Here is a 264,476-nt window from a genome sequence, read left to right as displayed (position 1 = left end):
ACACACACACACACACACACACACACACACACACACACACACACACCAAGGCTTACCTTTCTTTTATCTTCATCTGTTGATTCAAATTTGAAAGTAGCCCTATGCTGAAGGGGGAAAAAAGGGAAACAATGTCATTTTATATACATGGATTTTTAAAGTTTGGCTATGTTTAAAAATATCTAATATAATGTCCTCATAAAAATGTTGCCTTCCGGTATCTCAATATTCTTATTAAAGTAAGAGATAGGCATGTAAACAAATAATTATAAGGCAGTGTGAAAAGACTGCAGCAGAAATATAGATAAAAGAGTACAGTGAACCAAGCCACTAACTGCCCAGCACAATCTGGAATGGCTTTCACAGAATACAGAGCATTTTGCACTGGATCTTGAGGGATAAACAGGAGTATGCCAGAGGCAAACGGAATGCATTCCAGGAACAAAAACAAAGGCTCGAATGTATGAAAACTATATGATATATTTGTGAAATAAGCAACTTTGTGAGACCAGAACACAGGACATATGTTTGGGAGTGGGGCATGGAGGAAGATGAGAATGGAAATGTAGACTGGACAGTGATTTGGAAGGGCTTTCCAATGTTGCTGAGTTTATACTTTTTTTTCATATGCAATAAGAAATCATCAGAGAATTGTGGTTAGGGAAGCTTGATAATTTGATATTTCAGAAAAGTAATTCAATAAGAATAAGAGTTTAAATCATGGTGGCTCCACCACTTACTAGCTGTGACCTTGAGCAAATAAACTCTCTGGAACTGGGCTTCTCACCCAAAAACAGGGTATACCTAGTTCACAGAGTGATTGTGACAGTTAAAAAAGCTAAGGCATATATATAAAGCACAATCTCAGTGCTGGCAAGTAGTAATACTCAGTAAATATCAGGGTTATAATAATGATGATGCCAATGATTATGAGGAAAAAATAATTGGAAAGGCAGGGAGTGTCATGACTCTTCTGCGATGATCAGCAATACTATGTTTTCCACTCTGTAGCTGAAGTGGAAGAGAATAGAAGACAAAATAAGTTTGCTTGCCCATGATCACAGAAAGAATGGAAGTACGCCAAAAATAGAGCACAGAATTCCTCATTCTCCCCCGAAGTTTTATTCAAGAGAACCAAGTGCTCTTAAGAATTCTAAGCCTTCCTATTAAAAAAAAAATCTCCACTGAAGATTTTTCTTTTTCTTTTTTCTTTCTTTCGTTGGCCACTGTGACAAATACTTATTGGCAATCCACCAAGAATGAAGTACTAAAGATACTAAAGTACTAAAGATAGCATCATTACAGGTGGTTCTGCGTTGACATCGTTGTAGAAGCAGCAATTTTTGAAATTAAAGAAGACAGCGGGCCGGGCGCGGTGGCTCACGCCTGTAATCCCAGCACTTTGGGAGGCCGAGGTGGGCGGATCACGAGGTCAAGAGATCGAGACCATTCTTGCCATGATGAAACCCCATCTCTACTAAAAATACAAAAATTAGCCGGGTGTGGTGGCACGCGCCTGTAGTCCCAGCTACTCGGGAGGCTGAGACAGAAGAGTCGCTTGAACCCAGGAGGCGGAGGTTGCAGTGAGCCGAGATTGCGCCACTGTACTCCAGCCTGGCGGCAGAGCAAGACTCCGGCTCAAAAAAAAAAAAAAAAAAAAAAAAAAAAAAGACAGCGAAATGCTGGCAGAGAAGTTCTGAATGTGAGAAATGGTCAGATTGAAGACTCAGAGGTAGGAGACAGTGGCCATCTGAAGGAGGGAGGCTGCCTCTAATATGGATGCAAAACAATTTTTTTTAAAAAGATATAGATTTTAAAATTTATACCTGAATTGGCAAATAGGTGACAGGCAACCAGAGGAAGACTATGACGGAGGTGTGACCAGCATTCTGGAAGAACATTTTGGGCAGTAGCTCACAGGTCAGATTAAAGGAGACCAAGACTAAGAACATAACACCCTGTGAGGAATGGACATCAATAATCCAGGCATGATACTCCTGGTGGCAGTATAAACTGACATAAACCTTAAAAGAGAAAGTGATTTGGCAACAACATATACTAGAAGCCATAAAAATATTCATACCCTTTGACCCAGAACTCCTACTCCTACGAATTTATCCTAACGATCATCTGGAAGGAGAGAATAATTATGTGTGCCAGTATCACTGCAGTATTATCCAATATTGTGGAGGAAAAAAGTGAGAACTGGAAATAACCAACAGGGGACTGATGGAATGCTGTGCATGTGACAATATTCTATCATACATATCAGATTCGCGTGACAATATTATGTAGCAATTTTTAAAAAAGAAAACTCATTGTTGGTATATTATTTTCATAATAAAAAAGAAATTTTAAAAATGAATAATGAATAAAGAATAAGAAGGAAGGAAGAGAGGAAAGACTGTAAATCTGAGGGCTATACTTAGAAATGTATTGACCTGAGGTTTAGTGAAAATTAACGTTAGACTTAAAAGTGGCAGATATCAGGTTAAAGTTATAAACTAAAGCTCTGTAAAGGTTCAATACAAATGAAAATAACTGCACTAAGAAACCAAGAAAATCTATTTTTTTGCCATTATATGTGAAATACTAATTTCATAAATTATCTGGAATAAATGTACCTACTTGTTAATATAATGGTTCTTCTAAACTTTTTTTTTGGCATTTATGGTAAGGGGACAGAAAAATAATTTGTCTTTCGGACAGATACTCAATAAGTTTTTAAAATGTCTTTTAAACAGCTCCTATGTAGAACTAATCTTTTAAGATAGGAATTCAGAATAGTACCAAGGTCTAATTATTCTGTTGCTCTTAATTAGAAAATATAATGGTATGTGAGGCACTACAAATTGAATCTGGAATGTGCCAATCTATTCAGAAGCTCAAGCCACTAAGACTGGATCCAACAGATGTTGGCTTCTTTAAAGCTGGGTTCTTTTATCCAACTTAGATCATACTTAACTTATTCAGTAACCCTATCTATATTCTCCCCTTTCTAAGTCTGAAATCGGGAAAAATGGAACAAGCATTTCCAGCTGTACATATATTTCTGTTAAAACTGTTAGCCAACAGTCAGCTATCTCATCTTCTTTATATACATAATTTCCATAGAAACAGGAGGAAAAAATCAAATATAAAGTTAAACTGGTCGGGCACAGTGGCTCACACCTGTAATCCTAGCACTTTGGGAGGCAGAGGTGGACAGAGGGCTTGAGCACAGGAGTTTGAGACCAGCCTTAGTGACACGGTAAAATTCCACCTCAAAAAAAAAAAAAAAAAAAATAGTTAAACCATTGTTCAATTTACATACCAAGCAAGCTAAACAGCCCAGTGACACACCAGACTCATTATGAGGACTCCTCACTGCAGGTTTCACACCCTATGAATAAGCTCTAAAAAGCTCAGGATCAGGAGTCAGACAACCCTGAGTTTGAGTCCAGTCTTCCTGCTTACTAAAAGTATAAACCTGGTCAAGTTATTCAACTTCACTACCTATCAAATTTCCTTATCTTTATATAAGCATGGAACCTTGCACATAGTAGTGTTCAATGGCCACTACTGTTATTGCTGAATAACCAATGGTGTGGTATCTGGCCAAATATTGAACTATGAGAGAGATAGGAGTAATTTCATAGCTTTCTAAAGATACACTCAAACAGCACTACTACAAGGGAATAAACCCAGTTGGGGTGGTGTATGTGGTGGTTTCATGAACAGAGATGGCTTCTACAACTAAAAATCAGTAACAGATTATATAACATAAACTGGAAATAAGAACAAAGTATAACAAAGGAACTGCCCACTAAACATGCTTCTCTGCAAAAACCCACAGAGTAAACTCAAAGAGTCAAGAGCCCAACTTCCAAAGTAGAAAACAAAAAGTCCTCTTACATAGTCCTGGATACTTATTCTATTCAAATGTAGAAGCTATGTTTATAGGACTGTTCCAGTATTAGGTCTCTGTCAATCAGGTTCTTCTAGCACATAAATGAAGACCTCACTGCTAGCAGTCTTGTTTTCTTCTCCTATGAGGACTACTCCTAGAGACTTACCTACCTGTCACCTTAAATACCTTTCATTTAGCCAAAAGCTTGCCATACTTTGAAACCGGAATCCTGTTGAAACTTGCTATGGGGTAGTAATATGTCCAGGTGGCCTATATGGCCACCAAGCCACCTCTCTGGTTATCATCATACTTGATGAGTCACCTATTAAATGAGGGGGTTGGGTTCAATTATTTTTGAGGTTCCTCTAGCATAACTGTCCTGTGATATAAGAAATCACGATACTACTCTATACCTCAGGGCCCTTAGTCACTGTTTGTTATTGATAATCATGATAATGGTGGCAACTAATCTCTCTACTAAATCTGTTATTAGAAAAGGCCTGAGGGCTGGGCACTGTTCCTCACACCTATAATCTCAGCACTTTGGGAAGCTGAGGACTAGGAATTCAAGACCAGCCTCCAGCCTAGGCACATGGTGAGACCCCAATCTCTACCAAAAAACAAAAACAACAACAACAAAAAAAAAACAGGCCTGAGCGGGAGCAAGAGCTTAAACAGTCTAACAGTCTAGACTAGAATGATACATACTTCCCCAAGTTAACAGTTCATTCTATTATTCAAGCGGAGGTGATTAGGACCCAACAGTAGCCAAAGGATTCTGCATCTGTGGATTCAACCAAACATGGCTTGAAAACATCTGGGAAAAAAAAAAAATTGTGTCTGTGTTGAACAAGTGCAGGCTTTTTTTTCTTGGCATTATTCCCTAACTAATACAATACAACTATTTGTATTGCAATCACATTGTATTAGGTATTACAAGTAATCCAGAGATGATTTAAAGTATACAGGAGGGGCTGGGCACTGTGGCTCACACCTGTAATCCCAGCATTGGGAGGCCGAGGCAGGCAGATCACTTGAGGTCAGGAGTTCACGACAAGCCTGGTCTACATGGTGAAACCCTGTCTCCACTAAAAATACAAAAATTAGCCAGGCACGGCGGGGCGCACCTGTAATCCCAGCTACTCAGGAAGCTGAGGCAGGAGAATTGCTTGAACCAGGGAGACAGAGGTTGCAGTGAGCTGACATCGAGCCACTGCACTCGTAGCCTGGGCAACAGAGCAAGACTCTATCTCAAAAAAAAAAAAAAAAAGTAAATATGAGGATGTGCCCAGATTATATGCAAGTACTATTCTGTTTCCTATCAGGGACTAAAGCATTTGAAGATTTTGGTATCCACAGATTCTGGTATCCACAGGAGATCCTGCAAGCAATTCCCTTTGGATTCTGAGAAATAAGTGTAGTATACTGCTCCTGAAAAAGAAACTTTTTCTGTGTTCAGAAACACAGAAGAGACAGGGTAAAGGCAACATACCCCCTGCAAAAAGATCCCTGGATATTAAATCTGAAGACCAGGCCACCATTTCCTACCTCTGTGACCTTGAGCCTATATATAGAATACTTCCATCTCCCTCATAAGTTTTAATATGAGAGGATTATGCAAGAGGAATTAATAAAAGATGACATACAAAATGTGAAAGTGCTTGCAATAATACATAGTACATAGCAGGCACTCAATAAATGTTAACAGGTGAACTGAGAGGAGACAAAAACAATCGCTCTTCCCATTTAAAAAAAAAAAAAAAAAAAAAAGGCCTGGAGCAGTGGCTCATGCCTGTAATCCCAGCACTCTGGGAGGCCAAGGTTTGCGGGGGGAATCACAAGGTTAGGTGTTTCAGACCAACTGGTGAAACCCCTTGTCTACTAAAAAAATACAAAAATTAGCCAGGCATGGTGGCGTGCACCTGTAATTCCAGCTACTCAAGAGGCTGAGGCAGGAGAATTGCCTGAACCCAGAGGGTGGAGGTTGCAGCGAGTCGAGATAGTGCCACTGCACTCCAGCCTGAGTGACAGAGCAAGACTCCATCTCCAAAAAAAAGAAAAAACAAAAATAAAAACAAAGAATTTGCCTATGCTGAGTCCTACACTGCGTTATGCCCTTGACAAACAGACAAGTTTCATTCTTTCTGGGATAGATAGATCTTTCCTCTCCCCAAGATAAAAAAGGTCAGTGAATGAAGCAAGAAGGCTTGGAAATGAGAATCTATATAAAACAGTAGAAACAGATGTTTCCTGGAGTCAGACAGGTATCTCTCAAAGTGGTACAAGGTATTTTGCTATCCATTATAAAAAGAAAGGGAAGAATGGAGCATAGTCCCAGATTTTAATATTGTGCTATACCAACTCACGCCACATATTTAATTTTTGTTTTTGTTCAAAGCTAACAGTTACGGGGTGCCTCCTCAGCGTCAGGCACTGTTCTACGTGCTTTATACATGTAACTCATTTAATCCTAACAAGCCTATGATATAGTTACTATTATTATCTCCCTTTGGCAGATGAGGAAACTAAGCCACAGCAAAGTTAAGTAACTTGTGTTAGGGCCACACAAGCCATTAAGTTGAGGATCAGAGGCCAGGCTAGCTCCAGAACCTGTGCTCTGGCCACACGACCTCTTAGGTACCCTGGCCATTGTAACTGTAACTTACTGAGCGAGTACTTCCTAGGCGCATTGTGCCCAGTGCTAGCATTGTATTTCACTTAGTGTAATCTTCGAAATAATTTAAGAGAATGGTGATATTATTCCTATTTTATAGATAAGGCAACTGAGACACAGAGGCTTAATATAATTATCCATAGTCATGAAGCTAATAAATGGCAGAGTTGGGATTTGATGCCAAATCCCATTACCTTTCCACTATACCTGACTGCCTCCTTTCAAGGACTAGTTTTATCAGAGAAATAAGGTGGCATAAAGAACCTCCCCACTACTCTCCCAAACAATGAACCAGTCTCTCTCTCTCTCCATCATTCATTTCTCTCTATTGGACTCCTCAATGCCCCATAATCACCTCATAATCCAAATATTTCTCAAATCAGTGTTTCCAGATAAGGAAACGGAAGTATATGGTACCTAGCTATTTTTTTTTAGAGTTCCAAATTCCACATACCATAGAGCTGGGCAATTTAATTCCACCTCCCCATTCTTACTGCCTGAACCACTATAAACATACATCTACTTTCTATTCATCTGCTCCCAAAATCTCTCCCTTTGACAGGCAAAACCTCACTGCAATATGATGGTCAGTCATTTTCTTTGTACTATAAGCAGCCCTACTATACTGGCCCTACTACAGTCAGTATTAAATATGAAAGCTTTCTGGCCAGGCACAGTGGTTCACACCTATAATCCCAGCATTTTGGGAGGCCAAGGTCAGAGGATTGCTTGAGCCTAGCAGTTTGAGAGCAGCCTGGGCAACATAGTGAGACCCCATCTTTATAAAAAATAAATTTAACAGTTACCCAGGTTCTGTGGCACACACCTGTAGGCCCAACTACTTGGGAGGGGTGGGGGGAGGAGATGGAAGTTGCAGTGAATCATGATTGCACCAGTGCACTCCAGCCTGGGCGACAAATACAGACCCTGCCTCCAAAAAGATAAAATAAAAGAAAGAAAAAGAAGAGAGCACTTTCTTCTGAAAGAGCTAACTGCCCCAGTTCACATCTAGTCAGAGCACTCTCAGGCTTCCTCCCAAAATTACAAGTGTTTGGGAATCTTTTGAAACACTTCAGGATACCACCTTAAGCAACGCACACACCATGCAAAACACCTTAAAAACATTCCCAATACAAAAGGAGATCTGGAGAAGTTCAGGATTTAAGCTCTGACAGCACCTGGCCAGGAGTGGTAAGCAGATACCAATCTGGAGGGAGACCAACAAGAGATAAATTGGAGGAAGCAAATCTGATGTCTATTTAGTTTAGCCATAAAGGGAAGGGGAAATATTAAAGAAGGTGATTATATTCAGTTGAAGGTCTTTCTTCCTCCCCTACAGAAACAAATTCCTATTAATTGCTGGGTATCTGGCATATAATAAATGCTAAATAAACATTGGCTGATTGAATAAATTGCCAAGTTCTCTTGCATTTCTTGCTTCTGAAAATCAGTTTGGAGCTGCCTCGTATCTTTTCTGGAAAGCAGTAATAAATCGGGTTAAATCATTATAATTTCCACAATATGCATTAAATGAGTTATTCCTAAATTAGGCAGACATGTTCAACAGTAAAGCATATCGGAAAGTGAAAGAGCTAAGATATGAATATATAGAACCTGTGTATCCTCCCAAGGAAAGCAACACAGTACTGTAGAAAGAGCGCTGTACTTGGAGTTGGACAACCTAAATTCAAATCTCTGCTCCATCTCTCAGTAGCTGTGTGGACTTGGGACCACATTATTATCCTAAATTTTATCATTTGTGAATTGGGGAATACCATCACTCTCCTCACAGGCTTGTTGGTAAGATTAAATGGGAATTAAGCCGCCAGTATGCCATTTCTGCCCTGGGTAGAAAAGATTCAAAAAATAAGACACAAATTGTCAATAATACAAAGTGTATGGATGCAGTGGTGGGCACAAAGCAAACACTGAAGGGGAGATTATGTACGGAGGCAAAAGAAAGAAAAACATTACAGCTAGGTTGTGACTTGGTGTTGGGTGTGTTTCACAGAAGGGAGTCTTCTAAACCAAAGGATAAAGGTGTGGTAGGCTATCTTTTGAAGTGAGCATGTAAAATTCCTGGAAGGAAAAGTAATGAAGAGCTAACGGTTCTTGGAAAGAGATTCAGAGAACTGACGGATTTATAACAAGATACTCTTTTACAGCAGTTGTAAAGTGGAAGGAACTAAACTGGAATACGAGCTCCAAGCATGACCTTGGGCAAGTTATTTAACCAATCTAAAGTCTCAATTGCAAAATGTAGATAATACCTCACGGAATTGCTCTAAGATTAAATGAGATAATGGACAGCAAAGCTGTTAATGCGATACGAATAATAGGTATCATTAGGAGTTATATTCTCCACCCACTTACAACATAATACGTCCATGACCTTGGGCGTGATTTCAGCTCTTTGCACCTCGGTTTCCTCATCTATAAAATGGGGAGGATGAGACCATCTACCCCATAAACACTATGAGGATCAAAGGAGACCATAGATGAAACAACAATGCCTCGAAAACCGTACCGTGATAAAGGTATAGAAAAAACTGCCACCGTCGCTATACATTTTATGCATGTCAAGGGATGTGTTTATGCAGGGAAGCACGTATTTTTATGCTATACAGGTGAGGAAGCCTCGCATGCATTTATGCATCCAGGAGTGTGGCATGGGGCACAGATGCACATCTACGGATTCCGGGGGTGTGACTTGCACGCTTGAGAGGAGGGCCGGAGGTCAAGCTGCTGGGCCAGGAATCAGGAGTGGGCGCTAGAGTGGGTGTAGTGGGATGCAGGATACACGGATGGAAAAGGCTGGGGGCACAAACACGCATGCCCAAGCCGGAAACGTTTTCGTGGAAGAGCAATGCGCATCCCCGGAATGAGGGGGGTGGGGAAGGATGCGATGTGCAAGCACGGAGGGCGGCCCGGGGGTGCGATATCGCACGCCCGGGGCCAGGACTCTTTACCTTGTCGCTGTAATCCCTCAGGACCCGCTCGATAGCCCCCGCTTCGCCGGCCCGGACGATGTAGAGGGCGCGCTCCTCATCCATGGCCGCAGGTGCGGGGGAGCCGCGGCCGCTCTGCGCGCCCAAGCCGCTGCCTCCAGGTAAACGCCTCGCGCCCCCGCTCGCTCGCTCCTTCCCAGCTTCCTTCCTTCCCTCTTTTCCCTCCCTCCCTCCTGCCTCCAACCCGCCAGCCTCCGCCCGGGCCGGCCGTACGTCACGCCCCTCAACTTTCACCCCGCGACGTCACCGCTCCCCCAGCAACCGGCGCCTCACGGCCGCCCCCGACCAGGCCCAGGACTAGGTCGAGGCCTGGCGAGCGGACCGAGGCGGGGTCAGGCTCGAAGCTCTGCTTGCTCTCCTGCCTCTCCCTCCCTCGGAAAAGTGTCTACTCTTTTGAGGGGGCTTTCACAGACTGAGCCGTTCTTTTCTGACCCTCCTCTATGAATCATTCTCGGCGGACAAGAGCAACCCTTCTCTTCTCCGCCCATCTATGAACCAGCAGCTAGATGGACTACAATTCCCTGCATGCAATGGGGTTATCCCGCTCTTCCATCTGATTTACTGGAGTGCCAATGGCATGCTGGGATTAGTAGTCATCCAGACGGAAAGACTTCCCTCCAAGGGCATGCTGGGAACTGTGGTACGGCGAGGGCCGGAAATGGGAGTCTGGCGGCCGCCTGAGGCCAGCGGCGGGGAGACCGTTAGAGGGAGGGTCTAAGCCTGTGCCTTGGTTTTGTTCCTTACGCTGCTGAATGTCCTGCTCCAGCCTCGGCTCGTTGGGCTGGCTGGACTGGCTGATGGTCGCGGAAACTGCCACCCCTTGGTGGGAACTGTCAAGCACCGGTTTAATTCCCTTTTCTCACTCAGCGGTTTCGGTCTCGGAAATTCCTTCCACTCTTGTTTGCATTCTTATTATGTACTCGGCTACAGTAACGTGGGAAATAATCTAAGGCAGTTATCTGGATAAAAGAGGACTTGGCGTTTTTGTTTTTTTTTTTGCCTTAATACTAATCTTTAGCATACATTTCGTGCATCGGGCTCCAGACTTTCTTAGGTAATTTCCCTATATTGTCCAATTCTCAACACAAATTTTTGTGAAAACAAAAAGGAACCCGAATAGTTTATCTTAAGTCATACGGCCAGGGAATGGGAAAGTCGTGGTTTGAAACCAGGCGTCCCCCATCCTCCATTCCCCACCCCCACCCCGAAGCGGCTGCTCTAAGACAAGGAATTGTAATAATACTGATACAGTAGCGGTGGTGGTGATGATAAAGGTTCTCATTGTCCCAGTGGTAATTACGTGCCAGGCGCTCTGTTAATACTTCACCTATGTTAGCTCAATCAACTTCATACACATTCATTCAACAAATATTTCAGAGCCTGTGCTGTGCCCAGGCACTGTTCGATGCAGTGTGGATACAGTGGGCCCAAAATAAAGTCCCTGCCTTCGTGGAGTTTCCATTATAGTGAGCACCCACATGAATTATTCTCATTAAGATGAAGAAACTAAGTCTTGGAGAGGTTAATTGGTTAATTTATAGAAATTGCAGATTTGTGGAAACTGAATTTGAACTCAGAGCCCGTTCTCCTTCTGCTCTCTCAAGCTTGAGTTGATGGAGAGTGGATGAATTCTCCAAGTAACTCCAAGTTTTTCATTCCAAGCAGCCTTTATCAGTAATCATCCTTGATGCCTCTCTTACCAGTCTCTCCTTCCTGAGCTGTGCTGAAGAGAAACTAGAAGGGGCAAAAGTTTATTCATCTAATAATTGAATTTCTTCTATGTTGCTAGATATTCTGCTAGATACTGGGAATTTGGAGATAAGAATAAATGGGACTTGAGTTTATGGATCTTTTGGTCTTTCTGTGGATTATACTTTCCATGCAGCAAACATTTATTGAGCATATTCGTTGAGTCAGGCATTGGAACAGGTGCTCTGTAATTAAGTCAGAAAGATTTTAATCCATCTCTCCAAAAAGCACATTTTAATAAGGTCTTGGAATAGTTAGCTGAATTCCTAAGGTAATAGTAACATCTTCCAATTGTTTTTAACAGTTTACAGAACATTTTAATACTCGTTATCTCAATGGATTATTGGGAAAGGTATTTTTCCTACTTTATAGATAAGAAAATAGGCTCAGACAAGTTAAGTAACAAGAACTGGGACTCAAACTGAGAGCTGTTAACAAAGTATTTGGGTACCTACTCTGTGTCCAGTACAGTATTAAGTGCTTTGGGGGTAACCATATATTTATTTTTGGAGCAAGGGTCTCCCAGAGAGGATATTAAACAAGCACAAAGTATTTTATTTCCGTAGAGACGTTTCTCTTTAGAATCCTTTTAGGTCTCTGACATTTCAGGCACATGTCTTTGAAATGTCTGTTTGCCAGAAATAGGCTATGTTTTTAGGCTCCAATTCTGTACTTCTAAAAAGAGATTTAAAAAATGTAAAACCACATGAATTAGCGACTTGAGAAGTTGTACTTTAGTAATTTTAATTAAATGTTAGTATTCTGATTTTATAACTCAAAGGAATCTTTGACTCTAATTCAAGTCATCTTTTGACCACTGACGAGACTCTGGTTCCAGAAAAATTAAGTGGCTTGTCCAAGGTCAATAGCTACAAGCAGACTCTGGGAATGGAGTCTAGACCAACTGAGTCGTAGGTTACTACATCACTTTACCTCCTTGAACATTAGTTATGGGATACTTTCAGGGACTAGAGACTCTAGTGCTGTTTCAACTCCACTTCCTGGTGATGCTTGGGTTGCATGATAGCAAGGAATTAAGATTTAGAGCCTTGGTAATCAAAGCAACAAATATTTATTCACGAGTTGTTGCTCTTAGAAACAGTAATATAGTAATCCTATACATATTTATGTACAGAGCTTTTAAATTCTGAAAATATCTCCATGTAGATTATTTGATTTAATTCTTGTAATAGCTGACATCGTAAGATCAATAAGACAGGCACGGTCTTCTTTTTTACAGAGAAAAGGGAAGTTCAGGGTATTGATTAGCTGGCTTGTAAACAAAGAAGTTTGCTAATAAGTGGTATGGTTAAGGGCTAGAAGTGCCCTGGCCTCTGATAACATAAAATGTTATGGACTTTCAGGTTAGGGCCAATGAAAAAGCCTGCAAATAGATACTAGTCATTTATTTTGGACTTTGATATCCTGCTGTGGCATTTCCTCTTGCCATGACAATGGGCTAGTTGGTATGTGCCAAATTGAAGGTCTTTAATGAGTACCTGGTGCTAACAGCTTTAAAATTCAACTGTTCCGTATGTAATACTTTTAATACATTTTCTTTAGAAGAAAGCAGAAATTTAAAGCCTTAGCATCTTGGTCTATTGGCTATAGCTCCAGAATTGGAGCTCAGAGAATTCCACTAATTCAAGATATGACTTGTCACTCAGCAACCACCACCTCACTATGTGAAGCCACTCACTCAACCTTTTTTGAGGTTTAGAAAATTAGAACTGAAATAATATCTGGATTAATCCCACAGTGTCCTTAGCTGCTAAACTAAGGGATTGATCTAGATATTATTTCAGTTCTAAATTTTTCAGTTCTAAAATTTTGTGATTCTCAGAAAAACAAAACCACCTTTAAATATGCTCATTCTTTAGAAAAACCTATTAATAAGAGTGGGGGTGTGAAAATCAATATGTGCAAATCAGATATCAGTATATGTGCAAATCATTCCTTGGGCATACCTCCAAAGATTCTGATTCAGTTGATCTGTGGTGAAGTCTGGATACTGGTAGTTTTAAAAGCTTCTCAGTTGATTTGAATAAGCACCCAGTTTTGAGAACCACTGGATCAATATTTTGGTAGAGTATCTACAATTGAACTGGTTTTTTGATAGACCCCCAAACTCATGTGCATGTAACTCATTAGTCTTTGAGAAGTAACCTGGCATTGTGAAAGCTATTTCATTTTTTACCAAGAATACAGTCTCAACCAGGTGCCGTGGCTCACGCCTGTAATCCAAGCACTTCAGAAAGCCAAGGTGGGCAGATCACTTGAGGTCAGAAGTTCAAGACCAGCCTGGCCAAAATGTTGAATCCCCATTTCTACTAAAAATACAAAAATTAGCTGGGCGTGGTGGTGCATGCCTGTAATCCCAGCTACTTGGGAGGCTGAGGCCAGAGAATCGCTTGAACTCGGAAGGCACAAGTTGCAGTGAGCCAAGATTGTGCCATTGCACTCCAGTCTGGGCAATAGACTCTGTCTCAAAAAAAAAAAAAGAAAAGGAAAAAAAATGAATGCAGTCTACCTTTTATAGCAAAGTTAACATGGTTTGACCCTTTAACATATTTAGTGCTCACTGGAGCACAGCATTGTCTTAGATATCATAAAAAAAATTTTTAAAGTATAAATAATTAATTCTGTCGTTTGGGGTTATAGGAAACAACCAAACAATAAACTAATCTTTTTTACTGATAGGAAAGAACAAATTGAGCATAGTACTGCACACATCAAAGGAAAATAAACATTAATGGGAAGGAGAGTATTCAGAATACCCTTCTTGAAGGAGGTGATCTATAGAGGGATGGTGGAAAGAACATAGAGGGCTCCCAGACAGAGGGAAATGCTGTGAGAAAAGGTCAGGAGGCCAAAATTAACAAGAAGCTTGTTGAGAAATGATACCAACTTGGTTGAACTTGGAAGCCAGCAATGGAGATTTCTTAGAGGTCAGTTTGGTCAGTGGGAAAGGAAAAGTTAAATGTGAAAGATGTTTCATAATCAATGATGACTCTATAACCAGCCAGTCCAACTTCAACTTACAACATATCGCATTCCTGAAAATGTTACCTTACAATGCTGTGTGACATAAAATTAAATAGAACTGGGAGACAGGAGAGGGGAGGGTCTGTTGCTGATTGTCTTCAGATCTTTAAGCACATTATTTTATCTCTGGATCTCATAATATTAGAGTTAGACTAGATGACTTCAAGGTTTTTTTTTTTAACTCTTTAAATTTTACTTGATTCAGCCTTTCAGCACCCTTATGAGGTTCCTCAGTAATATTCGCTGTATTCTGATTGCTTAAATTGAGCCCATGCCGTTAGTCCTTGGCAAATATCCCTCTAGTTGTTTAATATTGATTGACTACCCACAGTGGGGCTCTTAGATTAAGCACACAAAATAGGCTCTGCCCTTTAGGAGTTTTTATTTATCCAAGAGCAGGAATGTGGGTCAGACCTATTTGCATCTCGCTGACTTGGAATCCCATCCAAACACCTCTTGGGAAAACCCAGCACTTTGGGTGGCAATGCTGTAATGTGGTGAAAGAACCCGGACTGAGAATTGGAAAACCTGGTTTTTAGTCCTGACTCACTGTGTGAGTCTCAGAAGCCGATCGTTTGTCAAATTCCTTGAAACCCTTCTGGCAACCATTTTTTTTTTTTTTTTTTTTTTTGATCTAACAGGAAAACCTGAAAGCCAAAAGACTTCTAGTTTGAATTTTAACTCTGGGTGTTCAGGGATAAATCACTTGCCCTCTTTGAGCACCGATTTTTCTCAACTGTAATGAGCGTAATTATACCTACTTTGCAGTAGGTTGGAAGGGTTAAAAGAGATGGCTGTCAAAGTGGCCAGCAAGGCAGACCTGGCATGGAGTAGCCACTAAAATGTTAGCTGAATTGGAATGAAAAATGCAACCTTCCTTAGAAAGATGTGAAGATTCAGAGCTAAACATATTGCTGTTCCTATGGATGCACAAATGCATGAGTTTTGTTGTTACTGCTGTTGTTTCTAACAACAGCAAAGTGATTCCAGTGTGTTGCTTTGGTCTTTAGACCTTGAAGTTAACATTTTAACACTGACATGCTGTAAGACAGTTTTGGGATAGTGACTGTTACGGGTGTGTGTGTGTAAATAGGAATCTAAAACACTCTTTCAACACCCCCTCCCCATATCAATGCCTTTGCAATTAAGTTTATTGAGATTCACATGTCAGAGGAAATATATTCTCACAACCTTTCTTCCCACCACCTCCTTTTGCAGTAAGGCATTAATTTACTTACCAACATTTGATTAAACTCTTAAGGTTCAACCCTAGGAGGAGGTAGCCGTGGACAAAGGATTATTGTCATTCATCATCAACACATTTTAGTCTTCCCCTCGAGTTGCCTATGAAGGATTAGCATTTCCCTGAAAGGAGGAGGACAGAATAAATTGCGTCTACCGCCAAAGAACTGCCAGCTCCTTTCAGCTGGGGGCACATACCGGGAGCTTTTCCCATATTAGTCAGCTTTATCTCAACTTTTGGGCAGTGCCTACATCTGAATTTCATGGGTTTCAGGGTCAGTCAAAACAGAATTGTAGGGCTGTTGAGGTCAGAGGCCACCTCTGTCAAAGAGTAGTGACCTTAACAGCAAGAGGTAGCCAGTCTCCTCCATGCTCCCTCCTCCCCCACCCCAATGACTTCATTCTAGTGAATGCTTGGCTCATTGCACGCCCCCCTGCAGAGCTTTTTTTTCCGACCTGGTAATAAAAATCCTCTGTGACCTGGTATTTTTTTTTTTCATTATTACTGATTTTCTTTTATTCCTGTTTCTCTGCAGAATAACCAAATCTCGGTCATAGATAATGCACTGGTTTGTATGTACATTGGGAAATGACAGAGGGAAAGGTAGTCTGCCATTTATTTACAGTAAGCAGAATGCCACCTCTGGTATAGGGGAAGATCTGGTGCTCAGCTTAGAAACTACCTGCCTTTCTTGAGCACAAAAATTTCCCAGAACTTCTGAAACTCTTTTCCACCCCAGTAGGTTCTATTACCACAGTCAATGTTGGTTTTTAAAACTGCAAAACTGCTTAGGAGAGGGGAATGGAAGTTGGGATGGAGGTGGGTGGGTGGGAAGAAAAGTAGGAAGCACAGACAGGCTCTGGAGTAGTATTTCTCTTCTTGTGTTTTAAAAATTAATATATATAGACAGAGTCTCACTATGTTGCCATGCTCTTAAATTCCTGGCCTCAAGTGATCCTTCCACCTTGGCCTCTCAGCGTGCTGTGATTATAGGTGTGAGCCACTGTGCCTGGAGTACTTTTCAGATCCCAGCTCTGCCACTTAAACTGTAACCTTCAACACGACATTAAGCCGCTCAGAGGCTCCATTTCTTCACCTGTAAACAGAAGCGATTATGCCACTGGTATTGCAGGGAACTGTGAGAAGAATACATGGTGAGTCTAATGTGCCTGGTACAGAGTAGGCTCTCATAAATGGAAGACTCCATGGATTAAGGCAGATCTATTTCAGAAATGTGTCCCTGCGTGTGAGGTGAGGAAAGAGTGTTGCCGACTTCGAATTTAAAGATCATCCTTCTGCCTTGACTACATTTTGTTTCTTAAGACATCTTGAAGTTTATTGTTTCTGCGAGGTGTGGCATGTGCCAAGGCATTCTGGATACCATCCCTCACAGGGGCACAGTTTGATAGTTCCTTGAGAATTCACTCTTTTAAACTTCATTCAGAGGCTTTTCTTTTATAGGAGGAGACTTTAAATACCAAGTATCAGCACTTCAGCTCTTTCTGAGACTGATTCTCTTACCCCTGCTGTCACGGTCAGACCTCATTATTTTTCATAATAGATCTTAAACAGCTGGTTTTAGCTCTTGAGGCATTTATGATGAGAAAGGGAGACATATAACTGGGGAGTCCTATTTCTCCCACCCACCATCTCTCTTCACCCACACTCCTTTCCTAGCAACAGCTCTTTCTTCATCTTTTGTGGCCCACGTCTTCCGTCCCACCTACACCAGCAGCAGCAAAATATGGGGGTGAGAAGGTGGTGGCGGGGTTGGGGGAGGCTGAGCAGCAGGAGGGGGATTGGGGGAAGAGTTTCAGGGAGGAGGCTGGTGAAGCACAAAAGGTTCTGACCTCCTTGGAAGAAGAGGAAGCCCCAAGGACTGAGTCCAAGCTGGCTTAGCTTGGGAGGCTGCCAAGAAACTGAAGCAGAGAAGTTCCAGGTTAGAAGGGCAGGCAGCAAAGTGGTAAGGAGGTGGGGGTGGCTGAAGGGCAAACAAAACAGTGCAGTTTAGGGCAAAGTTTGTCAGCTAAGGGAAAACTGTGCACGGTGTAGGTTATTGTGGAGTGCTGCTACTTACACAGAGCATGGTCTCTGGACAAACAACACTGTGAAAAAGAAACTTGGGTCACATGTTCAGGGAGTAGTAGTCCCTGAAGTTTAGAACTTGAGGGTGGAAGGGATTGTATTTCTCAACCTTGACTGCATATTGAATCACCTGGGGAGCTTAGGAAAATACTGATGCCTGGGTCACATTCCAATTCATTATTCATTGTGGGTGGGACCTATACATCAGGATTTTTATCTTTATTATTTATTGAGACAGGTCTCTGTCGCCCAACCTGAAGTGTGGTGGCCCAGTCATAGGTCACTGTAAGCCCAAATAGCTGATCTCAAGTGATCTTCCCACCTCAGCCTCCTGAATAGCTAGGTGAATATCATCACTACTGGCTAATTTTTAAATTTTTTGTAGGGATGGGGTCTCACTATATTGCCCAGGCTGGTCTGAAACTCCTGACCTCAAGTGATCCTCCTGCCTTGGCCTCCCAAAGGGCTGGGATTATAGGTATGAGCCTCTGCACTCAGCCTATACATCAGTATTTTTAAAACGTTGACTAGGGAACTCTAATGGCAGCAGTCAGAGAACCACTGACATCCAATCCTACTTAGCACAGGAATGGCCCCTCTACAACATCATTGGTGAAACTGGGATTTGACCTCAGTTCTCCCTCACTTGAAAGCCACCAAAGGAGTCAATTTTTTAAAAGCTTCTAGGATGATAATTTGCATACTTGAGGTTCTTGCCCAAGTCTGAATTCTATGCTCCTGCTCTCACTAGACTTCAGGGACCTTTCCCGTAGGCTACAGAAGACCTGTGGCAACTCTTCCCCACGTACCTTCCACTGTAATAAGGGGGGTATTTATACTATCCCTCTATCTAGGATTTATGGGATTTTTTCTTTTTTCTTTTTTTTTTTAAACAGGGTATCACTGTCACCCCAGCTGGAGCGCAGTGGTGCAATGTCAGCTCACTGCAATCTTTGCCTCCCAAGCTCAAGCAATTCTCCCACGTCAGCCTCCCAAGTAGCTGGGGCTACAGGCATGCGCCACCACACCTAGCTAATTTTTGTATCTTTGGTAGAGGCACCAAGTTGCCTAGGCTGGTCTCAAACTCCTGAGTGCAAACTCAAGTGATCTACCCACCTCAGCCTTCCAAAATGCTAGGATTACAGGTGTGAGCCACCATGCCTGGCCTTAATTTTTTTTTAATCTTGCAAGTCTGCCTTTAAATGGTGCAAAACGTTAGGACAAAATAGCCGTTTGTTTTTGCTATCTTTCCTTCTCTAGTTTCACTTCAGACATTTTGATTGACTTTTAAGCAAATATTAAGGCCAATTTTTAAGGGAGAAGAAAATTGCCAAACACTACTCTCCAGAGTTGTGCAAGGGAGGACAAGTTGGACTCATGAGCCTCACTCTGTGTTGTAGCACCAGCTGGTGGAGCCAGTGCCTTCTCTCCTGTGGCTCCCTCCCTAAATCACTGCCCAGCTGCCAGTCTACTCTGTTTTTTGTTTTCCCTAAGCGGTCCATCCTCCTCACCCAGATCTGCCAGCCCTGGTCCATCAGTGCAGACTATAAGTTGGAATGTCATAATCATGTAACACACCTGCTTGAGGTCCAGAGTGGGGAGATGAACCATTCAAGATCACCTTGCAGTTTTCATAATTTCCTCCCATTTAGGTTGGGCTTACTCAATGGCAAACATTTTGGATTGGTCTGTGCCTGGGTTCAGTTTCAGAGGGGCCACAAATTCTCTTTCTATCCAGAGCTGGGGTGTACTAGAGGCCTGACAAAGGACACAGCAGGATGGAATCCGAGGACACCACAGGCCTGCAATGTGGGTGAGCCATCCTGGCTGTCGTTCATGACTTCAGCCAGTTTCAAGCTGGCAGAGTTCTTTTCAGAAAAAGTTCAAAGAGGGGAGGGTCCCTTTATTGCCAAGACTCTTCTGTTCTTCCCCTGACAAGTGACTGGCCCCACTCCCGGCTGCCAACCTTGCCTGAATTTCTCATTCTGGTGACTGGCTGGGAGCTATCAGAGAGAAAGAAGGTGCATTTGAGTCATATGCTCACAGCAGCTGTTGCCTTTTCCTATTCAGATCTTTCCTGGTTGTGAAGTTGAAAGTTTTTAAACAATTGGGAACATAGGCAGTACTCGGCTCCCAAGAGGTAGGCACCTTGTGCTCTGGAGAGAAGGCCCAGTGGTCTCTTGCCCTCATCTGAAGCTCCCTTCTGTTCCAGGGTGCTGATGATGCCTAGGTCTTGGTTGGGCTGTGAAAGGGAGGCACACATTTTCTTCCTTGCAGAGTTCCTGGAGTGACCTATTCTCTGGGCCTCAGGCCCTTGTTGATTATGACTAGTTTTCCTAAAGATTTATGCAGTTAATGAACTTGTGGCTGTTACGTGTAAATGGATGTTCTGTGCTGTTGTTACCTGACTGACTAAAGAATTTGGTGATTACTTTTTTGTGCTTAGTAAGTCAAAAGTCAGACTTCCTACACCTTTTCATTTATTTAAGGGAGCTCTAGCTTTGAATTGTAAGACAGCGACTGGTCTGGTCACTCTGAGGTTTATTTTTTGCAGTGACTAAATCTGAAAATGCATTCTTCCTTTCCTTTACTTTCTTTATATGAAAGCCAACTAATGGATTTTGGACAAAAGATCAAACTAATTGACCATCAGAAAGTGAAATTCATCTGCTTTCTTTTTGTAGAACAACATAGATAAATATAAGGGGATACTCTGTATAATATATAATTTTAATCTTAAAAATCATGTTCAGGTATAAATATATTATGTAATAGAAAGTAGGAACTTGGCTTTAAATATAAATCTTTCAAAATGCAAATTGAGTTGTCAAGTTCTCATGCCTTTTAGTTAATATTCTCACTACCCCAATTTCTGGAAATCTGTGGTTCTGAACCTGCCAGAAATCCTAGACTTTTAATGTTTGATAAAAGCACCATCATTGTACTTCTATACCCCACTCCTCTCAGCCCCAGAATAAAAATACAGTGCTGGAGAAGAATCTGTTACTACTTATTAAGTATGCAGTAATGTTGCTGTTCTGTTCCGGAAGTTTATTAGCATTTAAAGCACTGCACTTGAAATATCTTTACACCCAGTGATCATTAAAGCATAGTAAACTAAGTACCAGGGGACCTCTTAATGATGTTGGTATTGAAGATAATATTCCCTATAAAAGCTGAAAGGGTCCTGCCTTTGGGTGACACTAACCATTGTATAGACTTAGGACTCATCTGCATGCGTAGAGAACAACTGGTCCCCTGCAAACCTCTGTCAGGCTGTAGGTACTATATTTACTTAATCATTATTCAAGGACAGGAGTGTGGCTTATACACATTTTAATTAAAATATGACAAGATGATGGGGAACCGGATAAACACAGCCAAGTAAGACTACTCAGTTTTTTTCTGCCTACTTACACCCTAAGAATTAAGAATGTTAGTTATATATAGCACACACACACACACAGACACACACACACAGACAGAGGTCATGTCAAATGAAAAGTAAAAAGAAAGCAGTTCATTTCAATACTTTTTATTTGAGTGTGAAACCATTCATATCTTGCACAACTGTACAGATAAAACTATTTCCATTTTAGCTGTAGACACAATTATCACACTGAGAGGTGTGATCAAAGATTTTATTTACAGAACAGTTGCTAAAACATCCGATGTCATATTTCCATTTATTTCTTACCCATAGGGTAATAGGTCCACCATAATTGCGTGGTGCATTTTATAATACAGAAAGAAAACCTATATTAATCTCTAAGAAACCTCACAAATTACTACAAATCTGACAGAAAAATGCCTACGAAAAAATTTTCCAAAAGTACAATACATTTTTATTTCCACACATACACAGTATAGTATAGGCTCAAAGGCACAGCTTTGAATTTTTTTCTATCAAAGTGTCGGAAATTATTATAGTTTTATGAAGGAACCATGAAAGTCATTTTCACACTTGGTGCTTGGTAAGTTAAAGTTTGGTCCATCCAGTTTCACAAAGTTAACACAGCAGAGCTGAGTGTGATACTCAATGCCATAAATCCACATTCTCATAGAACTTTAAAAAAAAAAAAAAAAAAAAAAAACCTTCTCCTGCCTTTTGCTGACACTAGCCATTGTGCAAACTTAGGATAAATCCTTGTATGTAGAAGAACCGGTCTCCTACAAACCTCAGTCAACTTAAGGCAATACAAAACAGACCTCTTCCTTCCCTCAAGACAGTGCTTACATTCCAAGACAATGCAGGTACTGTGACAGATGTGGGTCTGACAGAAAATCTAGAATTTCCAGATACCTTCCCATTTAGCCCTGGTGCTCCAGGAAGCAGTGATGATACCACTAAGAAGAAGTGATGTGCAGAACATGTCTGAGGGCTGTTCCTTGTACAGTACGATGACAGACAGATGGCAAGGTGAATGCTCTTGGTAAATTATGTGCCCATCCAAGAACACAAACCAGATTCTGTCTCCAGTATCCATCCTTCAAGACTAAAGAGATTTTGTCAACAGGAAAGTCAGTAGCTTACTAGAAGTGGTTGTCAACACAAAGCAAAGTCATGGAACAGAGGGAAAAGGCACAGAATGGCCTGCCCAAGATAGTGCTCTATAGAAACAGTCAAGTCTGGCTTGGCTACAGAAACCCAATCCCACTGACTTTTAGTAAGTTCTGTTTCTGAACTAAAGTTTATTCATCCCACATTGAATCCCATCCTCATGTTCATTAGGAAAATGGACACTTAGGAATAACCCACGAGTTACAACATACAGAGATAAAGTCTTCTGGGGGATGGGTGTTGGGTTTATTATTATTATTAATTATTATTATTCATATTAAATATGGATGCCTATGATAGCAGTCATTTAGCCCATCCTGTAGAGGCCTCTCCGTTGATGTAAGCAAAGCCAGGAAAGTGTTGCATGTGCTCATACTCAGAATTCCTGCGCGTTGTCAGGGGTGTATACATGTCACTAGAGTTTCCATACCTCGTGGAATGCACAGACGGGCTTGTGTAGCACGTGTTGGCTGAGGGCACCTCTGGCCAGCGGGGAGTGACTGGGGTAGGATGCAGTCTGGGAGTACTGCTCATCAAACAAGGTTCCATCCGGGAAGTGGGGCTATTAAAAGGGTACTTGTTGAGGGGAAAGAAATTCCACAAAGTTAAAGTTAGCTTGAAGTTGCATATACACGATATCAGCCATGTTTATAGTTTAAGTTAAATTTCTTAAGACGCTATTAATGAGAGTTGATGGAGAGGAATCACTGAACTTCCACAAAATTGAACCTTGGTCTTAGGGAAACGAACAGGAGAAATGCAATAGATTTCATAGCCTGAGTTGGGCTGGTGTTTTCTCAAGCGAATACTGGCTTTCTGTTCCTAATCTAGAATGTCTTGGGAAGTCAAACCCAAAATGAGAAATAGCCATACCAGGAATACAGGAAAGTGTGTGTGTTTGTCACACACAAACATACACTAGTAACTGCATGTCCAGATAAATAAATATGGATGTACAGATGGACGGTAGTGACTTTTATTGTTAATTATGGAGATGTGATAGGTCCTAGTTCATCAACCCAAGAGTGTAACACTGCCAAGTAAAATACAATGACATTATTAAAAATAGCATTTTATAGTTGAATTCAATTATGAACTTCAGCCTAAAAGCAGGCTTTTGAAGAGGAAGCAAGTCAACAATTTCAAAGGTTATTATTAGTGCTTATCATTTAGAGAACATCTTTCTTTTTGGTTCACATTCACTGAACTCCTGGAAGATACACAAATAGGAATTGGGCTTGGTGTGAATGTAGAGGAAGGAGTCAAGAGAAACCAATTGAGAGGAAAGGGGAGGGGAGCTTTTGTACAGGTCAGAGGAACAGGTGTTAGTAGCTACAAGAAGAGGGGAAGTAGTTCTAGAAAGGATTAGGAATAAGAGAAGTGTCTCTGAAGTGCTTCTTCTTTTACATTCTTTTCTGTTACCAAGACAGCTATGCAAATAAGCCCCTGTTAGTAGGATCAGAGGGGAGGAAGGGGAGGAGTTATGGGCTCCCTTTTAGAGCTCCCAGTCTGCAGGCCAGTCAGAACAAAGATTTCTTTGCCGTGCTGAGGGCCACCCCAACAAGGCCAGGAGCCAATCAACAAGGATGGCAAGAGCAGCACGGAGGAGAGAGAGTGTGTGAATGTATGAAGTCTTCTGCTCCCCATCTGTCTTCTCTGACAGTTGGAGAGTGGAGTCCCAGGGGATTAGGTGGGAGGCTGCCTCCTGTGAGGGAGACAGACAGGCTGAAGCCTAGACAGCAGGGAGAAGGGGTTATGACAACAATGGCTGCTCCCTGGAGTCTAGGTGGCTACAGGGAACTGCTCTGCCTCTGTGAGTGGGAGTCTAAGGGGAGCTGAGGAAGGCACTTAGGCCTGAAGCATGCAAAGAGGACCAGTGATTCAGAGGTCAAGAAAGAGGGATCCCAATTCGAGTAGGGAGGGATGGATTTTCCCCCCTACATAGGATGGCATGCCTTACATAGCAAAAGTACAGCCACTTCACAACCAAAAGAACAGTTAGAAAAGAGGGAGAAGGGCGTAGGTGGTGTCTGGGAACTCAAGGGAGAAGGCACTAAGGGCTGTTGCCAAGGAGACTACGGACAGCACGCCAAGGCTTTCCTAATTCCAAATCAGATCAGAAACAGTGGCGCACACCCCTGTGCTCTGCATCATGGGAACCTACAGGATGCTGTTTGTGTGGCAGCAGTGGTGGACCCTCAGGCCTCTTGTCCCGTGACATCCCAATTCTAGCACAGGAACTGCTCTAAATCCCAAAGAGACCATAGTAAGAATGGGCCCTGCCCCGAAAAACAAGATCCCAGGTGTATTAAACAGGTAACATTAGGAGCTATTACTATAAAAGGATCCTTACTTTTTCAAAAAGGTTGCTTCCCCCACCTGATCTTCTCTCAAGTGAACTGGTGTCACCTCACCTCCTGGTGCTCTCCCTGGCACAGAGGCCTCACTTCTGGTCCCAAGGCATGCCAAGCTGGTTCCCACCTCAGGGAACTCTGTCCTACCTGTTCCTTCTGCCTAGAACCCTTCTCTACCACCCTATCCCTGGCTCCTGCCATGCCTGCCCTTTTGTCATTCTTTAGATCTCAGCGTAAATGTCATCTCCTCGGAGAGACTTTTCTGGAATCCTATCTCAAGAAGCTAAACACCCCAGTCTGTGCCTCTTGAGCCAGGGCCTTACCATCCTGCCTGGCAGCTAGGTCTTTCTATTGGCTCATATTTATATGCTTCTGTTGGGGCTTTGCTGTGTTCAACATCATGTTCCCAACATCTGGCACGGTGCCCAGCACCTAGCAGGTGCTAAATAATAGTTGGCAAATGAATGTTGGGACGTTATCACTAGAACGAATCCTGTGAGCCAACCCCATGTTGTACAGATGAGAAAACCAGGCCCCATGATGTCAAGTGTCCTGCCCAAAGTCACACAGCAAGCTAGTGGAAGAGCTAGCATAAAAACCCAGTTGGGGAGCATGCTTTCCCTACATCGATATGACCTGCCACTGCCGAGTTACCCAGGAGGGGAGAGTGCTCCCTTTTTGGAGGCCAGCCCATTAGACTTTAATCCCCTTCCTTCATTAAGCTCTCTTCTCCCCGACAGAGCTCTGTGGCCTTAGAATTCTCATCTGGCCTCGGCTTGCTGGTTCTGACAGAGTCCTCCCCCTTGCCTTAGCTCGTGTAGGTAAAATGTCACAGAATGGACTTGGGATCTTTCCCACAGAACCCGAGAGAGTGTGGCTTTTGTGCCTAGTCAGGGACCCCCGATGCAGCTGTGCTCAGAAGTTATGTCATAGACTCAAAAGAGTAATTGCCTGGAAATTAGACTGGCTCAAAATATCTCTAATGTGACAATAAAATTCTGTTACCACAGAATCCAGCCTGGAAAATTCTGTCCTGTTAGGTCAGCTAATTGCAAATGAGTCAGTGACTCGTTTTCCCTGTAGTGAAGAGACCATTGAAAGACCAGAGAGCCAAAGTGCCCACTGCCTTGGCCTGGTCATTAACATGACCAATGAAGCTTCTATTTAGTCTGGTGGGAGTGGCAGAGGCTGGCCCATGGCACCCGCCTCACCTCTTACACTTTACATCCGGTTTCATGCAGGGTCCATAAGCATGCTGGGCACAAACCCCGGGGGTCCAGAGATCTCTGTCCAGAATAAGGCACTTTTTGTTGAGGGCTTATAACAGGAAGTTACCATTCTCTGGATCAGATCACATGCTGTTGCTACTGATTTTAAAAAGGACATAAGTCACCAGTTTACCACCCCTTGAGAGGAGTGTGTGAGGGGTGCCTGTGAGCACGTGTGTGTGCCTGCACACACAAACGTTCATCAGATGCCTATGGCATAAGCCCATCTCAGCTGTGATTGATTCTTGGTCTCTTTGGAACCATATTAGGAAGATCTATTTTGAGGAATGACTCTCTATACCAAGGGCTGACTTTCTTACACATGGAGAAGGAAGAAAGAGCCCTTTATTCCTTTCCCTTACCAAATGAGCTGCTACTTGAACAAGGGGTGAAAGGTGGCCCAGTCAGGAGCACAAACTGTTTTCCTATGAAAGACGGCTCTCACTGCACCAAAGTACTGCCAGAGGGCTCACCACCAGCCTCTTAGACTCTTCTCTTAGCCTCTTCTGGAGAAGGATGTAGCTCCCAAAAAATCTTTGTCAGACAGTCCACATCTGCTGAGCTTTTTTTTTTTTTTTTTTTTTGAGACAGGGTCTTGTCCTGTCACCCAGGCTGGAGTGTAGTGGGGTGATCTCAGCTCACTGCAACCTGTGCCTTCCAGGCTTAAGTGATCCTCCCACCTGAGCCTCACAAGTAGCTGGGACTACAGGTATGTGCCATCACTCCCAGCTAATTTTTAAATTTTTTATAAAGATGAGGTCTCACTACTTTGCTTAGGCTGATCTTGAACTTCTGGGCTCAAACGGTCCTACCACTGGAACTCCTAGGCTCCTAGCATCCCAAAATGCTGGGATTACAGGTGTGAGCCACCATCCCCCTGCTGCTAAGCTTTTAGAGTCAGGATTAAGTTATTACATGTGAAACACTTAGAACTTCCATGTAATAAGTTTTCTAAATGTGTTAGCTGTTATTAATGTTCTTTTGAGAATCGATCATAGGGTCATGGTCGATTAATGATAGGAAGAGCCTTAGTGACTGACCATCTGGTTCTACCTCTGGTTTTACAGGTGAGACAACTGAGATCAAAAAAGGCAAATGATCTACTGCAGTCATACAACAACTTAGTACCAGAGGAAGGATCCAGTCATTCATTCATTTCATTGACAAGTATTTACTGAGCATCCACTGAGGGCCAAGCTCTGTGCTAGGCCATGGAAATATAATGGGGAGAGAAAATGGACTTGGTCCTTGTTTCCACAGAGCTAGACAGTGAAGGAGACAGATCTTAATTATAAAATTACCCTAAATATAATAATATCATAACTGTAGTGTTACAAAGGATAATAAAATGTGTTAACTGTGAGCCAGGCCCTGTTCTAACCTTTATTAACTTACTTGACTATCACTACAACCCTATGAAATAGATACCATAATTATCCTCATTTTTCAGATGAGACAATTGAGGAACAGGGCTAATCAGAGGCAAAGCTGGGATTTGAACCCAGGGAGCCTGGCTCTACAGTCAGAGATCTTACAACACTATGGTTGATTGACTTTTTTTTTCTTTTGGCCCAAGATGCCATCCCAAAGTAGAGTGCCCTAAGCAAACTTTGTAGCACCCAGTGGTCCTGGGTGGTTTGGGCCAGACTGCTGGACATTCTGTGAGAGGCAGTGATTAGCTGATAAGGCTGGGCCTTTGCCTTTCAGATGAGAAATAAGGAACAGCTTTCCACTCTAAGTGTGATCAAATGCCTTTTGAACTGAAGGGCCACAGTTCCACTATGGCTGCTCAACAGGTAGAGATTCTATGAACATGTATTGAATGAGGCTCAGAAATATTTTGTAGCTATGTACTTGGTCTGGTTTATTTTCTCCTTTTGGTCGGGCCTGGGAATGGGGAATCTGGAAAGAGGCAGCTTACTTTGATGTGAAGAAGTGCAGCACAGTTGCGATGTTTTTCCAAAATAATTCAAACCCTACACTGTCAAACCTCATTCATCTGGACTTAGTAAGTCAGAAGTTACAAGAATCTAAGCAGGGCTGGGAGGTTTACCTTTGTATTACCCAGGAAGAAAGCATATATGGTGCAAATAAGTAGTGTAAACAAGGGCATGCATATATTCTATTTTGAAAACAAATGACTTAAAATTTTTATTTTGAGCATGTAAATGCTAGGATGCCTATAATTACTGCACTTCACAGATATGTCAGCCCTCTAAGGCACACCTAGTTGCATTTATTTGCAGTAATTTCCGTCACTTTTGTGCTGATGACCAATTGCATTTCTCCAACTATATTGTATACTTGCAGTTTTTCTTCTAATTCAGACTGACCTTTTCCCTGGTGAGTCAATTTAGTGAAGTGTGATATTCAGTTACTCAGAACTAGAACAGCTTGACCCCTGCTCTGGAAAGCTAAAACTAATTAGCCCTGCAGTGGATTTTCTCTATGCTCAACCTTAAACCAAAGAACCAATAAAGGAAAGAAATAAGGTTATCTTGGTGGGTGTGCTTCTCTTTGGCAACTTGAAACTTACTGAGAATAGCAGCAGTAACCTCTTGAATTTACCTTCTACTCTCCCAAACAGTAGTATTCAGTACAGCTGGTTTGGAGTTGGGATTCAGAACTGGAGGATTTACATCTGAGTCTGCTTTGTCCCTTACTAGATATATGGCCTAGGGCCCATTACCTTCTGAGGCAGTCATTCATCTTTAAAAACCGAGGGAAAAGTCTAGGTGCAGTGGTTCATGCCTATAACCCTAGCACTTTGGGAGGCTGAGGCAGGAGGATCGCTTGAGCCCAGGAGTTCTAGACCTGCCTGGCCTACATGGCAATACCTTGTCTCTAGAAAAACACAAAAATTAGCTGGCCTTGGTGGGATGTGCCTATAGTCCAAGCTACTTGGGAGGCTGAGATGGGAGGATCACTTGAACCCAGCAGGTGGAGGTTGCAATGAACCAAGATTGTGCTGCTGCACTCCAGCCTGGGTGACAGAGTGAGATCCTATCTCCAAAACTGCCTTCTTCCCAAGGTTGTTATGGCAATTAAGTGAGTCTGTATATTTAAATATGCTTAGAATGGTGCTCTGAGTAAATATCAGTGAAAAACAAAACAAAGGATACTGTGTCTTTAGACAGTACCTTCCCCCAGACAGGTATGTTTTGAACACTGACCTCGCTCATCAACCTGGGTAGAGACTGATATAATTAATTTCTTCCCACCGCATTTTACAGATGGAGACTAAGGCATAAACCATGAAGTGTAGAGTGTGTGTGTGTACAGAGGGGAGTGTCAGAGGCACTCGTCTAAGAGTCATAAGGCATGGTGGCGAAGAGCCTGGCCTACAACTCTTTGAACCCTCACACCTAGTCTGCAATTAGAAGGGCCCTTCCATGGGCTTTTGCTTAGTCCTTGGGCCATTCTATTATGACCAACTATTAAATGACAGTGTTCCCATTGGGGCTGTTGTGGCTTCCAGAGCAGATTTTGCAGACCTGTCTTTGATCACCAGGGACCCTACGGGCTTTGAGGAGATCTTGGCTTCTTTTTATGGGAATGGCTTTAAAAATATCACCCCACAAAACCAGCTCCTGACATTTCATGAGGGGGAATGAGGAAGTGAAGAAAGAGTGAAGACAATGCCCGGAGCTGTGGCTTGATGATGCTGTCTCCTACTGGAGCATGAGCTGTACCAAAGCAGGCGTGCTCTGTCTCCTTCTCACTGTACTCCTGGTGGCTAGCACAGTGCTTGCACATAGTAGTTACCCAGGAACCAGTTGAGAAACGAATGAATGAATGAGATGCTTAGAGTGTGTGGAGTGATCTAGGCTGTTGCAGCAGTTCTCAGTCAAGCAGTGAATCACAGTGAGGAGCACAGAGTGCTCCCAAGAGAGGGAGCTCCTAAGGAGCTGGCATCTCTGTGTGACGCAGTTGGAAACCTATAATGAATGCCCCAGATGGTGATTTAGTGGAATCAACTTCTTGGCTTGTCTGGGGATTAAACCAGGGCTCCCCTTGGTACTACAGATAGAAATCAAAACAAACACCTCTTTGCCCTGAGTGCCCATGTCTTGTGGATACATTCTCCTTGGTGCCCTCCCTCAGAGACAAGACTGTGCTGACAGCTGATGCAATTACAGTGTCCACCCTAGGATGTCAGTCCTGCCATCTCATTCCTAAACTTCTACAAGTGTTTTGGAGCAGAGCCCCCTGCCTCCACCAGTCCCTCTTGGTTCATTCTATGGGGGCCCTGAGAGCGCTCTTTCTTAATCATAGCTCTGATCTTGCCACTCCCTAGCCTCCTGTGCCTGCAGAATAGAGTGAGCATGCTCAGCACACCATACATGAATAGACTGAGCATGCTCGGCACATTCATGCTGATGCCACCTCCCGTGTACTCATCTGTTCATTGTATACTTAGTGAATGCCTACATCTGACAGGCAGCAGGGGGTGGTGCCTAAGAGCCTGGACAGGAGTCACACCACCTGAGCTCAAATCCTCAGGCAGGTTACTGTGAGTCTCACTTCCTCTTCTGCAGGGGTTATCTAGGAGGTGTGGAGAGTGCTCAGTGCAGAGCCTGGCACACAGCACGTGTTCAGGAAAAGGTAGCTGCTCTTTCTGATTGGTGTCATATTCTGTGACCTGAGGATACTAGACTTAATCTTTGCCTTCAGGGAGTTTAGGATCACCGTGCACGTCAGACAGGAAAGTTGGTGATGATAACAGGGTGTGAGAAATGCTACTGAGAGAGGAAACTCAGGGAGTGGCAAGAGGAAGCAAGAGGGTACTTTCAGCAATGCCACAAGGACAGCAAGATGTTTGTCATGAATGACCAGCAGAAGAGACTGGGGAAGAGACACCCAGCCATAGGGAACAATATCTGCAAAGACATGGAGGAACTCAGCACATGCAGGATAGCTGTACGAGGGCTGGCATGGCTGGAGGCAGGGAGGGAGTTGGTGGGTAGGCCAGAAAAGTAACAAGTCTTAAGAGACATACTAAGGAATTGAGCTTGACCTGGAAAGTGATGATGCGCCAAAGATGAGGAAAGTGTCATGGTTATTGGGCTTTTTTTCTTAAGGACTCCTCTAGCTGCAGTGTAGGGGGTGGACCAGAAATGGATCACATTTTAGAGGCATAGAGACCACCAGGAAGGCTTCTGTCTTCATCTAGGTTAGACATGATAAAGGCCTGAGCTGAGACACGGACAGAGGGCATACAGAGATACTTAGGACGCAGAATTGAATGGATCTTGGCAACCAGTCAGATCACAGCTAATGCACAGGGAAGTGTTAGACAAGGAGACTGTCCAGAGGTGGTTTCCCCAGTGCAGCCACAATGTCTATTCCCCAAAGGCCACAGAGGACTGATTTGGCTTATTAGGGAGTGAGGAGCCCAAGGAGATATGGGGTCTGCGAATGATTTGAAAAGGGATCTATTTCAGGAGGATTCTTCCGCTTAAGATTACATGTGCGGGCTGGACAAAAAGAGCAGACACGGGACATGACAAGACCAGTTAGAATGATGTTGAGAGACCAGTCCTGACAAGATTCCATGCCCTCATGTCTACACCAAGAGGGTGGTGATGGGAAAGGAGACCCAAGGCCCAGGGTGAGGGTAGCTGCCTGAAAAAGGGCAGCAGACATACAGCTGATTAGATCTTGGCATGAAGAGGATAAAGAGAGAATAGAATGAAAAAAAAAAAAAAAAAGTTTAGCCTGTTTAGCAACCAGGTGTGAGAGAGCAAATGGAGCATGAACGCTGGCTGAGCACCCACTGTGGGCCAGCCACCAGAGGCCAGAAATGATGCTGATGAAAAGACCGTCCTCTCCTTGGGGACACACATGCTGCACAAACAGTGTGCATAACAGTTTTTGAACTGTTAAAGTTAACCAGATTTGGCACCAAGTATACCAAGGCCTGGGCAAGAAAGCAGGACCACGGACTCACCTGCGCAGAGCTCCTGTGGTAAGGGGCGTAGTGGAGTGGCCCGGAGATGGCTGTGTCATGAGGGAGGGCTGGGTACTGGCTCTGCATGGGGTGAGGATGCTGGTTGCCATAGCTCCCATAGTTATAGCTTCCCGTGTATCTAAAATGCATCAAGCACATTGAATAGTGTGAGTAATAGCAAGGAGAACAGATCAGTTTGACACCTTTTATGAAACTCATCTATTTTTTTCCTTTTTCTTCTTTTTTCTCTTTTCTTTTCTTTCCCCCTTTACCACCCCCAACCCCATTTTTCTTTCTTTCTTTCTTTTTTTTAAGCTGCAGTCTCACTCTGTTGCCCAGGCTGGAGTGCAGTGGCATGATCTCCACTCACTGCAACCTCTGCCTCCTGAGTTCAAATGATTCTCCTGCCTCAGCCTCCTGAGAAGCTGGAATTACAAGCGTGTGCCACCACGCCTGGCTAATTTTTGTATTTTTAGTAGAGACAGGGTTTCACCGTGTTGGCCAGGCTGGTCTCAAACTCCTGACATCAGATGATCTACCCACGTTGGCCTCTCAAAGTGCTGGGATTACAGGCGTGAACCACAGCACCCAGCCTCTTCTTTTTGATTCTTACCATTTCCACTCTGTGGCCTTGTTATGATAAATTTAAAACCCCAGGTTGATTTTCCTTCTCCCTTAACACCTAGAACATACCTCCCTTACCCCCTAGCCAGCGTTCAGGGATGAAATCTAGCCCTGAGCCAAACATCATTAGTGATGGAAACCTCTACTCCTGTTGTGTTTAAAAGCTCTGTTGTTGTATCCCGAAATCAAATAGGGAAAACAAAAAAGAAATCACTGTGAGATTTATGTGTGTGGTGTTTTTTTTTCTTTTTGAGACGAAGTCTTGCTCTGTCACCAGTCTGGAGTCCAGTGGTGCAATCTTGGCTCACTGCAACCTCCACCTCCCAGGTTCAAGCACTTCACCAGCCTCCCAAGTAGCTGGGACTACAGATGTGCCCCACCATGCCCAGCTAATTTTTTGTATTTTACTAGAGATGGGGTTTCAACATGTTAGCCAGGATGGTCTCGATCTCTTCACCTCATAATCTGCCCGCCTCGGCCTCCCAAAGTGGTGGGATTACAGGCATGAGCCATTGTGCCCAGCCCATATTTTTATATTACTCAGGCCTCTCCTTCCCCATTATAGGGAAGGATGTAGCGGGCTTCTATAAGCTGTCTCCTGGGGGAAGACACCATAGTGTGGTCAAACAGGCATTAAAGACCCTGGTCCTAAGCCAGAATCCACTGCTTTCTAGCCATGTGACTCTCATGACCCTGTTTCTTACATCCATAAAAACACTGCGCATGGTCATTCTGAGGATTGTTTGTATGAACACTCTATAAAACAAAGTCCTAGTAGACATAGCTTATTATTATCACTGTCCTTCTTAGTAACATCTTTATAGCAAAGATGCTGACCTATGACTATGTATTTTTTTCTGCTATTGCTTCTGAATCAAAAATCTCTCAGAAAGTTTTTTCAGAATCTATTCTAAATGTGTGGAGATACTCTCAAAGGCCTCCTGAGAAAATAATGGCTGCCCGATTGAATGCTCAGGACACTTGAACCTATGGAAAAGCACACCAACATCCAGGCCTGTGCCTACCATCAGGGCACCGCCATGCTGTGTTATGCTGGGCCAACTGTGTGGAAAGGACCTGAGAGGTCCTCCCCTTCCTCTTCCCATATTCCCCCACAGGAACCTGGCCTGTGAGCAGCTGCAGGTGAGGCCCACTGCACCACATGGTAGGATCTTTTTGTTTTTTTTGAGATAGAGTTTCGCCCTATCCCCCAGGCTGAAGTGCAGTGGCACAGTCTCGGCTCACTGTCACCTCCACCTCCTGGATTCAAGAAATTCTCCTGCCTCAGCCTCCCGAGTAGCTGGGGCTACAGGCGCCTGCGCTACCATGCCCAGCTAATTTTTGTATTTTTAGTAGAGATGGGGTTTCACCATGTTGGCCAAGCTGGTCTCGAACTCCTGACCGCAAGTGATCCACCTGCCTCAACCTCCCAAAGTGCTGAGATTACAGGCATGAGCCACTGTACCCAGCCAGGATCTCTTTAATATCACAAGTGTTTTTCAGATCACTGCTTGTTAGACATTGTAAGGTTAGTGTCTTTTGATAAAGACAATGCATAATGGCAAAGAGCCAGTAGGGTTGAGGTCACACTTTTACATGGATTTGTAATTCATTCATCACAACAACATCATGCCACAGATTTGAAAAAAATATATATATGGGCAAAACAAATGATGTATTTATCCAGGGCATAAAGCACTGCTGAAACCTATGGGGAATTCCCTGAATGCTGTGAATAACTGCAGCCCTAAAGGGACCTCCAGCCCTCAGGTGGGGAAGCCCTTCTCTAAACAGAGTCATAGAAGACTTGGACCTAAGATGAAGCTTTGTAAGTCTGCGAAGTACATAAGGAGCCACACAGGGGAACTGCTGAAAGGGGTTTTCAGCTGAGGCATTAAAGGAGTAAAGAGGGAGGAACACAGGCTTTGGAGTCAGACACTTGTTCCATTTGGGCCCCGCCATGTGCCTGCTGTGTGACCTTGGGGAACTGAAGATAACCAAACAAGGTTCAATTCCCTCACCTGTAAAATGGGGTCATTAACACCTTCCTACCTACCTACCTACCTACCCTGGTTCTTGTGGGGATTACACAATATGGTGCTCAGGACATTGCGAGAACTCAGCACAGGGTAGCACCCTTCCTGTTCTTTGAGAAAATAACTGCTAAGGAAACCCTTTTTTATTTCAATTTTTTTTTTTTTTTTTTTTTTTTTTAGATGGAGTCTCGCTTTGTCACTGAGGTTGGAATGCAGTGGTGCGATCTTGGCTCACTGCAGCCTCTACGTCCCAGGTTTAAGCAATTCTCTCACCTCAGCCTTCCAAATAGCTGGGATTATAGCCACCACACCCAGCTAATTTTTGCATTTTTAGTAGAAACAGGGTTTCACCATGTTGCCCAGGCTGGCCTTGAACTCTTGACCTTAAGGTTTACCTCAGCCTTCCAAAGTGCTGGGATTACAGGTGTGAGCTGCTGTACTCAGACTCTTCAGATCAAATTTTAAAAGTCCAGCAGCATCCCTGGAAAGTTACCTACCCATGTTCCTCTCTGTGGGGATAAACTGGTATCCTGTGTGTGACAGAGGAAGAAGGCACATGAGTGTTCCTCATACAGGGCAGCTGTTGGGAGTTCTCAGCTGGGGACCCAGCAGCCGTCGTCACTGTGTATGTTAGAGACCACGTGTATGACTGCATTGCTCCTGCAGAGACAAATTAAGACATCTCAGTCATTAACAGTCCTCACATCCCTTGTTCTTCCTTAGACCACTTTGGTGGCTTCCTTTTGTTCTTAAGTTGAAGGCCAAAATCTTAACCAGACATGTATCTCTGGCTCTGCTGAGCTCACCAGAGGCATCCCCCATTCCCTGTCTTTTGTTTTATCTGGCCCAGCCACAGTCTCTTTCTTTCATTATCTCCAGAGTACCACAATTCCCAGCACCACAGGGCCTTTGCACATGCTATTTCTGCTCCCTGGAATCCTCACCATTCTCTTTTTTTACCCACTCTTTCTTCCTCTCACAGTCCAAAAAGCTGTCCTCTTCCTAATCCCAGACTAGGCCAGATCCCTCACTGTACTGTAGGCCTAAGTGGTGCATACCCCAATTTGTAATCCTATATCCATCAGTGAATGTGATTTGATTAATGGCCACCTCACCAGAAAGAAAGCACCAGGAGGGTAGGGGCCTGGCCTATTTTGGCCACCAATGGATTCCCAGTGCTTAGTACAGAGCCTGGCCGCCAAAAGACTCAACAAAAATTTTAGAGGAGAGAAAAGGAAAGGTTAAGACAGGAAGAAAGGAAGGCAAGAAAGAAAAGGAAAGCCTGGGGAAATGTAGCCCAGATAGGCACTGCAAATTAACTTTTCAGTACTCAACTCAACAGGTGTTAAGGATCCAACAAATTGCTTTAGGAAAACATAAGTAGATTATTGGGCTCTGCCTGCTCAGGTCTTTTTGAAGATTATTAGACAGTGACCTGGACAGTGACCTATTCCATGCATATTATGAATTCCCTTTGTTTAGTTTTTAATTTAATTGGATACCTGGAAAGTGCTAAAGACTGGGGGATAAAAACCTGACAAAATTAAATGCTTAGTATTTTATGAGATGGTTAGTTTTTTGTTGTTGTTTTGTTTTGAGACAAGGTCTTACTCTGTCACCCAGGCTGGAGTACAATGACATGATCATGGCTCTCATTGCAGCCTTAACCGCCTGGGCTCAAGGGATCCTTCCACCTCAGCCTCCCCAGTAGTTGGAACCACAAGTATGTACCACCACACCCAGCTAATTTTTTAATTTTTTATAGACACAGGGTCTCACTATGTTGCCCAGGCTGGTCTTGAACTCCGGGTCTCAAGTGATCCCCCCAGCTTGGTCTCCCAAAGTGCTAGGATTAAAAGCATGAGCCACTGCACCTGGGCTAGAATTTTTTTAATGATAATTTAAGAAATCATTAATAGCAATAATAAACTAATCAGACAACTTAATTTCTGATAAATTTTAAAATATGTTAATGGTGGAAATAATTAAGCTTATTTTAGAAGGCAGAGGGAATGGGATTCAACATCCCCCTTTAGGTATATGGAAAACTGAAATTTGTTAAGGGAGGACATTTTTTTTTAATGTGTAAAAAGCGGATATCTAAATTTTTAATTTTCTCAACCCCAGCCCAGCAAAAGCATTAAGTATGTCCAATAATAAGTGGGTCTTTGCATGAGAAAAGCCATGAAATCATATGACAGGATCATCAAATGCATGTATATACATAAATCAATTAGTGACTATAAGGGAGGACATTTTTAAGGTGAAGTAAAAGAGAATAATTGATCCTGTATTTTCTGCAGCAGACCATTTCTAAAAATTCCTCTGGAAAGATAAAGGAAAGGTTTCATTTTAAAAATTAGTCCATTCCATCCCAGGGACTTTGCAAATAGCATGAGAGGAGCTGCGCTGACATGGAGTAGTAGGAGGAAGCAGAGTTGGTGGATCAGCGCTGTGCCAGTTATGTGACAGAGACTCAGTAAGGAATACCCTTGAAGGAATGTGGAAGTGGTATCCTATTTTAAATACATTGGCTTATTATTAAAAGAACCTTTGGTGAGCCCTTTCATAAACTGAAGAATCTTTTGGAATACAAATGATGTCCGTTGTTGTAATGAGGTGACAAAGATTTATTTCAAGAGTATGAAAGGAGACACCATTATTGAGCATCTCTTACAGACCATGCACTGTGCTGAGTGCTTGCCACACACCCTTAAGAGAACATTATCCCCCATTTGTAGATGAGGAAACAGGGTTAAATCCAAAAGAATTTAAGAGAGCGTATAGCAATACAAAAGATTCAAGACAATAAAATGGAAGTAGGAATGAAAGAAGAAAGAAAAGCAGAATTGGAGGTGAAAAGTGCAATCCAGAATGAGGTGAAGCATGCCAAAGGCCCAAATTCTTCCTATATGTGAACTTTAAACCTAGATCTGAGTTTTCCAGGAGTCAGTGCTCTTGGAAACCTGACTAGTTAGGAACACTAAGACTGATGATTGCTCAGGAGTATACTGTCCTCCAAATTCAGAGCAAACAGCAGGTACTTTCAGATGCCTTCCTAAGGGGGCAACTATGAACTGTTCAACAATGTCCTCAACACTCTTACAATGGACTTCCTCTTGATTCTAAGGATGGTTCCTTTTGTCAACACTAACTGCAGGCTAATGGTATCACACAAAAGTCCAGTTGAAGGAAACTTAGAATGTTAAATAACTTGTCCAAGGTCCCAGACTGAGTAGGTGGTTCAGTCAGGCTCTGAACCCACATGCTTTCTACTCTCTACTATTATGTCTCTTTGCTCCGGGTTCTGCTTCTGCCATGTACTAGCTATAAGATCTTGGGCAAGCCTGTGAAACTTTATGAGCTTCTGTTTCATCATCTTTAAAATGGGAGTAATAATATCTATCTTGCAGGACTGTTGTGAGGATTAACTGAGATAATATACGTCAGAGAGCTTGGCTTCTAATGGTATTCAAGCACACTTCATTATAAATTCATATTCTTACATGAGACTTTCTTAAAATAGATATTTCTGTATCTCTCATTTTAGATCCCAAGGAAGAGATGCAAGTTTCTTGGGTGAAATTCTATTACCAGGGATGAAACATTTGAATAGCAATAGTAATTTAACCAATTACGGCAAATTTCTAAGCATGTTTTTCTACAAAATTACTAGTGTCCTTATTTACCAGCATGGCTAAAAGTACCCCTTCCTGCTTTGCACATCTACTCCATATTCGTCCCCCAAAAGATAATGAGTTTGGCAGGCGACATGTTAGGCTTGATTTATAAGTACAAGAAAATTGGAAGGGAAGATCCCCAAAATGATCACGACTCAGATGACTGGATTATGCATAATTGTCCTCCTCTAAGTTTTGAACTTCATGTGAAACTATATAGCTGTTATGGTTTTTTAAAATGCCATCTTTATTAAAACGGGTTATCACTGAGTGGTGGGATTGAGGAGAGTTTTAAAATTTTTTCCCTTATTTTACTTATCTATATTTTTCTGTAATGAATGTGTATTGCCTCTGTAAAAAGAAAAACATTAATACGTTAAACAAAGTTTACAATTGGAACTGGAATTGAAGAGGGTGAGAAGTTTGGGAAAACAATGAACTAGCCACAACAAGCAAGTAATTAACCCTTGAAGCCTCTGGGACCTCAGGAGAGCACAGTGAGATCAGTGGATATTTAAATGGGGCTGCCAAGGAAGCCAAATAATTTTTTTTTCAAGCAGTGGGAAGAAGTCATGATAATAGCCATCACCTGAGAGACTGCAACAGAGGTTACTTTTGTGTGAGCCCCTGGAGCACAGCAACTGTTCCTTATTCATCTCTGTATCCCCAACAGAGGGTATGCCAAATAGTAGGTGTTCAGTAAATTTTTGTTCCATTGAATTTGTTGTTGAAGGAGTAAATGCTGTTAGGAATAGACGTTATCAAACAAAAAGCTAGTGGAACTCTTGGAAAAATGGGCTCCTGTGGTCTGGGGAACAAAACCCCTAAATGGCCATGTGCCAGCAATCTAACACATCCACTCAGGCAGGCTTAAGCAGATTAACACCTACTGGCTTGGGGAGAAACCCTTTTTGCCTAGGGAGCAGAAAAGAACACCCCGTAAATTCCCTTTCCTATGAGTGAGACCTCCAGTGAGAATTGCTGCTGCTGCTTCTTTTTTTTGAGGAAACTAATAAAAGAAAATCTGTGCAGCTTACATTTTGTTCTTAGTTTTAAAGACAACTCTAATGCTTTTTGTTGGTGAAACAATAGCAAATCTTCCCTATTTGTTCAGTTCCCATATTTTTCTCCTATTCTTCCCTCCCCTCCTCACATTTCTATTTATTTAAAGGTCTGAGAATAGTGGTAGAAGTCCCTGATATTTGAGAATTCAATAAAGATCCCAAGAGGAGCAGTTGTTGGTCACCTTACAGTATTGAAATTGCTACAGCAGAACATTTTCTTCCCCTCTCATCCCCAACAAAACACTCTTCTTCCCCAAGGTTGTTTTGTTTTGGAAGGGGTTTTAAGCACAGGACAGGAAGGGCGCTTTGAATATAACAAACAGTCAGTAATGATTTGTCAAATAAATGAATGAATGATCATCCAACATTAACCAGATCTCATACTAATTTCCTTGTATACATTGACCCATTCAGTCTTCACAGCAACCTTCTGAGGTAGGTAGTATTAGCTCCTTTTTCAGGTGAGAAAATTGAGGCCCAAGAGGTTAAATGACTTGCTCAGGTAAGTGGCAGAGTTGGAATTTGAATGCAGATCTGCCCAACCCTAAACCCTTGCCATAGCAATGTTTCTTACACTTGAATTTGTGTTTGAATCACTGGAGAGCTTGTTAAAAATGCAGATTCTGATTCAGTAGGTTGGGAGTAAGGCCTTTATATCCAACTTCCAAATGATGACAACGTGGTTGGTCTGTGAACCATGCTTTGAGTAACAAGGCTCTATAACATACTGCCTCCTGTCACACATCCTGCATGTTAAGGGTCATTAAAAATCAGATGTTGAGGGCTGGGTGCAGTGGCTCACACCTGTAATCCCAGCACTTTGGGAGGCCAAGGCGGGTGGATCACGAGGTCGAGAGATCGAGACCATCCTAGCCAACATGGTAAAACCCCTTCTCTACTAAAAATACAAAAATTAGCTGGGCATGGTGGCGTGTGCCTGCAGTCACAGCTACTCAAAGGCTGAGGCAGGAGAATCTCTTGAACTGGGGAGGCAGAGGCTGCAGTGAGCCATGATTGCCCCAGTGCACTGCAGCCTGGCAACAGAGCAAGACTCTTCTCAAAAAAAATTAAAAAATTAAAAAATCAGAAGTTAGCCAGGTGCAGTGCCTGACGCCTGTAATCCCAGCATTTTGGTAGGCTGAAGTGGGCTGATTGGTTAAGCCCAGGAGTTTGAGACAAGCCTGGGCAACATAATAAAATCCTATTTCTACAGAAAATACAAAAGCCGGTTGTGGTGGCGTGTGCTTGTAGTCCCAGCTACTCGGGAGGCTGAGACGGGAGGACCACTTGCTCACGCCACTGCACTCCAGCCTGGGCAATAGAGTGAGACCCTGTTTCAAAACAACAACAACAACAACAACAAAAAAAAAAAAAAAAAAAAAAACCAGAAGTTGTGAGATTTTGCTACAGATTTGTGAAAATTCAGAGTGCTTCCCAAACTACCTGGCTGTACCCTTTTTTCCATATCTTGGACTGAATCCTTTAACCCAGGGGTCTCCAACCCCTGGGCCAGTACTGGTCTGTGGCCCTGTTAGGAACTGGGCCACACAAGAGGTGAGCAGTGAGCAAACGAGCATTACCACCTCAGCTCTGCCTCCTATCAGATCAGCAGCAGTATTAGATTCTCATAGGAACATGAACCCTATGAACTGCACGTTGCAAGGGATCTAGTGTGCATGGTCCTTTTGAGAGCCTAATGCCTGATGATCTGAGGTGGAACAGTTTCATCCTGAAACCATCCCCCTCCACCTCTTCTACAATCTGTAGAAAAATTGTCTTCCACAAAACCAGTCCCTGGTGCCAATAAGGTTGGGGACCACTGCTTTAATCTTTTCCTTAGGAGGATTCTGTGAACCACCACAGATGTTGCCCTACACCTTTTGTTTGTAAGCTTCTTTAAGTGTGTCAAGATTCTAGATCTGCTCTGCCCTCTCCCACAGCCATTTGTGGCCATTGAAATTTAAATTAGTTAAAACTAAATACAATTAAATATTCAGTTTCTTAGTTCCACTAGCCACATTTGAAGTGCTCAATAGCCACAGGTGGCTAATGGCTACTGTTTTGGATAGCCAACATAGGAATCATTTCCATCATCACAGAAAGTTCTAGTTGGACAATGTTGCTTGACAGTATTTGCTACTAAATAAGCATCTCCTGTAACCTTCATGACTGAGACAGGGAAAGAAGACTATATATTGACATTTACCTATATCTCTAGGTATCTCATTAGCTATCATCTTTTTTTTTGTTTGTTTGTCTGTTTGTTTGAGACAGAGTCTCACTCTGTCCCACAGGCTGGAGTGCCAGTGGCGCGATCCTGGCTCGCTGCAACCTCCGTCATTGGCTGTCATCTATCCTTAAGACAGCTGTGTTTAAGGAGCCAACCTACTGAAGTTGGAAACTTCATCTGTTTGAGTTACACTTTACTAATATTTCCATGGTCAAAATCTGATTGATAGAACTGACTAGGGCCAGCAAATGAATCAGTTCCTTCTTATGTTGCTGCATAATCTAGCCTCTGCTGATCTCTGCAACTTCCTCTCTTGCCACTCTCTTCCTTTTTTATTATATATACGTCTCAGTCCCCACTATGCCAAGCTCTTTGCTGCCTCAGGCCTGTGCACATGCTTTTCCCCATTGCGTAGAAAGTTCTTTTTCCCTCCCCAGCCTCTATGTGGGTAGCTCCCTGTAAAACAGTGTGCTATGAAAAAGTATAAAGTGGGGACCCATCTTAGTTTATGGTCAGAGATTCTCTTTATACTTTTCTTAGCACACTGTTGTTTTCACACATAGCACTTTGACCATTTGAAATTATACCATTACCTGGCAGTTTACTTCTGTGTTGACTCTTACCCACTAGAATGTAAGTACCATGCAGGCAGTGACTATGCCTCTTGTTTTCACGTCTATACTCCCAGGACTTGGTAAAAATTTGACACGAAATATATATTTGTTGAATGAATGAACAAATGAATGAACGAGGGAGTCCAAAGTCCCAGCAGCAAGCTAAGATTTGATTTTGTGATCCAAAAAAAAGAGTAAACAATCTATTTCCAATCCCAGCTTATTTTTCGTGATTCCATTCCTTTAAAGAAAAGGAAGCAGCAGAGACAGGAGGAGGAGGAGGAATTCACTAGCAGTGACACCTCTGAGGCTCTGTAAATGAGTCATTGCAAACTCTGTGGCCGGGCTGAAGTGTCCATCCTATCCCACTCAGTTTAGCTGCCCTCAGAATAACTGGGCTTTTGTTATTTGGAAAGACTAAGGGTTGGTTATCTTTGTTACATCCTCAACTGATGTAGAGAAAATGCAGCTGGGCAGGCCAGATGTTCTACAGTTAGGGCCATTTATGAGGAATTTGCCTTTATTTCATTAGGTATCCTAGTATCTCAATGATTTAATTTGCTGGTTTTGTGTTGCAGGGAACCATGGTGGGAAGTTGAAAACATGAGTTTAATAGTTAACTTTTATTGTCATTGCCAAAGGAGGGAATACTTAAAATGACATCATAAACAAGGTTTTAGAACCCTTCGGTGGCCCGATGGGACAGAGTAGGAGCTTAACATTTTGCATTAGATGACATTGAAGAATTGCAGCCCAATGTCATGTCAAATAGACTGATCAGTTTGGTACTGCCTGCCCTGCTCCCGAGGAGGAAAAGAGCCAGTTTTCCTCAAAGAAAGTTAAGATTTCTAAACTTTGCCAGGTCATAAGGGAGGGTAGCAAACCTACAAATTTTGGGGAGAAAATGGACAGACAGGCTAGATTTTACCTTTCAGAAATCTGTTGGAATGGAATCCTTTAACCAGCCTCTTATCATGGCATTGCCATAAACCCAACCAAAATTGGCCATATTTCATTTTAAATTTTAGGTACCTGAAATTTCTTTCCTTGTCCTTTCCCCCTTTAAAAAAATCAGTTAATAAGTACAGTCTTCATAAAACATTTAGAAATATGGACATGGACTAGACGTAGATATGGATAAGCTGAGTGGCTGTTTTCCTAGTGAGTCATAACTCATTATCTGTACTACCTTGTATTCCATAGTCCTGTATCAGAGGATGCCAAAAGGTTAATATGCAATGAATTAATTTTAGCTTTGTGCTCACCAGGCACACATAATACTGTTCCTTTTTCATAGATTAAAAATGGGAAAGTGTCCATCCAAAGCGGGACATTTATTTGTTAAGGAGTCCCAGGTACCTGATTAGCCTTGATTCTCAACAAGTCAAACCTGGTAATATTTACATTCTCTGATCATTGATATGCTGGAAACTCAACAAAATAACTGGGTCACATAAAATTTCAGCTATTAATAAGATTTTAAGAAACTTTTAAAGCTAACAGTTGTTTTGCTAATTTTCCTCACCTTTTCGTTATTTCTTGCTTCCTGGTTTTGGTCCTTTTTATGAAGCTCATTTTCCTGTTTCTATTATAAACTACTGCAAAACTTTTTGGAAAGTAGATGGGCTATACGTCAAGCAATAATTTTAAGATAGAAATAAAAATTAACTGGGTATGAAAACCACGGACTGAGTTGACTTTGAAAAAAAGAAACATGGCAAATGCATTTTGTAAGATTTACATAATTGTTTTACAATTTATACTATTGTTCAATGAAAATTTACACAAAGTCCAAATTTAAGAAGCCTACTATAATAGATTTCCTAATATTTAGGTTTCTATCATGGGTAAATAATTTGTACTTTATAATATGCCTATATAATCATACACATTGTTAGAAATTAGGTTTTCTTTCCTCCAAGACCATGACCCACATTGCATGCCAAGATCCAGTCTAATTTAGCAATGGAGTATTTCAAAAGTGGTACTTGAGAAAAATATCATACATAGTTTTATATAGGATGACATTTTTAATGCCCCCTGGAGATATCTGAGAACAAAGCTGGAATGTGCCAAAATCTTCAAAGCTTAAAATCATCTGAAGAGAACCTGTTTCACATTTGTATTTCTAAGAAGCTACTTTTATGGCTCTTGAACACATTGCACAGAAATCTCTGAAGACATTTATGATATTCCTGTGGCCTTGTCTATCACACCTGCCATACCCTAAGGCCTCCACATTGCTTCGAAGAAAGCCAGGCACGCTCACTTGCTGGATGAGAACTATGAGACAATCCTAGACCTCTTTCCTTCATGCTCTTCCCTCCCATCCCTTATTCCCTTAGAGTCTGTCTCTTTATTTGAAATGTTGCCGCACTTTGAGAAATGCTTCACCCAAATGGTTTCTGCTTCATAATTCAGAACTATTTTACTTGCATAATTTCCCTGTTTATTTCAGAAGTAGGGATGTTCTCACTAGCAAACTCGTGTGTGTCTCCCTAGTGGTGACAGGGATATTTGGTCAGAATTATTCAGGTTAACAGCTCTTTCTTTAGGGAGACAAGAGACTCGGGATGGTTGCCTAATAATCTCAGTCTTTGTAGAACTCCTGAGAGCTGCATGAAGAGCTACGAACAGTACTTAAATTATCTTCCCTTTTAATGTTCAGTGAACAGCCATTCTTTTCACTACAGTTTCTTTTTCTGAGCCTTCTAAGCAGGAACTACAACAACCCACTGTGGAAAGAAAATGGAAGGGAAGTAGGAACCTGATCACATTCTTCCTCCTCAAAGCAGAAAACAAAATAAAGTTTGAGGTGCATCTATATAAACAAATATGGCAATCTCAAATCTAAATTTCTACAGAAGAAGACTCTAGCTGTGTACCCAAAGTGAAATCAAAGCTTGATCTAATGCCATTTATCAACAGCCCAACTTTTCAATACTTTAAAGAATCCAATTTCCTCAGCCATCTCTGACAGAGGCCCACTGAGTTTACTGGCAAGTATACAAGGCAACAAGTCCTTCCAGTTTCTTATGCGTCCACTCAATCCCTCTCTAAGTAGGTGTAGTTCTGTTGAGAGAAGAGGGGACTAATCTAAAGTCTCCTAGGATATACACTTTTAAGTTTCCTGAAAATAGCATGTTGTCTCTTGCCTCTACTTGGAGTACCTTTTTTCCCCTCTCCTTCATGCTCCCATAATATTCTGACCCTTCTTCCAACCTAGCACTCCTCACACTATATTGTTACTGTCAGTTTGCTCATCAAGAACCCTAACCTCTAAACATAAACTCCCAGGAGGGAGGGACCACACTTCTATTGTTTGCCATTGTATCACCACCTATCCAAAAGTGTTTAGCACATAGAAGCCACCCAAGAATTATTTTTTGGATAAATGGATAGATATGTGAGTAAATTAGTGAATAATAAAAGACATCCCAAATGGAGCAATCTGACCCTAAAAATAATAATACTTTGGTACTGAATCTATTCTGGAAACAGTCTTAAATAGAATTAGGATATAATTAAGTCCATGCTGTGAGGGTCTAGAGGAAGATTCTAACTTGGAGGGTGAGGAAACATCAGAGGAGGTGAGTAGGATTTCATCAGGCAGCAGGTGGAAGGAGGCTAGCCAGGAAGAAGGAACAGCCTGAGAAGCGATTTGGAGAAAGAGAGCTCTTTAAGGCTTTTAGAGTGAGGCGGTAGGTTCCTTGCCCCAGCACTCTGAGGAGGCACAAGCTTCATGAAATTGAGCCTTGGTGGGTAGTGATAGAGTGGACAGAGTAGAGTCTGGAGGCAGGGTACCAGCTTAAGAATCACTGTGGATGTCCATGAGAGGTGGGGGAGGCGTGAATCAGAGAGGCATCAGTGGGATGGGAAGGAACAGATCAGTCTCGATTTGTATTAGAACAACTGGACTTGGGAAGAATGATAGAGAATGCCAGCTGTCACCCCCAAAGCTGTTCCCCCTTCCCTGCCTGGGTACATGCTATTCTACATTTTCCAGCCTCTCTTGCAGTTCCATGAGGCCATGTGACTAAGTCCTCACTGATGGAATAGAAGTGGAAGTTACGTGTGCCACCTTCAGGCCAGGGCTTTTAAGAGAGTCATTTTTCATCCTCCATGCCCTTTTTCCATTTCTGCCAGCTGGTTGCAGACTTGACAAAGCCCTGAGGCAGTGGTCCTTAACCTGGTGAGCATCAGAATCACCTGGAAGTTTGTTGAACAAGATTCCTGGGCCCTGCTCCTAGAGTTTCTGATTCACTGGGTCTGCAGTGGGACCAGATATGAGCATTTCTAGTAAGTTCCCAGGAGATACTGATACTGCTGGTCTGTGGATCACAGTTTGGGAAACACTGCCCTGGGGTATGGTGGAGCCTGATATTGAAAGAACATGTGTTTCCAAATGGCTGCATTACAGAGAGCATCCTCTATGACGGAATGCCCTACCAGTACTGTCTTCCAGCATGAAATAGATTTCTATTGTGTTAACTCCACCCGTGTTTGGATCTATTTGTCACACCAACTTAGCCTATCCTAATGCAGGAGTTGAGAGAGAGGAAAGATTTGAAGCTGACTCCCATATTTGCTGCCTGAGTAACGGGAGGGTAGTAGAGCTGGTTTGGATGGAAGGATAGTGAACTAATTATCACAGCCTGACCAAGCCCTTCACTCCACAAAGCCTGGAGTCTTTGTGAGGTCTTCTCTGATACTGCCAGCCACATGGAACCTCTCCTTCCTTGGGAACCTCATAGCATTAGTTTATATCTCACTTACTGCATATACCACATTCTTCCTTCCATAACAGTTGTCTCTGTACTTTTTTCTTTTCTTTTTTCTTTTCTTTTCTTTGAGACGGAGTCTCACTCTGTCACCCAGGCTGGAGTGCAATGGCACCATCTGGGCTCACTGCAACCTCTGCCTCTCAGGTTCAAGCGATTCTCCTGCTTCAGCGGCGCAAGTAGCTGAGACCACAGGCATGTACCACCATGCCGGCTAATTTTTTTGTATTTTTAGTAGAGACGGTTTCACCGTGTTAGCCAGAATGGTCTTGATCTCCTGACCTTGTGATCTACCCACCTCGAACTTCCAAAGTGCTAGGATTACACCTCAGTACTTTTCTTATCCCTGTGTTCCCTCTTGGTATCAAGGCCTTGGCATAGTAATCTGTTTATTTCCCATAGCACCCGGCACAGGACTTGGCACATAAAATGTCCTCATAGGGAAAAAAAAATATGTATGTACATATATACATAAATAAACATATATACGATTCTGGATCCAAAGTTTTCACTGCAGTTTTTTTCTTTACACTTCAAAATATGGTTTCAGATATTGAATCTAATGTTGCAGATGAGAAGTCTGTTATCAGTCTGATTCTCTCTTCTTTGGAGCTTATCTGCATTTTCTTTGGGGAATCTAATAAGATTTCTTTTATCTTTGATTTTCTTCAGTGGGCTTAGAGGTTTTTTTTTTTTTCCATTTATTCAGCAAATGTTTAATGAGAGCTTTCAGTCTAAGAAGGCTTGTCTTTCTTGCATTTTGTAAAACCATCAGCTATTACTTCTCCACTTTCTTTCTCTGGAAAATTTATTAAATGAATATTGGAATTTCTGAGTTTGTCATTCCTTTTTCTTAACATCACTTTTATATGTAATATTTCTTTTTGTCACATTATCAGAGAACTCCTCAGTTCAGTCTTTTGGCTTACTGATCTCTTTCCATTGGATCTAATTTTCTAATATTCAATTTACCTATTTAAATTATTATTTCAATAATTATATATTTCCTTTTGAAGATATTGACTCTCATGAGTATGATTTCTTTTTCTTCTCTTTCTTTTCTCTTTTTTTTTTTTTTTTTTTTAACCAGGCTATCACCTAGGCTAGAGTACAGTGGCCTGATCATAGCTCACTGTGCCTTAAACTCTTGGGCTTAAATGGTCCTCCCATCTCAGCCTCCTCTCCTAAGTAAGTATCTGGGACCACAGGTGCATACCACCACGCCCAGCTAACTTTTTAAAAAAGTTTATGTAGAGACAGGGTCTCACTATATTGGCCAGGATGGTCTCAAACGCTTGGCTTCAAACTATCCTTCCACCTTGGCCTCCCAAAGTATTGGGATTACAGGTGTGAGCCACTGTGCCTGGCTGATTTCTTCTTTTTAGTTCTCATCTTAATAATACTTTTCAGGTTATCCTATTAACTTTATTCCTTTGGCTATAGACTCTCTCTGTTCTTGAGTTTATTGTCCTCCTTCATGGTATTGGGCTTCCACAGATCCTTGAGTGACTTTTAATTGTGCTAATAAATACATAACATAAAATTTACCATATTAACCATTTTTTTTTTTTGAGTTGGACTCTTGCTCTGTTGCCTAGGCTGGAGTGCAGTGGAGCAATCTTGGCCCACTGCAACCTCCACCTCCTAGGTTCAAGCGAGTCTCTTGCCTCAGCCTCTCAAGTAGCTAGGATCACAGGCATGTGCTACCACACCTGGCTAATTTTTGTATTTTTAGTAGAAATGAAGTTCTACCATGTTGGCCAGGCTGGTCTCACCTGACCTCAAGTGATTAGCCCACCTTGGCCTCCCAAAGTGCTGGGATTACAGGCATGAGCCACTGTGCCCAATATTAACCATTTTTAAGTGTACGGTTCAATGGCATTAAGTACATTCACCATATTGTGCAGCCATCACCACCATCCATCATCCCATCATCCCAGACTGAAACTCTGTACCTATTAAACACTAACTCCTCATTTCTCCTCCCTCCAGCCCCTGACATCCACCATTCCATTTGCCGTCTTTGTGACTTTGACTATTCTAGGTACCTTAAATAAATGGAATCATGTATTTGCTCTTCTGTGTCTGACTTATTTCATTAAGCATACTGTCTTCAAGGTTCATTCAAGTTGCAGCATGTGTCAGAATTTCATTCCTTTTCAAGGTTCAATAATATTCCATTTGTGGACATATCACATTTTCTTTTTTCCATTCATCCATCGGTAGACGCTTGGGTTGTTTCTGCCTTTTAGTGATTGTGAGAAATGCTGTTAGGAACACTGATGTACAAACGTCTGTTTGGATCTCTGCCTTCTTTTGGGTATGTATCCAAGCTTGGGTGATTCTTGGTTGTAAATTAATCTTATGAGACTCTTGTGCACATCTTGGACCATGTGGGCCTCCAATCAGTGCAGCCTCATGGTAGCATCAGCCTCATGCTATGTGCCCGGCAGCTCTAGCTTAGCTCAAGACCCACTTATGTCACAGTCCCTGCCTCCTTATGGTTGCCATAGCTTAGTGTATGGCTCCCTGTCCCTCCCTTTCCAGAGAAAAAGAAAGCAGCTCTGTTTTTGATTCAGATAATTCTCTTTCTTGTTTTCAAGAATGTTTGTGTATTTATGTTATATAGCATTATAATCATTTCAGTGGCTTAGTTTTGGAATTTTATCATTTGCTTAATTTACCAACTTGAAAACAGCATATTCTGTAGAATGTGTACCAATGAATAAATGAATACCTGCACATCATTCACATATCCAGGAAGATACCCGGGTTTTGGCATTATCTTTTGGAGATTTTGGGGAAAAAATGCTTTTCCAGAAAACCTTTTTTTCTTTTTGTGAGACACAGCGTCTCACTGTGTCACCAAGGCTAGAATGCAGTGGTGCAATCATAGCTCACAGCAACCTCGACCTCCTGGGCTCAAGCGATCCTCCCACCTAAGCCTCCCAAGTAACTGGATCTACAGGTATAAGCCAAGATGCTTGGCTAATTGTGTGTGTGTGTGTGTGTGTGTGTAAATGAAGTCTCACTATGCTGTCCAGGCTGGCAGAAAGCCCTTTCTTCAAACATTAACTCCCCAAAGTTATTGAAGAACTTTTCATTACCTGTAGTGCTGAGGCCCGTGTACTCAGGGGATGGATTGCTAATAGGGGAAGAGGGAGGTGGCACTTCCACAGATGTGGCAGATTTTGCTGGAGAAAACGATGGCACTGGTGAAGGGGTGGGTGCAGCAGCCTCTGTCAAGATGATCTCTTCTCGGACTTCTGCTGTGGATAGAGATAGGGTAAGTTTTTAGAACCAAGTGTAAAGGCAAGTTGTCTTTAAGGGACTTTAAAAAGTAAAATATTCTTCTAATCTGTGTTATGTCATTCTCTTGCTTAAAACTCTTCAGTGATTTCCCATCACCATCATGGCACTCAAGGCAATTTGCATATACACACATGCCTTATTTTATTTATTCATTTATTTATTTAGAGATGGAGTCTTGCTCTGTCGCCCAGGCTAGAGTGCAGTGGCACAATCTCAGCTTACTGCAACCTCCACTTCCTGGGTTCAAGCGATTCTCATGCCTCAGCCTCCTGAGCAGCAGGGACTTCAGGTGTATACCACCATGCCCAGCTAATTTTTTATATTTTCAGTGGGGACAGGGTTTTGCCGTGTTGACCAGGCTGGTCTCAAACTCTGGCCTCAAGTGATCCACCTGCCTTGGCCTCCCAAAGTGCTGGGATTGCAGGTATGAGCCACCATATCCAGCCCACATCCTTTCAAGAGGAAAAATACACAATTGGTTTGATACCACTTGACCTGTTCACCATAATTAAATTGTTTGAGATACAGAGTTAAACATAAAGCACAGAAGTAAGGATACAAATAAAATTACCAAGATTACAAGTGGTGCAATTCCCAGGAAAATGCTGGCTTACCAGTGCTTCCTTCACCCTTCATGGCTCGCATGAGCTCATTGGCCCGCTCCTGACAGTGCAGAGATTCTAACAGATAGAGCACGTAGTCATCAAACATTAAGTGAATTAGATGAAAAGACCCTGGTGAAAAAAAGGATCAAACAGAAAGTAAGTCATGCTATGTCATGTATGTTGCCTCTGTCTAGTCAACTGCACAAGTTACACAGTGTTCTAAATGGTCTGCTCAAGAGTCTCATTTTCCACCCAGTTATGATCTCCTCATGGTCAGAGGTTGCATTTCTTGGCTGCATCCTCAGCTTAGCCTAGTGCTTGGCATAAGATAGGTGTCATTAACACTTTGTGGCAAGTGAATCTTTTCTTTATTGAAGTTATATTAGTATGACACCACCAAAAATGGCACCCACTGAGCCATCTCTGAGCTCTCACGTACCCACTGGCTTCCTCCTCATGTGAGGACCTCTCTGTTAAGCATTTATTAACATTGTGTTTTTCATTTTTATCTCTTCCACCAGCATGTTATTCCCCCAATTGGACTTTAAGTATGTCCATGGCAGAGACTTTGCCTTCTAGCTCATTGCTGTCTACCAATGTACCTGACATAATTCTAGACACAAAATTTAAAATTTAAATCTGCAACAAGTTATTTATTTATTTTCCTAAATGTTTGCAAGACATCATTTAGCACATGGTTCTTATAAAAGGTAATACATTGAAAAGAGTTGGTCAAAAAGTGCCAGTCTTCAGGAAAATAAAAAGGAGATACAGAAAGACTGATAAGAGAGACAGAGAGACATCAAAGACATGAGGAGAGAGGCAGTTATAGCAAACATCCCACTTTATTTCTTTCCTTAGCATTTCTCGCCATCTAAGTTAAATATGATATCCTTTATTTAACTTAATTGTTATTGCATGCCTCCTCCACTAGATTGTAAGTCTTGCAGGGATTTTTCTGTCTTGACCAATGCCCTATACCCAGTGACTGCAACAGTGCCAGGCACGCAACAGAGACTCAATGGATGTGTGTTAGATGAATGAATCAAATAAGCATGCATTGACTACTTCCTTATGCACCGTGCTAAGTAAGCTCTTTTAGCTTCTCAACAACACTGCAAAGCAGGTATTATTTTCAGTTAGTACATGAGGAAATAAAGGCTCAGAGGGTTTGAATAATTTGCTTAAAGTCACAGAGCTAGGGAGCAGCAGAGCCTGTTATGAAAAAAGGCATTAGGTAGAGACAAAAGGAAATTTTATTTTGATATTGTTATATGGTAACATAGTTGATTGCATTTGGTAGAATCAAAGTATTTCTTTTTTCTTATGAAGAATATCCATCAAAGAAAAATACAGAGAATTCTAAAATGAACACCAATGTAGTCACCACCAATTTTTGTTAGAATTATTTCTAGGTACCTTTTAGTTTCTATTGCTATTATGAATTATGTGTGTGTGTGTGTGTGTGTGTGTGTGTGTGTGTGTGTGCGCGCGCGCACGCATCCTTTAAATTATATTTTCTGCTGGGCACGGTGATTCATGCCTATAATCCCAGAACTTTGGGAGGCTGAGGCGAGTGGATCACGACATCAAGAGATCAAGACCATCCTGGCTAACATGGTGAAACCCCGTCTCTACTAAAAATAAAATAATTAGGCCGGGCGCGGTGGCTCACGCCTGTAATCCCAGTACTTTGGGAGGCCGAGGCGGGTGGATCACGAGGTCAAGAGATCGAGACCATCCTGGTCAACATGGTGAAACCCCGTCTCTACTAAAAATACAAAAAATCAGCTGGGCATGGTGGCACATGCCTGTAATCCCAGCTACTCAGGAGGCTGAGGCAGGAGAATTGCCTGAACCCAGGACGCGGAGGTTGCGGTGAGCCGAGATCGCGCCATTGCACTCCAGCCTGGGTAACAAGAGTGAAACTCCGTCTCAAAAAAAAAAAAAATTAAAATAAAATAAAATAAAATAATTAGCCTGTAGTCTCAGCTACTTGGGAGGCTGAGGCAGGAGAATTGCTTGAACCCAGGAATAGGAGGTCGCAGTGAGCCAAGATCACGCACTGCACTCCAGCCTGGTGATAGAGCAAGACTCTGTCTCAAAAAAAAAAAAAAAAAATCTATTTTCAAGTTAGTGAAATTAAGAATGCTGTTGAATTTATAAAAACTGAATTAAGTAACTTGACTGAATTCTTATTTGTTCCATTAGTTCGTGGATTCTCTTTTGCCAGCAATCATGATGTCTATAAATAAAGACAATTTTGTATTTTCCTTTCCAATTCTACTATTTCATTTTCTTTTAATGCATTGGCTAGAACCTCTAGTCCATATTTATTAGACATCATATTAGAAGGCATTTCTGTCTTTTCATGAAAGAAATGGGAAATTTTCTAAAATTTTGCCATTCAGTGTGATGTTTGCCGCAGACTTCTAGATGCCCTTTAAGATATTAAGTAAATTTGCTTCTACTCCTAGTTTTCTAAAAGGTTTTTTTAAAACCTTACTTCAGAGCTGAAATGTATCAAGTTCTTTTTTCCTCTGTATCTATAATGATGATTATTATTCTTTTTATTAATATAGTATGTTAATTAGTAATTTTTCTGACTAGGATTTTTGGCATAGTCTGATTTAAAAAATTTTGCCACTAAATTTGATGGGCTGGTGTTTTATTTAGAATCTTTTGTAACCTATGAGGAAATGTGTTTAGGCCTGGTGTGGTGACTCACGCCTGTAATCCCAGCACTTTAGGAGGCTGAGACGGGTGGGTCACTTGAGTTCAGGAGTTCCTGACCAGCCTGGCCAACATGGTAAAACCCCATCTCTACTAAAAATACAAAAATTAGCTGGGCGTGTTGGTGCACGCTTGTAAGCCCAGCTACTTGGGAGGCTGAGGCATGATAATCCCTTCAGCCCCGGAGGCAGAGGTTGCAGTGAGCTGACGTCGCACCACTGTGCTCCAACCCGGATAACAGAGTGAGACTCTGTCTCAAAAAAAAAAAAAAAAAAAAGTGGTTGAGTCATAATTTTCTTTTCCTCTGCTTTTCTTGCCAGGTTTTGAAACTGAAATTATGTTAGCTTTGTAAAATTATTTGTATACATTTCCTTATTTTGGGGGATGGAGACAGGTCAAACCATTTTATTGAAGGGAATGAGGTGGGCAGAGCAGCACTGAGGACAATGAGATCTGACATCCTAGGCTGGGTCAGGATTTCCTAAGCTTTGCAGTCACTGAAAACAGATTTTCTTCTTTTATTCTCTGAAATACTGATTTTCATGTTTATTTTCATTAACTAAAGATTTTATGTTTTTTATAAGTTTAGTTAAACTTGCCTATAAAAACGTTTGTGCCTGATGTTTTTTGAAGGAAGAGACTTTCTCATTTATTGTGATTATCATTTGGTCTTTATTTCTACCATCCTATTTTGTTGTGTTTTCATTTACCATCCATTTTCTATGCTTCCTTTATCTTCTCAATTCTTTTCCATTTAATATTTTATCTCTTAAGTTTTTCATATTCTTCCATTTTCCTCCATAAATCATGATTGTATTATTTTACTAATGATACTTTAATTTATTAACATATATGCTAAACATTTATTAAATCCAAACTATAAACTTTTCCAGCAAAGTCTAAAGGCACTTATTATTCCTAAAAAAGACCTTAGCATGCTTTAACTATTCCTTAAAGAGTCTCTTATTACCCTGTTATATATTTTTACCCAGAACTTATTTTTAACCTTTTAAAACACATATACAAATTAGTGTTTAGTTTTTAAATTACATTCAATAGTTAATTAAATATGTATACGTATTTTTAAATTTCTCTCATCTTAAAATAGGGCCCCTAAATTCTTTGACATGCCCTCCATTAACAATTGGGGTCTGTGCACCTCCTTGAGTCATGGTAGGCTTGGGACTGCCTTTGACCAATAGAGTATGAGGGAAGTTACACTGTATCTAAGACTGGATCATAGAAGTAAAGTGACTTCACATTTGGGGCACTTACATGTGGAACCCCAAGCTGCCACATGATCCTTACCTGCAAAATCCATAAACATAATAAAATGGTTGTCTTAAAGCCATTATGCCTGAGAAATTTATTACACAGCAATGATAACTGGAACATTGTTGTTTCTTGTATTCCAGACCTTAGCTATGGCTTTACTTTTCTTTCTTGCCAAAACGCATCCTTTTTTGTTGCTGTTGTTGAGAGAGAATCTTGCTCTGTTGCCCAGGCTGGAGTGCAGTGACACGATCTTGGCTCACAGCAACCTCTGCCGCCAAGGTTCAAGCAATTCTCCTGCCTCAGCCTCCTGAGTAGCTGGGATTATAGGCACCCACCACCACACCTGGCTAATTTTTGTATTTTTCGTAGAGATGGGGTTTTGCCACATTGACCAGGCTGCTCTTGAACTTCTGACCTCAGGTAATCCACCCACCTAGGCCTTCCAAAGTGCTAGAATTACAGGTGTGAGTCCCTGTGCCAGGCCAAAATGCATCATTTAATAGTTTTTTGTTGTTATTGTTTAAAGTGAAGATCTGGTTGTACCAAATTCTGTCTTTGTATAACCAATTGTCTTTATTTTGCCTTCACTCTTGAATAACAGTTGACAGTTCTTTGTTTTCAACATTTAAAATATATTACTCCATTGTCTTCTGGCGTCTCTTACTATTCATGACAGTCTAATAATCTATTTTTTCTCATAGCTTTGAATTTTTAAATCTTAATTTATGAATTTAAAAAATATTAATATCATCAATGTGAATTAAATAAAATTTTCTAGCTCTTTTATGGCATGCATCTCAGCCCAGAGCATTTTCCTTAATTGTGATAATAGAAAAGGAATGGGCTTTGAAGTCAGGTAGATTTGATTTTGAAACAGAATTCTGATATTTGCTGCATTGATCTTGTGCAAGGGAATTCTCCAAGCTCCCTTTTCACCTCTTTAGAAAACTATCTATTATTACCTACATTGCGGAGTTAATGCAAGAATTCAATGATAATATATACTTCCAAAATATTTGTTATAATAGTCATCATTATCTTGTCTTTGCTTCATTCTTATCTCTAATCTTAGGCAAATCCTTCACATTCTACCTCAGCTTTCTCGTCTGTCATATTGAGGGCAGTAATTCAGACCTGGCAGGGCTGCGTGAGAAGCAACTGAGAAAATGTAATGTCTAAAGCATATTCTGCCCTCAATAAATGTTGCTGTGTTGTTATTATTCATTTTCTTTTATCTAAAGAAAGGTAAATGAGGTGGCAGCAGTAGCATGGCAGAAAACTCGATTGCAGGTTGAATTCAATCTGCCACTGTTCTGAGTCTATACACAAGTCCTCCCCTCTCTGGGTTTTTACTTCCACTCCTGACTACAGCGAAAGCAATTCCTGTCTCCTAGTGCTTGGTGGGGGCCTGAATGACATTGCGAACATTAAGATCCTGCAATTTAGCAGATTCTGCCTGATAAAAGAGCCAGGCCAGGCCATCTAAGCATAGAGAAGCCATTAGGAAGGCTTGGTCATGGCCACTTGTTCTGGGAGCCGCTCCCTGACAGACACTCATGTGGCTTTCCTGGCCCTGTCCAAGTGAGCTTTGATGCTAGGTCAGACAACAGGCATGTAAAAAAATGAAAGTGTGGAAATATTGTGCAATCGTGCCTCTCAGCTGTCACACCCAGGCTGCTTTTTAAACTGACATGCTGGATTACTTCCGGGAACTATTATTACCTTCCAGAGGTTCATAACAGTGAAACAAGCAGGCATTTGGTGAAAACCCAGAATGAAAGGGTAAAGGTGCTAGCACCAACTTGTGATCCAGGTACCCTAGGAACTGAAATCACATCAGTCGATGGTGTTTTTTAAAAACAGAAATTTTGGTTCATTTAGCTCCATTAGGACTAAAAGTTTACGTGATAGCCTACCTTTGCTAACTAATTTTGCTAGAAACACTGCTTGCAGCAGAGAAAGAAAGTCTGCCTACTTTAGTTCACAGCATAGGTTCTTTCAGTGAAAAAGAATTAAGAAGAAGAGAATGAAAAGGAATTAAGGAGAAGAAAGGAGTCAACTACCTTTAAAAGAGGCTGTTCTGGGAAGAGGTGACAGAGTCCCCTACGGGATCATTGTGATATTCCACACGATCATTGTAATGATCAGCCTGCTACGCTGACACACAAACCCTGTACCCATTCACAGTGACAAGGACCGTGTGGGAGTTGTAAGATATATAGAGCTGGCCCCTGTGGCTGGGGGAAGGGGCCAGGGAACAGAGGGCTCTTTTTCCTAATTAGCTGTTTTCATACAGGGAACACATGACCCAAACACAACCACCAACTGCGTCTTTGACATATACAGGCAGAAAGGGGGAGCTGGGCTTTTGTCTGCCGCAAGTTCTTTCAACTTGCCTGTCACCCCAAGCTGCAAAACTCAACAATGAGTCAGATGAGCTGGGCCATTCCAGATAGTTTGCTAAATGGACTTGGAGACAGGTATTATTTCAACCCACTCAGGGTTGAAAAATACTGTAAAACATTAATATCTCATTTTCCCCTTTTCTAAGTGATTTGTGATCATCTTCTTTTGCCACTTGCCTGAGTTTCCAGTATATCTATCCCAAAATAGTGTGTGGTTCAAAAAGAAACACATTTCAAGGAACATATTTCTTAGTAAAGAATTCAACCCATTCATAAAGCCTAATCATTCTCCTGCTCAAACTTTTTTTTACACTGACTGTTAACTTGGTAAGCACAGATGAATTTCAAAGAATATTGCAAAGGGAATTACTTCCCCTGCCTAATGAAAGCACCTGCTAGCACATGTGGTCAGTTTAAAAATCAGCAAATTGAAGAATAGAGGATAAAGCATGGAGAGGATGCCCACTGTGTGGATGTGGATATGTGTGTTTGTGTGTGATATTATTGATTTTCTGACTTGGAAGTAATGAAAAAAATCTCAAATATTTTCCAACAGTTCACTTAAGGGAAAACAGTTCTGCATGAATGATTTTTCCAGAGCTAGAGGTAACATGTGCTAACACTAACTGTGCTAAACTGGAAGTCATCAAAATGCCATGCCTGATGGCACTGCCCAGGTAGCAGTCACCAGAGAATTTCCATATACAGCTCAAAGATAATTTCCATCTATAGCCAAGGATTCAGAGAACCTTCCAATGCTGAGATTAAAGAAATTCACAACAAAACACTTCTCCAAGTGGGTAAACACAGTCTTTCCTGGACAGGGCTGTTTAGAAAAAATAGTGCCTTCTTTGTTTTCCCACATATTTACTTCGTTGTATAGCACAACTGGAAAATGGTGACAAGACCATAAAAAGCTAGATGGAAAAGTGTCAAATTAAACCCACAGCAAAACCCAGAGCTGATTGGCTTAATTGGAGATAATGAGAAACAAAACCACAACCCTTACTTGCAAAGTAAAATAGAGAACTGAAGCAATTACCCAGAAAATTTACCAATGGCCCTTTGCCGAAATGCCCAGAAAACTGAAACCAAAATGTTTTGGGATTTCAAATGTCTAGATAATGCCTAAAAGTCCCGTCTCACTTGCCAGTGATGATCTGGACTCAGAACATATTCCTTTCTTTCTGGTGAAAAGTAGAAAACTGTCCGAAAATGTAGTGTAACATTCACCACAATTCAGTGATCAGGTTGCTGCCCACAGAGACTACTATCAATCCCTCTGGGCAGAGATTTCAAGCCCTGTTATACTAGAAAGCAGTAGATGAAGACGAGGTGGGGACGTCTCCTGGAGGTGATGAAGACTTACAGGGTCAGTGAAACAAAGGGGAAAGTGAATGCAAATGCCCTCTTTTAGGAATTAGACTAGAGTACATTTTTAAAGAAAACTTAAGGTCATCTACCCAGAGCTAGAGTATGATCAATCAAGCCATTTGCAAGTGTTCAAACTCAGAGGCTTCTTCACGTGCCCAGTCTGGAAGTCCACAAATACGGGATTCTACAAATTCGTGCTGTGGAAGCAGCAATCACTGGGGGACACCTAGGAAAGGGGAGCACAGCCACTGCAATTTTTTCTTCTTTAAGCTCAGATAGTACTATCTGTGGGCAAAACCACTCATGGTTCTGATTGATATTTTACTTTTGGCATATATGCCATCTCTCTCCCTGAAAGTCCTAACAATGTCGTGTCTCCCCAGAACAGATGTGTTTCAGGGTAGTGACCTTACAGAGACAGCAAGTTAGACTGTGGTAGATTTGATGACCAGAGCCCAGAGAAAAAAGTATTTGGAGATGGGGAGGGCTGGTGGGGGCCTTACCGAAGCTGGGGGCACTATGCAAGGTCATGTCCCGGATCACCCTCGTGCCAAAACAGGACCACATCAAGAGGAACTGCTGGGCCACTTTCTTCAAGGACCCTTGTCTCTTGGCAGCCACCTACAAGAAAGTGAATGGCTTTAATAGTGGTTGACTTGACCTTTCATTTGTTACTGTCTCTTTGAAAAATGAGGCTGGTTGCAGTGGCTCATGCCTGTAATCCCAGCACTTTGGGAAGCCAAGGTGGGTGGATGATCATTTGAACCTAGGAGTTTGAAGCAAGCCTGGGCAACATGGCAAAACCCCATCCCTACAAAAAAAAACCAGAAAAACAAAAATTAGCTGGGGATGGTGAAACACCCCTGCATTCCCAGCTACTCAGAAGGTGGAGGTGGGAGGATCACATGAGCCTGGGGAGGTCAAGGCTGCAGTGAGCTGTGATCTCACCACCGCACTCCAGCCTGGGCAACAGAGTGAAGCCCTGTCTCAAAAATAAATAAATAAATAAAAAGAGAAAAATGACAGGAAGGCTTATGAGTCTTCAAAGTCAATGCTATGGAGCAATGGTTTTTGTTTTGTTTGTAGCAGCAAAAATACTTTAAAAAATGAAATCTTATGCCAAGACTCAGTGTATACAGCAGATAAAAGAGATGCTGACCTGATTGAATCAGAGATAAAAGACTCAAGAGTCCTGCCTCCTGCTACCTCTACCTCCTGGGGCCTCTCCTCAAAACCCTGTTCAGATAGCTCACCACAGGGCTTTGTCTTAGCCAAGTTCACAGGGGGCAGTGCTGGACTGCAGGACCCAAGCCTGCCCCCTCAGCGTCGGTTTACCAACCTTCACAACACAGCGGTCAACCATGGTATCCAGCCACTCAATGTAGGACTCAATGGGAGACTGCTCTTCCAAGAGGTGGTCAAACTCCTGATACACTGTCAAATAAAGGAGAGCCCCACACACATCACTCATTTGTATTTAACAAGAGCTATGTCTTAAAAGAAAGAGGAACAAAATTTTGAATAAAGTAAAACTTTAAATAAACACAACTCCCAGGTCTTAGCAGAGCATTCAAGACTTTATAAAACATGCCCCAACTTACCTTTCCAAGATCATCTTCCATGCCTGTGAACATGTTAAACTGTGGCTACCTCATATTACTTGCCATTCCCCCAACAAGCCCTGCTTTTTTCATAACCTTAGTCCTTTTTTTTCAGGCTGTTCCCACTACTTGGTTCCTCATGGCCCAGCTGAAACCCCTGGTATGAAATCCCTTTAACCTTCATGCCCCTTGCCAGCAGAACTGATCACCCCTCCTCTACACTCACATAGCACTTTATTATTGGTTTTCTACCTTGATTATATGACTAACGGCACTGTGGTATAGTTCAGTGTGCATGTGTGTCTCCCTGCTAGTTCTTTGTCTGATATCTTTATTAGCTGGTGCATTATCTGTGACCTAGTTGTTACCCAACAAATTCTTGCTTGACTTAATGGGCGAGGCGTTGCTACTCTCTTGCTCTCTGCCCAGGGTAGGGCACATTTGATAATTCAAATGTTTCTGGACCACAACTATATCAGGCAAGTCACTTGAGAAGCCTCTCTGTGTGATGTGTAGTTGGTGTTTAATAGATATTTGCTGAGTAAGTGAAACAATCTCTCAGCCCCTCAGTTTCCTCATTAGAGAGATAATCTTACCACTTTACAACCTGTCTTCACCTTAAGTCAGATAACTTAATCTGGAAGTGTTTTTTAATCAATAAAGTACTCTAGAAAATGGAAACATGGCTCTGGTGATGCCTAGTTTGAAACATCTCTTTTTGTCACGTTTTTGTGTTTCTGTATGCAGAGATGAATAAATCAAACCACAATTCAAGATCATACGTTTCTTTCATTTTCATTTGAGCAGTTTGTGTTCTCTCATTTTAAAGGACTGGCCCTTTTGCTCTATTTTACTTAGTTGGTGCTTGCTACAAGAAGTAAGATTCTGAGACCAGAAGGTTATAACACTAGAAGGAGAATGGGCTTTAAAAGTCAATTTTGTTGATCTGTCTCATTTTATAGATGAAGAGCTGTCTTAATGAGATTAAACAACCCACTAAAAGTCAGAGGGTAAATTAGTGACAGAGCTCAGGCTGAAACCCAGGTCTCTGGATTTCTCTTTGGTGTTTTCAGTCTCCATAATGCTATCTGTATATCAGAGCTATAGTGCTTTAATTCACGATGATAGTATTGATGGTAGTGTGATAAAAAATGCTAAGAGCTAACATTATTGAGTGCTTGCCATGTACCAGGCACCCTTCTAAATGCCTCCCATGGATGCCTTAAGACAACCCCTGAAATGTGAATATCATAAGGGCAGGACTGTGTCATGTTCACTGTTTGACTTCAGTGGCTAGAGCAGCGCCTGGTACAGAGTAGATGCTCAAATGTTTGTTGATTGAATGGATGAAAAACCCAATGAGGTAGGTACTATTATTATCCCCCATTCTACAAGGGAAGAAACAGAGGCAAACAAAGATGAGTAACTTTCCAAAGGTTGTTCTTTCACAACTAGTGAATACCAGAGGCAAGACTCAAACACAACCTGACTCAAATGCTGGCCTCCTAACCACTTCACTATGCTAGCACTGGACTGTGTACCAAGCATGTGGCACACATTGTCTCGTTTAATCCCTTCACATGAGTCCCGTTTTACAGAAATGGAAACCAACGTCACAGTGCGCTGGAGCCAAGGTTTGAATCAAGGTCTTTTGGGCATCCCAGCCCCATGCTATGTAAGACTGTGGTTTGTTGAGCATCCCAGCCTCATGCTGTGTCAGAGCTGTGTAAGAGCAAGGTTTGAACTAAGGTCTGTTGGGTATCCCAGCCCCAGGGATCCCAGCCAACAGACCTTGGACATGCGGCTGGGATGCCCAACAGACCTTAGGCAGTTACAATTATAACTCATTCTAATCAGCTTGCATGATTAGTGTACTAATGTGCACTTTTAAAATCTAATGTAAGCTGAGCATTGCCAGCCGAGATCTACATCACAGAGGTAATGGTAACCTCCTAAGCAAGAGTTTGCAGATTTTTTAGCTGGCTATGAGGAAAGAAGAGCATTGTACACAGTTGTCCCAACCCTGCTCAAGCTGACCTTTGGTCCAACTCCCTGTATGTTCAGGGACTTCCCAGCTGTCTGGTTGGGAGGTACAGGGTTGACACCCATGTGCTGGACCACCTTGAGGCTTGGTACCCTACCTCAACTGCCCCTGCACAGCTCTGCCTTACATGGCATTGTTCTCTTTGATAAGATGCAACACATCTGTAAGCACATGTTCAAGGTCTGATTTGCCATTAACTGTAAGCTCCGTGTCGGGAAGGGATGTGTCCATCTTACTCACTGCTCTTTGCCCAGCATCTAATACAGTACCTGACTTAGGACAGGCATTCAGTAAGGACTAGCTGGGTTGAACTCAACAGTGGCACTTCATTCCCCAGAAGAAGAATACAATCACAGCTTTAAAGGGCACCATTCTGCTCTGGACCTAAGGGAACTTGAAGAGAAAACCATAGAAGGTTCTTTCTTGAGAGAGGCAGCAGTGACCTCCCTGGTGCTCCAGCAAAGGCTCAGGGCCTGGTCCCTTAAGCGAGCAATGCTGATTGTATTTTTCCCTATGAGTCTGGTTCACCTTTTCCTCCTCATGAAAGGTGCTGAATGGGGAAGAGAATTGAGTCAAACACTGCTAGGAGAGTTCGCAGAGCTAAGAACTAGGTTCACTCTGGGTTTCCACTCATCTTTCTGGTGTTCCATGGACCTTGCTGGACATCTGCTTGGTGCCTGGCCCACTGAGAGTTCCCAGGGACACAATGATCAATGGTACCCCCAGTGCTATTAGGGTGTGCAGGGCCATGCTTTCTGTTTACCTTCCAGTAGGGTAAAGGGAAAAGCAGAACAGGAAGCATGATTGTAAGCACTTGGAAAGATCCTGGAACCACCCACATTTCCTTTTTTTTTTGTCACCTCTGCACATTTACAATATGAGCAGCACTAAGGCCTGGTGGTGAAGCCGAGACTAGACTTGGGTTCAGCTCTATTGCTTAGTGGCTGCGTGACCTTGAGTTAGGTTCACCAACTTTCTGAGGCCGAGTTTTCTCATCTGTAAAGTGGAGGTGATAAGAGTGTCTTCCTCGTGGGGTTGATGTGGAGATTAAATGGAACCATGTATGTGTTGGATTTGACACAGGAGCTGGCTTAGAATAGGCAGTCAATAAGTGGAATTATTATTTTAGTGATGATCTCTAAAATTCTTAACACGGGAAAGGTGGGCTGGGGGCAGCTGTGAAGGAAGAAGTAACAGCCTGAGCTGAGCTTGCAGCTAAGCCAGGAAAGAAGCCCTGGGGAAAGTCCACATATTTGAACATTTCAGCTGTTCCATTTGGTTTTGAAAAGGGCTTAATGAGAAAGAGATCTCTAATAGGACCCTCTTAGAGAACTTTATTTGTTTAAAGGCACGTCAAGCTTAGACTGGGTAGCTGAAGAAAGAGTTTCCTCAAGACAGCAGTGCAGAAGGCATATACTAAAAAATCTGAAGGGCTTTCAGAAAGACCCTTCTTCTTGGTGGGAGAGCCTCTCTGCCACTCCCCAAGCAATGTCACTGTTGGGATCCTGGGCCTCACCCCATTGAGAACACGGGGGTGGCATGCTCTCAACACCTTTCTGAGACCTGATGGAAGGAGTGCCCACTCACCTCTCCTGACCTCATGTTCTCTAATTAAGGAGGTAGCCTGTAGATGCCAATGGATGGATCCAGGGTCCCTGGACTGGGGGATACCCTGGGCAGTCAGCTGGGATGGGCATCTAAGGAATAGCAGGGATGTGCTAACAATGATAGTGTTCTCTGGCCCTCTCATACTGCTTTAGTACTGACAGCAAATATCCCATCCACATTGGGATAATATCTGGAGCAGTATACCTGCAGCCTGCATGTTGGAAGTCTTTGTTCACTGGGACATGAACGTATATTCACAGAAGTAAAACACCATCCACCTGCTTCTCAAACATTTAACATGATTGAAAGGTTCACCTGCCAATAGGTGGGCTGACTCATGTGACCCTCAAATGAAAAATAGGCAGCATATCTAGCTGACTCCAGGCTGACATACACTGAGAGAGGCAATAAGCTTTTGTTCTCATATTTAATGCACCTTCATGGAACTGTGGCTGGTGTTCAGGTCACATGTGGGGCCCTTTGCATGACATTGTGTGCTGCCCAATTGCACCAGAATACTCTTTACCTAGCAGTGTTGACACATGTCCTCTTAAGTCAATTAGCTCTTCCTTCTGGACTGACTCATTTAAAAGGAACGATAAGGAGGAGGAGATGCTGGGAAGGACAGAGTGGGGATTCCATTTCAGTATTTACTAAGATACTTTTTCTTTCTTTCTTTTAAAAACAAACAGAAGGACAGCAATCCCTGGTGGGACATCTTACATTGGATGATGAGTTTCCGGTGTTCATCGCGAGAGTCTTCCATGGTGTAAAGGGTTTGCTTGGTGATGCTGTTCAGGTCCACGTTCCTCCAGTCTTCCAGCATTTGGAATGTGATGTCTGCGCTGTGGATCACTGTTCGAGATGCCTAGAATCCAATCCAATCAACTCATTACCTCATGGGTTGTTAGGTTAAAACGTCTTCACTGTTTTTTCCTTTATGCCTTGTTAATGGATCTGCTTATGGTATTTTGCAAACTAACTTGAAATTATGGGAAATTCAATTATAAGAAAGCACCAGAAGACTCCATAACTCAGAAGATACAGATGCTGTTTTCTCCTATGGCTCTTTCCACACATCTCTTCTTCTCTGCAAGAAACTACCAGGGTGGGCTGGGCCAGACCAGACCCTGCTGTTTCCAGTCCCTTTGGTCTTGACCCCATGGAACAATAGGATGAAGCCTGAGATCTGTCAGCTTTCCGATGTAAGCCTGTGGGATGGGAGCACTGTGTTGAATAATCCCTGTGTCTCTAGTGCCTGAGAAGCTACAGGCCGAGATTTAGAAGTGTTCTTGCTACCCCTGGGCCTGACTTAATCCCAGAAATTTCAAAGTGTGTATTTTTCATATAAATACATTCTGAAGCAGTTTGTGCTCTAGTTTTCTGGTTTTGCTTTTTTTTAAAAAAATGTAACTATAATGATTAAAACATGACTAATTGAGTTGGGGGAAAGGGAAACTATACCATACATCTCAGCAGTTTATTAGTGGGTAGGTGGATGAGTGGGTGGATGGATGGATGGATGTGTATGGTGTGTGAATGTGTGAATAATCATATATATATTTTTTTTTTCTTTAAATCTGTGGCTTTTTCACAGAACCCTCATTAGTGAACTTAAATTTACAAGTTGGAACAATACCATCAAGTTGAAACAATACTGATAAAAGGTAAGAAAAATATATATCCAGGCATCATTTCCTTTACTTGAGTGTTTTCAAAATGTCTTTTAACAAAATAAAAAAATGATTTAAAATACACAAAGATATTGTCAAGTCTCCTAATGCTTGTATATGTCTAGGCAAAGGTAAATACTGACAACCCCGTGTTGTACCCAGACCATCTAAGCATAAGTAAAATCTTAGTTAAATAATTGTAGAACTCTTTAAAGGTCACAAAGGTGTAGAATATATGAGTTATATGAATCTCTAATGATAATGAAAAGAACTGAATGTAAAGGTCAGGTGTCCTGGATTCCAATATACCTAGTTCAAATCCTGCCCTTGTTGCTGACCAGCAAGTAGATTAGCCTCAGCTTCCTTATCTATAAAATGTGATATAATAAGTACCTATCTTTTTTTTTTCCTGAACGTGTTCCTTCAGAGATGCATTGTGAGCTATTTTATTACAATGAAATGAACTGTTTACCAAAGAGTGAATTCTGTAAGCAAAACGTGGTGGTTTTTTTTTTGGAGATGGAGTTTCACTCTTTTCACCCAAGCTGGAATGCAGTGGTGCAATCTTGGCTCAGTGCAACCTCCACCTCCCAGGTTCAAGTGATTCTCCTGCCTTAGCCTCCCAAGTAGCTGGGACTATAGGCACATGCTGCCACACCCAGCTAATTTTTTGTATTTTTAGTAGAGACAGGGTTTCGACATATTGACCAGGCTGGTCTTGAACTCCTTACCTCAAGTGATCTGCCCACCTAGGCCTCCCAAGGTGCTGAGAATGCTGGCGTGAGCCACCATGCCCCACCTAGAACATGCTTTTTAATGGTGTCTCTTACCATCGTGTTTAGGGCCTTAGTGCCTACCTCTTAAAGGAGGGCTGCTGTTGAGGATTCCTTGAGATAGTGTTTGAAAAACAGAGTGCATAGTGCAGGGAGCTCAATAAAAGTGGCTACTGTTATTCAGATCGTTTCTGTCAATGATTGTGTTGATTCCTCAAGGCCTTTGCACATGGTATTATTGCTGGCTGGAACGTTCTTCTCCCTCCTTGCGCAAGCAGCCCCTCTAGGTTGTATGCTCCAGTTTAAATGTCATGGAAAGGCCATCTCTGACCACTTTACCTACATAGGACCTGAATGCCTTGTAGTTTTCTATTTCCATTCTGTTTCTTTTGTAACATTTAACACTTTTAATTTATTTCCTACTGAGGGCAAGTACCACTAAGCACAGCATTGAGCACACAGTCGGCACCCAAAAGATTTTGTGAAGTGAGTGGCTGAGATGGGAATGCCAAGTGCTTACTTGCCCAGTGTACCTGAAAGAGCCTGGACGTGAGAATCTTGAGTCTAAGTGTTTGGGGTGAGTCTTCAGTTGGATGTTGTTTAGTCTGACTTACTGTATGTGTGTGTTTAGGAAAGCTCACTGGGATACTAGCTGGTGTTTCATTTCCAGACCTAACCCCAGTCCTCTGATCTGGGAGTGTGTCTGAAAGCTGTCCAGTAAGGATGGAAAGGTGGCATTTACCAATTACATACTGTTTTTGTGTGGAAGGTGGAGAGGGAATGTGAGTGAGTGCCCCCATGCTTATGCAGCACGTGGTTATAGGCATGGGTGTGTATGCTTTTATCTACATGTGTATTAAAGGGACAAAGTCCTCTCTAAATTGTCTGATCCCCAGAGGGAGGCACCAAAGCTATGTCTAGTTCCCTAATATGACCCAAGAGCCACTCTCCCAAGCCAGAAAAAAAGAACCAGATGGGCAGGCTGGCATGCATCCTCAGAAATAAGGCAACATTTCTTTGTTAGGCCAATATTCATTTTCTTCCCTGAATCCCATTAATCTGTCAGGCTCTGCCCCATCACCAAAACAATGCCCAGGTGTAGCCCCTGTAGCAGCCTGCACGAATCTGGAAGAGTTTCCCCTGGTCTTCTCCAAGTCATCCCCTGTGCTGTCCATGCCAGGGGCAGGACAGGAACAGTGAGGTATATGTGGGCATTGTGTTATACTTTCTGGTTCCTGGCCTGGGACCCTCTTTCAGGCCATTCTAACTAGAAACCCCTCCCTCCCACCTTGACATCGAGCCTACCCAGAACCAACAGCACCTTAAAGGAGAGGCTGCAAACACAAACACAGGAAGGGGGCAGGCAGGTGACATTCAGGAAAGAGGTGGGCCTGGTGTGAGAGAGGTGGTGGGATGAGGACAGTGGCCCTGCGGAGAAGCTTGGCCCAACAGCTGACAGCTGCCCCAGGGAATGCAGCTGTGGGAGCAAGTTGTCAGCTCTTGAAGTTTTCCTACAGACAATATGGGTGTTTATCTGTCATCTCCCAGTTTCAACTGTTCGTGACCATGTGAAAACATTGTTTTGAACATATTCAAATCAAACAACAATAACCCCACACATCTGAGGGCCAGATTTAGCCTGTGGCCGCTGGTTTGCCCCCTCTGCTTTAAGGTCATTAATATTTTAATGTAATGTTAATCGGTTGCCTCAACAGACTCAAGAGTCCCTTCACTGAAGTGCAAAATTAATAGAAATGTAAAGGTATATGCCATCAAGCTATAACTACAGAGTTGATAGGGGCATGGATTGGGGTCTTCCACTTTTACTTAATACACTTATACTTTTAAATTTTTTAAATAGCAAGCATATGTCACTTTTGTGCTAAAAATAATGCAGATCTGGAAAAACTAAACAAAATTGGGCAAATACTGAATATATTATGTGGCTTTGAACTCATTTGGATGATACAACAATACAAATCATTCTCTTAATCTGTTTGAATCCTTTGACTCAACCACTACAGACATTTTGGGCTGGATAATTAAGAGAAACACAGAACTGTGGACCTAGAACATATCTGAAAGATTAAGGGGCAATTGATATCAGAAATTATTTTGTATATTTTTTGAAACTATTTAGTTACTGGCTAATGTTTTCATTCCTTATCTGTAGAAATTAAAAATAATAGTGAGAGTGCCCTGTTAACCTGAAAGAACCTGCAGAAGTTGTTTTTGTGGATTTGCCCCCTCATTTGCAATGATAGCAGTGGTTAAAACACGTAATGGAGGACAGCTACCTGGCAGAGATGATTTAGTGATGTTTGCCGTCTCAGAATTTGGGAGAACCTTCTCGACACTGCAAGGAGAAAAGAATTAGTTTGAAATATTTGCATGCTTTATGATTCTAACTTGGATTTTCCAGGGGCAGTCTCCTTATTTTGCCTCCATTTGTCTCACGGCTCAATCCTATTTCGTGTACCCACTGGCGAAACCCTGCACTTGATTCTTTGTTCTCCCATTTGGGCTTCAACAACTATTTCCTAATGGTGACATTTGGGGTACATATTTCAAAGTCATGTACAGATACACTCGCAGGTGTGAGAAAGGGTGGCGTCAATCAACCGTGAGTAAAAGCAATTATTTACTTGTCTTTCATTTCGCTAATTGCAAGCTCAATCACTTCTCCCCATAAATAATTGCAGGAATCAAGTGGAAGCTTTGAAGAAGCCCCTTTAAAAAGTAGTATGTCTAATAGTAAACCTTGCTTGAGCCTCCACGGTATGTGGGGCTAGGAGGTACTTCTGGGATGGAACCCTGGCTTTGCATTCATAATCTGTCCTTTTTATCAAATGATCTCCATGACCTATTTGCATGTTTTGATGATTACTGCAGCTAGGAAAAGGTCTTGTTTCCTACACTGACATAATAGGCTGATAATCTGAAGTAGGGTGATCTTACATCTGTGGATTTCAATGCAGATGAGACATGTGCCTGCCCTAGCTCTTCATTCTTACAGAGTCGTTGGAGTGGGGCTTGTTTCCACCCCTTGCACATTCTCGAAATACACTCCCAGGCTGGGCTTCCTGGGAAGAACAGCTGCTGCCAGACACACACAGGTGGAAGGTCCAACAAACCTCCTCGCCACCAACTTTGAACAGGTTTATTTTGTTGTCATAAATAAAATGGGTGTGGGAGCATTCTTCTTGGTAATTTCCGAACTGGTCAAGTAATAGTCAAAAATTTCCCTAGGATTATTCTAATTTGTACTCAGAGCTGGCTTGATTTGAAAAATAAGGTGTGGGGTGGAGGAATGGGAGTGGGAGGGGGCAGGTGGACTTCTAATTTTCCAGGCTGATCAATCGTTAATCCTTCTCCTTAATTACTTTTTCTTTAACTTTGTGATGTGGAATTTAGTGCTCATGAAAAGAAAAGAGCTGAGAGCCATGAAATAAAGCGGGCTTTATCAATAGGTGATGGCCACTGCAGGCAGCCTCAAAGCGCGTCTGAAAGGACTCCCTTGGCCTGTGGAGAGAGGGTAATTTGATCGCCTTCATTTTGCTCCCTGGCACTTATTTCAGGCAATAATAGCAAGCTGTTGTATTCAAATGGGGCTTTAAGAAATGTAGAATTTAAAACTTTGTTTTGCTGATAATAATTTCATCTTTGTTTAACAGCAACAAATGAACTGTACATACATGAGTCTCCCTGCAAGCACAGGCACATTGAGACAGAAAAATAGAAAACGAATGCTGGGGAATGGGTGCCAACACTCAGCAAAGAAAGGGTTCGCGGTCTCAATCCCTTTATGAGAAATATTAATTTGGCTTTCTAATTAGGCAGAGAATGCGTGAAGCTCTTAAGCTGTTCTCTCTCTCCTGCTACCACCATTTTATGAGCAGGAACTTTGAGGAAATCTCAGACCTGAGTTTGATTCCTGGACCCTACTTACAGCTGTATGGCTGCATGGCTTTGGGCGAACTTGCTTGGCCTCTCAGAGCCCCATCTGTAGAATAGGGATACTACTTCCTACATCGCAGAGGTGGCATGAGGATTAAATGAGATAAGGAGGATGGTGATGGTGAGCAGAACCTTTAGTGTCAGACAGACTTGGGAAAAAATCCTGTCTGCTACTTAGTACCTCTCTAAGCTTGATTCCTCTTCTGTAAAGAAGAAGTGCACCACCTATAATAAACATTTTATGAGGATTAAATATATTTATATATGTAATTAGCATACTACCTGGTGCTTGATAGCCAATCAGGAAATGGTAGCTGCTGCTACTATTGTTATTAACAACCTATGTAAAATGTTTGGCACTAAAATGTAATTTTTTTTTTGAGATGGAGTCTTGCTCTGTCACCCAGGCTGGAGTGTAGTGGCGTGATCTCAGCTCACTGCAACCTCCACCTCCTGGGTTCAAGCAATTCTCCTGCCCCAGCCTCCAGAGTAGCTTGGACTATAGGTGCACACCACCATGCCCGACAAATTTTTGTATTTTTAGTAGAGACTGGGTTTCGACATATTGGCCAGGCTGGTCTTGAACTCCCAACCTCGTGATCCGCCTGCCTCAGCCTCCCAAAGTGCTGGGATTACAGGTGTGAGCCACCACGCCCAGCCTAAAATGTAATTCTCTCTTCCATTCCACTTCCAATTCAGTACTTACATTCAAATTTGATGTTTCGCAAGTTTTCTGGGAGGTCGTGGAGAGCCACTTTTAGCCACTCATCCAGTTGCTTGGCAAACTTTCGAATCACCTGAGTTAAGCTGGAAAGAGAAACGATGAGTTTTAAGTGCTGCACATGTTGCTCAGTTCCTCCCAACAGGCCCCTAGAAGGTTTTATTTCCCCTGATCATGTTTTGGCTACTACCAATAGGTGCCATTTGCAATAGCAACCTCAGAGACAGTGCCAACAGCCCAAGTCCTGCAGAGAACTGGTGAGTCTGAGAAGGGCATGAATAGAATGTACTCTGCAGGTCACTGATGCCCACTGCAAGGCTTGGTGGCATCCAGAACTATTTATGCAAGCAAAACATTATCCTTCATCCTTTTGAAGAGCTTGTGTGAGGGGTGAAAAAGTGGGCCGTGGGTCTAAGAAAGCCGTTTTGTCCAATCCTCCCAGGCAGGCAGGAACCTCATTTGCAACATAACTGCCATGCCTGCCCACCCAGCTTACCAAACTGCTTGCCATTTGGTGGGAACTGGGAAGCAAAGGCATATTTTTAAATTAGTAAACAACCCTGACATGGGCTTTGAAACCATATTAGCTCCCAAGACTCAAAGACCATATTAGAACAGGAGGCAGGAAGGAACTGGAGAGGCGAAGCATTGAACAGGGCAGTAGGTTGCAATAAGATGGGAATTCGGACTTGAGAGGACACTGGGCACCATTTTCCGGCTCTTGTTATCAAAGCCATCTGCTCACAGGCCTAGGTTCACTCTCCTTCACAAAGCCCTCCTTGGTTGTGCCAGACACAGGGACATCTCCCCTGTTGACCATCCACATCATCCTTGCCTTCCACCAACACCACCTCGCCTGCCCTGGTTTGGTCTTTCGCCTACTGTCAGACACAAGATCACCAACTTCCACCCTGGTGGGCAACCCCTTTTCTCTCTGGTCATATACTCTTTCCTTTCTCACGACTATCTCCAGCCTTCTTCAAGATGCTTACACCTCTAATCTCCCAACTCTTCCCACCCCACAAGCGGGTGGTATCACCTCCTACTTCTCAGGGGGGAAAAAAACACAAAGGAAGGATATCAACACTCAGCTACCTCCCTGGATCATCTCTTCCTCCTTTCTAATAGAATCCAGGAGTGATCCTTCCTCTTGCCATCCCCTGCTGCTTTCTCAGGAACTCTACATTACGGACGGTCCCTTCTGTATATTCAGCTTTTTCTTCTCTACTGGATCACTTCTCATCAATTTTTAAGGAGACAGTCTTGCTCTGTTGTTCAGGCTGGAGTGCAGTGGCACAATCCCAGCTCACTACAACCTCTACTTCCCAGGTTCAAGTGATTCTTGTGCCTCAGCCTCCCAAGTAGTTGGGATTATAGGCACGCACCACCACACTCAGCTAATTTTTTGTCTTTTTAGTAGAGACAGGGTTTCATCATGTTGGCCAGGTTGGTCTCGAACTCCTGACCTCAAGTGATCCACCCGCCTCTACCTCCCAAAGGGTTGGGATTACAGGCTTGAGCTACCATGCCCAGCCCTGCTCATCATTTTAATGCATGTAAGAAAGTCTCTCCTTAAAGCAACAACAACAAACCCTCTTATTTCCTCTACTCTATCTCCTCGAGCCACTGCCCTTTCTCCCATGTCACAGCCTTCTTCAAAGTGCTACCCAATTCTTTATCTCCATTCCTTCACCTCCCATTCCCTCCACACCTCACTCCTGATCTCAGCCTAAACAGCTGTCACCTAAGCAGCCCCCATGCATAATTCAAAACCCAGTGGACACATCATGGTCCACATCTGCCTGACATCTTGTCAGCATTCGATTCTGTCACCTGCACCCTCCTTTTGGAAACACTCACTTCCCTTGACTTCTGTGATCCCTCCTTCTGGGTGCTCCTCCCCAGTTGCAAAATTCCTGCCTTCTGCCTAGTCATCATGCCTTCCAATTCTTCATGTCTAGTCCTAGGCTCTCTTCTCACAAAGCTTTCTTCCTTCCCTGCGTAATTTCTCCAGGCCCACAGATTCACTGAATCTGTGAATTCACTGTCTGTGCAGATTCACCGTCTGCATTCCCTTTTGCACCTCCAGCTCAGAGATCTCCAAGCTGAACTCGTGATTTTCCCCTCGGACCTGCTTCTTTTCTTGTGTCCTCTATTTCAGTATGAGCTCTACTTTTCATCATTTTATTTTTATTAATAACTTTTTTATTTTCAAAAATTTCAAACATACCCCAAGATAGATAGCATAATAAACTTCCAAGAACCCATGACCCATCTTCAACAATTGGCATCATTTTTGCCAATTTAATATCTTGTATTTCACTTTTTCTTTTCCTTTTCTGGAGTGTTTTGAACAAATCCAAGATGTCATTTCACCCTTAAAAACTCAGTGTGCATTTCTAACTGGCAAGGTTTAAATATGTATGTGTATGTGTATACACACACATGCACACAATGTGCATGCAACATTGAAATCCTCCATGCCGTTAGTTTATCTAACAGAATGAACAGTAATTCCTTAATATCATCTACAGCCAGGCCGGGCGCGGTGGCTCAAGCCTGTAATCCCAGCACTTTGGGAGGCCGAGGCGGGTGGATCACGAGGTCAAGAGATCGAGACCATCCTGGTCAACATGGTGAAACCCCGTCTCTACTAAAAGTACAAAAAATTAGCTGGGCATGGTGGCACGTGCCTGTAATCCCAGCTACTCAGGAGGCTGAGGCAGGAGAATTGCCTGAACCCAGGAGGCGGAGGTTGCGGTGAGCCGAGATCGCGCCATTGCACTCCAGCCTGGGTAACAAGAGTGAAACTCCGTCTCAAAAAAAAAAAAAAAAAAAAAAAATCATCTACAGCCCAGTCTGTATTCAGATTTCTCTGTTTCTCCCAAAGACACTGTTTATTTTGTTTGAATCAGAATCCAAACAAGGTCCACACATTGCATGAAAGATATAACATTGCTCTGTTCTATTTCTTAAATCGTTTTTTTCCTATTTTGTGCCATTTATTTATTGGTGACATCATGGTACTTGTTCCCTGGAATGTCCTACACTCTGGTTTGGTTGAGCCCTGTCTTGTAGTGTCATGTAATCTACCCATCTATCCCATCTGCTTCTAAAGACTTGATTAAATTCAGTTACAATTTCTTTAGGCAAGTATCCAGTTTCGCATACGCTATTTTGAGCGCAGTCTGTCTTTCCATTACCACGTATTACAGATTTTGCTTCCAAATTACTTCCCAAGAACAGCCACTTTTCTTCCCTTTCCCCCTAGTTCAGGCTGTCATCATCTCTCATCTGGACTTAAAATAGCTTCCTGAGTCCATCCTGCCCTGCTCACCTTCCCACCTCCATTTCATCTTCCATATTGTGAGAGGGACATTTCCAAAACACCTGTAATTCTTATTGAAACTCCTCAATGTTTTCACATTATTCTTAGGATAAAAACCCCAATTCTTGCTGCAGCCCCCAAGGCCCCACCTTGCACCCTCTCCCTTTCTCTGCATTTTGGACCTCTGGCCTTCAACTGGTTCTCTCCCCTCTGGGCCTTCACCCCTGGCATTATTTCAGCCAACAGCATCTCTTCCCTCTTCACCTGCTCAGCTCCTCCTTGTTCAGCTAATCTCAGACTAGATGTTACTTCTATAGGCAAACCTTCCCTGATCAGGGAAGGTTCCCTGCAAACCAGGTCAGCACCCCTGACAATTCCTCTTGAAAGGCCATGTAGTTGTGACAGTTTGTTGTTATGTACCAGCTTGTGTGATTATCTGGTCAATGTACATCTTTCTCACTGTACCCTCCATGCAGTGGGCAGGGACTATGTCTGTTTGGCTTATCACTGTATCCTCAGCACCTAGCATGGTGCCAGACACATAGTAGGCACATAAGAAATGCTTGTTAAGTAAACTGTAAAAATGAATGGTTCTCCATCCCAAGATGGACAACAGTCCTCAGATATATTTCCCACAAGAGCCTTGTCTAAACTGTCTCCCTCCCCACCCTCCTTATCTCTGGCTGCAGCTCCTCCCACTGTCTTCCCAGCTTACTCCATTCACATAGCACTGGCCTCCGTCCTGTTTCTCCAACATTCCAGGCCCTTGCTTACCTCACCAGGACCTTTGCACTTGCAGTCTCTTCTGTCTGGAAGCTCTTGCTCCAGATAGCAGTTCCATTCCTGATCACCTGGTCTAAGAGATGTCTCCCTAAGCCCCAACTGGCTCCATCTCCTGTAGCATCTATGCCTTCTTGACATACTGTCCTTTGTGGGTGTCCACCTACAGCTTTGCCTCCTTCCTTTGCTTTTCTTTCACCTCCTATCTCCTTCCCTAGGCTGGGATGCCAGGGTCTGTCCTCTACTTCTAGGGACACCCTTTTCCTCCCTCCTGTGCAGGTGCTGCCAAGTCTACAGCTTCAGCTTCATCCTTCTCCTACATCTTAACTCCACACTCACAGCTCCCTGAATGACCATCAGCAGTGATGCTGCTGCAACTGCAACAATGGTGAGAACAGTAGTTACCCTTTAATGTGCCAAGCACTAAACACTTTGCATGTACTTTCTTAATTAATCCTCACCTCAGCTCTAGAAGTATGTACTGTTGTTAGTCCCAACAGAGAAGTGAGAAATCGAGGCTCACAAAAGTTACTCTACTTGTCCAAGGTAACGCAGCAAGTGGCAGAGCCAGGATTCAAGCCCAGATATGTTGACTCATAACCATGGTCCTACTCTACTTTGATAAAAATACTCACATTGCGCACTTTTACGTCCCTTGTTGCTCCCCATCTCCAGTGCCCTCTGCCTTTCTGACTGGTGTTGCTATTCCGTCAGCATTTCAGGCTTGGTCCTCAGTCTTTTCTTTGCCTCTTTGACTTCTCCTCCCTGCTCATACCACACACACATACACACACACACATGCACGCACGCACGTGCACATACACAGTCCCATGCACATGGATACACACACACTTTCTTACCCAATTGTTATTAACAACCACTGTGCCGAGATTACTTGGAAGAAGTGAAAAACCCCAGATTGAGAGTGATTTCCCTTTCCTATAAATGGGAATGTATGATCCATGGTTATCTCTATAATAATGTCTTTTTTATTCCCCTGAATTTCAGTGTGCTCTTCTGAGTTGTAAAGGAAGGGATGGGTCTGAGCTAGTGGGTGGGGAGCTGTGCCTCAGCCTGGGCCTGTCCAGGGTCATAAGTGAGAACTTCTAGTGCCAATTCTCATTTCCATGAAGCCAAGCACAGGGCTTGGTACAGAAAAGGCACTCAAACAAGTTTGAAGAATGAATGAATATATAAAACTGTGAAAAGGCAGCTCTCAATTGGAGCCTGATCTTTTGAATAACTTTGTCTTCCTGATTTAATGACAAAGGCACTTGATTGGTAAGTCAAAGATTGCAGTGATAATTATTTAACCATGTAATTTTTAAAAAGTCTCCTTTGACAGAATGTAAGCTCAGTGAGGCCAAGAAGCATGCTTATCTTATGCAATGCTGTATTCCGGGACCTAGCACAATCCCTACCACATTGTAGTAATCAATAAACAATTGTTTAATGAATGACTGAATATTTGTGGTTTTCTTGAATGAATATTTGAATCCTGACTATTTCATTTATTTGCAGGTGAAGGTAGACAAGTCATATTGCCGTCTTTGTTTTTCATTTTGAGACAGGGTCTTGCTCTGTCACCCATGCTGGAGAGTCCAGTGGCACCATCTCAGCTCAGTGCAACCTCTGGCTCCTGGATTCGAGCCATTCTTGAGCCTCAACCACCCAAGTAGCTGGGATTATAGGCACCCACCACCATGCGCAGCTAATTTTTGTATCTTTAGTAGAGATGGGGTTTCTACTTTGTATTTTTAGTAGAGACGGGGTTTTGCCACATTGGCCAGGCTGTTCTCAAACTCCTGGCCTTGAGTGATCCACCCACCTCAGCCTCCTGAAGTGCTAGGATTACAGGCATGCGCCACCATGCTCACCCCTCATTTCAGCTTTTAAGCTTTAACCTCCACATCTGTAAAAAAATAAGCCAATTATAGATAGGAAGGCAGGCGTTAGCATTTGATTTGTACCCCACAAACTGCTTTATACTAAACAGCAAATGCCATGTGTGTATAAAGCATTATTAAAAGTATGTGAATCTTTCTTATAAAGATGTGTTTTACTAAGTCTTCAGAAGATACCTTTGTGGTACAAAATATAAGTGGATAATTGGCCACAGTTCACTTGATCAGTGCTGAGAAAGATTTTAATAACAAAAAGCCTTTAAATGGGTCCTATATATATATATATAATATAGTCATATAAACATTATTATAAAAATTGAAATTCAGTCTTAAGGTAGAATGTTTGAATAATGCAGAAAAGGATGAGACTAAAATTTGGCCATAATCCCATCTGGAGGTAACCTCTGTTAGCCTATTTGGATGTGTTTCTGTTCCACGTACAAAGTGGAAAGTTGGAAAGAGCATCATTCCCACAATAACAAGAAAAAGCTAAATAATTGACAAAAGTATAACTTTAAACCATCAGAGAGCTGAGGTCACAATCACATAGCCTGGAGTTTATGGAAAGAAAGACAGCTCCAGTGAGAGAAGGACTTGGGGACTGGCTCACTTGCAGTAGAGGGAAGAAAACAGGGTGTTACATACAAGTGGGTAAAATAAATTTTGCTAACACTTTTAACAAATTTCTAATGGGCCAATATGAACTACCATGAGAGTATAGAGCTCTGGGAATGACAGATACAAAGGAAGTTCACATCTGTTTGCAAGTCCTTCTCCACAGGCCTCAACAGGTGTTCATGAGGAAGACTGGAGCAGGACAGGAGGGCAGAAGAAGTCTTTCTCAGAGGTACTGTTTGGAGGAAGGGAACAGCTACTGCTGTGGAAAAAGCATGAAGTTCCACCAAGACCTTTCCCCCTCATGGAACAAAAGCCTCAATTATCTAGGGGAAGAGCAGGAAACACTGTTGACCCCAGGGAATAGGGAAGACCCATTGTAGGTGGAGGAAAGATGAAAAGAGAAAGCTCTCTAACCCTGGTAGAAACCACCAAGGGCTCAGACCACTAGAGATTTGTCTCTGCAATGAGACAAGATGACTGAGAATGCTCAATTCTGAGATCCAAAGCACAGGGCTTGCTTAAGACTGAAACAGGGCTGAACAAAAGAGAACCCCTGTCCCTATTTCCAGCTCTAATCAGGCTAACAAGCACTAAGTCTTAAGCAACTGTGTGCATAGGGAATGCCTAAAGGTAAAGGAGAAGGCACATTAAGGGAAATAACCCAACAAACTTCCAATCTAAGGACAAAGTACCCCAGAAGAATTTAAATCTGTGCTACACTAAAAGTAACCATAGGAACAACAAAACCAAAATGCAATGAACTCCCAAACAAACTGCCTCAATTCATATTCAGGGCCTAGGGGAAGAGGCATGCCCATTTCCAGACATAAGTACTATTTATCCCAATCTCTACTCTTCTACACACTGCTTGGCAGCCAATAAAAATTATGAGATAAACAGAAAATCAAGAAAAAGACCTACTGTCAAGAAATAAAACAATCAACATAACCAGACTATCAGACAGGTGATTTAAAATTTAAAATTACTATGATTAATATGTTAAAGGCTCTAATGGAAAAGGTAAACAAGCATAAACAGAGGAAGAATTTCAGAAGAACATATAAATAGTTATAATTATTACATTATTTATTAATGTAATATTATTACATTAATAATAATTAACAATTAATGTAATAATTATTAGAGACAGGGTCCTGCTCCATCATCCAGCCTGTATCATAATTCATTGTAAGCTCAAATTTCTGGGCTCAAGTAATCTTCCTGCCTTAGCATCCTGAGTGGCTAGACTATAGGGGCAAGCTGCTATACCCAGCTAATTTTTTTGGTAGAGACAGGGTCTTGCTATGTTGTCTAGGCTGGCCTCAAGTGATCCTTCTGCCTTAATTTCCTGAAGCACTGAGATTACAGGTGTAAGCCAGTGTACCCAGCCAGAACACAGAAATTATTTTTAAAAGAATGCAGTGTTAGAAATGGACATAAAAATAAAATATGGTGATGGAGATAAAGAATGCTTTCAATAGTCTCATTAGTAGCATTGACATAGCAAAGGAAAGAATCAGTGAACCTGAAGATAGGCCAATAAAAATTACTCCATCTAAAACACACAGAGAAAAATGAGTAGAGAAAAAGCAAAATCAAGCATCTTAGAGTTGTGGGACAGTATCAAATGCTCTAATATACTTGTAATTGAAATACCAGGAGGAGAAAAAAGAGAAAAAGCAGAGAAGAAGATAATGGATGGGTATTTTCCAAAAATAATGAAATACATCACAGAGCCAGGACTCAGAAAACCCCAAGCAGGACTGGAAGCAACACAAAGCATTGAGACACGTCATGGTTGAACAGCTGAAATCCAAAGATAGAGACTGAAAACCAAAGAATCTTGAAGGCATCCAAGGAAAAAAGGCACACTGCCTACAGAGGAGCCAAGATGTACAAAGGACAAATATGCAAGCCAAAAGCAATGGAGTGAAATGTTTAAAATGTTAAACATGAAAAACTTGTTAATTCAGAATACCAGTGAAAAGTATCTTTCAAAATGAAAGAGAAATAAAGACTTCTTCAGACAAAGAAAAACAAATAATCTGTTATCACTAGACCTACAATACGAGAAACATTAAAGAAAATTTTGCAGGCAGAGGACTATGATTATATATCCAACTCATACATTACACAGATGAGTTGGATATAAGAAAGAAATCAAGATTAGGAATCACGAGATTGAAGTAGATATAAAATATTTTTTCATATGTTTAAATCATTCTCAAATAATTATTGAAAGCAAAAATAGTTATAATATTTTAGGAGTTTAGAGCATATACAATAACAAAATGTGTGACAACAATAGCACAAAACATGGGAGGACAAGGGAGTATGCTGCTGTTATACATGTGAAGCAGTATAAAAATTGAAGATATATTATAATTAAAGATATACAAACTTAAAATAACTACTAAACATTTTTTAAAAGAGGCATTTTTTACAAAGACAATTATGGCCAGGCACAGTGTCTCACACCTATAATCCAAACACTTTGGGAGACTGAGGCAGGAGGATTGCTTGAGCCCAGGAGTTCAAGCCAGCCTAGGCAACATGGCAAGACCCCATCTCTATGAAAAAGTACAAAAAGAAATATTAGCCAGGCTTGGTAGCACATGCCTGTAATTCCAGCTACTCAGGAGGCCAAGGTGGGAGGATTGCTTGAGCCCAGGATGTTCAGTCTGCAGTGAGCTGTGTTTGTGCCACTGTACTTCAGCTGAAGCCTGAGTGACAGAGTGAGACTGTCTCAGAGAGAAAAAAAAAGCCAAAAATGGAGATAAATGGGATGACAAAAATAACACAAAATCAGCCACCAAAAGAGGAATAAAGGAGCAAAAACTGATAAAACTAATAGAAAACTAGGAAGAGAAAAGGTCATAATTGAACCATATATTTAATTATACAAAATATAAAGATCTATACATACCAACTAAAAAGGAAAACTGTTGGACATTTAAAAAAAAAAAAGACCGCCCCCTATGTTTCTATGTTGACTACAAGAAATCTACTTCAAATATAAAGACAAATTAACAGGGAGGTAAAAAATGTCATGCAAGCACTAATTTAAAAAAAAAAAACTTGGAGTAGCTATATTACAAACAGACAAATTAAACTTCTGAACAAGAAATATTATGAAGTATAAAAAAGGACATTATGAAAAGAAGACATAACAGTTCCAACTTGCATGCATTTAACAACAGAACTTCAAAATATATGAAGCAAAAATGGTTAGAAATAGACATATTCACAATTACAGCTGGAGGTATCTGTACTTCTCTATTGCTAGTCAACAGAATGAATGGACAGAAAATCAGTAAAGGCAAAGACAATTTAAACAATACTATCAATTAACTTGACCTAATTGACATTTATAGAATAATTAATTAACCTAATGATACCAGAATATATAGCTTTTTCAGGTACATATAGAACATTCACCAACATAGGCCACATTCTGGAGCATGAAACAAGTATCAACTTAAAAGAATTGATGTAATACAATGTATATAATATGACCAGAAGGGAATTAAACTAGAAATTATTAATAGATATCTTGAAAATCCCCAAATATTTAGAAATTAAATTGTTTACTTCTAAATAGCCCATAAATTAAAGAAGAAGTCACAGGAGAAAGCAGAAAATATTTTGAATTGAATTAAAATGAGAACACACCATATCAAAATTTGTGGGTACAACTAAATAGTGATTAGAAGAAAATTTATAGCATTAAATGCTTTTCTTAAGAAAGAAGGAAGATTTATAATCAATGACCTAAGCTTTCACTTAAAGAAACTAAAAAAAGGAAAGCAAAATAAACCCAAAGCAAGCACAAAATGGGAATAATAAAGATAAAAACAGAAGTCAATAAAATTGAAAACAGGAAACAATAAGAAACCAGAGAAACCAAAAGCTATTTTTTGAGATCAATAACATTGATGAAAAAGTCACACTGACCAAGAAGAAGAAAATATAAATTACCTGCATCAGGAATGAGAAAGGACACATCACTACAGATCCTACAGATATTAAAAGGATAATAAGAAAATATTATGAATTTTAAAAATGTAGATAAAAGTCTACACTAATGCTTTGAACAAAATATTAACAATTCAGATCTAGCAATATATTTTAAAAAAATTTATGACCACTGGCCTAGGCTACATAGTGAGACCCTATTTCTACAAAAAATTTTTAAAAAATTAGCTGGAACAAAGCTACCAGAGGAAAGAACAGGCAGCAACCCTTGCTGTTCTGCAGTCCCCACAGGTGATTACCAGGCAGGCAGGGTCTGGAGTGGACCTCCAGCAGTACCTGCAGCAGAGGGGCCTGTGTGTTAGAAGGAAAACTAAAAAAAAACAGAAAGAAATAGCTTCAACATCAACAGAAAGAACACCCACTCAGAGACCCCATCCAAAAGTCACCAACTTCAAAGACCGAAGGTAGGCTAATCCACGAAGATGGGAAGAAACAGGGGCAAAAAGGATGAAATCACCAAAAACCAGAATGCTTCTCCTCCTCCACAACTGCTCACCATCAAAGGAACAAAATTGGATGGAGAATGAGTTTGACGAATTGACAGAAGCAGGCTTCAGAAGGTGGGTAATAACAAACTTCTCTGAGCTAAAGGAACATGTTCTAACCGAATGCAAAGAAACTAAGAACCTTGAAAAAGGTTAGATGAAATGCTAACTAGAATAACCAGCTTAGAGAAGAACATAAACAACTTGATGGAGCTGAAAAACACAGCATGAGAACTTCGTGAAGTATATACAAGTTTTAATAGCTGAATCGATCAAGCAGAAGAAAGGATATCAGAAATTGGGGATCAACTCAATGAAATAAAATGAGAAGGCAAGATTAGAGAAAAAAGAGTAAAAAGAAATGAACAAAGCCTCCAAGAAATATGGGACTATGTGAAAAGACCTAATCTATGTTTGACAGGTGTACCTGAATGTGACAGAGAGAATGAATCCAAGCTGGAAAACACTCTTCAGGATATTACCCAGGAGAACTTTCCCAATCTAGCAAGGTAGGCCAACATTCAAATCCAGGAAATACAGAGAACACCACAAAGATATTCCTCAAGAAGAGCAACCCCAAGGCACATAATCGTCAGATTCACCAGGGTTGAAATGAAGGAAAAAATGCTAAAGACAGCCAGACAGAAAGGTCGGGTTACCCACAAAGGGAAGCCCATCAGACTCACAGCGAATCTCTCAGCAGAAACCCTACAAGCCAGAAGAGAGTGGGGGCCAATATTCAACATCCTTAAAGAAAAGAATTTTCAACCCAGAATTTCATATCCAGCCAAACTAAGCTTCATGCATGAAGGAGAAATAAATTCCTTTATGGACAAGCAATTGCTGAGATATTTAATCACCACCAGGCCTGCCTTACAAGAGCTCCTGAAGGAAGCACTAAACATGGAAAGGAACAACCAGTGCCAGCCACTGCAAAAATGTACCAAATGGTAAAGACCATTGACACAATGAAGTAACTGTGTCAACTAACAGACAAAACAACCAGCTAGTATCAAAATGGCAGGATCAAATACACACATAACAATATTAACCTTAAATGTAAATGGGCTAACTGTCCCAATTAAAAAGACACAGATTGGCAAATTGGATAGAAAGTCAAGACCCATCGGTGTGCTATATTCAGGAGACTCATCTCACATGCAAAGACACGCATAGGCTCAAAATAAAGGGATGGAAGAAGATTTACCAAGCAAATGGAGAAAAAAAAGAAGCAGGGGTTGCAATCCTAGGCTCTGACAAAATGGACTTTAAACCAGCAAAGATCAAAAGAGACAAAAAAGGCTATTACATAATGGTAAAAGGATCAATGCAACAAGAAGAGTTAACTATCCTAAATATATATGCACCCAATATGGGAGCACTGAGATACATAAAGCAAGTTCTTAAGGACCTACAAAGAGACTTAGACTCTCACAGAATAATAGTGGGAGACTTTAACACTCCACTGTCAATATTAGATCAACGAGACAGAAAATTCAGGAAGATATCCAGGACTTGAACTCAGATTTGGACCAAGTGGACCTAATAGACATCTACAGAATTCTCCACCCGAAATCCACAGAATATACATTCTTCTCAGCACCGCATCGCACTTACTCTAAAATTGACCACATAATTGGAAGTAAATCACTCCTCAGCAAATGCAAAAGAATGGAAATCATAACAACCAGTCTCTCAGACCACAGTGCAATCAAATTAGAACTCAGGATTAAGAAACTCACTCAAAACTGCACAACTACATGGAAACTGAACAACCTGCTCCTGAATGACTACTGGATAAATAATGAAACGAAGGCAGAAATAAAGATATTCTACAAAACCAATGAGAACGAAGACACAACATACCAGACTCTCTGGGACACATTTAAAGCAGTGTCTAGAGGGAAATTTATAACACTAAATCTCCACATGAGAAGTGAGGAAAGATCTAAAATCAACACCCTATCATCACAATTAAATATGACTAGAGGAGCAAGATCAAATTCAAAAGCTATCAGAAGACAAGAAATAACTAAGATCAGAGCAGAACTGAAGGAGATAGAGACACAAAAAGCCCTTCAAAAAATCAATGAATCCAGGAGCTGGATTTTTGAAAAGATCAATAAAATAGATAGACCATTAGCCAGGCTAATAGAAAAGAGGGAAGAATAGAATACATGCAATAAAAAATGATAAAGGGGATATCACCACTGATTCCACAGAAATACTAACTACCATCAGAGATTACTACAAACACCTCTATGCACATAAACCAGTAAATCTAGAAGAAATGGATAAATTCCTGGATACTTACACCCTCCCAAGACTAAACCAGGAAGAACTTGAATCCCTAAATAGACCACCGACAAGGGCTGAAGTTGAGGCAGCAATTAATAGCCTACCAACCAAAAGAAGCCCAACTCCAGATGGATTCACAGCTGAACTCTACCAGATGTACAAAGAGGAGGTGGTACCATTCCTTCCGAAACTATTCCAAACAATACAAAAAGAGTGAATTCTCCCTAATTCATTTTACAAGACCAACATCATCCTGATACAAAAACCTGGCAGAGATACAACTAAAAAAGAAAATTTTAGGCCAATATTCATGATGAACATCCATGCAAAAATCTTCAGTAAAATACTGGCAAACTGAATGCAACAGCACCTCGAAAAGCTTATCCATCACAATCAAGCAGGCTTCATCCCAGGGATGCAAGCCTGGTTCAACATATGCAAATCTATAAATGTAATTCACCACATAAACAGAACCAAAGACAAAAACCACATGAGTATCTCAACAGATGCAGAGAAGGCCTTCGACAAAATTCAACAGTCCTTTATGCTAAACACTCTCAATGAACTAGGTATCGATGGAATGTACCTCAAAATAATAATAGCTATTTATGACAAACTCACAGCCAATATCATACTGATTGGGCAAAAACTGGAAGCATTCCCCTTTGAAAACTGCAAGTAGACAAGGATGCCCTCTCTCACCATTCCTATTCAACATAGTATTGGAAGTTTTAGCCAAAGCAATCAGGCAAGAAAAAGAAATAGGGGGTATTAAATTAGAACAAGAGAAAGTCAAATTGTCTCTATTTGCAGATGACATGACTGTATATTTAGAAGATCTCATTGTCTCAGCCCAAAATCTCCTTAAGACGATAAGCAACTTCAGCAAAGTCTCAGGATACAAAGTCAATGTGCAAAAATCACAAGCATTCCTACACAGCAATAACAGACAAACAGAGAGCCGAATCAAGAGCAAACTCCCATTCACAATTGCCACAAAGAGAATAAAATACCTAGGAATACAACTAACAAAGGATGTGAAGGACCTCTTCAAGTAGAACTACAAACCACTGCTCAAGGAAATAAGAGACGACACAAACAGATGGAAAAACATTCCATGCTCATGGTTAGGAAGAATCAATATTGTGAAAATGGCCATACTGCCCAAAGTAATTTATAGATTCAGTGCTATCCCCATCAAGCTACCATTGACCTTCTTCACAGAACTGGAAAAACCACCTTAAACTTCGTATGGAACCAAAAACAGTCAGCATAGCCAAGACAATCCTAAGCCAAAAGAACAAAGATGGAGGCATCCTGCTATCTTACTTCAAATTATACTACAAGGCTACAATAATCAAAAAAGCATGGTACTGGTACCAAAACAGAGATATAGACCAATGGAACAGAACAGAGGCCCCGGAAGTAACACCACACATACACAACCATCTGATCTTTGACAAACCTGACAAAAACAAGCAATAGGGAAAGGATTCCCTGTTTAATAAATGGTGTTGGGAAAACTGGCTAGCCATATGCAGAAAACTGAAACTGGGCCCCTTCCTTACACCTTATACAAAAATTAATTTCAGATGGCTTAAAGATTTAAATATAAGACCTAACGCCATAAAAACCCTAGAAGAAAACCTAGGCGATACCATTCAGGACATAGGCATGGGCAAGGACTTCATAACTAAAACACCAAAAGCAATGGCAACAAAAGCCAAAATAGAGAAATGGGATCTAATTGAACTTAAGAGCTTTGCACAGCAAAAGAAACAATCACTAGACTGAACCGGCAACCAACAGAATGGGAAAAAATTTTTGCAAACTGCCCACCTGACAAGGGGCTAATATCCAGAATCTACAAAGAACTAAAACAAATTTACAAGAAAAAAACAACCCCATCAAAAAGTGGGTGAAGGATAGGAACAGACACTTTTCAAAAGAAGATATTTATGTGATCAACAAACATATGAAAAAATGCTCATCATCACTGGCCATTAGAGAAACGCAAATAAAAACCACATTGAGATACCATCTCATGCCACTTAGAATGGCGATCATTAAAAAATCTGGAGACAACAGATGCTGGAGAGGATGTGGAGAAATAGGAACACTTTTACACTGTTGGTGGGAGTGTAAATTAGTCCAACCATTGTGGAAGGCAGTGTGGCAATTCCTCAAGGATCTAGAAATAGCAATACCATTTGACCCAGCAATCCCATTACTGCATATATACCCAAAGGATTATAAATCATTCTATTATAAAGACACATACACGTGTATGTTCACTGCGGCACTGTTTACAATAGCAAAGACCTGGAACCAATCCAAATGCCCATCAATGAGAGACTGGATAAGGAAAATGTGGCACATATATACCATGAAATGCTATGCAGTCATAAAAAAGGAGGAGTTCATGTCCTTTGCAGGGACATGGATTAATCTGTAAACCATCATTCTCAGCAAACTGACACAAGAACAGAAAACCAAACACCCCATGTTCTCACGCATAGGTGGGTGTTGAGCAATGAGAACACATGGACACAGGGAGGGCAACATCACACATTGGGGTCTGTTAGTGGGTGGGGTTCTAGGGGAGGGATAGCAGGGGTGGGGAGATTGGGGAGGGATAACATTGGGAGAAATACCTAATGTAATGACAGGGGGATGGTGAGGGGGGGATGGAAGCAGCAAATCACCATGGCATGTGTATACCTATGGAACAATCCTGCAAGATCTGCACATGTACCCCAGAACTTAAAGTATAATAATACATACATACACATAAATACACAGACACAGACACACAGACACACAGACACACAGACACACACACACACACACACACACACACACACACAAATTAGCCAGACTCTGTGGTGCATGCCTATAGTTCTAGCTACTATGCAGGCTGGGGCAGGAGGATCACTTAAACCCAGGAGTTTGAGGCTGCAGTGAGCTATGATCAATGATCGCACCACTGCACTCCAGCCTGGGTAACAGAGCAAGACCTCATCTTAAAAAAATAATAATTGGCCAGGTATAGTGGCTCACGCCTGTAATCCCAGCACTTTGGGAGGCTGAGGCGAGTGAATCACCTGAGGTCAGGAGTTTGAGACCAGCCTGGCCGACATGGTGAAACGCTGTTTCTACTAAAAATATAAAAATTAGCCGGCCATGTGGTGCACACCTGTAATCTCAGCTACTCAGGAGGCTGAGGCAGGAGAATCGCTTGAACCAGGGAGGCAGAGGTTGCAGTGAGCTGAGATTGAGTCATTGCACTCCAGCCTGGGCAACACGAGCAAAACTCCATCTCGAATAATAATAATCTTTCTTTCTCTCTCTCTCTCTCTCTCTCTCAACCTGATATAAAAACCTACAGCTAGCTTCGTATTTTATAGTGAATACCAAATGCTTTCCCCTTAAGGTCAGGGGAAATGCAAAGATGTCCACCCTTGCCTAGGCTAGGACATCATCCTAAAGATTCTAGCCAGTGCAATAAGATGGGGGTGGGGAAAAGGTATACATATTTAAAATCACACACACATAGAGCAGGAAGCACTGTGAAGTTGGAGGCAGAGATTATAGAGTGATGCGTCTGCCAGCCAAGAAACCAAGGGTTGCTGACAACACCAGAAAGCAGAAGACAGCCACGGCATATATTCTTCCTCAGAGCCTCAGTAAGGAACCGACCCTGCCAATGCTCGATTCTGGACTTCTGGCCTCCAGAAGTGTGGGAAAATAACTTTTCTGTTGTCGTTTTAAGTCACCCAGCCAGTTTGTGGTAATTTGTTGCAGTAGTCACAGGAAACTAATACACTCCACCACGTTTTCAAAAAAAAGAAAAGGTAAATAAAATGTCATTCATCACAGTGTTGTTTGTAATAGGACAAGACTGGAAATTTCAAGATAACTGATTAAATGCAAGACGGTGGAACTCTATACAGTTGTAAACAAGAAAAAAGCTCCTTATCGTTGGATATGGAATGTGCTCTGTAACAGTTCCAACAGGAAGGAGTGTCCAACAGGAAATACACCCAAATGGATGGGTGTATTTACAAGGGACATGTCACAAAAGTGTGGACGGGGTAGAGGGACTATAAGGGAGACTGCTGCAACCTAAGGCTGGGAGCACAGGCTCTCACCCACTCTGTGCCCAAGGACAACCTAGAAAGTTGCCTGGAAGGGGACACAGCCCAGTGAGGGAACCCGGCCAGCCCAACACAATCTCACAGCGAGGAGGCCAGAGAATCCATCTCCTGACTTCAGTCTCCTCCTTCCATCCCTCCCTGAGAGGCACCTTGTATGGTGGCCCAGGGGTAGCATATGCCCCATCCCTGGCCCCAGCAGAAGGCAGCATGAAGTGTGGTGGAGGGTGCGTCTGGAGGGACATGGAAACCATCCAGCATAAACTTCAAGGTTAAGTTGTTTGGTTTTAGAGCAAGGCACAGAACAGTATATAGCCTATGTCACCATTTCAGTAAGAAAAAGAGTATAGTATATGTATTAATTACATGCGCATATCAGATCTGGACAAATGCCAGAAAAATCATTACATTTGATGCTCTGGGAAGGGACTGGGGTGTCTGGGTAACAGGAGTCTGGTGGGGATATTGCATACTGTACATCTTATACCTTTGAATTTTAAACCACACAAATGGTTCAAAATATTAACAGTTTATTTATAAACTGTTAATTTTAAAAGTTCAATATTAATGGTCTTTACCAGGGAGGCCTCTGGACAGTGCATGATTATAATCCATAAAAGAGAAGCAGAACAATCCCTTCTATGGACCAGCCATGAAGGAAGAGAAGAATAAGCATGCCCACCTGTCAGGTAATGCCTGCAGCACGGTGGGCATCAGCACCCCGGAGATAGCTTTGTAGAGGATGGAGTCACACACGCCGACAATGTTCACCACTGTGGAGGAGCCCAGCACAGGCAGCATGTGAGGCGGCATTCCTTGCCAAAAGTGCAGAAGAAAACTTTGAACCTGTATTGACCCACAGAAAGAAGAACCATGAGGTTACCCAGGGCCCTCCCAACAGAAGCTTGGGACTCCACCGAGGCCAACCCAATCTGCAATGCTGTCATCAACTTCCTCTGCAGCAGCAGAAGCTACCCTCAGCCTGCCGTGTTGGAGGAGGCCCTGGGAGTTTCTCCTGCTCCAAGTCTTCCCTCTGCCTAGGCATGCAACATGCTCACTGCTGGGGCACTACCTAGCCTGGCAGGCTGGGGTCTCCACTGCCCCAAAAGATGAAGCACTTTCACTCATCAGCCCCTTCAGTGCTTACTGGGGTCTGGGAAGTGTTTAAGGAAGGGAAGGTGGGACATTGTTTTTTAAAAGGTCGGAGCACTAGTACTCACTATTCTTTGAGCCCACTGAACTTCAGGGGCCCCTGGGTATTCTGGGAAGGAAGGGAAAGACATGGGAGTCACAGGTAAAAGGAGTGTGGTTGAAGAGAGGAGAGTAGGTGCCACACACACAAAATTCTCCTGATTCAAATTGGGTCAAAGATTGGGTCAAGCACAAGAGGCTTTTCATATCAGAAGTCTTCCATTTCCCAAAGATCCCTTGTCAGTGGGTGCCATGTGGGATGCTAGATGGTGATACCTGGGAGGTAAGCTATGTGGGCACATGAAGTTTATGTGATTTTTTTTTTTTTTTTTTGAGACAAAGTTTCGCTCTTGTTGCCCAGGCTGGAGCGCAATGGCGTCCTCTCAGCTCACAGCAACCTTCACCTCCTGGGTTCAAGGAATTCTCCTCCTGCTTCAGCCTCCTAAGTAGCTGAGATGATAGGTGCCAGCCACCACGCCTGGCTAATTTTTGTATATTTAGTAGAGATGGAGTTTCACCATGTTGATCAGGCTGGTCTTGAACTCCTGACCTCAGGTGATCCACCCACCTTGGCCTCCCAAAGTGCTGGGATTACAGGCGTGAGCCACTGCGTCCAGCCGAGACTGATTAAAAATCCCCAAACCACTAGCAAAGAACCAGAATATAGCAGGCACTCAAAAATGTGATTATTATAATTAATATGATGATAGCATGACCTTGAGCCACATTGCTACTGAATGAAGGGCAGAGTGAATGTCTAAAGCAGAGAATCCCTTGTCACCTCCTCTACATCTCTGTCTTTTAACCGTGGGTTAGAGGTTGGGGAGAGTAGAATAGGGGGTGGAGGGGTGGGAAAGGTAAGGGAAGTGAAGAGAAATACTAGAAGATAGTAACTGGTGTATATAAAAGCATTCGAGAATATCTAGACTTCAGCTAACAGCTAACATCCGCAGCACATCTTCAGTTGGGGAGCAGCCCATCTTGAAGCTGGGGAACACAAACTCTGAATTTTTATACATTCCATTGGGTTTGACTTGGTTTCTGAATCATGTTTCCTTCTCTCTCCAACAGATGGCCACTCTCGAGCTCCATATGTAGCATTATCCACATCCCTGGTTCTCCAAATCAATCCTGATTCGGTGTGGCAGACAGCTGAGTCCCTCTGGTCTAACACTTTGGAGCAAGTATTACTGCCATTGGCTTTCTTTTTTGGGAGGACAGAGTCTTGCTCTGCCACCCAGGCTGGAGTGCAATGGTGTGGTCTCTGCTCACTGCAACCTTTACCTCCTAGGTTCAAGTGATTCTCCTGTCTCAGCTTCCTGAGCAGCTGGGATTATAGGTGTACACCACCATGCCTGGCTAATTTTGTATTTTCTTAAGCAGAGACAGGGTTTTGCCATGTTGGCCAGGCTGGTCTCGAATGCCTGACCTCAGGTGATCTACCCGCTTCATCCTCCCAAAGTGCTGGGATTACAGGTGTGAGCCACTGCACCCAGCCGCCATTAGCTTTCTTTATTACTTACTATATGCCAGGTACTTCACTTAGGTTCTTTCATATAGTAGTCATAATACTATAGCTGAGAATCATTAATCTTATTAGCAGAGAGATGAGTTGTCCAAAGCCAGTCAATCAGGGAATGGATGAGATAGAGCCTATTTCTGCCTCAGTCCTTCCACAGTCTCTCTTAAGGCTAGTTTGTTCTTCACATGGTAACTGGATTTCTACCCCATTCTTGAGGCCTGGGTCTCTCCCTAGGCTGTTGCCTACTTCCCAGCTTTCTGCCCCTGCCCTGGTAACCTGTAGCATCCTTAAGACCTCTCCAAGGAGTAGGGCCTAATTTTCCTCTGACCAGGCTGCCTCTGGCTAGTGAAGCCATGCCCTGACTCTAGCCTGGTGACTCCATCTCAGCCTCCTGTGAATAGGCAGCCCTGATGCCTGCAGCCTGCCTGGACTTCCCAGTGGAAAGCACTGGCTGGAAGGCTTGGAGGATAAGGAACGGGGAGAAAGGCACGCCCCTCTGACTTCCTAGGAGGAAAGTGGTGGTTGCTGAAAACATGATTATAGTAGTGAATGAAGTCGGGTCTGTAAATCGAAAAGACTTCAGTTGGAGTCCTGTTTATTCCATCACAGTGGAAATACTGCAAAGTTTTCGTCCAGATTGAAAATTAAAACAAAATCTGGGTGAGTGAAGACTGACTTGCAGCATTCTAATCCTGGCTCTACTGCCAATGAGGAGTATAATATCTCTAAGCTCCGGTTTCCTTTCTGTGGAATGGGGATACAAGCAGTATTTACTGCATAGGTTTTAGTAAAGATTTCTAAAAAATGCTTATAGTGCTTGGCACATCATAGATGCTTAATAAAAGTTAGCCGTTATTACTATTATTCATGAAGGCACTACCACTACTGGGCTCAAGAGATCAGTGTCCTGCTCTAAGCATTTGAGACTTTATTGCCTACGTTTCTGAGTATCACCCAGCCAGGATCCCTACTGTGGCTCTGCTCACCTATCAAGACTTTTGTTCTGTCATTGAAACACCTGGTGGCTGACTATTAGTGTGGCCTGAGCCTGGAGATGGCCACAGCTTTTGGACAAGGTACTTCCCCTCCAGAGGACCCTCCACTGTCCCCTGATCCCAGCTCACTCCCTGAGCCTCAGCCTCAGGTCAGGTCCTGGGCCTTCTTGTCTGCTCTTCTAACTCTGAGTAAGAAGCTCTGCCCAGTTGATTCTTGAGTTGATAGATTCTGAATTCATTTGCCTTACTTAGCTCTTCTTGCAGGCAGCCTTACCCCCTTTTTGATATGAGCAATTGCTAGCAGAATGTCTGGAAATGATCAGCTGTTGTGTGAATTCAAACAAATCTGTGCAAAATCAGTGTCCTTAGCAGGCATCTGTCTGTTTGACGCCTGTTCAAGCTGCACAGGGAAGGCTGATCAGTCCTCAGTTTCCTGAGTGGCTTCTGTAAAAGGTGTATTCTCCAGTTTTGACCTCCCTTCCTACACTCTGCATTTTAGGCCATTTTTTTGTCCAATAATACTTTCTCCTCCAGCTGAGAAGGAAAAGGAAGGAGGGAGAATAGCCTTAGCTCAAGCACTAAGGCTTGGATATTAGGTGTGAAATGGACAGACAGTGTTTCCCTGCAGAAGGTGGAGCTGACAGGATCTCCTAGTGGACTGGATTTGAAAGGTGAGGGAAACGGGATAATCAAAGTTTGTGGCTTAGGCAATTGGGTGGAGAGTAGTGGCAATCTAAGGCTTGGGGAAAACAGATTTGGGGCAGAAAATTAAGAGCTCTGGTTTGGCTTTGTTAAGTTAGATTTTGAGTCAATTGAATCTGGAGCTCAGTACTAAATATATAACTATGAGGGTTACCAGCTTTTGTAAAATGAAGATGATGTCTTCCTACTATTAGGGTGAAATAAGATAACTTATGTAAAATGCTTGGCATCATGTTGGCATTTAACAAATGGAAACATTATTAGGTAGAAGGGAAAGTTCTGATAAGTTCTCCTTACACCTTGCAGCATAAACAGCAAAAGAATCAGAGGCATACAATTCCAAATTACCTAAAGTAAGTTTCCTGAGGTGTCTGTTTCAGCCTCCTGAACCCTCTGCCTTTTGTCTCTCGGCTCAGTGAAGTATTAGGAGATGATTTCCTTAAGAATGCCAACCAAATTTTCTATTTCTTTTTCCATGTTAATATTTAGTTCATTCTGAATGTCAGCATCTTATGGAAACACATCTGATGGCTTGCAATTGGGGTCCCTAAGTGCTACAGGATTGGAAGGATCTCAATAAAATAATTACAAAAATGCCTACCATCTATCATGTTCTAGAACAAAATCAGACACATTACATATACAAGTTCATGTTTACTAGAAGGTAGGTATAATTATTATTTTCATCTTGTAGCAAAAGAAATCCAGGCTCAGAGAGGTTAAATGCCTTGCTCAAGGTCAAAGGATAGTCAGTAGGGGATTTGGGACTCAATCACAAGACTATTGAACTTTACAGCTTATTGTGCAATGTAGTCTGGAGAAGATGTTCCTGAGTCCCCAAATGCAGATTTGCATTCTTTAATTGCTTGACAGTGTTATATGCCAATGGCATTTCTACACCTGTTGGTCTATTCATCCACTCATTCACCCAACAAATATTTACTGAGAGCCTAAAAGTATGGCTGGATAGGATACAGTAGTGAACAAGATAGATGAGGTTCCTGCCCTCAATGATGGTGGTAGAGACAATGAACAAGTGAACAAATCCAATAATTTAGGGCGTGATACTAGCATAAGTTGTAACCTCAACTGATATTTAAGACCTGGAAGACTTGAAACAAACTGTAAAGTCAAGGTGTACCAGATGCATCCACCATCCATTCACCAATGACTTTTCTCAGCTGTAGGAGAAAGCCATGCTCATCAGAGGTAAAACATCTCCCTTCATTATTCTGTGGCTGAGAAGAATGAGTCACATCTTGATTAGCCATCTTAAAAGCAGCCACCAAATATTCCTGCCAGTGGGGTAGAAAGAACGTTGGACTAAGGGTGTCAGGTAACAAAGGATCTTGTCATACTTTTGGCCTTAACTAACTGTGTGACCTTGGCCAAGTTTCCCCACACTCTGGTTGATACATCTGAAAAGAACAAGCTTTTGTATGACCGTTTACAGTTCACAAAGAGCTTTTATCAGGCACGGTCTTATCTCTTCCTTCTAGTAACACTGTGAATTAAATAGATGGGGATGACTTTTTAAATCTTCATTTCTAGCATGAGGAACTGAGGCTTGAAAGGCAGAGACAGCTCTTGAGTCCAAGCCTGGGACTCGAAGCCTGGCACTCTTCCCATAGCAGCATCTGCCCCTCAGTGTTTCTGGGGCAGAAATTCACCATATATTCTCCATCCTGGTTGCTAGTTGCATGCCTTCCCCTCCCATCCCATAAGCTGTGTCTTACTTGTCTCTCCAATAGTGGATGGGACCCAGTAAGTGCTGGAATTAAGCAAATGAAATGAAATAAAATGAGAGTGGGTTTTGAGGTGAATAAGTTACTTATGAATATAAGGGAGGACTGCCACTCGTTTGTTGTTGGCTACTGTGGCAGTGAGGAAGAGCTGTCCATTAGAGATCTGAGTAGTATAAGCTGCTGCCCAGTGAGGGACCACACTCCCCAGCCCCCTTTGCATTAAGGTGGGGCCATGGGACCAGCTCCCATCAATGGAATATGGGCAGAAGTGCTATTTTATTTCTGAGCTGACAAGGATAAGTAAGGAGCATGCCTTCCTAGTAGTTCTTTTTCCTACCCATCAGCTGAACAGGGTGGAAGGAGCCTGGGTCCCTGATCCACCCTCAGCAACCAGCCTTCTAACTGAGAACAACTGCACTGGATTCTGACATGAGTGGGAAATAAACTTCCAGTGTGCTAAGATTTGGAGAGTTATTCATTACAGCAGCTAGTGTTGTCTTAGCCAGTCATGAATCATTATTTGTCCTGATCTCAGTGATCTCTGGAATGTAAGACAGAGCCAGGTAACAGCTGGAAAGAAAGCAGGGAGTTTTTTTTCTTAAAAGGAAAAAATCTACTGAAATGGTTGCTCAAGTAATTTGAGAGATTTTAAAGGACATTTTAGAAGTCTAGTGGATAAAACTCAAGAGAAGGAAGAACAGTACTTCTTTACCAACATACTGCCATCTCGTCTGGAGCTGTGTCTATGAGCAAAGTGATAGTGAAAGTGCTCAACAAACTCGCTGCTAAAGGACACAGCTGTGGGAACGCAGAAAAGGACAGGAGAGGATTTTGTACCTGACATCATCTTTATACCCCTCCACCTAGAACAGCACCTCCTCCCCACAACACATACACCAAAGGAATCGCTGGGATCTCTTCCACCCATAACCACTGGGTTTTTAATAGCCCTTTTAGGGGCCACATTATCTTCCCTCAGAAAAACAATAAAGTTACATAACTTTATTATTGGTTATTGTTCCTTCATCCTTTCTCATTTCCTCCTCTCCATTCTTTAACTACAATATTTTAAAATAAAATGGACTTCTTACATTGTTTGTATTTAAAGATGGCCCTATTGGTGGGATGTGATGGAAATCTATGGATCAGACCTTGGGAATGGAGGGTCATCAGCTCCAGATGTACCAAAGTGGACATGCCTCAGGAATAGATTAAATATACAAAATAGAATAAAGCTTTATATATATATTTTTTCCAAAATGTAGTTAGCTTCTCTGAATCTATAATCCTGGGTATAATGATATGCTGGCAAAATGGTCTTCCTAGTGTGCTGATAGGGCAGGAGGCAGTTCACCAGTCAAAGGAGGAGGCTGTGCCCACTGCCATACATAGGTAAGAGCTGTAAAATGGGGATAATAATCATACCTGCTTCATGGGATCCCTGAGAGAATGAAGTGAGCTAATGGGTATCCAGGAAGGACTTCCAGATGCCAGGCCTGGCACCTAGCAGGAGCTCATGAAATAGGAGCTAGTGTTAGAATATTTTAATACCGAGCATTCACAGCTCAACACTTGTTGACCTACCTCATCAAAGTTGGCTCTTATTACAGTGTCCAGTATTCTCTGACAGTGTGTTCTGTACATCATAATAAAGGTAGAAACCTGTGAGGGTGGGTGGAGGATCAACAACAAAGACATACATTAATACACATTGCTGCTGCCCTTGGACTTCCAGAGTTTAGGTCATTTCTTCCCTGCAGTGGGGATGGAATTCACCTAACACCTACTCAACCTACTAAACCCAGGTGAGACTGATTTTTATTAGGCGGTGTTCTCTGACCCTCGGCTCCCTCCTCTGTGCTCACAGAGCACAGGAGTGTTTCTCCCCAAGATACAGAACCCACTGGTTTCTCCCTCTGCCCCCATTTTCCACCCCCTGAGATTGTGAGCTCTAGGAAAATAAAAATGGTATCTTACTCATGCTCATGTATCCAGCACCTAGCACAGGGCCTGGCACACAGGGCTAAGCAGGGCTTATGGAACTAAATTCTCTTCATTGGCTAAGACCACTAAAAAGTTAAAATCCAATATACATTTATAAGAAGAAGTGATTCTGCCTAAGTCATCATAAGACATTTGGAAATTCTCTGCAATGTGCTTAGCCAAAAAAAAAAAAAAAACATCTTCCCCCCTCCATTTATCCAGTAATTTTTATGTTTTTTTTTTTTTAATTATCTGAAAATTTTAAATCCATGGTACAGGAAGTTCGTTTATGTGTTTATTGACCAAAAAAAAAGCAAATTTAAGAAAAAAATAAAGATTTATCTAGTTCTTAGATTTAACATATCTTTTACAGATACAAGTTCATTTCCTTCATTTCGGAACATAGACATGCATTTTATGTAAATTTAAGTTGACTTATACAAGCATCTGTCTCCCTGCTCAACTCTAAGCTTCCTAAAAGCAGGACTCATCTCATTCTGTACTGTATCCCAGATCTTATGTTACATGGAGACTTTGTAGAAGCTCATACATGTTAGAGCAGCACTGGGTTGCATCAGTGGGTACATTAAATATGTGATACTCAGCCGGGCGCAGTGACTCACGCCTATAATCCCAGCACTTTTGGAGGCCGAGGTGGACAGATCACAAAGTCAAGAGATCGAGACCATCCTGGTCAACATGGTGAAACCCCGTCTCTACTAAAAATACAAATTAGCTGGGCGTGGTGTCACGCACTTGTAGTCTCAGCTATGCAGGAGACTGAAGCAGGAGAATTGCTTGAATCTGGAAGGTGGAGATTGCAATGAGCCGAGATCGTGCCACGGCACTCCAGCCTGGTGACAGTGTGAGACTCCGTAGGAAACTTCCCCAAATTTGTTTTTCCAGTAACTTGCTCCAAATATTATATGATCAAAACTATCAGATTCATTAGACCTATAAAATCTTCTTTGTCTATTAGACTATGATTTCACCAACTCCCCTGCAGCACAAGGGAAAATGAACTTTATTCTGTGGGAAAGCAATTCAGAGAGGAGGGGTTCTTTCCTCATGAAATGAGACAGCATAATATCATAGGACAAGTATGTCGGTGGACAGACAGAAGATAGATGATAGGTAGATAGACAGACAGGGATACATGATAGAGTAAATTTTATTTTAAGATAGTTTTGGATTTACAGAAAAGTTGTAAAGATAGTACTTAGGAGTTCCCATATGCCTCACCCCTATTGTGAACATCTTGCATTACTAGGGTATATTTGTCACAACTAATGAACTAATAGCGATAAATTATTATTAACTATAATCCATGCTTTATTTGGATTTCTTTTTCTTTCTTTCTTTTTTTTTTTTTTTTTTTTTTTGAGGTGGAGTTTTGCTTTTGTTGCCCAGGCTGGAGTACAATGGCATGATCTCGGCTCACTGCAACCTCTGCCTGCCAGGTTCAAGCAATTCTCCTGCTTCAGCCTCTGGCTGGAATTACAGAAATTATTACTGACTCCATGCCCAGCTAATTTTTTTGTATTTTAGTACAGACAGGGTTTCACCATGTTGGGCAGGCTGGTCTCAAACTCCTGACCTCAAGTGATCCACCTGCCTTGCCCTCCCAAAGTGCTGAGATTACAGGCATGAGCCACCATGCCTTGCCTGGACTCCTATCTTTATAATTTTAAACTCACTGTTTTGCAATAGAAGTGTGTATGTGCGTGCGTGTGTGTGTGTGTGTGTGTGTGCGCGCGTGCGTGTGTGTGTGAGAGAGAGACAGAGAGAGAGAGAGAGAGAGAAAGAGAAAGACAGAGAGAGGGAAAGCACCCACCCCAAATAGTCACTTCAGGTGTGGTTACCTTCTCCTCAGGCAGGCTGGCTGGCAGATTTAGATCTTTGACATTGGGAAATTCTGGCAGCAGTGTTCCAAGTTTGGACCGGGGTGAATATGCCACTGTCTGTTTGCTCACTTCTTTCTTGCCCGTTTCACTCACCCAGGCGGCTCCTTTCTTGGAATACATCACATCATAATATTGGGAGCTTTCTTTCACTGCAATGCCATAGTAATGGTACCTGGGCCATAAGGAGAGAGAGAGAAAGAGAGAGACCCTCATGTACTATCATTAAGTGAGGTTTCCTGAGTTGGGCATGTTGCCCAAGGCCAAGGAAAGCTGGGGCCATCCTACCTGGGGATAGAAGAGTTAACTCTCCTGAAGGCTAATATCTCTGAAATATAGAATTAAACCAAAGTTCCACATTGCCAGCTGTCAATCAGGCAGGCAAAAATAACCAAAATTGCCTCCTACAGAAAATGTTAAGTCAAATACTTTGCAAAGCAGAGAAGAGATGAAAAATTTTCCATTAGTACTTGATCTCTGATGTCTAGCCAAATGGGATCCCAGCACCTGAATGTCCCTTCTCTGTGAGGACCCAAGCAGGATATGTTTGTGACTAACTGCACCTCCAACAAAAATTCATTTGGCCCATATTTTGCTTAATCAATACATGGGAGTCTCAAAGAACTGTAGTTTTAAAAAGGTAAATTCAGTGCTTTAGTTGACACTGACGTAAAATGAAGACCAGAACTTTTTATTAACCCAAAGTGGGCTTAATATTAGCAATGTTTTTAATTAAGACTAACAAGGGGTTGGAGGTTGCATTTTGTTTAGACTTTAGCTATAATATATTGAGCACTTTCTATATGCCAGGTACTTTGCAAAGACTTACATGCATTAATTTGAAAAATAACCAAAAATAGAAATTACTACAGTCTTTCTACACATGAGAAACTGGAGGCAAGAAAGCTCAAATAATTTAAGGTCATATAGCTGTTTTAGGGGAAGAACAGGTTCTTGAACACAGGTCTTTTTGTCTACGAAGCCACAATGTTATCCCCCTGAAAACACTGCAAGGTGGTCTTATCAATTTTGATTTTAACAGAATCATTTATAAAGTTTAATAAGAATACAGATTCCTGGGGCCTCTCTTAGGACCTACTGATTCAGAACATCTAGGAATGGGGCCCAAGAATCAGCAATGAATCAAGCACCGCAGGGGTAATTTTAAAGCACATCAGTTTGAGATCTCTGGTACTCAGTGTTTGACACAGATTATCTTATTTAATCTCACAAAATCCCCATAAGCCTGGAATTAATTATTATCCCCACTTTATAGATAAGGAAAGTAAGACTCAGGGAATTTAAGTCACATCCCCAAAATCACCCAGTGAGTAAGTAGCAGAGGCAGGATTTAAACCTCCCAAGTGCTTTGAGCCACTAAGCCAGTGATTCTCAAACTTTACTACTACTAAGAATCACCTACCAAACATATTAAAATATCCCTGGTAATCTAGTGGCTATGAATAAAAGAAGAAAGAAAAAAAAAACATTAAAATAGAGACTCCTGGGCCCTGCCCACCCTTACAGATTCCTATTTAGTAGGTCTAGAGTAGATTTTCACAGTCCTATGGGCAATACAAATGTTCAGTCACCCATGGACCTCACTTTCAGAAACACCGCACAACATATTAACTACTTTTCTTTACCCATGGAGATATGATGAAAGTCACAAAATATTACAGATAATAAAGCATTTGAGTTATGGGAAGGGCTTTCTCAAGGAGGGAAGAGATAAGCACATCAAAACCTTCCCTCTCCCCAACCCCCTTTACTCCTGATACCATTCCGTGATACTGCTGCTTAGTGGGCATCGCGCATCTATCTGAATGCCTTCTGGGATGAAGAATTCAGACCCTCCGAAGGCAGCCCAGTTCATTTTGCCAGTATGGTTATCAGAAAATTCTTCTTTGTGCGGAGCTAAGTCTGCCTTCTGTACCTTCCGTGTCTTCTACTACTTCCCAACTGTCGTAACTGCCTTTCCACCTGGAAGTCACTTCGTGGGTGGGGGAGGAGGGCGGTTCCGGTGGCTTCAGGTGGGATGACAGTTATGACACACCTCCCTAACCTTAAAAAGTTCACCTTTATAACTTCTTAAGAGCTGGATCATCTAATATGTTCAGACCAGACCACTTTTTGACTATTCAGACCTCACGTAGCTAAAATCAACAACCACAGTTAAGCTACTGCTCTGATCTCAAGTTCTTCTAGTTCAGTTCTGTAGGGCACGGCAACAGGCTCCCACACTCCTCACCAGCCACTCACCAGATTTCCCTTTTTTTCCTTTATTTCTTCTAAAAAAAAAAATGGGACACGTGTAGAATGTGCTCTGTCACCCTGGCTGGAGTGCAGTGGTGCAATTTCTGGTCACAGAAACCTCTGACTTTCAGCTTCAAGCAATTCTCCTTTCTCAGCTCCCTGAGTAGCTGGGACCACAGAGGCATGCCACCATGTCCAGCTAGTTTTTGTATTTTTTGTAGAGACAGGGTTTCACCATGTTGGCCAGGCTGAACTTGAACTCCTGACATCAAGTGATCCACAGCCTCAGTCTCCCAAAGTGGTAGGATTACAGGCGTGAGCCACCATGCCCTGCCCACCCCTCAGGTTTCTTCTGTCATGGTCAATTTGCCAAAGGAGTTTCTCTATAATGCCATGATGCAGGTTGGAAGCAGGAGCGTCTTACTGCCTTTCAACTGGTCAAAGGTGTGACCAACTTTGGAGTATCCTTATGTAAGAGGATACAATAAAATTGATTATACAGAATTTTTAAAGAAGATATTGCCCAATTTGCCAACCTTGAGGTTAAAGAAAATGAAAAACAAAACAAAAACAGACTCTCCCATGTGGACAGAAGGAAATTTTCTTCGTTTGTGCACGATGGGAAATGTTTCTGCTCTCTCTTTACTATGTGTCTTTACTATGTCTACTCTTCTTAGAAATGAGAAACAAGGTGTTGGAGTCACTGATTCTTCAAAGACCATAAGCTAGAGGAAAAAATTCATTTGCATTTATTCCATATCCTTCTATCCATCCGCTATTCTGTTTGACCAACATTTTGAATCACCTACTATGTGTTCACCAGCAAACAAGGAAGAACCTGGATTTTGTACTCAAACTAAGGCTGAAACCTCACTTTTAAACAAACATCAGAATTTTTAAATTATAACTGAGCTTTTTTTTTCTGAATTGTCATCTTGGAAAATTATTAGGAATTTATTCTAAGAGGTCCTTTGTTCAACAATCTTCTGAAAGTCCCTTTAGAGATCAGCTCAAGAGCTTCTAAGCCACACCAAAAAAAAATAGTCTCATTATTTTCAGAACTTTACCAAAAAAGGGTTTTTCCCAGTTTGATCATCTATTTTCTTTCCCTACCGTGGCTCCACAGTCAAACCCACCCTTGGAGGATGGGAACGTGCTGCCCAGGGATGAGAGGAGCTGGTGAGGGACAGGGGTTTGGCCCAGGGTGAGAGTATTGGATATGCTTTTGACATATCCTTTGAGACAAGAAAACTCTTTTAAGTCCTATATGGTTGTTTTTCTAAAAAGTGACAGTGTTTTATAGGTCACTATGTGCTGACCTGCTCAATGTGGTCAAAATGTTTAGAAATGCTGCATAATCAGGCACCCTCTAGTGGAGTCACCTTGTACATTAGCATAATAAGGCTTCTAAGAAGTCTTCCAGTAAAGGAAACCGTTTAAACTTAGTGTTTACCAAATTTATAGGGCCCACTGCTTTTCATGGAACACCTATTATCGTCCAACAATTTTTGAAACATCCTTAGAGGACAGTCCTATAAATCCAGATTTTAATGAAGGCCGAGCAATATAGGAAGAGATTCCCTTCCTACTGACTCATGCCTAGCAGACAAGTGTCTGCACATCCTTCTGCACTCCTCTGGGCTTTTCTTAAATGTAACCTCCTCTGAAGGACCTTCCCTGGCCATTCCTTTTTGTTGTTCTCTGCTACAACTCTCTTTGTCCCAATCTGATTCTTAGTTTTGTCTGTGTTTCCCACCGGAATGTATGCTCCATGAGGGCAGCAACTGATTTGCTCCTGTGTTCCCAGTACCTAGCACCACATATGTGACACACAGAAAAGATAAAGCATGAGTTGGTTGGTTGGTTGGTTGATGCAACTGACGAATGGGAAGCAGCGAGCCCTTGTGGACCGTGGTGCAGCTGGACTTTTCTGCCCCATCTCCCGTGCAGGGAATAGTACAGTTTTGCTTCTCTGGTCTACTGGATACTATGAAAGCAGAGTTTGCTCAGCAAAACAGTCCAAATAACCTGGTCATCATCCCAGAAGCCACAAGGCAATCCTTTCAATGAGGCCCAAGACTATTTTACAAAATATAGCTAAAAGCAGGGTGGTACAAAATCAGATTCCTTAAAGCAACAGAGCCAATTCGTCTGGGGCTTTTGGACAACCTATCTTTCAGGAGTCCTGAGAGAGGGCTCTGGCCATCATAAAGCTCCTCCATAGTCCCTCTAGGCACAGACTTCTGCCAGGCCTGCAGACAGGCCCAGGATAAAGGGCCAAGGGTCTGGCCTGTCTCAAGGCCCATAGATGCGTGCTCTGCAGGTGGAATGGCCATCCGGTGCTTACTTTGACTGTCCTCGGGTCCCGAGTCTTCTGGTGGTTAACTGAGGAAACTGCTGCCTTATGATCTGTAAGTCAACAGAAGAATCAGTTACCAATTGGGAAGAGTTGGGAGCATAGTGACTGAGTTTTACAAACAGCCATCTACAGAAGGGAGGAAAACGTAGGTCCTTGGTTGCAATGATTTATTAAGAGTCTGTGAGGACCCTGGAGAAGACGACTGGTGTCGGAGTGGGGCATGCTTGGATAGTTGTGGGGCTCTAGATACTAAGGGGGTCTTACTTGGCCACTCTGTGCCTCACCCCCTCCTACTTACGATGGAAGGAGAGTTCTGGTTGGTCTAGGATGTGCCATTCCCCTATTTAAAACCCTCCAATGGCTTCCATGGCACCTGGAACTAAAACCCACACTTAGCCTCTGTAACTCAACCTGCTTACCTTCTGGTCTTCCTCTTTTACAGTTCTCACCTTTACTCACCAGATCCCAGCCACACTGGCTTTTTATTGTTTTCTCTATTACAAATACACCAGCATTGCTCCTCACTGGGGGCCTCTGTACTTCAGCCGGGAGTGGAATTTCACTCAGCTCTTCACAAGACTGCCTCCTCTTTTTTTTTTTTGTTTTTTGTTTTTAATGGTACTTTAGGTTCTGTACTTTATGTGCAGATCATGCAGACTTGTTGCATAGGTACATACAAGGCAAGGTGGTTTGCTGCCTTTATCCCCCTCATCACCTATATCTGGTATTTCTCCCCTCATTATTCCTCCCCACCTTCCCGACCGCCTCTGTCCCTCCCCTAGCCCCCCACCTACTGACTGCACTGTGTGATGCTCCCCTCCCTGTGTCCATGTGTTCTAATTGTTCAAGACTGCCTCCTCTTAAACCATTCAGGTGTCTAGACAATGTCCTTCTGCCCAGAGGCGTTCTCGAACCAGCCAGTGTAGAGTAGCACAAGGGTCATATGGCCCTGCTTTGTATTCTTATCACTTAGCACTATCTGAAGTTATCTTGTTCACTTACTCTTTGGGTGCTAACTTTATGTCCTCTATTCCTACTTGTACACATGCTCCATGAGAGCAGGGAACTCATACAGGGTTTGGCACATGCAAAGACCTCAATCCATATTTGCTGAATGAAGGAATGAAAGCTTGAGAGTATCTTCTATCTGCCTGCAGAGAAGAGGACTATAATTGCTGTTGCTCAGGAAAACCACACCAATTCACAAGAAATCCGGGAAAAGAGAGCATCTCTCAAGGTGAAGACATAACCATGGGGCCCCTTTCCTTGGGATTTATAAAGATGACGTTTGTGGAAAGGTATGACAGTGCAGGGGTTACTTGCAAGAACTCTGGAACTCGACTACCTGAATTAAATCCAAGCTCAGTCATTGGTTAAGCTGGGTGCCCTTGGGCAAGTTATTTAATAGCCATGTGACTCAGTTTCCCCATTTGTAAAATGGGAATGATAATAACCTCTAGAGAATTATTATGAAATTTTAAAAAGTGAATGTATGTAAATAATTTGCAGCAGTGCCTGGCACTTAGTAAGTACTTACTAAATGTTACCCATTATTACCACTGATTTTCCAGATGACCCTTTGGGATTTTTCAAGTGTAACCAAAGTCTTCCAGAATCCCTTCCCTCCTGGTAAGCATTGAGCAGGCATGCATGGTCAGAGGGAGTGAGCCTTCATGAAAAGAGATGTTGTTGCTGATTTCTTATTGGTAGAGCATCAGACTTGAGAGCTTTCTCTAGGGATGGGGATGAACATCTCTATTGATCTATTCACCCCTCTTTTATCCACACCAATACTCTCATTGATTGCTTTACTCATTCACTCAGCAAATATGGACTGTGACCCTGTTAGCTGTTTGAACTTGGACACCCTATTTAACTTCTCTGTGCCTGAATTTCCTCCTGTGACATTTGAGGACTAAGGGAGTTGTGTAGTCTTCCCCTAATTGGAGGGCTAGGTGTTGGTGATCTCAACTAAAATGGCATCAGTGGGATAGAAACAAGTGCACAAATTAGTGAGAAATTGAGAACCTTGAACAGATAGCATGAAGACTGAGCATTTCTCTACACTGGGGAGCTGACTATCTCCAGTGTAGAGAATGGATGGGCCAGCATTTCAGCATCTGAAAATGGTTGAAAAAAAGATGCACTTCACAAGAATGTTTAGAGAATCTAATGCAATAGCATCACGAAACCACCTTTGGAAGTAAAAGGGGCTTTTAAAATATCATCTCATGGTGATCATGCTGAAAAAAATGATGCAATAATTCTCTGAATTCTTTAAGGGTACCCTTTGTAGGCAATAAATCCCATCTCTTTAACCCTGACTCCTGTAAACTGAGGATCCAAGCTTCTTAACTTTGTTTATGTCCCTCTCAAACTTTTGTGGCCTGATTGAAAGGCAGTCATTCAAGATGGGGTCAGTAACAGTGCTCTTTAAACACTTTGTCTAGCAATGCAGCCCAAGACTGCAACCAGGTTTAGTGGCCTCATCACCTTGGGTTTATATTAACCTGTGGCCAAGCCCGACAGACTTTCTTCATATGAATGGCTTCAGAGCCAGGATTTGAAGCAGCTGTTCACAAAGCAACACTACTGAACAGATATAGACATGCTGATAGAGATAGAAAGAAAACAAGGAAAATTGAGCCAGGGGATTTTTAACATTGGTTTCAAGTGAGTTCTGAGTTTCCTAACCACCCAAGCAAAGAAGATAATACAATAGAGTTAGAAGAATCCCACTATCAATATAAGTGCATATTAGTTGCTTAGAAAAAGCAGAAATATTCATGTTTAGTCTGTAAAATTTCTCCTATACAAATGAACATAATTACTGAAGCAAGGTATCATGTTTTTGCTTTTTTGTTTTTCTGAGACAGAGTCTCACTCTGTTGCCCCGGCTGGAGTACAGTGGCATGTCTTGGCTCACTGCAACCTCCGACCTCCTGAGTTCAGGCGATCCTCCTGCCTCAGCCTGTCGAGTAGCTGGGACTACAGATGCACACCAACATGCCTGGCTAATTTTTGTATTTTTAGTAGAGACAAGTTTTTGCCATGTTGGCCAGGCTGGTCTTGAACTCCTGACCTCAAGTGATCCACCCACCTCAACCTCTTGAAGTGCTGGTATAAGCCATTGCATTTGGCTAGTAAGGCATCATATTTAACCCTCTGTTATTCACAGATACTTCGAAAAGGATAATATTCAGTGCTGTCAAAGCTGTAGTAAAACTGGAATACTCAGATGGCTGATGGTATCATTTATTAGTACAACCCTTCCCCAAAGCATTTTCAAAACATATAAGAAGCCATAAAATACTTATATTTTTGACCTCTTCATTCCAAGGCAATAATCTAAAATAAGAAAAAGCTAAATGTGCGGCTACTAATGACAGTGAAAATTTTGAAACAACAAATGTCCAATGATAAGAAATTGTCTAAAAATATGGTAGTGTATATACACCCCATAGAAATTATGAAATAATTACCATTAAAATTGATGGTAACAAAAACTATGTCATAACACAAAAAATGCTTATAATGTTAAATGAAATAGCAGAACTCAATCTATGTTTATGTTAGAGTTATATAACAGGGAATTGTTTATAGAAATAGAGGAATGAACGGTAATGTGGAAAAATGAAGATGGATATTTGTTAGGGTATTGGGATTGTGAGTACAACAGAAAGGGTTTGTATATTCATGTACTAAATCAACTATTTTTTTTGCAAACAGAAAAGGATTTTATTAGGAATAACGGTGAAAGTTCAAGATAATCTTGGAAGAAGCGCCTAAAATCTACTTCTACCAGAATGTTATAGTGTTGTTTTTCTTTCTTTTCTTTTTGTTTTTTAAATAAATCATTTCCTATTTTCTATAACCAATATGTCGATAATTAAAGAAAGCAGCATTGTTTTGTTTGGTTGCTAAGCCTTACGATAACTTGATTTAAGAGACGGGGCTAAGTTCTGAAACCTTTCCAAGTGTTTATCCAAATGGTATCCTAGGTAACATCTATAAAATGACACAGGCCAAGCCCTTGATCCCTGGCCCTAGGTTAAGGTACCAGGGGTTGCCAACTGTGTTCTAGAGATGTAACAGATGGCCCCTGGGAAATGAATGGCCTTCTGGAGTTACTTGTTCTACCTCTGCGAGACAGTAACATGTACAATCAGTGTGTTTGTAATTCTATGCACTGCGATGTTGAGGCATTATCAAGCCATAGCATGGGGCCTGGGAATTCACAGATCAATTTAATCTATGACACTCTTCATTGCTGATGGTTTTTACTTATTCTTTTTGAATAATGTATAGATCAATACATGCAGTTTTAGCATCTGTGTGACCAGCTCAACCTCCGCTGTGTTACCTAAGACAGAACCGGAGAGTCCTCCCTGACTCCTCTTTTCCTAACACTGCATAATCATTGGTCCTGTTGATTCTGGCTTCAGAACATCTCCTAAACCTAGCCCCTTCTCTCTAGCTGCCCTTATCCCCACTACTGCCCTAGCCCACTATCATCTCTCACTGCTTGGACCACAGAAACATTCTTCTAACTGGTTTTCCTGCCACCGATCTTGTTGCCTCACGAGTGGGATTTGTTTTTTTGAGACAGGGTCTCACTCTGTTGACCAGGCTGGAGTAGTGGTGCCATCCTAGCCCACTGCAGCCTTGAATTCCTAGACCTGAGAGATCCTCCTGCCTCAGCCTCCAGAGAAGCTAGGACTATAGGTACATGCCACCACGCCAGGCCTCAGCAGCAGGATCTTTCTAAAATGCCAGTATAATAATTTCATCTCCTCCTTGAAAATATTGAGTGCCTTCTTGCTGCCCACTCTGAATAAAAAGCCAGCTTCCTCAGGTTGGGTCATGAGGTCCTCTGTGATCAACTCCTGCCCAGCTACCCAGCCTAAAATCCAGCTATTCCTCAGAGCTCCAGGCTCATTTTGGCCCCACATCCACAGTCCTGTTCCCTATGCCTGGAAGGCCAAGGCCCCACTGTTTCTACCCACCCCCAAGGAACTCCTAGCTTTCTCTGAGCCTCTCCCACTTGCCCTGTAGCCCTTCCCATGCAGCTTTAGCTGCCTCCTTTCTCTGTTTTCCTAGTGAATTGGGAAACAGTGGGAAACAGTGGTTAGGCACAAAGGCTTTGGAGTTGGGTTCTCCCGGGTTCCAGTCCTGGCTCAGGCACTGTGCTAACCACTTTACATGTATTATTTCAGTTGATCATCATAACAATCCAGTGCCAGGTTCCACTATTTCCCTCTTTATAGATGAGTAAACTGAGGCTTAGAGAGGCTAAGCAACCTGCACAAAGCCACACAGCTCAGATGCAGATCTGCGATTTGAATGCATCCAGTCTGACTTAACACTCTACCACCACAATGCTATGGCTTCTGGATGAATGAAAGTGTCCCCAAGCCTCTCATTCCTTCCTTTAACAGCAACCTTTATTTCTTTTATGTCATATTCCTGCATTTACACGTTACGTGTGTTTGAGGAATGAAATGATTTCTCGTTCTTATTAACTCTTCGGTGAAGATTTCTATTCTCCTCACTCTGGCCCTCTTGGAAATGTTCTGGTGGCCACTGTTATAAAAGGATCTGAGGGTTCTGCACCTAATAGGCTACGGAAGGTGGGAAGCAGCTGAGGGGATGGTAACATTAGCAGGCAGCCCCGTGTCTCCTCTTGAATGAAATTTACCCGCATCTGCTCAAGTGGCAATCTGGCAGTGAAACACTACTGCTTAATAAAATGCTAAGCAAAAATCATTCTGTTTGTACAATGTAGGTCCCCAAGTAGGTTTACTGAAGGAATGATCCAGATCATTACCTGTCTGCCTAGAGGCCTCCAGAAATTCTCTATGTCCACCTGACTTAGCAGAGGTTCCTTTGATTGAAACTCAGACACCACTCTTTGCTTCCATCTTTTCTCTCTAAATTTCCTTACATGAACTCGAGGTTCTGTCCAAGTCAGACTACTTGGTGTTGCACTATTTCCTGAATGCTTCCAGGCCCATACCTCTGCACCTTCTACCCTCAGCTCTCTCTCCCTCCTCACCACCTGTGCCCTCAGAGCCCATCCAGCCACCCAGTCTGCACTCCGCTGCTCTGTGAGCCTTTCCCCATTACCTGACCACACCAGAACTCACCCTTCCCCAAACCAGAAGCTAGAGTATGTGCCACTTCCAATCTGTGACCAAGTTCTACCCCCGTCTTCATATCCTGATTCTACCCATATCCTCCCATCTCCACCTATCCCAGGACCATGGTCTTGCACCTGGATTGCTTCAATGGTCTCATTGGCCCTGCTTCCTGTCATGCCCCATCACGACCACTTCTCCATGAAGCCTCTAAACAAAACCCACACCCCCCAGGTCCTGCCTGATTGGCCCTGCCTTTGTTCCAGCTTAGCTATCCCACTCCTCTCCCAATTCCTATGTTCTGGCCATACGGAATGGAACTTCTTCCAAGTTTCATGAACACATTGTATTCTGTCTTACTCTGGCCCTTCCCACAGGATGTTCTCATTGTCCAGAGCCCTCTCTTCACACTCTTTTTCTGCCTAATGTCTACTCATCCTCACATCTCAGCTTGTACCTTATTTCCTCCCAGAAACTTTCCCTGGGCCACTTGTTGGGTGACATAGTTAGGCGATCCATAGAATCTTTTTTTTTTTTTAATTAAAGTTGACATATAAAATTGTATATATTTATGGTATACAATATGATTTTTTTAAAGACAGAGTCTTGCTCTGTCACCCAGCTGGCATGCAGTAGTGCGATCTTGGCTCACTGCAACCTCTGCCCGTGGTTTCAAGCAATTCCCCTGTCTCAGCCTCCTGAGTAGCTGGGACTACAGGTGCCCACCACCATGCCTGGCTAATTTTTTGTATTTTAGTAGAGACAGGGTTTCACCATGTTGACCAGGATGGTCTCAATCTCCTGACCTTGTAAACTGGCCACCTTGGCCTCCCAAAGTGCTGGGATTACAGGTGTGAGCCACCGTGCTGGCAATATGATGTTTTGAAATATGTATACATTGTGGAATGGCTAAATTGAGTTAATTAACATATGTATTACCTCCCAACTTGTTATTTTTTTTATAGTGAGAACACTTAAAATGTACCCTATTAGCAATTTCCTTTTCTTCTTGTTTTTTTTTTCTTTTTGAGATGGAGTCTCACTCTGTCTCCCAGGATGGAGTGCAGTAGCATGACCTCAGCTCACTGCAACCTCCGTCTCCTGGGTTCAAGTGATTCTTGTGCCTCAGCCTCCCTAGTAGCTGAGATTACAGGCATGTACCACCAGGCCCAGCTAATTTTTGGATTTTTAGTAGAGATCGGGTTTTGCCAGTTGGCCAGAGCAAGTTCAAGCTCCTGGCCTCAAGTGATCCACCCACCTCTGCCTTCCAAAGTGCTGGGATTACAGGCCTGAGCTATTGTGCCTGGCCAGCAATTTTCAAGAATACATTGTCATTAACTATAGTTACCAAGCTCTTGAACTTATTCTTCCTAATTGAAAGTTTGCATTCTTTGACCAAATTTCTCCAACTCCCCACCCCATAGAATTTTTATAAATAATCAATGTTGTACTTAGCTTTATAAAGTCCTTACCTAGGCTTATAAGACTCCACACAAACTGTATCTCCAGCCTCATTTTCCCCATGTTCAACAAGCTGCAGTCTCAGTAACCATAATAGGTTGGTTAATGGTCCAAAGCTTGGATTCATTCACCAACAAATATCCACTAGCTCCTGCTATAGGCTGGACATTTTGCTAGGCACTGAGGAACACGCTGAGCAAAACAGAAACTGCCTCTGTTCAAGAAGCTTACATTCTAGTGTGAGAAGACGAAAAATAAGTGAAAAAGTCAATGTACCTTCGATCAGGTAAGTGCTCCAGAGAGTAAAGAACATGGAGGTGGGAGCGGGTGCCGTGGCTCACGCTGTAATCCCAGCACTTTAGGAGACCTAGGTGGGCAGATCACCTGAGGTCAGGAGTTTGAGACCAGCCTGGGCAACATGGCGAAACCCCCAACTCTACTAAAAATACAAAAATTAGCTGGGCATGGCAGCGCATGCCTGTAATCCCAGCTACTCAGGAGGCTGAGGCAGGAGAATTGCTTGAAACCAGGAGGCAGAGGTTGCAGTGAGCTGAGATCATGCCACTGTACTCCAGCCTGGGTTACAGAGCAAGACTGTGTCTTGGAAAAAAAAAAATGGAGGTGTTTGTTAGTGTTATTTTGTTTAGGGCAATTAGGACTCAATGATCACGTGGCATCTGGGTGGTGACCTAAAGGAAGTGAGAGAATAAACTTTGTGGATATCTAGGGGAAGGAAATTGCAAGAAGGAATAGTCCATGGGAAAGCCCTGGTGTGGGAGCTTGTCTTACGTGCTTCAGAAAGAATGAGGAGGCCCATGTGGCTGGAGCAGAGCGAGTAACCGAGAGAGAGCGGTAGGAGGAGAGGTCGGGAGGCTGGAGGGGTTCACAGGGCCTTGCAGGCCTTTGTAAGTGTGTCCGCTTTTACCCTTAGTGAGATGGGAAGATTTCCAAGGGCTTTAAGGAGGGGAGTGGGGAACAAGATCTGACTTACCATGCAAAAGGGTCACCCTGGCTTCTGTGTGGAGAATTGACTTAGGGACAAGCATGGAAGCAGGGAAACCAGTTGGAAGGCTACTGCAGTAGTCCAGGTGGGAGAGAAGGTGGCTCAGTGCATTAATTCATTGACTCAATGAATGAAAGAAAGAACGAACGAATCATCCCTCTTTGATAGGCCATTGAAGTTGTCTCCAGCATTGTGTTAATGCAAATAATGCTATAAGCAATATCTTCGGGTGTCACAATTTTTGTTTTTTATTTTTGATACTTTGTTTTGGAATTTCTTCCTCATTCCTTTCTCAAAGGTAGAGCTGCTTTATCCAAGGGGAGACACATTTCAATGTTTTTAAAACACACGTTTATAAAGTATAGGAGAGCATTAACACTTTATAAAAATGTGCTAAATTGAAAAGCCAAAAAAGACCTTTTGCTCTTTCTTCCATATGAGCAACAGGTTCTTCATCTATGAAGTGGAGATCATAACACTTGTTCAGCTTATCACACAGGTTCGTAGCAGGATCAGAGAGACTAGAGACTCGGTACCCAGGCTTGCCTCCTGGTACTTCACCAGCCAGAAGTGGAACAAGAGTGGAAGGCAAAGAGCTCAACCTCAACAGGCTTTCACAGCCCGCTGGCTGGAGGGGAGCGAGGAGTGACCAGCTGCCAGGGAGGGGCCGGAGCAGGGGGTCCCTACCCATTAACACTTCCCTCTGCCTCTCTAGTGACTCTTCCTCTTGTTACCATTATTTTCTAGCCCTTTCTCTTCACTGACGGAGTTAGCCCTCCAGACTTTCATCCTTTTGTGGATTTGCAGATGCTCCTCATTCAATCTAGTGTTTGGGGTTTTGTGGTATATTACGCTTTCCCAAGGAACGTGTTAGCGTGGTTGGAATATTTGATTCTGTTTGTGAAAATTATTTTACCTCAAAGTATCTGATGGCCAAACCCTCTCCTCCTCCTCCAAAGAGAGAAAAAGGCAATCTCAAGTAAAGAAATCGGAGGAAAGGGGGTTTGTTGTGAGTAGGGGATGGGGGATGGGTAGAAGTGCTGTTGTATCACATCACATTCTGCCCAAATGCAGGTCAAGACTTTTCCCACTCTGAGCAAAGAAAGGGCTGTTGCAGATAGCACCTCCTCCTTGCAGCTGCAACAAAAACCTGTGGGAAGGGGGTTTGGCTTTTTTTTTTTTAAGTGTTTCTTATGGGCTGCAAATTACAAATTATTCTCCTCTCCTTTCACTAAATAATCAACTGGTCCCTGAATCTGAAAGCCCAGCGCAATTTAGTTTGAGTCTCAAAATGCAGGGTTGGTTCAGCCCCGCTCAGGCTGCTCAGCTTTTAATTTCTGGAGCAAGACTCAGCAAACAGTAAAACACTTTTGTGGAGCTGTGAAAGTTGAGCTTCACTGTTTGATAAATGAGCAGACAGGCAGGCAGCCCCTCTTTCTTTTTTTGTATGGATTCAATGAAGCCTGCCTAAAGAACGCCACATGCTGTTCTAGCTACTGATCTAACATTCCGCAACATCCCAGCCTTCCAAATTCCCTTTAATTACTCATGAATCCCACCCTTCTCTCTTTCAGCCTGGGCAGACAGAGCTGGGGGCTCCACAGGGATGGGGGTGGGAAGCAGAGAAGCTCTGGAGAACTACTGTCTCTGGAGCTGTTGGAATTCCTTTTTAGGTGGTGGTGGCCATGTCACTCATCTCCCCTGTCCATTCTCCGCCCCATACACCACACTCCAGTTGAAGGTAAACCAGCATGCAGGATACCCTTACATCATTTTGTGGGTACAATTTTTTTCAAGAAACATGAGTTTGAAGCAAGCATTTCTGAGATGACATAGTCAAACAATTGCCCTCCTAATTTAAGATGAGGAAGGGAAAGAGTGAAAAGGGGAACTGTCAGCCACTGAGCATCACTAAGCACCATGACTTAAATGAGGTGGTTTTATACTCGGTAATACATTTTGTCTTAGAAAACACCACTGGAGGCCAGGCGCAGTGGCTCAAGCCTGTAATCCCAGCACTTTGGGAGGCTGAGGCAGGTGGATTGTCTGAGCTCAGGAGTTTGAAACCAGCCTGGGCAACACAGTGAAATCCCTCTCTACTAAAATACAAAAAATTAGTCCAGTGTGGCAGCGTGTACCTGTAGTCTCAGCTACGCGGGAGACTGGGGCAGGAGAATAGCTTGAACCTGGGAGGTGGAGGTTGTAGTGAGCCAAGATCATGCCACTGCACTCCATCCAGCCTGGGCAACAGAGTGAGACTCCATTTGAGAGGGAAGAGGGGAGAGGGGAGAGGGAGAAAAGAAAAGAAAACAAGCAAACAACACTGGGGGAGAGTTTGATGATGTCACTTTACAAATGAGGAATGAGGAACTGGGATCTAAGGTGATTCAAGGCTGCCTCCATTCACAGTCTCTGGGCAGTAGAAGAGACAGGAATCTAATTCTCCTGCCTGTCATCTTCCTTACTGTGGCTGACACATGCCCACACACTCCAGAGCCAGCAAGGTGTCCCCTCATTGTGCATGATACCCCCTGCCCCATGGCCTCTGTTGGTGTTGCCTCAAGAGATACCCCCAGAGCCACCCAGGAAGGCCATTTAGTCTCATCACTCTACAGAATACAGCCTTCAGTTTTGACCTCAAATCATATGATCTTGATCAGCTTGATCTCCAAACTTAGTCATCAGGCTTTTGTTTCCAAAAATTCCACCCACCCTCAGCAGGTAAAGATTTGCCATCAACGAGAAGTGATCTAAAAGAAATTCTAATGCAATGGAATCAGTAGATATCCTTCCACACATTGAAGGCGATAAACTTGTATGTTGAATAGAGTCAAGTATGCTGATCATAGTTTAAAAATGAGAGTTGTGTGTCTTATTTCAGGGGAATAATTTTAGGTGAGGGAAAATAAGGGCTTTTCAAGTAGCAAGAAATTAGAAATTTAATACAGTGACAAGTTCCTGTTTTATAACTATGTTTTGTGGAAATCTTGTGGTGTGTTTTTAAAAACACACATAAGAAAAAATTCTTTGAGCAAGAGAGAGAAATGATTAGGGAAATAAGTTGGTTAAAGGGAGCTAACTGCCATCAATTTAACTCTGAAAACAGGATATTAACTTTATTTTGACAATAAACCTAGTCTATTTTTCAGAAAAGAAAAAATAATTAAAGCAGGTAGTATGAATGGGAACTATAAAACATCCTACCTTAATGCTTCGATCTTAAAATCAGTGTTTGCTGGGGTCATTTTACTATACTGATATAATTCTTACCTATTGACAATTTTTATGGCATTTCCTGGGGGCCAGGAAGTGGGGAATGAAAGGGTTAGAGAATGTTACAGATTCCACAGGAAATTCCCTAAGAGAAATTGCAAATTTTCTACAAGAAATTCATACTGAGTGCAATGAGACAGAAGTAGAATTTCGAATCATGCATATGGGTTCCTTGAAAAGCCCCAGGGCTGGAAAGGTAACAGTGAATCTGTTGCCCCTTGAGGGGTACCACGGATGGCAATAACAAGAATTCCAAAAATCCATATGTGAACCCCTCATTGTCCTCAGGGTGACTGGATAACGTGTCACATGTGCATGAGAGAAGGCAGTCATCACACAGGCAGTCATCACACATTGATTTAGCTAGAATGAGGGGAGTTACATAAGATACAGGTGAAGTCAAAAATGGAATAACTCTGAAGATGATAATAAGAGAGGGCGAGGGTGGTGATGGCAGCATGTGTGTGATGTAGGACATTTTTAGAACAATTGTTCTCAAAATTGTTCAGAAGAGCACCTAGAAGGGCTGGAACATTGTTATGTTAGTGATGATATATTAAAAACATGATGTGTTCAAGTCATGAAATATTGCTGTAATAAACTGAAGTCATAACTAACAAGCATTAAGTGTTTATATTTATCAGGCTGTGTGTTAAGTAGCCCTTTTGTAGTCATTATCTCAACAGTTCTCCGGGTGATTGATTGCTATCAATGTTTCATTTTACAGATGAGGAAACTGAGGCCCAGGGCTGTTAGGAAATTATCTGAGCTCACACAGCTGCTAGGTGGTACAACTAGGATTCAAATTCAAATCCAAACAGTTGGCTGGGTGTGGTGGCTCATGCCTGTAATCCCGGCACTTTGGGATTGAGACCATTCTGGCCAAAATGGTGAAACCTCGTCTCTTCTGAAAATACAAAAATAAGCTGGGTGTGGTGGCACACACCTGTAGTCTCAGCTACTCAGGAGGCTAAGGCGGAAGAGTCACTTGAACCCGGGAGGCAGAGGTTACAGTGAGCTGAGATTGCGCCACTGCACTCCAGCCTGGCAACAGAGCAAGACTCCATCTCAGAAAAAAAAAAAAAAACAACGAAACCAAACCAAAAAAAAAAATCAAACAGTTTGACTTCAGAATTTTACATGGCACTACACTAAAAACAAACAAACAAGCAAAACCACCTAAAGAAACCTGGTGTGAAACCAGACATTCTGACATGGACACACCACAGCAGATTCATAAAAATTAAGAAAAATATATGCAAGAATTAGAAGTAGAAGGAAAGTCTATCTAGGTACGTATTATTTTTCTTTGATAACTGGAAAAAGGTCATCTTTGAAGGATCCTAAAGATGCCTCAAGAGTGTCCTCATTTTCTGCTTTGTCAGTTAAGCGGTGTGCCAGTGACCCCAGGTCAGGGTGGGAGGAGGGTGGGCAGACTGGTAGAACTAGAAGGGCCACCCTGTAAATGAGGGGGTGTCTGTCCTCCTCTCCAATGGAGGCAAGTGCAACTGATGAAGCACAGGTCCCCAGAATACACTTCGTTTTTCTCCCCATTGCTCAAGGACGGTCAGCAAGAAAAAAGGAGACAAATCTTCAAGGGTGAACCACCGACAACCCAAACCGCCAATTGTCCATGTCCTCATTGGAAAACTGCAGGATATAAATAAATTCAATTCACACGAGCACATCTGTCACCCCAGCTTCCCTTTCTCCAGTCTCCCAACCTCTTACTGGTGTCTCCTCCCCACTCTCAGCCCCACCACTGGCTCTAGTTTGAGGGAGAGGGAGACCCGCCACTAAATGTAGGAACTAGGGAAAACCACTCAGTCCCTCCGGGTCTTCATTTCCTCATCTGGAAAGTGAAGGGATTGCATCAACTCATCTCTAAGTCTTCTTAACAGATTAAACTCACACCTACTGAAGTGTTAGTGAGTGATAAGTATTAATGAGTGAACTTACCCTGTTTTAGTTGCATTTTTACAGACTTAAATGAGTGTAATTGTGGAATTTAAGACATCATTAAGCCTGTATTTCAGAAGGTATATTTTCAAGGCCAAATGGCCTCTCCACATATTCAAATTACACTGTATCATAACTGTCTAGTGCCTATCCATAAGCCTGCCTTTTCCTGAAAAGTTCAGCAAATTGTGGGCCATGAATCATGTCACCCTCCACAGTCTTAAGTGATCACATTTTACCACCTGTGTTACTTCCCATGAGCTCATAAATTGAGAGAATAACATATACTCTTCCAGGTTCCTGAGTTCCATTTCATAGCTGTAGCATATACAAGGATGCATAGATATGTGAAATGTCCTTATGTGGATAAAATGGCTAGCTGCCTACTCCTTCCCCACTATACCCTAATTATTTCCTTTTTTTTCCCTTTGTCCTTAGTCCAAGGTAAATAAATCCTAATTATTTATTTAAATTAAAAAAAAAATTTAAGAGATGGGCTCTCACTGTGTTGCCCAGGCTGGATTTGAACTCGGGGGTGCAAGCAACCCTTCCACCTCAGCCTCCTGCCTGAGTAGCTGGGATGATAAGCCTGCACCAATTGCACCTGGCTCAAACCCTATTTTTTATTCCAGGATAGAGTGGACCACATATTCTTGCCTCCCTGATAGCCAAAGACAGACAATGAGATGTAGGGGAAATCACTGGGCTGGGCTCTGGGAGAGTCTAAAGAGGGCTGACTGAATTGGGAGTTTTGACCTTTCTCCTCTTACCCATTTTTTTTCTACTTCTTTCCTGGAAGATAGTCTTTGGAGTCTAGCAATCATTTTAGACCATGATGTGATATAGAAACTGGAAGCCATCTGCTAGAAATGACAGAGCACAAAGACAGAAAGAACCTAGGTCTCTGATGCTCTTATGGAGCTGTCCCACTACAGCTGGGTTACCTTCCCCTAGACTTAGTATATGTAAGAAAAGTAGGACCACTAATTTATTTAAGCCACTATTGAGGAATGGAGAGGGACATCTTTCACCACAGTCCCAATTTCTTTAATAACTCATAGACCTTCTGGTTTCTACCCAGGATCTACTTTACAGAGAACGCTCCAGTGTTTAGCTCCTTGGCATTGACCAGAGATCCAATATTGACAACATAAGCCCTGGAGTCAACTACCTCATCCTTAATTGGGAATAAAAACAGCATTTTGACTTCCAGTTTCTGGTTCTGCATATAAGAAGCTTTAAAGCCACCACTCCATACTAACGAGTAAAAAGCAAAGAATCTGAAAAATCAATAATTTTTCTTGGGTCCCTAAGAGAGGGGAGGACACAGAGCAAACTGCTGCCCCAAGACTGGAGAGACAGGCAAATACAGGGAGTAGTGGCTGCCTGGAGCAGAGACTCAGGAGTGGCAACTGCCTCAGGAGTCAATGCTGGGGTAGGAACACCTGAATTGTCATTGACAAGTTGTGAAGGCTTAATGCAGACAAGGCTAAAAGTTAAAAAAATTACCCCAGGGGGGCCCAATCATAGAGGAACCCACACAATATTGACAGATATACCTTTAGGAGCTTTAACAGGTTTCCACAGTAAATATCAGAGAAAAGTCCCTCACGCTTCCGGCAGCGGGAAGAGAAAAAGGCACCATTTTGAAATACACCAAAGCACTCTGTTCTTCTTAACAAGGGCTGCTTTCAGGAGAAGCTAGTTACCCAGAGCCTAACCTGCTGGGGTATTATCAGAGCCTAACTGACTTGGGAGAAGGGAAATACCCAACCCCAGTCAGCTCTAGCTTTCCATGCAGAGAAGGGAAATACCCAACGCCAGTCCCCTCTAACCTTCCATGTGAAAGAAGGGAAATATCCAATTCTAGCCAACTTTAGCCATCCTGTGACATCTAAGAGGAGAGGAAAAAAAGGAGAAACACTTGTAAAGTTCACAGTCCAGAGGCATAGGATCACTAAAGGATTGAGACCTAATCACAGGACAATAGATTTCTTCACCTGCCCCCACAACACACCTTACCACCACATGACTCAAGGAGATTTACAGCAGTTCTGTTTTCACCTGATACATCATGTTCAGCCACCAAGAAACAATCACAAGGCATGCTAAAACACAATTTAAAGAAACAGCAAGCATCAGAACCAGACGTGGCAAGGATGTTGGAATTATCAGACCAGGAATTTAAAACAACTTTGATCAATTTGCTAAGGGCTCTAATTGATAAAGTAGACAGCATGCAAGAACAGATGGGCCGTATGAGCAGAGATAGAAATCCTAAGAAAGAACCAAAAAGAAATGTCAGAGATCAAAAACGGTAACAGAAATGAAGAGTGACTTTGATGGATTTGTAGGTGACTAGACACAGCTGAAGCTTGCATATATCTCAACAGAAACTCCAAAAACTAAAAAGCTAAGAGAACAAAGACTGAAAAACAGAACAGAATATCCAAGGACTATGGGGCAACTACAAAAGATGTAAATACACATAGTAAGAATATCAGAAGGAGAAAAAAGAGAGAAAAGAAGCAAAGAAATATATGAAACAAAAATTATTGAGAATTTCCCCAAATTAATGTCAGACACCAAATCACAGATTCAGAAAGCTAACAGAACACCAAGCAGGATAAATGTCAAATAAGAAACAACAAAAAACCAAACCGTAGGAAAGTGACATCAAGGCATATCATTTTCAAACTATAGAAAATCAAAGATTAAAAAAAAAATCCCAAAAAAAAGCCAGAGAGAAAAACAACCCACATTACCTATACAGGACAAAGATAAGACCATATTCTGATTTCTGCTTGGAAATCATGTAAACAAGAAGAGAGTGAAATGAAATATTTAAAGTACTGAGAGAAAAAACCTACCAACCCAGGTTTCTGTACACTGAGAAATTATCCTTCAAAACTGAAGTGTAGTAAAGACTTTCTCAGACAAACGAAAATTAAGGGAATTTGTTTTCAGTAAACCTGACTTGCAAGAAATGTTAAAAGAAATTCTTTAGGGAGAAGGAAATTGATATAGGTTAGAAACTCAGATCTACAGAAAGAAAGGAAGAGGACTGAAGAAGGAATAAGCAAAGTAAAATAAAAACATATTTTTCTTCTTTTTTAATTGATCTAACAGATGACACTTTATTCAAAATAATAATGGCAGCAAAATATTTGATGCGTATATTAATTAAAACATATACTGAAGTATGTGTGTATGTGAATATATATTTGTTTTTAATTGATCTAACAAACCCAACAGTTTATTTCAAAATAATAATAGCAACAAAATATTTGATTATGTATATGATCAGATACATAATTACATACATTTACACATGCTCATGTAGGCTTATGTAAAGTGAATGAATGACAGCAAAAATACAGGAGAAAGGGAAGGGAAGAATTAGGGTAATTTTGTTATTTTTTTTTTTACAGAGGGCAGCAAAGTTATGATTTTCTCATTATAAGGTGCTCACCCTTCTTGTGAAATGGTCTAGCATTATTTGAAAATGGTCTTGAATTAGTTGTAAATATATATTGCAAATTCTAGGACAGCCATTTAAAAGGTATTTTTATGTTAAAGTATAACTGATATGCTAATAAAGGAGAAAAAATGGAATGATATGAAATGCTCAAATAAAACTGCAAAGGGCAGCAGAAGAGTGGAAGACAAAAACAGTAACAACAAGGGAAACAAATAGAAAACAGTAACAAATATGGTCAATGTTAATCTAATTTTATCAATAATCACTTTGAAGATCATGGTCTAAATGCATCAATTAAAAAACAAAGATTGCCTGAGCAAATCAAAAAACAAGACCCAACCATATGTTGTCTATAAGAAACCCACTTTAGACATAAAGACCCATATAGACTAAAAGTAAACTGATGGAGAAAAATATGCTATGAAAACACTAATCAAAAGAAACAGGAATAATTATATTAATTGCATATGGAGCATACTTCAAAGTAAAGAAATTTATCAAGGATAAAGAAGGGGATTATATAATTATAAAGGTATCCAATCTTCAAGAAGACACAGTGGTTCTTAATATACATGTGCCTAACAACAGAGCATCAAACTACATGAGGCAAAAACTAATAGAACTGCAAGGAAAAATTGATGAATCTACTATCATAGCTGGAAACTTCAATACCCCTCTATCAGAAATGGAAATCAGTAAGGCAGAAGATCAGTAAGGACATGAATCAATTCAGTATAATGACATTAATAGACTACTTCATCCAAAAACAGCAGAATATATATTCTCAAACTTAACATGGTACATTCATAAAGGTAGATCACATTCTGGGTCATAAAACACAAAAATTATATAATGTCTGCTCTCAGGCCACAATAGAATTAAGCTAGAATTCAATAACAGAAAGATAACTAGAAAATCCTCAAATATGTAGAAATAAAACAACAATTCTACATAACTCATGGAGCAAAGAAGAAATCTCAGAGAAATAAAAATATTTGAACCAAATGAAAATGAAAGCACATCATTAAAATTTGTGAGATGCAGTGAAAGCATTGAATAGAGGAAAATTTATCACACTGAATACATATATTGGAAAAGAAAAAAGATATAAAATCAATAATCTAAGTTTCCACCTTAGGAAACTAGAAAAAGAAGAGTGACTTTCATCTGAAGTAAGAAGAAGAAACCATAAGAATTAGAGCAGAAATCAATGAAATTGAAAACAGGAAATCAATAAAGAAAATCAATGAAACCAAAAGCTGATTCTTCGAAAAGAGTAATAAAATTGTTAAGCCTCTAGCAAGAATATCAAAGAAAAAAAGAGAGCAGACCCAAATTAGTAATATTAGAAATGAAAGAGGAGACAGCACTACAGATCTTATGGACATTGTAAGGATAATAAAGGAATACTATAAATAATTCTAGGCCCACAAATTTGATAATCCAGATGAAATAAACTAGTTTCTTGAAAGATTTGATTTGCCAAAACTTACGTGAGAAGAAACAGACAGAATAGGTCTATAGCTATTAAATATATTGAATCAATAATTAATAACCCCCAAAACAGAAAGCACTAGGTTCAGATGGGTGCACTGGTGAATCCTACCAAACATTTACAGAAGAAATTTTGTCAATTCTTTAAAATCTCTTTCAGAGGACAGAAGCAGAGGGACTATACTTCCTAACTCTTCTATGAGGTCAGCTGTTACCTAGTACCAAAACCAGAAAAAAGACATTAAAAATAAGTTACAGACCAATCTCCCATAAACACAGATGCCAAAATCCTTAACAGAATATTTGCAAATTGAATCAAATGATGTACAAAAGTAATTATACACCATAATCAAGTGGGATTTATCCCAGATATGCAAGGCTGGTTTGGCATTCAAAAATCACTTAATGTCATCTATGACATCAACAGGCTAAAAAAAAAATATGATCATATTAATAGATGCCCAAAAAGCATTTGGCAAATTGCACCACCCACTCATAATTTGGAAACAAACAAACAAACAAAAATAAACCCTCTCTGCAAACTAGGAATAGAGGGTAACTTCTTCAATTTGATAAAGAATATCTACAAAAACCTACAGCTAACATTATACTTAATAGTAAGAAACTCAAAGTTTTCCCACTAAGATCAGGATCAAGACAAGGATGTCCCCTTTCACCACTCCTTTTCAATATCATACTGCATTAGCCAATGCAATAAGACAAGAAAAGGAAATAAAATGTATGCACATTGAGAAGTCAGAAATAAAACTCTTTGTTCACAAATGACATAATTGTCCCAGTAGAAAATCCAAAAGATTCTACAAAAATAAAAATAAAAAAATCCTCCTGGAACTAATAAGCAAGATTGTAAGACCCAAGGTTAATATATGGAAATCAATTACTTTCCTATATACCAGTAATACGCACGTGGTATTTGATGTTGAAAACACAATACTATTTATGTTAGCATCCCCCCAAAATGACATACTTATGTAGAAATCTAACAAACTATGTATAGGACCTATACAAGGAAAACCACAAAATTCTGATGAATGAAATCAAAGAAGAAGTAAATAAAAATAGAGGTTCCATGTTCATGGATAGGAAGATGCAATATTACCAATATATCAATTCTTCCCATCTTGATCAATAGATTCAATACAATCCCAATCAGAATCACAGCAAGTTATTTTGTGTCTCTCAATAAATTGATTCTAATGTTTCCATGGAAAGGCCAAAGACCCAGAATAGGGGGACCAATACTGAAGAAGAACAAAAATTGAGTACTGATTCTACCCATCTTCAAGACATGCAACAAAGCTACAGTAATCAAGACAGTATGGTATTGGCAAAAGAATAGACAAATACAACAAAACAGAATAGAGAGCCCAGAAATAGACTCACATAAATAGAGTCAACTGATCTTTGACAAAGAGCAAAGGCAATAAATGAAGCAAAGATAATCTTTTAAACAAAATGGTGCTGGAACAACTGAACATACACATCCAAAAAAAAAACCCCAAGAATCTAGTTACAGAGCTTATACCCATTCCAAAAATTAATTCAAAATGGATCACAGATGTAAATAAAACACAAAAACTATAAAACACCTAGAAGACAACATAGAATAAAACTTAGATGACCTTGGGTATGATGATGACTTTTTAGATACAACATCAAAGGCACAATTCATGAAAAAGATAATACATAAGCTGGACTTCATTAAAATTAAAAATTTATGTTCTGTGAAAGACAATGTCAAGAGAATGAGAAGATAAACCACAGGCTGGGAGAAAATATTTGCAAAAGACACATCTAATAAAGGACTATTGCCCAAAAGATACAAAGAACTCTTTAAAAACTCAACAATAAGAAAACAAACCACCTAATTAAAAGATGGACCAAAGACCTCAACAAATACCTCACCAAAGAGATATACAGATGGTAAATAAGCATAGGAAAAGATGCTCCATATCATATGACTTCAGGGAAATGCAAATTAAAACAATGATGACATACCACCACATACCTATTAGAATGGCCAAAACCTGGAACACTGACAACACCAAATGCTGGTGAGGATGTAGAATAACAGGAACTCTCATTTATTGCTGTGGGAATGCAAAATGGTACAGCCACTTTGGAAGACAGTCTGGCAGTTTCTTACAAAACTAAGCAAACTCTTACCATACAATCTAGCAATTACACTCCTTGGTATTTACCCAAAGGAGTTGAAAACTTATATCCACACAAAAACCTGCACATGCATATTTATAGCAGCTGTATTCATAATTGCCAAAATGGGAAGCAACCAAAATATCCTTCAGTAAGTAAGTGGATAAATAAGCCATGGTACATCCAGACAACGAAATATTATTCAGCACTAAAAAGAAATGTGTTATCAAGCCATAAAAGACATGGAGGAAACCTAAATGCATATTATGAATGGAAAGAGGCAAATCTGAAAAGGGCACATAGTGTATGATTCCAACTAAATGAAATTCTGGAGAAGGCAAAACTGGAGACAGTAAAAAGATCAGTAGTTACCAGGGGTTAGGGGACAGGGAGAGAGGACTAGACAGAGAAAAGGAGATTTTTAGGGAAGTGAAAATATGCTGCATGATGCCATAACAATGAGTACATGTCATCATACATTTGTCCATACTCCTAGAATGGAAGTGAATTCACCAATGTGAGTGAAGTCACCAAGAGTGAATTCTAATGTAAACTATGGACTTTGGGTGATGATGTGTCAATGTAGGTTCATCAGTTGTAACAAATGTACTACTCTGGTGAAGGATGTTGATAATGGGGGAGGCTATGCAAGTGTGGGAACAGGGGTATATGGGAAACCTCTGTACTTATTCTTTACTGTTAACCTAAAATTTCTCTTTTAAAAAGTTTTAAACAAACAAATAAAAAACCCAAATCACAGCATTTCATTCACAGGGTATGCAAGGATTAAATGAGATAATCTATGAAAAGTGTTTTCCCAGGAGCTGGCACAGAGTCAGTGTTACCTATTTTATGATTTGTAGTTGAAAAGTGTTTTGGGCCAATGTGGTAAGGATCCTCATATGCTTGTAGACTAACTTCCCCATTTGATAGATGGAGGAGGTAAGGTTCAGAGAGGGAAAAGGATCTGCCCATCATCACATAGCAAGTAAGGGTGATAGATCCTCAAGTTCAGGGCTCAAAACCTGACATTATTGGAAATTCCTTAGTTACAGCACATGGTGGACCCTCAATAAATGTTAGTTGAAGAAGACATTCTTTCATTTTGTGGCCTCTACTACAGCTGTCCTCAACCTTTTTCGCACCAGGGACTGGTTTCATGGAAGACAACTTTCCCATGGACAGGTTGGGGGAATGGTTTCAGGATGAAACTGTTCCACCTCAGATCATCAGGCATTAGGTTTTCATAAGGAGCGTGCAACCTAGATCCCTCATAAGCACAGTTCACCATAGGGTTCTCACTTCTACGAGAATCTAATGCAACTGCTGATCTGACAGGAGGCAGAACTCAGGAGGTAATGCTCACTCACTCACCCACCCACCCACCTCCTGCTGTGTGGCCCAGTTCCTAACATACCATGGACCGCTACCAGTCCAAAGACCAGGGGTTGAGGACCTCTGCTCTACTGAAATGCATCTTACAAATGCTTGGAAAGCAACCTATTTGTAGGTTAGAGATGTTCTCTTTGCTAAAAAATCTGAGGTTCAGTTGTTCTTTCTGAAAGGGCTTAGCTTGTTGGCCAAATGCAGTAGTGCTCTATCTTTGTGTGGGTAGAGTTTTCATTTTAGAGTTTCTGAAAGACCAACAGTCAAGCAGGAGACGGAGGCTTCTGATGAAATTAAAACACCCACTTCAGTTTCCATGGATCTACCAGGGTTGTGGCTGAGGGATGGGGATGCTCAGTGCCTGAAGCTTTTCAATGACCAGCCTGGTTCTCAGGCTGCCCCTCACCCCCACAAGGAGGAAGCATCCCTCCAATCCTGTGTCCCTCCAATCTTGCATTCATACTCAGGAGGTGCATTTGCCATCTCGTTTTGCAGTCACTCATGTGCATATGTCTCTTCTGCAGGGTCATCCCCTTGAAGGCAGACTTCACTCTGTATCCCATCTCCCAACACAGGGCTTGGCCCACATAGACATGAGATAAATGAATATCAGATAAATGGATGAACCCAGGTGCTGAGAGAGGTAGTGCCCAGTACCCCAGAGTTCATAGTACCCAGAACACCTCAGCTGCAAAGATTTGGGAAAGCATTTCTCAACTGCAGTGATCAGCACACTTGACCCCTGAGATACAGAGAGGTGAGACTTCTCTCCCAAATTCCATCACCTAGGAGGTCACCAGATGACTACTGATGACTACACCATCAAAAGGACAAGAGTGTGCACAAAACCTGCCTCCACACATGCCTAGCCTAGCCCTGCAATAACTCATCCTGTGTAAATGAGGTGGCTAAGGGCATGGGCTCTGGGGCCATATTTCCCCAGTTCACATCCTGAGTCCACCAGTTATTGGCTGTGTGAACTTGGCAAATCACCAAACTTCTCTGGGACTCAGTTTACCATCCATGTAATGCAGACAATAGTAACAGTATCTACCTCATAGAGTTATTTAGAGAACTAGACATGGTCGATACATGTTAAGTGCTTAGAACAGTACCACGTATTCAGAAAGCCCTACATAAATGTTTGCTATTTAATTGTATGAAAACTGAATGCTGCATTCTAAGTTAGACAGAGCTAGATACTTCTACCATCTATTAAAAAATTGCCTATTGATAAGCTTGGACAATGTCATATGTATGCCAATTCTGATCCATATTACCATATGTTTGTTTCAATTTATAGTTCTGCTGTTCTCTAAAAATTTACTTCACTATTTCCCTGGAGAGCTAGAGTTATATTCCAGAAGATTTTTTTTTCTCAGTCTAACACATCTAAAGGGACCAGGAGCAGGAGGGAAAGGTCAGGGAAGAGGAGAAGATCAGATCACACTCTTCCCTTCCCCACTGTGGGTCCCCAAGCCACAGACAGGCAGATCCAGGCTGGGCTAGGGAGGAGTTTTGAAGTGGATGTGAGACTGCAGTTTTAAATTCAAGAACTGGACTGGACTGGACTTTTAACATCTAAAAGAGAGTTTTAATTATTGAGAAAATGTTTGTTCTTATAATCAATAACCCAAAAGCTATTAAATCTGCCATGCAACCATCAGGGTCAGGGAAGGAAGTGGGCCATAGACAAACTTAGAACAAACTAAAGCTATTTTTCGTTTATGTTTCATTGAGTTCAGCCTGTTCTATCTGTCAATTCTGCTTTTCTGGGGCTCCTCTTGGTATCTCTAAGAGTCAGGGTGTAGGCTGGGTGCGGTGGCTCATGCCTATAATCCCAGCACTTTGGGAGGCCGAGGCGGATTACAAGGTCAGGAGATCGAGACCATCCCGGTCAACATGGTGAAACCTCATTTCTACTAAAAAAACATAAATACAAAAACATGGTGGCACGCGCCGGTAGTCCCAGCTACTCAGGAGGCTGAGGCAGGGGAATCGCTTGAACCCAAAAGGCAGAGGTTGCAGTGAGTCAAGATTGCATCACTGCACTCCAGCCTGGTGACAGAGCAAGACTCTGTCTCAAAAAAAAAAAAAAAAAAAAAAAAAGAATCAGGGTGTAAAACTTGCTGTGCAGTGAGTTAGGCAGATGCCTCCAACAAAGTAAGAGAGCTACATAGTGACTGCTCGGTTACTGGAGGGGTCAAAGCAGCCTGTAAGTGGAGGTTGTAGGAGGTTGGCTGGAGAACACATCTCTCAGCTAATACAAACAGAGACCCACAGAGACTCCCCCAAAACCTATGACAGGATCCCTGACCCCAGCATTTTGGTGGCAGTCATAGCAGAAGGCACTGATAGCTAGGAGAAGCCCCCAGTGAGCACCAGTTGGTCAAATGACTCTTGTTGCCTTTCCTCCTTTACTGTCTCCCACCCCCAACCCTGGAGGAGCCAGAAAGGGAAGGAGAAAAAGCTGACCCTACTCCTCTTTCCCAGAGCAAATTCTGAGCCACAGGGAGGAAGAAGCTCTGGCTTAGATGTGAGAATGAAGTTTTAAATTGGACTGAATTCCACTTTTTAATAGCTGAGAATGAGATGTAATTATTAAACCAAGACCAATGTGATGGGTGAACATGACCAGATGCTGTGGGATTTCCCTCTGAAGACATCATCATCAGAACAGGAAGAGTTGGACAGAAATCTTTGTAGGCGATTCTTCAAAGTAAGTAAAGATACAGCTAGCTTCCATTTGTACCTCAATGAGTTCATTCCTGCTCAGTAAATGGGCTAATGGAAAATGGATACAACACCAGTTTCATAGGGCTATTATCATGAGGGCTAAATGAGTTCACATATGTAAAAATGATTCACATGGTCCCTGACAAATAATGTAAATATAAATTATACAACACTTAACAAATATCTGAGGGCTTATTCCATGCCAGGCATTGTTCTGCCTGTAGGGGATGCGTAGTGAACAAAGAAGTCCTCATAGAGCTTTCATTCTAGAGGGGACAGATAAAACAAAATCATTATGTATATATAATGCTTCTCTATACTCACATGGTAGGTGTTTATATATATATATATATATTTACATATACATATATATGTATATAAATATATGTATATTTGGCAAGCCTAGAATAGCAGTAGTGAAAAATAGCTATATATATATATATATATATATATATATAGAGAGAGAGAGAGAGAGAGAGAGAACTATAATGTATAAATGTATCTATTTCAAGTCATGATAAATGCTATAAAGAAGATAAAGCATGGTAAAGAAATATGGGAGGTGGGGACCGGGCTTAGTGGCTCATGCCTGTAATCCAAGCACTTTGGAGGCCAAGGCAGGCGGATCGCCTGAGGCTGGGAGTTCAAGAAATATGGGAGGTGAGATGGAATGGGACCATCATTTAGATAATGATGATTTATTTATTTGTTGGGTAGATACTTTACAGTTTCAAAAAACATCCTCATAAGCACTGTCTCATTTTATCCCTAGTTTTGTGAGGGATTATTCCTGTCTAAAGATAAGGAAATGTGAGCTCAGAAAAGTTCAGTGACTCCAAGTCAGGTGACCTTTCATTACCCTTAACAACGAAAGCAGGCACAAGACCATTTCAACTGGAAGCTTTCACATTCTCTACACTCCCTAAATTAATTCCGGGACCCAAAGTCAATACAGCATTACTGGAAGCCAGTGCTTATGGGGCTTGGCCACAGACTTGGAAAGAGGATTTACATTTCAGATCTTACTTGCAGCGAAGCAATGGCTGCCATCCGCTTTATGAAGAACAGTATCCCAACCAGGTCACCCTGGGGCACAGCTTCAGCGTTGATGTCTGCTTTGCCTCAGCCTACTTGCAAGCTAGGTAGAGATTACTACTGATATATTTGTTCTCTAAGAGTAAGCTGAAATATTAAACCTTGCCTGTTCTAAGTTAAAAGTTCACCAATGAATCATAAGTTTGGATGAATCTGCTCAAAGGAAGACTGTCCATGATTTCACCTCAAAGTTTCACAGAACAACTAGTCTTTTTCTCTCAAGGAGAGGGCAGCTGCAGCTTGCTGGAGTCCTCAGGAAAGGCAAATGTGTCTGGGATTTCAATCCAGCAAGCTCAGTGTAGAAACCCTTAGCAGGCAGCTCCTGTCCTCTGTGGCTGGAAGGACAGCCCCAATTCCCAGTCCATTTGAAATTGATGGCAAGGCAGCTGCACAGAGCATTTGCATTTGTGCTTTTAATGCCATTAGAGTATTTCCTTGTTTTCAGGCTGAAGATAAGACGGAGTTTGGATGTTTTTTAAAATGACTATTTTGGAAGCAGCTGGCACTGTAATTCTTAGGGAGGAAATGTATTGTTTGGAAAAATATTTTGAAAAGCCATTTAGGGTGAGTGAGATAACCTCTACGGGCATAGTTGTCAGCAGAAACCAAAGATCGAAGAAGAGATGACATTTAGCGAGGGAGGGGTGTCTCAAGGAGGAGGAAGAGAGAATGAGAAGGGAGATGGAAGTAGAGAAAAGGGAGATAGCAGGGCGGAGAAGGGCTGGGACTGGTTATAGTAGCAGCAGGGGCAGGGCCAGTAAGCCCCCACTGTGGTGAAGAGGCTGAAGAGCATTTTGAAGTGGGGGATGTGATGTCTGTTCAGTGAGACCCTGTTTGGGATGTAAACCTCTCCTACAAATCTCACTCTACTAGGATCACAGAGGCTTCCTGCAGGCTGTCTTGTGAAAAGCAAAGCGGGTGCTCAGTTTCCTCCTTGACTCACTGTGGTATAGCACAGGACTGTCTGATAGAACTTTCTGTGATACTGGGAACATTCCATTCTGCACTGCCCAATATTGTAGCTTCTAGTCATATGTGGCTCTTGAGTATTTGAAATGTGGTTAATGCAACTGCTAATGAACTGAAGTTTTTATTTTGTTTAACTTTAAGTTAAACAGCCACATATGGCTCATGACTAGAAGGAAGAGTCCCTAGTCAAAGTGACCCTGAGAATGCAAATGCCTTGAGGGCTGCTAAAGTCTTGGAGCAGGCTTGAGACTTAAAATGAGAATGAGACTGGGGTGCTGAGGTGAAGGCATGAGTGTAAACCGATTTTACCTAGATCAGGAGGTCAAGAAAACCACAAGCTAATAGGGTTACAAAAGTATTTGAGAAAGAGAGAATAGAGGTCTCTTATGCAGGCAAACTGAAGTTTCTAAAAGTGGTGAGGGTTTTTGTTTGTTTTGCAGAATATACGCTAACAAATGTCTATTTGTATCTATGCACAGACATCTCATGCAGAATTCATAACAGCAACAGTTATAATAGCACATGGTAGGTGCTTAATATATGTCTGAGTTACTGGATGACTGAGTAAACAGTACCTTCCATCATCCACTGACATCATCTCAGTTGAATCTGGCAACATCTCCCTGAGGAAGCTGGGGCAGCTGAGGCTCAGAGAGGTTAGATAGGTAAGTCCAGGAAAGTCAGGATTCCTGGTCTTTTGGTTCACCCAACCTGTCCCCCAACCTGTATGTAAGAGGCTTCATCTGGGCTCTCCACTGTGGCCTCTGCGAGTGGGTTTGTAGATGACACCACAAACACCTGGCCAAGCTCATAGCATACACATCCACAGTGTGTGCCCTCCCTTTTCCCACCTGCTGGGGGGGCACCTCCATAGCAGACTCATACAGAGATCCTTTCTGGGTCCCCATTGCCACTACTTAACACAGGGCCTCCGACATAGCCAGTCTCTATCAATACTGAGGGACTGAAGAAATGAATGAATGAAATAGCCAAAGGTTGTTTCTCCACTGACTTTTTAAAAACATCCCTTTCACTTTGGAGAAATCGTGTTAACACAGCACAAAAACGCTTTACCCTCCCAAAGTCACCACAGAGCATCCTCCCATTTCTAGAATGCAGCCATTTCTCAGCCACTCAATTTTTGGGCTCTCCAGGGTGGTTGGCTCAGGCCTAACACTGCTCTTTGTTTTTTCCTACAGATGATTTATCTGTTGGGGATCTGAAAAAGGGAATTCCTGAAACTCATACACTGACCTCTTTCTGCCATTTCAGCCCTTGGTATTCCTGCACTCAGAACACTGGTAAAGAATCGTGGCAGAGAACAAGCCTATTTTTGTAAGCAGATGCAGGAAAAATTACACATAGAAAAAGGAAGTTAACAAAGGGAGGAAGAGTTTAGATGTACTGACTCAAATTGGGTATTTTTTGGTGTAAAATATAGATTTTTAGCCATCAAATAAATAAATGATCAGTCTTAAAGAATGCCCCAACAGCTTTCCTTGGCCTATTAAATGGGAATGATCAGTGCTAACAATTTTTTGTAGACATAGCTCTGAATGTAGATTACATTTTTATTATAAGGTGTAAAGAGAATAGTCAGGACTACAGTGACAATGCAAATAGTATCACTCCCTGTAGAGGACCCCACCCCTCCCATCTAAGGACACAGGGCCATTTCCAGTTCCTCCAAGCATCCACATGACTAAGCCAAGCAGGTTGCCTGTTCCAGGCCGATTGACATCCATGTAACACATTTGTGAGTTCAATATTTGCCTCTCAGGGAAAAGACGTTACTTTGTGAAAATTAAGTACTGAGGAAATTCAGGTGAGACGGTCCCTTCTTACTTTATAATGTTTTTGAACTGTTTGAAATTTTGATAGCAAAGTATCACAGTGAAGTTGAAGTTGTCAAAGTACCAAAGTAAGATCTTTGATTACTTAAAAAAAAATAACTAAAATGCTTTAAAACTGTGCATAAATTACTTAAAGTTGGGGTCGTGGGGAGGATAAGCCTGGTGAGGCTGGACTCACCTTTCCAAAGCTGGCAGCATTGACAGGTTGGGTATCATTCTTCTCGCAGAAATCCAGGTAATGCATATAGAGGGCACTGCGAGGGATGCAGACTCCCTCTGCAATCTCATAGTTCTCCTCCAGCCTAGGAAAATAAATGCCCAATGAGCAAAAAATGTGTTACCTGCCCCAAGCAAGAACGATCTGTTTTTTCTAGTCTTCTAGAGCTGAGCAGACCTTAGAAATAATGCTCCTTCTACAGGTGGAGAAACTGGGGCCCAGGAAGACAAAGCAAGCCGCCCAAGGTCATGCCTGGCGCTAGTGAGTTGGCACTGTCAGAATCCTGGCCCCTTTGGGTATGACTCTAGGCTACTTTTTCAGCCCAAATTCCCAGACTCTCTATTCTCTACTGTCATTGGCCTGGCCCTGTTCTGGGTAGATCAGATACTTGCAAACTCCAAAAACTACTTAGGGTCTTGTGGGGGCCCCAATCAGCCAGGATTGGAACCACAGACCCACTTGAGGAGCCATTTGTAATAGCTAAAAGCCAAAGGAGGATGTCAACATCTTGGAGCTCCTTGGCTGACAGACTCAATGGAAGGGGATCGTCTGGGAAAACTAATGCCCAAGGAGAGACTTATGCAGCCGTACAGCCACTAATCTGCTGACTGAAGGGAGGTCTCATGACCAGAGGAGGAAGTTGGCCCATGATTACTTAAGGATCCTCTTCTACTCTGCTGTGCTAGGAGAAATGATTCTATACCCATTCCTTACCTTCTTGGCGAGTCTAGGTTAGGGATTCTGTAGGAGAGATTTTTTTACAACTGAATTTACAGACCCAGCCTTGTCACTTTCTGGCTTGGTGACCTTGGGCAAGTTACTTAAGCTCAGGCCTCAGTTTCCCTTTGGAGGGATTGATTTGTGAGTGCCTCCTAAAGTGGCTATAATGATCAGATGAGGTAACGTGTGACAAGCATCTGCACGGTGCCCGGCACGTGCATGGTAAGCACTGAGTAGATGTCAGACTTCCTCATCATTCATTCTTCCTCTCCGGAAAACATTTTTGGGCACTATATGTCCTGACTCTCTGCTAGATATTGGAGATATAAACAAAAATTAGAGACAGGGTTTTAAAATTTTTATTATTCTTTAACCCAAACGCCAGAATGTAGGCATCCAAATGAATCATGCCTCCATTGTCCTAGGCACTCTGGAAGGTTAAACACCTTTCCCAAGAAAACTGCTGTGGCACGATTTGGAAACTTCTCTTTTGGGTCATGCCTTCGAAGCCTGGGGCACCTACTGCTCAATCAACTCACCAAGAGAAAACTTTTCTCCTTTGATCATTAACTAGATTTTAGGAAACAACCCAAAGTCATTTGGAAGCAAGTTTGGGGGATAAAGTGACTGGAAAGCCATCCCCCAATCCCAATATTTTTGGTCAAAAATAAGGTGTAATTCTAAAGCGAGGAAATAAATGTCCTCGAGTGGCTTCAAAACTCCCTCTGAGAGCATTTGCCAAAGAAGTGGCCCAGGGCTGTCGTAAGTGAAGTGGAATGAGGACACGGCCCCCCAAGGTGCCCACTTGAAAGGGCAGTGCTCACTCAACTCATTCCAACGTATGATTGCAAGAACATCAGTTCAGTCATTTCGTATTCCAGCCTCATAGAGGGGGATACAACCCTAGGGACACAGACCTGTCAGCGCCAAGATGAAAGCTGGTGCTGAATGGTTCCCGATCATCTCATCCATCCCCCCTCTTCTGGGAAGGGAAACACTGAGTAACTAGGGATGGTTTTTAGAAATGTTCCCAGAAATATAGTTGAGGTAATCCTTTCTAGGTGATCAAATTTCTTGAGGCTGGGATGGTGTCTGAGTTACTTCTGAATCCTTGAGGTCCAGCATATTTCTTGGCAGACAGTAGGTGCTCAATAAGTGTCTTATGGACAGATTACTTCAGTCATTTATTCATTCAACAAACATTTATTGATCGTTTCACCTGCCAGGCACTGGGGATATCACAGTGAGCAAGCTGGTCCTTGTTTGCATACAGTGAACAGATTAATGGTAGTCAGATGGAAAAAGACACAGATAACATTTAACTCAACAAATATTTACTAAATGCCAGGCGATGTTCTAGATATTAAGGAAACAGTGGCGAACAAAATAATGGTCCTATCCTAAATGGGCTTACATTCTGATGTATGTCTTTGACATCATAAATTGGAATTCCAAGTGTGTTTTCCTAGGAAAAGGGTTTCACATAAATAATAGGTTTCTTAGGACTGTCCTAAGCTTCAGGTCCCGTATGAATGAAAATCAGCGTGGGAGGTTAGCCTGGACCCCTAACTGCCATTCACGGCATTGTTTCTCTATAAAAGTGAGTTCAGAGGTCCAAGTAACCAGCTCGTGTACAAACTTGTAGGGGCCCTCTGAATCAGATAGCTTTCTCAAACTGGGGTCTCACAGACATGCTTTGTTTTGGCCTGAACAGTGTTGGCCCAATTTTTAAAATTCAGGACATTGCACATAAGAATCTGGATTTTTGGCTTCTTTTGAAAAAGCTGAGATCTGGCAACACTGGGCCCATATTCCCGCACGACAACAATTGGCCAGAGCTACATGTGCCCTGGAGTTGGCCAGAGTCCTCACTCCTCCCTATTTTTTTTTTTGTGCCCTGTCTGTTTTCTGTTCCTTGTCTGGCTCCTGTAGGCATTTGTGTTGGCATAAGACATGATCTATGTCCTAGTTAACTTTGCAGTCTATTTGGAGAGAAGTATGCACAACACAAAAAATAATATTTAGTTACTATAAACTCCTGACCATAGGTACAGTTGAAGGTAGGAAAGCAGAGAGACTGACGTGCAGATGAGAGTAGATAATTAAAGTCTCATGGAAGAATTGGGTTTCGAATTGTGTAACAACAAAAAACAACAACAGCTAGCATCTCTTGAGCTCTTCCTAGGTGCTGGGCACTGGGTATCCATGGTCTCATTTGATCTCATAAAAACTGTACGGTATGAGGTAGGTATTTACATGTATGTTTCAGGATAGGAATTTGAGACTCAGGGAGTGTAACTCATTTGCCCAGTCATGCAGCTAGTAAGTAGGAGGGTTTGTCTCACTCCAAACCTCTCTGGTATTCTGCCATGGTAGTTGGGGGAGGGAGGGACATTTCAGGCAAGTAGAACAGCAAGGACGGGAGATGGACATGCTATGTGCTTTGAACGATGGGAGACGCTGATCCCATTGGAGAGAGAGCGAAGGGATCTCTAAAGGGAAGAACCATGGCGGGTGGAGGGGGTCTTTAAATGCCATACAAATGGATATGATTTGGTTAAGAATTTAGCACCCCCTTGGAGTTGAAGAGTTACTATAAAAATGTTATTTTCAGAAGAAGGCATTAGAATTGTACTCAGGAGGACTGAAAGAAACAAAGACTCAGAGGAGATAGGAAGACCTGAGTGCTTCTAGGATGCTATAGGAATAATAATAATAATATCATCAATAACAACAATAACTGACATTAATTTAAATATGCTCTATTTGCCAGGAATGGCTTGGGTATAATAAAAGAATGTCAAACAACAAAAACAAGAATGAAACACCTGTCTCACAGGTATTATCTTAGACTTTTTTTTTTTTTTTTTCTTTTGAGAGAGTCTTGCTCTGTCACCCAGGCTTGATTGCAGTAGTGCCATCTGGGCTCACTGCAACCTCCGCCTCCCAGGTTCAAGCAATTCTCCTGCCTCAACCTCCTGAGTAGCTGGGATTACAGGTGCCCACCACCACACCCCGCTAATTTATGTATTTTTAGTTAAGACAGGGTTTCTCCATGCTGGCCAGGCTGGTCTCAAACTCCTGACCTCAGGTGATCCACCCACCTCGGCCTCCCAAAGTGCTTGGATTACAGGCATGAGCCACCACGCCTGGCTATCTTGGACTTTTGAGAGTTCCATTAAGCAATTTTTAAAAGAGATTTGACTTCAACACTTGTAGTGGAACATTTTCCAGTCTCATGCATACCTATGAACAATTTGGGCAGCTGCAATTTTGTGTATGACAAGCTGTGGGGAAGATAAAAGTATTCCTTTTTGCTTATTTTCATTAATGACTTCCTAGAATTTATTTTGGCCAAAAAAATCTTAAACATCCTAAACAAAGGTGCATTTCAAACCATTCAGAATTCATCTTGCATATTATTATTTAAATTAATACAGATCCTTTAATACCAATTAGATGTTTTTAAGCATGGGAGTGGCATGATCAATGCAATCTTTGGAAAGTTTGCTCTGCACCTCTATAGGAGGTGGCCAAGGAGGACGATCAAAGCCTGGCACATAGTGGCTGATTAATTAGGACTTGTTGAATGAATGAATGAACACAGGAGACCAATTAGGAACTACTATAATAGTTCCAGCAGGAAATGCTGGGGCATGAACTGAAGCAGTGGTTGTGGGGGCAGAGATAACACTTAGGGTGTGGGCCTCATGCTGCCAGATGTGAGGGGAGCAGGAGCAACCAAGCAAACTCTCAGGTTCCTAACTGGGCAGAATGAATGAATGGGGGTTCCATTCCCCATGGTCAGAAATGCAGAAGGAGAGGAGAGGTAAAGGTGAAAATCATGCTTTCAAATGCAGCCTTAAACAGCATGGGTTTCCAAGTAAAGTCCTGGCACCTTCACTGATTAGTTACTTTATTTAAGCTCCCGGCCTCAGTTTCTATTTGCTGATCTTGTGGCTGAGTACTCACTAAATCTGGCCAAGAGGTCAAGATTAAAATACAAGATTGTGGTTAAGATACATCCCATCAAATGAACCCATAGTAGCAACAAACTATTCAAATCAGATGGGTGTAAGTCATGGTTCAAACAGGCTGAGCTAATTAAACAGTTACCTGTCAAAGGCCAGAGCCTCCTAAATAACTACATTTCAGCCCACGTTTTTGTTCCTCTTTCCGGAGCTTCTGAGCCTCAAAGTAACTAGGTGGCTTATAACTACAAAGCATTTTAATAAGCTCTATGAACAAATGGATGTAATTGGCACGGAAGGGCTCCTTTGATGCTTGATGAGTTTCTACAGGAATAGCATCATGACACCTTTGCCCAAACCTCACAAAATCCAGAGGTTCTGCCTGTGTACTAAAGTTGCTAATTGGAATGTCCACTTCCCTGACCAAGGCATGGCAGAAAGAAAGGCAGTTAATTATTTCTCTTCATATCTGATGAAATTTTCTCGTTTCCTCCTCTCTTTAAGAGGACATCATTAGTCTGACATGGTGAACAACGCTCCATTATACCTGGGTTTTTTTAATGATCACAAAAAAATTCCCCACTTCTTCCATTTTCTTATCTTCTATTTAACAACTTGATTATATTTGAATTGAGCGTATCCTATTATGGAGAGAAAATGAGCTCAGTCTGCTAGCTAAGATGAGTCATTATCTGAGTTATATATTTTTAAGAAGACCTCCTCACAAGGTTTCAGCATGTGGCCTCCTAGGACACATGGAGGAAGCTTTGTATCAGCACTTCACAATGAAAAGCAAATGCTTCAGCACCTGACATAATTTCCCACTGTCCTCATTTTAAACCTGTGATTTCTTACATGTATACACAGAGATCTTTTAAATCGATTGTTTTATAAGCATGGGAGCAGCATGATCAATGTATTCTTACGAAAGGTTGCTCTCCATCAGTTCAAGTGCCCACTTCTCAAGTTCTTGCACACATGTCAGGAACAAAAACTTTTTATTCTCTTTTACCAAAAGAAAAGACAACAGGATTTTTTTTTTACAGAAATCCCAGACCTTACAACAGGATATTTTAAAAATATGAATTATTATAACTTATCACCAAAGTTGTCACAGAGATCTGAGACTGTAAACTATGTGAGAAAAAAACAAAACAAAAAAACTCTTGTCAAGCCATTGGGACAAGACAGTAATCTATACCCATCAATGGCTCCCCGTTCCCTCTCCACGAAAGTCCACATTCCTGACCGTGGCATCCTAGGCCCCTGGCTCCTTCTCCGACCTGCTTGCCCACAGGTATACCTCTTTCCAGCAAACTAGACCATTTCCCACTCCTGAGACACCATGTCACCTTGCACCCCACACATGATCCATCACCTTCCTACCGCAAGGGATGACCTCTTCCACCATGCTCCACACATCAAGGCTCAACTCACATCTCCTTTCCATAGAACTACGTTCAATGCACAACCCACCCCATCTGCTAACCACTTCTTAATCCTTTCCTCCTTTGCCAAATTCATTTATTCCTTCAATAACATGTAGAGTGCAGAGTGCTGCAATGGTCTAAATGCCAGGTACCGTTATGTTTGTAGAAAAGCCACATCATCTGCTCATAAAGCTCTCACTACTTCCCAGGGATGGCCATAGTTCCTTATAGCTGATGGCTCAAATAGCTTTCATCAGATGACAGCACTGGTTTTAGAGTTTGAGATCACTGAGTTTGAAACCTGCCTCCACCACTTACAAGCTGTATAGCCTGGGGCATGTTACTTGAACTCTCTCCCTTCATTCATCTGTAAAATGAGAGAAACTGTACCCATCTACCAAGCTTGCTGTGAGGACAAGAATCCACACATAGCCTGAGGCCCTTTACTGTAGGGAACACTCAGTTAAAAGTAATGATCAGCATTATTCTATAATATTGTAGAATATTCAGGTAATGTTTTATATCTTAAACTGAAAGTCCTTTGAGGGCAGGGAACAAAGCAAATTCCTATGGATGTTAACATAGTTCCTAGCACTGTGCCCTGAACACAGTCAGTGAACACGGCAGGAAGAAGGAGGGGAGAGGAGAAAGGGGCAACAAGAAGGAAGGCAGGCTTTTGCACAGGTCGAAGGACTCCGGTGTTTTATTAATCTTAATATCTGAGTGGTTAAAGGAAAAGCATGGTTAATATTAACACATTTGATTTATATTTTCAAGTGCCTACTCTGCACCAGGGATGTTCGGATTTGCTATCACTACCCCACAAGATGAGTAACACTATCCCTATCACATAGAGGAAGAAATAGAGGGTCAAGGAAGTAAAGTGGCTTGTCTGCAGTGACTCGGCTAGACAAAGCTAGGCTTTAAAAGTATGGGCCAGGCACGGTGGCTTACGCCTGTAATCCCAGCACTTTGGGAGGCCAAGGTGGGTGGATTATGAGGTCAAGAGATCGAGACCATCCTGGTCAACATGGTGAAACCCCGTCTTTCCTATAAATACAAAAATTAGCTGGGCAGGGTGGTGCGCACCTGTAGTCCCAGCTACTCGGGAGGCTGAGGCAGGAGAATCACTTGAACCCAGGAGGAAGAGGTTTCAGTGAGCCAAGATCATGCCACTGCACTCCAGCCTGGTGACAAAGTGAGACTCTGTCTCAAAAAAACAAAACAAAAATAGATGAACTCGGGTATGATGCTTCTAAAGTTCTCACTGTGTGCTAGAGACTGACATTCATTTGGTCAGTCAGTCAGCATATATTTATTGAGCACCTACTATGTGCCAGGCACCATAGAATACAGCCATGAACAAGAAGACACTCCTGTTGCCCCAGCCTTCAAGAAACTAACAGTTTACCAGAAGGACGATGGGAGTTAGGGAAATAACACCACCAGACAGCAAATGAATAGAAAACAGTGGACTTTGGCTCATATGGACTTTGGTTAGGCCTGAGGCTAAGTCTAGAAAAATCCAAAGCAAAATAAAACAAACAAACAAAAAGCCAATCTATTTCGTTAAACAACAGTTAAGCCACGCTTTGCTGCTGAGTAGATAAGCCAATAAGAAACAAGCGTTTGTGTGGGCCCTGACATTTCTCATGGGACCTCAGCTGGCCCAGCTCCCCCCTTGTTGAGGATTTCCTTGGGTAGTCAGGTATGTCCCCTTCTTTGTGTAGAAAGAGACAATGACACTCCATTGTGTTGAGTCACCTAACTTGGTTTCCTCCTCTTTAAATACAGGTAACTGTCCTGCCTTGTCTACGGGATTTTCATGAGGATTAGGCATGCTCAGCAGTGACATCACCTCACAAGCCTGGCATCCCACGGGTGATTGCTGAACCTATAGGTCTGGCTGATGTGGGGCAAGGGACTGAATCAGAGACTTACTTTTGCCATTGTAATGTCTAAACTGGATCTAGGTGGTCTAAAGTAGCCATCAAATTCCTACCCTGGGTTTGACATACAACCTACTGAATTAGTGTTCCAGTAAGGCCTGAGCTTAGGCAGCTTCTAGAATCTCTCAGCCCAGTTTTTGGTTATTCAAGTCCCCTCTTTTTTCTTTATATAAAACTAGGCAGTGTATAGAGCACAGTGTTGAAATTTCCATGCTGTTGCCAATGCTTCTCTTGAGGCCTAGGCTACAGGTTTGCAGCCCAGAGCCCGGTGGTCCTGGACAGTAGCTGAGGTGATTCTGGCACCATCCCCTACCAGAAGCTACCTCCTCAGTGGTCCCTTTCCACCTATACCAGTCTCTACTCATCTCTGCTGCACTTTGCCATTACAAATAGGACCCTGCAGAACATCTTCTTATGTGCTCCCTTACACACCTGCGTGGGAGTGTTTCTCCCTGCCAGCATCAAGAAGCAGAGCTGCTGGGTGCACATACTTCAGATGCTAATGGGATTACAAAATTGCCCATCAAATGGCTTTACTATTTGACACATTTACCCACAGCACAAAATACGTTTTTAAAAAAGTTGTGGTTCCACAACCCAGCATCTCATTCCCTGAGACATTTCTGCCCTTGGCACTGAGTTAGTTGTCTGGCTTAACTGACCTTCCTCCATCTGTAGCTGAGGTCATCTGGAAGGACACAGTCACATCTAGTGGCCTTATCTAGCAACACTGGTTGCATTCAGAGGTAAAAATGTTCAGCCTCCCTTTTCAGAACCATGCTACCTAACTCATGTCATGAAAGCAATGTTCTATCACTGTTGAGTAAGAATCAAAGTCACAAATGGGTGCAAAACGTCAGTTATCAGTGACATCCAATGAGTTTGGTCTAGCAGCTGTGATCTGGTCTAAAACATCAATGTATTTCTTCTTTGGAACAGTGTCAAACCCAATTTCTTACCTATGACCTTCCAGAACATTCTAAAGAGAAATTAATTTCTTTTGTTTCATATTAATTTGGAATATTGATAGCTTGTCAACCACTCAAGTCCTCCATTTAATTTTTTTCAAAAGAAAGGAAAATCTCCCCACAACTCCCCCTGAAAGTGACAATTTGATCTTCAGTCCTCCTCCTTTTTGGAAGAGCCTCATTTCTTCAGTAAATTGCTGGAAGGGAAAACGTCCCTACCCAGAAGGCGCACAAGGAGCTCTGGGTAAGGGTGGCAAGGGTGGCGGGCAAGGGCGGGGCACAGAGGGGGCATGTGTTGGCAGCAAGTAGGCTGGGACTGCGGAACAGGCTGCTTTCCATTTCGAAATTCTCTGCATGAATAGAGGTTATTGTGTGGCCGGGATTCCAGCAGCGCTCACCATCCCCAGTGAGTTGGGATTTACTAATCCTCGTGACCGAGGATGCTGGAAAGTGTTTGGCAGAAGGCATTTGACAATATTTGCCTGTTTTCTGCTGGGAGTTGCCTCCAGATCACGTGGCCCCAATTATTTTAGGCTGCTTGGCTGCTGTGTTATTTGTTCTTAGAGCGGTGTTATTTGTTCTAGGGTGATGGGGAGGGGCTTGTGGCAAGGAAGGGGAAGAAGGAGAAGCAAATAGCTCCTAACCCAATTCCAATAACAAGCCAAATGTCCCAGGAGAGCTCAGCACTGTCGGGCAGGTGGCAGGCGCCTTGGTGGTGAGGCCAGTGTCCTTTCCTGGGCCTCCCTCCTCTCTGTCCTCAGGGGCTGCCTGCTGCCGCTGGAGAGGGCACAGCATGAAGGACATAAATGCCTCAGAGAATGAGATGCTTGTCCTAGCTTTAGGTTCCTGTTTTGTAAGTATTTTGCACTGTGGATGAAGATATAAAATGGTAAATGGTCAATTTTGCAATCCATCAACACTTTAAGTGTTAATGGAGCAATTCTGCTTCTTGATACAGACACGAAGAAATACTCCCATGGTGTTCAAGGGGCCATACAGGAAGATGTTTTGTGAGGCCCTATTTGTAATGGCAAAGATGAGATTTGAACACAACCTAAATGTTCCTCAAAAGGGAAATGACATTGGGCACGGTGGCTCACACCTGTAATCCCAGCACTTTGGGAGGCTGAGGCCAGTGGATCACTTGAGGTGAGGAGTTCAAGACTAGCCTGGTCAACATGGTGAAATCTCATCTCGACCAAAATACAAAAATTAGCTGGATGTGGTGGTGTGCGCCTATAATCCCAGCTATGCAGGAGGCTGAGGCAGAAGAATTGCTTGAACCTGGGAGGCAAAGGTTGCAGTGAGCCAAGATCACCCCACTGAACTCTAGCCTGGGTGACAGAGCAAGACTTTGTCTCAAAAAAAAAAAAGGAAGTGGTAGCATTAATTCTGCTGTTGTCTTATGCTGAATGCTGCGCTGCAGTTAAAATCGGGTTGTTCTTTATGAACTATGGGTGTAGCTTCAGGACCTTCTACGGAGGAAGAAAGCAAGCAGTGGATTAATCGAGCATAACAGGTTGTGGATCAGTTTTTTAGTGTGATACATCTGCATGCTTTTTATAAAGGAGACAATGCTAAATAAAAAGCCATCATTCAGAAACCTCTACAGATACATATGCGTGTAAATGCACAGGGAAGGGTCTATAATACATATCTACACATATGTATACACACAACTACACACATGCACACACATGTCTCACTGGTAACAAGATTGCTTTTGAGGAGAAGGCAAAGAACTACAATGAGAAATGGACTGGAGCCTTACCTATAATGTTTTTAATTTTTAACAAGGAAATATATTTCTTCTGTAAATAAAAGCAAAAATATATTTATTAAATTTGCTTATATCCTGGGGTTTTGTTTGTTTCTTTTTGTGATGGAGTCTCACTCTGTCACCAGGCTGGAGTGCAGAGTCACGATCTCGGCTCACTGCAACCTCCACCTCCCGAGTTCAAGCGATTCTCCTGCCTCAGCCTCTCGAGTAGCTGAGGCTGCAAGCGTGTGACACCGTGCCTAGCTAATTTGTATTTTTAGTAGAGAAGGGGTTTCACCACGTTGGCCAGGATGGTCTCAATCTCTTGACCTCATGATCTGCCTGCCTTGGCCTCCCAAATTGCTGGGATTACAGGCATGAGCCACAGCGCCTGGCCTATCCTAAGTTTTTTTTTTTTTTTGACGAAAAAAAAACTAACAAAAGAGGAAGAAAATTAAACAAAGGAAAAAAGAAATTGAAAAAGTATGTAAGCACCAGCTTTAACTCTCAACCCTTGGCAGGCAGAGCAAAAAGGGAACACATTGTAATTTATGTTGCTTTTCCTTCTAAAATGTACGGTGCACCAGTCTCTTTTGAGAGATTAAGTTTTTCTACTGAAACCATTTTTTTTTTTTAAATGATACATGAGCAGCTTTACGTTAGAGATCACATGTTCTCCACCACTGTTTTAGGCATGCCTGTTCCTATCTAAGTTTAATATCCTCCTTTCTCGTCTCTACTGCTTATGTGCCCTCTCCCCTGCCCACCTCTCCCCCTCCAACCACATGGGCCACCTACTTGTTGGTCCTTCAGCAAGCTCAGCCTGCTGCCATCCCAGGAAGTAGTGGTGGACACTGTGTGTACCCAGACTGCCCTGGGGCACTAAGACATTGTTCCCCCTGCTGGGAGGCTGAGTCCTTCCAAGGAGTGATCCTCAGCCTAACATGAAGGGAACTGCCTCTCCAAGCTACACCCGCCCTGGGGGCAGCCTCCGTCCAGTGATGGACAATGGGGTGGGGAATAAATGTTTGGATCTGTTGCTTTGATTTGGGTCATCTTTAACTGGCCAACCCCACCTCAGAACTCCCTGCAGGATTGACTGAAGCCTCTGTGATAACCTCTTCACTGCCCATCACCCCTCTTTCTGTTCCTCACACCCCCATGAGTGTGGGGGCTGGGCACATGCCCTAATAAACCACCTGTATGCACAACTCTGCTCTATATGGAGAGCCCACCTACAACAGTGGGGCCTTTGTAGAAGCTGTTCTTTCCACCTGGAACATTCCCCTGTCCCTGGTTTTCACACTGTCATGGTGTCATATATCTATCCACTGAAATGTCACCTTCTCAGAGAAACTTGCCATTACTGCTCAACCTGAAATAGCCTCTCTGATACCATCTATTAGCCAAGTCAAAGTCTCTGCACAGCACTTATCACTATCTAATACATTCCTGGTTTATCTATCATTAGTTGCTTTTTTAAATGGAGACAGGGTCTTGCTCTGTCACCCAGACTGGACTAGTGGCATAATCATAGGCCGTTATGGTCTTGAACTCCCAGGCTCAAGTGATATTCCTGACTCAGCCTCCAGAATAAGTAGAATCACAGGTTTATGTTACCGTGCCCAGATAGGTTTTTTGTTTTTTAGCAGAGACAGGGTCTCACTATGTTGCCCAGGCTAGTCTTGAGCTCCTGCTTCAGGCAATCCTCCACCTCAGCCTCTCAAAGTGCTGGAATTACAGGCATAAGCCACTGCACTTTGAGTGTCATTCATTTAAAAAAAATTTATTTCCCATTTTCCCCCCATCATCAGTTCCTCTTCTTGGTCTACCTTATCCACCATTGCATTTCCAGGGCCTAGAACAAGGACCTAGCAAATGGCAGTGGCTCAGTAAACATTTCTTGAATGAGTTAATGAATGAAATTCTATCTTAAACATATAAAGAAAATTAGAGGAAATGTTGATGTTCTTTGAACAACTTGATGCCTTTTGAGAAGAATAAGACTAAAATGTATAAGTTCTCAAATTTGGTTTGGCTTTGAAAATAGATGTATCATTAAAAAAATTCACTGCCCAAACTTGTGACTTGGAGGGGGAAATTTCTCCTGGAATGATCTATGTGACCCTTTATTTAGAAGAACGGATATTTTGTACAGAATTAGGTACCATAGAAGGAGAGCTGCCTGTGCCTATGCCAGGAAGGTTGTCTTTGTGGGACTCAGAAGGAGTGTGCTGAGGGAATAACTGAGCCCCCTACCCTATCCCAGGTGCTGTTCAAGCACCTTCTATAGAACAACTCATTTTATCTTCATAATTACCTTATGAGCTAGGTACTATTGCCATCCCCATTTTATAGACGAGTAGGCTGAGGCATAGAGAGGTTAAGGACCTTGCCCAAGATTTCACAGCTTGTAAGTGGCAGAGCGGGGAGTTAAGCTGTGGCAGTTTGATTTCAGAGACTGCACCATTTACAGCCTCACTGTTGTCAGGCAGATGTCCTGGGATCACAGAAAACTAGACATGAACAAGGTGATTTTCTTCTAGTGTTTTTCAAATTTTGTACTCTGAAACATATGATATACATGTTCAGGTTATTAAAGCAAGAATGTCTGTTGGCCGGGTGCAGTGGCTCAGGCCTATAATCCCACCACGTTGAGAGGACAGGGCAGGAGGATCACCTGAGGTTGGGAGTTCACCAGCCTAGCCAACATAGTGAAACCCCATCTCTATGAAAAGTACAAAAATGAGCAGGGCATGGTGGTGGGCACCTGTAATCCCAGCTGTCAGGAGGCTGAGGCAGAAGAATTCATTGAACTCAGAAGGTGGAGGTTGCAGTGAACCAAGATTGTACCACTGCACTCCAGCCTGGGCAACAAAGTGAGATCACTCACACACACACACACACACACACACACACACACACACACACACTAAATAAATAAATAAAAAAGAATGTGAATTCCATGTATTTCTAGAAACTTCCATTCCCAAAGTCCTTTACATCAATGCCTGATTTGATGTCTTGGCACTATGGGAACTTGCGTGGCCATAATACTTAGGGAAGGGTGAAGGGGGAGATTTGATCTGAGAAGCAAAGTAGAATTTTTAATAAAGCAAAAAGCAGCAAATGCAATGAGAAAAAGTCTATAGGAACAAATGATGGAAAGAAGCGAAAGGCTGGAAATAGAGCCCTTGAAAACAACTTTTGCTATCCTTGAAGCAAAACAAGCTAACTGCTGAGGCTCTTGTTAGAGAAGATTGAGTTACGTCCCTGGATGCTTTCTCCCAGTGTTGTTTTCCTCTCACCTCTGGGTGGATTAGACTAGAGAATCTAATATGATTTCCTCATTATAGCCCATCTGCTTCCTATGCTGATCTGGCCTCTCTTCTCTATCCTTCCTGATGTTTCTTTTCCTTTCTTCCCAAGAATGAGCTTTGAAGTTAAAGATACCCAGCCAGGTTCCTGCCTCTGCCACTGAATGGTTGTGTACCTGTTCAGGCAAATGATTTGACTGCTTCAGCTTTATTTTCCTCATCCGTAAAACGGGCACCACAATAGCAACTCCACAGAATTGTGAGAATGAAATGAGGCATATATATAAAGAGGCTAGCAGGGAGGGGTGCACATAGTGGATTTTAGTTCCTTTCTTTTCCCCATTTCTCTTTCCTTCCCCTTCATTCCTTAATTCCTTCATATTTGCTGGGCTGCACTGCAAGGGGAATAATCGCCTTCAATGGCCAAGATTCTCTATGGGGTGAATCTCAGGCATAGAGAACGCTAGTGTTCAAAGCTACAACATAATTTCCAAATAAAGCTCTTTAGAGGAGAATTTATCTGTAAATATCAAACACAAGTGCAATCACTTAAACATCATTAAATATTTCATCAAGCCTGGGAATTCCATATATTAAAGAGAAAGCCATACTAGTAGATTGCTCTCACTGGTGTTATTAGTGTTAAAATAATTATATATAGTCGCAATTAATTATGAATTCACTAAGGGTTCATTGGTAAGAGTGAACAGACTTCTGTTTCTGTTATAAATTGTAATAATGCATTCTATTAAAATCAATTAATAACACCCATGGGGAGTCCAGTCCTTGCTAGTGTTTGGATAACAGAAAAAACATCTACCCTAAAACAAAATATGAAAATTCCAATCTCCAGGCTAGATTGAAGACTAGTTGAGCACTTTACATATACCTGCAAATTAAATAGATTTTGTGTTGGTTATTGGATGTCAGGTTATCATGACAATGTTAAAATATCCAAGTGATATCCCATCCTATGGTTAGGAAGATATGAGCATCCTCTGAAGAGAGAACTTGCGAAAAATCCAATAGAGCAGGGTTTAGCACAAATTTTCTGTAAACTTACCATTGCAGAGTAGCAGGAGTGGAGTGGGGCTTGGATGCTCTATTATTTTCTTTTTCCTCATCTGTTAAAGGAAAGAAAAAGAAGCTAACTTCAGTAGGAAACAGAAAGAAAAAGTAAAAGTCCTCTTGACTCTCCCAAGTTTCAAAAGACTATGTTTCTCTCAAATGTTGATGCTTTGAAACAATATGTTGTCTTTTCCAACATGTTAGATTCATCATACTTTAATACAAAAAATAAGGAAACTGACTTTTATTTTAAAACTCTTATGTCAATTTTATTTTTATTTGACACAATGTGTTAGAGTTTGAAGACATTTCCCTTTATCACTGAACAATGTGATCACACTCATCCATTTACTATTTTCCTAACTGAAGCAGGACAGATTACAATTTCAACCCTAGAAACCTAGGGGCCTTACTCACTGCTATGGACTGAATATTTGTGTCCGCCCCCAAAATTTATTTGTTGAAACATAATCCCCAGAAGACATTTGAAGGTGGGGCCTTTAGGAAGTGATCAGTCATGAGTCTTGTGAATGGAATTAGTGTCTTTATGAAAGAGATCCCAGATATCTCCCCCCTACCCCTTCGTCCCCCCGAGAAGACAGAGAGAAGATAGCAAGAAGACAGCCATCTACAAACCATAAGTGGGCCCTCACCATGCCCAAATCTGCTATTGCCTTGCTCTCAGACTTCCCAGCCTCTAGAACTGGGAGAATAAATCTCTGTTAATTGATAAATCTTTGAGAATAAACAACAGAGAAATAAATCTCTCTTGTTCATAACCCACCAAGTTTATGGCATTTTGTTATGAAAGCCTGAACAAACTGAACTATTCACCATTTGTTCTTTGTAACCCCAATGAAGCAGATCCTTAATGTAGGATAGGGAAAGTATAAGTGTTCAGAAGAATCTGGTTAGCAATCCAATAGAGCAGGGTTTAGCACACATTTTCTGTAAAGGACCTGATAGTAAATATTTTAGGGTTTGTTGATCAATAGTAAAAATAAAGAATATTATGTAGAATTTATATGACATGGGAGAAAACAAGTTTCCATGAAATATTAATTGATAAAATTCAATGTAAGACCAGGCACAGTGGCTTACACCTGTAATCCCAGTACTTTGGGAGGCCAAGGCAAGTGGATCACTTGAGGTCAGGAGTTCAAGACCAGCCTGGCCAACATGGTGAAATCCCATCTCTACTAAAAATACAAAAATTAGCCAGGAGTGGTGATGTGCACCTGTAATCCCAGTACTCAGGAGGCTGGAACAGGAAAATTGCTTGAACTTGGGAGGTGGAGGTTGCAGTGAGCCGAGATCACGCCACTGCACTCCAGTCTGGGCAGCAGAGCAAGACTCTGTCTCAAAAACGAAAAGAAACATCCAATGTAATAGTAATAACTAAATATAATTTTTATAATATATGTCTACTAACAAGAAGAACTACATTAATTTTGGGGGTGTGGGTAACATTCTCCTAATTGGGATTAAAGTTAGTGTTGCCTATTATTAAATAGATTGCAAAAGTTGATCTGTAAAGACCATTTTTAACTTGCAGCCCTACAAGCATCAGGCCAGATTTGGCTCAACATGACCCTAAATTGCTGACCCCTGCAGTACCACAATATGAACAACAGATTAATTTTTAGCATATCTAAAAAGAATTAGTCACAATTTCATCATGGATTTACTGAGAAATACATATAATCAGTCTCTTATCTAATTCCTGATGAAGATTATTGATAGGAACAGTCAACATAAAATTCCTTGACCCACAAAATTTGGCCCAAAGTAATTAGGACAAATAACAATTTCAAGAAGAAAACTAATATGGTCAAAGTCTACAAACATTATCAATAAAATTTAATATAGACATTAAAAAGATGAATGAAATCAATTTGTGGCATAAAATTTATATGGAAAAGAATTAGTATCCATGAAAATAGCTTAAGTAAAACAAAAATGAAAATGTCATATGATATATAGAAAAATTTTTCTGAAATTAAATTAGCTCATCAAAGGTGAACCCAGAAAATATCTTCTCAATGAAAATTTATCAATATTGGTGTAATTCTGAATTAAATGCCTGCTTATAAGCACTGTGGCAATATGGTTGTTGCTTAATCAAAACCTACATGCACTCACCTTCTTCCTTATTTATAGAACCCCAGTTTAGAGGGGATTGTGTGTTCAAGGAGAGTTACCCCCTTTCAAATCCTAGAAAGGTAAATGTGGATTCATTTACAACAATCATGGTAATTAATTTTATGTCATCTCGCCACTGATTGGATTAGGTGGAGCATGTAACATGATGTGGGCCAATCACATTTCAGGAAATGTTCTCTCAGGCTGCTTCCATTTTATTATTTTTTCCTAATAAAATGGAAGGAGTGAGAGATTCTGGCCTGTTCTACTTTTGAGTGTGGCTATGAGATGACACAATAACTAGATGAAAGCAGCAAGCTTGGGATGGGGTAAAACGCAAAATCAAAACCTAGGAAGGCAAAGAAAAAAGGGAAAGCCTGAGGCTCTGATTGTCATGTGGTGCCTCTGATGAACCCACCAAAACAGTGGCTGCCTCCTGTTCTGTGAGATAGCACAGTTTCTTCGGTTGATGAAACCTCCTTTCTTTGGGATTCTCTTCCCTGCCACCAAAACCATTCTAACTGATGATTAGAACACAAACCACACTAATGCTAAATGTTCCCAGGAACAGAATGTAAAATACACCATAGACTCAACACTTGTTCATGATGCTTTGTCAACCTGGAGTTCTTCTGAATAGATGTTTCTCATCCTTTCCAGCCTGGACTAAAGGCCACAAACTTTTTGAAGCCTTCCTTGATACTTTCTTAGTCAGAAATCAATCATTGATCCTAACTCTGTGCTTCTATAACACATTACTCACCTCTCAACTGCCCAGTGTAGCCACCTGGATCATTTCTTCTTCTTTTTTTTTTTTTTTTTTTTTTTCTGAGACAGAGTTTTGCTTTTGTCGCCCAGGCTGGAGTGCAATCGTGTGATTTCAGCTCACTACAACCTCCATCTCCCAAGTTCAGATGATTCTCCTGGCTCAGCCTCCCGAGTAGCTGGGATTACAGGTGTCCACAACCATGCCCAGCTAATTTTTGTATTTTTTAGTGGAGACAGGGTTTCACCATGTTGGTCAGGCTGGTACTGAACTCCTGACCTCAGGTGACTGGATCATTATTTCTGTACACATCTGTCCCTCTGCTCAAGCATAAACTCAGTAAGAAAGCAGGGGTGGTACCTCAGTCATTTCCATTACCTCCTGCAGGACCTAGCACAGTACCTTCCACTTAGTACTTATATAGTTAAGTGTGCCTTCTCCAGTCTTAACAGCACAGTAAAGAGCATGAACATGTGTGTCTCACAAGAACATGAGCAAATGAACCCCTAAACATAAAGAACAACCTCTGTTGTTCACAGAGACACAAAAAGGAAACAAATAATGAGGCAGTACTTATATCTCTGAGAGAAAAGCAAATTTAAATAATGACAATTTTTGGTGCTGGTGTATTCATGGTAAAATTGACACTCTCACAGTTCTTTATACCTGAAGGTAGTGTCAATGTTTTTAGTATGCAATTTGTCAGTAATATTGAGAACCATCTAAAATGTTCAGCTGCTTGGCCTCACAACCCAAAATTATCATACTAAGCAATTATCATACTAAGCAAATAACTGAAAATAAAGAGAAGGCTATATAAAAAACATGGGGCTGGGCACGGTGGCTCAAGCCTGTAATCCCAGCAGTTTGGGAGGCAGAGGTGGGCAGATCACTTCAGGCCAGGAGTGTGAGACCAGCCTGGCTAACATGGTGAAACCCTGTTTCTACTAAAAATACAAAAATTAGCCAGGCATCATGGCACATTCCTATAATCCCAGCTACTCAGGTGGCTAAGGCACAAGAGTCTCTTGAGCTCAGGAGGCGGAGGTTGTAGAGAGATCACACCACTATACTCCAGCCTGGGTGACAGGAGTGAAACCCTGTCTTAAAATCAAACAACAATGACAACAACAAATTGTCAATTGTATTTATTTAAAGCAAGAAAAACCACATAAACAACCTAAATATACCTTTACGTAGCTTGGACTGGCACATGGTTAATATTTTTGTTCCCCCTAAAACTGGCTGAGTTTTAAATTTTATTTCTTTAAATTTCAGCATTTTGGTCTGAATAATAATAATCCTAACACTTACTGGCCAGAACTGAGCAATCCACTCAACTTACTTGAGCTTCACTTTTCCTCATTTGTAAAAAGGTCATCTTCTATGGCAATTATAAAAATCCTATTAATTTGTTCAACAAATGTTTATTGAATACCTATTTGTACCAACTAGGCACTGGGGAGAAAGAAATTAAACTCTTGCCTTTGAGTTTGGTTGGAGAAAGAGAAAAGCAGAGGAGAGAGAGGACAAGTTCTGCAAGAAGCGGTAAGTGCTGTGATACAGGCAGGCACAGAGGAGTCCCCCAACCCAGACTGCATGAAAAAGCAGGACTTATCAGAGAAGGCTCCCCGGAAGAAGTGATAGGTGAGCTGTGTCCTGGAGCGAGCCAGACGTGGAAGTCAAGAGTAGGGTGGAGAAGGTGAGAGCAGATAAAGAGAAGGGCACCTGACAGATTATGTCACTTTCCCAGAAGCAAGGTGGCTGCAGCATGAGTCTTTGCTGGATGTGGCAGAGTAGATCCAGGTGAGCATGGAACGAGATGTCTAACAATCTAATTATCCCATTTAAGTCTTAAGACAGTTGTCTCTAAAAGGAGGATAATAATAATCCCTACCTCAAAAGATTGTTGGGAGGATTAAGTGAAATGAGCTTAACAGAGGGTAAGAGTTCAAAAGCACCCTCTGCAGCCACTGTGGGGAAAGATTGCCCTTGGCTGTGGCTGGCTGGCCAGAAGCATTTGGAGCAATTCTGTCTGCCGGGATCTGTTGCTGGGGAAGATTTACAGGGGCATTGCCAAGGACCTCACAAGGCAAACACGCACCAGGACGTCACAGCTCCATAGAGGAGACGTCACTTGAGCTGAGCCTTGAAGGGATGGTTGAGGTTTTTTAAAAATAACATTGTTTTATATTCACAAAATTAATGCATGTTCATTTTTTTTAAATTAAGGAAGTGTGGAGAAAATATCTCAGTATCCAAGCCCGTCTCAACAGAGGTAATGACTCTTAACTTTTTATCCTATCTGCCTCATCTTTTTTTAGGGTTCTTTTTTTTTTCTTTTCTTTTCTTTTTTCTGGGGAGACGGAGTCTCGCTCTGTCACCATGCTGGAGTGCAGTGGCGCGATCTCGGCTCACTGCAACCTCTGCCTCCTGCATTTATGAGATTCTTTTGCCTCAGCCTCCCAAGTAGCTGGGACTACATGTGTCCACCACCATGCCTGGCTAATTTTTGTATTTTTAGTAGTGACAGTGTTTCATCATGTTGGCCAGGATGGTCTCGATCTCTTGACCTTGTGATCCACCTACCTTGGCCTCCCAAAGTGCTGGGATTACAGGCGTGAACCACCCCACCTGGCCTTTTTCAGGGTTCTTTCACATGCAAGCATACACATATCTACACTTAAAATATGTGAGGGTCATGCAGTCCATCCTAAATTGTAACCTGCCCTGTTCATCTTGAAGAAGACACATCACACTGCAGGAGGAGGCCACCAAGGGAGAGGGTACTCCAAGAAGCAGAAGCAGCAGGAGGAAAGGCATTGAACTGGGACCTGGGGCCCAGGGAAGATGCACGGATTCCATTGGTGGAGCCAGGGAAGTTCCCTGTTCTGGGATTCCCTCACAGTGTCTCCTGCTCAAACAGTACTGCCTTTATTATATCAGATTGTTTTCCCAACTAAACTTTGTTATGGCCCCATTTCTGAGTATCAGTGAATGAAAAGAACTTGGCTTTGAGGACAGGCAGAAATGAGTTTAAATTTCAGCATTGCCTCCAACTGTGTGGACTCTGAGCAGCAACTTGACTCATCCAAGACTGAAGGCCCTTATCTAAAAAAATGTGAATCATAACCTATGACACAAGGATGTTTTGAGGATTAAATATAATACATTAAGGACTAGATACATTTTTTAAAACTATCATACTAATAATAACATTCATTGATCAAGTCCTTACACACAGTCTTGCTTGCCACCCAGGCTGGAGTGCAGTGGCGTGATCTCAGCTCACCATAATCTTTACCTCCCGGGTTCAAGCGATTCTCCTGCCTCAGCCTCCCGAGTAGCTGGGATTACAGGCACGTGCCATCATGCCCGGCTAATTTTTTGTATGTTTAGTAGAGATGGGGCTTCACCATGTTAGCCAGGAAGGTCTCCATCTCCTGACCTCGTGATCCACCCACCTCAGCCTCCCAAAGTGCCGGGATTACAGGTGTGAGCCACCACGCCTGGCCAAGGACTTACTTTTTAAGTTTCTTTTTTGTTAATTTTATTTTACTTTGAGATGGGGTCTTGCCATGTTGCACATCACTTTTCATATGCTATCTCATTTTATTCCTCCAAATATTACTATGAAGAAGTTCTATATCCCTATTTTATAAATAAGGAAAGGGAGTTTTGGTAAGGCTGAATAGTTGCATGAGGCCATGCAGGTGCTAAATGGAGACAGGACCTCACCACATGCTCAGCAATACAGTGGCTATTGATAGTATTTAGAAGAGAACTGGTCTACTCCAAAGCCAGTGTGGACCCTCCAGCTTAGTCATCAAACAGATACTGTCCACCTCTGCTGGCTCCTTTCCTTAGATCACTGGTGACTTTGTGCCCAGGGTCTGAAGGCCCAGCCCTTTTCTTCTAAAGTGAGGGGTGTGTCACACCCAGGCCTGACCTTCCTATTCGATGGCTCTCTATCTTAGTTCTCCTGAAGTGATGGCTATTTATTTACTCATTCATCAGATCTTTATTGAGTGACTACATGCCAGCCCCATGACAGGTGCTAAAGAGTAAGAAAAAACAGACATAGTCACTGCTCTCCTGAGGTCATAAATTATCAGCCAATGAAATGTAAGTCCCAGCCAGGTATGGTGGCATACATCTGTAGTACCAGCTACTCGGGAGGCTGAGCTGGGAGGACCACTTGAGTCCAGAAGTTCGAGACCAGGCTGGGCAACATGGGTTGCCCCATCTCAAAAGTAAAGTAAAATTAAACTAAAGAAAAAAAACTTTAAAAGTAAGTCATTGGCCAGGCATGGTGGCTCATACCTGTAATCCCAGCACTTTGGGAGGCTGAGGCAGGCAGATCATGAGGTCAGGAGATGGAGACCATCCTGGCTAACATGGTGAAACCATGTCTCTGCTAAACTTAGAAAAATTAGACAGCCATGGCGGCACATGCCTGTAGTCCCAGCTACTCAGGAGGCTGAGGCAGGAGAATTGCTTGAACCTGGGCGGTAGAGGTTACAGTGAGCGGAGATCACGCCACTGCACTCCAGCCTGATTACAGAATGAGACTCTGTCTCCAAAAAAAAAAAAAAAGTCCTGGGCAAGAGCTGTGACGTGCTGGTCCAGGATGCTGTGGCAGCACCAAAAGTGGGGTGTGAGCCTGGTTTGGGGATCTGAGGAGGAGCAGGAACCTTACCTAGGCGAAGAGAGCAGAAAGGAGGAGGGCACATTTTAGGTAAATGGAAACAGCCACAGTTGATAGAGACTTTAGGAACTGGTTCTGCCAAAGGTCTTTTCATTTTCACCAGGAGAAACGCCTTGAACCAAACAAGATTCAACTTGTAAAGTATCATTTCAGGCCAGCAAGATTCCTGGAGCCATTTGCAGGCACACCTCCAGTGCCCCCTGGCTTGTCCTGCCACAGCTGGAAAAGGGCGGTCTGCTTAAAGAAAACTCCTGCCAAGATGCTGTCCTGGCTCCTGGTCTTCTTGCCACTCTGTTCTGCTCCCACTTTGCAGTTATGATTCCTAACACGGTGCAGGGGTCTCAGCCCAGTTCCCAGTAGTGAGTGTCTCTGCGCTCCTGTCTGCATCCACCTCCTGATATAAACTCTGGGGCCAAATGTCCAGGCTCAAATCCCAGCTCCACTACTTATTAGCCATGTGACCTTGAACAACATTTTGGTTCCTCAGTTTCATTACCTATAAAATAGTGATAATAACAGTACCAAGCACATACAGCTATCATGAGTATTAATTAAACCACTTCTGGCTCAAAGACTTGCTATCTAAGTGTTCCCTCTTCCCATAATGGTTATCCCCTCTCCAGAGGGACCCTGCCCCTGGATCCCTACCCTGTCCGCAGGGCTGGGTGTGGCAAGCCCTGCAGCTGGGACAGAGTTATTCATGCTGTGTGCTCCCTTAACACCCTGACTGCACCCCAGCAAAGTCCCCATTGCAGAGTGTGGTCACTGCCCATGGATTGTTTTAATCCACTCAGGCTGCAGTAACAAAATACCATTGAATGGGTGGTTTTTAAACACAGAAATTGATTTCTCAGAGTTTTAGAGGCTTGGAGGTCCACGATGAGGGCAACAGTGGTTTGGTGTCTGGGGAGGCTCTGCTTCCTGCTTCAAAGACAGCTGTCTTCTTGCACTGTGTTCACACATGGCAGAAGGGGTGAGGGAGCTCTCTGGGGTCTCTTGGATAAGGAGACACTAATCCCATTCACGAGGGCTGAACCCTCATGACGTAACATTTCCCCAAAGCCTCATCTCCAAATACCATCACATTGGGGGTTAATGTTTCAACATATTAATTTGGCGGGACATGGACATTCAGTCTGCAGCACTGGCTACTGTGTCTGCCTTGTTAGTTTGTAAGCACTGCAGGGCGCAGACCTTGCTCACTGTTGTGTCTCCAGCACCCACATGTGGCAGGGGCTCAGGAAGTATTTGCGGAATGAATGAATGTATGAAATGACACCACAATTAAAACTGCAGGCTTCCCATCTGATTTCAGTAAGCATACAGAATAGCAGTACTACCGGGGAATATTTATTGAAGAGTTATCATGTGTCAGGCAGTGTGCAAAGCTCTTCATGGTATTGCATTTAATTTTCACAGCTGCCCTAGAAAGTGAACAGTTTCACGCATGTGAAGCATCAAATACAGTGCCTGCGTGTACTTAGCACTTAATCAATGTTAGGCCTAATTATTAGCATTATCCCCATTTACAGAGGAAGAAACTAAGGCTCAGAGAAGTGAAGCAATTTGTCTGAGGTCACACAGTGAGTGGCAGAGTGAAGACAAGGACCCAGGCTAGTTGATGTCAAAGCCTCCCCATATCCCAGCATTTATGAGATTTATTCTCTTTTCCACCTTGTAGTGCTGTACTGAAGATTTTAGAGAAGTTATCTGCTTCTTCATTTCTTTTCTTCCTCCATATCAAATGAATTCACATTTGGAAATCTATTCGAGACTATTTCCTGCCTGGAGCCAATGTGGCAAAATTTAATATTGAGGAAGCACATTTCTAAATTAATTACTTCTTTTCAAATCCCAGGAAAGGTTCAAGTTTATGTGAGCTTCAAGTTTCACTTCAAAGTTCTAATTCTATTTCCTTTCATTATACTGACCTGGCTGCACCTGGCAAGACCTCACCTGTTGGGAACATGAGGTTGCCAAACGTTTCATTTCCCCTCATTCACCTCCTTTCCAGCCCCTCAAAGGGCACCAGCTGATGAGCAGGGTGCCTGGCACCCAGGCCTTTGGCAGTGGGCATCAGCCTCTGGCAGCAAATCTTTCTCCCCGTGGGAACGGGGCTAAATCCCAAACAAAACTGTGATGTTGGCAGCATTTGCTCTGAGGGGCCCACACCTGCTTCCTCTCGCCTCCTCTGGGTGAATTCCTTCATAATCTTGGAGTGGGAAAGGGGCTAACTTTGATACAAAATCCAAAAGCCATAAAAGAAAAGATTGATACATTTTACTAAATAAATAAAAAATCCAAAACTTCTCTGTGAGGGGGAAAAGAACTGCAACATGAGTACAAAGATAATGACTCACTCGGGAAAACTGCAATCATTCCACAGACAATGGTCTCATCTGCTCACCATAGAAAGCAGTTCCCATAAAACCAGCAGGAAAAAGACCAAGAACCAAGAGAAAAAATAGGCAATGCACATGACACGCAGTTAATGGAAAAAATACAAATGCTCTTAAAAGGTGAAAAGATGATCATTTTAAATCAATGAACATAGAAATTACACCAAGATGGCATTTCTTACTTATCAGGCTGGCAAAAATCCAAATCACAGCCACACAACACTGCTGTGAACCTATGGGAAACAGGTACCCTCAGACCTTGCAGGGGGAGAGTGAACGGTGCCTCCTGAACAGACACAGTGGCTCACACCTATAATCCCAGCACTTTGGGAGCCTGAGGCAGGCGGATCATAGTGAGACCCCATCTCTACAAAAAATTTTTAAAATTAGCTGGAAAGACTGGGCATGGTCACTCATGCCTGTAATTTCAGCACTTTGGGAGGCCAAGGTGGGCAAAGTGCTTGAACTCAAGAGTTCGACCAGCCTTGGCAACGTGGTAAAACCCCACCTCTACAAAAAAAATTAGCAAGGCATGCTGGTGCCCACCTGTACTCTCAGCTACTCAGGAGGCTGAGGGGGGAGCTATCACCTGAGCCCAGGAGGTTGAAGCTGCAGTGAGCCCTGATTGCACCACTGCGCTCCAGCCTGGGTGACAAAGCAAGACCCTATCTCAAAAACAAAAACAAAACAAAAAAAAAAAACATAAAAGAACTCAGGGTCTCCCTATATGGAAGGTCATTTGGCAGAATCTACTGAAATCTCACATTCCCTTAATCCAGCAGCCCCAGGTCTGTGAACTGATCCTACAGGTATACCTGGACACATCAAAACGATGCATACACAAGGTTATTTGTTGCAGCTTGTCTGTAACAGCAAAAGTTTGGAAACAGCCCAGGTGTTCATCTGGGTAACTAAATTAGGATGCATCCTCACAATAGGATACTATACAAGTATTTTTTTTTAAAGATGAAAAGCAAAAAAGAACGAGGATGCTTTCTATGTTCTTACTGATATAGAACACTCTGGTTTTTATTATTAAGTGAAAAAAGCACGTCACAGCACAGTGCATACAGTATGCTACTTTTTTGTGTTAAAAAAGTGACAAACGGCCAGGCATGGTAGCTCATGCCTGCAATCCCACCATTTTGGTGGGTGGATCACTTGAGATAAGGAGCTCGAGACCTGCCTGACCAACATGGCAAGACCTTCCCTCTACAAAACACAAACATTAGCTGGGTACGGTGGTGCATTGCCTGTAATCCTAGCTACTCAGGAGGATGAGACAGGAGAATCGCTTGAACCTGGGAGGTGGAGGCTGCAGTGAGGCAAGATGGTGCCACTGCACTCCAGCCTGCGTGACAGAGAGAGACGCTATAAAAAAAAAAAAAAAAAAAAAAGAAGAAGAACATATATTTGAATTTTTTATTTGCAGAAGCAAATATTCGTAGAATACATTAAAAAAAAAAGTATTTATTACTAGGAAGCCATAGAGGGTTGCAAAGGGAAGATGGAGGTGAGACCAAGACTGCTCAATGAGTGCCTTTTAAAGCATTTTGATTGTTGGACTACATGCCTGTATTATTGATTCAAAACTAGTCTAATTTCTAAGCATAAACAAATTAAAAAGACCCTATAGGGGAGGGGGATCCGAAGGAAGAATCTACTCAAATGGGTAAGTGGTCCTGGAGTGCCCAAAACTTAAAGCAAATTATAAACACCCATAATCTAGCGAGGCTTTATGGTCTATTTTGTTTTCCTAATATCCATATGCTTACTGAGCACTTATGTACTAGGCCCTACTATGTTAAATGCTGGTGAGATGTTTTGGCCCCATGGAGAGCTAAATGGAGGGTGGAGGGGCCCTGGCCTGGTAGTGTCCTAGAAGCCCAGAGGAAACAGTGCGTCCTTCTTCCCCAGAGGAGTGGGGAAGGTCCTCTGGAGAAGAGAGGACAGATAGACTGACATTGTGGGCAGAAGGGGCAGCCGTTGATGACACTGTGGGCACATATGTGAGGATGTGGAAGAGCCAAGGAGGTCATCTTAAATCATAGCCTAAATACTGGGGCCGTGCCAGCCAGCTAGCTAGTCTCGAAGCCAGCACTAAAACTGCAGCAGACACCCCCTGGAGGCAACCCAATTCTTTGCAGGCATCACAGAAGGTCTCTGCCGTTGAACCCTGTCCTGGATCTCAGTCTTGCCCTAGCACTAGGAGCTGCCTGAATGCCTTTCTGCTATTGGCAGGGCATTTGGCTCACACCTCAATGGAAACACAAAACAGCTCCTGACCACCCTGAACTTCCTTCTTCTCCTGGAGACATTCCATCTCACCACAGTCTTCTCCTCCCCACAATAGATAAGGCTGAGCAGTTCCTTGCATCCTTTTTAGTAAAGAATTCCAAATGAGGTTTAACGACATTTCCTCTTCTCTGGAAATTTTTTATAAAGTTATAAGACACCAAACTGGATAATCAAGTAAGACATGCTGCGTGGAGTGAGAGAGAGATATATCTTTCACTTACATAGTCTTGAAATGTGATTTTTTTTTTTTTTTTTTGAGACAGAGTTTCGCTCTTTTTGCCCAGTCTGGAGCGCAATGACGTGGTCTGGGCTCACTGCAACTTCTCCACCTCTCAGGTTTGAGCAATCCTTCTGCCTCAGCCTCTCAAGTAGCTAAAATTATAAGGCGCCTGCCACCACATGTGGCCCAAACTCATTCCTAGACCTGTTTCTCATGATTCTTCAACCTCTCTGCTCAAGTCAACCTGGAAAACTCTCCAAGCTCAAGACCAGTCTTGTAGTGTTCTGCCTCCCACCTCTTTATCATCACTGCAGGAGCCACATGGATCCTTTGAGGCCCAAGACAAATGCCACCTCCTCCAAGATGCCTTCCCAGTCACCTTCCAATCTGTGACCTCCCTCAAACTTTAGCATGCATAATTAGTAAATCATCTGAAAGTACTGTTAAAACGTAGAGCATCTTTCAGTGAGTCTGGGATGGGCCTGAAATACTGCATTTCTCACAAGCTTCCATGGAGGTCTATGCTATACTCCAGGACCACACTTGGTGTGGCAAGGTCTTAAGATCACCTCATATCATTTGAATGAAACTGGTCACATATGTTCCTGCATTATTAATATTCAAGCATGTGCCTTAACTTCTCTTCTAAATTGAAAATTCATTGAGAGCAGGGATCCATGGAAGAGACAGCTTATGTAGTGGAAAAAGAGCCAGCAATAAAATCAGATCACTCTAAATTTAAGTCTTAACTCTACCACTTACTTGCTATGACATTGAATAAGTCACACAACCTCTGAAGCTGTTTCTTCATCTGTAAAATGGGGATAAAAATACTTTCCCTCCAGAGAATTAAAAGAAATCATGATTGTGATTATGTCTAGCATACTGCCTGATGTGGAATATATGTTAATATTGGCTCCCTGCTCTTTCTTGCCTTATATGATTTTGGGATTTCCATAGAGTCTAGCATGTAGTAGGTGCCAAGGGAATCTTCTGGGCCCAATTTTTGCAGAAATTTATGTTCTACCCATACAACTCTGTCTAATCCACACTGCTGAGCTTTCCTCTCTGGATGTGATGCTTCAACAGTCACGGACTTTTTAATATCTTACAGTCACAATCCTCCTGTTTGTTGGTGAGTATGCCATCAGAAGCATAAATATCTACTGACATCTGCCAGGGGAAAAATGCGATTTATCTAGATTGGAAGTGAGAATTCATGAGACCTGCATTACGGTAAATAACCCATCCACTCTTGCTCGGTCCCTTCACCCATCAGGCATTTAGGACTTGACTCCACTGGTGCAGGGTTTTCTTTCCAACTGCATTCCATTAAAAAATATCAGTCCACCAAAAAAGAAAAAATATATCAGTCCCATATCACACTTCTTCATACTCACTGTATCTCTAGCTAATCAACTAAATCAATCTTTTTTGGGTTCCTAAAGGGACATAACAGAGCATTAGACAGATATCAGAACACCTCAGTAACAGTCCTGATTCTGCCACTAACTAGGAGTATTATCTCGGGCAAATCCTGTCCCTTCTCTGAGTCTCAGTATCCTTATCTGTAAAACAGGAGATTGGGCCAAGATGATCCATAAAATCTCATACTCTTTTATTCTAGGCTAACAAACTGAGTGAATTGTCTCCCATTCCAAGCAACACATTTTTATTTTGACCAGGTCCCTGATGCTAATACTGAAAGATCCAGTAAAAGAAGTCCTCTCAGTAAGTAGAATCTTGACCTCTCCCAAATCACCCAGAGAAGGCACTTTTTACTTGGCCTGGTCCAGAGATACACTCTATGGCAGGCCACCCATAGCCAGTCCTTCATTTTTTCCTGCTTGCTAATCAAACCCGTTTTATCCAAGGCAATATTATGATAGCCCAAGAAGTAAAGCATTATTTTTCCAAGCCAAGGGTTGGTTTTCTGCAAAGAGCCAGATAGTAAATATTTTAGGCTCTGTGGGCCATATATGGTCTATTCCTTTTCTTCTTCTCCTCCTCCCCAACTCTTTAAAAATGAAAAAAATTATTAGATCATGGGATGTATAAAAAGAGCCCACAGGCTAGATTTGACCTGTGGTCAGTCCAACTATCATAATCGTATTCTTGGGACAAATCCTCTTTCATCCTCCCTTTTAGCTATAAATGATAGCATTCTGGACAAAAACAAAGGAAAATAAGTCTACCGGGGGCTTCTGGCAAAGATTCTGTTGTTTTCTGATAAAAAAGAGACAGACAAGAAGAAAACTAACTGGTGTCTCCCCTTGTTCCATTTTCCTGTCTGAAATGTGGCCCTGATGCCTGGACCTGCAGCAGCTCCCTTGTGATTATGAGGTACTAACATGGGAACAAAAACCAACAATGTAGGGGACTCAGCAGGGAGACATACAGAGCCTGGGTCCTGGAGGATGTAGAGCTGTTGAATAAACCCTGGAACCTCCTCCTTTCCATCTTTGGTTAAATAAAATAATAAATATCTACATCATTTAAACCATCAGGTTTCTGTCTCTTAAAATCCAAAGCATTCTTCTGAATTTTTTTTCTTTGAGATGGGGCCTCACTCTCTCACCCAGGCTGGTATGCAATGGCATGAGCTTGGCTCACTGCAACCTCCACCCCCCAAGATCAAGCGATCCTCCCACCACAGCCTCTCAAGTAGCTGGGATCACAGGTCAAAGCATTCTTAACATGCTAAATCAGAGGGGTTTCTTCCTTGCAAGTAATTTTTAAAACTTCAACCATGACCTGTGCCAAGCACTGAGGTTACAACATTGAACCATATAACATTCCTGCCTTTTTTGGGCTTTCTAGCCTCGTAAAGGAAATGACAAGGCACAATCAAATATTGACACACCAGATCAGTCACTAAGAGGGGATGATGAGCTCTACTCTTAGTGTTCTACTGGCAAATTATGAAATCACCAATGTCAAGTCTTTGAAACGTGAGGGTTCATTACTTTCTGAGAGGCAGACAAGTGCAAAAAACATTATAAAAGACTAATGCTGAAAGGCAGACATATAGACCTGAGTTCAAATCCCAAGTCTACCGCTTATCAGTTATGTGACTTTGGGCAAGATTCTTGACATCTGCCAGGGAAAAGAAATGCAATTTGGAGTGGACTAAGGACTTGAGGGGAATTTGGACGCAAGTATGTTTGAGCTTCAATTTCTATGTATGTAAGTTAAAGCTCATAATCATAAGCCACCTCTTTGGACTATTGTGAGAAAGAAATGAGATCATGGAATTAAAGCACTTCTCATTGCTCAATAAATGATAGCTATATATACATATTAACTAAAAATAAAGTAGCTTTCACTAGATTAACTCACCCACCAAATTGTAAAAGATAGATAAAATACACAAGTAGTTATTTGCAAACACTGGAGAGCAATAAATGCAGATAGGACTAGAGGAACTACAAGCCTTAAAAGAAAGGAAGCACCAGAAGTAAGCTCTACAGTCACCTTGATGTTTTCCCTAAAGATGTTTCCAAATTGCTACACTGGGAAATAGAAACCAAGCAAAGAGTATAACCTATTGAGCTAAGAAGAGTTTGGGGATGACAGAGTATTTAATGTCTGAGGAGCAAACACAAAAAGAAGAAAGCTTTAAAGAAAGAGACGAATGTACCTGTATTCAAATTACCCCACAAGTCCTTGGCCCACTCCTAAGCTACACATGCAGAGAGTGAGAAACCAAGAAACTAAGGGGAAAACAGCAGTTTAGGGACTAAGGAGCCAATCATTAATTGATTAGGGTTGGAGTCCAAGCTGGGTCAATGTAAAGGGAAGTTGGTAATCACCCAGAGCTTTCAGCTGTGAACCTAGAAAGGCCATGCTTTAGGAATAAAAACCACACCCCAGTAGTACAGACAAAAGTGAAACAGACTAGATTTAACCAAGAGTTGACAAGATTAAGAACTGCTAGCTCTCTCTCTGCCTGCTAGAACAAAACTCAACACTTGTTGGAGAAAGTTAACATCCTTCACCCAAAGGCTCTTCTACTTTGCATCCATAATGTCCAGCATTGGATAAAAAACTATGGGATATTATTGAAAATCCTCAAAAGAACCAAAAACGCCTGAAATCCAAGAAAGAAGCCAGATAATAGAAACAGATCCAGAGATAATTCAGATACTAGATCTATCAGGCAGGAACTTTAAAATAACTAGGGTTAATATGTTTGAGGAGACAGAGAAAAAGATGGTCAAATTAGAGGAAATGATGGACAAAGCACATGAAAAAATGGAGAATATCAACCAAGATTTAGAAACTATGAGAAAAAAATCAACTGGACCACCTACCACAAAAGAATACAATTATCTGAAATTAAGATCACTTGGATGGGCTTAATAGCAGACTAGTCATGATAGAAAATGGGGATTTAGAACTGAAAGGCAGGCCAATTAAAAAAATGCAAAACTGAGGTACAAAGGGATAAAGATGGACAAACCAGAGCAAAACACTAAAAAATGAGGTACAATCAAAAGGTCTAATATTCATGTTACCACAGCTCCAGAAGGAGATGAGAAGAGTAAGGAAGACAAAATATTTGAGGAGACAGTGGCCAAGAATCTACAAATTTGATGAAAGACAACACACTTAGTGATCCCCAAGAAGAATAAAAACAAGAAAGCCATATCTATATGTACATCATAGTCAAACTACTGAAAATCAAAGACAAGAAAAAAAAATTTTAACCAGCCAGAGACAAAAAGATACATTACATTCAAAGAAATAAAAATACATCTGATGACTAACTTTTCAACAGACATTTTTGGGCCCCAGAAGACAGTGGAATGATAACTTCAAAGTGTTGAAGGAAAATTAAAATTTTAAAAATAATCTCACCAACCTAGAATTTTATCACCAGCAAAAATATCCTTCAAAAATACATGTGAAATAAAGATATGTTTCATGCGATAATAAATCTGCAAGGAATTTCTCTGAGTTAAAGAAAAAATGATTCCAGATGGAAGCATGAAACTGCTGACAGGAAGAAAGAACCATGGAAAGGGTAAATGTGTGAATAAATAAAAATAAATATTGACTGCTTAAAACAATAATAATTATGCCTTATGAGGTGTATAACATATGTACAAGACGTATACATTAAAACCAGAGCTTAGAAGGTGAGAAAGAGGAAAATGAGGTTAAACTGTGATGGTACTCTTCCACTATACTTGAAGTAGAGGAAGGAGTAATGTGGGGTAGATGTATTAGTAATAAGGGAAGAATGCATATTGTGATCCCTAATAGTACCACCCTAAAAGAATGTATTATCGAAAAGCTAGCAGAAGAAAACATCAAATATTTTTAAAAGCTCTATTAATCCCACCCCAAAAAGCTAAAATGTAAGAATAAAGAAATAAAGACAGATGGGACAAATAAAAAATAAATAGTAAGTTTGTTGACTTAATAATGTCAGTAACAATATTAAATTTAAATGGTCTAAATTCAAAGATTACCAGACTGGGGTGTTTTTTGTTTTTTTTTTTTTTTAAAAAGCTATGTTTAAAAACCTTACTAAAATAAATATAGTTAAGATTGAAAATAAAAATATATACAGTAGCAACCCATGTATAAAGAAAACTGGCATAGCTGTATTAATATCAGACAAACAGGCTTTAAGGCAAAAAGTATTACTAGAGATAGGGTAGAAATATTTAATTATAATAATAATAAGTCATTTCAATAAGAGGACATAGAAATCCTAAATTTCTAAGAAACTAATACTTCAAAATATATAAAGTAAAAATTAACAAAACTAAAAAGATAGCTATAACCATAATCAGAGCTAGAGATATTAACATACCTGTTGCAGTAACTGAGAGAACAAATAATAACAACAATAAAACAGTAAGGATATGGAATATTTAAATAACATAATTAACCAACTTCACATAACTGATATCTATAAAACACTCCGGTATACATTCAAAATATACATTCGAAATGCAAAATACTCAGTGGAACTAAAAGAGATATCAACAACAGAAAGACAATTAGGAAATCTATAAATGTTTGGACATTAAGCAACAGATTTTTAAATAAATCATAAGTAAAGGAAGAAATCACAATAAAAAGTTGAAAATATGTATAAATGAATAATAATGAAAGTATGATATCAGGAAAATTTTGGGATTAATTAAGCAATGTTTAGAGGAAAATTTATGACTTTAAATGCATATCTTAGAAAAGGTTGAAAATCAATAATCTAAGCATCTATCTCAAAAGCTGGAAAAAGACAGCATATGAAATTCAAATAAAGTAGAAGGAAGGGAGAAAGATAAGAGCAGAAATGAAAGCAATGTTTAAAAGATATAAATTGAGAAAACAAAGCCAAAAGTTGGAGAACATCATAAGAAAGAAATATCATAGGCCACAAATCTCATGAACATAGACGCCAAAATCCTTAAGAGAATCCAGGCCGAAATATATAAAAATCACACACAGAAGTATATAAAAAAGATAATACTTCTGACCAAGTGTGATTTATTCCAGGAATGTAAGATTGGCTTAACATTCAAAACTGAACCAATGTAATTTACAATATTAATAGAATAAAAGAGAAAAACATACAGTCATCAAAACAGATGTAGAAAAAGTGTTTGATAAAATTCAATACCCATTTAAGAAAAATTTCTCAGAAAACCAAGGTTAGAAAGAAATTTTCTCAATCTGATAATGAGTAGCTACAAAAATCCACAGCAAATATCATACCTAATGGTGAAACATTAAATGCTTTCACCACTTAGGTTGGGGAAAAGGCAATGATGTCCACTATCACCACGTCGCCTCAAAATTGCACTAGAGGTCCCTGCCAGTGCATAAGGTACACAAAAGATATGAAAATACAAAAATTATAAAGGAACATGCAAAACTGTCATTATTCTCAAGTGACATAATGATGTTCATAGAATGTTCAAAAAATGCAAAGTTCTACTTAATAAGCAAATTTAGCAAAGTGGCTAAATACAAAGCTATTATCTAAATAATCAATTGCATTTTCATATGCTAGCAACTAACAATTAGAAAAAAAGTTATTACTAATTACATTAGCATTGGAAAACATCAATTATCTAGGAATAAGTCTAAAGAAAGATGTGTAAAACCTCTACAGTGAAATCTACAAGACACTGCTGGGAATAATTAAAGATGATCTAAATACATGGAGGCCTAATACAACATATAGTAATTGAAAATTTGATGTTGTTAAGGTATTCTTCCCAAATTTATTATAGATTCAATGCAATCCCCATCAAAAATCCTAGCAGGTATTTTGCATATGTGCAAAATGACAACTAATTCTAAAGTCAGCATGGAATTGTTAAGAATGCAGATTAACCAAAACAATACTGCAGAAGAAGTAAAGAAGAACAAGAGGTCTTATGCCAACAGATATCAAGATTTATTGTACAGGTGTAGTAATGAAGACTGTAGTATTAGCGCCAAAATAGACAATAAAACAGTAAAACCAATAGTTCAGAATAAAGATCCAGACACAGATACAAATATATATAATCTGCCAATTTATGACAAAGGCACCACTGGAACTCAGTGGGCAAAGGGTGACCTTTTCAAGAAATGGTGCTCTATCAGTTGAAAATTAATAAGAAAAAAAAAGAGAATTTTGATGACTCCTTCACACCATACACAAAAATTCCAGATGAACTATTGATATAAAAACGAAAGGTAAAATAGTAAAGCTTCTAGATGATAACATTAAAAAGATCTTCATGAACTTGAGGTAGGCAAAAATTTCTTAATAGGATACCAAAGCACTAACTATAAAAGAAAAACATTAATAAATTGAATTTTATTAGAATTAAAAACTTGTCTTCATAAAAAGTTACCATTATGAGAATAAAAAGGCAATCCACAAACCAAGAGAAGATATTTGTAATACTTTTACTTGACAAATATTACTATCTCCTATTTAGGATATAAAAACAACTCTTACACATCCTTAAGGGGAAAACCAATAACATAATTTTTAAAAAACACACTGGCAAAAGACAAGAGATATTCAAAAAAGATATACAAATGTCTAACAAGCACATAAGATGCTACAATCATTGTTTATCAGAAAAAATACAACCAAAATTACATCCACTATACACCCATAAAAATAGCTAAAATTAGAAGGAATGGCTATCTCAAATGTTGGCAAGGAAGTGAAACACTGAAAGTTTTATAAATTGATAGTGGGAGTCTAAATTGGTACAACCACTTCAGAAAACTGTGTCAGCAGTATCTCCTAAGGCTAAATATACGTAGACATTATGATCTAGCAATTCTACTCCTGGGAACATACCAACAAAACAAGTGCTCATGTTCACCAAAAGACATACAAGAATGTTCAGAACCCCAACCCTCAAACTCCTTCAAAATAATGAAAGAGGAGGGAACACATTCAAATTTATTCTGTGAGGCCAGCATTACCATGGTATGAAAGCTGAAGATACTACAAGAAAAGAATACTACAGACTAATATCCCTTATAAATACTGATGCAAAAATCCTCAGCAAAATACTAACAGAATTCAGCAGCATAGTAAAAGGAGTACATATCATGACCAAATGGGACATATTTCTTGAATGAAAGGATGGTCTGGCATACAAAAATCAATTAATATAATGTATCACCTTAACAAAATGAAGGAAAACTACATATCCATCTCAACTGATGCAGAAAAAAAATATGACAAAATTCAACCATTTTATTGAGTACTTTTACTATTTTATGTTAAAAGCACTCAATAAACTGAGAATAGAAGACTACTACCTCAACATAATAAAGTTCATCATATATAAAAAACTAACAGCTAATGATGGTAAAAGATTGAAAGCTTTTTCTCTAGGATCAGAAACAAGACAAGGTTGCCTGCATTCACCACTTCTATTCAAAATAGTCCTGGAAGTCCTAGCCATAGCAATTTGGTAAGAAAAAGAAATAAAAGCATTCCAAATTAATAAGAAGGAAGTTATCTCCTTTCACAGATGAAATTGCCTTTTTGGGGTTTTTTGAGATGTAGTCTCACTCTGTCACCCAGCCTAGAGTGCAGTGGCACAATCTTGGCTCATTGCAACCTCCACCTCCCAGGTTCAGGCTCTTCTCATGCCTCAGTCTCTCAAGTAACTGGGATTATGGTGCCTGCCACCACCACCTCCCCCCACCGCAAATTTTTGTCTTTTTAGGAGAGATGGGGTTTTGCCATGTTGGCCAGGCTGGTTTCGAACTCCTGAACTCAAGTGATACACTCATCTTGACCTCCTAAAGTGCTGGGATTACAGGTGTAAGCAACCGTACCCAGCTTAAGTGATCCTATATATAGAAAACCCCAAAGACTTCACACATACCCCAATTCAAAAGTACTGTTAGAACTAATAAATGAATTCAGGAAAGTTGCAGGACACAAAATAAGCATACAATAATTTCTATACACCAAGAATAAGCAATCTGAAAAGAAAATTAAGAAAATTACATGTACAATAGCACCAAGAAGAATAGAATACTTAGGAATAAACTTAACCAAGGAAGCAAAACACTTGTACACTGAAAACTATAAAGTGTTGCTGAAATAAACTAAAGACACCAAATAAATGGAAAGACATTCTGTGTTCATGGACCAGAAGACTTAATATTAAGAAACAAAGCGATCTACAGATTCAATGCAACACCTATCAAAACCCCAGTGGCATTTTTTTTTTTTTTGCAGAAATAGAAAAAATCCATTCGAAAATTCATATGGAATCTCAAGGGACTTTGAATAGCCAAAACAATCTTGAAAAAGAACATAAGAGGTCACACAGTTTTTTATTTCTAAACTTACTATAAAGCTACAGTCTGTTTCTGGCATAAAGACAGACATATAAATCAATGGAATAATATGGAAAACCCAGAAATAAACCTCCACATACATGATCAAATTTTTTTTTTTTTTTTTTGAGAATGGTGCCACGACCATTTAATGGGGGAAAGAACAGTCTTTTCAACAAATGATGCTGGGAAACTTGGATGCCAATATGCAAAAAAAAAAAAAAAAACTAAGACTTGGCCAAGCATGGTGGCTCACACCTGTAATCCCAGCACTTTGGGAGGCCAAGGCGGGCAGATCAGGAGTTCGAGACCAGCCTGACCAACATGGTGAAACCCCATCTCTACTAAAAACATACAAAAATTAGCTAGGTGCAGTGGCACACGCCTGTAATCCCTGCTAGGAGTCTGAGGCAGGAGAGCTGTAGAATCTGGGAGGCAGAGGTTGCAGTAAACCAAGACAGCACCACTGCACTCCAACTTGGGCAACAGAGTGAGACTCCATCTCAAAAAACAAAAAAAAAGAATAAAGCTGGACTCTTACGTAAAACCATATACAAATATTAGCTCAAAACAGATCAAAAATCTACATGCAAGGTCTGAAACTGTAAAACTTTCAGAGAAAAAATAAAAGGCAAAAGCTTCACAACACTGGATCTGACAATGATTTCTTCGATAGGACACTAAAGGCATATATAACAAAAGAAAATATAGGTAAACTGGATGCATCAAAATAAAAATTTCTGTGTATTAAAGAACATAATCAACAGACTGAAAACGCAACTCATGGAATAGGAGGAAATATTTGTAAGTCATAAAACTGATGAGAGGTTAATATCCAGAATGTATAAAGACTCCTACAACTTAACAACAGAAAACAATCTGATTTAAAACTGAGCAAAGGACTTAGAGTCTTTCTCCAAAGAAGATATGCAAATGGTGAATAGGTGCATGAAAAGATGTTCAACGTCACCAGTTTAATAATTGCAGATGAAAATCACAATGAGATACCATTTTATATTAATTAGGATGGCTATTACTAAAAAAAAAAAAATAGCAAATGATGACTAGCAAGTGACAATATTGGAACTCTTGTGCCTTGCTAGTGGGAATGTAAAATGATGCAACCACTATGAAAACCAGTTTTGTGGTTTCTCAAAAAATTAAACACAGAGTTGCTATATGATCCAGCAATTTCATTTCTGGGCATATACCCCCAAAAGAATTAGATGCAGAGGCTTGAAAAGATATTTGTATGCCTGTGTTCACAACAGCATTATTTACAATGACCAAAAAACAGAAACAACTCAATTGTCCATCAGTGACTAAATGGATAAAGAAAAATGTGACATATCCATACAGCAGAATATTATTCAGCCTTCAAAAGGAAGAAAATTCTGACACATGCTACAAAATGGATTAACCTTGATGGCATTATGCTAAGTGAAATACGCCAGTCATAAAAAGACAAATACTGTGACTCCACTTATATAAGTTACTCAGAGCACAGAGGCAGAAAGTAGAATAGCAGTTGTCAGACTGAGGGAAAAGGAGAATGAGGAGTTACTGTTTAATGGGTACAGAGTTTCATTTTGGGAAGATGAGAAAAGCTCTGGAAATGAATGGTGTAGATGGTTACACAAGGTGTACTTAATGTCAATGAATTGTACATTTCAAATGATTAAATGCTAAATTTTAGGTTATATATATTTCACCAAAATTAAATAGAACTTAAAAAAGAATGTTCAGACATGATTTATTCTTTTTTTTTTTTATTTTTTGAGATGGAGTTTTGCTCTTGTTGCCCAGGCTGGAGTGGAATGGCATGATCTCAGCTCACTTCAACCTCCGCCTCCCAGGCTCAAGTGATTCGCCTGTTTCAGCCTCCCAAGTAGCCGGGATTACAGGTACTCACCACCACACCCAGCTAATTTTATATTTTTAGTAGAGACAGAATTTCTCCATGTTCATCAGGCTGGTTTTGAACTCCTGACCTCAGGTGATCTGTCCGCCTCAGCCTCCCAAAGTGCTGGGATTACAGGTGTGAGCCACTGCACCTGGCCTGCTTTATTCTTAATAATCAAAAACTTGAAACAAGTAAATATTCATCAACACTTAAATGGATCTGTAAATTGTGGTACACTCAAACAGTGAAATACTGTACAGCAATAAAAAAGAAAGAACTACTGCTACAGACAACATGGATGAATCTCACAAACAATATATTGACTGAGAAAAGTTACACACAAAACAATACAGAGTGCATTATCCCATTTATATGAAATTTCAAAAACAGGCAGAAACAGTCTATAGTGATGTCAGGACAGTAGAAATTGGCAGGGAGGAGACATGACAAAGCCTCCTGGGGGACAAGAAAGGTTCTATATCTTTTCCTGAATGAAAATAGACACCAGTGGTTACAAAAAACTCAAACTACTCACATAAGATTTGTGTACTTTATGTTCAGTGTAGCTCAGTTTTGTAAAATGAAGTGACATGGTGATGGCAGAATGACAATGTCAGATAAGACTCTGAAGTGGGGCTCTTGAGTAGATCTAGCAAACGTCCTAGGGGATTGGGGATGGCCGGGGCTCATGCGTTCAGAAAACTGGACTAAGGAGATGCACTTTACCAACCAAGGAAGAAAGACACTCTGGCTCGGCAAAAAATTAGATGTATAATAGGCTTTCCCCTCTTTTTGGTGTTTAAGGGAAAAAATACAAGTCCCAAGTAGACTACTGCTCTTAATACTGCACCCAGAAGCCCCAGTCTGACATAACACAGGGAAAGGTATAAACACAGGAGTGTACATCTTTCAGTTAACGCTAGTTCTCTACTTCAAGGACTGGAAGATATTTCTGCTTTCTGATATCAAGGACATATATGACTAAAACAACAATGCTGTGACACAACTACTTTGAACCTATATTTACAGTGGCCACTGGGAATGGCCTTTCCCAGCCAGGGTCCATATTTGCCTGACTGGAGCATTGCTCTAACAAGGTCTGTAGGAATGCAGGCTATCAAGTGCCCTGCAGAAGATGACACTGTAAATAGCGAGTTTTTGGTGTGGCCTCAGTTTCCAGGCCTACCTGAATGGATTCCACTCCCTGTTGTGGAATATTACAGAGAGGGCCTGGGATATTTCATAAATGGCTGGAGAGTGTCTTGTTCCAGGTGATGTGGCCCAGCCTAGCAATCTAGAGGCACTATCCTCCTATCAGGACATTGGCCATGTCTGGGATATCACGGAATAATGAATTTCAAGCACTTACTTTCATCATTAGAAACATTCCCCAGAGATGTGTGGCTGGAATAACGTTTGTTTTCACTTTCGTTGAGACATCTTTCAATCCAGCTCTCTAAAAAAAAAAAGAAAGAAAGAAAGAAAAGAAAAAGAAAAAGAAAATCACAGAATTGCAGTGGGTGTTTGTGAAGAGACAGAACATCATTAAATGCATTAGATTTAAATGCTCATCAACTTTCATGTGGCATCTGCCCAGATTGGAATGGAATTTTACATAGAGTTCCATGTGTACTATTGCTGATCATGATGAGACTGCTGAGTAGCTTGGATGCAAAATGACTCTTTGAAACCTCACTTGTGGTCAGATTCTACGAATTCTGGAGTAGTTATAGCACAATACTACCAACTGAGGATTATCTTTCTGAGCAAAGAAGGTATGTTCCTGACTAGTAGTTTGTAAAACAAAACTTGGCCAACTGAATCAGTGGTGGTGGTTTGTAAACCTGTGAATTAGCAGCAGAACTTTTCTTCAAGTGAAATAAAAAGAAAAGCAGGTAAAACCTTAGGGACTCTGGTTGAAAGAGGGCAGGGAACCTTGCAGCTTGCCTCGCTTTGCCCAGGGACCCCTCACAAGGCTCTCTGAAGCACAGACTGGAAGCCATAGCAGGAGGAGAAATCAAAAGGACTATGGTGGCTATGTAGCCTCACCATTTTTTCTTTTTTTTTTTTTTCTGATGGAGTTTTGCTTTTGTAGCCCAGGTTGGAGTGCAATGGTGCGATCTCAGTTCACTGCAATCTTTGCCTCCTGGGCTCAAGTGATTCTCCTGCCTCAGCCTCCCAGGTAGCTGAGATTACAGGCACCCGCCACCATGCCTGGCTAATGTTTGTATTTTTAGTAGAGATGGGGTTTCACCATGTTGGCCAGGCTGGTCTCTAACTCCTGACCTCAGGCAATTTGCCTGCCTTGGCCTCCCAAAATGCTGGGATTACAGGCATGAGCCACTGTGCCTAGCCGCTATGTAGCCCTTTTAAAATCCAAGACTATGTGTTTTTTAAATCCAATTTCAAAGGCTACAAATGCATTTTTGACAATGTTCTGTGATACTTATTCTATTTTCTAGACCACCCTCCAATCATTCATTCATTCACTCATTCCGTCAACATCAGCTAAGTACAGTCAGCTGTACTGTAACACTTGTCTTGAGAAAACCAATGTGTCCCACTGCAAATGATATATTGGGGGAACAATTTGAGCATAGTGCAAATGTTGTGTCTCTGTATGCTCCATTTATTCCATAAAAAACATTAGGTGAATGCAAAAAACTCCACGCCCCCACCTTGTTGTACCGAGCACCATAGAAATATGCAGAAAACACATATTCACACCTCAGACATCTACCAGCTACTTCATTTCCCATTGTGTTATGAGTCACACCTGCTCACTTCATAATAACTCACAGGCTATAACCTTCTGATACCCACCTCTAAAAGTACTCTTCAGGTCTTTTCCAAGGTAAGGTGCCATATTTATTGTATTTGTGTATTTCTAAACCATTTAACATGTGCAAAACTGTGCTATCATTTTTATTAGGTTTCTATCTTTTATTATGTGTCACTGACAAAGTTTTTCAGTATTGTGCTCCGAGTTTATTTTTCCAGTAAACTCAGTGGTCTTTATTGGCCGATTCTGTATAATATGTTGATCTTTAGGAAGGCATGTGGGGTGTTATACCAGAAGTGACTAACCTATGGCTGCAGGCTTTTGAGCAATGTGGTTTCCCATTGCCTTCTTTATGATCTAAGAGCTGGTATTTATTGAACACCTGTTTGGACGTGCCAGGCCCTCTCCATAAGTTATTTCATTGAGTTCTCACAACAACTCTCTGAAGCAAGGATTTTAATCTCTTATTTTTCCTAGAAAGCAATTGGGATTTAGAAGGATTAAGTAATGTGACTCCTCATAATTCAAAGAGCCATGCGAAAGATCATTAGTCAACACCTTAGGCTACACACTGTAAAAAGAAGCCACGTGGACAAGTAAGCTATGCGGAGAGAGGAAATCAATGCCAACAGCTGAGAGAAATGTCAGATTTTTGTTTTGTTTTGTATTTTATGCCCCAACAAAATGCTCTTTTAAAAGCTGCTTCCAAAATTGTGAATAAGTAGGGGGAAAATATCCGAGGGGAGGAACAAGGGCCAGCTTGTTGGGAGGATATGGAAATCTGGTATTTCTGAGGAAATATTGAGGAGCAGAGAAATTCAAAACATTAAAACACTATCCCTTCCAGATATCAAATGCACAATGTGGAGACAGACAGCTTGTAATATTTTCAAAGCTGGGATGCACAAGGTAGGTGTCTGTCATTACATTGTATCCAAAAGCACATCCACTTATAAATCTCCAGAATCCTTTTCAAGATTCTCCAGAATGTCTCCACTCAGATCTTCTCATGCTTTCAAGTCCTGGCACATTTTCCCTGGCAACAGCCATGGCTACATTTAGATGGCATCTGCTGAAATTTGCAGCCCCTACCTCGACCAAACCATACCACCAAAAGCAATGTCTATAGTTCTGGGTCAACCCCTGGTCTTCTTAGATAGGTATACACACCCAGTCACTTTCACACACACTCACACCTATACCCCAATCCCCCTTTCATCAGAAACAGGAACTAAGGGAAACACTCTCCCTCTCACCTATTTGCCTATGCTGGAGTCAGGCCTGTTAACATCAGAGTCCCTAGAAGGGCCTGTTCTTGCAGGTGAGAACACCCCGTGATTGGTGGCATGTTCTCTGAAGAAGTGGCAACATTCTCGAGACGAGCTGGTTCTAATAACCAGGTAAGCCAAGAGAGCACAGCGCCCACCCACAAGAGCTTGAGTGAAGAAAGAACTTTTCTGATGGCAGCACCTGTCCTCCATATTGTGCAATCCCATACTGGAGAGAGATGAAAGTGAGGCTACCAGAAGTGGGAGAGGGTGGGAGGTGCTATAAAAACAAAAGAGACGGCATCTCGACCATTGCACACATTCAGAGCTCTCCAACTTTGCTCCCTGAGGCAACCCAGAATAAGTGGGGTCTCACTGGCACATGGCAGATATGGGAAGACAACCATCATTTCCCCATATTGCTGGTTGAAGTACTCCCATCAAAGAACCCCATTTGTTTCAGCTCTTTCTTAGAAGAAACTGTTCCCATTTCTTTGGCATCTACTTCACCTGCTTCTGGGTGTCTTCTAGTTAATTGATGTCCATGTGAACACGTGGCACTTAGGTCAGACTCAGGGTTCAGACCTTGGTCTGAGCAGCCAAAGAACCATCACTTATGTTGTTTTGGACAGTTGGAGTTCTCACACATTCAAGAGTCCTGCATTCCAGTCTCTGTGGATGCAACACTCTGAAATATCTAAACCAGATATGGGCCTTGGATCTGCAGGTACACTTTGACCTTTGTTTTCTTCCCTAGTGGAGCCCTTAGGAGTGGCATCTCCAATTCATGTCTCATAAGCCAGGTAGCTTCCTATGACTGGAAGGCCTCTATTTAGGTCAACTGAAGTCAACGTTATATACTTTAAAATTAGATTTAACAATGGATTTCAGTCTTGCAGAGGTCAAGAATTATTTGACCAGAATGACATGTACACTGAACTTTGAATAAAACACTGGGTTCTTCCACCTTACTGATTTGTAGATGATGTGATTTCATAATAATAAAGTTCACTATATTTAGCTATTACCGTGGGCCCAGTATCATACAACTGCATTACATATATCATCATACAATCCTAGAGGTGGGGACTATTAATGGGCCCATTTTAGAGATAAGAAAACTAAGGCTCAGAGAGATTTGGTGACTCATCCAAAGTCATCTGGCTAGTAAGAGGAAGGACCAGCATTCAAACTCGGGTCATAATCACAATGCTGTCTCCAAATGTGAACTGAGCTTTCTCCATCTCCTATGCCCCATTTAGACCCCAGAACAAAGTGCCAATACTGCTGCATTTTTCTCAGTCTGGTTTGTATTCGAACTTTTGCTAAAACTCTACTTATATAATGTTTGCTAAATTCATTTATGTATTCTTTGTCAGCCTTTGTCATACACAGCAGCCTCTTTGGTTTAGAATTTAAACCTCTTAAGAATGGAGCCCATTTTATTCTCTTTCTTTTGACTCTCCGTAGCTGTTATAAAATTTTTCCTGTAGTCTGGCCTTAATAACTTACATTAGTGACACACACGTCAAAGAATGCGTAGCATATAAATAGATATATTCACATATCTATAGAATTTCCTAATCATTTTCTCTTTTTTTTAACCACATAAGGTGTGGAAAAGTACAACACATCAAAGGTGATTTTCCAAATAAGGCCAAATTCAACATACAGTTATTTTGTGCTTTCTAGATGCAAGAAGCTGTGCTAAAGAGAAGCTGTAGTGGCTGGGCCCAGCGGCTCACGTCTGTAATGCCAGCACTTTGGGAGGCTGAGGCGGGCGGATCACCTGAGGTCAGGTGTTCAAGGCCAGCCTGCCCAACATGGCGAAACCCCATCTCTACTAAAAATACAAAAATTAGCCAGGTGTGGGTGGCATGAGCCTGTAATCCCAACTACTCAGGAGCCTGAGGCAGGAGAATCGCTTGAACCTGGGAGGTGGAGGTTGCAGTGAGCCGAGATCACACCACTGCACTCCAGCTGAGGTGACAGAGTAAAACTGCATCTCAAAAAAAAAAAAAAAAAAAAAAAAAGAGAGAGAGAGAGAAAAGCTGTAATGATATAAACGTGAATAAGACTGGCTTCTGCCCTCTAATTACCCAGTAGATAGTAAGGCACATGGCCAGGTGTGGTGGCTCATGCCTATAAACCCAGCACTTTGGGAGGCCAAGGAGCACGGATCATGAGGTCAGGAGATCGAGACCATCTTTTGGCTAACATGGTGAAACCCCATCTCTACTAAAAATACAAAAAAATTAGCTGAGCATAGTGGCATGTGCCTGTAGTACCGGCTACTCAGGAGGTTGAGGCAGGAGAATCGCTTGAACCCAGGAGGCGGAGGTTACAGTGAGCCAAGATCACGCCACTGCACTCCAGCCTGGATGACAGAGCGAGACTCCATCTCAAAAGAAAAAGAAAAGAAAAGAAAGAGTGCGGGACCCTGTCGTTTTTGTCCATCATCTTGCACCTAGTGACCAGCCCTGTGCCTAGCTCCATAAATGTTGCACAATAAATAGATGTTGTTGAATGCATTACTTTTTTCTAAAAATGATATTAAGTTCCCATTGTGTGCCAGGTACTACAGAAGGCAATTTCACATATGTTGTCTAAATTGGACCCAGAACAATATTACATGTTATGTTTTCATATCTCTATTTATAGATATGGAAGGTAGGCTTGAAGCAAAAGTTCCAAAGGAAGACAGACTGTGATCAATGCTGCAATACTGGAACTGAGTTCTGGGGACTGCATGGCACACAGGAGAAAGAGAGTTCTGTCCACCCCAGGATAACTTCCTGTTCCCAGTCGCCTCATTCTTCATCTATAAAAATCATCTGACCTGTTAGTAAGGATCACGCTTCTGCTAAATGCCCAGCAGGATTTACCTACAGCTGTGAGCAGAGGCTCCCGGGCTGTGAAGCATCCCTTCCCCTGATTCATCTGGGATTATGGGCAGGAAGGAGGAGATAATGCCTATGGATTTTCACTTTGAAGGAGTTCAGCCCACATTCCTTAGAGGAAGATCTTTCTGCCTCTTCACTTTGGACTGAAGATTTGGAAACCCCAATGTGAAGTTATTTTCTTGGGTACATATAATGGGGTTGAGCAGAGCCATATATGGTTATCAGGTTTTCTCTTTACAGCAGCAAAGAATAACTTAGAAGTAGCCGCATCGGGGACATGGCACGTCCAAGGCAGTGTAAGGTTCAGACTGGTGCTTCACAAACACATATTGATCTGGCGGGGAGGGTCTATTAAGATGGTGGATGATAGACGAGGAGATAGATTCTCTACCAGAAAGGCCTCTGGGAAGAAACAGCTTGTGAGCAGACAGAGTTTAGTGAGGGAGCAAGGTTTTCTAAGATTGAGAGAGAGGGGACCACAAGCGTGACCGTCCCCCCAAACCAGGTAAGATCATGCTTGGCTTGTTTGAGGAATAGCAAGAAGGATGCAGCATGACCAAGGGGCAGGTAGTACAAGATAAAAGAGAAGACAGAGGCGGGCTTGGGAGAATATAGGGTTTGGAGCTCAAATCCAACTGGATTTCAAATCCCAGCCTGGCCACTTACCAGTTATGTAACATTGGGATAGTTCCTAAACCTTCCTAAATCCCTATCTACCTGATTTCTTCAAAGGTTAACTGGAATTATAAAGGTAAAGCACTTAGCGTGTTTGGCTTTAAGGGCCATAGAAAAATGAGGAAGGCATGGTTTCTATCCACCAGGAACTCACAGCTGAGCGACAGGGACAGGTGCCTGATGGTGATGTCTGGCATTTATTGCATGACCTCCAGTGCTGGTCGCTCTGCTCCACATGCCTCATCTCTGTTGCTCACAGCAACTGAAGCAGAGACTTGACTAACTCTCATATACAAGGATGCAACTGAGACCCAGAGAAGCTAGTTGGTGGCTGAGGTAGGTCAGGTCTGTTTGACTCCAAGGCTGGGCTGTGCTCCCTGCACACACTGCCTCTGCAAACAAGCAAGTATCAGGAGTATGTTGGTATTATAATAAGGTGCTGTGGGCACAGAGAGGAGAGGAAAGCCTGGCTGCTTCACAGAGGGGGTGGCATTTCAGCTGGTCCTTAAAGGATTTAGCACCTGCCAGAGCAAGGAGGGAAGCAGGGCATTTCAGGCAGGAGGGCTGCCTTCAGGACAAAGTCACAAAGCTGTGAAAGGTCTGGCGGTTCTGGGAAAGGTGAAGGGTTCACCGACCTGTGACTCCCAGTGGTGGGAGACAGGTGGAAGAATCCGTTAGGAGCAGATTGCAAAGGCCTTGCCCACAGGGCCCACCGGGCCGTGAAGCCTGCAGGCAGCTGGGAGCCAGCCGTGGTGTTCAAGCAGTGGGGATGTGAACACGTTGAGTTTTGTTCCTGAGGCACTGGATGAGAACAGGGAGGTTCTGACTTATGCAATACCTGCGGAAAACACCGCCTGACTTCTAAGTGTCACCGGGATTAACAGAGGGTGTTATTCACACTGTATCAACAGTCTCTCAGGGCACTGTGCTGGGGCCTATTTTAGGAACTTGCAGCTCCAGAAATGCTACATAAAAGAGTCGACATGCCACACTCACAGCTACTAAGGGCGGGCCTGGCCCCAGTTCCCCCTGAGGGTTCCAGGCGCGCCCCAGTTTCCTCTCCCTGGGCCCTGGTCATTACCAGTGGAATGGCGCCGTCGAGGCCTGCTTCTGTCGCCTCCCGCACCAGGGTGTACTGTCGTCTTGATCATTCTCTTTCAGCCCCTTTCTCTCTCTCTCTCCTGGCTCCCTGCAGCTCGCAGTGGCGACACACAGGAGTTCGGAGAAGCCCAGGAAGCCAGCAGCTGTGGCCTCTCCAGGGGGTGTCTCAGGTCAGTGGGTTGCCATGGCAACGCCACAGGCCCTGCCCCAGGGGCTGCTGGGTTCCAGGAAGGGGACCTGCCCTGCCTCTGCTTTCATTCCGTCCCTCATTTACCAAACATTGATTTAGCACCTACTGTTTGCCAGGCTCTAGTGATGAACATGGCAGAGAAGGTCCCTACTCTCAGAAAACTTATATTTTGTGGTAGAGACAGAGACAAATTAGCAAGAAGACAGCAGACAGTGAGCGTTATGAAGAAATAAAGCCATAGAATGGGGGATCAAGAGAGGTGGGGGTGGCCGGGTGTGGTGGCCCACACCTGTAATCTCAGCACTTTGGGAGGCCGAGGTGGGTGGATCATGAGGTCAAGAGATCGAGACCATCCTGGTCAACATGGTGAAACCCTGTCTCTACTAAAAATACAAAAATTGTTTGGGTTTGGTGGCATATCCCTGTAATCCCAGCTACTCAGGAGGCTGAGGCGGGAGAATCGCTTGAACCCGGAAGGCAGAGGTTGAAGTAAGCCAAGATCGTGCCACTGCACTCCAGCCTGGTGACAAAGCCAGACTCTGTCTCAAAAAAAAAAAAAAAAAAAAAAAATGGAGAGAGAGAGGTGGGGGTGCTGTTCTGGGCAGTGGGGATACTGCAGGCCTCTCTAAGAAGGTGACGTTGGGGTGCAACGGCCTGGGTGGGTTTTGGTGGGTAAGGAGGAGCCAGGAGACCAGCATGGCGAAGCAGGAGGCAGGGAGAGCAGCAGGAAGTGAGGGAGAAAGTTAGGAAGAACCCAAAGTATATAGGGACTTGCAGACCCTCCTAAGAACTTCACATTTATTCCAAGTGTGCTAAGAAGCTATTGGAACACTTTTAACAGGTGACGCGGACTGCACTGGCTCAGAAAGGTCAGCCCACATTCATTCATCCCTGTCTTCATTTGGCAACTATTTATGGGGTACCATGGGGCAGGGGCCGGCTACACAGGAGGGACACAGCCTCGATAGACAGTTCCAACTTTTTAGAAAGTTAGAATTTAGTGTGGGCAACAATCACACAAACAGAGACACAATTACCAAGAGTGCTGCGTGAGAGAAAAAAGGGGGGTCGGGTCTAATCTCGGGGGAGTTAGGAAGCTTCTTGGAGGAAGCAGCCTTAAACTGGCAGCTAAAGAACGTGAGGGCATGAACCAGGTAGAGAGGGAGGAAGCGTGTTCCTGGCAGAAGGAACAGCATGTGCAAAGTTCCTGAAGCAGGCAGAAGAAGGATGCATTCAAGAAACTGACAAGCAGCCTGAGCATGACTACACACATTGATTCAGGTATCAACACGTGTTTCCTGAGACTATCCTGCCTGATGAACACTTTAAGAAGTGCTACAGGGGATGCACATACATAATCCTTACATCTGTACTCAGTGCTGGGTTAGGGAGTCTGGATTGTATTCAGTAGGTAGTTGGGAACCTCAAAAAGTTTTTGAGTAGAGTGGGTCACAAGCAAAGCAGTTCTGTGGGCAGCTCTGTCTGGTGCTGCCAAACACATTTTAGAGGGGAGAGAATTGAAGAGGAAGCCACGGAGTAAGGGTTACCAAATCACTTATCATCCAAACCTGACTACTTTTGAGATTAAAAAGCTACGTTATTAATAATTGTGCCAGGATCACATACAAAAACCAGGATTGAGCCAGGCAAACCAAGACTTACCGGCTCCCCTCTATAGGAGGCTGCTAGAGGCTAATTATGTCTTAGAGACCTGAACTGGATGGATGCAGTAATTTTTTTTTCTTTTTTCTTTTTTGAGTCAGAGCCTCCTTCTGTCACCCAGGCTGGAGTGCAGTGGCATGATCTTGGCTCACTGCAGCCTCCGCCTCCCAGGTTCAAGTTATTTTCCTGCCTCAGCCTCCCGAGTAGCTGGGACTACAGGCACTCGCCACCACACCCGGCTAATTTTTTTTTTGTATATTTAGTAGAGATGTGGTTTCACCATGTTGGTCAGGCTGGTCTCTAACTCCTAATCTTGTGATCTGCCTGCCTCAGCCTCCCAAAGTGCTGGGATTACAGACATGACCCACCATGCCCGGCCAGTTTTTTTTTTTTTTTAAAAAAAAAAAAAAAAAAAAGAAACTGGCCGGGCATGGTGGCTCAATTGTAGTGAAGAAGATATAGGAACTCTTTCCAGTTAAATGTGTTCACTCCCCAGCCAATCCATGTGATCAGGGCTCCATGTTACTTCCTCATCAGCTGGTGTCTCAATCACAGCAGGACACAGGTGAATCTAATATCATTCTCCTGGAATATGGCCTCTCAACACAAGCACCATCACCTTCATCATCATCATCATCACAGCGATTACTTGCCTGAGATCACACAGTTGTTAAGCTGCTGAGCAGGGATTTGAATCCGACTTGAACCTAACCACTTACCTATGTTATGATACTTGTAATTATATACACATTGAAGTCTCATTGTGAGTACTAAGTTGTGTCTAACATAATACCACACGTATAATAGGTGCTCAATAATGTGATTGCCCTTTCTCACTTTAGGAAATCTCAATATGTAAAACTCTAAAACAGGCAAGAAAATTAACTAAGGGATCAGTATTTGCAATATACAAGAAAAAAAAAAAAAGAATTAACGAGGAAACTCCCAAAGACGCACCAATGCTGTTTGTTCAGAGATCATGAACTCACCAAGAGTCTTCAGACACTAGAGAAAATTCAAACTAAGGTGTTCAGTGCCATCTCCTGTCGAAGATAAATTCAATGTAAAAGCAGATCTCGGCTTTGAAAATATCCCTGGGAACACCAGAATTAATGTACATTATTGCATAACTGGGTGGTAAAAATTTCATTTTCCCTCAACTTCTGGGGAAGGGTGTACCTACTACTACTTAATGTTAGCAGTCTTTTTTCTTTGTTTCTATTTCTGCTATAACAGTATTATGAAAACATAAAATTAGGAAAAGAAGCACTGAAGCCAAGGCTACTCGCTCTACACTGCATCTGATATTATTTCATTATTGACATCATTGCCTTTTCTAGTTTTGGGTTTTTATTTTTACCTTTCCTGCTCTGTTTGGGGATGTGGATTTCCCCAAAACCTCAGGAACCAGGCATCCTAGCTACAGAAACAGAATATATTTTAACCTAGCCTGAACTTTTGAGGTAAGCCACCAAAACATCCTTCCTAGGCAATGCTTTTCTCTTTCCTTTAAGTCTATCGTAAAAATTACATGTTGAAATGTTGGAAAGAGAAACATTTTCCCACAACCCCACCACTCTAACCTGGGAACTACCTTTCTTTTCTTTCTTTGTGTATATTGTTGCAATATCTATAAGTGCACATAAGAGACTGTAACCCCAGCAAACACAGCATTTCTATTCATTTTTCTCTTAATGTTCTATTATATGCAGATTTTTCATGTCAGTTCAGTCTTCATAATCATCATTGTTTGAAAGATGCCCAATGTTCCATTGAGCAAACGTTTCTGTTTTCCATAATGTTTCAATAAACAATTTGGTGTATGTCATTTTTTCTTTGTTTTGAATCATTTCCTGAGAGTCACTTAGAAGAAGAGAAAGTTAGCAAGCAGGCGGGAATAGTGATTAACTGCCAGTGAATGGTCTGAATTCCAGGCTTAATACTTACTCGTTCAATGAATTGAGGCAAATTAACTTCTCCAAACCTCAGTGTTCCCTTATACATAATACAGATAATAATAATCTGCCTGCCCCATCTTCATGGTGTGAGATTTAAGTGAACAGGTGCACAGAAAGCACTTAGAATACTACCTGGACCAGAGCAAGTTCTAGCCACACAGAACAACCGTAATCCCAGTTCCCAAGAGTTTGTTTTTGACAGAGGCACCTTTTTTCCTCTTTTCCTTTTTATTTTTTGCCCCCACCCCAACCCTTTTTTAGAGATGGGATCTTGCTTGTTGCCCAGGCTGGAATGCAGTGGCACCATCATAGCTTCACTGCAGCTTCAAATTCCAGGATTCAAGTGTTCCTCCCACCTCAGTCTTCCAAAGTACTGGGATTGTAGGCTTCAGCCACTATACCTGGCCTTGTTGCTGTTCTTTTCAATGGCAGTATAATAGTTAAGACCACGGACTGTGGAGCCAAACTGCTAGATTCAAGTCTGACTTCTTTGCTCTGTGAACTTAGGCAAGTAACTTAACCTCCTCGAGCTTCGGGTTCTTCATCTGCAAAGTGGAGTAGGACCAATCACAGCTCACGGGGTTTATGTAAGAACTGAGTGAATAAGGTACATCAAGTGCCTACATGATAAGCACTGTATGTCTTCGCTAATGTATCATGCCCACCCCTAAGGCATCCCACTTAGTCTCTACCTGAAATCACCTTTCGTGTTTGATTGTTGGATCTCCTGATACAATTAAAAGAACATGGCCTTAGAAACCAGAAAGACACTAATTCTAATATTCCCCTTACAATTGACTAAGTAAGCTCTGCAACCCTAGGCAAAATACTTAGCCTCATAGGCCTCAATTTCCTTCCTATTAAAAAAAACTACCCCATGAAGTTATTATGAGGATTATTTAGGAGAAATAATATAAGCTCCTTAAGAGCTGATTGTACTTATTCCCCCACTATTCTCTGTATTTAGGGCAGTGCTTGGCTCAGAATAGCCGATCAATAGAAGTGGAGGAAAGGACAGAAAGGAGGGAGGGAAAGAAACGAATGAAGGAAGCGCTAACACCATGCCTGGCACATAATAAGGGGATCCAAAGAGTGTTAGTTAGTCTATAATTTATCAGGTACAAACAAGTTTATGATTTATCAGGTACAGGGAGCCTTGAGCCAGGCTTCCTAGAAAGCAAGGAAAGAGATGCAGCATCCTTTGTAATATTAAAAATGGACTGATTTACACATTAAGTAAACATTTATTAAGCGCTATGTGAAGCCACTCTAGCAGATGCTATGGCCTGTGCTAAACACAGATAACAATGACACAAGTGAAACTCTCAGAAAACAAAGGAAGAAGCCTCAATAAACATAGAAAATCAGAATGAAAAATACACTTCCTTATGAATATAAGTTTTTTAACTGGGATGCAGGTGACCTGGTTTAAACAAAGCAGGATCAGCTTTGGAACCACAAACCTCAGTTTGGATATTCATTTGCCATACAGGCCAATGCATGTGACTGAAACTTACTGGTTTTACCAGGTGTGCAATGGGAATGAATGCTCATTCCAATTCACAGGTTTACGAGATATTGTCTCAAAAGACCGAACACAGCAGAAGAACAAATTATATAAAATTTTGTTTTCTTTTCCTGTGTATTAGTACGTTTTAATGCTGCTGATAAAGACATACTCGAGACTGGGCAATTTACAAAAGAAAGAGGTTTGACTGGACTCACAGTTCCACGTGGCTGGGGAGGCCTCACAATCATGGCAGAAGACAAGGAGGAGCAAATCACATCTTATGTGGATGGCAGCAGGCAAAGAGAGAGCTTGTACAGAGAAACTACCATTTTTAAAACCATCAGATTTCATGAGACCCATTCACTATCACAAGCACAGCACAGGAAAGACTTGCCCCCATGATTCAGTCATCTCCCATCAGGACCCTCCCACAACATGTGAGAATTATAGGAGCTACAAGATGAGATTTCGATGGGGACACAGAGCCAAACCATGTCATCCTGTGTGGTCTTTGTGTGTGAGGATTGGGGGAAAAGGTTTTGGAAGCCACTAGAGGACCACAAGTTTCTCTTTGTAAGTGGTGCTCAAAGCAGCTTCTGTTTACTGAGCTTTTACAATGTGCCAAGACCTGTGCTGGTTCTTTTACATATTACTTTATTTAATCCTCACAATACTCCGTGAGGTGGGTATTCGAATAGCCACATTTTACTGAAAAGCAAACTGAGGCTCAGAGAAGTTACCTAAGTTGCCGAGTTCATATATCCGGCCCATGGCAAAACCAATTCTCATGAAGCCTGCTGGATTCCAGAGCCTGCACTGTTAATGATTCTATCCAATGATTATAGATGGCAACATGCTATACAAATGGAAGGTGTCATTATTTTAACAGCAAGGTTTTCATGTTGAACCTATTCTAAGTGAAATCATGTCTGTAAGTAAATAGATAGGAAGCCCTATATGATGTGCGTAAGATGTCAATTTTGCCAAAGTCACTGGCAGGTGGAAAGATACCAACTTAGTGGTGGTGCCAGGTTGAACTTAGAAGCTCTGAGAATGATTTGAGATGAAAGGCACATGCTGCACAGAGGCACCCACTCAGGTAGGAGTCCCCGTGGGCGTCCTCAGCAGCCTGCTGCTAGAGTCACATTTCAATGCCAGTGGCAGCCGGTCGCCCACTGACACCCATGACAGTGCACTCCAAAGAATGGCAGAGTGAGCTGCTGTCTCCCACTAGGATGAGGGAGTGACCTGACCTCCTGAACTTTATGTAGTAGGGAAGGTGAGCTAGAGTGTAGGTCTTCCTTCTAGCTCTAATTTGAGGAGGCAAGGAGGCAGCCTGGCTTTGGAATCTCGGTAATCCATGTTTAAATCCTGGTTTGACCCTAGGGGTTTGGCCTGGACACGCTGTTAACCAGGCTCTCTGAATCTCAGTTTCCTCATCTGTAAACTGGGGATAATAATACCACAGATTCAATATGCAAGCTAAATGAAGTAACATGCCTAAGTATTCAGCACAGTGCCTGGAAAAAATTACAAGTTTTATTAATCTGCCTCTCAATTTTGAAAATGAACTCACTTGTATTAAAAAAAAAAAAACAACTAAAAATTTTGAAAAAAAAAAAAACTCACTAAGTCAACCTGCTGTCAATTACAGAAATGATTCTGATGTAGTCTCTTCCTTGCCTCCCATCCTCCCTTGGGGTCCCCTCCCTCTCTTTTCTCCCTTCCTTCTCAAAATGCTGTTTATTATCAGGGATCCATGTTCAACATACAGCTTTGGTGTTTTCATTTCTTTTTTTAAAAATCACTCTCAATACCAAGAAAAGCTTTGAACAGAACACGGGATCCATGGGGCATCCTTGTGTAGGTCCTCCATGGCTTGGATCCCTGTGGAACGCTCAGCTCTGCAGGCTTTCCCAGCGGAGCTCAAGGCTCAGCAGGCCTCTATGCAAGGCTTCCCAGTACAGCGAGGCAAAGTCTGGGTGGACGGCACTTTCACTCCCAGTGCCTCCTCAGCTGTGCCCTCTGACGTAGCCGAGGCGAGAATGCCCTGCAGCCTGGGCACCCTGAGGAAACCCCAACGTAGCAGAGAAATAATTTATTCTTGTCATCACACCAAAGTTTTCAAACTTTAAAAGGCAGCCTTGATTAGAAGAAAAGCTGTGTTTTTTCTAAAAGCCTGGCATTTCTGAAAAGGTCCCCTACCCAAACCACAGCAACCTCAAAAACTCTGCCTACTGAGTTGAAAATAAAAGTTCACAGAGACCAAAGCCCCTCTCACAACAACTGCTCGACACTTTAGAAATCTTCTCTCCAATGCTTACAAGTTTTAATGTTTTAACGGAGGGCCTCAAGCCCTCTGGAATCTTTCTTCCTTGTAAACTCCCAGAGCTTTCTGAACAAGACTTATTTATTTTCTATGATGTCCAATAATGCTTGGTGGCAAAATTATTTTGCTTTTGAAAAAGTAGTTACTGAGTAAAAGAAACAAAAGTAAAAGAAGTTTTAGCCCAGTTAGTAGTCATTTAAAAATGAAACAAAATTCGTTGATTTTCTTTTTGGTGAAGCAAATAACTTTATACAGGCACCCTAATTCTCCACTCACCCTAGACTTATTATCAGCAGTGAAGTGAATACCATGGAGAAAACTTGGCAAAATGTTAAGAATAATCGATCAGTTCCACCATAAACACGTTTGAGTTTATACCATGGATCCAATTCTGGAACTTTATAAATTCCTAATAACTTCAATAGAAACTTGACTTACTCATGAGCATTTAGATTCAGTACACAAATTATAAATATTTTCTATGTATGGACATCCCAAATTTAGACTAATCACATTCAGAAAAAGATAATGTAGAACTCAAAAAAGTCACTCATGCTCCCTTTTAAAAATTATAAATTCTGTAATTGCAACATTCAAAGAAACACTTCCTCCTTCAAAAGTCTAATGTAACTTGCGATGATTTCATGGCAGTACCAAGATTCAAAACAAAGACACGGACATCATTTTATTCACAAAATGCATTTGTGTCTCAAAAATTAGATGCTGGCTTGGAGGTATAATTGTAAATCACTAATCTCTCATTAGATTATCCAAATGACCATTCAAAATCTAGTTCAAAGACTATTTTGCTTGCATTGACTGATACTGCTTTTTCTCCACCATGATGGATTCAGGACTTCAGTGCTTATGAAGTGGCAATTTTCCATTCCGATTATAAATATCTGCACATTCAGCAGTCTCACTTTAGGTATGTCTAAACACTGGTCTTTAGCACAATTATTGGGTAGTTGGAAAACACACGGGACATAAAGTGCTAAATAACCTTCACTGGGTTGCAGACTTTTCAAAGGCTTTCTCATTGTTTTTTAAAATTAAAACAACTACAAAAATACAAATACAACATATCCAGGTTCGCCTGTCTACGAATAATTATTGATTGCTCAGAGGTGGAATTATGCTTTTATGTTCTATGGAAGAATAGCCAATCACAAAAGTGGAAATGATAGACATCTTTTGAAGAGTTCCTGCCTTGAGGGTGGGATACGAAACACATAAACCCCATAATCTACAGGCACAGGTCAATCCAGCCCTAGTTGCCAAAATTTAGACCCAATTCCACTGAAAGCAAAATGGCTGCATTTCATTCTTTTCTACTTTTTATGATATCTTTCCCTCTTGTAAATATTTCAAGAACTCAAAAACTACAATGGAAGTAAACATCAAATTATAAAGACAAAACCAAAACAAATGAACATCTTATCCTCACAGTAATATATATATATATATATATATATATATATATATATATATACATGCAAGAAATGCAAAAGAACCAAACTCTCTCTGCATCCTGCTAAAATGAGTTCCAGAGAATGGCTCACTTGAAACAGTTTTTCACTTCCTGAAAACCAAGTGTAAAATGTTTCAATCCTTAAAACAGTGATGCCTACAAACATAAGAGGGCTGGGGGGTCAAAGGCGCTGGGGTGAAGGGGAAGGCAAGAGGAAAAGAGGAATGAAAAATGTGGGCCATCACATTCCAGAACTAGAAGGGCAACAGGAGTTGTAGAGGGGTCTCCATCAAGGATGTGCAACATATGTTGTCTCTGAGTATGGCACAGATCTCTCTTCCAGGATTTACACTCAAGCCCACAGGTGTTACCTCTACAAAGGCACATTTCCCACTTCCTTTAACAGACTGGAAAACACAAGGATGAAATAATGTCAAACAGGGGCACATAAAATGCCTTCTTCATAGGAAAGGTGGAGAAATGAAAATAAAATTAGTCTTTTGGTCTAAATCCTTCAGAAAAAAATGACTTATCTCAACATTAAAACTGGGGTTGTATCTATACAGTACAAGAACATCTAGGTATTCTAAAAACAGTCTACAATTTTTTCAGTTCTTATCCCCTTTCCCAACTAAATACCTAGAATAAAGTATAGGAAGGCTAGATAATTAATCATAGTAATATCTGCCATTTATGGAGCAACTTTTAGGAGTCAGGCATTAAATCAAATACTTAACATGTACAATCTCACTGAATTTTCATAGCCACCCTAGAAGGTGGTAAGGAGACATTTTCACAAAGAAGAAAACTGAGGTTTAGAGAAGTAAGGTAATTTGCCCTGGGTCACACAGCCAGAATGTAACCAATCTAGAATTTGAACCTTGTCTTATAGCAAAGCTCATGTTCTTTTCACTAAGTCACACTACGTATGCCTGAAGCCACATTTTAACACGTATCTGCGAATAACTTCTAGATGCAATATATTGTTTGTAACGTTACCTAAAGGCTCCATATATTGTCATATTACTTAATTGCTTTTGTCTCATTCTATTATTCTTCCTGTTGCATGATTGAAGACTTGATATTCTCAGAGACTAAGCATATATTAACCAAAGTTTGAGTGAATCCCAAAGAAAATGAAAGTACATTTCACATGTGTAGTAAAGGTATGAATGTTTTACTTATGTCCCTTTTTCTGTCAACAACAATTTTAAATGTTGTCTTTACAGTTTAAAAGATATTTTAACGCTTTCATACAGGGAGCAAATAGCACGTCCTTTACTTTGGCTAAAATACTGTGTGTGTTATTGGACATTCCTCTTATTGCTACTCTCTCCCTCATTAAAAAAAAAAAAGAAGAAGAAGAAGAAGAGATAGTCAATACAGCTTCATGACTAAGAGTGTGGATCTTAGGATCTTAGAGCCAGACAGGCTGGGTTGCACGCCCTCCACTCAAATCCTGGTTCTGCCACTTATCCATCTCTTGGATAGGCTTTCTTTTTTGTTGTTCTTTTCCTTCCTTCCTTTCTTTTTTATTTTTTTTCTTTGAGACAGAGTCTCACTCTTGCCCAGGCTGAAGTGCAATGACATGCTCAGGGCTCACCAAAGCCTTGAACTCCTGGGCTCAAGTGATCCTCCCATCTCAGCCTCCTGAGTAGCTGGGACTATAGGCATGCACCACCGTGCCTGTCTAATTTTTAAAATTCCTTATAGAGATAGGGTCTCGCTATGTTGCCCAGGCTGGTTTCCAACTCTTGGCCTCAAGTGATCCTCCTGCCTCACCTCCCAAAGTGCTGGGGTGACAGGCATAAGCCACAGCACCTAGCCACTGGATATATTTTCTCTGTCACAGTGTTTTTAAAAACACTTGTGTTTTAAAATACAAATAAAAAGCTAGATTTCTTACTTGTTTTCTGCTCAGAAAAGTTAGGCATGTACAATACGAGTGATCTTGTTTCCCAAGCAATTGAGGTACAGCTTGCCAGCCCAGCTTCCTAGGGCTCAGAAATTTTTGAACATGTCAGCTTCTAGTTTCAATTTTGCCTTTAACCTGTTGGTTTCTGCATTTAAACTGTAAATAATAACAGTTTCTTCTTTGTAGGATTATTGTGAGGATTACACATATAATGTACTTAAGATGCTTAGCAAAGTGAAGACACAGTAAGTATTGAACATATGTTAACTATTAACACCTTCATATTTCAAATTCACTACAGCTCTATCAGCTGGTTATATCAGTCCCATAAGAAAATTGAGGCTCAGCAACATTAAGCTTCCAGACCAAATGCTAGCAGCTTTATGTGGCAGGGCCACCCTATGAAAGGCAACAACCTTCCCATTACCATGCTGTCTTTATTACTCCAGATAGGTTTTTTTTTTCCTTCATATTGCTAATCACTCACTGAAATTATCTATTTCTGCATTTACTTATTTGTGGGTCTAGACTTATGCTCTAGAGAAGCAAAGATGACATTTTTGTTAAGCCCACTATCTAGCAAAATGCTAGGCACATAGGAGACACATAATCTTCCTGGATTATGAATGAATGAACACCTGAAAGAAGAAAGCCAAGATATGTCTGGGCCCCAAATCTCCACTCAACGGCTATGGTACACTACCTCTCATTGCTGCCACCATTTAAAATTGTTCTCAAAGGCAAGAGTCACAGGATTCCTTCAGAGGGGTTTTCTCTGGAGGCCAGAGAAGACAACATTCTGTGATTCTCCACTCCCATCCACCTGTTTCCCTTCTCACCAAGTGGGATTCAAATCCACCTAAAGCCAGTGTCATAACTAAACCCTGATCTAGCATGACAGCAGTGTCCAGGTGACGTGGCCTGGGTGGGAAGAGAGCAGGAGTATTCCCTAATCTGCTCTTCAATCTATTTCTGCCATATACCAATTGTGACCTCAGGCAATGTCCAGAGCCTGTTTTATCCTAAAAACGGACGATGCAGCATTGTGGTAAGGCTTCAATGGCTAATGTGTGAAGGAGTGCCTGTTACAGAGCTGATACATGGTAGGTACTCAGCAAGAGAGAGCATCCTTTCCTCCAGGCTCCAAAAGGACTCAACTTTTATGTTCCTTGTAGTGCTCACCACTCTCACTGTGTCCACACCTTCTCATTTATGTATTTACTTATTTTTTGAGACAAAGTCTCGCTCTTGCCCTCCAGGCTAGAGTACAATGGTGCGATCTCAGCTCCCTGCAACCTCTGCCTCCTGGGTTCAAGTGATTCTCCTGCCTCAGCCTCCTGAGTAGCTGAGATTACGGGCACCTGCCATCAAGCCTGGCTAATTTTTGTATTTTTAGTAGAGACAGGGTTTCACCATGTTGGCTGGTATCAAACTCCTGACCTCAGGTGATCCGCCTGCCTCAGTCTCCCAAAGTGCTGGGATTACAGGTGTGAGCCACCACCCCTGACCCACACCTTCTCTTATTAAATGCATTCTGAAGTCCTTGCCGGTAGGGACTGTGACCTTGCTCATCATCAGGGTCTGTCACCCAGCAGGTAGCCAGGAAGTGAGACTGAATAAAACCCAAAGTAGTCCCTTTATTTTCTTCTTTTTTAAGATGTTACTTTTACCTGACACCTCAAAATAAACTCTTCAAGTTCATTCTCTCTCCCCTAAACCTTAATAAAATTGCAAATATCCAAAATACAGTAGATGGGGTAAAAACTGCATTGGGGATTTCTCCACCACCGTCTCCATCCTGCAGAGCCATAGGGCCTGAAGAGTTTCCCAAGTGACCTGCCGAACATGTAGGGTGGGCTCTCAGGAAGCTGCAGAGTTGAGACCTGAGTGTCTGGCATCCCAACTTGTGATGTCACCATTTTATACCTTCTCAGCCTCTTTGGAAAAGACACTGAGGCAAACAGACCAACTTGGCTTAGAAATCAGTCTTAAAATGTTGGAAATGAAAGAAAAACCCTATGTTGCACAATAATGCCACTTTCAGGGAGTGCCTGGGAGGCTCAATGTCAGTAAAACTACTTTATAAACAAAGTACCCAGAATATCTCACATAGATGTCAGAAGACACACACGGACACAGACATATAATTGAGAGGCAGAATTTTATTAGGTTGATGCAAAAGTATTTGCAGTTTTTGCCATTACTTTTAATGGCAAAAACTGCAATAACTTTTGCACGAACCCAATAGACCATATCAACTTTTACATCTAATCCATTCTTTTACAAATGAGGCAATGGAGCCTCAGGGAAAGGATAGGGGCTCCTTTGCCCAGATTGTCATCAGGAGGGGTGCCTAGGCATGAGAAGAGACTCCCTCTTCTCAAAAGTTTGATCAGTGGAGGCTGGAGTCTTTGATGGCAGCATTTTAGCACGTTGGCCAATGTGTATTTCTCTCCAACATATGTGAGGGTCTGTGACGCTACCTTCATCATTTAGAAGCATTTCAGTGTTCCCTAAATTGGCATTGGAAACAGCCCCATAAAGTCTAGTGTCTTTTAGTAAATCCTTTGGGAACAGAGGGAGTTGGCCAAAGAATTAAGGTGGCATTGAGAAAGGACATTCTGGGTCTTTTAAAAAGAGTTGTTCATGGTTCTTGACTCTTAAAATCCTAAATGACTTGCAAAAAATATTTTAGTATATTATTAGTTCCAGGAGAAATTAACTGTGCACTGGGTCATAGCTCAGATAGTGGTAACCAACTCATATATTGCTTCCTGTATTCTACAGTAAAGCCAAAGGAATAGAGGGAAATGTCTAACTTGTCAGAAAATCCCAGCCTGTGGGCTGTCTAACCCTTCATTCTAAAGGCAACTAAAAATAATCTTGGAAAGGCTACAGATTAACCTAAAGTCACATTACAAGTGGCTGAATTGGAATCACTACTTAGCGCCTTTCTCACTGTAAAAAGGGGAGGGAAATCAGAGTCTCCTCTTTACCCGTCCCCACTCCCAAGATTTCTGGCCAGACACTCCCTTCTCTTCTCCCTCTGTTCCCGCCTTATTCTAGCCCATCACCCTTTCAGATCGGGTTTGAGATGGGGGGTGAGAAACTCACCCTGGGCGACCCGCGGGTCGTGGGGAAGAAAAGCCAGAATCTTTCACGTTGGTGGGCCTGTGGCTCTTGGGGAGGCAGACGCACTGCCCAGCTGGCGCCTAACCTCGGGACGGATAAGGGGGAGAGGCTGGAAGGGAACCCAGAGAGGAGGGGAGGGAGTAAGGGCTCCAAGGCAGGCTGAGAAAAGGTGTAGCACTGGAGAGAAATTAGAGACCTCGGCGCCTCTGGGAAGCAGGATGGTCCAGCACTCACACAGCGGCGGGGAGTCCCTTACAAACTCCTCTCTCCTCCTCGCACTGGGCCCTTTGTTGTCGGCCTCTGCCTCTGGCTCCCGCTCCTGCCCTCCAGTCCTCCCGCCCCCCTTAAGTCACCCCAACTGCACTCATAATATTTTGCTTTGCGCCAGGTCTGTTTTTCACCACCAATTTCCAGCAGTCTCCATGGTGACCCGCTGGGGAGAGGGGCAGGCTCGGCTTTGGAAATCCCAGGCCCGAGGCGCCAGGCGGCCCCTGCAAACTTTTCCGAGTCTCTGGGACCTGCAGGCTGGGCAGGAAAGCGCGCTGTCCCACGCTGCCGCACGGAGTCGCGTGCTGAATCCGGGACGCCGTGGGCCTGCGCGCGGCGTCCGCTCCATCAAGAGCTGCAGCCGCGGAAACTCAGAACAGTGGTACCATGGGCTCTCACTTGACCCCGCTGCCAAACCTAGACGCCAGCGCTTAGCAGGTGGCAGAGATGGGGGCGCACATGCCCAGTTAGTCCGCCCGCGCGCTCGCGCGCGCACGTGCACACACACGCACACAGACACACACACCCGGGGAGGGCGAGACTGTCTGGTTTGGGCGCGAGAGGAAGATTCAGACCTCCGGCTCCTTGCTCTTCCAAGCCCGAAGACAGTGGCTCCTTCCCGTAGGGCTGTGCCTGGGAGAGCACGGAGGAGGCTCGGGACCTGTTCCCTCCAGGACGCACTTTGCCTTGTAGGCACCGCTCCAAGGCCGCTGGGTGTCTCTACCTGGGGCCCACATAGGCATATAATTAATTTGGTGGTAGAATTTTAGACAGAATTTGTGCTGAGCTGGGGGCCTGTAGACTAGTGTGCCCTCCCGCCGATCCGGCCAGGGGAACTCAAATCTGGCTTCAGGAGTACTTTGGACGCCCTAGTTCTGGGTTCTGGAAATCGGAACGGACAGTGGATAAAGGCAGAAGTTCCCAATTCAAGCTTGGCAGTGCCCTTCTCTAACACGCCATCCCGTTTAAAAAGAAGTGATCCTTTTGTTGCGTAGGCGACCGAACCGGCCCGGCCCACTTTGCACATGTTCTCGGTGGCCTAAAATTCTACCCACTTTCCCCCTCGTTCTCGAATTTCTCTGGATAACTTGAGTAACTGAGCAACGATCGCCCGGGCAGCGTTGCCCCGATTGGACCCAGCGGCCACAAACACCTAGCTGCCGGTGGCCCGCGTGGGGAGGGCAGGTCACGCGGGGCTCAGCACCCACTTTTGCGCGGCGTGGGGCTGTGGTATGGGCCGAGCGTCTGCGCTTACTGCAAACCGCTCACCGGCTGGATGGTGCGTCAACTGCCCGTCTAGCGCCTGTTGCCTTTACCTTCTGCGGGAGCACTGAGCGCGCGGCAGGCTGGGGTTCTGCCTCCGAGAAGGGCTTTGCTTTGTCGGGCTCCGCCTAGAGAGAGCCGAGGGCCCAGGAGGAGCCCGCCGGCTGTCCAGCTTTCCCCGACAGGGCCATTGTCTTAGCCCCACACTTGTTGAGTATTTTGGGAAAACTCGAGGAATACATTACTGGCTCGGTGTGCGGAACAAAGGGGCACGTTTCCGCAGGTCACGCTGAAGTGGCCCCAAAGCAGGCCACTAGAGTCCCGGCCCCTGCAAAACTTTTCTCCCGGGCCTGAGGCACTTCGCGGGGATTTTCCTTTTAAGAGTAAGGGAAGGTGGCCCGGCTCACCGGCCTCTCTTATCCTGGACGTTTCCTGCTTTGCCCCAGTAATTGCTGTGAGTCGGTTGTTCCAGTACTTTTGGAATAATATAATAACAGCAATATTCCTGGTTCTGATCGAGCGCGATCTTATACAAAAGGATCAGAATCGAACTGCTCGGTGGAGCGCACGTCTCTGCAAGCCGAGGAGAAAGGACCTTTACATAACAAGGGAAACTCAGAAGAAAAGCTAATTGGATTAAATTCTCTGGAAGGGAGGTGAGGGAAGTCTTCTGGACTGGACTGCGGGCGCCAAGTCGCACTTCCCTTGTCGTCGGTTTTGCAAGTCCGAGTGAAATGTCACCCGATGTGCCTCTAGTCATTTCTTCACTCTGTCGTGTGCCAAACTTTTGGTTTTGCGTTCAGGGTGGCGATCTAGGGATGTCTCGTATATAAAAAAGGGGGAGAGGTGGATGGGGAAAGGATTTCGGTTTCAGAACCTCTTTTGGAGTGTTTGCAGTTGAGGTGAAGAGGACCCGGTGCCCCCACGACCACCAGTTGCATTGAGAACAGAAAACACCACAAATCCACAGCTCCACAGTCCTTCCCAGAAGTACCGAGGGGCTCTGGTCATGTGGAGGAGGCAGCTAAAAACCCCAGCTGGGCCACTGCAAGTTTGGGATGTGGGGAGACCCTAAGTCCCTGCGTGGACCGCTCGAAAATACCTGGCCAACAACTCTGCAGACATGGGTTTAATATTGTTAAGGATATTCATTTTTAATGTTAGGGTTCTCAGGAGGTGCTGAGGGCACAGCGCTTTAGATGAAAAAAAGGGTGGAAAAGGCTCTTTTCCCTCCCGGGGCTCCCACTTTGACAACAGCGGAGAACTCAGCGGGGCCGCCGTGTCTGGCAGGGGCACGCGGGGCAGGCCAGGCTTCTGTTTGCCTTCGTTTGTCATCGGCTATAGGAAGGAGAACTTTGGGGCTTAGCCCTTCCCCATTCTCTGGGGGTTCACACTCACCCAGAGGAGCGCAATCAGGAAGGGCCTCGATTCTAAGAATCAGAGATCGACAACTACCCTAAAACACCGAATATCCCCCCTGACAAGAGCAACCGGGTGTCCTGGCCACCAGGGCCGCAGCGGAAGCCTGGAGAGGCCTTAAATATTTCTACAGGGACCAAGGAAATACCTTCGCGGTTAATGCCCGGATGACCCCAGTCCCCACACCACTTCCATATCCAGCCTGCCTCGGGGTGGAGTTGGGGAGACATTAGTGCAGCATTTGTTTATTTTCTCAACGAAAGGACGTGTATGCTTAGGGCACGGCCGGGGCTGGAAGGCACTTGTTGCTCCGCGCTGCAATGCCCAGCAGCATATGCTCGCAGGCATTCTCCCTCGCCATGGCCCAGGGTGCCTCCACTGCCCTATTTCTGCCTTCCCCGACATCATCACCCCAAGAAACCCTGAGGCTGCAGCGCGGCCAAAATGAGAATAGTCTGGTTGCAAGAATGAGCCTGGGGGTGGGGGTGAACCATAAGAGAACTTCCACCTGCAAGGGACGTAGAGAGCGTAATAGATCTAGAAGTGTGACGGCTCTTCAAAAGTGCTAGAAGTGGGAGGTGGCGAAAACTACTGAAGGAAGAACCGAGATGCCGGGCATTTTCAATGTAAAATATTCCTTGGCCTCCTTTTCTTGTTGTCACGGACCGCCGCGACCTGAAAACCTGACTCCCAGCGGCTCTTGAACTGCAGAGCAGTTTGCAGAGCCCAACGCTGAATTTAGCGGGCCACTCTGCGTTTTGCCCTTCCTCCAGCAAGGTCACAGTCCCCAAGTGGAGCCAGGCGTTGGGTGCCCCTTCCTGGCAGAAAAGCTAGAAGCCCGCCCTGATAGCCCAGGACTCCCACCTCCCGTTTCTGCGGATTCCCTAGGACCACCGGGTTCGCCGCCGCCACTCCCTCCAGCTGCGTGTCTTCACCAGCCGGAGCCTCGGTCCCCACCTCCCAGGCGCAGTGAGAAGCCGTCACCCTCCCCTGCCTCGGGGCGTTCCGCTCAGCTTCCCTGCCCTCGCCGCCAGACCCCGAGCGCACCGCTATTCCCAGGCCCCCAAACCCAAGGAGGAACCCGGCGCGGGAGGGAGCAGTTGGCTGGCAAAGTTTCTGTAAGTGGCACCTCGAGCTCGCTGCGAGCCAGCGCATCTTTACGTAACTTTGTGTCCAGGGCAAGCAAAAGCGCGCTCCTGCGCGCGCGCGCACGCACACACACTCACACACGTACACAATCACACGCTTATACACACAGTTCCACGCATCCACTTACACACATCGCCTCGAATTGAAAACTTCTGCAAGCTCTCCGTTATTCCTTGGGGTTCCACTGTCAAGTTGACCCGTCTGAACTTTTCCCAACTTCTTTCTAAAGTTCCCCCTCTCCCTTCTCCTTCCCTCCCAGTGTATTCCCCCCACCCCCCACCAGTAGGACTAACCTGTGGAATCCATGTCGGGTTCCTCCAGTAACCCACAATGCATGCTCTTCCCATGGACAGGACAGGCGCCCCCCAAAAGTCCTGATGTTTGGGGATCCCCTGTGCTAGAGATGCCCAGGGAGGAAGGGAGTGAGGGAAGGAGAAGGGGAGAGAGAGAAAGGCAGAGAGTGAGAGGGCACAAGGATAAAGGAGGAAAGGAAAAGAAAAGAAAAAGAAGAGGAAAGAAAAGAGAAAGAAGAAATGAGGAGAGAGGGAGAGAAGGGAGCAAGCCCAGAGAAGGGGGAGAGAGAAAAAGCGAGCGAGCGAGGGGACACTCAGTAATCCAGCCGGGCAAAGCCAAACCCGTCAAAATGTTTGCGGATGTTTCATGGGAAAAAGCATCATTTTATAGGAGCCCCGATGGGAGCAATGTCATTGATAGGCCAGCCGGCCTGATGAATGGCCGCTCGTCAGATGGGGCCGTGGCGAGGCGCACTGTGAAGCCCATTGTGGGCCTGTTTTGAATAAGAAAAGCCGCCTCCGAAAAGGGGGGCTCAGAGCGACGCAATCCCAGCCCTCCGACTTCCCCCTTCTATTATAGCATTAGCAACGTTTTTCTTATTTAAAGTTCCAGAGGCCTTCTTCAGCCTTCGCCCGGCACTCATTATAGGCGAAATCAAAATTGGCTTAGATGTGGCCCCCTCCCCCCTCCCGGCCCTTCCCCGCCTTCGGGCCCCCGCGCAGGCAGGCGAGGAGGGGGATGGTGGGGGGAGCCGCGGGGAATTCCTGGAGCCTGGAGAGTCGCCTGCGCTACCACGAGTGGGGCCCCACTCCCTTCCTTCTCTTGCGTCCCTACTCACCCCTTGTTTTGGCCATGGGTTAGATTTTGAGTAGAGGCCGTGGGAATGCGGGAGGGGGTATGTCTTGACCCCTTCCACGCGGATCCGCAGACACGCGTGGGGGAGTGAGGCGCGCTTGAGGGGGAAAGGGTGGGAAAGGGGAGCCGAAGCCCTAAAACTCCATTCCTCAATCTGAGCATGAGAAGGCCGCTAGGCCGGGAGGAGGTGAGGGGCTGGTTCGCCTCCTCCAGAACTTTCTGTCTTCCTCTGGGCCTGGGTCCTTCATCCTGTTTGTCTCCTTCCCTCTCTCAGTCCCTCTCCGCCAGTCTCCCGGCGTCTGTCTCTAGCTCTCTGGCCCTCTCGTCCTCTGTGTCTCTGTCCCTCTATTTCTTCTTCCTCGGCTGCTTGTGTCTCTGTCCAACCCTGCCTCCACTTCTCTTTGTCTCCCCCTAGGACTCTGCCCCTCTCTGTCTCTATCCCCCTCGGTCTCTCTGTACCGTCCCACCACCTCCCTCCCCGCCCCCCGCCTCTTCCCGTAACTCTGTCAGTCGGTCCGTCTCCGTTCCTCCGCCCTCCCCCTGCCCTCCCCACCCTGCCCTCCCCACCCCACCGCAGTCCCCCAGTCAGCCTCGAAGTTTGTGAGAAGCCCCGGAGTCCAAGTCGGGACGCGGTTTTCCCAGGGACCCCCTCCTCGGCTGAGCTGAAAGTGCAGAAAGAGGGGGGCGAGGGCCGGGGGGGTGCTGGAAGTGGAAGTAGGGGGGAGCAAGCTGCGTATCCTGGGGGCCCCGATAAAGTGGCCGTTCGCGGGCCGACCGCGTTGTGATTAGAATATGAATGGGGCCCGGCGGGCGGAAGAGAAAGGCGGATTACCCCGGGTGCTTTGACCATGGACAGAGGCAGCGCCGGCCGCGGCGGGGGCGGGGAAGAGCTGAGTCCCTAACGCTGTGCGGGGGTGGGGGTCTCTAACCTCGGGCCCCTGGCTGCGCGCGGCTTCCCGGGATCCTTCGGAAACATCCCGCCCCCCTCCCGTCCATCCCCCTCCCCACAAACAGAACTGAGTGGGACAATGTAAGGGGACTGGGGGGCCCGAGGGGCCTGCACGTGCCGAGTTAAGGTCACGGTGCTGGACCAACAGGGCGGCGCGGGGTACCGGCTGGACAGAGCCCGGGCTAGACTGACTGCAGCGCGGGGTTCGAATCCCGGCTCCCTAAATTCCTTCATCGTTCTGGGCCTCAGCTTCCTCGTCTGTGAAATGGAGCAAAGAGGCCCCTTCTCAGGGTTTGGGGGATGATAACTGGGGCAGCGGTTATAAAAGAAGCCGGGCATTTGCTGTTTCCTCTACTTGGCACTCTGCCGGCTCCTCTTCCCCAGAGGTGCCTAACTGGCCGACACCTTTGCGTCGCCCGGTCTCAGCTGAGCGTCGCCTCCTAGGAGGGCCTGTGCCTGACCACTCTCTGCGAAGGTCCCTTCTTGCTCCGGCCGCTGCCGAGCTCATTACCCGGTTTATTTCTGGAGGACTTTGTTCACCACCTCATGCCCAGTGCCCAGAACGGCGCCAGGCACATTCCCGTTGCGATGCTAGTGACAGGAAAGAGGTCAATGGAAACCTTTGGCAGCCGAAAGCCATGGTGGCGGTCACCGAGCGTCCTCGTGGTGTGCATGGCAGCAAAGACCGCGGAATTTGAGGTCAGATCTAACTGTCGGTGTTCGCCTCTTGCAGCCTTAGCTTCTCTGTCGCTGGAATGTAATAGGATGAAGAGTAAAAGCCTCCTTCGGACGGTGGGAACGTCGGACAGCGTGTAGATGGAACCTGGCGAGGGCGTTGCGGTGACAGCAAGGAGCGCATCCCCAGGGCCGGCTGCTGCCACCGTCCGGAGTGGTGCGGGCCCCCCGAGAGTCCTTGAGGGATGCCACGGGGGCACGAGTGGTCTCCAGGGCGAATAGAACTATTATTGTTGCTGTTATTATTATTTTAATTTTTGCACGCAGAGTGGAGGTGGGTAGGGTGTGGTGAGCTGGGCTTGCACGGCAGGAGTGAGGCGGAAGAACCCGGAGCAGTGGGCAGCACGAGGCCGGGAGCCAGCCCCCCACAGCTCAGAGCCGGTCCAGGTGCGGCTGGTCCCGGCCCAACGCTGCTTCACCTGGGAGAGCACGTGTTCTCCGCCATGACCGTGCTGCAAGCGCCTGGGAGCTTAAAGAAATTAAAATAACAATCGCTCGTTTATTCGTTCCTTGGCAAATTTTCACAGCTCATCTACTATGCTCAGAACTATTCTAGGAAGGGGGTATACAGCAGTGAACAAAATAGACCCCTCCCCAAAAGAATCCTGCCCTCCTGAAGCTTACATGAGAGTGAGGGGAAAGAGATAATACATATGATATACAATTAGGAGGTAGGAGAGAAAGTCAGGGAGGGCCTCTCTGAGAAGCTGACATTTGAGCTGAAAAATAATGATATCCAGGGATTAGTCACAAGGATGTGTTCATTTGTGACAATTCACTGTGACACTTGTGATTCTGCATATTTTTGGAATGTATTTCATACTTCAATAAAATAGTAGCTTAGATTTAATGCCGTCAACATCATAAATAGTAATAGCTACCATTTACTATTAATGTATTATGTGTTTCCACAGGGACAGGTATTTTTCATGCATTAGCTTATTTCATCCTTACAACATAACTAATACATATTATTGTTGTCTCCACTTTGAGAAGAACAACTGGGGTTCATTGTGGCTCTCTTGCCCTTAACAGACACTGCGGACACAGTAATGAATTATCCAATTCCTAACCTGCAGAGGCTTGAAATCTCAATAGAACATAGCACAGGGGCAGGCAGGGGGTGATGGGGAAAGTGTGGGTGCTATGAGAGCAAAGAGAGGGCCATGTGACAGATCCTCGGAGGCTGGTGTCAAGGCAGGCCTCCTAGAGGAAGTGGTGACCCAGACAGGAGCTGAATTAACCAGACAAGGGGGTTGAGGGTGTTACAGACAGAGGCGCCGGCAAAGAGGAGAATCTGTGGGGTCTATTTGGGACTGGAGCCTAGCCTGGCTGCACACACAACAAGAGAGGGAGAGAGGATTAACAGGCCATTTCATGGGGAGGCAACCTGGGGCCATGCCAGGAAATGTACCCTGGAAGGATTTGGTGCAAATAGGACTTTAAATCTACATTTTTGAAGAGATCTCAAAATGTGTGGTGGCCAGATGGGGGTTGGTTGCAGGAGGGGGTGGTCATTGGGAGAGGGGGATCAGGATGGCCTGACGCAGGCACATGGCAGTGGGGGCAGGGTTCAGGAGATACTAAGGAAGCTGCATTCCCAGCCTTGATGTTGATTAGTTATGACCAGGTATGGGGCGGTAGAAGGGATGCCCAGGTTTCTGAATTGGGCAATGAGTAGCTATTGGTACCAGGATGTGACATGAGGCTGGAAGACTTGTCAGCAAAAGAGGAGGATTTGAAGGGCCCTTAAAACTTCCCAGTAGCCCAGTAGCAATGACAGGCAGGCAGACCCACAAAGGTGTGGAGGTGGCATGCTTGTGTAGACCTGGGTGGCTGCTGAATTCCTTGGAATGGATGAATGAGCAGCATGAAAGAGGAAGGTGCAGGGTGCATCCCTTTCAGACCATTGAGTGCGATCTGCTTCCACTGCTGTAATCTCAATAGTCCCTGTACTTTCCAATCCCAGCAATCACTTCATTGTAATTATTTACTTGTCTGATGTAGTAGATGGTATTGCTTATTCATAATTTTCTCTTCCCTCTCTGACTTGCTCTGGTTTCCCTTCCCACTCATTTGGGGTTTGGCTATTGGCTTGCTATCACCAACAGAATGTGAGCAGACAAGATACGTTACATCACACCAGAGCCCTTACATGTCCTGGGGGTGGTTTGGCTAGTACTCTTAGACTCCTGACTTGTCTTAAGCAAACCCCAGGTAGTCACTGGTCCCAGAATGAGAGACACATGGAGCTAACCAGAACCTGCTGGGCAGCTTGAAGAACTACGCTTTATCCCAGGGACCCACAGAACTGTGAGCAAGAAATAAATGTTTGTTGTGATAAGCTACTGAAAGTTGTTGGCAATAGTCTTACTGTCGTAAAGGGGGAAGACAGGTCTGGAAATAGGGTTTTGATATATTAATGTCTTCTCCTTTAAGATGGTAAGACTATTACTAATAAGTGCTAATGTTTATTAAACATTTACTAAGAACCAGGCACAGTTCCAAGGCTTAGTTGTCACAAAAGTCCTGTGAGATAGGTACCTTTATTATTCCCACTTACACATGAAGCTGGCACAAAGAGGTTAGGTAACTTACTTAAGGTTACACAAGTAACAATGGGGTCAAGATTTGAACCTAGGCAATCTGCAGATATAAGTGGAGCTATAGAGGTGCTAGTAAGGAACATCCCTCTGGAAGTGGCTTCACTACTGTGAATCACCTAAGGGAGTAAGCCCATGGAAGAACCCCAGCTGGCTACTCTCGACATCCATTTCAGCTTAAGTCAGTCTTTCTGGAAGAAACACTTGGGACTATAGTATGTCCTTCAGATCTGAGCTCATCCCCAGAGCCACCAGAAGCCAGGCCTCCACACTGCCCAATCTACAAGGACCTTTATTTCCACAATGCACTGTGACTGTAGCCTGAAGCAGAACTGCCCAGCCAACCAGCAGACCTGTGAAAAATGCTTGTTACTGTAAGCCACTGTGTCCTTGGGTGGTTTGTGATGCACGCTTGTTGCAGCAGTAATAAGGTTAGGATATGAGTGAGGGAGAGGAGTAGGGGTTAGGGTTGGGGCTAGGGTCCAAATTGTATGGTGACTTTTAAAAAGATGGTAGGCCGGGCATGGTGGCTCACCCCTGTAATCCCAGCACTTTGGGAGGCTGAGGAGGGTGGATCACAAGGTTAGGAGTTCAAGACCAGCCTGATCAACACAGTGAAACCCCATCTCTACTAAAAATATAAAAATTAGTACGGCGTGGTGGCAAGTGCCTGTAATCCCAGCTACTTGGGAGGCTGAGGCAGGATAATAGAACCATCAGAATGAGATGCTGTCTCAATTAAAAAAAAAAAAAAGATGGTAGATATGAAGATAGGAGGAATGGACAGGTTTGAGGTGTATGTTAGAAGTAAAACAAGACTTGCTGATGGATGGAGGTAGGGAATAAGAATAAGAGAAGAATGAAGAAACCCTTGTGTTTTTAACTTTAATATCAGGGTAAATTGCGGTCCTATTTACTATGATGGAGAAGTCTGGGGTCAAAGAGGTATGGGTCAAAACCAATACCTCTTTTCAGCCTTGTATGGTTTGAGATGCCTCTTGGGCATCCATTGTAGATGCCAATTTGGCTTTTTGATATATAAGTTTAGAATTTAGTACAAAGGTTAGAATTAGAGATATAAATGGGAGGGGACTGTTATCCATAGAACACTGTTTCTTAAACTTGGTGTATTGCAGAATCAGCTGGAGGACTTTGTAACAAAACACACTAGTGAGTCTTCTCCCCAAAGATTCTCATTAAGAAGATCTCCAGTGAGACGACACGATTGTATATCTAGAAGACCCCATCATCTCAGCCTAAAATCTCCTGAAACTCATAAGCAACTTCAGCAAAGTCTCAGGATACAAAATCAATGTGCAGAAATCATAAGCATTCCTATACACCAATAACAGACTTAAAGAGAGCCAAATCAAGAGCAAACTGCCATTCACAATTGCTACAAAGAGAATAAAATACCTAGGAATACAACTAACAAAGAATGTAAAGGACGTCTTCAAGGAGAACTACAAACCACTGCTCAATGAAATAAGAGAGGACACAAACAGATGGAGAAACATTCCATGCTCACGGTTAAGAAGAATCAATATCATGAAAATGGCCATACTGCCCAAAGTAATTTACAGATTCAATGCTATCCCCATCAAATTACCAATGACCTTCTTCACAGAACTGGAAAAAAACACCTTAAACTTCATATGGAACCAAAAGAGAGACCGCATAGCCAAGTCAATTCTAAGCAAAAAGAACAAACTGGAGGCATCATGCTACCTGACTTCAAACTATACTACAACGCTACAGTAATCAAAACAGCATGGTATTGGTACCAAAACAGAGATATAGACCAATGGAACAGAACAGAGGCATTGGAGGCAACACCACACATCTACAACCATCTGATCTTTGACAAACCTGACAAAAATAAGCAATGGGGAAAGGAGTCCCTGTTTAATAAATGGTGATGGGAAAACTGGCTAGCCATATGCAGAAAGCAGAAACTGGACCTCTACCTGACACCTTACACTAAAATTAACTCCAGATGGATTAAAGACTTAAACATAAGATCTAACTCCATAAAAACCCTAGAAGAAAATCTAGGCAAAATCATTCAGGACACAGATGTAGGTAAAGACTTCATGACTAAAACGCCAAAAGCAATGGCAACAAAAGCCAAAATAGACAAATGGGACCTAATTAAACTCCAGAGCTTCTGCACAGCAAAAGAAACAGTCATTAGAGTGAATCGGCAACCAATAGAATGGGAAAAAATTTTTGCAATCTACCCATCTGACAAAGGGCTGATATCCAGAATCTACAAAGAGCTAAAACAGATTTACAAGAAAAACACAAGCCCATTCAAAAGTCGGCAAAGGACATGAACAGACACTTTACAAAAGAGGACATACATGAGGCCAACAAACATACAAAAAAATGCTCATCATCACTGGTCATTAGAGAAATGCAAATCAAAACTACATTGAGATACTATCTCCTGCCAGTTAGAATGACGATCATTAAAAAATCTGGAGACAACAGATGCTGGAGAGGATGTGGAGAAATAGAAACGCTTTTACATTGTTGGTGGGAGTGTAAATTAGTTCAACCATTCTGGAAGACAGTGTGGCAATTCCTTAGGGACCTAGAAACAGAAATTCCATTTGACTCAACAATCCCATTACTGGGTATATATCCAAAGAATTATAAATTGTTCTATTATAAGGACACATGCACACGAATGTTCATTGCAGCACTGTTTACAATAGCAAAGACTTGGAACCAACCCAAATGCCCATCGATGATAGACTGGACAGGGAAAATGTGGCAAATATACACCATGGAATACTATGCAGCCATCAAAAACAGTGAGTTTGTGTCCTTTGTAGGGACATGGTTGAACCTGGAAACCATCATTCTCAGCAAACTGACACAAGAACAGAAAATCATACACCGCATGTTCTCACTCATAGGCGAGTGTTGAACACATGGACACAGGGAGGGGAGCATCACACACTGGGGTCTGTAGAGGGGAAATAGAGGAGAGACAGTGGGGGGGGTGGGGAGTTGCAGAGGGATAACATGGCGAGAAATGCCAGATATAGGTGATGGGGAGGAAGGCAGCAAACCACATCGCCACATATGTACCTATGCAACAATCTTGCATGTTCTTCACATGTACCCTGAAACCTAAAATGCAATAAAATATACATTTTTAAAGAAAAGAAGGTCTGCAGTGAGACCATATGAACTTCAAGAAAGTTTCATTATAAAACAATTCAAATAAATGTAAAATAAGAGGGAGTAATGCAGAGAACCCCCATAAGGGAGTAGCCATAAGGCAATTATTATAAACATGTGATCAATGTCATTTAATCTATAAATCCATCTTGTTACCCTCCCTGGCCCTTCACCTCTGGCAGGTTTATTTCAACACAAGTCCAGACATCATATACTTCATCCATAAATACTTTCAGCATGTATCTATAAAATACAAGGATTTTCTTTTTTTGAGAAAGAGTTTTGCCCTTGCTGCATAGGCTGGAGTGCAATGGTGCAATCTCGGCTTACCGCAAACTCCACCTCCCTAGTTAAAGCAATTCTCCTGCTTCAGCCTCCTGAGTAGCTGGGATTATAGGCATGCGCCACCATGCCTGGCTAATTTTTGTAGTTTTAGTAGAGACACAGTTTCTCCATGTTGGTCAGGCTGGTCTTGAACTCCTGACCTCAGGTGATCCTTCCACCTTGGTCTCTCCCAAAGTACTGGGATTATAGGCATGAGCCACCATACTAGGCCAAAATACAAGGATTTTTTTTTAAACAACAACCATAATATCATTATCACACCTAAAACATCAATAATAATTCTATAACCATCAACTATTTACTGTCAAAAATTGCCTGTCTGATAATTTTTTTTTTTTTTTGAGATGTAGTTTTGCTTTGTCACCCAGGCTGGAGCGTCATGGCACAATCTCGGCTCACCACAACCTCCACCTCCCGGGTTCAAGCGATTCTCCTGCCTCAGCCTCCTGAGTAGCTGGGATTACAGGCACCCACCACCACACCTGGCTAATTTTCGTATTTTTTTTAGTAGAGGTGGGGTTTTGACACATTGACCAGGCTGGTCTTGAACTCCTGACCCCGTGATCCACCCGCCTCGGCCTCTCAGAGTGCTGGGATTCCAGGTGTGAGCCACCGCACCTGGCCACCTGTCTGATAATTTAAGTTGGTTTGTTCGAATTAAGATCCAAACCAAATCTATGCAATGCATTTGCTTGCCATATCTCTTATGTCTCTTTAAATATGGAGGTTTCCTGTCCTTATTTTATTCCTTCTTATTTAGTGACAAAGTCATTTGTCCTGTCGTGTGCCCAACATTCTGCAATCTGCTAATTGCATCACCACTGGACTGTTTCACATGCTCCTCTGTCCCCTGTAGTGTCTATAAATTGGCAACTGGGTCTAGAGACTTGATCAGGTTCAGTTTCAAGTTTTTGGCAAGAGTAGCACATGGATGGTGGTGTGTACTTTCTGTTACATAACACTGGGATTCACATAAGGTCTGTGTTACAAATATCAGTGGATTTAGGTGTTACCAACCTGATCCATTTTTATAAAGTTCCTCATCAGTTGTTCACCTAGTGGTTTTAACAGCCATTGATGACCATTACTTAGGTCCACTATTTTTTCTGAGGGCCTGCAAAATGGTAATATTTGATTATATCATCCCTTCTACATGTATAGCTGGAATTCTCTATAAGAATTATTTCCATCCAGTATTTTGTTACCTTGAGATAGAGTTCATATAACAAAGGCAGGATAAATGATTGACTTTCCGCCTTTACTTATGGTAAAGTAAATTTTTACACTAAGTTTGTTTCCTAAATTCTTCCAAAGGTGGCCCTCATTGTATATTTTGTTGTAGTAGTATTATGATCTTAAAGAATTTAATGAATTTGAGATGCTTCAATCCATTATTCTTTTTACACCAAAATTATCCTGTCTTTCAATTGTCCCCCAAACCTTCTGACATGACCCTTGAGGCTTCTGACGGCTTCCTTGCTCTCTGGCATGACAAGATGATCCAGGCTCATCTTCTGCCTTTTTCTTTTTTCTTTCTTTCTTTTTTTTTTTTTTCCCTTAGACATGGTATCAGCTATTTCTTCAAGGAGTCCTAGTTCCTTTCGGTGGAAAATGGTATTTTCCACTTTGGTAAACTTTTAAAAGGTGCCATGCCTCTAGTATCCCTCTCTTTTAAAACATCCTCCATCCTCTATACCACTGTCTAGTAATCTTCCTCTAAGGCAAATCTGATTATGTCCCTTATCTGATATTAATTGTCCATGGTGTATCATCATTCACAGGTTCAAGTCTAAGCTCCTTATACTGGCACACAAGGCCCTTTTGCCCACTTATATGGCTCATTTCTCTTTCTAGCCTTCTTTTCTGGGCATAAAGTGTTCCCCAATCCTGTTAAAGCATTCTTGTAGCTTTCCAACCAAGCCATGCACTTTGTCTTTACAGCCTTTATGAATTATCTTGGCCTGGAATGCCGTCCTCACTTGGTACTAGAAATTCATATATAGTGCAATTGTTACTTCTTCCGGTTTTTCCAGGCCTTATCACAAAAAGGCAAGAATTTCCTCCTGGTTATTATCCTTGAATCTTGTTCATATCCCTATTATTTATCATGCTGCCATGATTATTAGCATTCATGTCTGTCTCTTGCACTTGGCCATGAGTCCTGAAAGATAGGACAGTGTTCTTTATAGTTGTGTCTAGAATAGTTTCAAAATTACAATATTGCATTATTACTAACAATATGACATGGAAAATAGTTTAAGGTCATTTTATTACAGTGCTTTTTGTCATTAGAGTGTATTTTGCACAAGCTATACAGTCAAATAATTGTTTCAAAATTCCTTGGGGAAAAAATCTGGATACATTATCAGCTTTATTCACTAATTGTATCTTCTCGAAAAACGGATCATTTCATTATGATGTAGTGCCCTTCTTTGTTTCTGACAATTTCTCTTGTTCTGAAATCTGTTTTGTCTGAAATTAATAGAGTTATTTCAGCTTTCTGTTTGTTTGTTTGTTTGTTTGAGAAGGAGTCTCCCTCTGTTGCCCAGGCTGGAGTGCAGTGGCACAATCTCGGCTCACTGCAACCTCTGCCTCCCAGGTTCAAGCAATTCTCCTCTTGTCCCAGCCTCCCAAGTAGCTGGGACTAAAGGTACATACCACCATGCCAGGCTATTTTTTTGTATTTTAGTAGAGATAGGGTTTCACCATGTGGCCCAGGCTGGTCTCAAACTCCTGAGCTCAGGCGATCTGCTACCTTGGCCTCCCAAAGTGTTAGGATTACAGGTGTGAGCCACCACACCTGGCCAAGTTATTCCAGCTTTCTTTTGATTCGTGTTAGCATGGCATCTCTCTCTCTATCCTCATTACTTGTAATCTATCAGTCTTTATATTAAATGTGTTTCTGTAGACAACATATATTGAATCAAGTTTTTAAAAATCTACTTTGATAATCTGTCTTTTAATTGATATATTTAGACATTTATATTTAAAGTGATTGTTAATATATTTCTGGGGATGTCAACTATGTAACTGTTTTCTATCCATTGCCAGAGACTTGTTTTACTACCCTGTTTGGTTTTAATTGTACATTTATCTTCTCTTACTGCATTATATTTGGTTTTTTAAAAAATGTTATTGATTGCCGTGGAATTTTCAACATACATTTCTAACTAATGTAAGTTCATGCTCAAATAGCATTATTTACCTGTAGCACAGGCATGTTGTAGCAGAACACTACCAATTCTTCTCTCCTGTCCCTTATAATATTGCTGTGATTTATTTACTCACCTATGTGCTATAAACACCCATTATATTATTAATATTATTCCCTTAAACTGCGGTAATCTTTTAGATCAAGATAAATGAAAGATTTTATTTTATTTTTATTTAAACTTCCTCCAATGCTCTTATTTTTTTTTACACAGATCATGAGGGTTTTTTTGTTATTGGTTTGTTTTTGTTTTTTTTTTTTTTTTTTGAGACAGGGTCTCGCTCTGTCACCCAGGCTGGAGTGCAGTGGTGTGATCTTGGCTCACTACAATCTCCACTTCCTGGGTTCAAGCAATTCTCAGCCTTAGCCTCCCAAGTAGCTGGGATTATAGGCGTGTGCCATTATGCCTGGCTAGTTTTTGTATTTTATGGTAGAGATGGGGTTTCACTATGTTGGCCAACCTTTTAAAAAATTTTTTTAAATGCTATATATAGGGTCTCTCTCTGTCACCCCGGCCAGAGTACAGTGGCACAATCACAGCTCACTGTAGTCTTGCACTCCTGGTCTTAGCCTCCCAAGTAGCTGAGGTTATAGGTGTAAGCCACAGTGCCTGGCTAGATCTGAGTTTCTGATAATAACTTTCTCTCTCTTTGAAGAACTTCTTGTAATATATATTGCAAGGAAGGACTGGTGACAATTAACTCCTTCAGTTTTTGTTCATCAAACAATGTCTCTATTTCTCCTTCACTTTTGAAGAATAATTTTGCTGGATATGGAATTCTTTTTCTCATAACACTAAATATATCACTTCATTCTCTTATTTGCATGGTTTCTGGTAAGTTTATTGTAATTCTTTTTCTTGGTCCTTTATGGGTGAGGTGAGTTTCCCTCACCTTTCCCTTTGGGTGAATTTTTTTTTTCCCCAATTTTCTCTGTTTTTTTTTTGTTTTGTTTTGTTTTTTCCATTTTAAATGTGATATATCTAAATGGAGTGTTTTGTTTTTGTTTTGGTATTTATTCTGCTTGGTGTTATCTGAGCTTCCTGGATCTGTGATTTGGTGTCTGTCATTAATCTTAGAGACCTTGATCATTATTACTTCAAATACTTATTTTGCTCTTTTTTTTCAGCTGGAAAATAGTGTTTTATTATTTTTTTCGTTATAGTGAAATTTGCTTTATTTAAAAAAATTACATAAGTAAATATAGTTTTACTGTAAAATAGTCTGAACAACACAGAAGTAAAGCAGACATAAAATTGTACGTACAAATTCCACTTCCAACAGAGTCACTGTAAACATACTGGTGAATAGTATATTAGTATATCTACTGCTTAGATCTCTACGCATATGCATATACATTTTTTTTCTTCTCAATTTTTTTTATTGCATTTTAGGTTTCGGGGTGCATGTGAAGAACATGCAAGATTGTTGCCTAGGTACACACATGGCAGTGTGATGTGCTGCCTTCCTCCCCATAACCTATATCTGGCATTTCTCCCCATGCTATCTCTCCCAAACTCCCCACCCCGCACTGTCCCTCTCCTATTTCCTCCATAAAGACCCCAGTGTGTGATGCTCCCCTCCCTGTGTCCATGTGTTCTCATTGTTCAACACCCACCTATGAGTGAGAACATGTGGTGTTTGATTTTGTGTTCTTCTGTCAGTTTGCTGAGAATGATGGTTTCCAGGTTCATCCACGTCCCTACAAAGGACACAAACTCATCGTTTTTGATGGCTGCATAGTATTCCATGGTGTATATGTGCCACATTTTCCCTGTCCAGTCTGTCATCGATGGGCATTTGGACTGGTTCCAGGTCTTTGCTATTGCAAAAAGTGCTGCAATGAACATTCGTGTGCATGTGTCTTTATAGTAGAATGATTTATAATCCTTTGGATATATACCCAGTAACAGGATTGCTGGGTCAAATGGAATTTCCATGTCTAGGTCCTTGAGGAAGCACCACCCTGTCTTCCACAATGGTCGAACTAATTTACACTCCCACCAACAGTGTAAAAGTGTTCCTATTTCTCCACATCTTCTCCAGCATCTGTTGTCTCCAGATTTTTTAATGATCAACATTCTAACTGGCGTGAGGTGGTATCTCAATGTAGTTTTGATTTGCATTTCTCTAATGACCAGTGATGATGAGCATTTTTTTGTATGTTTGTTGGCCTCATGTATGTCTTCTTTTGTAAAGTGTCTGTTCATGTCCTTTGCCGACTTTTGAATGGGCTTGTGTTTTTCTTGTAAATCTGTTTTAGCTCTTTGTAGATTCTGGATATCAGCCCTTTGTCAGATGGGTAGATTGCAAAATTTTTTTCCCATTCTATTGGTTGCCGATTCACTCTAATGACTGTTTCTTTTGCTGTGCAGAAGCTCTGGAGTTTAATTAGATCCCATTTGTCTATTTTGGCATTTGTTGCCAATGCTTTTGGTGTTTTGGTCATGAAGTCCTTGCCTACATCTATGTCCTGAATGGTTTTGCCTAGATTTTCTTCTAGGGATTTTATGGAGTTAGGTCTTATGTTTAAGTCTTTAATCCATCTAGAGTAACTTTAGTGTAAGGTGTCAGGAAGTGGTCCAGTTTCTGCTTTCTGCATATGGCTAGCCAGTTTTCCCATCACCATTTATTAAACAGGGACTCCTTTCCCCATTGCTTGTTTTTGTCAGGTTTGTCAAAGATCAGATGGTTGTAGACGTGTGGTGTTGCCTCCAATGCCTCTGTTCTGTTCCATTGGTCTATATCTCTGTTTTGGTACCAGTACCATGCTGTTTTGATTACTGTAGCGTTGTAGTATAGTTTGAAGTCAGGTAGCATGATGCCTCCAGCTTTGTTCTTTTTGCTTAGAATTGACTTGGCTATGGGCTCTCTTTTGGCTCCATATGAAGTTTAAGGTGTTTTTTTTCCAGTTCTGTGAAGAAGGTCATTGGTAATTTGAGGGAGATAGCATTGAATCTGTAAATTACTTTGGGCAGTATGGCCATTTTCATGATATTGATTCTTCCTAACCATGATCATGGAATGTTTCTCCATCTGTTTGTGTCCTCTCTCATTTCGTTGAGCAGTGGTTTGTAGTTCTCCTTGAAGAAGTCCTTTACATCCTTTGTTAGTTGTATTCCCAGGTATTTTATTCTCTTTGTAGTAATTGTGAATGGCAGTTTGCTCTTGATTTGGCTCTCTTTAAGTCTGTTATTGGTGTATAGGAATGCTTGTGATTTTTGCACATTAATTTTGTATCCTGAGATTTTGCTGAAGTTGCTTATGAGTTTCAGGAGATTTTGGGCTGAGATGATGGGGTCTTCTAGATTTGCTCTGTTTTTTTCTTCTCCTCCTTATATCCTAATTATATGTATGTTACATATTTTTAAAACTGTCCCACAGCTCTTGCGTATTCAGTTTCATTTTCTTTTTCCCATTCTCTGTCTTGGCATTTCTGTGTGGGAAGTTTCTCTTGACTTATCTTCAGGCATGCTGATTCTTTCTTCAGCTATGTCCAGTCTATTAAAGAATTCATCAAAAATATTCATTTCTGTTACAGTGTTTGTGATTTCTAGCATTTCCTTTTGATCTTTTCTTACAACTTCCATCCCTCTGCTTAAATTATCCATCTGCTTTTGCATGTTGCTTACTTTTTCCTCTAGAGCTCTTAACATATTACCAAAATTTTTAATTCCCTGACAATTCCAACATTTGTGCCATACCTGAGTCTGGTTCTAGTGCTTGCCTTGTCTCTTCAGACTGTTTGTTTCTGCCTTACAATTTTTTTTTTTTTTTGTCTTTTGAGATGGAGTCTCTCTGTCACCCAGGTTGGACTGCAATGGGGTAATCTTGGCCAACTGCAACCTCCACCTCCTGGGTTCAAGCAATTCTCCCGCCTCAGCCTCCCATGTAGCTGGGACTACAGCCACACCCCACCAAGCCTAATTTTTGTATTTTTTTTTTTATTAGAGACGGGGTTTAACCATGTTGGCCAGGCTTGTCTCGGAATCCTGACCTCAGGTGATCCTCCCACCTCGACCTCCCAAAGTGCTGGGATTATAGGGGTGAGCCACTGCACCTGACCACCTTATGATTTTTTGTTGAAAGCTGGACATGTTACATTAGGTAACAGGAACTGAGCCATTAGTTTGAAGATCTACATTAACTGGAATAGAAGGTGGACTATGTTTAATGTTTACTGTAGTCAGATGTCAGAGATGTCAGAGGTAGCCAGGTATCAGAGGCTTCAAATTCCTTCAGGGTCCTTGTTTTTATCCTCCCTCTTGACTTCAGGCTCCCCTAAAGTATTCCTCTTCCTCAGATATAGTCTGAGTCTTGCAGCTGTAAGATGTCAATTGTAATCCATTATTATATTGGAACGCTGTTAGTGTTGTTGTAAGGTGTGAGGGAGGGGGAGCCTTCTATAATATTCTTATTAAACCTTTTAATGGGCCTGTGCCTCTGAACTGTTTGTTGTTGTTGTTGTTGGGGTTTTTTGTTTTTGTTTTTGTTTTGAGATGGAGTCTTACTCTGTTGCCCAGGCTGGAGCACAGTGGCACAATCTTGGCTCACTGCAATCTCTGTCTCCCCAATTGAAGTGATTCTCCTACCTCAGCCTCTTGAGTAGCTGGAACTACAGGCATCGATCACCATGCCCAGCTAATTTTTTTTTTTTTTTAAGTAGAGACAGAGTTCCACTCTGTTGGCCAGGCTGGTCTTGAACTCCTGATCTCAAGTGATCCACCCACCTCAGCCTCCCAAAATGCAGGGATTATAGGAGTGAGCCACCATGTCCGGCCTGAACTGTAATTTTCACAAGTATTCTTCTATAGCTTCCCTTTTTCCCCCTTCCCTCAGGTGAGAAGGAGAGGCTAGAGGGGGCTGGAATGGGATGCCCGTCTACAAAGGCTCTGGGACAAGGCTATGATGAAGTTTTTTACTCTGGAGAATAGACCTTTATTACAGAAAATTTCACATTTCACAATTATTAGTCTTTTCCTCCCCATGACAGAGCCACAAGGGGATCTTTCTTAGAGCTTCACCATGAGAGCCTGGCAGGGTTGCTAGAGGTAAAGCCCATGAAAATTTGAAGGTGCCCTTAAGACTGAGGTCCCCAGGAATATCTTCCTATTATGCTAACTCACACTTAACCTTCAACAATTCAAGAAAATGACCATTTAAACATCCTATTAGTTCATGGCTCCAGTGACTTCTGCTCCAGGTAAGTAGATCTTGGCTGTGACGCTTTGGATCCTTCTGTCACTCAATATTGAGGGGTGGCACTTGCCTTGCAACCTCAGTTCTCTAATGGATCCAAAAAAGTCATTGCTTTTCAGTTTGTCTAGCTTTTTATTGTCATGAGAATGGGAGTAATTACTTCTGATCTTAAGGGCTAAAATTAGAAGTTGATTCATTTAGCTTCTTAAATTTAGCTTTTTCCTTTCTGAGTTGATTTGTTTAAAAAAATAAGTAACTAATTTCCAAAGTCAAATGTGCAGATAAAAATCTGTGAAACAAAGTATGTTAAGGATATCATATCCCATTCCTGTCTCTTTACCCTGTTTTCTCTTTCCCTTAGAGTAACCATTTCTTTAAAAAATAAAAACTAGGCTGAGTGCATTGGCTCACACCTGTAATTCCAGCACTTTGGGAGGTTGAGGTTAGTAGATTGCTTGAGTCTAGGAGTTGGAGACCAGCCTGCACAACATGGTGAAACCCCGTCTCTACAAAATATACACAAATTAGCCAGGCATGGTAATGCACACCTGTAGTCCCAGCTACTCAGCAGGCTGAAGCAGGAGAATCGCTTCAGCCAGAGAGGTGAGGTTTCAGTGAGCCCAGATCATGCCTAGGAAACAAAGTGAGACCTTGTCTCAAAAAAAGAAAAGAAAAAGAAGACTTTTGGTTTATCCTCCTATTTCTGTTGTGGACTTTAAATAAATGCCCTATGTAATTGTGATGCAGAAGGTTCCTGGATCCACTTTGAGACACACTGCCTTAGGGAAATGTCTTATATAAGGGAGTCAGTAAATGTGGATTTACAAAAAGAAAGAGAGGAGAAAAGAAAGACATAAAGAAGAATGAAGAAAAAGGAAGAAACAAAAGAAGGAAGGAAGGAAAGTGATAGGAAAGGAAATGAAAAGGAAAGAAGGAAATAAATGAATTGCCAATTCAGAGAATTACAAGATAAATAACCACCTCACCATTTCTACCAAGTTCTAGAAACCTAACTCTAAAGGCCTAAATAACAGAAAGTCTGGTCATAGGAGGATTCCAAGTTAGGCTAATCAAGCTCAAGAATGTCATCATGACCCTAGTGCCTTCCACATTCAAGCTCTGCTTTCTGATTGCTCTTGTCCTCTGCTTATCTTTCCTCACAATCACAAGATGTCTGTAGTTGCTAAAGCATCATGCCTACCTGCCACGTACCAGCTCGGTCAGGGACCCCCACCCAGGCGACACTGAAGGTAATGAGAGGCAGACAGACACCCAGATAGAATAGCAGAGTGGATCTATCCAGAGGGCCAGCAGCCTATTGAGCTGGGAGCCTCAGGGGCTGACAGCATTCCAGGCTAAAGGCCCTGAGTAGATTCTGATTCACGTATTTATTCTCTCTTAAACAGGTGATTCTTATTAATAAACAGGTATTCTGTATTTACTCATAACTCAAATATTCCAAGTAGGCAGCTGTTACCAACCTACCACTAATTGCAAACTAAAAAGTATTCTCCACAAGGAAGCCAAGAGGGCAGGGTAAACTTAATGTTTCTTAACAGTAAACTTAATATTTCTCAACATCTCCCCACTTTTTCATTTCAATAAATCTAGGTAAGCAAGCACAGCTCTATCTTGGTGAGCTATTTCTTGGAGGATTCTGGATCCGCACCTGCCAGACTACACAAAGAGAAACAAAGCAGATTAATAACAGCAATCATAGATCCTCCAAGTGTTTTCATTCAAATTTTAGGGCTGCCAACCCATCAGCAGCTTCCTCAAGCACCTCGGAGCCTGATTGACTGCCTACTCTTACATGTCTTCCTTAAGGAATTGGGACCCAGAAATCTTTTGGGAAATAGGGTGGAGGTCGTTCTTCTGTAACTGCTTCCTGCTGAAAAGGGGTGTCGAGGGTCTTCTGGGTCCCTCCTCCTTGCTTGCTGTCTAAGGCCTTTCCAGGTGTTTTATTCTCTCCCAATTATGTTCAGTCTCATTATACTTTTAGAGTTAGTAAAGTTAACTTATAACTCTCCCACCACCAAAAGATATAGGGCGTTTAACACAGCTCTGAAACTAAAGAGGTTTTATTTCTTATAAACTTCCAATGAATAAGAATTAAGGCCTGATTCTCGATTATATTTTCCTTCCCAGACTTTTGTTGGTTTTAGGGCCATAGGTATTTTTCAAACTTTCTGTTTATTCAGCTCTTAACCTTGACCATACTATTTTTGGTCATGGTCCTACAAATTCCCCATCTCTCCAGAGAATAGAATTGTTAATCTCAGTATCTATAAATTCTAAATGATTGTAATTATCTGCCATCTGAATTCCATGTCACTGCAAGAGGACTGACCAGTGCAATCAATGCTAAGTATCCCCTTAGAGGACCAATAATCAATAATAATTCTATAGGAATTGTAGCGCAGCACCTCAGCCTCTATCACAACATGATCTCTCCAGACTAATGTTCTTAACTTAGGGGACCACTCTTTACCTTACCTGTATTCAGGTTTTGATGGCTGAAACATTGTTACTTTATTTCCTACATTATTACAGAAAATACTAAGGCCAGAGATCATTAAAAGAAGGAAAGAATATATGCCCAATGTGTGAAACTTTCTTTTATGTCGATGCCAACTCCAGAAATAATCACTTTAATGGTGACAATCGTCATCATAATTACCATAACACACCCTCCCGCTTTCTTCAGGTTTTCCTCCGCTATTTGTGAAAGCTTCTTAATTTGCCCCCAAGCAGGTGGTGACGTTTGGCATGTTCTCCTTGTGGGAACAGTACTCCACCTCGATGTTAGTCTTGTCATCTCTGTGACTGGAGTGGGGGGTCCTCTGCAAGTCTCATTTTTGGTATCTGGCTCATAGTATAGCTTTAAATGTCTGGATGGTACCCACATCAGTTGCACCTTCTCCTATTTTCTCATATGGTATAATTAAAAGGTGTGCTATGCGTTCCTCAGACTCAGCACTCCAAGGAACCAGAGAAGACACTGCAATCTGAATCTCCCCTGTAAAGTCCTCATCGATAACTCCTGTATGAATTCTAACTTCTGGAGCATTAAGACTAGATCTTCCTAGAAGTAAGCCCACAGTTCCAGGGGGTAAAGGGCCACAGACTCCTATAGATATTTTTTGTGGAGCCTCTTCTGGTAAAATTCTTACTCTTTGAGAGCTGCACAAATCTACTGTTGCACTCCCAGCTGCGGTGGGGAACAAGCATTGTATAGGGATGAGGGAATAGTTCATACTGAATAGGCCTCCGTTTGAATCGGGGCCCAAGGCGGGCCTCTCAGCCCGTTTCCTGAAATTGGATTTCCTTCCTTGTCAAATTTTGAATGACATTGACTTGCCCAATGCCTTCCTTTTCTACATCTGGGACATACTCCAAGCTCAGTACCCTTTTGCTTTAAAGAAGGTAAAGGCCTTATTTTCTGTCCTTTTCTTCATTCCTTTCTTGTATGACCTTTTTTCCCACAATTGTAACATGCTCCAGGAAAAACCACATCTCCTTTATTTATTTTAAGTCCAGCCATAGCTTGTGCCAGCAAAGTAGCTTTATGTAAACTTCCCCCCATTCCATTACACATCTTGATGTAATCTACCAGGTGAGCTTTCTCTTTAAGTGGCCGTAAAGCAGCCTGACATTCAGAATTAGCGTTGTCAAATGCTAGTAAACATAAAACAATATCCTGATGCTCTGTATCTGATATGGCCTTTCTTATGGCTTCTTGCAATCAAGCTATAAAGTCGGCGTATGGCTCTTTCCGCTCCTTCTTAACAGCTCCAAAGGAAGGTTTTTTTTTTTTTTTTTTTTTTTTTTTTTTTTTTTTTTGGCTTCCTGATGTAATTCTCTTCCAAGCTCTTAAACATACTTTCCTAATCTGCTCTATGACCAAATCGGCCATAGTAGCTTGCACCTGCAGAGGCGCCCATATACCAGTTCCTGTAAACTGTTCCATGGCAATATTAATCTGAGTTTGAACATTAGCATTTATGCTAGTTTGAATATTAGCCTCATCAGTCCACCATGCCCTGAACTGCAAAAACTGAGAAGGCGATAAACAAGTTTGGGTTAAGGTATCCAGTTTATTGGAATCAGCCGGTAAGAAGTAGTTACGTTCTTTAATAATCCTAGCACAAAGACAGACCCAGGCCCATACTGACTGATGGCCTGTTTAAACTCCTTCAGCAATTTGAAGGGAAAGGGCTCAAAAGCAACCCGCACTTGCCCCTGCTGATCTTGAGGGTGTACAACTGGAAATTGCCATACCTCCAAATCTCCCTCTTTTCTCGCTGGTTGAATTCTGGCTGGGATGGAATCAGTTACCATAGTTCTAGGAGTACAAATGACTGAACTAGTTACCATAATTCTAGGAATACACACGCCAACAGAAGAAGAGGTAGAAACATTGGGAGGATCTGGCCATCCCTCAACAAGATACTGAGAGGGGGCTGATGGGCACACCCTTTCCTCATTTGACTTCTCATCCTTTTGCTCTAAAATTTCTCTACATACTTCATCATACTCCCTCTCCTCTCCTAAATCCTCTCCTGAATCCTTTTCCTCATCATCTGTCTGAAACAGCTCCAGGAGACAGAACATACCAAAGTTCAAACAGACCACACCGGAATAGAAATGTCCTTTACTTCTTTCTTTGTATCTTCCTTAAAATAGTACCCATTTTTCATGGTCAACACTCCCTGCTCAGGGAACCAGGGACAAAATTCCCCAACCACATCAAAAAACTGTGTTAAACTGTCAGCATTAGATTCAGTTGCCCCTCTCTTAAGCAGCTGATGAAGCAAACCAGAACAAGCTTCTCACTTGCTTGATCTTTGTCCCATGTCACTCCAATATTACCGAGCACCCCCCAGCTCACCCTGGGAGATTTTTTTCAAGAGTTCTCAGGCTAATTCCAAGCTCCCCCACTTAACCCTAAGAGATTTTTTTCAGAGTTCTCAGGCTAATTCTGAGCTCCCCCAACTAACCCTGGGAGATTTATTTCAAGAGTTCTCGGTCTACTTCCAGGTTCTCCCTAACTCAACTGAGAGATTCACAATTTCCTGGGCTCCTTCCAGGCTCCCCAACTTACCCCAGGGATTTTTTTCTAGTAGTACTCAGGATACCTTGAGTTTAGCGCCTTCTCTCTCCATTGCTCAGGCAGCTCTTTGTTCTGGATTCAAGTCCTCACACTTGTGTGCCACTTACCGAGTACCAGCTCGGTCAGGAGACCCCCACCCAGGCGGTGCTGAAGGGAATGAGAAGCAGACACCCAGATAGAACAGCAGAGTGGATCTATCTGGGGGGCCAGCAGCCCATCAAGCTGAGAGCCTCAGGGGCTGACAGCATGCCAGGCTAAAGGCCCTGAGCAGATTCTGATCCACGTATTTAGTCTCTCTTAGACAGGTGATTCTTATTAATAAACAGGTATTCTGTATTTACTCATAACCCATAAATATTCCAAGTAGGCAGCTGTTACCCACCTACCACTAATTGTAAACTAAAAGGTATTCTCCACAAGGGAGCCACAGGGGCAGGATAAACCTAATGTTTCTCAACACCTACCTTACACATTTCTCAAAGACCAGATGGAGGAAAGAGAATATGTCCCTTCCTTATGTCTTTTCTTAAGAGTAGAAAAACTTTCTCAAAAGCTACTTGGAAAATTTTCCCCCTTATACCATCAGATAATTGATTTTTACCTGTACATTCCTTAACCAATAAGAAGCAAAGGGAAAATAAATACCATGATAGGCTAAGAGGAACCAAAATTCTCCCCTGGGTGTTGGATAAAGACCTGTCTTCCTATGAAACACACAGACACTAAGTACATGAACCAAATCTATGTTGGGTTACCAAGGAAGAAGGGGAGGAATAGGTAGACAGCCAGGAGTGTATACCATACCATTTAAAAGAAGATCAGCCTTGCACGACTTCATGCTGTGTAATGGGAAGGACTCCTGCTCAACTAAAAAAACATACAACTTGTCCATTAATACCTTCACCCCAGGTCCTTGCCTTCCAGAGCACATGACCTCCGGCTCTCTCCTGTTTTATTCCCATTAACTTCACTTGTGAGAAATAGTATTTACTACAGATAACACAAAGCTTTGTGTCCCACCCATTTCTCAAGATGGTATCTTCAAAATGGGTTCTATAGTTTGGTTTGACAGGTATAAAGAAGACTCATGGCTGGGTGCTGTGGCCCACATCTGTAATCCCAGAACTTTGGGAGGCCAAGGCAGTCGGATCACCTGAGGTTGGGAGTTCAAGACCAGCCTAACCAAAATGGAGAAACCCCATCTCTATTAAAAATACAAAATTAGCCAGGCATGGTGACACATGTCTGTAATCCCAGCTACTGGGGAGGCTGAGGCAGGAGAATTGCTTGAACACAGGAGGCAGAGGTTGCGATGTGCCAAGAATGCGCCATTACACTCCAGCCTGGGCAACAAGAGCTAACCTCCATCTAAAAAAAAAAAAAAAAAAAAAAAAAAAGAAGAAGACGACTCATACCTCTTTCACTTCTTTTTCATGAGAAGAATAAATTTACCACACTGAAAGGCTTAACTCTTGGTAGCCAATGTGTTTGCATATAATAGACAGGCTGACTTAAGGGAATATGCACTGAATGAGTGAATGAATGAACATCCACTTTTAAAACACACAAATTACTGGGAGAAAATAAATTACACATTTTATACAATTCCCAGAGAAATTTCCATGTGCTCTTATTTGGAAGTATAAATTGGTAGAACTTAGTCAAGATAATTTTTACTTTTTTAAAAAGTTCTTTTTGACTTTGTTCAATAACAGAAGTAATAAATGTCTGCTACAAAACTCAAATTATGGCCAGAAATGGTGGCTCACATCTGTAATCCCAGTACTTTGGGTGGCCACGGTGGGTGGATCACTTCAGGACAGGAGTTCAAGACCAGCCTGGCCAACATTGTGAAACTCCATCTCAACTAAAAAAAAAAAAAAATACAAAAATTAGCCAAGCATGGTGGTGCATGCTTGTAATCCTAGGTACTCAGGAGGCTGAGGCAGGAGAATCCCTTGAACCAGGGAGGCGGATGTTGCAGTGAGCCAAGATCAAGCCACTATACTCCAGCCTGGGCAACAGAGTGAGACTCCATCTTCAAAAAATAAAAATAAAAAAATAAAATTTATGAAGATATATTAAAATTAATAATCTACCTTTCCCTCTATAATTCTGTTGTGGTAACACATATTAATAGTTTGGTGCCTGTGATTCCACACCTTTTGCTATGATCAAACATAAACAAATTGGATAAGAATATTTCATAGTTTGAGCTGGGTGTAGTGGTTCACACCTGTAATCCCAGCACTTTGGGAGGCAGAGGTGGGCGGATCATGAGGTCAAGAGATCGAGACCATCCTGGCCAACACGGTAAAACCCCGTCTCTACTAAAAATACAAAAATTAGCTGGGCATGGTGGTGCACACCTGTAGTCCCAGCTACTTGGGAGGCTGAGGCAGGAGAATTGCTTGAACCCAGGAGGCAGAGGTTGCAGTGAGCCAAGATCACACCACTGCACTCCAGCCTGGTGCCTGGCAACAGAGTGAGAATCTGTCTCAAAAAAAAAATTCATAGTTTGGTTGTACCATAATTTCTCTAATCATTCCCTTATTAAAGGTCCTTCATATTGTTTCTAGGGGATTTTTTTTTCCGCCATCAGATATTGTTACAATAGACCATCCTTCAACAAGCAAGTACTGGGCTTTTATTTCTATGAAATAGATTGCTGTGAAGGGGATTGCCAAATCATTTAATATTTTAATGACTGTGTTAATCGTTTTTGCATTCCCATAAAGGAATATCCAAAACTCAGATATTTATAAAGAAAAGAGGTTTATTTGGCTCACGGTTCTGCATGCTGTACAGGCATGACACCAGCATCTGCTCGGCTTCTGGTGAGACCTCAGGAAGACTTTACTCAGGATAGAAAGTGAAGGAGGAGCAGGTGAGTCACATAGAAATAGAGGGAGCAAGAAAGAAGAGAGGAGGTGCTGGGCTCTTTGCAGCATCCAGCTTTTGTGTGAACTAACTGAGCGAGAGCTCACTCCTTCCCTTGCAGCGGGAACCGAATCATCCATGAGGGATCTGCTTCTGGGACCCAAACACCTACTAGGCCACACCCCCAACACTGGGAAGATCACATTTCAACATGAGATTTGGGGGCAACAAATACTCAAACCACATCAATGACCTTGATGTACTGCTTTCCCCGAAAGTTTAGCAGTTCACACTTCCACCACCAATACATGAAAGTGTCAGGTTCTTCAATTCCCTTCCATGTGCTAAATGTTATTATTTAAAAACAATTTTTAAAGCCAAATGTGGAGTAAAAATGATGAATAATTGCTGTTTTAATTTGTATTTTGTTGAGTACTAGTGGGTACTCAGCACATTTTCTTGTGTTTATTTGACTTTTGCATTTTGTGCTTTGTGAACTGCCTGTGTTAGGCATCCTCTTAAATGGCTCCCAGTGATCCCTTTGCCTCCTGGGATTCATACACTTGCATAACCCTCTCTCCTTGAATGTGCACTGGACTTAATGGCTCCCTTCTAATGATAGAATATGGCAAAGGTGATAGGATGGTACTTCCATTTTTTTTTCCATTCTATGGTTTGCTCTTTGAGGGTCTTATTTAAGAAGACTTCCTGTCTCCAACATTACATTCATTTTTCTTTCATTCACTTGATCCTTTATCATTCCATCTAGGCATTTAGTCCATCTACAGTTCATCTTTGTATGCACTGTTTTCCAGTATAGTTAACCATTCTTTTTCCACCAAAACATGTCTTAGTCAGAGTGGCCTGCCATAAAAAAGTGCCATAGACTGGATGGTTTAAACAACAGAAAATTATTTTCTCACAGTTCTTGGGGTAAGATGATCAATTCATATGGCCTTTCTGTAGTGTGTGGACAGACAGAGAGGAAGAAATTTCTCCTTTTTTTAATTTTTATTTTATTATATATTTTTTGAGACAGAGTCTCACTCTGTCGCTCACGCTGGAGTGCAATGGTGCGATATTGGCTCACAGTAACCTCCACCACCCAGGTTCATGCAATTCTCCTGCCTCAGCTTCCCTAGGAGCTGGAATTACAGTTGTACACCACTGCACCTGGCTATCTTCTTTCATTTTTATAAATACTACTGCACAATATTTAGTATGCTTGGCTGTTTTACAGGGAGAAAAGTCTTCATTAATCATGATGAGAAGAAACACAACTCTTTGGACCATAAAAATACAACACCCAGGTATCACTTGTAGCCTGGTGCCTGATTTATACCTAGAAGGAGTTAAAGCGGCTATGGGACACTGGCCTGGGAAACACACTTATGGGAGGTCATGGTCCAGGTCTCTAAAATAGAAGGAAGGCTGCTTGTGGGGAAGGCTGCCCAACATGATCCCACCACACAAATGATTCTCTCTTCCTTGGTTGCTCATAGAGTAAAGGCTCATCAACTCCCCACACTCAAAGATAGCCATACGATCATATGACTGGTGTGGCCCAAGATGATCCAGAGGAGATTCAAGATACAGATAATATTCAGTGCAGAACAAATGCTTCCTGGTATCTTCGTGGTCTAGATGGCTGACACATTCTTTTGACCAGAAAAGCATTTCAAAGCATGGTCCACAGCTCCTAAAAATCCTTTTCCTCTGCTCGGGGACAGTGAGAAAGGGGTCAGGCAAACTATCTGCTGGATTCTGTCTCCTTATTCAGGCCTCTTAGCCAAAGGCAGATCCTGTAACTGGCCCAAGATGCCCCATGTGCAGATGATGCCCTGCAATCTGACCCCTGCCCCAATCTGAACTGTCACATAGACAGTTCTAGGTCCAACAAGGCGTTGAACCCACCAAATTGGTTCCAGTTTTTATAAAGGTAGTTTTTAATGCTGGTGAGATGGTGATGAAACAGACATGGACATTTCAACTCAGGAACAGCCAAATGGAAGAGATATGTAGGGCAAGGTATGGGGAAGTAGGGGGATGTGCATATATGTAAGTGCAGAGCTGTCATGCCTTCTCGCGGATGCCACCCTCTCAAACCTCAAGGTATTCACCAACCTGGAAGCTCATTCTCCCTCCTTATAAGGCCACCAATCCTATTGGCTTAGGTCTCCACTCTTACGACCTCCTTAAACCTGAATTACCTCCTGAAGACCCTGTCTCCAAATACAGTCACACTGGGGGATAGAGCTTCAACATATAATTTTGGAAGAATACAATTCACAATTCAGTCCAAAGAAACTATCTGTTAAATAATCTGTATTTACCCCACTGGTTTGTGGAAGCACTACAGTCATACTCGAATTTCCCATATAGGCAATCTTTAGTCATTTTTCTTTCATCTGTTTGCCTCTTCCTGACCTGGTTGCATTCCATTTGTATCACTATGTCTTGTAACATTTCTTTATATCTGGTAAAGCAAGTTTCCCTTTCTCTTCTTTTTTAAAAATTGGCTTAGCAATTCATAATTTTTTCATATATATTTTAGAAGAAATTTGTCAGATTTGTCAAACATCCTTGAGCAATTCCTTCCTTCCTTCCTTTATTCTTTCCTTCCTTCCTTCCTTTCCTTCCTTCTTTCCTTCCCTCCCTCCCTCCCTCTCTTCCTTCCCTTCTCCCTTCCTCCCTCCTTCTTTTGCCCAGGCTGGAGTGCAATGGCACAATCACAGCTCGCTGCAGCCTCGACCTCCCAGGACTCAGCTGATCCTCCTGCCTCAACTTCCTGAACAGCTGGGACTACAGGCACACACCACCACATCCAGCTAATTTTTTGACTTTTTTAAGAGATGAGGTCTCACTATGTTGCCCAGGCTGGCCTTGAATTCCTCGGCTCATGCAATCCTTCCACCTCAGCCTCCCAAAGTGCTTGGATTGCATGCGTGAGCCACTATGCCCAGCCCTTTGAGTAATTTCAATTGAACTTGCATTAAAATTGTTTTGAGTTGAATCAGTATGTTTACATGTTAGTCATTCCATATATAAACATGAATAATCTGTTCATTTTTCAAAAATATGTCCTTCAAGCTTGTTGGTAAAAGTCTACCTTAGTTTGTTCAATTTAGTCAGGAGACTTATGGTTTGGTTTCAATTGTGAATGCTATCTTGTTTATTCTGTTTCATATGTGGTTATTGCTAGTGTAGAGGCACACTACTGGATTTTTTTCTCATAACTTTACCGAGGTATGCAGCAGTCAGATAGATGTGTGACTCAGGTCTCTTTTAAGAGAATCTGCTGTGGGAGCATGGTTGACTGACAGCTTGCTGCTGCTGCCTCTCTGGCTACCATCATGGTCTTGCCTACAGCTCCCAACGACTGGGTTACAGCAGGGATAATAGCACTGGTGCATTCTTGCAGAATGCAAGCTTTGTCTGAAGGCCTCCCCATTTGCCTGGCTGAACCATTTTTAGAACGTTGTTGCAGTCTGAGAGTTGTCTTACCCAATCTTTCTTCCTTCCCCCTTTCCTTTCACAGACATCAGTCATGCATTACTGTGTGAAGATTCTCCCCATCTTTTTCTGCTCCATTCTTTTTTACCCTCCACAGGAATTTCTCTCCCAATACATTTCTTGCATGTCTAATCTTGTTTTGTCTCCTGCTTCTTGGAGGACTAGAACTGAGATGGGATGATTTACATTTAGTGAAATGCACAGATATTGTTTACAGTTCCCTGAGTATGACAAATGCTTATCCTTGTCTGGTATCTCCTACTACCAGCTATACTTGCTGACTTAGTTATTTCTTTCAATTGTCATTTAAAATATATATGTATTTCAGCACTTTCTTAGGTGAATATACAGGTATTATATATCTGTTGAAATGTCTTACCAATGTATAGCTTCCTTGTCATGTATCTATTTGTTCTGATAATAAAATTGTTCTCTTTTTTAAGATCATATTTCTCTGGTGTCTTTATCTCCCTTCTTGTATTTTTTATCTTTCTGTATTCTTTTGCTTTAAGCATTTCTCTCATAGATAATATTAGATATTAATCCTCTCTGCATCTTTATCTCTTTATACTAGTGAATTTTATACATATGACCTTCTTTTCACATATTCTATTTACCACACTTTCTTTTAGTTTCTTTTATTTCCCCTTACTACTTGCCATTAGAAAGGATAAAATTAAACCAGGATTTTGTTTTAGTAAGTTATGAACAACTACCCAAAGAATAAAATTGAATGTATAATTTCAAGCAAGAGACATTTCAATCTATCTAATCAGTTTTCATTAGTGACTGTCATGTACATGTTTTGTTGGCTTATTGCATTGTAATGGTGGCTGAGTTTTATGACAGTAGAATTTGCCAAGTTACTTATTTACCCTTCCATTTTTGGTCACATCCTCCTTGCTTTTTCTTCCTGCTAGAGCACTTCCTTAAAGATTTTCAAAAAGGGTGTTTCTATGGCAAACATGAATTATTAACATTAAATATTACTAATAACTAGCACATTTAAATTATAGTTTAGCTGAATTTAGAATTTTAGGTCCTAAGTTCTTTTACGTTAATACTGAAAATATTACTCTGTGGCCTTCCAGAATTGTGAGAGAATGAGCTTTGGTTATTTAAGCCACCAAGTTTGTAATGATTTGTTATTGCAGCCCTAGGAAATTAATATAATCTATAATTAATCTATAAATATAATCTATTACTGATAAATATTATTCCTATTTATTTGCATAAATAGCATATTTAGACTTTTAACAACTTTCAACACCTATTTTTGTTTTTGCTTACCATCCTTTTTATTTGCTTTACTTTCTCCCCTAGTTTCTGTTGGATTGATAATTTTTCTATATTTTTTCACCCTCCTCTGTGCTGACTGTACTTCTACTCTTCTAGTGGTTTCCAATGAAGTTTTAGCCATATATTTAATTAATCTTCTTATAAAAAGATTAAAGTCACAAATGAAAGAACCTTAATATACTTTAACCGCCCATTGACTGTAACTCCCACTGAATGTTGATTTATGGAATTTACTTACTGTTTTTTTGAGATGGAGCCTTGCTCTGTTGCCCAGGCTGCAGCGCAGTGGCACGATCTCAGCTCACTGCCACTGCCTCAGCCTCCTGAGTAGCTGGGATTACAGGCACTAGCCACCAACCCTGGCTACTTTTTGTATTTTTAGTAGAGACAGGGTTTCATAATGTTGGCCAGGTTGGTCTTGAACTCCTGACTTCAAGTCTGACCTCAACTCCTGACCTCTGCCTGCCTCGGCCTCCCAAAGTGCTGGGATTACAGGCATGAGCCAAAGCGCCTGGCCAACACTGAGATTGTTTTGGAATTTTGTCTGTAGGCTCATTTTGAGAAGAGTCTCCCTCTACCCAACACCCCTTTCCTCCTCCCTCTCTGTCCCTCTCTTTCTTTCTCTGTTCACTTTCCTACCAGCCAGCCTATTGGCGCAGCTCCACTCAGTCCCCTCCGTCCTGAACCAAGTTTTATTTGGCAGTGTAAGATTCCTGCCCCATGGTGATATTGAAGAAATGGCAAATATGCTACCAAGCTGTCAGAGGACAGTTTGATTTAGTTCCTGGTCATAAACTGTGCTGTGTTCTTTTCCTCCCTAACACCACAGTTCATGCAAGCCTTGCTCCAGGCAACAATAATTTTAAGCCTTCTTTCACAGGTAGAAGAACCCTGCGTGCTGCTTCTGGGTTCTGGTGACAATGTTGGCTGCAGAGGACAGCTTTTAGACACAGTTACCCTGCAGAGGACAAATTCCCACCTACCATGGCTAGCTGAGCTTGCCTGTTTGATTACCTGGGGTTGTTACTTTGTGTTACTGTCCTGTTTGCCAGTGCATGGATCTGTTTAATTTGTTTTTGAGCCTGGGAATACTAATTTTTGTACAAGTATATTTTGTCCATTATTGCTATCTCTTTAGGAAAAAATGAGTACCTCAGTACAGGACTTACAGAGCTATATTATTTAATGCTTCAGAAAAAAATGTTAAAGTACTAGAGTTTCTAAAATTTTGGTTCAATTCCTGTTGGCAAAGCATGTGGGATGTTTTGGTGGAAGATACCTGGTTAAATCTTTGAAACTTTGTCTATATAACTGGTCTGTTGAGTTTTTTTTTCTAAGCTGAATAGTAGACAATATTTCATATTTTCCAGAAAACTCACCTTATTCAATTGAAGTATAATTTTATTGTTAATTGACACATAATCGTACATATTTAGGGGGTACGGTATGTTGTTTTGATATGTGCGTACAATGTGTAATTAGGCTAATTTGCATATCAATCACCTCAAACATGTATCATTTCTTTGTGATGAGAGCATTCAAAATCCTCTCTTTTAGCTATTATGAAATATGTTACATATTATCTTTAACTATAGTCACCTTACTGTGCAATAGAAGACTAGAACTTATTCCTCCTATCAAACTATAACTTTGTGTCTGTTGTCCAATCTCATTGTAACCCTCAGCCCCCCCGACCTTTCCAGCCTCTGGTAACCACTATTATTTTCTCTATTTTTATGAGATCAATTTTTTTCAGATTCCACATGAGTGAGATAATTCAAAATTTGTCTTTCTGTGCCTGGCTTATGTCACTTAACATAATGTCCTCCAGGTTCATCTATGCTGCTGGAAATGACAGAATTTCATTCTTTCTAATGGCCAAATAGTATTCCATTGTACAAATGTACTACATTTTCTTTATTCATTTATTAATGGACCCTTAGGTTGATTCCATATATTGGCTATTGTGAATAGTGTGCAACAATAAACATGGGAGTGCAGATATCTCTTAGACTTATGATTTCATTTTCTTTGGATGCATATCCAGTGATGGGATTGCTGGATTACATCATTTGCCCATACCAACATCATGAATGTAGTTCTATTTTTAATGTTTTGAGCAACCTCCATACTGTTTTTCATAATGGCTGTGCTGTTTTATATTCCCACTCACTGTGTGAGGGTTCCCTTTTCTCCTCATCCATACCAACACTTATCTTTTGTCTTTTTGGTAATAGCCATTCTAACAAGTGTAAGGTGACATCTTGAATTTCTCTGATGATTAATGATTTTGAGCACCTTTTCATATATACCTGTTGGCATTTGTATGTGCTCTTTGGGAAAATGTCTATTCAGATCCTTTGTCCATTTTTATTTTTATTTATTTGCTATTGAGTTGTTTGCATTTCTAACATATTCTGGATATTAGTCCCTTGTCAGATGCATTGTTTGCAAATTTTCTCCCATTCTGTAGATTATCTCTTCACTTTGTTGATGGTTTTCTTTGATGTGAAGGACTTTTTAGTTTGATGTAATTCCATTTGTCTATATTTGCTTTTATTACCTGTGCATTTGGGGTCTTATAGAAAATATTTGCCCATACCAATGTCATGAAACATTTACTCTATGTTTTCTTCCAGTAGTTTTATAGTTTGCAGTCTTACATTTAAGTATTTAATCCATTTTGAGTTGGTTTTGTTAGGTGGTGAGAAATAGGAATCTAGTTTCATTCTTCTGAATGTGGCTATCCAGTTTTCCCAGCATCATTTATTGAAGAGACCGTCTCCTGCCCAGTGTTTGTTCTTGGTGTCTTTGTCAGAAATCAGTTAGGTATAAATGCATGTATTTATTTCTGGGTTCTCTATTCCATTCCATTGATGTATGTGTCTGTTTTTATGCCAGTTCCATGCTCTTTTGGTTACTATTGCTTTGTAGTATATTTCGAAGTCAAGTAGTGTGATGCCTCTAGCTTTGCTATTTTTGCTCAAGATTGCTTTGGCTATTTGAGGTCATTTATATAAACTTTAAGATGTCTTTATGTTTCTGTGAAGAACATCATTAGTATTTTGATACGGATTGCATGGAATCTGTAGATCACTCTGGATAGTACGGGCATTTTCACAATAGTAATTCTTCCAATCAATAAACATGGGATAGCTTTCCATTTCGTTATATTGTCTTCAAATTTTTTAAATCAATGCTTTATAGTTTTCATTGTAGAGCTCTTTCACCTCCTTGGTTAAATTTATTCCTGGGAATTTTTTTTTTAGCTATTATAAATGGAGTTGCTTTTTAAATTTCTTTTTCAGATAGTTTCCTACTGGTATACATAAATGCCACAGGTTTTTGTATGTTGATTTTATATCCTGTAACTTTACTAAATTTGTTTATTCTAAGATTTTTGGTGTCTGTAGAGTTTTCTATAAGATTATGTCATCTGCAAACACAGTCAGTTTGACTTCTTCCTTTCTGATTTGGATGCACTGTCTTTCACTTGCCTAATTGCTCTAGCTAAGACTTCCAGTACTATGCTGAATAAAAGTGGTGAAAATGGGTATCCTTGTCTTTTCTAGATTTTAGAGGAAAAGCTTTCACTTTTCTCATTCAGTATGACATCAGCTGTGAATTTGTTATATGGCCTTTACTGTGTTGAAGTACATTCCTTCTATACCTAATTTGTTGAGAGTTTTTATCATGAAAAGATCTCTTGGGCTGGGCACAGTGGCTCACTCCTGTAATTCAAGCACTTTGGGAAGTCAGGAGTTTGAGTCCAGCCTGGCCAACATGGCAAAACTCTGTCTCTACTAAAAATAAAAAATTAGCCAGGTGTGGTGGTGCACGCCTTTAATCCTAGCTACTCAAGAGGCTGAAGCAGGAGAACTGAATCCAAGAGGTGGAGGTTGCAGTGAGCTGAGATCTTGCTATTGCACTCCAGCCTGGGTGACAAGAGCAAAACTCCATTTAAAAAAAAAAAAGAAAGAAAGAAATCTAATTTTATCAAATGCTTTTTTCACATCTATTGAGAAGATCATATGGTTTTTTCCTTCATTCTATTAATGTGATGTATCATGTTTATTAATTCGCGTATGCTGAATTATCCTGTCATTCCTGAAATGAATCCCACTTGATCGTGGTGAATAATCTTTTTGATGTGCTATTACATTTGGTTTGCTATTTGCCACTTAAAACATGAATAAATAAGATTAATACAATTATTTTAGTGTATGCTCAGATTATTTTTATTCTCTCTTTATTACTTTATGTGTTTATACTTTTTTCATTTTCTTGATTAGGTTCTTATTTTTATCTAGAAAATTCCTCTTTTTAGACCTATTTAAGTTTTTAGTATATTAAATTCTGTCTTCACATTAGTTTTTCTTTCTACTCTTCTTATGTTTACTATCTTGTTCTTTTTCTAGTTTCTTCCGTCAAATTATTAATTTTAATTATTTATTAATATTAATGTCTTTGGCTATGTATTTTTCTCTATACAACTTTGGTCCTATCTCTTAAGTTCAAGGAGATATTTTTATTATTGTCATTTTCTAAATATTCTGTGCTTTTTGTTTTGATTTCCTCTTGAATAGTTGTGGTCGTTTTTTGTTTTCTATTTTCTAGTTTCATCATTTGACTTTTAGTTTTCTTGCATTGTGACTGGATACTGTTGTGTGTTGTATGACTCTTGATAAGATATTGACTCTCTGCTTTGATTGTGTAGAGTTCCATACATTAAATTTCCCTAAAGTATTTTATTTAGGCCTTCTACAAGCTTATTTATTATTTTAAAAGTATATTTGTATAGACTGAGATACATTAAATATTCTTTTATTTATTTATTTATTTTGAAATGGCAAAACCCTGTCTGTCTCTACTAAAAATACAAAATTAGCCAGGTGTGGTGGTGTACACCTGTAATCCTAGCTACCTGGGAGGCTGAGGCAGGAGAATTGTGGCCCAGTTGGAGTACAGTGGCACAATCTCAGCTCATTGCAACTACCACTTCCTGGGTTCAAGTGATTCTCCTGCATCAGCCTCCCGAGTAGCTGGGATTACAGCTGCAACCACCATGGCTGGCTAATATTTTCTATTTTTAGTAGAGATGGGGTTTCATCATGTTGGCCAGACTGGCCTCAAACTCCTGACCTCAGGTGATCCACCCACCTTGGCCTCCCAAAATGCTAGGATTATAGGCCTGAGCCGCCGCTCCTGGCCCCTACTTCTGTTTCTACCTCTTCTTTCATTTCCTTATGATTTTGCTTTATGAATTTAGATGATATGTATTTAGTATACAAATAAGTATAAATGCAAGGTCTTTATTTCACAGCTTACCTATTATTATAAATTGCCTTTACTCATCCCATATGATCCTTTTTGCACTAAGTTTTATTGAGTGATGATTTTTGCTTTGTTTATATTTCCCTGAATTTTGCCATATATCTGTGATACAGTTTGGATGTCTATCCCCTCCAAATCTCATGTTAAAATGCAATCCCTAGTGTTGGGGGTGGGGCCTGGTGGGAGGTGTTTGGGTCATGCGGGCCAATCCCTCATGAATGGCTTAGTGCCATCTCCTTGCTTATAAATGAGTACTTGCTTTGGTATTTCACACAAGACCTTGTTGTTTAAAAAAGCATGTGTTAGAATGGCGATCATTAAAAAATCTGGAGACAAACAGATGCTGGAGAGGATGTGGAGAAATAGGAACACTTTTACACTGTTGGTGGGAGTGTAAATTAGTTCAACCATTGTGGAAGACAGTGTGGCGATTCCTTAAGGACCTAGAAATAGAAATTCCATTTGACCCAGCAATCCCATTACTGGCTATATATCCAAAGGATTATAAATCGTTCTACTATAAGGACACATGCACACAAATGTTCATTGCAGCACTGTTTACAATAGCAAAGACCTGGAACCAACCCAAATGCCCATCGATGATGGACTGGACAGGGAAAATGTGGCAAATATACACCATGGAATATTATGCGGCCATCAAAAACGATGAGTTCGTGTCCTTTGTAGGGACATGGATGAACCTGGAAACCATCATTCTCAGCAAACTGACACAAGAGCAGAAAATCAAACACTGCATGTTCTCACTGATAGGCGGGTGTTGAACAATGAGAACACATGGACACAGGGAGGGGAGCACTACACACTGGGGTCTGTTGGGGGGAAATGGGGGAGGGATGGGGGGTGGGGAGTTTGGGAGAGATAGCATGGGGAGAAATGCCAGATATAGGTGAAGGGGAGGAAGGCAGCAAATCACATTGCCATGTGTCTACCTATGCAACAATCTTGCATGTTCTTCACATGTACCCCAAAACCTAAAATGCAATTAAAAAAAAAAAAAAAGCATGTCACATCCCATCTCTTTCTGTCTTGCTCAAAACCTTGCCATGTGATGTACCTGCTCTCACTTTGCCTTCCACCACGTTTCTAAGCTTCCTGAGGCCCCTCACCAGAAGCTGGGCAGATATCGGTGCCATGCTTGTACAGCCTTCAGAACCGTGAGACAATTAAACCTCTTCTCTTTATAAACTACCCAGTCTCAGATATCCCTTTATCATAATGCAAGAATGGCTTAATACAGAAAATTGGTACTGAGAGTGGGATGTTACTATAAAGATATCTGACAATGTGGAAGCAGCTTTGGAACTGGGTAACAGGCAGAGGTTGGTAGAGTTTTGAGGGCTCAGAAGAAGACAGGAAGATGAGGGAAATTTTGGAACTTCTTAGAGACTGGTTAAATAGTTTTGACCAAAATGCTGACAGAAATATGGACAGTGAAGGGCAGGCTGACAAAGTCTCAGATGAGAAAGTTACTGGGAACTGGAGCAAAGGTCACCCTTGTCAAGCCTTGGCAAAGAGGTTGGCTGTATTACGTTTGGATACTAGGGATCTGTGGAAGTTTGAACTTAGGAGTGAAGACCTAGGATATAGGGCAGAAGAAATTTCTAAGCAATAAAGTGTTCAAGACATGGCCTGGCTGCTTCTAACAGTCTATAATCAGACATGGGAATAAATAAGTGACTTAAAGTTGGAACTTATTTTTATTTTTTGAGACAGAGTCTTGATCTGTCACCAAGGCGAGAGTGCAGTGGTATGATACCAGTTTACTGCAACCTCCACCACCCGGGCTCAAGCAGTTCTCGAGCCTCAGCATCCTGAGTAGCTGGGATTACAGGCGTATAGCACCATGCATGGCCAATTTTGTGTTTTTGTTGTTGTTGTTGCTGTTTGTTTCTTTTTTAGTAGAGATGAGGTTTTGCCATGTTGGCCAGCCTGGTCTCAAACTCCTGACCTCCAGTGGTCCACCTGCCTTAACCTCCCAAAGTGCTGGGATTACAAGCATGATATTTAAAAGAAAAGCAGAGTAGGCCAGGCGCAGTGGCTCACGCCTATAATCTCAGCACTTCGATCACGAGGTCAGGAGATCAAGACCATCCTGGCCAACATGGTGAAACCCCGTCTCTACTAAAAATACAAAAATTAGCTGGGTGCGGTGGCGGACACTTGTAGTCCCAGCTACTCTGGAGGCTGAGGCAGAAGAACTAGGGAGTTGGAGGTTGCAATGAGCCGAGATCGTGCCACTGGTGACAGAGCGAGACTCCATCTCAAAAAAAGAGAGAAAAGCAGAGCATAGAAGGTTGGAAAATTTGCAACCTGGCCCTATGGTAGAGAGAGTCCAAGCAGGCTGCAGAGCAACCACTTGCTAAAGAGATTAGCATGACTAAAAGGAAACCAAGTGCTAATATCTAAAACAATCGGAGGAAAAAGGCCTGGAAGGCATTTCAGAAATCCTTGAGGCAGCCCCTCCCATCTAGGCCCAGAGATGGGATTTTGCCATAGAACAGTCTCCTCTAGAAAGAATGGTTTCATGCGCCAGGTCCAGGGCCCCACTGCTCTGCACAGCCTCAAGACACTGCTACTCACATCCAGGCTGTTCCTCAGCTTAAAGGGGCCCAGGTAAAGCTTGGGCCACTGCTCAAGAGGGTGTAAGTCATAAATCCTGGTGGCTTCCCCAGATGATGTTAAGCCTGCAGACACAAAGAATGCAAGCATGAACAAGGCTTGGCAGTTCCCACCTAGATTTCAGAGGACATATAGAAAAGCCTGGGCGCCATGCAGATATCTGCTACAGGGCGGAGACACCACAGAGATACTCAACTAGGTCAATGCCAATGGAAAAGGTAGGCTGGAGCCCCCAAACAGAGTCCCCACCAGGCCACTTCCTAGTGGAGCTGTGGCAAGTGGGCTGCTGTCCTTCAGACCCAAGAATGGTACAGTCACTGGCATCTTGCAACCTCAGCCTGGAAAAGCCACAGGCACTTAATTCCTACCTATGACAGCAGCCCTGGGGGCTGCACCCCACAAAGCCACAGGAGAAGACATGCCCAAGGCCTTGAGAGCTCACTGCTTGCAGCAGTGTGCCTTGGATGTGGGACATGGAGTCAAAGGAGATTATTTCGGAGTCTTAAGATTTAATGACTGCCTTGCTGGGTTTCAGACTTGTGTGGGGAGTGAAACCCCTTTCTTTTGGCTGATTTCTCCCTTTTGGAATAGGAATGTCTACCCAATGCCTGTACCACCATTGTATCTTGGAAGCGAATAGCTTGGTTTTGATTTTATAAGCTCATAGGTGGAAGAAATACACCTTGAGTCTCAGATGAGACTTTGGACTTTGGAGTTACTTGGGACTTGTGAATTAATGTTGGAATGAATTAACATTTTGGGGGACTATTGGGAAGCATAATTGTATTTTGCAATATGAGAAGAACAGGAGATTTGAGAGGCCAAGGGTGGAACAATGTGCTTCGGATGTTTGTCCCCTCCAAATCTCATGTTGAAATGTAATACCCAGTGTTGGAGGTGGGGCCTGCTAAGAGGAATTTGGATCATGGGGACAGATCCCTAATTAATGGCTTAGTGCCACTCCCTTGGTGATGAGTGAGTTTTTGCTCTTGTACTTCACATGAGATCTCGTTGTTTAGAAGAGCATGGCACCGGGGACTCTCCAAGATGGCCGAATAGACACAACTCCAGTGCACAACACCCAGTGAGAGAGATGCAGAAATTCAGAGATGGCCTAGCTCCAACCGATACAGCGCTTCCCCCAAAGCCTCAGCAATACACAGAACAGGGGATCTTTGCCAGTCATGCATCAGGAATTACAAGCACAGAGTTGAATGATAATCCAGGACAGTGTCCCGGATTGGAGCACAGACCTAAACAGGCACATAAGCCCAAAAGCTGGAAAGGAGAGCCTGTGGACCAAGCTATCAAAAATGGGTGAAGGATATGAACAGATACTTTTCAAAAGAAGACATATATGAGGCCAACACACATATGAAAAAATGCTCATCATCATTGGCCATTAGAGAAATGCAAATCAAAACCACATTGAGACACCATCTCACACCAGTTAGAATGGCAATCATTAAAAAATCTAGAGACAACATATGCTGGAGAGGATGTGGAGAAATAGGAACATTCCTACACAGTTGGCTGGAGTGTAAATTAGTTCAACCATTGTGGAAGACAGTGTGGCGATTTCTCAAGGATCTAGAAATAGAAATTCCATTTGACCCAGCAATCCCATTACTGTGACAGTGAGTTCACATGAGATCTGATGTTTTTATAAGGGGTTCTTCCCCCACTACACACACTCTTCTCTTGCCGGCTGCCAGGTAAGATGTGCCTCTTCCTCTTCCACCATGATTGTAAATTTCCTGAGTCCTCTCCAGCTATGCAGAACTGTGAGTCAATTAAACCTCTTTTCTTTATAATTACCCGGTCTCAGTCTTTATAGCAGTGTTGTCGAAGGCCTTCTCTGCATCTATTGAGATAATCATGTGGTTTTTGTCTTTGGTTCTGTTTATGTGGTGAATTATGTTTATAGACTTGTATATGTTGAACCAGCCTTGCATCCCCGGGATGAATCCTACTTGATCATGGTGGATAAGTTATTTGATGTGCTGTTGCAATTGGTTTGCCAGTATTTTATTGAAGATTTTTGCATCTATGTTCATCATGGATATTGGCCTGAAGTTTTCTTTTCTTGCTAAGTCTCTGCCGGGTTTTGGTATCAGGATGATGTTGGTCTCATAAAATGATTTGGGAAGGATTCCCTCTTTCTGTATTGTTTGGAATAGTTTCAGAAGGAATGGTAGCACCTCCTCTTTGTACATCTGGTAGAATTTGGCTGTGAATCCATCTGGACCTTGACTTTTTTTGGTTGGTAGGCTATTAATTGCTGCCTCAACTTCAGACCTTGTTATTGGTCTATTCATAAATTCAGCTTCTTCCTGGTTTAGTCTTGGGAGGGTGTAAGCGTCCAGGAATTTATCCATTTCTTCTAGATTTACTGGTTTATATGCATAGAGTTTTTTGTAGTAATCTGATGGTAGTTTGTATATCTGTGAAAGTGGTGGTGATATCCCCTTTATCATTTTTTATTGCATCTATTCAATTCTTCTCTCTTTTCTTTTTTATTAGTCTGCCTAGCAGTCTATCTATTTTGTTGATCTTTTCAAAAAACTAGCTCTTGGATTTATTGATTTTTTCAAGGGTTTTTTGTGTCTCTATCTCCTTCAGTTCTGCTCTGATCTCAGTTATTTCTTGTCTTCTGCTAGCTTTTGAATTTGTTTGATCTTGCTCCTCCAGTTTTATTTAATTGTGTCAATTTTAGATCTTTCCTTGCTTCTTATGTGGGCATTTAGTGCTATAAATTTCCCTCTAGACACTGCTTTAAATGTGTCCCAGAGATTCTGGTACGTTGTATCTTCATACTCATTGGTTTCATAGAATATCTTTATTTCTGCCTTCATTTCTTTATTTATCCAGTAATCATTCAGGAGAAGGTTGTTCAGTTTCCATGCAGTTGTGCGGTTTTGAGTGAGTTTCTTAATCCTGAGTTCTAATTTGATTGCACTGTGGTCTGAGAGACTGGTTGTTATGATGTACATTCTTCTGCATTTGCTGAGGAGTGCTTTACTTCCATTTATGTGGTCAATTTTAGAGTAAGTATGATGTGGTGCTGAGAATATTCTGTGGATTTGGGGTGGAGAGTTTTGTAGATGTTTATTAGGTCCAGTTGGTTCAGATCTGAGTTCAAGTCCTGGATATCCTGTGAATTTTCTGTCTCATTGATCTAATATTGACAGTAGAGTGCTAAAGTCTCCCACTATTATTGTGTGGGAGTCTAGGTCTCTTTTTAGGTTGTTAAGAACTTGCTTTATGTATCTGGGTGTTCCTGTATTGGGTGCATATATATATTTAGGATCATTAGCTCTTCTTGTCGCATTGATCGTTTTACACTTATGTAATAATGCCCTTCTTTGTCTCTTTTGATCTTTGCTGGTTTAAACTCCCTTTTGTCAGAGACTATGATTGCAACCCCTGCTTTTTTTTTTTTTGCTTTACATTTGCTTGGTAAATCTTCTTCCATCCCTTTATTTTGAGTTTATGTATGTCTTTGTACATAAGATGGGTCTCCTGAATATAGCACACTGATGGGTCTTAACTGTTTATCCAATTTGTCAGTCTGTGTCTTTGGATTGGGGCATTTAGCCCATTTACATTTAAGGTTAATATTGTTATGTGTAGATTTGATCCTGCCATTTTGATACTAGTTGGTTGTTTTGCCTGTTAGTTGACACAGTTTCTCCATTGTGTCAATGGTCTTTATTATTCAGTACATTTTGCAGTGGTTGGTATTGGTTATTCCTTTCCATGGTTAGTGCTTCCTTCAGAAGCTCTTGTAAGGCAGACCTGGTGGTGACAAAATCTCTCAGCATTTGCTTGTCCATAAGGGATTTTATTTCTCCTTCCCTTATGAAGCTTAGTTTGGCTGAATATGAAATTCTGAGTTGAAAGTTGTTTTAAGGATGTTGAATATGGTCCCCCCCTCTTCTGGCCTGTAGGGTTCCTACTGAGAAATCTGCTATGAGTCTGATGGGCTTCCCTTTGTGGCAACCCAACCTTTCTCTCTGACTGCCCTTAGCATTTTTTCCTTCATTTCAACCCTGGTGAATCTGATGATTGTGTGCCTTGGGATTGCTCTTCTTGAGGAATATCTTTATGGTGTTCTCCATATTTCCTGGATTTGAATGTTGGCTTGCCTTGCTAGGTTGTGGAAATTCTCCTGGATAAGTCCTGAAGAGTGATTTCCAGCTTGGATTAATTATGCCCATCACATTCAGGTACACTGATCAAATGTAGATTATGTCTTTTCATATAATCCCACATTTCTTTCTTTCTTTTTCTTTTTTTTTTGTTTGAGATGGAGTGTTGCTCTGTTGCCCAGGCTGGAGTTCAATGGCACCATCTCAGCTCATTGCAACCTCCGCCTCCTGGGTTTAAGCAATTCTCATCTCAGCCTCCTGAGCAGCTGGGATTACAGGTGTGTGCCACCACGTCCAGCTAATTTTTGTATTTTTAGTAGAGATGGGGTTTTTGCCATGTTGGCCAGGTCTCAAACTCCTGACCTCAGGTGATCCACCCACCTCAGCCTTCCAAAGTGCTGGGATTAAAAGCGTAAGCCACCGTGTCCGACCATAATCCCATGTTTCTTGGAGGCTTCGTTCATTTCTTTTCACTTTTTTATCTAATCTTGTCTTCTCATTTTATTTCATTGAGTTGATCTTCAGTCTCTGATATCCTTTCTTCTGCTTGATCAATTCGGCTATTGAAACTTGTGTATGCTCTGCAAAGTTCTCGTGCTGTGTTTCTCAGCTACATCAAGTTGTTTATATTCTTCTCTAAGCTGGTTATTCTAGTTAGCATTTCGTCTAACCTTTTTTGAAGGTTCTTAGTTTCTTTGTATTGGGTTAGAATATGTTCCTTTAGCTCAGAGAAGTTTGTTATTACTTACCTTCTGAAGCCTGCTTCTGTCAATTATCAAATTCATTCTCCATCCAGTTTTGTTCCCTTGCTGGTGAGGAGTTACAATCCCTTGGAGGAGAGACGTTCTGGTTTTTGGTGATTTCATCCTTTTTGCACTGATTTCTTCCCATCTTCATGGATTTGTCTACCTTTGCTCTTTGAAGTTGGTGACTTTCAGATGGGGTCTCTGAGTGGACGTTCTTTCTGTTGATGTTGAAGCTATTTCTTTCTGTGTTTTAGTTTTCCTTCTAACAAGCCCCTCTGCTGCAGGACTGCTGGAGGTCCACTCCAGACCTTGCTTGCCTGGGAATCACCTGCGGGGGCTGCAGAACAGCAAGGATTGATGCCTGTTCCTTTCTCTGGTAGCTTCATTCTAGAAGGGTGCCTGCCAGATGTCAGCCAGAGCTCTCCTGAATGAGGTGTCTTTTTGGATATATGGGTCTCCGGGAGCCATTCGAGGAGGCAGTCTGTCCCTTATCAGAGCTCAGGTGCTGTGCTGGGAGCTCTGGTGCTCCTTTCAGAGCTGCTGGGCAAGGACATTGAAGTCTGCTACAGTGGAACTCACAGCCGCCCCTTTTCCAAGGTGTTCTGTCCTGGGAAGGTGGGGCTTTATTTATAAGTCCCTGATGGGCTACTGCCTTTTTTCAGAGATGCCCTGTCCAGCAAGGAGGGAGTCTAGTCACAGTCTGCCTGCAGAGGCATTGCTGAGCCACTGCGAGCTCCATCCAGCTACTGTGTAAAATTCCTTGCAATTTTGTTTACACAGGTAAGGTTAGAACTGCCTCTATAATGGTGGGATAATGGTGGAATGCCTCGGTAATGGCAGACGCCCTTCCCCCCACTGAGCCTGACAGTCCCGGGTCAAGCTAAAACTGCTGTGCTGGCTGCAAAACTCTCAAGCCAGTGGGTTTTAGTTTGCTGGTCTTTGCGGAGGTGGGACTCGAGCCAGATTGCTTGGTTCCCTGCCTTCGGGGATCAGTTTTGTGGAAGACAATTTTTCCACCAATTGGAGTAGAGGGCTGGTTTCAGGATGATTCAAGCACATTACATTTATCGTTAGATTCTTATAAGGAGCATGCAACCTAGATTCCTCACATGTGCAGTTCACAATAGGGTTCACACTCCTATGAGAATCTAATACCACTGCTGATCTGACAGGAAGCAGAGCTTAGGCAGTGATGCTCACCCACTACTCACCTCCTGCTGTGTGGTCCGGTTTCTAACAGGCCATAGACCAGTACCAGTCTGTAGACAGGGAGTTAGGGAGCGCTAAACTAGAGTACATGCTTATATACAGTTTCTTGTGCCTTTAGTCTTACACACTTTATTCACTTCCAAAGTTACCTAGGTAACTTTTCTCTCCTACCTCCTTTAATGAGGTTACATCATACATTTGTAATACAGGTTGGTTTTTTTTTTTTTTTTTTTTTTTTTTGGTCATATTCTACATTCCATCCTGGGATCCCTCAACCTCCCAAATTTTTTTTTTTAACTTTACATCCATTAATGTTTATTCTTTGGGCTACAAAGTCCTATAGGTTTTAAACAAATGCATGTTATAGATTTTCCACTACGTATTATATGGAATAATTCCTCTACTCAGGATGCAGGAAAAAAACCTCCTATGCTTTACTTTTTCAACTTCCCCCATTCCTCCGGAACCCCAGCAACCACTGATGTTGTTACCATTTCTTTTTTTAACCAAAAAATGTTGTCTTTTCCAGACTCTTTCACTTAGCAATATATGTTTCATTCATGTCTTTTAATGACTTGATATATCCTTTCTTTTTATTGTTGAATAATATTGCATTGCATGAATGCATCACAGTTTGAATATCTATTCACCTATATCTTGGTTGCTTCCATTTTTTGGCAATCACAAATAAAGCTGCTATAAACATTCACATGGAGAATTTTTGTGTGTGCGTGTTTTCAAATCAGTTGGGTAAATACCTAGCAGCACAATTGCTGAATTATATGGTAAGACTATGTTTAGTTTTGTAAGAAAATGCCAAACTGTTTTTCAAAGTGGCTATACTATTTTGCATTACCACCAGCAATGCATGAGAGTTCCTATTGCCTTGTATCATCACCAGCAATTTATATAGTCAGTTTTTTGGACTTTTTTCACTCTCTAGATGTGTAGTGGCATCTCACTGTTTTAATTTTTAATTTCCTAATGGCAAATGATGTTGAGCATCTTTTCATTTGTGTATTTGCCACCTGTGTGTCTTATTTACTGAGGTGTCTGTTCAGATCTTTTGCCCAATTTTAACTAGTTCACCTTCACTATATAATTTCATGGTAAAGAACTTATCTTATTACAGAGTAGAGACTGCAGCTCCGACTTAGGCGGACAGAGCAGTGTGCTGATGATTGCATTGTGAATTTTAGCTCCAGATCAACAGTATGAAGAAACCAGCAATCCTGAGAGGACCCACAGATCCTCTGAAAAAAGCAGACTGCTCCTGCAGGACCCGGGAGACACCCCAAATACTGTGAGTGCCCAACTGAAGAAGCAGGAAAGGGATAGCCTCCTCTCTTGAACACATAGCCCTCATTGGAAAAATTGAAGGTCTGTTTGCAGGAGAAGCCTCCAACCTTACCTGGAGCTGAGTCCATTTAGAGAGCTGAGTGAAACACAGGTGTAGAGGAGGCAGCAGAAAGGTCCTTGGAGCTTGCTGGGTCCCCAAGTAGGACCATTCTTGCCTGACACCACAGGGATCCATCAGGTGGGCAGCCAGAGGAGTACGGTGCAAGGGAAAACAGTACAGGGAGAAGGAATTCTCCAGCTGAACTTTGTAACAATTTGAACTGGGCGAGAAGCCTCCTGGCTGGAGCTTGAGGGAGGATGTGAATCTGGTGTGCAGATTCCACAGGTGGGAGAAGAATCAAGCTCTTTTCTTTCACAGCTGGGAAGTGGATAGCCTCGGGCAAGTTCTCAAGCCAGCCTGGCTCGCCCACCACCTGGAAGTAGACTCTGGGCTGTTAGAGGGGCACAGTGGGAGTGAGACTGGCCCTTCAATTTGCATGGGAGCTGGATAAGGCCCGTGACTGCTGGCTTTCCCCCACTTCCCTGATAACCTGCATGACTCAGCAGAGGCAGCCATAATCTTCACAAGTACATTGACCTGGGAACCTCACCCCAATCCCCCACAGCAGCTACAGCAAGACCCACCCAAGGAGAGTCTGAATTCAGATGCACATAACCCTGCCTCCACCTGATGGTCCTTTCCTACCCACCCTGGTAGCTGAAGACAAAGGGCATATAATCTTGGAGGTTCTAGGACCCTACCCACTGCCAGTTCCTCCCCATACTACCACAGCTGATGCTCTCTAGAAATTGCCACCCTCCAGCAGGAAGCCAAGCGGCACAAAAATAGAGCATTAAACCACCAAACTTAAGAACACTTAGAGAGTCCATTGCACCCCCATGCCACGTACACCAGAACAGGTGCTGGTATCCACAGCTGAGACCCATAGATGATTCACATCACAGGACTCTGTGCAGACAACCTCCGGTAGCAGTCCAGAGCTGGGTAGACTTACTGGGTGGCTAGACCCAGAAGACAGACAACAATCACTGCAGTTTGGCTCATAGGAAGCCACATCCATAGGAAAAGGGGGAGAGTAATGTATCAAAGGAACACCCCGTGGGACAAAAGAATCTGAACAAGAGCCTTCAGCCCTAGACCTTATCTCCAACAGAGCCTACCCAAATGAGAAGGAACCAGAACACCAACTCTGGTAATATGACAAAACAATGCTCTTTAGCACCACCACCCCCATCACACTACTTCACCAGCAATGGATCCAAACCAAGAAGAAATCCCTGATTTACCTGAAAAAGAATCCAGGCGGTTAGTTATTAGTCTAATCAGGGAGGCACCAGAGAAAGGTGAAGACCAATGCAAGGAAATCCAAAAAACGATACAAGAAGTGAAGGGAGAGATATTCAAGGAAATAGATTGCTTAAAGAAAAAAACAATAAAAAATTCAGGAAACACTGGACACACTTATAGGAATGCAAAATGCTCTGGAAAGTGCCAGCAATAGAATTGAACAAGTAGAAGAAAGAAATTCAGAGCTTGAAGACAAAGTCTTGGAATTAACCCAATCCAATAAAGACAAAGAAAAAAGAATAAGAAAATATGAACAAAGCCTCCAAGAAGTCTGGGATTATGTTAAACGACCAAAACTAAGAATAAACCACGTTCCTAAGGAAGAAGCGAGTTCTAAAAGCTTGGAAAACATATTTGGGGGAATAATCAAGGAAAACTTGCCCAGCCTTGCTAGAGACCTAGACATCTGAATACAAGAAGCACAAAAACACCTGGGAAATTCATCACAAAAAAGATCATTACCTAGGCACACTGTCATCAGGTTATCCAAAGTTAAGACAAAAGAAAGAATCTTAAGAGCTGTGAGACAGAAGCACCAGGTAACCTATAAAGGAAAATATATCAGATTAACAGCAGATTTATCAACAGAAACCCTACAAACTAGAAGGGATTGCGATTCTATCTTCAGCCACACCAAACAAAACAATTATCAGCCAAGAATTTTGTAGCCAGTGAAACTAAGCATCATATATGAAGGGAAGATACAGTCTTTTTCAGACAAACAAATGCTGAGAAAATTTGCCACTACCAAGCCACCACTACAGGAACTGCTAAAAGGAGCTCTAAATCTTGAAATAAATCCTGGAAACATATCAAAACAGAGCCTCTTTAAAGCATTAATCACACAGGACCTATGAAACGAAAATTAAATAATCTGCTCCTGAATGAGCATTGCATAAAAAATGAAATCAAGATGAAAATTTAAAAATTCTTCAAACTGAATGACAATAATGACACAACCTATCAAAATCTCAGGAATACAGCAAAGGCAGTGCTGAGAGGGAAGTTCATAGCCCCAAACACCTACATCAAAAAGACTGAAAGAGCATGAGCTATCATTCTAAAGTCATACCTCAAGGAACTAGAGAAACAAAAACAAACCAAACCCAAACTCAGCAAAAAAAAAAAAGGAAATAACCAAGATCAGAGCAGAACTAAATGAAATTGAAACAACGAAAAAAACAAGAGATAAATAAAACAAAAAGATTGTTCTTTGAATAGATAAATAAAATTGACAGACCATTACCAAGATTAACCAAGAAAAGAAAAGAGAAAATCCAAATAACCTCATTAAGAAATGAAACAGAAGATATTACAACTGACACCACTAAAATACAAAAGATTATTCAAGGCTACTATGAGCACCTTTACACACATAAACTAGAAAACTTAGAAGAGATGGATAAATTTCAGAAAAAAATACAACCCTCTTGGCTTAAATCAGGAAGAATTAGATATCCTGAACAGACCAGTAACAAGCAGCAAGATTGAAATGGTAACTTAACAATTACCAACAAAAAAAAGTCCAGGACCAGATGGATTCACAGCAGAACTCTACTAGATATTCAAAGAATGGATACCAATCCTTCTGACACTATTCCACAAGATAGAGAAAGAAGAAACCCTCCCTAATTCATTCTATGCAGCCAGTATCACCCTAATACCAAAAGCAGGAAAGGACATAACCAAAAAAGAAAACTACAAACTGATGTCTTTGATGAACATAGATGCTAAAATCCTTAATAAAATACTAGCTAACTGAATCCAACAACATATCAAAAAGATAATTCACCATGATCAAGTGGGTTTCATATCAGGGATGCAGGGATGGTTTAACATACACAAGTTAATAAATGTAATATACCACATAAACAGAATTAAAAACAAAAATCACATGATTATCTCAATAAATGCAGTAAAAGCATTCGACAAAATTCAGTATCCCTTTATGATTAAAACTCTCAGCAAAATTGGCATACAAGGGACATATCTCAATGTAATAAATGTCATCTATGACAGACCCACAGCCAACATAACACTGAATGGAGAAAAGTTGAAAGCATTACCTCTGAGAACTGGAATAAGACAAGAATGCCCACTCTCACCACTCCTCTTCAATATAGTACTGGAAGTCCTAGCCAAAGCAATCAGACAAGAGAAGAAATAAAGGGCATCCAAATCAGTAAAGAGGAAGTCAAACCATCACTGTTTGCTGACAATATGATCATTTACCTTGAAAACCCTGAAGACTCCCAAAATTTCCTAGAACTGATAAAAAATTCAACAGTTTCCAGATATAAGATTAATGTACACAAATCAGTAGCTCTTCTATTTATCAACAGCAACAAAGCAGATAATTAAATCAAGAACTCAACCCCTTTTATAATAGCTGCAAAAAAATAAAATAAAATATTTAGGAATATACCTAACCAAGGAGTTGAAAGATCTCTACAGGGAAAACTACAAAACAGTATTGAAAGAAATCATAGATAACACAACCAAAGGGAAATGCATCCCATGCTCATGGATGGGTAGAATCAATATTGTGGAGATGAAAATGACTATACTGCCAAAAGCAACCTACAAATTCAATCCAAACCCCATCAAAATACCACCATCATTCTTCACAGAATTAGAAAATAAAATTCTAAAATTCATTTGGAACCCCAAAAAAGCCTGCATGGCCAAAGCAAGGCAAAGCAAAAAGAACCAATCCGGAGGCATCACACTACCTGATTTCAAACTATAAGGCCATGGTCACCAAAACAGCATGGTACTGGTATAAAAATAGGCACATACACCAATGGAACATAATAGAAAACCCAAAAATAAACCAAATGCTTACAGCCAACTGATCTTTGACAAAGCAAACAAAAACATAAAGTGGGGAAGGGACACCCTTTTCAACAAATGGTGCTGGGATAATTGTCTAGCCACATGTAGGAGAATAAAACTGGATCCTCATCTTTCACCTTATACAAAAATCAACTCAAGATGGATTAAGGCCTTAAATCTAAGACCTGAAACTATGAAAATTCTAGAAGATAACATTGGAAAAACTCTTCTAGAAATTGGCTCAGGCAAGTATTTCATGACCAAGAACTGAAAAGCAAATGAAATAAAAACAAGGATAAATAGCTGGGACTTGAACTAAAGAGCTTTTGCACAGCAAAAGGAACAGTCAGCAGAGTAAACAGACAACCCACAGACTGGGAGAAAATCTTCACGATCTATACATCTGACAAAGGACTAATATCCAAATCTACAATGAACTCAAACAAATCAGTAAGAAAAAACAATCCCATCAAAAAGTGGGCTAAGGACAGGAATAGACAATTCTCAAAAAAAGATATACAAATGGCCAACAAATGTATGAAAAAATTCTCAACATCACTAATGATCAGGGAAATGCAAATCAAAACCACAATGCAATACCACCTTACTACTGCAAGAATGGCCACAATAAAAAAATCAAAACACAGTAGATATTGGTGTGGATGCAGTGATCAGGGAACATTTACTTTTATACTGCCAGTGGGAATGCAAACTAATACAGCCACTATGGAAAACAGCGTGGAGATTCCTCAAAGAGCTAAAAGTAGAAGTGCCATTTGATCCAGCTATCCCACTACTGGGTATCTACCCAGAGGAAAAGAAGTCGTTATACAAAAAAGATACTTGCATAGACATATTTATAGCAGCACAATTCACAATTGCAAAATTGTAGAACCAATCCAAATGCCCATCAATCAATGAGTAGATAAAGAAATTGCAATATATATACAATGGAATACTCCACAGCCATAAAAAGGAATGAATTAATAGTATTTGCAGCGACCTGGATTAGATTAGAGACTATGATTCTAAATGAAGTAACTCAGGAATGGAAAACCAGACATCATATGTTCTCAAGATATGTGGGAGCTAAGCTATGAGGATGCAAAGGCATAAGAATGATACAATGGACTGTGGGGACTTGTGGGGAAGAATGGAGGGGTTGAAGGATAAGACTACAAATATGGTGCAGTGTATGCTGCTCAGGTGTTGGATGCACCAAAATCTCACAAATCACTACTAAAGAACTTACTTATGTAACCAAATACCACCTATTACCCAATAACTTGTGGAAAAAAACAACTCTTAAAAAAAAAGAGTAGTATTCACAATTCTATAACTCATTCCTTAGGTTGTTGCTATCATTATTTCACTTGTCTATATACTATAATCCACCAACAAATTATTATTCTTTAAAAGTTACTTTTTAGGTCAATTAAGAAATATAAAAATATTTTATTTTACTTTCATATATTCGTTCTCTAATGCTCTTTTTTTTTTCCTTTTTGTAGATGCACATTTCTGAACTGTATTGTTTCCTTCCTGAAGAAAATCTTTTAACATTCCTATTGGGTAGGTTTCCTGGTGATGAATTCCCTTAGATTTTGTTTGTCTGGGAAAGTCTTCATTTTCCTTCACTATTGAAGGATAGTTTTACTGAATATAGAATTCTAGATCAGTAGTCTTTTTCTTTGAACATCTTAAATATTTCATTCCACTCTCTTCTTGCTTGCATGGTTTCTAATGAGAAATTTATTGTAAGTCTTATCCTTGTTCCTTTACAGGGAAGATTCTTTTTCCCCTCTGGATTCTTTCAAGAGTCTCTATCTGTCTTTGTTTTTCTGCAGTCTGACTACAATATGCCTGGGTGTAGCTTTTTGGTATTTATTCTACTTGGTATTCACCAAGCTTCTTGGATCTGTGGTTTGGTGTCTATGATTAATTTTGGAAAGTTTTTGGCCATTATCACTTCAAATTAATTCTTTTTCTCTGTTATCTCTCTGATATCCCCATTACACATATGTTCAGAAAATCTGAAATTCTTTCACAGTTCTTAGAGATTCTGTTCTGCTATTTTCTTCCCTCTCCCACACTCTCCCCTTATCCATCTTTGTATTTCTTTTTTTTTTCTTTTTTAGATGGAGTCTAGCTCTGTCACCCAGGCTGGGGTGCAATGGTGCAATCTCAGCTCACTGCAATCTCTGCCTCCCAGGTTCAAGTGATTTTCCTGCCTCTACCTCCCAAGTAGCTGAGATTACAGGTGCCCGCCATCACAGCTGGCAAATTTTTGTATTTTTAGTAGAGATGGGGTTTGCCATGTTGGCCAGGCTGGTCTCAAACTCCTGACCTCAAGTGATCCACCCACCTCAGCCTCCCAAAGTGTTGGGATTACAGGCATGAGCCACCACATCCAGCCCATCTTTGCATTTCTATTTGGGAAGTTTCTATTGATTTACCTTCAAGTTCACTGATTCTTTCCTTGGCTGTGTTGAGTCTTCTACAAACCCAATGAAGGCTTTCTTCATTTATGTTAGTATGTTTTTTATCTCTAGAATTTTCTTTTCTTTCTTTAAATTTCCATCTCTCCTCTTACATTGCCTATTCTTGCATTTTGGCTACTTTGTGCATTAGAGTTCCTCACATGTTAATCACAGTTATTTTAAATTATCTGTGTGATAATTCCAACATCTGTGCTATATCTGAGGCTGGTTCAGATGCTTGTTTTGTTTTTTTTCAGATTGTGTTTTTTTTCTTGCTGTTGGTGGGCCTTGTAGCTTTTTGTTGAAGTTGGACAGGACATGTTGTATTGGGCAATAGAAACAGAGCCTTTAGTGTGAGGATTATGTTAATCTGGTTAGGAGTTGGGCTGTGTGTAATGTTTGCTGTAGCTATAGGTGTCAGGGGATTCAAATTCCTCTAGTGTTCTTGTTTTTGTCTACTCTCTTGACTTTGGGCTTCCCTAAGTACCCCTCATCAGAGAGTCTGTGTCTTGCAGTTCCTTTCAGCTATAATCCACTCTGATTGTACTGGAGCCCTATTGGAGTGGCGGTATGGTGTGGGTGAGGGGAAGCATTCTATAACCTTATGATTAAATCTCAGTGTTCTAGTGGGCTGTGTTCCTGGCCTGTGACTGTCACAAGTGTTTCTCTATTGGCATAGATCTTTGTCCTCTGAGTCAGAGGAAGTTAGAGGGAACTATAGAGGGAGAAACACTCTTCCCCCAAGTATGATAAAGCTCTGGTATAGTCCTTTCCCTTGGAGAGTAGTTCTTGGTCATGGAGAATACTTGTAGGTGTATTTCAGAATAACTCTTCCCCTGCCCCTGCCAGAGCTATGAGGAGATCCTTCTGGCATCTTAACCATGATAATCTGGTGGGCTTACTGGAGGTAGAGCCCACAAAAATATGAGGTACTCCTAAAACCAAAAGCCTCAGAAACTTTTCACTCTCAGGCTAGTCCACACTTCCCTTCTAGGAAGTTATGAATATATGGGTATTCATATATTGGCTTGTCCTGGCCAAAGAAGGAGTAATCCGAGCAACAGAAGAATAATAACTGCAATGGATTCGGACAATGCAATATGTTTAATCCATGAGTTCATAAGGATTCCCCCTAAAACTCAACGGTTCCCATTGAAGGATGCTAGGGAACTAACTCATTATTTTGACAACTGGTAAGTAAAGGAAAAGAATAAAACAAGTATCCAGCCTTTATTATATGAAATAAACTTCTGGGTAAGCAAGTAATTGATGAAAGGAAGTTTCTCTAAACAGGTGTATTCTAGCTAATAAATAAATAAATGATAGAATTAGCATGGCACCATTTTGTGCCCTCTGTTGAATTAATGGAGCTAAGTATTGTGCATTAGTGGCTGCTGACAACAAAAAAAGAGGAAAAAAATGTGCATGCCTCCTGATGGAAGGCCACACCCCCTATGAACGGGTCTTGCCACAAAAATCAAACTTGATTCAATCGAGCCTTTAGCTCTAACTGCAGACCTATAGAAGACACAGAATACAGAAAAACGTGTTGAACTCTACTAAAGGAATGCAATCAGCAAAGTATGAATTACAGGAAACTATGTGACAAAGGATCTGGTTTCTTTAAGAAATAAATTGCAAATAAAAAAAAGGAGATGGGGACCTGGGAGACAGAAGAGACCAGTACAGACAAGAGAATTAAAAGATTTGTCAACTAATATCAATTATTTGGATTCCAGTTCTTTTTTTTCTTTTTTCTTTCTTTATTTTTTGAGACGGAGTCTCCCTCTATGGCCCAGGCTGGAGTGCAGTGGCACAATCTCAGCTCACTGCAACCTCCATCTCCTGGGTTCAAGGGATTCTCCTGCCTCATTCTCCCAAGTAGCTGGGACTACAGGGACGCCACAATGCCTAGCTAGTTTTTTGTATTTTTAGAAAAGACGGGGTTTCACCATATTGGCCAGGCTGGTCTTGAATTCCCGACCTTGTGATCTGCCTGCCTTGGCCTCCCAAAGTGTTGGGATTACAGGCATGAGCCACACTGCTCCTAGCTTGGATTCCAGTTCTAACAAATGTCTAGAAAAAAAAGTTTATGAAATTTGAAAATTTGAGCACAAACTGGATAAATGATTACAGTGAGAGACTACTGTTAATTGCTATTAAGTATGACAATGGTATTGTGTGTTTTATTTAAGAGTCATTTTGGTGGTATATATTGAAAAATTTATGGGTAAAACAATATTTGTAAATTTGGGATTTATTTCAAAATATTCTAGGAGGAAAAAGGAGGTGGAGTCACAGATATCAACTTAGCAGAGTTGATTATCACTGCAATTGGGTGATGGATACAGGAGGGTCCGCTATAGCGTTCTCTCTAGTTTTGTAAATATTTGGAATGTTTCGTGATTAAGGTTGAAAAGTATGTGTGTGTGCCTGCATTTATATAAATATACATAGACAAAGTTCATAATGTCAATTTGCTTTACTTTAATAAAATATTTTACACTTGAAAGTAATGCACATATAATGTAATAAAATAATGCAAAAATAAGTACATGAAGTAAACATATCTGAACAAAAAAGAAAAGGAAAATTCTTTTCCTAAGGTCCTTCCTCTTCTCCCTCCCTCATCCCACTCTTAACAATTTGTTGTCCATCTGGATGTATTTTTGTACCTTGCTAAATCTCTCTCTCTTTCTGCCTCTCTCTCTCTGTGTCTATCATCTATCTATTTATATATCTACCTACTTACCTACTCATCTACCCATCAATCACATTTTTTTCTTTTACAAAAATGAGACTTTCTATTTCCTAAGTCTCTTTTCTCTTCCAAGTGTGAAACTTAGAGAGCTTTCAGTGTTGCTAGGTAGGGATACGACTGTCTGTCTTCTGTGTACAGCTGTGCAGTACTCCACTGTCTATGAACTACACTGAAATGTTAACAACTGTTATTTGTGATAACACTATGGGTAACTTAAATTACTTTATTTGTGTCTATCCATAGTTGGTCCACAATGACATGTATTTTTTTGTAGAGTACTGTATTTACAGGACCACCTGCTGTGGGAAGGAATTATGGGTCTCCAGCATCCTTGTCTCAGAAGTTTGGGGTTTTCGTGAAGGAGGTTTTCATAAACGGTGGCAATTCTATATCTAAGTATAAATCCCTAACACAAGAGATCTCCTTGGAATGGTCTTTGGCCATAAAACCCAGATGGTGGTCCCAGGGGTGAGAGATCAGTGGCGTTTCAACTTGGGTCCCAATTAGATATGTTGTTAGAAGCTGCTCTTGAAAGTCAGGCAGGTGAAAGGGTCAAGGAAATCTCTTGGCAGCAGTGAGGAGATTATGAAAGCACACACACACACAAACACATACACGCACACACAGAGACATACAACACACACATGCACACACAAACACACGCCTACACACATATACACACACACAGGAACACACGCACACACACATACATGTACACAAATACATATACACACAAAAACGCACACACATGAGCACACACAAACACACACACACACATACACACACACACAACTGTCTTCCTAGATCTGCTGTAAAAGGATGACTCAGCATTATTTACAGGCTGCTTCTGGTCTAAACTCTGCATTGCTGAAGAATTTGAAGAATACCTAGACAGCCCTGAGGCCCTGAACACATTCTGCAGAACATTCCAGAGCTTTCTGACAAAGGCAGAGAGGCAGTGGAGCAGGCTTGGATCCAAGTCTGGTTCAGGCACTTAGTACTGGGTAACACTAGGCAAATCACTTAATCTCACAAAACTGAGATAATAATATTTACCTCAGAGGGCTGTGGTGTGAGTAAAATGGGATTACAAATGCACACCCTAGATCCTCCACAATCAGAGTAATTAATAGATCACCAGTAACAAAATTTTTCCCTACGGTGGGCCTATAACAAGCTTAGCTCAAAATTGATTTTGCATTTCTTGCAAATAAGGAGAATTCTGTATTAAGACATTTCTCCCAATCACATCAGGTTAGAAGGGAATAAAATGGAGGAGAATAATGTCAACTTAGCAGGGCTGGGTAGTGGGATCCTCTATGTAAAGGGATTGCCTAGCATGTGCTCAATTAGCTTAAGGTTCCTTATGTAGCAGTATTGGTCAAGTTGGTCAAAGTCCAAACTGTGCAAGTGGTGGGGAGGACAGCATGTTTTCTATCATCCTCCCCTCACCATAAATCCCGAAGCCACCATGATGTGGGTGGTGGGGCCTGGGGTCTGCTCACTTTGCCTCTTTCTAGCTGCCCGCATCCTGCCCTCCTGATCCTTGTCCATTTCCTTAGGGGTCTGAGAAGACAGGTTAGGGAATCACATTAGTCTTGATAGGAATCAGGAGTTAATGAATGGTCCTCCCAGGTGACTTACCTGCGGAGTCTAATGTGGGGATTTCAGGCAGGCTGATGGGAGAGAATTCCAGGAAAGGATGCTAACACAGGAGGCCACACAAAGGCCAGTGGCGTCTCCTAGGTTTGTTTGCCTCTGTTAGAGCCACTGAGTGGGCAACTAGGAGCGCTAAGGCATCATATTAAATAGCCTCCTGCTGCTCCCTCCTCCAGTGCCTTTAACCCCCACTCCCTTCATGCCCTTGAATCAGCTCTCACAGCCTGGTAGGATCCATTGGATGCAGACTTCATCTTCCTGGTCCCCTTCACATTCCGACTAGTGACTGCCCTTCTACTTAGAAACCCTCTTCCCTTGGCCTCTGGACTCTGCTGTTTTCTGACTTTCCTTTGCTGTTCCAACTTGGACCTTTCGAAAGGTGCCTCTCTCCGTGCCCAACCCCCACGTGCCAGGGTCCTCGGGGTTCATTTCTGGCCCTCTTCCCTTCTCTGGAATGGGTGTGTGTGACATTCATTCTGTGCCCGCAATTACTGATGACTTCCCGATCTACCTTGGCAGCCCCTGCCTCTCATCTCCAGATGCAACACTAACTCAGGGGTGCTGGAGGCACCCAACTCATATGTGCCACACAGAACATATAATAGTGTTTCTGCCACTCGCTCCTTGCCTTGGGGGTTCATTACCCACTTGACGGTCCTGGCTGTAATTTCAGAGCACCCCTGATTCCTCTCTCTCACTGCCTGCAAAGTCCTGTCAGCTCTACTTCCCGACGCTCTCACCTCCAGCCCCACCCAGACCATCTGCCCTTGGCTAATGCCCACTCGTTCTTCAAAAGTCAGCTCTGGCTGTCACCTCCTCTGGGAAACTTGCCTGCCCGCTTGGGAGCACCCGCTATAGGACACTATGGGCGGCTTCCCCTCCTGCATGATACAGAAATCTAGTCTCACTCTTACTTTCTACAGCAGGCATTTAAATAGTTTCAAGTGAAAACCTCATAAGGTCAAAATCATCCCTGAAGACAACTTAAACAGCTCATCATTGGGACAGTGGCTATTTTTTTGGTTGAACACCCAGTGGGACAGTACTATCCACTTAGGGTCTATAAGGTACAAAAAGACTAGAAACTACCCATGATCGTTTTAACTCCAGAGACTCACACTAGAGCAGAGATGCTCATATTGTGAGAGGCACGAGGAGGCAGAAGACTACATTCCACTCAACCTACACTCAACTATGGTAGGGGCGTGGACAAGGGATGGGAGTGGAATTGTCTCCCTTGTTTAAATACTACTGTCTTTTCCTTTTAAATGCTGAGCATGTAATTGAATTTGCCAAAGTTACATAGGTGAATGGCAGCCTCTCTGTCTGGTAAGCTTCTCTGTCTTCTCTCCCAGTTCTTAGCACCCAGAGGGCGGAGACATCATCTAACTCCTTTCTGTAGCCCCAGAACCTAGTAGAACAGCCCTTCCTAGAAGAGACACAGAGAACGTTGGCTGAACAGTTAAGTCATAAAACTTCTCCTTGGACCTCTCCAGAGATGAGGAAATCCATAGAAAAGGGAACAACCCACTCTGTCATCTGAACAAATGAAGTGGACCTACTGGTTCCAGGTCTCTATTAGCTTACCATGTCTAACTGGAATTAATGACAGGAAGTAGGGTTCCCAAAGAAGAGCTGGTTGGCAGATAGTAATATTTCTTTGAAGCCGCTCTTGTGGCTGGACCCAACTCACTGATGGGCTCTGGATGGGTTTCAACTGCTGATTGGCTTTCTCCTCTCTTCCCTAATCCAGGTCTAACAAGATGAGCCCCATTTAAAAAGGCAGGGCAGTTATCCTTGAAGTGAGCACAGTGACTCTTCACAGAAGGACTGATTTTAATAGCCCAGTGCAAGACCTCCTTTAAGGTACAGAATGATTCTGGCACATCAGTTAAGTGTTACAGAAAACAGACGTTGCGTATTCAAAATCAAAGGTGTTTTTCATTCCTGTGAAAAGGGATCAGTAAGCTGCATGAAAACTGGGGTGTGTAAAAGTCTCCAGGGCCTCTGTCCACAGCAGGAAAAGCTCAGAGCAGATTGGGCACAGGGGGAGGCAACATTAGCTGCCCATAACTCAGAGATAGAAGGCAGTGATCCTCTTGTACCGCCTCTGTTTCATGTGCGGGCTCCTGCCTCTGATCTTATGGCAGTTGCCTAATTGCCAATGACTGTTTCTGTGGACACGAGGGTCTGCTAAATGTGTAAGGCCTGCATTTTTCCAGGGGAGACTTTTTCCTTTGCACATAAGCCAAAGGCTCCTTCATACACAAATTCCTTCTTCTGCAGGTCATCAGATTCTTACACAGGGAACATTAATGCTGTGTTCAATGCAGACAGCTGAATATGGACAGCATACATAAAATATGGTAATATGAGGCAGTGTGGATGCCGGATGGGAAGGCCTACAATGTCATATGCATGTCTTCAATTGCTTTCACACATGAGACTGTACTCCCTAACCCAGTGTTAGGTAAACACTTTAAGCTGTTTTTTTTTTTTTTCTGAGGGTGGAGATGGCTTCACTTTCAGTCAGCCACACCCTTGGACCCAGTCTCCATTGTAACAAAAAGCAAACATTTAGAAATTTTTGAAAAAAAATTTAAACTTACCACTCCAACAAAGACAAAACCCTATCCTTAGCATGATGGGCTGCCCCACTTAGGTAACCAATCACATAGCTGGATTGAACTTCATCTAAAAAGAGGGAAAAATGTCATTACAGAGGAATGGCAATTAAGTTTCATAAGGAAGAAAATTCCAATTAATCATGACGATAGTGGTACTTACTGAGCATTTGTTATGTGCTCTATTGATTGATTGAGTCAATTAACCTATGAGTAGGTACTATTACTATTATTGGAGACAGGGTCTTGCTCTGTTGCCCAGGCTAGAGTGCAGTGGCATGATCACAGCAGCCTCGAAGTCCTGGACTCAAGCGATCCTCCCACCCTCAGCCTCTTGAGTAGCTGGGACTACAAGCATACACCACCATGCCTGGCTAATTTAAAAAAAAAAAATTTGTAGAGGAAGGGTCTTGCTATGTTGCCCTGGCTGGTCTTGAACTCCTGGGTCCAAGTGATCCTCTTACCTTGGCATCCCAAAGTGCTGGGATTACAGGCATGAGCTACCACGCTGGGCCATAGATACTATTACCTCATTTTTACTGATAAGGAAACTGAGGCAAAATAATCTGCCCAAGATCACAGAAGCTAGTAGGTTGTGGAGGTAGAATTTGAAGGCAGCCAATCTGATTGCAGAATTTTTGTTAGTGAACACAGCATGCTCCTGCTTTGAAGCTGATGGGTTGTGGCTGTCAGAGCTTGGTGTTCAAGAGTCTGAGGTCAAATTCAGGTTTAGCACGATAGACTGGTATGAGCGATTAGGGAGCTGCCAAGGGGATCCAGACACAAAACGGGAGCACATATATGCATATTTGCCATCCTGGCTCTATTTAAATGAAAAAGGCCTATGACATCTGTACTATCAGGACAGTGCCTGTCTCATAATCTCTATAAATATTTACTCCTAGAATTTTGTAACATCTGACACTGAATAAGGTAATTAGAATAACTCTCCCTGCAGGCAGAGCAGGTAATAAATCACAAACAGCCTTCTGTTTCATTGTTTGGACTGATGTTTCCATATTTCAGATCCTGACAGATTGTAGACATATTTGGGACATGGAAGACCCAGAGTAATGAAGAAGGAAACCTTCAGAGTTGTTGAAGCTGAAATTTCCGTGCTGGGGACCCAGCCCTATTGCTGTCATATTAAAATGCAAGCAGGACTTTAGCTTGTGTGGAAAAGGGCTCTCTTTAGGACTTTCAAGCCCATTTGCTTCCACAGGGCCATTCAAGGCAGAATTTTCAGCATTGGGGTGAATTGGGAGCCCAACAGTCCCTGCCACATGGCAGGCAGGCAGATGCAAGACTGAGGAATGATTGAGTAAATGATGAAAATCACCATACGTCTTTGACAAAACAAAAAATAAGCTATATCTAGAACAAAATCAGTCTGGGGGCAAATGTGAATGACAATGGCGATTATGATTGATCTTATTTTTATAACATTACCAACAGATATATAAAAGTACAGTATAGAACAGGAATGAAAGTTATTTAACTTAATGACCAACATATGACTGACATCATCAGCTTGATCTGATGCCACGACAACTAGTACATGAAGAAAAAACAAGGGTTTGCGTTCATGCTCACATTTGTTAATACAGTCCCTCAATTATCCAGAAGCAGATTGGCTATCAGTTTTTATGGTCTCACTGCTGAGACCATTCTCAATTGCTTTGGAATTTAAAACACTTTCATACACATTGTCTGCTTCAGTGGTTCCAAACTGGGTGCGATTTTTCCCGGCAGGGAATATTTGGTGATGCCTAGAGACATTTTTAATTGTCATGATTAGGGGACGTGACTGGCATCTGGTGGGTGGAAACCAGGCATGTTACTGAACATCCCACAATGCACAGGACAGCCCCACCACAGAGAATTAGGCAGCCCCAAATATGAGTAGTGCCAAGGTTGAGAAACTGGCCTAGTTTGAAGTTACATAGAAAGAAAAGCTCATCTCTATCATGTATGTAGCATGGGGTAGGCCCTGTTCTAAGTGCTTCACTTGAATTAACTTTTATTAGTCACAGCAAACCTATGGGGTAGGTACTACTCTTACTCCTGTGTAAGTTTGCACAGGTCATTACTTGGGGAGGTATTATATACCCACTGAACAGATGAGAAAGTTGAGACTCAGCTTACTAGTGGAAGCACCTTGGCTCCTTCTTTGTTGATAATACCACTGCCAACTCATCTTTAGGACAGCAGCCCTAAGGCTGGTCATACTCTAAAGCAAGTTTGTCCAACTGGCAAACGTCATGGCCCAGGATGGTTTTGAGTACAGCCCAACACAAATTCGTAGACTTTCTCAAAACATTATGAGATTTTTTTTTTGCAATTTTTTTTAAAGCTCATCTGATAATCTTAGAGTTAGTGTATTTTATCTGTGGCCCAAGACAATTCTTCTTTCAGTGTGGCTCAGGAAAGCCAAAGATTGGACACCCCTGTTAAGAGAGTTGAAAAATTCCAACACCAAACCACCCCTGTGAGCGCCAAGGAAGCTGTGCAGCACCCAGAGCATCTCTGCCAACTTCTGGGCTTTGCTGTGGGAGAGGCGATGCTGTCTCAACCCTTTGAGGACTTGGACAGCAGAGTAACATGACCAGCTGAGACAGGAGGAGAAACTGTGGCCTTCTGAGTAGTCACTCAGAAAGGCCTCCTTTGATGTGGGATATCTTTGTGGGGATCGTAGGCAGGTGAGGCAGGGACTGGAAAGGAAGCTAGAGGGAGAAAGTGGAGCCTCAAGGCCCAGATTGCTGAGCCTCTCCCACAGATTTTCTGAGTGGGTTTGGGGAGAGACCTGAGAATGTACATTTCTAAGTTTCCAGGTGATGCTGATGCTGCTGGTTCATCGACCAAACTTTGCAAACTACTAGCCTAGAAGCATCCCAGTTGAGTGTGGCTACCCCACCCTTCCAAAGATCTGTCATCATTACTTAGTCAGAAAAGGTATTATTATTATTCCACTTTCTTCATTTACAGCATTCCTAGGAGTCACTATTTGAAGTACAGCAAACTCACCAAACCACCATGCAAGCTATATTCAAAATGTGCCTGCAAACTTCATCCCAGGATCCAACACAAAAGATGTTGAATCCATCATGTTTTAATTGATTCACATCATACCTTGCCTCCATTAATGTGGATGATTGGGAGTTAGCCAGACTTAAAATTTATTATGCATGGAATGAGAGCTATTGCCTGAACTTGAAAAATACTTTGACCATGGTGTGAGATGTTAGACTTGTGAGTAAAAATGTGAGTGTCAGGTTGTCCTGAGATTTTCTGCCATGACATCCTGATCATGACTTTGATTTACCAAAGAAAATTTCTTCACTGCTTCTGGAGTCTCTTTCTAAAACCCAAACTGGTAGCTTGGCATTGGTAACCTATATACTTCTAGATTGCTACTGCTTCCCCCCTTCCCCATTTAAAACTGCTTCTTTAAAGCTTGACATTAATTTCCCACCAATCTTGGCCCTGTGGGCTAAAGTAGTAAAAATCCAACTTTTGGTCAACAAATGAAATAAACTGTTTTCAAGACACATATGGAGTAAATATGGATGGTAAAGAGGTGCTACTTTTACAGTCACTTTTCTGACCATCCGTTTCAAAACGGAATTATTTACAGGTCTCTCTGACACTGGCTCCTCTATTACTCAGATGGCGGAGAACGTATGGGCCCAGCCACCAGCCCTAATGTGCTCACCCTCATGTGGCTCATTACGACAAATAAAGGTGTTGGCCAAAATGCTCTGAAGCAGCCGAAAACTATCCCATTATGTAGCACCCAATCAAGGACTTCTGTGTTGTTTTTTTTAATCCTTTACTTGACTCTCACCACATGGAAGCATTTTGAAAACATTCTGTGGGCTTCATGAAACTATTCTGGGATTCCCCCGTGACAACAGGCCTCACTTTGATGTCAGTGCTAAATGGTTGTTCCAGGGAAGTGTGCTCACTAACTCCACCACCTTAATTCCGCCCATCATTGTTAAACAGGGAAGCTTTCGCAAATCGCTTTTGCAAAATCCTACAGTTTCTGCACTTGGTTCCAGTTTCCAAACTCTCTCTTCCAGAGGAAACTCAGGGTTTGCCTTTCCTAACTCTTGCCAGATGAAGTTGTACAACTGAACACTGCCAGTCCTGGCAGTGCTGTTAATAAGGTATATGATATGATTATTACTAGGTTATCATCAATGAAGACAATAACAAACATTTGTGAACACCTATTTTGTTCCAGGCACTATGGTAAGCCCTTTAGGAACATTATCTCATTTAATCTTAAAAACAGCCCCAGGTGTGAGTACTATTATATTCCCTATTTTGAAGATGGGAAAACTAAAAGGACAAACACAACATATTTGGGGTGACACATCTATTATGTGAAGAGACTGAAACACAGGTTTAGAGCTTGTATTCTTAAACTCTTAAGTCACCTAGATTGTTTTAAAAACTTATTAAAGAATGATGTACATGCAAAAGATGAAAAGCCCTGAATGAGTATAGCTTAATGCATTTTCATAAAATGAACACACCCATGTAATCAACACTCAGGTCAACAAAATATTACCAGCATCCTAGAAGCCCTCCTCTTGCACTTCTTAGCCATTAGTTCCCACTCTGCATAGGAAACTCTTATGACTTTTCATATTATATATTAATTTTGCCTATTTTTTAGCTTTAAAGGAACTAATATAGTATGTTTCTTTTGGGCTTTTTTTTTTTTTTGAGATGGAGTGTCACTCTATCACCCAGCCTGGAGTGTAGTGGCACAATCTCGGCTCACTGCAACTTCTGCCTCCCAGGTTCAAGTGATTCTCCTGCCTCAGCCTCTCAAGTAGCTGGGATTACAGACACCCATCACCACACCTGGCTAATTTTTGTACGTTTAGTAGAGACAGGATTTCACCATGTTAGTCAGGCTGGTCTCAAACTCCTGATGTCAGGTGATCCATCTGGCCTTGCTCTCCCAAAGTGCTGGGATTACAGGTGTGAGCCACTGTGCCTGGCCTGGACTTAAGTTCTTTTGCCCTTAAAAAAACTCTTGTGAGATTACCTATAATATTATATGTAGCAACAGTTCATTTTTAATTGCTGTTTAGTATTCCATTGTATCACTGTATTAGTTCCTTCTCACACTGCTATAAAGATACTACTCAAGACTGAGTAATTACAAAGGAAAGAGGTTTAATTGACTCACAGTTCTGCATGGCTAGGGAGGCCTCAGGAAACTTAAAATCACGGCAGAAGGGGAAGCAGGCATGTCTTACATGGGGCAGGCAAGAGAGATAGTGTGAGACTGCAAAAAAAATTACCATTTATGAAACCATCAGACCTCATGAGAATTCACTCACTATCACAAGAACAGCACGGGAGAAACCACTCCCATTATCCAATCATTTCCCTCCCTCAACACGTGGGGATTACAGGTCCCTTCCTTGACACGTGGGGATTCCAATTCGAGATGAGATGTGCGTGGGGCACACAGCCAAACCATATCCATGACCATACCACAATTTATTCTGTTGTTAATAGGCAGGGCTATTATAAATAATGCCTGGGGCTACTATAAATAATGCTGCTAGAAACATTTTTGTACACACATACTGATAACACACACATAAATACATTTCTGCTGGACCTCACCTAGGAATGGAGCTGCTGGGTAGGTTCAGCTTTAATAGATACTGCTAAGTTCTATCCGTGCTGTTATGAATTGGCAAACGTCTTGAGAGGTATAATGGACTCAACTGTGTGTCCCCAAATTCATATGTTGCAGCTCTAGCCCCCAGTGTGATCTCATTTGTAGACAGGGCATTTAAGGGGGTAATTAAGGTTGAATTAAGTCATAAGAGGGGGACGCAGATCCACCAGGACTGGCATCCTAAGAAGAGGAGATACCTGAGCTCGGTAACACTCTCCCTTATTATGTACCAAGGAAAGGCCACATGAAGCTGCAGCGAGGTGGCCACCAGCAGCCAGGAAAAGAGGCCCACTAGACCCACCCTGTGGACATCTTTTGTCTTGAACTTTAAGCCTCTTGAAATGTGAGAAAATACATCTCTATCATTTAAACCTACCCTGTCAGTGATATCCTATTTTATCAGCCTGAGCGGGCAAATCCAGAAGAAAAGTGGTGAAGAAGCTGAGCTCACTTCAATGCACTTCCTATTTGAGACCTTGGCCTCTCTGGTCCTGGCATCTGGGCAGCTTTGTCCCCACAGTCTTGTCTCCCCAGCCGTTTGATTCTGTCAAAGCTCATGTCA

At 42.0% G+C, this 264,476-nt stretch overlaps 2 protein-coding genes and 1 long non-coding RNA gene across 17 annotated transcripts in view; 1 reads left to right on the top strand and 2 right to left on the bottom strand.

The window, feature by feature from the left end:
• Nucleotides 1-9,717, bottom strand: part of RIC8B (RIC8 guanine nucleotide exchange factor B) — a 115,419-nt gene extending 105,702 nt beyond the window's left edge. For 8 of the 11 annotated variants that reach the window (XR_004271027.1, XR_004271013.1, XR_004271031.1 and 5 more), the window contains exons 1-2: nt 9,530-9,671; nt 57-104 (exon numbers count right to left, since the gene is read on the bottom strand). Coding sequence is in view for 5 of the 11 variants with exons in the window: in XM_032285782.1 (XP_032141673.1) it covers nt 57-104; nt 9,530-9,613 (132 nt within the window). In the remaining 6 variants the exon portion in view is untranslated. Of the gene's footprint in view, nt 1-56; nt 105-9,529 lie in introns of all 11 variants that reach the window. The other 3 variants (XM_032285784.1, XM_032285787.1, XM_032285786.1) reach the window with 2 other exon arrangements.
• Nucleotides 9,718-9,847: 130 nt separating this feature from the next.
• On the top strand, nt 9,848-11,416 carry LOC116556524. Its single transcript, XR_004271061.1, has 2 exons — nt 9,848-10,622; nt 11,173-11,416. It is a non-coding gene; the product is annotated as an uncharacterized LOC116556524 (long non-coding RNA).
• Nucleotides 11,417-21,209: 9,793 nt separating this feature from the next.
• On the bottom strand, nt 21,210-199,742 carry RFX4 (regulatory factor X4). Of its 5 annotated transcripts, none has more exons than XM_032285761.1 (18): nt 199,165-199,742; nt 173,247-173,333; nt 147,606-147,666; nt 132,390-132,513; nt 103,178-103,239; nt 98,536-98,749; nt 96,275-96,352; nt 89,218-89,381; nt 70,919-71,019; nt 68,553-68,611; nt 64,533-64,677; nt 59,896-59,990; nt 59,060-59,177; nt 50,779-50,898; nt 49,960-50,118; nt 34,981-35,143; nt 31,824-31,962; nt 21,210-22,827 (listed from the first exon to the last, which is right to left on the bottom strand). In XM_032285761.1, exons 1-18 carry the CDS (start codon nt 199,205-199,207, stop codon nt 22,555-22,557), a joined length of 2,205 nt encoding a protein of 734 aa, XP_032141652.1. In that variant the 5' UTR covers nt 199,208-199,742; the 3' UTR covers nt 21,210-22,554. The 5 variants fall into 5 exon arrangements, with proteins under 5 accessions (XP_032141652.1, XP_032141645.1, XP_032141662.1 ...); XM_032285754.1 differs by having other exon boundaries at nt 49,960-50,121; nt 199,165-199,741; XM_032285771.1 differs by lacking the exon at nt 199,165-199,742 and adding an exon at nt 180,587-181,088 and having other exon boundaries at nt 49,960-50,121.
• Between the last annotated feature and the right edge of the window lie 64,734 nt (nt 199,743-264,476).

The sequence above is a fragment of the Sapajus apella genome, unplaced genomic scaffold (assembly GCF_009761245.1).
Source record: "Sapajus apella isolate SASKATOON/1434 unplaced genomic scaffold, GSC_monkey_1.0 scaffold2, whole genome shotgun sequence".
Lineage (NCBI taxonomy): Eukaryota > Metazoa > Chordata > Mammalia > Primates > Cebidae > Sapajus > Sapajus apella.
This window is presented reverse-complemented; position numbering and strand designations above follow the sequence as displayed.

What these genes read in the sequence shown, in the direction of transcription:
- RFX4 (XM_032285771.1), bottom strand. Translation starts at nt 180,656, where the DNA reads ATGATCAAGACGACAGTACACCCTGGTGCGGGAGGCGACAGAAGCAGG. An exon ending in GCATAGTGCCCCCAGCTTCG is followed by an intron (nt 50,899 to 59,059) that starts GTAAGGCCCCCA and finishes TTTTTTCACCAG; the next exon opens with GGTCTTTTCATCTAATTCAC. An exon ending in GAAGGGTGAAGGAAGCACTG is followed by an intron (nt 50,122 to 50,778) that starts GTAAGCCAGCAT and finishes CTCTATCCACAG; the next exon opens with CAGAAGTCCGAGAAGAGATC.